We start from the raw sequence: 288358 nt of genomic DNA, 5'->3' as shown, positions 1-288358 counted from the left end.
GGGATTCAAGTGTAATCCGTCCTTTTTGATAATCAGCCATGAAAGAGTTAATGCATGAGGAGCATTTGAAGGCTCTGGGTCTATAGTCACTGGAGCTTAGATGGATGGGGGAGGGGCGGGTGGGACGTCATTGAAACCTACTGGATATTGAAAGACCTGGTTGGAGTGGATGCGGAGAGGATGTTTCCTAGATTGGGGGAGTCTAGGTCCAGAGGGCTCAGACTCAGAGTAGAAGGATGTCCTTTTAGAACAGAGATAAGGAAGAATTCCTTTCACCAGGGGGTTGTGAATCTGTGGAATTCATTGCTACAGGTGGCCGTGGAGGAGAAGTCATTGGGTATATCTAAAGCTGAGCTTGATAAGTTCTTGATTAGTAAGAGTGTCAAAGGTTATGGAGAGAAGTCAGGAGAATGGAGTTGAAAGGGATGATAATCAGCCATGATGGAATGGCAAACATGATGGGCTGAATGGCCTAATTCTGCTCCTATGGCTAATGGTTACGTTCTCCTGACCCCAGGTTCCTGTGTGCATAGTCTGCCCTAGTTAGCTTTTCTGATGTTTACCAGATACAAAATGGGGTGTATGAGATGTCCAGAGGGGTGGGGGTAGCACTGGTGGTGAAGGAGCTTGTCATGTCCATTCTGGGGCAGCTCACTCACATTGGTCCCCGACTGACACTCAGCTCTCACCTGCGGCTCCAAGTAGCTGTATAGGTGTGACAGCTGCCACACCCCAGTACATTGCTTCGATGGACAGGTTAAAGCAGGTGAGGGTAGCCGGCGGCCTCATACCACAGTGAGATAGGAACATGCCCATCCAAGCATGCAAAGAGATGCAGACTGAGTGGATGAGGTCAACAGTGAGATTCAACAGCCAGGAAAGCAGTTCTGTGACACTTCATGGAGAGGAAAGGGCACAAAAAGGTACAGAAGAAGTCATGGTCGTCCACTGCAATGAAGGAGGACTTCAGCTGTGACAACTACTCATACCACTGGTGCAGGACTTTCAAGTTTGAGAGAGTGCAGCTGCCCCAGTGCAGTGGTTTTTCCACTTTAAAAACTCTCCTGCACTGGTTTCAAACTCATCATCAGATATGACAGATATCCAATCAGTCATATAGATACAAGGCAAACAAGAGAAGATCTGTAGATTCTGGAAATCCAAGCAAAATGCTTGGAGGAACTCAGCAGGCCAGGCAGTGTCTATGGAAAAGAGTAAACAGTCAACGTTTTGGACCAAGACCCTTCAACAGGAGTGGAGAAAAAAAAGATGAGGAGTAGAGTCCTGCTGAAGAATAGGTAAAAATGTTTGCTCTTTTCCATAGACGCTGCCTGTCCTGCTGAGTTCCTCCAGCATTTTGCGTGTGCTATCCAGATACAAGGTATTACTGACACTGTTGAAGTGATTGCACAGCAAAGAATTTGCATTGTCTTAATGTAATTTCCCCCCATATCAAACAGGATTAACGGTTACTCTTGATGACACAGATGTTGGTGGACAGTGTGGTAGGTTGTTGTAGGTTACAACTGGACATTGGCAGGATGCAGAGCTGGGCTGAGAAATGGCAGATGGAGGTCAATCCAGAAAACTGAAGTGGTTCCATTGGAAGGTCAAATTTGAAGGCAGAGTAAAGGGTTAATGGCTGTATTCTGAGCAGTGTGGAGCAACAGAGGGATCTTTCGGTCCATGTCCACTGAAATCTCAAAGTTGCCATGCAAGTTGAAAGGGTGGTTAAGAAAGCATATGGTATGTTGGCCTCCATTAGTCGAGGGAGTGAGTTCAAGAGCTGAGAGGTAATGATGCAGGTCTACAAAACCCAGGTTAGACCACACTTGAAATGGTCTGTTCAGTCCAGGTCTCTTCATTAGAGAATAGAACATAGAAATCTAGAGCATATTACAGGCCCTTCGGCCCACAATGTTGTGTCAACCATGTAACCTACTCTAGATACTGCCTTGAATTTCCCTACTGCATAGCCCGGTATATTTCTGAGCACCATGTACCTATAAGACCCTATATGTATCTGCATCGACAACCGTCGCTGGCAGAGCATTCCAATCACCCACTGCTCTCTGCATGAGAAACTTAGCTCTGACATCCCCCTTGTACCTAATTCTAAGCACCTTAAAACTAAATCCTCTCGTGTTAGCCACCACAGCCCTGGGAAAAAGCCCCAGCTATCCACATGATCAATACCTCTCATCATCTTATACTCCTCTATCAGGTCTCCTATCATCCTCCATTGCTCCAAAGAGAAAAGGCCAAGTTCACTCAACGTATTCTCATAAGGTCTGCTCTCCAATCCAGGCAACATTCTTGTAAATCTCCTCTGCACTCTTTCTATAGTATCCACATCCTTCCCGTAGTGAGGTGGGCAGGACTGAACACAGTCCTCCAGGTGGGTCTATAGTTTTAACATTACCTCACGGCTCTTGAACTCAATCCCATGGTTGGTGAAGGCCATCACACCATACACCTTCTGCTGTCAACCTGCGCAGCAGCTTTGAGTGTCCCATGGACATGGACCCCAAGATCTTGCTGATATTCCACACTGCCAAGAGTCTCACCATAAATATTATATTCTGTCTTCAAATTTGACCAACTGAAATGAACCACCACACCTATCTGGGTTGAACTCCATCTGCCACTTCTCAGTCCAGTTCTGCATGCTATCAAAGTCCTGCTGTAACCTCTGACAGCCCTCCAGACTATCCACAACACCCCCAACTTTTGTGACATCAACAAACTTACTAACCCACTCTTCTACTTCCTCATCTAGGTCATTTATAAAAACCACAAAGAGGAAGGGTCCCAGAATAGATCCCATCCTCACCATCCTCCATGCAGAATACGAACCATCTACAACCACACTTTACCTTCTGTGGGCAAGTTAGTTCTGGGTCCACAAAGCAAGGTCTCATTGGATCCCATGGCTCATTACATTCTGAGTGAGCCTTGCATGGGGAACCTTATTAAATACCTTACTGAAATTCATATACACTACATCCACTGCTTTACATCCATCAATGTGTTTTGTTGCATCCTCAACGAATTCAATCAGGCTCGTAAGGCACGACCTGCCCTTGACAAAGCCATGCTGACTATCCCTAATTAGATTATGTCTCTCCAAATGCTCATAAATCCTTCCTCTCAGGATCTTCTCTAACAGCTTGCCCTCCATTGAAGTAATACTCAGTGGTCTATAATTTCCTGGGTTATCTCTACTTTCTTCCTTGAACAAGGAAACAACATCTGCAACCTTCCAATCCTCTGGTACTTCTCCCATTCCTATTGATGATGCAAAGATCATCAGCAGAGCCTCAGCAATCTCCTCCATCACTTCCCACAGTAGCCTGGGGTATATATCGTCCAGTCCCGGCGGCTTATCTAACTTAATACCTTTCAACAGCTGCAGCACATCCGCTCTCTTAATGTGTATACACTCAAGCGTTTCATTCCGCTGTAAGTCATCCCCACAATTGCCAAGGTCCTATTCACTGGTGTATACTGAAGCACAGAATTCATTATGTAGCTCAGCTACCTCCTCCGGCTCCGTGCATACATGATTGGTCCTATTCTCACACAGTCCATCCTTATGCTCTTCACATACTTGTAGAACGCTTTAGAGTTTTCCTTAATCCTGCTCACTAAGGCCTTCTCATGGCCACTTCCAGCTCTCCTAATTTCATTCTTGAGCTCCTTCCTAGCAACCTTGTAATTTTCTATAGCTCTAACCTAGTTTCTTGAATCTTTCATAAGCCTTTCTTCTTAACTAGATTTTCCACATCCTTTGTACACCATGGTGCTTTTACCCTACCATCCTTTTCCTGCCTCAATGGAACATACCTATACAGACCGCCATTTACATGTTCCCTGAACAATTGGCACATTTCTGCCATGTATTTTCCTCAGAACATCTGCTCCCAATTTATGTTCCCCTGTTCCTGCCTAATAGCATTATATTTCCCCTACCCCAATTAAATACTTTCCCAAATTGTCTGCTCCTATCCCTCTCTACCGCTATTGTAAAGGAGATAGAGTTTTGATCACTTCCTCCAAAATGCTCTCCAACCAAGAGATCACATACCTGACCAAGTTAATTTCCCGATACCAGATCAAGTACAGCCTCTCCCCCAGTTGGCATATCTACATATTGCAACAGGAAACCTTCCTGAACACACCTAACAGACTCCACCCCATATGAACTCCTTGCTCTAAGGAGATGCCAGTCAATATTAGGAAAGTTGAAATCACCCATCACAACAACCCTACTATTATTACACCATTGCAGAATCTGCCTCCACATCTGCTCCTCAATGTCTCTGTTAGTATGGGGGGGCACTCTATAAAACACTTAGTAGGGTTATTGCCCCCTTTCTGTTTCTGACTCCCACCCACAATGACTCAGTAGACAATCCCTCCATGATATCCTCCTTTTTCTGCAGCCGTGATACTATCCCCGATTAGCAATGCCACTTTCCCACCTCTTTTGCCTCCCTCCCTGTCCATTTTGAAACGTTTAAAGTCCAGCACTCTCAGCAGACATTCCTGCCCCTGAGACAGCCAAATATCTGTAATGGCTACAACGTCATAGTTCCACACTCTAAGATCATTCGCCTTGTTTATGATACTCCTTGCAGTAAAATAGACACATCCCAAACCATCTGGCTGAGTCCATCTTTGCTCTATCATCCGCTTATCCTTCGTCACAAACTAAATGCTGTGTCTACTTGTGTGCCAACCACTCCATCCTCTGCCTCTTCACTTTGGTTCCTACCCTCCTGCAAAACTAGTATAAACCCTCCCCAAGAGCATTAGCAAACCTCCCTCCCAGGATATTGGTTCCCCTCTAGTTCAGGTGCAACCTGTCCCATGTACAGGTCACTGCTCTCCAGAAAATGTTCCAATGATCCAAGAACTTGAAACCCTGTCCTTGCACCATCTCCAACGCCGCTCTGTCATATCTTCCTATTCTGACCTTTCCTAGCTCATGGCACTGGGAGTAATCCAGAGATTACCACCTTGGAGGTCCTGCTCTTCAGCCGCCTTCCTAACTCCCTAAACTTACCGTGCAGGACCTCCACCCTCTCCTACCTAGGTCATTAGTACCAACATGTACCATGACCTCCGGCTGCTCACCTTCCCCTTCAAGAGGAATGTAGAAAGTTTAGAGAGAGTGCAGGGGAAATTTATCAGAATGCTGCATAGATTGGAGAGCATGTCTTATGAGAATATGTTGAGTGAGTTAGGGCTTTTCTCTTCACAGCGAAGGAAGATGAGAAGGATGAGAAAGGTGTATAAGAGGCAATGGTTGAGCGGATAGCCAGAGACTTTCCCAGGGCAGAAATGACAAGTATGAAGGGACATAATTTTAGGTGATTGGAGGAAAGTATAAGGGGGGTCTCAGGGGTAAGTTTATATTTTAAAACACAGGAAGTGGTGAATGTGAGGAATTCCCTGCCAGGCGTGGTGGTCGAAGCAGAAACATTCGGGATATTGAAAAGACTGAGGCACACAGATGAAAGGAAAATGTAGGGCTGTGTAGCAGGGAAGGGTTAGACTGATTTTAGAGTAGGTTATAAGAGAAAACTACAACATGGGCCTGTACTGTGCTACAGTGTTATATGTTCTGTGTTCTATTTTGAAAATGTTCCCTTCAGAAGGAGACCAATCCATGGACAACTGTACCCCGTGCTAGTATTTCATCCACCGGTCCTGACTCTGATATCAACAGGGAATTTCACAACAATGAATCCTAACTCTATCATCACCCAATTGTTAGCAGATCTGGATTTATTGGATGGGGATCAGGAGTATTAATTCCGACTTCTGGTAATTTTTCCCTATCCCCCTTCTTTCTCCATTTCCCGTTCTGGTTCCCCTCTTACCTATTCCCTTCTCCACCCCTGCCCATCATCTCCCTCTGACACCCCCTCCTCCTTCCCTTTCTCCTCTCCTTTCTTATCACTTTCCTTCTTCTTCAGCCCTTTACCTCTTTCTTTCCATCTTCTCACTTCATTCCCCATGCCCCCCACTCAGCCACCTTCCCCGTCACCTTGTCTCACCTATCAGCAGTCCGCTTGCAGTTCTTCCCCCCAAAATTGGATTGATAACCAATTGTCTATTCTTGCCATGGGCTTGAAGGAATGGAAGCTGCCATTTTGTGAAGCTCCTCTGTAGCCACCATTTTGTGAACTGTTTGATGAACTGATTCTTGCTGTGAGATAACTTAATTAGAGCAACTGAACGCAGAAAATAGATTGTGTGTTGTGTACAATGGCATGCTTGCAGAAGTAGTCTCGTTATCTCTGCCTAGTGTCTGGGCGACCTGGTTTGAACCAGTGTCGAAGAGAACAAAAGAAGTCATCTAAGGCATGAAGTTGTGTAGCCCTTGTACTACATCCTATGGGAATCTTTTACAGGTCAGTTTGAAGACATTGAGCAAACAAGATGGAAGTGCATTGTTTGAATTGTTGAGGAAGACTATAAGAGTTAGGAGCTTCAAATGCAAAATGGCGAGATCTCTAGAGACTAACCATCACAATGAGGAATCTCCATGCTGTGAGCTGGGAAAAGAAAGGATCAGAAGTCAGGTCAACAGGAGATCCTCTATATAGGTGTTATAAATGGGAAAAGTGGTCTGAGTGAGTATTGAGGGAACAGTAGAATTCATATTTTAAGTCAACATAGTTACGTTGTTGTTTGTGCAGAGATAATAAAGTGCGATCTTTGATCCATTAAGAGTTGTGTAGGGAATTTCCTATCTTAGATCAGTTGATGAAAACACAGGAAAGCAGCATCCATCATCATGCACCCCAACCAACCAGCCCAGGCTCTCGTCTCATTACTACTATTGGGCAGGAGGTACAGGAGCTTCAGATCCCACACAACCATCAGGAACAGTCATTATCCCTCAACTATCAGGCTGCTGAATCAATTGTGGACAACTTTTTTAAAATTGCAATACAGCATGGAGTAGATCCTTCTGGCCCTTTGAGACACACTGCCCGGCAATCCCCCGATTTAATCCTAGCCTAATCACGGAATTACAATGAACAATGACTAATTAACCTACCAAAGGGTATGTCTTTGGACTGAGGAAACCAGACCACCGGGACAAAGCCCACACACTCACCAGGAGAACATACAAATTCCTTACAGGCAGTGACAGGATTTGAACCCGGGATGCCTTTACTTAAAGTGTTGTGCTAACCACTGCACGACTGTGCTGCCCCTCTTTTATTTAGAGACTTCATTGAACTGATTCCACACTGACAGACTCACTTTCAAGGACTCTGCAACTGGTTCGCAGTATTATTTATTTATTTTATTTGCACAATTTGTCTTCTTTTGCACATTGTATGTTGGTCAGTTTTTGATTATGTATAGTTCTTCATAAATTTGATCGTATTTATTTTCCTGTAAATGCCCGCAAGAAGATGAAGCTCAAGGCAGTATGGGGTGGCATATATGTACTTGGATAATGAATTTAATCACAAGACATAGAAGCAAGATTAGGCCATTCAGCCTATTGAGTCTGTGCTGGCCATTCCATTCCAGCTGATTTATTATCCATCTCAACCCCATTCTCCTGCCTTCTCCCCATGATCTTTGACGCCCTTACTAAACTTCAATAAACTTTAATTTTAACAACTTGTAATAAAAATTACAAATTTACTCTGACTTTGGTGGTTACACTGCTTAGAAGAGGCCACATGAAAATAGTATGCACAGCATGGAAGACACAATCAAGATGCTGATTTGATGACACAATCAATCTAGAAAGAGACATCTATCAATTATATCGTATTTCCTGCCTATAATTTGAATGAATAAAGGTATGTTTTAGAAACAAAGAGGGGCCAAACATAGGAAAAGGCCAACAACAGGAATTCTGCAGATGCTGGAAATTCAAGCAACACACATAAAAGTTGCTGGTGAACGCAGCAGGCCAGGCAGCACCTCTTCCTAGAGATGCTGCCTGGACTGCTGCGTTCACCAGCAACTTTTATGTGTGTTGATAGGAAAAGGCCGTTTAGTTTACAACATTTGTACTGACCACGATACCAAATTACATTTGTTATATAACTGGCAACAATGAATATCAATCGAGACAGGTTATATAAAAACAACCAAACATTTATTAAACACGGATAAATGATTAAAAAAAAACAAAAACCTTAACCGGAGGTTAACTGCTATGCAGCCGTTCAACAAATCATCACTCGGCACTGGTTCTTAAAGCGTTAAATGCGAAAACAATTCTTAAAGCAGTAAAGTCAGATATAGTTCTTAAAATGGTAAATTCAAAAGTCCAACAGATTTATAAGTTCAATTGGGAGAGACTTCTCTGGAGAAGGATTTCTTCATAGACGCGACTTTCCTGCTGATTCTGTCCAAAGGATTCACGATTCAGGATATAAACAGTTTAAAACAATTGACCTTAATTTCTTTGAGAGAGAGCAAACCTTTGCATAAACTCTTTTCTCTTTTGGTGAGAGTTAACTTCGATGCAGGTCACTACTCCTTCAACGAAGTCTCAATAAGGTCGATCCTTTGTTGAACTGCCGAACGATGCTGACTCCACTCGATCCTCCGGTCCTGTACTTCGATAAGGTCTTCACTCTCCCGTGCTACTGCTGAAATAAGGTACATCAACACATCTAACAAAAATTCCAGTCCAGCACTATTGTACCTTACAACAGAACACAACAACTGTTTCAAAAATGAAACTGCGCCATAAAAACAAATACGCAATAGAAACGGAGACACAGTACGTTCTAGCTGGAAAACTAAAAACCAAAAACCTAACTGCGTCATTGGAGGTCTTCCCTTATTTACCCGTGGTGCAGACATCATCACGTGACCTCACATCGGCAGGAAAATTACATCAGGTGACCTCCAAAAGACCATTACATCATTCTCACAAAAAAAAATCACAGATCTCCTTGAGGTATGTAACACACTAACTCCCTGTAAATGGTCGACACTCAATTATTAGATACACCTGTACACCTGCTTGTTAGTGCAAATATATAATTAGCCAATCATTTATCAACTCAATGCATAAAAGTGTGCAGACATGGTCAAGAGGTTCAGTTGTTGTTCAGACCAAACATCAAACTGGGGAAGAAATGCGATCTAAGTAACTTTGACCACGGCCTATCTCTGAAAGTTAAAACTCTTTAATCCAGCACCCTTGGGACTTGAGTGGTGCTGACCATACAAAATATCTCTTCAGACCTGATGACTGGTCTTGGCCCGAAATGTCAACTGTTTATTCCCCTCCATAGATGCTGCCTGACCGACTGAATTCTTGCAGCATTGTGTGTATGTGCCTGTGTGCGTTGCTCTGGATTTCCAGCACCTGCAGAAACTTTTGAGTTTAGAAACTGTCCCCTGGTCATTTGCCTCTGACCAGGGGTACAATTCTTTCAGACACTTCCAAGTCACATAAGGGTTCCAAGAACCATTGCAAACCTGAAATTATACTGACGGTTGAAAGATCGGAAGTTACATTGGGAGTTTAATTAGCTACAGGTTAGTGCAGATCAGAATCAGGTTTAATATCACTGCTATTCACTCAATGTCCACTTTATTAGATACACCTGCTCGTTAATAGAAACATCTAATCAGCCAATCATACGGCAGCTCCATGCATGCAGACATTGTTAAAAGGTTTAGTTGTGCAGATTTTGGAAAGGTGCAAAAATAACAGGGTTGTTATCATGGGTGACTTTAACTTCCTTAATATTGATTGGCACCTGATTAGTTCCAAGGGTTTAGCCGGGACAGAGTTTGTTAAGTGTGTCCAGGAGGGATTCCTGTCACAGTATGTTGGCAGGTCGACTAGGGGGAATGCCATACTAGATCTAGTATTAAATAACGAACCGGGTCAGGTCACAGATCTCTCAGTGGGTGAGCATCTGGGGGTCAGTGTCCACCGCTCCCTGGCCTTGAGCGTTATCATGGAAAAGGATAAAATCAGAGAGGACAGGAAAATTTTTAATTGGGGAAGAGCAAATTATGAGGCTATAAGGCTAGAACTTGCGGGTGTGAATTGGGATGATGTTTTTGCAGGGAAATGTACTATAGACATGTGGTTGATGTTTAGGGATCTCTTGCAGGATGTTAGGGATAAAGTTGTCCCGGTGAGGAAGATAAAGAATGGTAGGGTAAAGGAACCATGGGTGACAAGTGAGGTGGAAAATCTAGTCAAGTGGAAGAAGGCAGCATACATGAGGTTTAGGAAGCAAGGATCAGATGGGTTTATTGAGGAATATAAGGTAGCAAGAAAGGAGCTTAAGAAGGGGCTGAGAAGAGCAAGAAGGGGGCATGAGAAGGCCTTGGCGAGTAGGGTAAAGGAAAATCCCAAGGCATTCTTCAATTATGTGAAGAAGAAAAGGATGACAGGAGTGAAGGTAGGACCGATTAGAGATAAAGGTGGGAAGATGTGCCTGGAGGCTGTGGAAGTGAGCGAGGTCCTCAATGAACACTTCTCTTTGGTATTCACCAATGAGAGGAAACTTGATGATGGAAAGGACAATATGAGTGAGGTTGCTGTTCTGGAGCATGTTGATATTAAGGGAGAGGAGTTGTTAAAATACATTAGGACGGATAAGTCCCCGGGGCCTGACAGAATATACCCCAGGCTGCTCCATGAGGTGAGGAAAGAGATTGCTGAGCCTCTGGATAGGATCTTTATGTCCTCCATGTCCATGGGAATGGTACCGGAGGATTGGAGGGAGCAGAATGTTGTCCCCTTGTTCAAAAAAGTTAGTAGGGATAGTCCGGTTAATTATAGACCAGTGAGCCTTATGTCTGTGGTGGGAAAGCTGTTGGAAAAGATTCTTAGCGATAGGATCTATGGGCATTTAGAGAATCATGGTCTGATCAGGGACAGTCAGCATGGCTTTGTGAAGGGCAGATCGTGTCTAACAAGCCTGATAGAGTTCTTTGAGGAGGTGACCAGGCATATAGATGAGGGTAGTGCAGTGGATGTGATCTATATGGATTTTAGTAAGGCATTTGACAAGGTTCCACATGATAGGCTTATTCAGAAAGTTAGAAGGCATGGGATCCAGGGAAGTTTGACCAGGTGGATTCAGAATTGGCTTGCCTGCAGAAGGCAGAGGGTCGTGGTGGAGGGAGTATATTCAGATTGGAAGGTTGTGACTAGTGGTGTCCCACAAGGATCTGTTCCGGGACCTCTACTTTTCGTGATTTTTATTAACGACCTGGATGTGGGGGTAGAAAGGTGGGTTGGCAAGTTTGCAGATGACACAAAGGTTGGTGGTGTTGTAGATAGTGTAGAGGATTGTCGAAGATTACAGAGAGACATTGGTAGGATGCAGAAGTGGGCTGAGAAGTGGCAGATGGAGTTCAGCCCGGAGAAGTGTGAAGTGGTACACTTTGGAAGGACAAACTCCAAGGCAGAGTACAAAGTAAATGGCAGGATACTTGGTAGTGTGGAGGAGCAGAGTGATCTGGGGGTACATGCCTCACAGGTAGATAGGGTAGTTAAGAAAGCTTATGGGGTGTTAGCTTTCATAAGTCGAGGGATAGAGTTTAAGAGTCGTGAGGTAACGATGCAGCTCTATAAAACTCTGGTTAGGCCACACTTGGAGTACTGGGTCCAGTTCTGGTTGTCTCACTATAGGAAGGATGTGGAAGCATAGGAAAGGGTACAGAGGAGATTTACCAGGATGCTGCCTGGTTTAGAGAGTATGGATTATGATCAGAAATTAAGGGAGCTAGGGCTTTACTCTTTGGAGAGAAGGAGGATGAGAGGAGACATGATAGAGGTGTACAAGATAATAAGAGGAATAGATAGAGTGGATAGCCAGCACCTCTCCCCCAGGACAACTGCTCAATACAAGAGGACATGGCTTTAAGGTAAGGGGTAGGAAGTTCAAGGGGGATATTAAAGGGAGTTTTTTTACTCAGAGAGTGGTTGGTGCATGGAATGCACTGCCTGAGTCAGTGGTGGAGGCAGATACACTAGTGAAATTTAAGAGACTACTAGTCAGGTATATGGAGGAATTTAAGGTGGGGGGGTTATATGGGAGGCAGTGTTTGGGGGTCAGCACAACATTGTGGGTGAGAGGGCCTGTACTGTGCTGTTCTATGTAAACATCAGAATGGGGAAAAATGTGATCTAAGTGAGTTTGACTGTGGAATGATTGTTGGTATGACAGATGGGGTAGTTTGAGGATCTCAGAAACTGCTGATCTGCTGGGATTTTCACATACAACAGACTCTAGAGTTTATAGAGAATGGGGTGAAAACAACAAAAAAAAAAATCCAGTGGAGTAGCAGTTCTGTGGGTGAAAATGCCTTGTTAATGAGAGAGGTCAGAGGAGAATGGCCAGACTGGTTTAAGCCAACAGTAACTCAAATAGTGGTACGCAAAAGAGCATCTCTGAATGCACAACATGTCGAACTTTGAAACTGGTGGGCTGCAGCAGCAGAAGACTATGAACATACACACAGTGGCCACTTTATTAGGATGTATGAGGAAAATAATAAGGTGGCCACTGAGGGTAAAATGGCTCCACATCTTGCCTGTTCACTTGTCTGCCAAAGTGTCTTAAACATTGCTATTGTATCTCGTTTCACCACCTCCCCTGGTCCCCCTGGTGCCGACCGCTCTCTGTGTAGAGCAGTTATCCTCACAAATATCCATTAACCTTTCCTCTCTCACCAGGAACCCGCACCATCGAACATTTGATAAACACAAGGGGTTCTGCAGATGCTGGAAAATCCAGAGCAACAAACACAAAATGCTGGAGGAACTCAGCAGGTGAGGCAGCAACAATGGAGGGGAACAAACAGTTAATGTTTCAGGTCAAGAACCTTCGTCAGGACTGGAGTGGAAGGAGACAGAAGTAAGAATAAAGTGGGGTGAGGGAAAGGAATACATGACACTGGGATAGTGAGTAGCATCCAACCTGATGGCATGAATATCGATTTCTCTAACTTCTGGTAATATCTCTCCCCTTCCCATCCTATATTTATCCATTCCCCACTCTGGCTACCCATTACCCCTTCACTTCTCCTCACCTGCCCAGCGCCTCCCTATGGTGTCCCTCCACCTTCCCTTTCTCCCAAGGTCCAATCTCCTCTGCCGTCAGATTAGGTGAGTGTGGGGAGCTGATTGAATGTCTCTAGTGTGTAGGTGTGGGACAGGGGGTGGTTAATTGGAGCTAATGGGAATGTTGGAAGAACAAAATTGGATAAATGTAATTGGATATTTGATGGTCAGTATGAACCAGTGGTCTGTTTCCTGTTTGAATTACTTCTTGTTTTCTGACCTGCCCTTGTATTATGCCACACTTAGTGCAGAGTTTGGTGTGATAACCCTTGCTGAATCACTGGGTCTCGGATGACCAGATTGGGTATTTGGCCCATTGGATATCTGCAGCTCCTTTTATGAAATGCATGAAGGAAAGGAGTTTCCCGGACCGATGAGTACGTGGAAAAATATTCCTACCTTTCCACTTGACGATTCCTCCGGACACTGCAATCAGAATGCCAATTATTCCAGCGATTACTCCAATCACATATCCATAGACTGGATTGGTATTCTTGGGAACTAGGAAAATCAGTAAAGCTGGGGTCAGAAAATATTACAGCAGAGAGCAGTTGGTCTCAGTTGGTCAGAAGATATTACAGCAGAGAGTTTAGAAGAATATTGTGGGGTGATCTCATTCAATCCTATCAAATATTGAAAGGCCAAAATAGTTTGGGCATGGAGAGGATGTTCCAAATACTGGGGGAGTCTTGGACCAGAGGACACAGCCTCAGAATAGAACGGAGATGAGAGAGAATTTCCTTAGCTAAATCCCTGGAATTCATTGCCACATATTGCTCTGGAGGCCAAGTCATTGGCTATATTTAAAGATGAAGTTTATCTTTAGGCTCTTCATTTTTAAGGGTGTCAAAGTTTACGGGGAGAAGGCAGTAATATCGGGTTGAGAGGATAATAAATCAGTCATGATCAAATGCCAGAGCAGACCCAATAGGCCAAATGGACAAATTCTGCTCCTATAATTTATGATCTTATGGTGATCAGCATAGACCAGTTGGGCTGAAGGGCCCATATCTGTATTACTCCATGACTGATGTAGAAAGGGGAGGTACTGGTCCTCACCAGGGTTACAGCAGGATTCTGTTCCTGAGAAACATTCATAACCCGAATGGGTTGAAGATGTGAACCAAATCACCCAATCATGTGGCAGCAGCTCGATGCAAAAAAGCATGCAGACATGGCCAAGAGGTCCAGTTGTTGTTGAAACCAAACATCAGAATGAGGAAGAAGTGTGATCTCAGTGACTTTGATCATGGAATCTGGTCAAAATGGCACCTGCGTACAATGTCTAGTCAGTCGACATCTATCAGATAATTCATGGAACTGGTATTTCACTTCTTTTACGTCTGCTTTTCATCTTAAACGTGTTTCTGGAACTGTTACGCATCTGTGATTTACAGTTTGAAGATCAACTGAGTGACCTAGTGCTTTGCTGTTTGAAAGAAGATTTCAGGAAGTGAGTGCAAGCTCGAACGGCCTTAAAGTGAAACAGTTTAGAGGTGGTGCGCCAGCCAGTGATAGACTCCATTTCGCCGATTAAAGCATCGAGGAAGATTGAAATCAAGGCGAGTACAGAAAGTGAGTGAGGGTTTAAAACTGACTGCTGTTTGATCGCAGGGACGGATCTCTCTGTTGTCAGATGAGTTGTGAAGTACCTTTCACTCACTGTTGCCGGAGGGTAGGCCTCTGTGTTTCAGTGGTCTCTCTATCTCTATCTCTATCTCTCGACATTGGTCAGAGGATAATACTGGGGCTCTGCATTTATGGACTGGACTCTGGAGTTGTTCAGTCTTATGATGTTTATATTCTGTGTTTTCGTCAGTTATTTCTCGTTATTGTGTGGCGTGTTTTGTTAGTTCTTTGTATGAGTGAAAGGAACTTGGGGTTTGATGTTCTTGTTCTTGACAGCTTTTTTTGTGTGGTGTAGGTTTTGATGTTTATCTTTGAATGATTTCTGTGCATTTCTTTGTACTGTGGCTATCTGGAGAAGACGAATCTCAGAGCTGTATACTGAGTACATAATTTAATAATAAATGAACCTTTGAATGATTGTTGATGCCTGACGGGGTGATTTGAGTATCTCAGAGACTGTTGAGCTTCTGGAATTATCAGGCACGAGTCTCTAGAGTTTACAGCGAATAGTGTGCAGGAAAAAACAAACATCTATTGAGTGGCAGTTGTGGGCAAAAGTGCCTTGTTAGTGAGATTTCAGAGGAGAATGGCCAGACTGGTTCCAGCTAACAGGAACACGACAGTAACTGAAAGAACCGCCTGATACAATGTTGGTGTGCGGAAGAGCGTCACTGAACGCAAACATTTCCAACCTTGAAGCGGATGAGCTACAGCAGCATAAGACCACGACCTTACACTCAATGGTCACTTTATTATGTAGAGGAGGTGCCTGATAAAGTGGCCACTGAGTGTATAATATAGTGTTGGACAGAGTGTGAACCAGATCATCACCAGTACACGGGACCCCAAATTACTCAGACACTGAGCCTTACCCCAAACTGCATGTAGCTTGCTAGGGATGCTTAAATGCTCAATTTCACAAACGTAAGTGTCACCCTTCCCGGGGTCAATGTCAACCTGTAGCTGGACTTGGTATGTCCCATCCCGGTTGGGTAAAATGCTTGTATTTAGCACTTCCCGATCGATCGCTTCACCATTCCGCAGCCACATTACATGGATATCCTTGGGATAAAATCCATGCACTTGGCATGTCAGGGCCAAGGTATTCTCTCTGTTCTTCAGGTGTCTTGAGGTTATTGTGATCGTCGGCTTCACTGCAGTGGACAGAAATGCATTGAAGTTGAACTTGGTTACAGGATCAGAAAAAGTAAAGAATAACAGAATTTCAAAGTTCAGAGTATGCTTATTATTAAAGCATGTGTACATTATACATTATGTGATAAGACTGCTGAACGGATCCTGACCGGATTTGGACCATACCCTCCAAATATCCGGACCTGCCTCTCAGTTTTTTTGCACTACCTTACTTTCCATTTTTCTATTTTCTACTTATGATTTATAATTTAAATTTTTAATATTTACTATCGATTTGTAATCCAGGGAGCGGGAAGTGCAGAATCAAATATCGCTATGATGATTGTACGTTCTAGTATCAATTGTTTGGCGACTATAAAGTATACAACCTTGAGATTCCACCATGACGGAATGCTGGAACAGACACAATGGGTCGAATGGCCTAATTCTGAATTCGTGTGTGTGTGTGTGTGTGTGTGTGTGTTGCTCTGGATTTTACTACCTGCAGAATCTTTAGCATTTAGAAACTGTCCCCTGAGTCATTTGCCTCTGACCAGGGGAATGGTTCTTTCAGACACTCCCAATTCACACAAGGGTTTCCAGAGCTGTTGGTAACCCAGAGTTTCTGTAAGGTGAAAATACAGCTGGCCAAGAAATCAAAAGTTGAATTGGGAGGTTAATTAGCTACAGGTTCATGCAGATCAGAATCAGGTTTAGTGTCAATAACATACATTCAGTGTCAACTTTACTAGGTACACCTGCTCATTAATAAAAATATCTAATCAGCCAATCATGTGACAACAACGCAATGCATCAAAGTATGCTGGCATGATCAAGAGGTTCAGTGTTGTTCAGACCAAACATCAGAATGGGGAAGGAATATGATTCAAGTGACTTTGACTGTGGACCAGGTGGGGTAGCTCAGAAATTGCTGATCTCCTGGGATTTTCACACACAACAGTCTCTAGAGTTAACAGAGAATGGTGTGACAAAGAAAAAGCATCCAGTGAGCAGCAGTTTTGTGGGTGAAAACGCCTTGTTTAATGACAGAGGTCAGAGGAGAATTGTTCAGACTGGTTCAATCTGACAGGAAGACAATGAGAACTCTAATCAGCATGTGTTACAACAGTGGTGTGCAGAAGAGAAATTCTGAATGCACAAATACGTCAAATCTTAAAGTGGATGGGCTACGGCAACAGAAGACAACGAACATACACTCAGTAGCCAATTTAGTAGGTACAGGACATACCCAATAAAGTGGCCATGGACTATGAGGTTGTGAAATTTGTTGTTTTGCATAAAAACATAAATTACAAGAAAAACATTTAAATTAAATTAGTTCAAATAGAGCGCAAAAATAGGGAGTTTATGTTCATGGACTGTTCATAAATCTGATGGCAGAAGGGAAGAAGCTCTTCCTGAATCACTGAGTGTGTGCCTTCAGGCTCCTGTACTTCCTTGTTGATCACTCCTTGAAGGTTCCTGAACGCTAAGGAGGCTAGTGTCCATGATGGAACTGACTGAGTTCACATCTTTCTGCAGCTTCTTTCAATACTTTGCCGTCTCTGCACCCCGCCCCATATGCCGCCAGCTAGAATGCTCTCCACGGTACATCTGTAGAAATTTGAGCAAATCTTTGGTGGCATATCAACCTTCCTCAAGCTCCTATGAGATTGAGCTGCTGTCGTGCTACCTTCGTAACTGTCTCAATATGTAGGGCCCAGGATAAATCCCCAGAGATATTGACAACTGGGAACTTGAAATTGCTCACTCTCTCCACTTCCGACCCCTCTTTGAGGACTGGTATTTGTGTGTTCCCTTGTCTTGTCCTTTCTGTCAAACTATGGCACAAAGCCTGTTTGAACATCACATTGACAACAAACTTACTAGTCAGAGCTCGAATGGCATTGCGAATTCGTGGAGCAATAACCTCAAGGATGTGGATAACTTGACTCATATTCTTTCTGTTGTTGTTCAGTACGTCCAAGTAAGGCTGTACAAGCGGATTGACAGCCACAGCCTTTGCTGTGTTGCAATCAAAATGAACGAACTCTTCGCCATTGTAAGAATATACCTCCAAACGGCTAAAATATAGAGTCACTTGACCGATGCGCATCCCTAGGAAGCAAACAATAATCGATCCATTAGCCATTTGTGAGAGAGAAATGGCACAGTTTAAAACCTTAAAATTTAATAGAATTGAAACAGCAAATTTGTCTCTTCCCTTTCTGTGGATACCACACAATGAAAAGGTACCACTCCACCTATGTTTTTACCAGAACCACCTCTCCCTCCCACTATAAAACTCCAATAATACAGTAGACTTGGGATTCGGTCGTGCTGGGTAAGCAAACCTTTCACCTTCACTCACTGCATCCACCTCCCTCAGTTCCGTGCCCACATTCCCACCTACCCCCTCGACCAAACCCCTCTCTTCACTCTCAACGCCCACCTCTCTCTCAATCTCCCTGTCCAAATCGATACACACCCTCGAAAGGCTCCTCCCTCAACACCCCTTCCACAGATATCTTTACTCACCATCTGCACCAAACTCCTCACCTACGCCCTCGGCACCCCGCCCTCTCTCGCTATCCACCCTCAGCGACCACTTTCCTCCCTCTACAAACACCTTTGCTGCCCCCTCTCCACCTTCACTCCCTTGGCCCCCACTCTCCTTCGGAGACCTCTCCCCTCAATCGACGCCCTCTCCCCCTTCCCACCCTCCCCACCCTCTCTTCCCAGGTGCCCGTTCCCATCCGCTCCCCACCCTCCCTCGCTGCCTACTCCCCTCTCCACCCGATCATCTCTCGGTGTCCCCTTCCTTCCTCGGTGCCCCTCTCCCAGTGTTCTCTCCCCACCCTCCGTCGGTGCCCCTCTCCTCCCGACTGTACATCTCTGCCCCCTCCCCTCTCTCGTTGGTCGCTCCCGTACCCTCCTCATCCTCCTTCGGTGACCCCTCGGCCTTACCCTCCCTTGGTGCCTCGGTGCCCTCTCCACTCTGCTCCCCTACCCACCCTACCCTCCTTCGGTGCCTCTTCACTTCCCCACCCGCCCTCGGTGCCCCCACTCCGCCCGGGCTGAGCCTCTCACCTAGGGCGGGAGAGCCGTTGAGGAGGAGGAGGGAGGCGGCGAGCAAAAAGGGAGAGCGGCGTCGCCTCACGCCGGCTAGCTGGCTCACGGTTCGAAGAGACGGCATCACTACTCCCATCTCTTCCGCGGAGGACCTCGTTGCCTTTCCGCCCGACGCCCTGAACCGACTGCCAGCCGGCAGGTTCCGTAACGGGAGACGATCGACGCGGAAATTTCCCCTGCTGTGTGGGCGGCCACTGCCACAGGCAGGCGGGGCGGGGCGCGACGCGACCAAATGGCACCTTATTCTCAACACTAGTTGAGAGGGAAGGTGATTGGGATACTAGGTGGGTGGGATATCAGGTGAGCGATAAGATGGGTGGTAGGAGAAGTGAGGATACCAAGTGAAAAGGGTTAGTAAGTGAGGCGGATGGTAGTTGGATGGCTAGTGGATAGCGCAATGCATATGAGGGGCAAGGTGTGAGGCTGGTCCATTTTCCATTCCTATCAGATTTCTTCTTCCTCAGCCATTAACCTTTTCCACCAATCACCTTTCAGCTTCTTATCTCTAAACCTCAACCCATCCCACCCACCTTCCCCCTCTCCTGGTCTCATCTATCACCTGCAGGCATGTACACCTTCCCCTCCTCCCACCTTCTTATTCTGGCTTCTACCTTCACCATCCGCCCCCGCCCCCTTTCCTTCCGGTCCCTTATGAAGGTTCTTGGCCTTTCGAGACATTGCCTGATCTGATGGGTTCCTCCGGCATTTTGTGTGCGTTACGTAAATGTGTAGCATCTTTGAAGATGTTCAATGTCACTTAAGTGTGTCATCAAATGCGACGTTGAGATGCTAATGGTGATAGTTGCAAAGGTCAACAGATGTTTGAAGAAAGAGGTAGCTAAGTTACTGAGAACTTCATGTCATCCGCTGAACTTCATTTTGAAGAGCCTTTCTGTCCCAGTGTATCAGGTGGTTTGGATTGCGTATTTTAAAGTTCAAAGTAAAATTTATTATCAGAGTACATACCTGTCACCACATACAGCACTGTGATCCTTTATCTGTGGGCATACTTAGAAAACCTATAGAACAGTAACTGTAAACAGGATCTGTAAACTGAAAACATCAGGAACTGACAACTGTGAATAAACTGGGCAACTTGTTTCAGTCAGAACAAGGGAAAGTAAATTCAGTGGCTACTTTATTACCTACAGTTGGTACCTAATAAGGCAGCAGCCATAGCACATTCACTTCGAGGTTCGATGTCTTGTGCATTCAGAGATGATTTTCTGTACACCACGCATGGTTATTTAAGTTACTGTCGGCTTGAACCAGACTGGCCTTTCTCCTTTGATCTCTTTCATTAAGACAACTTCTTGTTTGCGCACAGAACTGAAAGGACTGGATGTTTTTTTTTTGTTGTTTTCGAACTATTTTGTGTCAACTCTAGAGACGATTGTGAAAATCCCAGGAGATCAGCAGTTTCTGAGATTTTCAAAACACCCAAATGTGGCACCAACAATCACTCCATTTTCAAAGTCACCTAGCTCACATTTCTTTCCCATTCTGATGTTTGGTCTGAACAACGACTGAGTCTCTTGACCATCTCTGCATGCTTTTATACATCGAGTTACTGCTACATGATTGACTGATTAGGTATTTGCATTAACGAGCAAATGTACAGGTATAGCAAAGAAGTACATAATATTAAACAAACTGTGGTATTGCAATGTAAATCTTGCTTCGGCTAGCAGCTTAATAGAGGGGGTGATAGCCCCCGGCGCAGCCAAACTTAAGAAATCTCGTTTGGGTGGACGCTATGTGATGTGCCCCTAGAGCTGCAACAATGTGCTCTTTTTTTTTAAAGCTGCATTGACCAACAATTGTTCTGAGCAGGAAATTTTTACATGGCCTGAAAACTGTATGTGATACCTTGAATGTTATTTTTTCTTTAGTATGTATACTGCTGAATATTTAGAATGAAAATTGAAAAATCACATACTTTTGATTTTATTTATTAACTGAAGGGTATAATGTAATACAGCACAACAAAGACAATCTTTTATGCTTCATAAACCTTTTCTTGTCTGTTTTTCTTCCAGCTGCGTGGCAACGAAGGCTATGTGTGTGGGAGCATTTCAGTTACACCACGGCTGTGCACCCGTGCAGCTTAGATGGAACGGTGCCTTGGACAGATTAGAAGAATAGGCAAAGAAGTGGCAGGTGGAATACAATGTAGGGATGTGTATGCTCTTGCACTTTGGTAGAAGGAATAAAGGTGTTGGCTGTTTTATAAATGGGGAGAAAATTCAGAAAACAGAGGTGCAAAAGGACTTGGTAGTCCTCATGCAAGATTTCCCGAAGGTTAACTTGCAGGTTGAGTCATTACTAAGGAAGGCAAATACAATATTGACATTCATTTCAAGAGGGCTTGACGATAAAAGCAAGGATGAAATGCTGAGGATTTATAAGGCACTGGCCGGACCACATTTGGAGTATTGTGAGCAATTTCGGACCCTTATCTCAGAAAGGATGTGACGGTATTAGACAGGCTCCAGGGGAGGTTCACGATAATGATCCCGGGAATGAAAGAGTTAACAAATGGCTCTGAGTCTGCACTTGCTGGAGTTTAGAAGAATGAGTGTAGATCTCATTGAAACCTAAAATACAGTGAATGTAGAGAGGATGCTACCAATAGTGAGAGGTCTAGGTCCAAAGGGTACAGCCTTTAGACAGTAATGAGGAGAAATTTCTTTATCCAGGGATGGAATTCATTGCCACAGACGGCAGTGAAGGCCAAATCTTTGGGTATAATTAAAGAGAGGTTGATAGGTTCTTGTTTAGTAAGGGCGTCAAAGGTATGGGGAGAAAGCAGGAGAATGGGGTTGATTGGAAAAATAAATTAACCTTGATGAAATGGTGGCGCGGATTCGATAGACTGAATGGCCAAATTCTGTGTATTACGGAAACCTCAAGGTAATAGTTGAATACGTGAACAAATAGGTAACTAGCATCAGAAAGGACCAGAGGGACACAGGTACTGTATTATGGGTGATAATTTTAAGAGGTGCTGCCACTGAACACTAGGTGGTGTAAGAGACCAGAGATGAGGTAGGTGTCCTCACTGGAATTCCACAAGGTGCATTGTTAATCCGCTTCTCCCTGTACACTCACGACCTCCTGGCCGGATTCTGGTCGAACCCCACCCACAAGTTTGCAGATGAGACCACTGTGGCGGGCTGGATCTCAGATACTAATGAGGGGAAGTAGAGGAAAGAGAGAGAGAGCCCAGGGGCACGGATCCGCGCTAACAACCTCTCCCCGACTGTCGGGAGAACGAAAGAGCTGGTCCTTGACTTCTGGAAGGGAGCGGCGCACGCACTCCTATTTACAGCACTGGTGCCGGGGTGGAGAGCTGATAATTTTTAATAGTGAACATTATCAATAAATTCTGCTCCATGCCGCAGCCAAGAAGGTGCACCATCTCTTCCACGTGGTCTGAAAGATAAAGAAATTTGTCTGCCCCTTTGTACCCTCTCCAAATTTTATCGATGCACCATGTTACGTGGATGTATTATGACTTGGTTCGGCAACTGTTCTGCCTGGGATCTGACACCGGACAATGCAGATAACCACAAGTGCTCGTCCCAACTGGCCTATTTCTGAAGATCACCGCCACGGTGTTGGAAAGAGTTTTGAGCTGCAGGATGAAAATAATTTGTAGTTCCATGAACACCAGAGCAGTGCGTACAGTAATTGTGATCGGTGCAGACTCTGGACCTTACCCCAAACTGCACATCTCTCCAGGACACCCCTGTGCTCCAGTTGAGAAGTGTAGGTGCCCCCCTGCTGGGGTCAACGCTGACATGAAGTCTGAGTTGGAATGTGTCAGTTTGGCAAAATGCTGCTCCTGAACATCTCCTGCTTGATGGCTTCGCCATTCCGCAGCCATGCTGTGTTGACGTCCGTTGGGTAAATTCCATCCACTCTGTACATCAGGACTGAGGGCTTTACTCCCACGTTCAGCTGTGTTAACGTTATGGTGATGGAACGTTTCACTGCAGTGGAGAGAAACCATAAGAAACAGGAGCAGAATTAGGTCATTCGGCCCATCGAGTCTGCTCTGCCTTTCCATCATGGCTGATTCATTATCCCTCTCAAATCCATTCTCCTGTCTTCTTCCCGGAACCTTTGATGCCATTACCAATCAAGAACTAACAACCTCCACTTTAAATATACCCAATGACTTGACCTCCACGGCTGTTTGTGACAATGAATTTCACAAATTCACCACCCTCTGGCTGAAGAAATTCCTCCTCGGCTCTGTTCTAAAGGGACGCACTTCCATTCCGATGCAGTGCCTCAGTATTACTGAGAATGCTCAGTACAGGAGATGGAATATCACGTTATAGCATATTGGTAAGGTCACCTCCATAGTGCTGAGGCTATGAAGACTGCCCCAGCTTCTGTGCTCCATGCCCGCTAACATGATAAACTGATAAGCCAGGCTTTGGGCTGCTCCAGGGTTCGGATCTAAGGATCATTTTTGGTTTGGAATGCTGTTGTCTGCATGACTTCTTTTTGCTTTCTCTTGCACATTGAATGTTGTTTTTTTCTTTAATAAGGTTATTTCAGGTTCCTTGCTTTGTGGCCACCTGTGAGCAAACAAATCTCAATGTTGTTTAATTTTTACATTCTTTGATAATAAATGCACTTGATTCTTGAATCAATGTACAGTTCTGGTCACTCTCCTGTAGGAAGAATTTTATTAAATGAATAAGTTGCAAACAGGATGTTACCAAGACAAGAGATTATAAGAAGCTGGATAGACTGGGTCTTTGCCTTCTCAATTGTAGGAGTTTGAAAGGTGACCTTATAAACTTTTGAGGTTTATAAGACCACTCTTGGAATATTGTGTTCAGCCATGTTTGCTTCATTATAGGAAGGACATCGACACTTTAGAGAGGATGCAGATGAGATTTATCAGGATGTTGTCTGTTCTAGAGGGCATGTCTTATGAGGACAGTTTGAGCAAGCTAGGGATTTTCTCTTTGGAGCAAATAAGATGAAAGTTGACTTCATAGAGGTGTAAAATGATAAGAGGCATAGGGGAGATGTCAGAGATAAGTTTTTACACAGAGTGGTGGGTGTGTGGAATGCACTACCGGGGTGGTGGTGGAGGCAGATACATTAGGGGCTTTTAAGAAACTCTTAAATAGGTACATGAATGATAGGAAAATGGAGGTCTATGTGGGAGTGTAGAGGTAGATTGATCTAGGAGTAGGTTTAAAGGTCTGCACAACATTGTGCACCAAAGGGTCTGACTGTGCTGTAATGTTCTGTGAAGTCATAAGGGACATAGAGAAGGTGAATACAATCTTTTTCTCCAGGTTGGGTAGAAGTGAGAGAGTGAGAAAGAAAGACTTATAAAGGACCTGAGGGGAAACTTGTTCCACATGAAGTCATGTAGTTATTGGGAATGAGCTGGCAGAGGAATATTTGAGGCAGATATAGTTATGACATTTAAAAGGCCTTTGGGCCATTAAAGATTAAATGATCTATAGATTAGCCTCACTTGTCACATGTACATCGAAACACATATCGAATCACAAACACAAGAGCTTCTGCGGATGCTGGAAATCCAGAGCAACACTTTGTGTGAACGATGATCACAGACTGAGGATTGCGCTGCAGGCCTAGCCATGCTTTTGAAGCCTTCGTAGCATTCCCACATGGATAGGAAAGGTTTAGAGCAGTGGTTCCCTTCCTGGGGTTCTCAGATGCTCTGTTAATGGTCGGGGTCCGTGGCATAAAACAATGTTGAGAACCTCTGGTTCAGAGGGACATGGACCAAATGCAGGTTTCTGTCCTGCTGTTTGAAGACTATTGAATCATTCCCTAGTGAGACAAGATGGGCTCTGGATCACACCGTGTGCCTCTCCATGGCCTTACATCTTATTGTCTACCTACTTACACTCTGAAACTGTATCTCTTTGTTCTGTATTCTATCATTGTTTTATCCTCGTACTACCTCAATGCACAGTTGTAATGGAATGATCTGCATGGATGACATGTACTGTACCTTCGTTAGGCTACTCGCTCAGATTAATTCAGTTCAAGATCGAATATTATTTATTATCATTCTTCAGTACACAAGCGTAAAGGAAAAGAAAATGATTGTTACTTCCAGTCCAACGCAGCACAAAACAATACAATAAAAAGACCAGTAAATATAAAAGCAATTCTATAAAACAGAATGTACAAGTGAGAGTTTGAGTGCAGCCACATATACTCAAGATTAGCTTATACACAGGGACTGATTCTACGTACACAAAGTGACAGTAGGTACAGGATTCTGTTATCCTCGGCTTTGTCAGTCCAGGGAAGGCAATCTCCGGCCCCGCCAAACGTGTGAGACTATGTCACGAGCCCAGCCCGAAGCCTCCTGTTTGTGAGTAATTCGTTACCCGGTTACAAATGAGTGCATGAAATTACAGACAATACAATGCATACAGTTAAAAGATTTAGCTTTACAATTCCTAACTTGACTAAAGGGTTAGTAAAGAAAGAACAAAAAAAAAGAAAAGGGCCCATTTTTGTGAAAAAGTCTAATGTGCACAAGTTGGAGCTCACCGTTTCCCCATCGGTGATCCTCCATCGATCACCCCAGGTTTTGTCGAATCATGGTCTTGCTCTGGGTCGAACCCTACAACCTCTTCTCTCCTGCGTCTTCTCTCTTCATCTCTCTCTGACAAGATCCCCAAGCCCAGCCTTAGTGTCCCTCACCAGAGAAACCTCCCTTAATCCAACCATCCTAATAGATAGATAGATAGATAGATAGACATCTTTTATTGATCCCAAGGGAAATTAGGTTTCGTTACAGTTGCACCAACCAAGGACAGAGTACAAACATAGCAATACAAAACCACAAACATTCAAATAATAATATGTAAACCATGCCAGATGGAAATAAGTCCAGGACCAGCCCATTGACCCAGGGTGTCTGACCCTCCAAGGGAGGAGCTGCAAAGTTTGATGGCCACAGGCAGGAATTACTTTCCATGACAGTGCTACATCCCGGTGGAATGAGTCTCTAGCTGAATGTACTCCTGTGCCTAACGGTATAAATGATGTTACACACCGATCTCGGGTTGGCAGAGGGAGGATGTACACAGCAACCACAATTGAATGTGAGATTTCCCTTGGCAAATAATATGGCCTGAGTCTAACAGCAAAAAGTTCAATATCCGGGCTACAAACACGTTCCTTGATCGTAATATGACCCGGACTGCACCATCTGTCGTTAACCAGCACAGCAAGCCCCCCTCCTTTACGCTTACTGCTCTCAGTGCACTTCCAGTCAGCCCAAACGGTCTGGAAGCCCTTTATGGAAACGTTTTGGTCAGGTATGTCCTCGTGCAGCCACGTTTCAGTAAAACACATAACACCGCACTCCCAAAATGTTCTCTGACTCCTGGATAGTGCTGTCAACTCATCCATTTTATTTCCCAGCGATCTCACATTACCCGTAATTGCCCATAATTGGATAGCACGCAATTCTCCTATCTCTTATCTTCAACAATAACCCAAACATAAGCTAAAAACAAGCAGCTTGCACAGAACAGCATAAAATGAGATACAGAACAGCATAACAGTAAAAAAAATACTAACCAGGGCATTACATGTACATAAGGTTACTGACAGGAACAAGGCCTGTTCCCGAGCTGTGTGACTCTGATGGACAGCATAGTCATGATGGGCCACAGGGCCTGCTCCTATGCTGACTGACCTTACTGTGTCAATGCACAGAAGGTGGGGACACTGTTAGCCACACCATTTTCATCCTTGGTTATCCAGTACAGAGGGTCAGGGAGAAAGGTGGATGTCCTAGTTAACCTGCTCCTGGTAGCTGGGTAAGATAATTACCTGTGTGTTTTGGAGGTGGGTAGTGGAGGGTTCTGACTGAGCTGATTACCTGGCAATGTTTGAGGGACAGGGGGATTCCTTTGGTGGGGGGGGGGGAGGAGCTAAATGTTATCCTCACTGAGGATAGGAATGTGTTAGCTTAATCTGTGTTAGACATGATTTGCCTGGTTTTTGTTTGTAATGCAGTGTATCAGAACACTGCAGTGGTTTGAATTTATAATAAATGTAGTTTTGTAAAGAAACTGGTGGGGGCGCTGTTGTCAGCAATTTGCCTTGCATTTGTCGAGTTGGCTCTGTTCCAAGTTCAACATAACTTCCATGATGTTATGATGTAGACAGCTTGGCATTCAGGATCAGAACTTCCTTGGTACGGTTGACTTCAAAGACAGGGTTTGTGGTGGCTCAGACCACTGATAAAGTCTTCCAACAGTGGAATACTGGCCACAGATTTCCTGACAGAGAAATCAAAACAGGTGTCGTCTTTGCCATCGTAACCAAATCGCAGGCCTGTTTCTGAGAACCACAGAGCTGTGTTGGAGTCGACTGTCTTCCCTGATGAACACAATTGAGAAGAAGGATAGTTGAAGAGTCGTCTCAAGGGTAGGGTGTGTTGCGAATGAATTGCATGAAACATGGTGATTTCTGTCTTCTGAGTTGCAGGTTCCATCTGACCATAAGTTACAATTTCAATCCCTTTGCTCCCATGTTAGACAACACACTTGTTAGACCACACTTACGTTGACCGCGTGACTATCAGAAATGGCTGAGAGTATTGGATACAACAAAGTTTACCGGAACAGAAGCCACCCCAGCTGTAGTGCTGTAGACCAGAACTAGGCATGCCTCTAATGAATAGTGGGGAGAAGCAAAGGGATCTTGGGGCTCACATCCATAGATCGCTCAAAGATTGATAGGACAAGTTATCAGATCAGGTTTAATACCACTGGCATACGTAATGTGGCCAAGTAGTTAAGGCATTGGATTAGTGACCTGAAGGTCATGAGTTTGAGCCCCAGCCGAGGTAGCATGTGTTGTGTCCTTGAGCAAGGCACTTAATTACACATTGCTCTGCGACGACACTGGTGCCAAGCTGTATGGATTCTAGTGCCCTTCCCTCGGACAACATTGGTGTCGTAGAGAGGGGAGTCTTGCAGCATGGGCAACTGCCGGTTTTCCATACAACCTTGCCCAGGACTGTGCCCTGGAGAGTGAAGACCTTCCAAGTGCAGATCCATGGTCTCGTAAGACTAACGGATGCCTTTTATGTCATGTAAATTGTTGATTTGTTGTCTTGTTGACATATAAAACTATGAATTACAATAAGAAGGACATATAAAATTAAATTCGTAGTGCAAAAAGAGAGGGAAAAATTCTGAGGTGGTGTTCATGGGTTCATTGTCCATTCAGAAATCTGATGGACGATGGGAAGATTCTGTCCCTGAAACATTGAATGTGCCTCCTCAGGCTCCCATACCTCCTCCTTGATGGTAGCAAAGAGAAGACATGTCCTAGGTGATGGGGTCCTTTGTGATGAATGCTACCTGCCTGACGTATCGCCTTTTGAAGATGTCCTGGATGTTGAGGAAGCTAGTGCCCATGATGCCGCTGGCTGAGTTTACAACTTTCTACAGAGTTTTCTGATCCTGTGTCACGGCCTTGCCTTACCAAACTGCGATGCAACCAGTTTGAATGCTCCCCATAGCACATCTATAGAAATCTGCATGTGTCCGTAGTGACATACCAATTTTCTTCCAACTCCCAATGAAATACAGCCGCCATTGAGACTTCTTTGTAATTGCATCAATATGTTGAACCTAGATTAGATCTTCAGAGGTGTTAACACCCAAGAACTGGAAACTGCTCACATTTCCACTGTTACGCTTTAAGAAAGGGTATGGTGTACTTGCCTTCAATTAGTCAGGGAATTCAATTCAAGAGTGAGGAGGTAATGTTGCAGCTCAATTAAATTCTGGTTTGACCCCATTTGGAGTAGTGTGTTCAGTTTTGGTTACCTCATAGGAAGGACATGGAAGCTTTAGAGAGGGTGCAGAGGTGATTTACCAGGATTCTGCCTGGATTGGTGAGCATGTCTTAGAAAAGATTAAGCGAGCTCAGGCTTTTCTCTTTGGAGCGAAGGAAGGCAAGAGATGACTTCATGGAGGTCTACAAGATGATATCAAGTGGATAGCCACTAAATCTATTCCGTGTTTTTTCACTTGCCTATTTCAATACTTCAAGCCTTTTGCTGCATTCAATATAATTGGGAACTGATACTCTGATCTCAACATATTCTTTCTCTTTCTTTACTCACTTTGATAATTTCTACATCCAGAAATCTATCTTTCTTCTTAAAGGTAACGATAAAGATTAATTTGTCACACGTATATTGAAAGCAAGCATACAGAGGAATATGTCGTTTGCATTAACAACCAACATAACTTAAGGTCGCCACACATTCTGGCGCCAACATAATGTTTATCAGAACAATACGAGCAACAAAACAACAACAGAACAGCAATAAATCAACGACAACAAAGCAGACTTCATTCCTCCCGACCACCCACTCACACACACACACACACACACACACACACACACACACACACACACACACACACACACACACACACATAGACACACAGATGGTCCTCCAACGCCAGGACAGTCCGCCTTTGAGCATCCAACCTCCGATGATCTTGGCGATATCAACCTCCAGACTTCCGTTTGACCTTCAGGCTTCGATATTTGTTATTGACCCCAGGACCTGCCAGTGAAAGGACCTTCAACTCCAGCCTCGCCAACTTGTGCACCAAAGGGATCACCTGTCCTCATTCCTCCTGCCCACGTGAATCCACAGACCCGGGCAGATTCAGGGGGTCAGTGCATATTGGCCCATCTTGAAGGTAACCCTCTTCATATAAGCTGGAACAGGTGGTTGGCTTTTGAGGTCTGTGAAACTCAGGAAAAAAAACACTGCAGATACCTGATTGGAATTGCCCAAGATTTCCAGTATCTCTGTGTTATTTCACTTACACCTCAAGTATTTTGCCTCATTCATTACGATAATGTCTAATCCCATCAAAACATGATGCTTTTGTTCTTTCCTCACACTCTTCGATGACTTCTACTTGCAGAAATCTATCTGTCTTCTTAAAGATTAAGGTGAAGATTGGCTTTATTGTCACATGTACCTTGACACAGACAGTGAAATGCGATGTTTGCATCGAATCAATCAGTGAAGATTGTGCCAAGGGCAGGCTGCGAGTGTCACCATGCTTCTGGCACCAGGTTAGCCTGCCCACAGCTTGCTAACCCTAACTGTACGTGGGAGGAAACGGGAGCTCCTGGAGGAAACACACACCGTCATGGGGAGAAAGTACAAACTCCTTACAGACAGCAGCAGGAATTGATCTCCGATTGGTGATTGCTGGCGCTTTAATGGCATTTTGCTAACTGCTATGCTACAATGCTGCAAAATCCTAATGATGTGCCAGACTGGCTGATTTTCTAGGCTGTTGGATGTTGTCTTTTAACACCCCTGCCTGCGCAATTTTATTTTTAATGTATGAATGATAATGAAATAATTATTCCCGTGAATAAAGTGAGCCCTGATGAGTTTAAATGTGAATAATTCCTTTAAGGAGGTGTCACAGGTAGATAGGGTTGTGAAGGGAGCTTTTGGTGCATTGACATTCATAAATCAATGGACTGAGTACAGGAGTTTGGGATATTACATTGAAATTGTGTAAGACGTAGGTGAGGCCTAATTTGGAGTATTGTGTAGTTTTTATCACTCACCTAAGGAAGAATATCAATAAGATTAAAAGTGTACAGAAAAAGATTACAATACGTTGATGAGATTTGAGAACCTGAGTTATAGGGTGTAGGGTAACGTAATTGGGAGAAATATACTACTGGCCAGAAGAAACTATGTTATGCAGTCAGTGGATTGATGTGTTATGTACCCCGTAATGGGTTAAAGAACCAGCAGAAATGGAACACACCTGGAGTCTGGTTTTGCTGTTAACTAATTCTATTTTATTAGTAACTACGTAATAAAGTAACATAAAATCAGATAAATCGAACAGGTTAGCACAGTTTATGCATATATAGGTGTGGAAATACAGAACCTAAACTTCTTCAAGCTTAGGTGGTAATTGATACAGTCTTACGATGGTATGTAAGCGAAGTAAATTCAGTTCGTGATGCACGGGCTAATTAATGCGAGATGTTTGTAATTCAAAGGCGGATGTTGTGAGAAGGCAATTACATCGATATTCCACAGATTCCATGACAGCAATACAAAATAACAATAGTAATAGGTTTTATCTCCGAAGTTGTTCCACTCCACACACAAAATTTCACCGACAGTGATCTTCAACAAATATCCTTTTAACACAAGTGGTACCATGCCCGAATTCAGCTATGGGACATCTCAAAGTGGTGGCCACAGGATACTCCAACAGAATCCACGTATGGATTATCACCAATAGTAGCTTATCACAAAGGGGCCCCTCTTCAAGGGAACCACCACCCAGGCAAAGGGTCGACACACCGGTAGGTTCCACAAGGTTACCCCAAACACACAACATGATAGCCACTTACCAGTTCCGCGACATACGAAATAACTGCAACAGTGATTTGCCACAGGGTAGTTCTTCAGTGAACTACCACACCCAGACAAAAGGGTAAACACACACGTGGTGTTCACAAAGGTTTTCCCCTCACCAGAGAACCCACTCCTGTGGATTAACTAAGTGACAATCACACTTTTGCAGTTGAATAGAAACCAACTCACCTTCACGGGCTACTTGGAGAGAGAGTCCAAACAGTGATCTCTTTGTCTCTAGATTTCTTCTGTTTCAAACCTATCTCTCCTCTCTTCTCTTCCTGCAAACTTGGCCTAGTTGCAGAAAACTTGTGAGAGTCATTTGTCAATACTCAGAATCGATCTCAACTCACCCGTTTTGGGCTACTAAAAGTTTAAACCAGCGACCAACTCACTGGTGTCTTCCATCGACCTAATCCATCTTCACTCTAACTGTGTGTGTCTGTGTGTCCTTGTATATTCAAAACAAGCTGCAGAGAAACCATAACATCGATTGTCCATCAAATAACTCCATCTCTCTCTCTCTCTCTCTCTCTCTCTCTCTCTCTCTGGAGCAGCTCAAACAGTGTCCAAAAGTCAGTCTCATTCTCCCGACATTTTAAAGTGACAGTCCTCAGAAAATATGAACCCTAGGGGTACATTACAGACGTATCAAAACGGGGAAGCAGACAAACTAATTATCTCTGTTTCCCCTCCCGCTCCATTTTGTGGACTCTGAACTGATTATTGCTCTGGGATAATCTAATCAGAGTAATTGAATGTTGACACAAAGAAGCTTCAGGTAATGACGTTAAACCTGAGACCATTTCATAGTCATAGTCATACTTTATTGATCCCGGGGGAAATTGGTTTTCGTTACCGTTGCACCATAAATAATAAATAGTAATACAAATAGTAATAGTAATATTACAATTAGTAAATAGTAATAGTAATAGTCATAGAAATAATAAATAGTAATAGAATGGTAATAGAAAATAGTAATAAATAGTTAAATAGTAATATGTAAATTATACCAGTAAATTATGAAATGTCCAGGACCAGCCTATCTGACCCTCCAAGGGAGGCGTTGTAAAGTTTGATGGCCACAGGCAGGAATGACTTCCTATGATGCTCTGTGCTGCATCTCGGAGGAATGAGTCTCTGGCTGAATGTACTCCTGTGCCCACCCAGTACATTATGTAGTGGATGGGAGACATTGTCCAAGATGGCAGCAACTTAGACAGCATCCTCTTTTCAGACACCACCGTGAGAGAGTCCAGTTTCATCCCCACAACATCACTGGCCTTACGAATGAGTTTGTTGATTCCGTTGGTGTCTGCTACCCTCAGCCTGCTGCCCCAGCACACAACAGCAAACATGATAGCACTGGCCACCACAGACTCGTAGAACATCCTCAGCATCGTCCAGCAGATGTTAAAGGACCTCAGTCTCCTCAGGAAATAGAGACGGCTCTGACCCTTCTTGTAGACAGACTCAGTGTTCTTTGACCAGTCCAGTTTATTGTCCATTTGTATCTCCAGGTATTTGTAATCCTCCACCATGTCCACACTGACCCCCTGGATAGAAACAGGAGTCACCGGTACCTTAGCTCTCCTCAGGTGTACCACCAGCTCATTAGTCTTTTTCACATTAAGCTGCAGTTAATTCTGCTCACACCATGTGACAAAGTTTCCTACCGTAGCCCTGTACTCAACCTCATCTCCCTTGCTGATTCATCCAACTATGGCAGAGTCATCAGAAAACTTCTGAAGATGACAAGACTCTGTGCAGTAGTTGAAGTTCGAGGTGTAAATGGTGAAGAGAAAGGGAGACAAGACAGTCCCCTGTGGAGCCCCAGTGCTGCTGATCACTCTGTCGGACACACAGTGTTGCAAGCACACTGTGGTCTGCCAGCCAGGTAATCAAGAATCCATGACACCAGGGAAGCATCCACCTGCATCGCTGTCAGCTTCTCCCCCAGCAGAGCCGGGCGGATGGTGTTGAACGCACTGGAGAAGTGAAAAAACATGACCCTCACAGTGCTCGCTGGCTTGTCCAGGTGGGCGTAGACACGGTTCAGCAGGTAGACGATGGCATCCTCAACTCCTAGTCTTGGCTGGTAGGCGAACTGGAGGGGATCTAAGTGTGGCCTGACCATCGGCCGGAGAATCCAGAACAAGTCTCTTTCAGACAAGTAGCTATTTGCGTAAGGTGCTAGCCCTGCCAAAGAAACCATCTGTAATCTCGTTAGACTCTGTCTGGGTCGCCTCATTTAACTGCTTTGCACCAAAGATACAAATACACAAGCTGGGCAGAACCATGAAACAAAATTGGTTGTAGCTCTGTATAAGGATCAGTGAGAAGGTGACCTAGGTAGGTCAGGTGACCTTGAGCCAATGGGATGGAGATCCACCAGTTCAATTTCTGAGGAACACAACGAGTCAGGAGCTCAAAATACACAGGGGTGAAGACCCTGCAGCAACCAGAGACCAACCGTCGCGGATAAGAAGGACACTCTGGACACGTGGAGATCGGGACTGCGAGGAACGCCTGGCCAGGACAGACTCCTTTCCCGGGTAACTGGGCGGGGTGAGGGCGGGCAGGGAGTCTAGTAGGTTGCACAAACATAGTTAGTTTGTGAAACCACGTGCTTTTTAGATAAGACAAATAAAGTTACTTGTCGGTAAATACAAATTCTCTATGCCTCACTGATAATTATTACAAAGGATGATGATTCTTGTAACAGAGTTGGCGTCCGCTGTTGGGTGCTCGGGGATAAATCTCTTCATTCAGCGGGAGACTCGAGTCGGACCACATGGGTGAGGTAGAGAGGTCTGGGGCTGGGTAGTTAGCGGTTACTAACCCAAGATGAAGAATTCAGGAAATTCTACAAGTCCGAAGATCTTGGGTTGTTTTGGTTGGAGCGGATACCTCCAGAAATATGTGTTGGAGATGTGGCCGCAATATGAGGTGCTAGTCGGCCCCCCTGGCTGTGAAGGGAAAACTGTTGGGGATGCCCTGTGGAAAGTTGCTCCAGGGAAGCTGTCGGGCAGGAAGTTTAAACAATTGCAAAAAAAAAGTAGCGTTTGCCTGTTTAATTGAGGATTTGATAGAATTATGACAGAATGCCAAAGCAGAACGGCACAGATCAGACACGAAAAACAAATGTCGGCATAAGGCAGAAGCCGAGCGGGAAAGATTACAACAGGAAATCCTAGCATATCAGAAGAAAACTGAAGCCCAGCGAGATAGGTTACGACAGGAAATTCTAGAATAGCAGCATAACGCAGACGCCAGCGAGCTAGGTTAGAAGGAGAACACAAAAGGCTGCAAAGGGGGATAGAAACCTTTAGAGAAAGGGTTACTGATTTCCAGGGTCAGTGAGGTATGGAGTTGATGCTTAATTGCTTATGAACCAGTTTCATTTGAAGTGTGAGCCATTACAAAGAAAAAAGTAAACTAGAGGAAGCAGTCGAACTAGCGAAGGATGAAGTGGAGGGATTAAGGAAACAGTGCGGTGATTTAAAGACGGCTATGAATGTGATTCAGAAATCAGCACAGGAGAGCAAGAGTAACACTGGCGAACATGCAAAGAGTTTAAAGCAGATTCAAAAGCTGCAGGACCAACTTTCTGCACAGCGAGGAATAATATGTGCTTTTGGATCTGAAAAAGGGGAGGAAGGTGAATATGGAGATATTGATTGGCATGATTTAGCAGATGAAGCTACTCGATACGGCTACGATAACTACGAAGCACCGTTTCCCGAGGAACTCCCACCAACACCCTACCAGTGGGAGCTGGTGCTACTGTCTGCACGATTGGCACCCCTTGGCACTAATTTATTGCAACTTGATGCACATCAAGTACTTAATTGGGTCTCAGATGAGCAGATAAAAGAATGGGTCAGACAAAGGGTGCCATTGTATCATATAAGAAGCCTTAAAGGAAGGTTTTATTTCGGAGCAGTATTCCACATTCCCTGACATGGAAATAATTCAACCTACCCTTTGAAAAGGTTTCACAACGTTGGTAAATATCATGAGAATAGAAGATATCCTTAACTAACCCACCAACACATGCTATTATTATGATAGTACTGGGAAAGGGATAGACTATCAAGATGCCATCAGGTCCACCGGTCTTGTTCAAAAGAAATTACAAAGCAGAAGCTTACAAATAGTGGTTTCAGTACTTATGAAAGTTATTCATTGTCTACTTTGCCTCTGAATAATTAGTCTATTTACAATATGATTGGTGGGACAGACAATGTTATAGAGCAACAGGGGCCACAAGTTATACCAAGGGATGGAAGCAATGCCCTTTGGAAAGTCACAATGCCGCCAAAGGGAATGTGACTTTAGATCTGGCCATTGGAGAAGAAACTTTGCCTCAGCCAGCAGGAGACACAGTAATGAAGGAGAATTTCTGGATCCAAAGCTCTGATACAAATGAATATCTGTGGGACTTATGTTGTTAGTGAGCTGCCACCAATTCCTCACTTGATTGCAGACTGGACACGTGTTGTGGAGAAGTCAAGGTAGATAATCCATCAATGGACTGAGCTCACTAAAGTAATTAAAACACGTGCTGGTAAGGCAAATGAAATATTGAGTGACCCAGGCTTTTAGTGTAAGTTTTGCAATTGGGGAACAAATGTTTAAGTACATCCGTGGGTGAGGGTAGTATCACATGGCGCTGTAATACTAATTTTATGTATCCTGATAATTGTATTGCTCAATGTATATCAACTGAGAAGATGGAAGGCTGAAATAATGGAACAAAGTGGAAAAAATAGAGGATAATACTTTCACGAAACATCAAAGATGATTGTCAGTATAAACTGGGTGAATTTAGTAAGTAACTGCTAATATTATTTATAGAATGTAAATATTGCACACCTATTGGGGGTTCCATGGCAGTCCTATGGGCAGTCAACTGAATGAGAGGAGGATAATGATCCTGGCAAATATTTTTGCATCAAGAGGAGGGAGATGTTGGCCAGAAGAAACTACAATCTGCAATTACTGGATTTGATGAATCAAGGACAGGGGAAGCAGACAGTCTTTGGTTCTCTCAATTTTGTAGACTTTGAACTGTTTCTTGCTCCTGGATACCCTAATCAGAGCAATTGAAAGTGGACACAAGCAGCTTCGGGTAATGACTTGCTAAACCTGAGACCATTCTCAGACGAGTAGCTACTTATAATGTAAAATGCCTGACCTACCAAAGAAGCAACCTGTAATCTCGTTAGAGTCTATCTGGGTCACCTCATTAAACTGGTTTGGACCAGTCAGAGTTGAAAGACACATACACACAAGGGTGAGCTGGGCAGAACCATGAAACAATGTTGGTTGTAGCCCTGGACTAGAACCAATAAGAAGGTGACACAGGTAGGTCAGGTGAGCTTGAGTCAATGGGATGGAGATCCACCAGTTCAATTGATGCGGAACACTATAAGAGCCAGGAGCTCTAAATATGTCGGGGCAATAACTCTCCAGCTGCCAGACACCAACCATCACGGATAAGGAGAATCCCACGGACACGTGGAACTCGGAAACACGAAGAACGCCTCGGCAGTGTAGCCTCCTTTCCCTGGGTAATATCTTTTCTTTTTATTTACTGTTCATGGGGGGGGCATCAGGGATTCTAGTGGGGTCCACACAGGTAGTTAGTTTGTGAACCCATGTGCTTTTCAGATGAGACAATAAAGGTTACTTGTCGGTAATTACAGATACTGTGTGCCTCACTGATCAATATTACAAGGGGAGATTCTTGTCATAGGTTCATGGTTACAAAGGGTGTCAAAGGTTATGGGACAAGGCTGGAGAATGGGGTAGAGAAGGAAAATAGATCAGTCATGACTGAATGGCAAAATAGAATCAATAGGCTGAATAACCTAACACTTCTCTTATGTCTTATGGTCTCTTATGGCATATGGTATGTTGCAAGGGGAGGTGCTGTAAGAGGAGAGGTGGTCAGAATATGGGGCGACCTTGTAGAGGTGTATAAGGTCATTCAATAGGTGCATTTTATGTCAGAGAAATGTATACGAAATACATCCTGAAATTCTTTTTCTTCGCAGACATCCACAAAAACAGAGGAGTGCCCCAAAGAATGAATGACAGTTAAAACATTTGAACACCAAAGTGCCCCCCAACTCCCCCTCCCACCCACAAGCAGCATCAAGGCAATGACACCCTTCCACCCCAACCAGCACAAAAGCATCAGCACCCTCCACTGAGCACTCAAGCGTGCAACAAAGCATCAGTAAAGACACAGACTTGCAGTTCGCCAAAAGCTACTTGTTCACCCAGTAATTCGACGTACCACAGGCTCTTTCTCTCCCTCCTAAGGGAAAAAGAGGAGTCCTCGTTTCACAGTGAGAGGGGAGACATAACAAACAACTCGCTGAGTTACGATGTTAAAAGTCTGTTGCGTCACTTTTTCCGAGCTGTATGCCCAGAGACTTGGCATCAGAAAGGCGCAGCTCCCCGGACACACAACCCCTGGCAGCTAACCTGCGGCTCCTGATGTTCCGTGTTCTCCCACGACGCTTCAGTGAGTGGCACTAGCCTAGAGTCAGCGCTTCCCCAGAGACACGAAATCCCGAAACCCTGAGAGCGTGCTCGTGTTCCAGGACACGTCCTTGGGATATCAAAAACCGGCAGGTCATGAGCCCTGAGAGCGGATTCCATTCCCGCAAAGAACTGGTCAGAGTGTAACTCCAGGTCAATAGGACACCCTGAAAAGGGGAAAAAAAGAGATATTTAAGATAGAAATAAAGGTGTTTCCAAAGATGCAAGTAAAGGAGTCACCATTTGGTGCCATCTTAACTTTGTCCCACCTTCAAACTTAAGTTGTTTTACAATTTTCACATGTATTGAGGTACAATACCAAGCTTGGAGATTGTGGCTGAGAAGGAAAATGGATCAGCCATGATGAAATGGTGGAGAAAATGCGATGGGCCAAATGGCCTACTCTGCTCCTATATCTTATGGTCTTATGATAGGAGGCAGGAAGCAGAGAGTGGGGGTTGAAGGTTGTGTCTCGGAATGGCAGCTGGTGACTAGTGGGCTGCCACAGGGTTGGTCACAAATTCACCAGGCCTGATCACTAAAGTTGTGGACAACACAAAATGATGCATTCTGGGAAGGCAAACCAACACAGAACTGTATTGTCTTTCTTTCTTTTTAAATCTTTTTATTATTTTTTAAAAATTACAAACTCAGTAACAAAGTTGGTACGAAGAGATTGGAAAAATGTTCATCAGCATATATAAAATGAATTTTAAGTAACATAGATATAAAAGACTTCCAAACTCATAATGAAATTAAACATTAAAAAAAAATAAAAAGAAAAAAAAATATATAAACAAAAAAAACCCCAAAAGAAAAAAAAACCCCAAGAAAAAAAACAAAACAGGGCTAGACCAACAGCTTATGTCGGACATGTTCAATAATGCCGTTAACTCTGCTCCTCTCATCATATAATTTAAATTTAGAAAAAAGATTCGGAAAGCTCAGATTACATCATATGAAAACGTTGAACTGTATTGTCAGTGGCCGGATGAGACAGGATCATTTACATGGGACCTGAGGATCAACGTTTTTATTTACACAGAGGGTTGTAAGTAGATGGAATGACCTGTCAAGAGGAAGTGGTTGAGGCGGACATAACAGTATCACTGAAGAGGTATTTGCATAGATTTGGTTGCAAAGAGACATGCTGTTTTATATTTACCGTGTTTTTAGATTAGTGTGCATCATTGTGATGGTGAGGATTGGAGAGATATTGTCCAAATTCAGGAAACTGGGACAAGCTGAGGGGGCAGCATGGTTTACATGGATTGGCTGAGCCGAAAGGCCTGTATCCATGCTGGACTGCTCTTTGACTCTTCAAGACTCTATGATATGAGTTAGAAGCTGTCCCGGGCAGTAACAGAAAGGCATGGGGAAGAAACATGGAAGGACAGGGACGTGGACAGTAACAGAGAGAAAGACGGACAAAGAGAGATACAGAGAGGGAGGAAAATGAAAGGTGAAAGAGAGAGAGGGAGAGAGAGAAGGAGGGAGAGAGAAGGGAAGGAGAAGAGGCAGGTGGAGGGTAGGAGGAGAAGCAGAGATAGAAAGGTTCGGGGAAACAGAGTGGGGGCTGATGGGGGAGATGGTGCAGGGGGGAAGACAGAAAAAGAGCGACTGAGAGACAAAGGCCATACCCCAATTTAAAACCCTAACCCCCATTACTAACCCTAAGCCCCTAGTCTCTGAACTAGTCCCAACTCTTACCTCATCTCCAGTCGTCATGTTACTCCTGACATATTATAAATTTCTGGTAATGTTTAGGATTTAGTTTAGAGGCTTAGAGTTAGTTCCAGCACATCCTTTCTTCAATAAGGGGCCTAGAAGTGTCCACAATACTCTCGCCAATGCCTTAAAAAGCTTCAGCAAGACATTGTTGCTTTTATATTCTAGTCCTCGTGAAATGGGAGTCTCCCTCGCTGCATCTCCCCCACCCCCTGACATTTCTACTCAAGCCACTGACTTCCCTCCAGTAGGGAATGGGAGGTCTCAGCTCACCCCCACTGACTGAATTCTGCCACTCACCTAAGCCTATGTTTGGTTCCTCTGGTAGAAGAAACCACAGCATGAATATTGAATGCTGTGGACTAGATGGGAAAAAATATAAGTGAATTATTTCTTGCCCTGTAAGGTGCATTCAGAACCCAGGATGGTGTGATGGGAAGAGGTCAGAGTATTGTGAGCAGTTTTGGGCCCTTTACCTGAGAAAAGATTTGCTGGCGTTGGAGGGAGTCTACAGGAGGTTCATGTGAATGAGAATGATTCCTGGAATGCAAGAGTTAACTTATGAGGAGCGTTTGATTTTCTGGGCCTGTACTCACTGGAGTTTGGAAGAATCAGGGGGAATTTCATTGTAATCTACTAGTTAGTGAAAGGCCTAGACAGAGAACATGAGGAGAGAATATTTCTTATCATGGGGGAGTCTAGGAACAGAGGGCACAGCTTTAGAACAGAGATGAGGAGGAATTTCTTTAGCGGTGAATCTGTAAAATTCATTGTCACAGTCAGCTGTGGAGATCGAGACAAGGGATGTCTTTAAAGTGGAGGTTGATAGATTCTAGGTTAGTAAGGGTGTCAAAGGTTACCGGGCAAGGCTAGAGAATGGGGCAGAGAGGGAAAATGGGATGATGGAAAGGCAGAACATAATAGATGGGTCGAAAAGCCTAAAACTACTCCTGTGTCTTATGGTCTCTTCTGGCGGTGCTGTAAGAAGGGTGCAGTGAGAATGTGGGGTGACCTTGCAGAGGTGTACCAAGTCATACATAAGTTGTTTTACTATTGTTGCATGCAGCAAAGAACAATAAAAAGTGCATCTTGCATAGCGTTCATGCAGATCAAATCATTATGTAACGCTCAGGTCTATCGGCTCGTGTTTATCCAGGAGAAACCCCGTCCGCCCGCCGAACCGTGTCTCACAGTTGCGTCATTGCTGTATAATGCGACCTGGTACAAACTCACACATCAAATATCAGACAGCACACAATGTACAATTTACAAGTTACTCTTTATAAATCTTACTGGAACTATGAAATAAATAGAGATACGATATAAAGGGGAAAGAAAAAGGCGCCAGACTTATCAGAGTTCAACCTCTTTGTGCACACAAGTTGGAGCTCAAATAACAGGGTCTTCTCTCCACCATGCGATCCTCTCTGACCCCCCTGACTTGCTGCTCGGGACCAACCACGGTGGTCGACCAGAGCGCCTCCAGCACGTCCTTCTTCTCCGGGTCGCCTCCCGAAAAGCCCGCCAAACCATACGGTTCCCAGCCATACGAGACAGAATATCACCCACAGAAAGATTAACATGGACACCCATTGGTTCGTTCGCTCCCTTATCAATAATATAACCCAAACAAGCAGAGAGAGAGAGAGAACATCCTTACATCACAGTATTTATTACAGACACGCCATGTTTAATTCTAACATAACAAAGAAGCCATTTTAAGAGCCTTCGCAGTAACAGAAAAGAAGAAACCCCTTACAATTACATGGTGCATTGAGGTAGAACAAGGTAAAGCAAAAAAAAAAAAATTCAGAGTAAAATGCCAGAGCAACAGAGAATATTCTGTGGGATAGGCAATAAGGACGAGATGGACTACACTCCAGAGATCTGAAAGAGGTGTCTGTGGAGATCGTGGAGACATTCATAATGATCTTTCAAGAATCACTAGATCTTGTAATCGTTTTGGAGTACTGGAAAATTGCAAATGTCACTCCACTCTTCAAGAAAGGAGAGAAGCAAAAGAAAGAAAATGGTAGGTCAATTAGTCTGACTCCAGTGGTTGGAAAGACGTTGGAGCCGATTCTCAAGGAAGAGGTTTTGTGGGTACTTGGAGGCACATGATAAAATAGGCCATGGTTTCCTTAAGGAGCTACCTTGCCTGTCAAATCTGTTGGAATTCTTTGAGGAAATAACAGGCACGATAGACAAAGTAGAGTCAGTGAGTTTTGTGTACTTCGATCTTCAGAAGGCCTTTGACAAGGTGCCACACATAAGGCTGCTTAACAAGATAAGTATCTGTGTTATTACAGGAAAGATACTAGCATGGAGAAAACAGTAGCAAATTGGCAGGAGACAAAGAACTTAAATTAAGGTAGCCTTTTCTGGTTGGCTGCCAGTAATTAGTTGTGTTCCACAGGGGTCTGTGTTGGGATGGCTTCTTCTTACGTTATATGTCAATGACTTGGATGACAGAATTGATGGCTTTGTTGTAAAGTTTTCAGACAATACTAAAATAGATGAAGGGGTATGTAGTTTTCAGGAAGTAGAAAGAATACAGAAGGATTAGACATTAAGAGAATAGGCAAAGAAGTGGCAGATGAATACAGTGTCAGGAAGTGTATGGTTATGAACTTTGGTAGAAGAAATAAAAAGGGTATATTATTTTCTAAGTAGAAAATAAAATTCAAAAATCTGAGGTGCAAGGGGACTTGCGAGTCCTTGTGCAGGATTCCCTAAAGGTTGAGTTGGTGGTGAGGAAGGCAAATGTGATGTGAGTATTCATTTCAAGAGGACTAGAATATAAAAGCAAGGATATAATGTTGAGGCTTTATAAAGCACTGGTGAGGCCTCACTTGCAGTATTGAGCAGTTTTGTGCCCCTTATCCAACAAAGGATGTGTTGACATTGGAAAGGTTCAAGAGCAGTTCATTAAAATAATTCCATGATTGAGAGGCTTGTCATAGGAAGAGCATTTGATGGCTCTGGGCCTGCACTCACTGGAATTCAGAAGGACGAGGGGTGACCAAATTGAAACTTATTGAATCTTGAAAGGCCTCTTTGAAGTGAATATGGAGCGGATGCTTCCTATGTTGCAATATCTAAAACCAGAGGACACAGCCTCAAAATAGACAGATGTTCTTTTTGAATGAAGATGAGGAGGAATTTATTTAGCCAGAGAGTGGTGAATCTGTGAATTTTTTTGCTACAGGTGGCTGTGAGGCCAAGTCTTTAAGTATATTTAAGGTAGAGGTTGATAGGATTCTTGATTAATCAGGGCATGAAGGGATGCAGAAAGAAGGCACAAGATTGGAGCTGAGAGGGAAAATGGAGCAGCCATGTTACCATGGTGGAACAGACTCGATGGGGTAGGAAGCAGAGGGTGGTGGTTGAAGGTTGAAGGTTGTCTCGGAATGGGCTGCCACAGGATTAGTCACAAATTCACCAGGCCTGATCACTGAGGTTCTGGATGACACAAAATGATGCATTCTGGGAAGGCAAACCAACACGGAATTGTACTGTCGATGGTCGGGTGAGACAGGATCATATACAAGGAACCTGTGGTTCAACCTATTTATTTATTCAGAGGGTGGTAAGCAGATGGAATGATCTGTCAGAGGAAGTGGTTGAGGCAGATACAATAGTATCACTGAAGAGCTATTTGCATAGATTTGCTTGCAAAGAATGCCAGTTTTATATCCAGAGCATCTTTAGATTAGTGTGCATCATTGGGATGGTGAGGATTGTACGGATATTGGCCAAATTCAGGAAATTGGGAGAAGCTGAGTGGGTACCATGGATTACACTGATTGGCTGGGCTGAAAGGCCTGATTCTGTGCTCACTTGCTCTATGGTTCTCTAAAACTCTGATACGAGGTAGAAGTTCTCAGCTAATAATGAATGGTAATAAGAGAGGGTGGAGGGGCAGAAAGATAGAACGACAGAAAGGGGGACAGTAAAAGAGGGAAACAGATAAAGGGAGAGACAGAGAGAGAGGGAAATGAAGGGAGAAAGACAGGGGGGACAACAGAGGCAGAGGGGGATAGAGACAGAGTGGGAGGGAAGAGAGAGAGGATACAGTGTGGGGGTGATGAGGGAAATGGAGTGGGAGTGGCAGAGCGGGAGGAAGACAAAGAGGGAGGGTGAGGGGGACAGAGAGAGGGAGCGAGAAACAGAGCGGCTGAGAGACAGAGACACATACCCCAATTTGTAACACTAACCCCCATCACTAACTCTAAGCCCGCGGGCCCTGAACCTGACCTAGTCCCTAATCTTACCTCATCTCCAGTTGTCATGTTACTCCTTTCAGTCTTTTCTACCTTCTTCCCAATGGGAGGGGTGTGTGGCATCTCCAAGGGGCATAAATCGGGTGAATGCAGATAGCCCTTTTTTCCAGGATAGGGGAATCAAGAACTAGAGGACTAGTTAGGTAAGAGGGGAGAGATGTAATAGGAACCTGAGGGACTACTTTTCCACAGAAAGGGTGGTTCATACCTGGAACCAGCTGCCAGAGTTTGGGATGGAATGGTTGAGGCAGGTATATTAACAATGTTTAAAATACGCCTGGACAGCTACATAGGCATAAGACACAGGAGCAGAATTAGGCCATTCAGTCCATCGAGACTGTTCCACCATCCATTATTAGCTCTGTTATTTTCTCAACCCCATTCTCCTGTTTCCTCCCATAACATTTGATGTCCTTTCTGATGAAGAACCTGTCAATCTCTGCTTTAAATGTACCCAATGACTATGCCTCCACAGCCGACTGTGGCAATGCATTCCATAGATTCACCATGTTCCAGCGAAAGAAACTTCTCCTCATCTCTGATTTAAAGTCTCCTATTCTGAGGTTGTGATCCTGGTGCTATTGAAAACTCCCTCTCCACGCCCACTCTATCCTGGCCTTTTGATATTTGATAGGTTTCAATGAGAATCCCCACCCCAATCATTCTTCTGAGCTCCAGGCCTAGAGCCATCAAATGCTGCATGGATAGGAAAGGTTAACAGGGAGATGGAGCAAACACTACAAATTGGATTAGCTTAGATGGAAACGTGGAGCAGCACAGACCAGTTGGGCAGAAGGACCTGTTGTCGTACTGTATGACTCTATAATATTCTGAAAGATGACGAAGGGAGAAGACAAGTTAGGTCTTCAATGAAGCTTGGGACAAGCAGTTCGGCCATTTTGGGAGAGGCTGCTGTGAGAGTGGGTCCTTGTGTAGGCTTCAGCATGAAGAAGCTCAGTGCATGGCCCAGTTTCTCGGCGCGAGGGCAGGAACTTTAGAAAGAGAAGTCTCATTGATTGACCAATTGCAGGACGGAACAAAATAAATTATTCCAAAACACTCAGCAAATGAGATACATAACACGGTTGTTAAAAACAAGACCCTAAATAGTAGAGTGGCAATGTATGCATTTTGCTCTGGAAACATTGACTGAGCCTACCTTGTCATTTTGTTGTAGAATTGGATCTATTTTCTCAGACTTAAGTTGCAGAACAAAATAAACGATTCCAAAACACTCAACACTAATTTAGCTGATTTGGCAGTTTTCTTACACAACTGGATCTACCGTGGCCACTTTATTAGGTACACCTGTTCACCTGCTTGTTAATGCATATATCTAATCAGCCAATCACGTGGCAGCAACTCAATGCATGAAAGCATGCAGACGTGGTCTAGAGGTTCAGTTGTTGTTCAGATCAAATATCAGAGTGGGGGAAGAAAAGTGATCTAAGTGACTGTGACCTTGGAATGATTGTTCGTACCAGATGGGGTGGTTGAGCATCTCAGAAACTGCTGAGAGGTCAGAAAAGAATGGTTCAAACTGACAGGAAGGCAATAGTAACTCAAATAACCACGTGTTACCAAGGTGGTGTGCAGAAGAGCATCTCTGAATGCTCAACACGTCAAAACTTAAAGTGGATGTGCTCTTGCAGCAGAAGATCCTGAAGTTACAACAGTGGCCACTTTATTAGCTACAGTAGGTGCACACCTGCTTCAAAGGAGTGACGGTAATACCAGTGCCCAAGAAGAGCAGGGTGACTTGTCTCAACAACTGTTGCCCAGTGGCACCTACATCTACTGTGCTGATGTGTTTCGAGAGGGTAATGATGGCTGGAATCAATTCCTGCCTTAGCACCGACCTGGACCTGCTGCAATTTACCTAATAAATCTACAGTGTTTGCAATATCACTGGCTCTCCATCTGGTCTTGGATCACCTGGACAATAGTAATACTTATCTCGGGCTGCTGTTTATTAACTACAGCTCAGCATTCAACACAATCATACCCTCGGTACAAATCAACAAGCTCCAAAGCCTGGGCCTCTGTATCTCCCTCTCCAGCTGCATCCTTGACTTCCTCTCTGGGAGACCACAGTCTGTGCAGATTGAAAATTCCTCACTGACAATCAACACTGGCGCAACTCAAGAATGAGGGCTTAGCTCACTGTTCTACTCCCTCTACACTCACGATTGTGGGGCTAGGCACAGCTCAAACACCATCTATAAATTTGACAGCTATGACAGAACTATTGTTGGCAGAAATTCAGTTGTGACAGGGAGGCACAATGGAGTGAAATAGGGCAGATGCGTGAGTGGTGCGGCAGCAACAACTTTGCAAGACGAAGGTTGGGGAAGTCAGGAGGATACACACCAGTCTTCATTGAATGGTGGAAAGGGTGAATAGTTTCAAGTTCCCCGGCGTCATATCTCTGAGGATCTTACCTGGGTCCAACATATTGATGCAAATACAAAGAAGGAATGACAGTGGTTATATTTCATTAGGGGTTTGAGGAGATTTGGTATGTCACCAAAGACATGTGCAAATTTCTACATTGGTACCATGGAGGGTATGCTAACTGGTTGCATCACCATCTGGTATGGTGGTGCCACTGCAAGTGGTAAACTCAGCTATCTCCATCATGGGCACAAGCCTCCCCAGCATCTAGGACACCTTCTTAAAGCAATGCCTCGGAGGCAGAATCCATGATTAAGAACCCATCATCCAGGACATGCCCTCTACTCATTGCTACCATCAAGGCTGAGGAACCGGAGCCTGAATGCACACATAGGACATTTCAAGAACAGCTTCTTCCCCCTGTTATCAGATTTCTGAATGAACAATGAACCCATGAACATTACCTCAGTATTTCTCCCTTCTCTATTTGTACAACTTATTTAACTTAGTTTTCTTCTTTTGATTGTAATTTACAGTTTTTATTATTACAGAGTAATAGAGAAGTGCAGCACAGAAACATGCCTCTATGGTCCATCTGGTTTATGTCGAAACCTTTTAAAATACCTACTTCCGTCAGCCTTCTCTGGGACCATATCCCTCAATACCCTTACCATCCATGTACCCATCCTAACTTTGCTTAAACATTGAAATTGAGTTTGCATGCACCACTTGTGCTGGCAGCTCATTCCACACTCTCATGACCATCTGAGTGTAGAAACTTCCCCTCATGTTTCCCTTAAATATTTCACCTTTCACTCTTATCCCAGGAGCTCTTGTTGTAGTCCCACTCAACCTGAGTGGATAAAGCTTGCTTGCATTTACCCTATCTATACCCCTCATAATTTTGTATACCTCTATCAAATGACCTACGTTCTAAGGAATAAAGACCTGGCAACATTTCTTGTAAATTTTCTCTGCATTCTTTCAAGCTTATTTACATCTTTCCTGTCGGTAGGTGACCAAAACTACACACAATACTCCAAATTAGGCCTCACTAACTTCAACATAACATCCCAAAGACCATAGTCAATATTTTGATTTATAAAGGCCAATGTGCCTAAAGCTTTCTTTACAACCCTCTCTCCCAGTTATGCATTCCAGACCCCTTTGTTCTACCACTCTCTATAGTACCCTCCATTCACCATGTAAGACCTATTCTGGCTGGTCCTACTGAAGTGCAACACCTTACACCTTGCACTTATCTGCATTAAATTCCATTTGCCATTTTCAGCCAATTTTTCCAGCTGATCCAGATCCCCATGCAAGCCATGATAGGCTCCCTCGCTGTCCACTATACCTTCAGTCTTGGTGTCATCTGCAAGTTAGCTGATCCATTGAACAAGTTATCATCCAGGTCATTGATACCGACGACAAGCAACAATGATCCCAGCACTGAACCCCACTAGTCACAGGTCTTCAGTCAGAGAAGCAACAAGCACACAAAATTGAATCCAATTTACTGCCTCATCCTGAATGTTGAGCAACTGAACCCCTTGACCAACCTCCCATGCGGGAACTTATTAAATTTCTTGATAAAGTCCATGTAGATGACATCCACTACATTGCCTTCATCCGCTTTGCTGGTAACTTCCCTGAAAAACTCTATAAGATTGGCTGGAAATCACCTACCAGGCATGAAGCAATGCTGACTATCTCTAATCAGTCCATGTCTATCCAAATACTTCTTTATCCAGTCCCTTAGAATATCTTCCGATAACTTTCCCACAATTGTTGTAAGACTCACTACCCTATAATCTCCTGCTTTATGTTTAGAGTCTTTCTTAAACAGTGGAACAACATTGGCATCCTCCAATCTTCTGGTACCTCTCCTGTCACTAAAGATGATTTGAAAATCTCTGCTTGGGCTACAGTCAATTCTGCACTTGCTTCTCATAGGGTCTGAGGGAACACCTTGTCATGCTATGGCAATTTATCCACCCTGATTTGCCTCAGCAGAGCAAACACCTCCTCCTCTGTAATCTGTAGAATCCCTTAGGATTCTCCGTCACCTTGTCTACTTCATGCCTTCTTTTAGCCCTCCTGATTTCTGTCTTAAATGTTCTCTTTCATTTCTTATACTCCATAAGCACCTCATTTGTTCCTATCTGCCATACACCTTTTTTTCTTAACCTAGGTCTCAAAAATATCTCTTGAAAACCAAGCTTCCCTGCACTTGCTACCTTTACCATTGGTACATACTGGCATTTTGCTCTCAAAATTTCACTTTTGAAGGCTTCCCACTTACAAAGTACACCTTTGCCAGAAAACAGCCTGTCCCAGCCCATACTTACCAGATCATTTCTGATACCATCAAAATTGGCCTTTCACTGAATTAGCATCTCAACCCGCAGACCAGACCTATATTTTCGCATATTTACTTTGAAACTAGATGCATTATGATCACTATATCCAAGGAGCTCACCTGCACCAGTGATTCTCAACGGGTGCAGTGTTCTAAGAGGCCGTTAAAGGAAATGGAAGGCGTGGGGGGGGTGGTGGTACAAGATTCTTGGAGGGGGACAGTGAACGGCACCCTAACTTGAGTCTTGAGACCTGACCAACCGTTGGTAGAGCTGTCACTTCCAGAAAAAAAGGAACACAGCTCAGCAGGCGGTGAGCACTCATCGTCACACAAGTCTGAAATTCGACAATCTCATCCAACCTTAAAGAGACATAATTGGGGAGGCATAATTTAGCAACCAGGATGCCCAACAGAATCCATTGACTTGTGGTATGGAATGAGTTCATGCAATATAACAATTAGTAAGCCAAGTACATCCTCTCAACTTTCTCTACAGACCTACAAAAAACACGTTGTGCAATAAGACAGTGCTGGCCTGAACCAAACGGTGAAATAAAGACAATCGGTGAACCTGCCAACCCTGAGGATACTTCTTAATGTGTTCAATATGTGCGGCCAAGAACCACTTGGGGATTATGAGGCCTTACGTGATTGGTCTCAAGCTGTCAATAATGGCAAGAAAGGTTCAGCTTTAAAACTTCTGAGAAGGCTTTGAGATTCAACAATTGGATCAAGAGTGCTGAAACCACTGAAATCATCATATGCGTGATTTTGCTTGTGCTTTCTTTGAGTTTGCTGTTGATAATCTTCACGCTTAGTCAGATCCTTGGCTTTTTGCTCAATGTCTGAAAAAGTAGACCGCATAACTTGAATATATTCAAGCAAGGATTCATAGAGTGCACGAGCTGTGTTCAAGTCTTGGCCAGAAGATTGCAAAGAAGCACTGGTCATTTGAAAAAGCTGTAATACTTGATCCCACAATATGACCATTATTCCTGTTTCCAAATTCATCATGGTTGAAAGTAGTCCATGAGCCTGTTGTCGACACTCTGCCTTCTGATCATTGTTATTTGAAATGTCATCCAAGACTTATTTTATTGCAGAAAAGCTGTGTAAAAGTGCTTCTGTTGCATCTGCACGAGCTGACCACCTGGTATCTGACGTTCTTTTCACAATGGGCAAAGGAGTACCACCATCAGATAATGCAGCAGAAAGGAGATCCCACTGATAAGTAGAAGGAGAAAAAATGTGTACAGGCTTTCTACAAATTGAAAGGAAATTAATCCTTCTTGACAACATTCAGCAGCACATTTTCTAACCAAATTTAGTGAATGTGCAAAACATGGAACGTGATCCGCAAACTCATTCAGCTCTTTAATTCTGCCACTATACTTGCCACTCATGTTGCTGGCATTGTCATAACTTTGACCATGGCAGTCTTTAATAGCAATGTCATTTTCCTTTAAAAAGTCGAGTAAACTTTGAGTGAGCTGTTCAGCACTATGACCTTCCATATCCAAAAACTTCACAAATCTTTCAACTGGTCCAGACAGCAAAACATAGCGCAAATTCAATGTCAGCTGGTCCATATTTGATATATCTGGAGTAGAATCCAATGAAACCGAATAATACTTGTATTTCTTCATTTCACCGATATGTGATCCAATCAGACTGATGAATTCCTCACACGTTGCTTTAGACAGGTATGATTTATGTCCCCTTCCCTGGTTTGCATGAGCATTTATATGCTCTGCCAGAAAAGGTTCAAACTTGGCCAGTAATTCTAACAACCCCAAGTAATTTCCATTATGAGGAGAACCAATGAAATGAAAGGCCGCATTTTTCTAAAAACTTTACAACTTCAATTATTCGCTCTAGAAGTGTGCGCCAATACTTTTGTTCAGTCTCCATTTCTTTCACAAGGTGGGAATCGACATGCTTAGCTTTGTTTTTGTGCATCAACAGTGAAATTAAAGCTTGTCTATGTGAGGAACTTTCTTCAAGTCGATGTAATAGATTGCTTGCATTTTTCCAGTCATTAAACCCCTCTTCACTAAACTTTGATGAACATCCTGAAGTCATAACCTTGCATGGGAAACAGAATAGGCTTCCTTTGCTTTCTGAATAGCATAACCAATTTCTTGGATGTTGCTTGTTTGTAGGTTTATGAACATAAGTAAAATAAGACACTGACAGTGCCGAGGTTTCTTTTCATTGTCATACAATCGCATGGATGAAGCGAAGTCACTCTCAGCATGTTGGCATTCATCACTTCCCTTGGCTATCCAATATTCACGATCAGAATCTAGATTGTATGGCCATTCACCAATATCATTAGAGCATTCCATTCATCCCCCCCGCCATCCCTCCCCACTGATCTCGCTCCTGGCACTTACCCTTGTAAGTGGAACAAGTGCTACACATGCCTTTACACTTCCTTCCTCACTACTGTTTTGGGCCCCAGACAGTCCTTCCAGGTGAGGCGATACTTCACCTGTGAGTTGGCAGAGGTGATATACAGTGTCCAGTGCTCCCGATGTGGCCTTCTATATATTGGCGAGACCCGACGCAGACAGGGAGATCGTTTGGCTGAACACCTACACACTGTCTGCCAGAGAAAGCAGGATCTTCCAGTGGCCACACATTTTAATTCCACGTCCCATTCCCATTCTGACATGTCTATCCACAGCCTCCTCTACTGTAAAGATGAAGCCACACTCAGGTTGGAGGAACCACACCTTATATTCCGTCTGGGTCTGATGGCATGAACATTGACTTCTCAAACTTCCGCTAATGCCCCACCTCCCCCTCGTACCCCATCCATTATTTATTTATTTATATATGTACACACATTCTTTTCTCTCTCTCCTTTTTCGCCCTCTGTCCCTCTCACTATACCCCTTGCCCATCCTCTGTTTTTCCCCCTCCCCCTTTTCTTTCTCCCTAGGCCTCCTGTCCCATGATCCTCTCATATCCCTTTTGCCAATCACCTGTCCAGCTCTTGGCTCCATCCCTCCCCCTCCTGTCATCTGTTATCATTCCAGATCTCCCCCTCCCCCTCCCACTTTGAAATCTCTTACTAGCTCTTCTTTCAGTTAGGCTGACGAAGGGTCTTGGCCCAACATGTCGACTCTACCTCTTCCTAGAGATGCTGCCTGGCTTGCTGCGTTCACCAGCAACTTTTATGTGTGCTGCTCATTAGAGCACTCGTTCTCTTCACTTGTTCTTTCGCATTCAATGGACGCTGGCTGTTGCTGTATCAAGCCTTCTGCCGCACTAGTACCAGTTGTTCCTAAATTTCCAGCTTCAGCCGTAATAGCACCATCACCATCTCCATGAACATCAAAATATTCTGTCAACTTAGCTGTTTTTGTTATCACAAGTTGGTCTCTTCTTTCTTTTTCTTCTTTTGCTTTACGTTTTGCACTTCCAGAAGCATAATGACATCCAATATCTCTGGCTCTATTGCTCATTGCCATCTACATGAAAACAACAGCATTGCCAGATCGTCGTCGTTGTGGCGTGGATGAAATCACAGAGCGTTGCATTACTGGTAGGTAAAAGGCAGCTTCTTTATTCGACAAAACTAGGTCACAGCAGGCAAAGACACCTGGCAGAACATGTCTAACCGTCTTGTGATTGAGGCTCGATATTTATTTGCTAAATACAAAGGACAGTTCATTGTTACAAGTATAGACAATTCTTTGAAGTTTTCACATCTTTTGATTAAATTTATTCTACCGGCACCAGTATGCCTAAACTGGCATTCATGGCCTTTAGGAATGCAAGTTAAAATCCATAATAGATTATTTGGTGTGTTACGTGCTAACGTAGAAGACAATTCATATTGAAAAGAAGCATAGGTATGGTGAGTTTTCAACTACCTGTAAATTTAGCATTCTTGTGCCAGAGATGCATTGTTACAAATGAAACTGGTTTCACAGCTATTAGGAAATGCATTGTTATGAACTCAATCTACAGTGCTTTGTTAAAGAACAGAAGGCTGATGGCTGAAGTAATTTATTTAAGTGTAAATGAATCGTTTACCGAAAAATCACTCTAACAATCGTAAGCATACGTTAAGTTCGGATGCCAATTTCACCAGACTGCAGCTTGCAAGCATTTAGTGCGGGCGGGGCCCGTAGCATATGCTACTTTTGCTACTAGGTTAATCCAGCCCTGTGTGTACTCTCTGGTTGGAAACTCTCCTGAACAAATTTGACGAGCTCTATCCCATCTCATCCTTTTACAGTATGGGCGTCCCAGTCAATATGTGCAAAGTTAAAACCATCTACATTATGTTTCTTGCAATAGCCTGTGACCTCTCTGCAGATTTGTTCCTCTGCATCCCTCGGACTGTTGGGTGGTCTGTTATATAGTCCCATTATCGTGGTCATACCTTTCTTATTTCTCAGTTCCACCCACAACACCTCACTAGATGAGCTCTCCAGTGAAGCCAATCCCGAGACCCGGCGAGCCGGCACCTGCCAGAGACTGCGCATGCGCTCGTCATCCGGCCGCCCGCCGCTGATTGGCTGCCGCGGCTTCCCGCCAGAGACACTCCCCGCCCTCTCTCCGGCACGTGACTCCGCCAGCGGCCGGGCCGCTCCTTCACTCTCTTCGGCGTTGCCAGAAGCGGAGGAGCGAGGCCGGGGCTGGGACTAGGGCGGTACGTTGGGCGGGGAGAATGGCGGGGGCGTCGCCTCCTCCTGCCTCCTGCCTCTTACCTCCAGCCGCTCTTTGCTTTTGGCACAGTCGCAACCATGGGTCGATATGGCGCCGCCTGTGCGCTCCTCCTGCTCCTCGTCGCCCGTTCGGGAACTCACAGCTCGGCAGCCGGTGAGTCGATTCCTGTCGCGGGGATCACCCTTCTTGCTGCAGATTGAGGGATCTTGCAGATTTCACATTGCTGGGGTCATCAACCAGGTCGGGGGTGGGGTGTTACAGGCTGGATCTTGCTGGCCCCATACTATTTTGGGTATTGTTGTTTAAGGGTTAAACTTCCTGGTTAGATCACACTTGGAGTATTGTGTTCAGTTCTGGTCGCCTTATTACAGAGCCAAGTTTAATATCAGGATATTTAATTTGGGATGTGGAAGCTTTAGAGCAGCGGTCCCCAACCACCAGGCCACGGACCGGTACCGGGCCGCAGAGCATGTGCTACCGGGCCGCGAGGAAACGATACGAGTCAGCTGCACCTTTCCTCATTCCCTGTCACGCACTGTTGAACTTGAACATAGGGTTGCCAACTGTCCCATATTTGCCGGGACATCCCGTATATTGGGCTAAATTGGTTTGTCCCATACGGGACCGCCCTTGTCCTGTATTTCCCCCGCTAAGGTAGAGCGTTCCTATGAAACCTTTCATGCCGAAATGGCGTGAAGCGAAGAAGCAAATACCATTAATTTATATGGGAAAAATTTTTGAGCCTTCCCAGACCCAACAAATAACCTACCAAGTCATACCAACCCACACATAAAACAGAAAATAACACTATCATATAGTAAAAGCAGGAATGATATGATAAATACACAGCCTATATAAAGTAGAAATAATGTATGTACAGTATAGTTGAGAAGATGAAGGCAAAACCGATTTGTGGGAAAAAATTGACACTTACACGAATACGCACACATGTGCCCGCACAAGGCTTCATGGTCATGGTAGTCTTTCCAGGGGTAAAGTGTCCTGGGATTTGACTGCTAATTTCGTCCCTTATTTGGGAGTGAGAAAGTTGACAACCCTAATTGTAAAAGACATGTTGAGCTGAGTTTAACTCTACTTGAACACGCCCCCACCTGCACCCCCCCCCCGCCCCCCCCCCTCGGTCGGCTGGTCCACAAGAATATTGTCAATATTAAACATATTAAACCGGTCCATGGTGCTAAAAAAGTTGGGGACCCCTGCTTTAGAGAGTATGCTGAGGAGATTTACCAGGATTAGAGAGCATGTCTTGCGAGGTTGAGCATGCTAGGGATTTGCTCTTTGAAGCGAAGGAGCATGAGAGGTGACTTAACAAAGATGTACAAGATAAGAGGCATTGATAGGGTGGACAATGGAAGACTTTGTCCCAGGGTGGCAATGGCTAAGATGAAGGGGCATAACTTTAAGGTGTTTAGAGGGGGCTTAGAGGCTTTGTGCATGTATATAGGTGGGTGAGTTATTTTTGGGTGAGACATTAGACATGCTACATACAGAGTAGAGAATTTTTCTCAATATCCTAGGGCCAATACTTATCCCACTATCAATGTCCAAAACATATGATTTTGTTCTTGATTTCCTGCCTGTTCTCTATCACTCGTGACTCCCTATAGATCTCAAACATCTCTCTTCGTCTTAATTATATTCAACGGCGCGGGCTCCTTAGCTTTCTATGCCTTGTATTTTCACTTGCCTCGTTCACGAGTTCAAGTCTTTTGCCTCGTTCAATATGAGAGGCTGATCAGTAAACGCTCAAAATGAAAACTAATCAGTAAACTGCAAGACCTGGGCCTCAATACCCCCTTGTGCAATACATCAACATGAAACGTTGCCATAGAAAATCAGCATCAATTGTTAGAGTGAGGTTTTTTTTGGGTAGATGATTTCTTTACACTTAAATGACTTTGGCCACCAGACTTCTATTTTAACTGTTTGACAAGGGACTGTGGATTGAGTTCACCACAGTGGGTTTCCTAAAAGGTGTGAATACCAGATGCTTCTGGCACCGTAGTTTGACCTAATGCTGTAGTTTCGAAGACAGTATTATCTATACATTATAAATATTAATTGCACGGGAAATGCAAAATAAATGTATCGTAGACTTAACTTAAATTCCTAAAGGCTGTGGATACCAACCCAGACCTGTTGGCATCGGAAGGAAAGGATGGTGTGATATTTTGTATGTAGCTTCAATAGGAAGCATTGTCTATGCATTGTCTATAACTTTTTAAGTAGCGATTGCCTTTGTGTTTAGCATATAAATATCGAGCCCGCATTGAGCTAGCAGACCTTTCTGCGGAAAGCGTCTCTGTCCGTAAGACGACTGCTGTACCTTGTTGTGTCGAATAAAGAAGCTGCTTTGTATCTACCAGTGACTCTGTCTCTCCAGTGATTTCATCCACAATACAACGTTTGGTGTCAGAAGTGGGATACTTTGTGACCCGTCGTGTGGCCAGCGTTCCTAGCAGTCTTAAGTTGGTGAGTATTTTTCTAAAATAACACTCACACTTGGATCTGTTCGGTTGGTGGACACGCGGGAACACGAGGTATCACGAATGTGGAGAGCTGAACTGGTAGATATTAAAGTAGTGTGTGCGTGTGCATGTGTGTTTATATAAGTGAGGAATCTTTGCATGTTAACTTGGTGAGACTTGGACCACCAGTTGCGAAAGCTGGTAACCAATGGTACGGTTCGAGGCGCCAGAGTAGGGGCGTCTGTACTCATTCGGGAAGCCGCATTTTAGTGTATGTGTTTGCAAGTGTGATGCACAGGAATACAGCGGGCATCATGAGTTCAGGTACTCACAAGTGGCAGATTGTGGAATACATACTCTGCGGTTTTAACTATGTACTGTTTAACTGCTACCCGTCTTTTATATTTTGCGTAGTGTGGGAATTAGTGTGGGGATATCTCAGGGAGAGGTTTTACCCAGATTGATCAACCAGGGTGGCACCTATTGAGGTCAGGCAGCGTCAGGTTGAGAACCCTGGCGATCCCAGCCAGCCCTTGACCTTGATTACGACTATTCATAAGCCCTTCACCCCCGGGGAGAAACAGAGCATTTTGTCCGAGTTGCCCTCACTTAAAGTCGCCTGTGGGAATTCACAGTTCTGGCGCAGACTGGAGGAAATGGTTGAAATTCACCAGATGCACCCTAAAGATATACATGTGTTAGTGAAAGCAAAGTGCCCGAAGAATATGTGGGACAGGATGGCCCAGGGGGTGCGGGATGGAACATGGGCAACTACTGGGAGCGCCAGTAATGAAGAAAGATATCGCTGTTTTAAAGGGGAAGTGAGGCAGCGGCTGGGTGGAGGCAAGAGTAACTGGGGAACGATAATGGCAGTGATTCAAAAAGCTGACGAGACAGCCATGGATTATGCAGAACGTAAATATCAAGTGTACGAGGAGTATTCAGGGTTGGATAATCCAGGGAGGGACGACCAGTCTTCCTAAAAATGCTGAAGGAAGGCCTGAGCTCAGCCCACCAAGAAGTTTTAGATTTAAGCATAACGGTGGGGTCCACCTACTCTGTGATAGTTTCGTGGGCCAGTGAAATAGACCACAGAAAAGGCAAGAGAAATCGTAAAGTGGGTATAGTGGATGCAGCTGCGATGTCCCGGAGAGCTTGTTTTGCTTGCCAGCAGCTGGGGCACCTAGCAAAGGACTGCCGTACCAGGTATAAGACACTGAAGGAGTTGATATGCTACAGCTGTGGCCTATTGGGACATGGCTGGAGACAGTGTACAAAAGTGTGGGGGAAAACCCAGATGAAGGTCACGGCATACACCCAGTCACTCACCCCATCAGCAAACAGTTTGACTGTTGATCAGATTAAAGAGTTAGTAACGGCGCCAGAAAAAGATGTCGCAGCGGGCTCCACTGGCAGCGCTGGTGATTCACGGATGTACACAATAGCATTGTTAGGGGGACGGCAATGCAATATGTTAGTGGACAAAGGGGCATCGGTATCGATAACAGACTTACCCTTACCAACAACCGGACAGGCCAGTTATATCAGGGGTGTAAGAGGGAAAACAGTAAAAGCAGAAAGAAGCGGGAAGCAAATACTAGAAACTGGGGGAGTGCAGCTTCCAGTGTATTTCTGGGTATGTCCAAATAATGAGGGCACGATCCTTGGAATAGTCATCCTAAGGGAAGCAGGAGCTGTTATAGATTTGGGAAAGGGAGAAATAAAATGGACGAGTCGGAGGCAGCGAACACATACAACCAACAGAATCCACAAGCAAGGTAAAGATAAACCCAGTTAAAATAGAGGAGGGTCTGTATAAACCCCCTAAGCAGGACCCTATTCAAACTGACACACTGACCGCTGTTCAGGGTAAAGCAAAGGAACAAAAACACCAGACGATACTCAGAGAGACTGCGGCCACTCCAGAACATAACGTTTTCCCAGTTCCTCCAAGGGCAGACATTACTGCGAATAAGGCAAGAGAGGAACAAGAGGCAATTGAAATTGCAAGTGTGCAGGAGGAAACGACAGAAGCCAGCTGAGTAAAATTATATGAAGAGGTAGAGGCAGAAGAGAAGGAACAATGGAGGAGAAAAGGCACAATGGAGGAGAAAAGGAGCAAAGGAGGGACCAGATGGGTGCTGGACACATAGAGTGGAAAGAGTCGCAGTGGTCACACCCTGTATTAGACAGATACTACTAAAGTTTTATCATGGGGCAATGCATCAGGAAAGGCAGAGCATGATCACAACCCTCCAGCAGGACTGGTGGTGGGCAGGGATGGGTGGGGATGTTGAGAAATTCTGCCGCCGTTATGTCATTTGTGCCCAGCATAACCCTGGTAAGGGCAGAAAGCTACATCTGGCAAATCAGCCTCGGCTGAGGGGACCCTGGGAAAACATCCAGATAGACTTCACAGGGCCCCTGCCAAAAAGCAGAGGGAAAAGTTGCTGTCTGGTAATCATGGACCACTTCACTCGGTGGGTAGAGGCTTTCCCAACAAGGGACTGCACCACCCGCACCGCTGCATGAATCCTAGTTCAGGAAATCCTCCCAAGGTGGGGAACCCCAGTTCAGGTGGATTCAGATCAGGGAGCACATTTCACTGGGAAAGTGATAAAGGAAATGTGCCAACTACTAGGGATTCGACAACGGTTCCACGTACCCTACCACCCCCAGAGTTCAGGGATGGTAGAAAGGATGAACAGAACAATCAAGAAAGCTATAGCTGAGACAGGAAAGACATGGGTTGATGTATTACCAGGAATCCTGATGAGACTGAGCGAAACAACAACAGTGAGTCACTGATCAGAAAGAGCCAGAGGGAAAGGGGATAGTTCTTCCACAGCCTGGCGACCAGGTTATGGTGAGGGTGCTGCCAGAAAGGCCAGAGTTTGCCCCCAGGTGGATAGGACCACGGACGGTACTCTTAACCAATGATACGTGTGTCTGTGTACAGACTCGGCGAGGCAGCCAGTGGAAACACTGGACTCAGGTTAAAGCATACAACTCACCCTCTTGTTGCTCCCACAGACAGAGTGGGGGATCAAGTGTACACAGTAACCATGTAATCATGTAATTACAGAGAACCAAAGAGAGGAGCACCAGCCGGCCATGCCAGACCTGGCCACAGCTGATGGAAACATACCCGGAGAAAACGCAAGGGCAGAAAACGCCGAGAGCGTGGCAGAAGACACTGAGAACGTGTTGGAAAACCATGAATAGCCTGCTAAAGTGTGATGATGATGGTACTCTGTAAAGAAGGCTGGTTGCTGAAGGTAGATGATTAATTTTATAGCATAACATAGAAATTTATTGGGAAATAGACGGGGAGGGATTTTTGTGTTAAAGCAGAGACGGCAAGTTCCACCACTTCGATGGCATTTCAGACTGCACTCGGTATCTGAAAGCAGTCACCCGGTCTGAGGAGCTGGGCCCGATTCAGCAGTTGGGCCAGTGATCGACCGGACACTTTGGAAGGGGGTGCCACCGGGGAGAGGTCCTTGCAGACATTTATGTAGAGGCCACCACAACCCTTTCCTGTACATCGATGAGAGAGTCTGTGGGTGCTCCTGGAAGGAGAGTTTCAGCAACCAGAGGATAAAGGGCTGAAGACAAATGAATGTAATTAAGCTGCAGTCAGCCTGCAGGGAAAGAGCAGGCACACCAAAGGAGCCGCATTCCTAAAGACTGCTTAACATTTGGTAACTAGCAATTAGGTAATGCTAGGATAGATATCGAGGTACATAAAATTGGGGCGGGGGGGGGAATTCAAGACAGGGCATTTTTGCTGCCCTATTTGAGCAGATCCTCCTAGGTTGGCCTTTCCTGATATAAATTTAATTTTTGTCCTGGAAGGCCAAGAGGAGGGACTGTTAGAGTGAGTTTTTTTTTGGGTAGATGATTTGTTTACACTTAAATGACTTTGGCCACCAGACTTCTATTTTAACTGTTTGACAAAGGACTGTGGATTGAGTCCACCACAATGGGCTTCCAAAAAGGTGGGAATACCAGATGCTTCTGGCGCCGTAGTTTGACCTGATGCTGTAGTTTCGAAGACAGTATTATCTATACATTATAAATATTAATTGTCTTCTATGTCAATACAGAAAATGCCAAATAAATGTATCATAGACTTAACTTAAATTCCTAAAGGCTGTGGATATTAAACCAGACATGTTGGCGTCGGGAGGAAAGGATGGTGTGATATTTTGTATGTAGCTTCAATAGGAAGCATTGTCTATGCACTGTCTATAACTTTTTAAGTAGCGATTGCCTTTGTGTTTAGCATATAAATATCAAGCCCACACTGAGCTAGCAGACCTTTCTGTGGAAAGCATCTCCGTCCGTAAGATGCCTGCTGTACCTTGTTGTGTCGAATAAAGAAGCTGCTTTGTATCTACCAGTGACTCTGTCTCTCCAGTGATTTCATCCACGATACAACATCCCCTTCACTGTCCAGATCACGCACTTTTCTCACTGCTGCGATCGGGTAGAACAGGGTCCCCAAACTGTTTTGCACTGCGGACTGGTTTGATATTGACAATATTCTTGCGGACCGGCTGATGGTGGGCTGGGCAGGGGGGTTGGTGGTGTTCAAGTTCAACAGTGCGTGACAGGGAATGAGGAAAAGTGCAGCTGACTCATATCATTTCATATCACCAAATCATACTGTTTCCTCGCACATGCTTTGCGGCCCGGTGGTTGGGAACCACTGAGGTAGAAGGTACAGGTGCTTCAGGACTGGCGCCACCAGGTTCAAGAACAGTTAGTATCCCTCAAACTTCAGGCTGTTGAACAAGAGGGGATAGCTACACTCACTTAAGGACTCTGTTATATTGTTATTTAATACTCATTATTTATTGCTATTTATTTGTGTCTGCATTTGCACAGTTTATTTATAGTTAACAATTCCTGATGTTTGCAGTTGCTATCCTATAGATTTTCCAAGTATGCTTGCAGACAATGAATCTCAGGGCTGTATGTGCTGACATGTATGTACTCTGATAATCAATTTTATTTTGACTTTGAGATCAGAGGAGAATGTCCAATCTGGTTTAAGCTGACTCAACGGTAACTCAAATAACCATGCATTACAATAGTGGTGTGCAGACAAGCATCTCTGAATGCACAAACTGTCGAACTTTGAAGTGGCTGAGCTACAGCAGCAAAACACCATGAACATATACTCAGTGTCTATTTTATTAGGTACAGGAGATATGTAATAAAGTGGCCACTGAGTGTGAGTTGGTGTTTGTGTGTTTGTGTTTAATGTCCATACTCAAGGTCTGCTCTCCAGTTGCATTGGAATTCCTCACCATTGACCAAGACGTCACCCTTGTCAACATCATGTACAAGAGCCATTCCACGTTAAAAATATTCACAATCTGAGGTAGCATGTCATCCTCAGCCTAAGAAGTCATACTCATAAAAAAATTGGTATAATGCAAGTAATTCTAATATTCAAAGTACATTTATTATCAAAGTGTATATACAGAAAACATTTCTGCAGGGTATAGCATTCTTCGCCGAAGCGACCCAGATCGCATAGATTGCCCTGGAGAAAGCACTCAAAAATGGCTTTTTTAAAAAAAAAAAGAGTAACCAGAATCCAGGAACTTATCCAATATGAACCGCAAAGTCTCCCAAAATGAATCTCCAATTGATCCTTGCAATGTTGATCCCAGGACACCTGCATTTCCCTCTGACAGAAGCTAACAAGAGGGAGAGGAATACCAATCATACACCAGCAGGTTGAAGCAAGGTTAAACTTCTGCTCGTCCTTGATGCTCAGCCTCGTTGACTTCAACCGTTCTGAATGTTTCAGTTGGAGAAAAGCAACAGTGTCGATCATGTTTCCAGGCCACACACTCTGCTCCAAACCTCACTGAATTTCCTTGGAGACAATAAAGCACCAGATTGCTCAACTAGCCCAAAAACACACCATCAAAATGTAAATTACAGGTTCCAATGGCACGCCGATTAATAGTGGAACTTCATTTGAAATACGAAGGAGTAAAAGAAGCATATTTGTGAACTGTCAACAGGACATTGTCATTGGTTGTGTTGTTTGCTGGGCCATCTTGTGTGAACTGAACTGGAATCATAACGTCACTTTTGTGAAACACTTTATGATCCCTCTCGGGTTGTAAGAGATCTGCATTACAGCGCCAGCTGGCGAACTGGGTCTTCCTTTATCACTCAACTAGATTTAACTGCAAGTCTTAAAGGCAGATTAGCTTTGTTTGTCATGTTTACGTTGAACATACAGTTAAATGGGTCATTTTCATCAATGGCCAACACAGTCCAATGATGTGCTGGGGGGTGGTGGGGTCACACTTCCTGAGGCAACAGCTTACTCACAATTTACTAATCATAATCTGTATGTCTTTGAGACAGGACAGTGTTCAGGTACACCACAAGAAACTGTTGGCTGTGTTTATGGAAGGTAAAACGAGGGATGTCAATGAGGAAGGTGTGTAACAGTAAAATCTGGGGTTGACAGCAGCATGGGTGGGGGTTTTGCCAGGCGGAAGGCAGGATGGAGTGAATGATGATCAGCTCGTGGACAGAGTTGTTTTTTGTGAGCATGCCACAAGTGTGATTTAAAATGTAGGGAGTTAACAATGTTACGTACCCCGTAACTGGGTTGCCAAACCAGCAGAAATGGACCACTTAGTTGGAGTCTGGATTACTGGAACTAAGAAAGTTTTATTATAGAAATAAGTAACACAGTACTCTAATCGTAAGGATATAAATGCAACGGGTTAGCAATGATAAAACACACATGTACACAGAACTAGGATAATAGGAATCAATCAAGCTCTATCGCAGTCTAGGGGTAAAATGATCAGTCTCAAGTGACGCAGAGTTCAGTTCAGCTGAGTACAGTTCGCAGTAATCACTGTTGTGCCGTTGGGGAGAGAGAGAGAGAGAATATGCAAATTCTGATTCAAACAGACCTTTGTTCTTCGCAGTTAGCTTTTGGGCAAACCGTTTTAACGTCTTCTGTGGTCACCGACTGTGACCCCTCCGTTCCGGATACGACCATTCTTCCGTGGTGAACCCAGCACCCAGGCAAGGGCGGACACACACACCAGGTTCTCGCCGATCCTACCTTTTCACCCCGTGTGTCTACAGTCAGTTCCCGCGACCAGACCTCCAAACTTTCACCAACTTGCGGGGGCACACCGCACTTCCGGGGTCTCGTTATCTCGTGATCTCGTGGTGTCTGTCTTGCCTTAGCGAACCTGTTCCTTTTATCCCCCTGCTGGGGTATCGCCTGTCCATCAAACTTCAAACAGTTCAGGTTCAAAGCAACTGGTCTGTCAATACTCGGAACCGTGTCTCTTTTCGTTAATCTCTCTCCTCTCTCAATAACATTTTGAACGCTTCTCCATTTGTCTCTCTTATCTCTCTCATCAGCATCAATCTTCTGATAACTTGGTTTTTCGTCACAACAACAATATTAAGTCTACAAGTTGGTTCCGGTTCAGACACTTGGAGACAAATAGAGTCAGTGTTTGAGACTGAGGCAGTGTTGGGGACTAGCAGCAAAAACAACTGAGACCAACTATTTGCTATGAAACACTAAGAAATGGTGTTTAGGGCTGTTTCAGGATTTAAGCTTCAGAATTTTATTTATTTATTGTGATACAGCATGGAATTGGTCCTTCTGGCCCTTTGATACGCACCACCCAGCAGTTCCCAATTTAATCTTGGCCTAATCACGAGAAAATTTACAATAACCAATTAACTTATCAACTGGTACATCTTTGGAATGTGGGAGGAAACCCATGGGGCATAGGAAGAACATATAAACTCCTTACAGGCTGTGGCAGGAATTGAACCCAAGTCGCCTGTACTATAAAGCACTGCACTACCATGCTACCCCATCTTGATCTTTAACAGTTCAGACCAGGAATTTGGTGAGCATTTTCATGAACTGTTTCCTCTCACAGACAGCATGGTAGCGTAACTCTTTACAGTCCCTGTGATTGGGTTCAATTCCTGCCGCAGTCTTTACAGCATTTGTATGTTCTCCCCATGACCACATGGGTTCTCTCCCACATTCCAAAGACGTACACATTAGGGTTAGTAAGTTGTGGGTTGGCGCTGGAAGCATGGTCACACATATAGCTGTCCCCATCTGTTACTTATTTTTACACACACATTCTTTCTCTCACTCTCTTTTTTCTCCCTCTGTCCCTCTGAATATACCCCTTGCCCATCCTCTGGGTCTCCCCCCCCCCCCCATCTTTCTTCCCGGACCTCCTGTCCCATGATCCTCTCATATCCCTTTTGCCAATCACCCGTCCAGCTCTTGGCTCCATCCCTCCCCCTCCTGTCTTCTATCATTTTGGATCTCCCCCTCCCCCTCCAACTTTCAAATCCCTTACTCACTCTTCCTTCAGTTAGTCCTGACGAAGGGTCTCGGCCTGAAACGTCGACTGCACCTCTTCCTAGAGATGCTGCCTGGCCAGCTGCGTTCACCAGCAACTTTGATGTGTGTAAACTTGTTGTGCCTTGCCTTTAATTATACTTTGTAACATCACTGGCCATTGCTCTTTCGGCCACCCTAAACTCAGAGCAGTAATTTCGAAATCTGGAAATGTTTGTCCACTTCAGCTTCATTAAATCGAGGAGCCAAAATAACCTCACCACTAGCAATAAACTGTTTCTTAGTACAAGAAGACTGATTCCCGGACTTTAATTTCTCCATCTCTAGCTCAAATTTCCTCTGGTTTTCAGCTTCTCTATCTTTAAATTCCCTTATTTTATGGGCCACACTAGCCTCGAATTCCTTCTGTTTATTTTCAGCTCCTAACCGACTTCTTTCCAAATCAGCTTCTAATTGCTTTAACTTTATTTGTTTCAAGATGTAACTGCATTTCCAGATTACTCATTGGAAACCTATCTAGCACCTCATCATCAAACGTTTTCAAACTAATATGATGCTCAGCGATTTTTCTTTGTATTAAAGCCTTTGTGGCATTCTTCGTAATCCCTTAATACAGGGGTCCCTAACCTTTTATGCACTGCGGACCAGTTTAATATTGACAATATTCTTGCGGACCGGCCGATCCGGGGGAAGGGTTGCCAATAGACAAGAGTGGTAGTCAAATACGTTGGTTTTACCCGAGAAAGACTACAATGACCATGAAGCTTTGCGCGGGCACCAGTGCACATGCGTGTACATGCCGATTTTTTTTCTACAAATAGTTTTTGGCAATTCTGTTCGGGGGGGGGGGTTGTTGTTAATCACGACCGGAATATAGGTGATAAGTGGCTAATACACTCAATTTCGTTTCTAAAAGGGTTTCTCTAACGAATTTAATATTAAACACACAGTGCATATTTTCCTCGCATGAATATAGTGATGTCAATTATCAGGGAAGGGCAGGGGAGCTTGAAGTAAGTGTTGAACGAAATGGTAGAGGCAGGTTCGATATTATCATTTAAAGAAAAAATGGATAGATATATGGACAGGAAAGGAATGGAGGGTTATGGGCTGAGTGCCGGTCGTTGGGACTAGGTGAGAGTAAGCGTTCGGCACGGACTAGAAGGGCAGAGATGGCCTGTTTCTGTGCTGTAATTGTTATATGGTTATATAAGTCAATAGCATCATAACATTTTAAGTAACGTTTGGATATTAAACACACAGCACATATTTCCCCGTATGAACATATAAAATCATTGCAACACACCAATATCGCTGAATCAGGGGGAACCCTGGGCTGACTACTTGTTCCCTACGACAAGACGGTCCTATCGAGGGGAGATGGGAGGCAGCGATACTCGAAGGGGTTCCTTATGTCCAGTCTATTCCGCAATTTAGTTTTTGTTGCATTAATTGCAGAGATATGTTGAAAATGAAAGCAACGTTTTCCGTGCTTTCGTGGCTATCTCAGGATATTTAGCCTTGACTTTGATCCGGAATGCCGACAGAGAGGTCATGTCAAACATACCTTTCAGCCCGCCGTCATTTGCAAGCTCGAGGAGTTGATCTCCTACCCACACTGACATGGATGACACGCGGGTAATGACCTCGCATGCGTTCAATCTCAACAGTGGCCGTGACAGGGAATGCGGGAAGGTGCAGCTGACTCATATCGCCAAATCATATCGTTTCCTCACGGCCCGGTAGCGCTTGCTTTGCGGCCCGGTAGTTGGGGACCCCTGTATTAGCCACCTATATTCCGGTCGTGATTAACACTCCCCCCCCACCCCCGAACAGAATCGCCAAAAACCATTTGTAGAAATGACTACTCCTGACGAAGGGTCTCGGCCTGAAACGTCGACTGCACCTCTTCCTACAGATGCTGCCTGGCCTGCTGCGTTCGCCAGCAACTTTGATGTGTGTGGCATGAATTTCCAGCATCTGCAGAACTCCTGTTGTTTGTAGAAATGAAATTGGCACGTAAACGCATGCGCACTGATGCCCGCGCAAGGCTTCATGGTCATTGTAGTCTTTTTGTTAGGGATACACCCAACGTATTTCACCGCTCCGCTTGTCCGTTGGAAACCCTTCCCCCCACCACCACCCACCCCCTCCCTCCCCCGGGTCGGCCGGTCCGCAAGAATATTGTCAATATTAAACACAAAATAATCTGTAGATGCTGGGATCAAAGTAACATAACATAACAAAAGTCAGCTATTGCATCCGGTGCTCCCGGTGCGGCCTCTTCTACATCGGTGAAACCAGACGCAGATTGGGGGACCGCTTCGTCCAGCACCTCCACTCCGTCCGCCACAACAGACAGGATCTCCCGGTAGCCACCCACCTCAACTCTGCTTCCCACTCCCATTCAGATATGTTCATACATGGCCTCCTCTACTGCCATGATAAGGCTAAACTCAGGTTGGAGGAGCAACACCTCATATACTGTCTAGGTAGTCTCTAGCCCCTTGGTATGAACATAGAATTCTCCAACTTCCCTCCCCCTCCCTTCCCCTATCCCTATTTCACTCTGCCCCCTCCCCCAGCTGCCTCATGGTTCCGCCTCTTTCTTCTACTACCCATTGTTTTTCTGCCTATGATGTCGATGCTTCCCCTCCCCCACCCTTTGACCTTCAAATTACTGGTCTTTCAACCGAACCTACAAGCATTCTTCAAATCCTTCCCCCTCCTTCATTCTTCAGTCCTGACGAAGGGTTCCGGCCCGAAACGTTGACTCCTCATTTCCATTGTCAATATTAAACCGGTCCGCAGTGCAAAAAAGGTCGGGGACCCCTGCTATAAATAACTGCCATCAGGGTCCTTTTACCCTTGCGATTTCTTAGCTCAATCCATAAAGATTCTGCACCTTCCGATCCTATATCACCTCTTTCTAATGATTTAATATCATTTATTACCAATAAAGCCACGCCTCCCCCTCTGCCTACCTTCCTATCCTCCCGATACACTGTGTATCCTTGGATGTTCAGCTCCCAGAGACATGCATCCTTTAGCCATGTCTAAGTGATGGCCACAATATCATATCTGCCAATCTGTAGCTGTATGACAAGATCATCCACCTTATTCCTTATGCTGCATGCTTTTAAGTATAACACCTTAAGACCAGTATTTGGTACTTCTCGCTTTGATTTCACTGCAACTTTATTGCACTGCAACTCATCCCGATGGCTACAAATTTGCCCCATCACCTGCTTGTCTTTCCTGACATTTTTACTGCTCACTATCTTAGATTTGTTTCTGTTTTCCCCTTCCTCCGCTCTATCATTCCGGGTCCCATCGCCCTGCCAAATTAGTTTAAACCCTCCTTAAATCTTCCCGCAAGGATATTGGTCCCCTTCGGGTTCAGGCGTAACCTGTCCCTTTTGAACAGGTCATATTTGCCCCAGAAGAGATCCCCATTATCCAAGAATCTGAAACCCTGCCCCCTGCACCGCTCTCTCAGCCATGCATTCATCTGCCTGATCTTACTATTCTTGCCCTCGCCAGCACGTGGCACAAGTAGCAATCCCGAGATTACTACCCTGGAGGTCCTGCTTCTCAGCTTCCTTCCTAACTTCCAGAAATCTTTCTTCGGGACCTCCTCCCTTGTCCTATCTATGTCACTGGTACCAACATGTACCAAGACAACTGGCTGCTCGCCCTCTCCCTTCAGAATATTCTGGACCCGATCCGAGACATCCCATACCCTGGCACCTGGGAAGCAACACAACATGCAGGTACCTCTATCAGGCTCGCAGAATCTCCTGTCCATTCCCCTGACTATGGAATCCACTATGACTACCGCATTCCTCTTCTCCCTCCTTTCCTGCTGCACAACAGTGCCAGGCTCAGTGCCAGAGACCTGGTCACCATGGGCGTCCCCTGTTAGGTCATCTCCCTCAACAGATCTGGAACAAGATATTTGTTCTGACCCCTGTAGCCTAGGGATGACTACCTCCCTGTAGCTCCTGTCTATCACCTCTTCACTTTCCCTGATAAGCAGTAGGTCATCTCACTGCAGCTCCAGATCCCTAACACGGTCTCTGAGGAGCTGCATCTCGGTGCACCTAGCGCAGATGTGGCCATCAGGGAGGCTGGAGGTCTCCCAGGATTCCAACATCTGACACCCTGAGCAAAGCACAAACCCAGCATGCATGCTATCTAATTCTACAGGAATGAAATGGGAAAAATAAGTCTGCTCACCCACTTACCTTGCCAAACAGATGAACTTTTTAAACCGTTAGCTCGTACCATTAGCTGTGTGAGCCCTGCTGTTCCTGTCTGTTTGGGCCAATTCGCAAAAGGGGGAGGGCAGAAAAAAAAAAGAGTTGGTGCCTCGCTCTTGCCTCTTCCCGTTTACCGCCGAAGCCCGTTGAAGTGAAAGCCCTACACTCTGCTACCACTCACTCCGCTGCCCGCTCCGACAGCTGCCCGCTGTATAGGGTGGTCTCTTTTTTAAACTCTCCGCCCTGTCCTGTTATGTCACGCGCCTGCACAGTCTCGTCCTTCTTGCACTTGAAGAAGTTTTTAATAAAACTGCCTTCCTTCAGAATTCAACTACCACGCCGCTCTGTAGTCCTGATCCAAAAGAAAGCCGTTGGAAGCAACCTTCCTTTTTAAACTCATATATCCAATGACTTCTCCTCCACAGCCAACTGTAGCAATGGATTCCACAGATTCACAACCCCTTGGCAAAAGAAACTCCTCTGTTGTAAAAGGACATCCTTCTACTCTGTGTCTGAGCCCTGTGGACCTAGACTCCCCTAGTCTAGGAAACATCCTCTCCGCATCCACTCCAACCAGGTCTTTCAATATCCAGTAGGTTTCAATGACGTCCCACCCACCCCTCCCCCATCCATCTAAGCTCCAGTGACTATAGACCCAGAGCCTTCAAATGCTCCTCATGCATTAACTCTTTTATTCCCAGGATCATTCTCGTGAACCTCACCTTGGACCTCTCCAATACCAATGCTCTGGATTGCAGTATTTCTTGTGCTTATGTTTAACTGTAGTTTTGGAGACCACTGCCTGCAGAGAGGTTATTGAGAGATGCTGAATCCTACATCCTTAAGGAGCAATTAACCTCTGAGCAAAATCTTCCTGTTGCCATGCCTGCTTGTAAGAATGAAGAATGTTTGTGGATTCAAATAAAATCTGAACACACTTTGTCATCCAACAGCAAGATGATTCATAAAACTAAAGTATACTCATTGGCCACTTTATTAGATATCGTTTGTATCTAATAAAGTGGCCACTGAGTGCATATTTGTGGTCTTCTGCTGCTATTGACCAAGGTTGAACACGCTGTGCATTCAGAGATGCTCTTCTGCACCCCACTGTTGTAACATATGGTTATTTAAATTACTGTCACCTTCCTGCCAGCTTGAAACAGTACGGCCATGCTCTTCTGAACTCTCTGAGTGACAAGGCGTTTTTGCACACAGAACTGACGGTCACTGGATTTTTTTTTTCTTTTTTATACTATTCTCTGTAAACTGTTGTGCATGAAACTCCAACAGAGATCAAATTTTAAAATACATTTATTATCGAAATACATGTCAACACTGGGATTTCTTTTTGACGGGCATAAAATACCCATAACAGAAGCAATAAAAGACCAAATCAACTTGGGCGTTCAACCAGTGTGCAAAAGACAAATTCTGCAAATACAAAAAAAAGAAAGCAATTATAATAAATAAGAATAAATATCAAAAACGTGAGCTGAAGAGTTCTTGAAAATTAGTCCACTGGTGGTGGCAACATTTCAATGATGGGGAAGTGAAGTTGAGTGAAGTTATCCTGAGGCTCTTGTACCTTCCTCATGATGGCAGCAGCAAGAAGAAAGCATGACCTGGGTGGTGGGAGTCCCTAATCATAGATGCTGCTTCCCTGCAACAGCATTTCATGTAGATGCGCTCAGTGCTGGGGAAGGCTTTACTCAGCAGCTTCTGAGATGCTTGATCCACCCGTCTGGCACCAGCATTCATTCCACGGTCAAAGTCACTTGCATCACGTTTCTTCCCCATTCTGATGTTTGGTCTGAACAACAACTGAACCTCTTGAACATTTCTGCATGTTTTATACATTAAGTTGCTGTAATATGATTGATTCGTTAGATATTTGTATGAACGAGCAGATGTACCTTATAAAGTGGCCACGGAATGTACGTGGAGTGTGAGAGGTTGCAGCCTGTTTGTTTGAATGTCTGAAGAAGCTGCTCCTCAAGTTCTGGCTGCACGTCGTGCTTGTGCTCATCAACTACAATCACGCAATATTGTGGGGGGGGGTGGTGGCGGCGTGGTGGGTCACTCAGATCTCTCTCAGTAGGCTCGTTCCTGGGCCTAGCCAAAATGGCCATTCACGGGTCCAGGCAGCAGGCAGTCAAGGTCTCTGCTTGAGCTGACTGACTATCCCTCTTCCCGTATTACATTCATGCAAGTGCTTCCACGGAAAGGGAGCATGCAACCTCTATGAGCACTACAGGGGATTTCTGAGAATGGTGCAACACCCCCTCCCCCCCCCCCCGGGAACTGAGTGATTTGTAGACTATAGTAATTGTATTTTAATTCAAAGTTGTTGTTAGTTTTGTAAATCCCTGACCATTGTGTGCCTTTTGTATGTTGTAAATAACAGCATGATCATTTGGCAAGAGTCAAACACTAAGATACTAAACAGGAGTCACATTTGTCTGAAGCGCAGGATAACGTGCAATTTGACTCATCGAACACCTACCCAGGAAAAAATTATTACCAGCTACCCTGAGAAAAGAAAATGGTAATTTACAGAGGCAGTAGTTGCAAAAGTGAGGAACTGCAGATTTTGTGCAAAAGAAACCTTTTATTCTCCAAACAGCAGAGACTTATTTTCTGCTTTAGATGTATAGAGTTTTTGTATCCACTGATTTAATGATGAGCTTTAAGTTACAACAACAGCAATGGCTCACACATCCAGAAATGCACCTCACCAACCTCACAAAGAGAAGTGAAAATAGGGAAATTGGTGGTAAGGAAATGATCTACGAAGGCTTTGCGGCACAGCAGAGCAGAAGGGCAGAAGTAGGTCAGTCTGGAAGAAAATTCTGAATAAAACGTTAAGCTATCTGAGATATTCTGCACCTTCCTTTAATTAGCAATATGCCTAGTGCTGACACAGTTGCAAGAACAAGATGAAGGCACTGAAGGTCATAAATTGTAGGGAGGACCCTGGGGGCTGTCAAGTTTCTGACAATTACAATGAGTGTCCTGGTTTTTCCTTCATTTGTCAGATACTAACACATAAAACAAACTATACCTTTGTACGTTTAACTATTTACTGGATCCAAGGATTTAATTAACCTTCTATATATCATGGATAAAGATTCAGCATTCAGCCTGGGCTCTCAGCATGTTTGCAATAATCCATCTTGGTTTCAAGGATGTTTAATAACCCATCCCTGTGTGCTGTGGGCAGACAAGAGGCTGCCTCTGGCATTTTCATGGGAATTGATAAGACACACAGGATTGATTTTTTTTTAAACATTGACTGATGTAATTGAATTTCTGTGTGTATGTATAAAAAAGGCTATGAGTATTATTCTTTGGAAGACTTGGCGATCTCACTGTTAGCAAGTGATTCTACCTTGTCCATGAATAAAGGTATTCCCTAGTCATTTCAAAGTCCCTGTCCAATGTATTTGTGACCATCTTGAATTGAATTTTCATAGCAAATTAATTCCCCTAACAGAGATGCAGAATGGTTGAAGAAGCAGATGTGTCAGACCACTGCAGCACAGAAAAAGGCTCCTTTGCCTATCTAGTCTGTGATGAACTGCTATTTTATCTAGTCCCATCGAACCACACCCGGTCCATAGCCCTCCATACCCCTCCCACCCATATTTATCCAAATTTCTCTTAAATGCTGAAACCAAACCATCATCCACCATTTCCCTTGGCAGCTTGTTCCGTCCACATTCTCACCACCCGCTGTGTGAAGAGCTTTACCTTAAACATTTCACTTCTACCCTTAAGCCATGACCTCTAGTTCTCAGCGGAAAAGGCCTGCTTGCAACAATTTCACCTACTTCCCTCATAATTTTGTACACCTCTCTCAAAACTCCTTTGGTCTCCTATGCTCTAGGGAATACGGTCTTCACCTATTCAACTTTTCCTTCTAATTCAGGTCTGCAACTTCCAGCAAAGTCCTTGTAAATTTTCTTTGCATTCTTTCAGTTTTATCGATATCTTTCCTGTAGGTTGGTGATCAGAACTGAACATGATACTCCAGTTTAGGCTTCACCAATGTCTTGTGCAACTTCACCATAACATCCCAACTCCTGTACTCAATACTTTGATTTATGAAGGTGAATGTGCCATTTGTTTTAGGACCCGACCTACCTGTGATCTTATCTATCTGAAGCAGATTGCTGTTGCATTTAGCAGATGGACGACTGACAGATGAAATAAAAGATACCAAAATTCAAAAGCGGAATTTGAAATCAATACCATAAGATGGAAGAGAATGATGCATTACAAATCTGAGTGCACAAAACTGCGACAAAGCAAGGTACAGACCACTGGGAAATAATGCAGGGATTATTTTTTCATTGAGAAGGAGTATTGATCCGGATTATCAAAGAGCCTCAGCCAGACGATGCAAAACATAAGTAGAGTCCAGCTGCTGTGCCAAGTATTCCTATAATCAGCCCACAGATCAAAACAGCAAGCTGGCTTGTATCCAGTTCTTCAGCACGACTTTGCTCTTCTGGTTCTGTGAACAAAGCACACAATTATTTTTTAAGCAAGGAACTAGTTTTTAAAATCAGCTTGAACAAAGATGAGGTACCACAACTAAATTGTCCTCTTGGGTTTCTCGTGTTCCCCCTTCTTGGCTGAATATACTTTTCAACAGGTATAGATGGGTTAAATGTAAGCAGGCTTTTTTCCCTGAGGTTGGATGGGACTACAACTGGAGCTCACGGATGAAGGGTAAAAGGTGAAAATGAGGGGAAACTTCTTCACTCAGACAGCTGTGAGAGTGTGGAACAAGCACCCAGCAGAAGTGGTGGATGCGAGCTCGATTTCAGTGTTTAAGAGAAGTTTGGAAAGATACAGGGATGGTAGGGCTACGGTCAAGGGGAGTGGGCAGATTAGATGGGGCAAAGGTCCTGCTTCTGTGCTGTACTTTTCTGTGACTTTGTGATTAAATGGCTGTCAACTAACAATGGCACAGTAATGCAGAGGTTGGCACAACACTTTACAATACCAGTGACGGGGTTTAATTCCTGCAGCTGTCTACAAGTAGTTGGTATGTTCTCCCCATGACGGATTGGGTTTCCTCCAGGTGCTCCAGTTTACTCCCAGAGTCTAATGACGTACCAATTGGTAGGTTAATCGGTCATTGTTAAAAATCAGGAGCTGCTGAGCAGTGCGGCTGGAATGGCCCTTTCCGAGCTGCATCACTAAAAAAAATGCAACATGAGCAATGGGGTTGATCGACATAAAGCCCAAATAGTCACGTTGCATCCTTCACGTTCCACTGGGAATTGCTGGATACTGAGTGTAAGCAGGAACCTGGGCTGCTTTTCCTCTCACTGGCCTAACAGAGCAACAAGAGGGTTAAAACCAATCTCATCCAGGATGGAGTGCTTCAACACTACCCCTCATTAGTGAATCTATTGCTAGGCTCCAGCTCGGGTTGGAGTGGTACAACGCCAGCTGAAATGTGCTAAGGGAAGCTTGTCCTCGTACTTGCCAAGCTCCTGATCTCGACAACACTTCCACTGGAAAACACTGTCAGTCAGCACTGCAGGCAATGAGCAGGATTTCAGAGATTAGCTTTATTTGTCACATGTATATTGAAAGATCAAAACATACAGAGAAATGCATCATTTTTGCATCAAATCATATTAGTGAGGATTGTGCTGAGGGCAGCCCACAAATACCACCATTCTGCCAGTGCCGACAGAGCAAGCCCACAACTCAGTAACTTTAACCCAATCTTAGGAATGTAGGAAGGAACAGGGCACTTGGACAAAACCTATGCGGCCATGGTGAGAACATACAAACTCCTTACAGACAGCAATCGAATCTCGATTTTAGTTGGTGTTGTAAAGCACTGCGCTAACCACCATGCTACTGTGCTGCCCCGTATCATTTACCCCAGAGCATTTCAAAGTTCAAAAAGGTAATTTTATTATCAAAGTACATATACATCACCATATACAACCCTGAGGTTGATTTTCCTGTAGACATACTCAGCAAATCTATAGAATAATAACCATAACAGAATGGTTCAATTCTCTTACCCCAGTAAACTACTTTTTCCTCTTTGCTGATGTTATGGAGCACTCTACAAGAGTATACGTCACCGTTTGCTGGCTGGATGTATGTGTAGTGGAGCACTTGAAATCGCCAATCTTTGCCAAATGAGAGGCGTGAGGAGTCAACTTCGCCATTGACAGGCTTCTTGTTCTTCTGCAACGTTACAATTACGGCCGGTGGGAAAAAGCCGCTGACGAAACAGGTCAAAGTGTTTACCTCCCCGAAGACAGCTGGTTTCTCTGAGTACAGATAGAGCTCACCGATTTCTAAAACAACAAATTAAGGATTTTTTTGTGAATGTCAATTGCACTGGATGATGATTAATATCTATTAATCCACTTCAGTCATATTTTCTTTCAAAGTTCTAAAGTTCAAAGTAAATTTATTATCAAAGCACATACATTTCACTATATACAGCCCTGAGATTTGGTTTCTCGTGGGCATGCTTGGTAAATCCAATAACCATAAATGAATCAATGGAAGACCACACCCAACAGGGTGGACAAACAACCTGTCTGTAAAACACAGCAAACTGTGCAAATACAGAAGGAAAAAAAAACAAGAAATAAATAAGCAATAAATATCAAAAATATGAGATGAAGCTTCCTGGAAAGCGAGTCCATAGGTGTAGGAACATTTCAGCGATGGGGCAAGTGAAGTTATTACCACTGATTCAGGAGTCTGATGGTTGATGGGGTAATAGCTACAATATTCCTGAATATGGTGGTGTCAGTCCTGAGGCTCCTGTATCTCTTCCTGACAGCAGCAGCAAGAAGAGTACATGATCCGCTGTTTACTGGGACTGCCGACTCACTGCTGGCAACACAACCATAGTGGGAAGATAGCGAACCAAGTCCATGTAATTCCCTTCAGCAATGCCAACAATATAAAATTTACTTTTGAAATTCAGTGTTTCTGCAGAGTAAAGAAGACAGCCAGAAACATTCTACTGTGAGCAGATGTATTGGAAGCTTGTTAATCATCTGCCATTTGACAATCAATGTTCATATCATCTACTTGATGGAGCCATGGAACTAACTGCCAGTAGTATCCTAATACAACAAAGGATTAATTATGCCAGTGCGCCACAGTGCCAGCCATTTGTGCACACACTCTTAACTCAAATTTCTAATGAAAGCAGTCAGTGAAATGAATCTTAAGAAGGCAAGTAATGTGTTGGCCTGTGTCAGTTTGGGGTTTGAGTTCAAGAGCCACATGGAAATGTTTAGACCATACTCGGTGCTTTGGGTTTAGGTCTGGTCGCCTCACTATAGGAAAGATGCAGCGCTTTAGAGAAGTGCAGAGGATGGTGTCTGGATTAGAAAACATGTCTCATGAGGATAGATTGAGTATGCTTGGGCTTATCTCGTCAGAGAGGAGGAGGATGAGCAGTGACTTGATAGAGGTGTACAAGATAATAAGAGGCATAGATAGAGTGGACATCCAAAGACTTTTTCACAGGGTGGAAATGGCTAATATAATATGGAATAACTTTGTGTTTGGAGGAAAGTACCAGGAGAGGAGTCGGGTGGTGTAACATCGGATGAAGAGTTCTGAGTTCAAGAGCTAGGTGGTAATGTTGCAGCTCTATAAAACTCTGGTTAGTGGATGCGTGGAACACCCGGCCAGGGGTGGTGGTGGATGTGGATAAATTAGGAGCATTTAAGAATGTCTTAGAGAGGCACACAGATGAAAGGAAATTGGAGGACTGTGTAGGTGAAAGGGTTAGATTGATCTTGGTGTAGTTTGAAAGGTCATCACAACATGATGGGCCAAAGGACCTGTACTGTGAGCTAAATCCATACTGGGGACGCTTTATTGGACTGATGGTAGTCAGTACACTGAGCTGCTCACGTTCCTATCTTGACTCACCATTTGGGGGAAGAGAGTTGTTGGTTAACTGCATTGCCCCATTCATCAGGTACTTTACCCATGCGAACACATTTCCTGCTAATAGCTTATCCATAGGTAAACGGAATGGGTCTAAGCCAGACAAGTGAAACTGAACACTCGGTAACGTGGTGTCATAGTAAGCAATACTTCTCTCCTGGGTCTTCAACTCAGCTCCACCCTCTGGCAGGCTGGGGTCATCTGTAACAAAGAAGGTGACTGCCAACTTGTCTGTCTCTGAAAAAATAAAAAGATCATTGTAAAAAAAGATTTTTAACTCACATTATCAATTCTTGTATCTAATGTTTAAACAACACATACAATTAGGTACACATACTCAATACAAGTATCTAATTAGCCAATCATGTGGCAGCATAAAAACATGCAAAAATGGTCGCAAGGTTCAGTTGGCACACGTCGTAAATGGTGTGGCCTATCCATGGACAGAGAAACCTCAGTGTAGGAGGGTTGGACACACAGTAAATGATGAGCAGTGTCAAGGGATAGTGGGACTTCACTGTACAAGGGCAAAAGACACTATCCATAGATAGTGGGGAGTGTCAAAGGATAGAGGGATCTCCGTGTACAATGGTAGGGCAAACACCGCTTATGATAGGGAGTGTTGAGGGATAGACGGATCTCAGTGTACAAGGATAGGATACGTACATGGAATGGTGGGATTGTCAAGGAACAGAGGCACTACAGTATATGGGGGAAGGCACCATGAGTGGTGGGGAGAGTCAGGGTTCAAATGGAGTTCCGTATACAAGGGTAGGAGAGACTACGTGACTGGTGAGGAGTGTCGAGAGACAGAGCGACTTGGTGTTCAAGGGTAGGACACACACCATGAATGGTGTGGTGTATCCAGGGACAGGTTGTGTAGAATGGTAGGACATACAGTGTGAACTGTAGAGGATGTCGAGAGTCATAGCGAACCTGGTTTACAAAGCTAGGGCACACACCACAAATGGTGTAAAGTATTAGGGAACAGGGGGACCTCAGTGTAGAAAGGCTGGATACACACAGTGAATGTTGGGGAGTGTCAAGGGACAATGGGACTTCACTCCACAATGACAGGATACACACACACTGTGAACGGTGGGGAGTGTCAAGGACAGACGAATCTTGGTGTATAACGATAGGACACACACTTTGTGACATTGACTGCAAGGCTGTTGTTGCGACACCACTCAACCAGCTGATCTATCTCAATCCTGTATGCATCCTTGTCACCATCTAAAACTGCAGCCTGATGTAGATATTGCTGTTGTCCAGGTGCTGCAAGACTGAAAGGAGAGCCAGTGAGAATGTCTCCACTGTAGACCTACTGCAGCAGTTTCAGGCCAACATGTTGAAGCTTGAAGTGGATGAGCTACTGCGGCAGAAGACCATGAACATGCACTCAGTGGCCACTTTATTAGGTACAGGAGGTTCACAGACCCAAATCCTCCCCAGGCCCTATCAAAGCAGTCACTGTCACTCAGCAAGGAAATATGCTCATTGTTCACATGTGAGATGATCTTGCAAACAGCACCAAAGTAATATCTGCAAAATGCTCTTTGGTGAAGCTAACAGAGATTAAAAGTAAAGAATAGAAATCAGTTTTATTTGTCATATTGTTACATACCTCAAGGAGGTCTTGTGAGAATGATGTAATGGTCATTTGGAGGTCACCTGATGTAATTTTCCCGCCGATGTGAGGTCACGTGGTGACCTGTGCACCACGGGTATATAAGGGAAGACCTCAGATGACGCAGTTAGTTTTTTTTTAGTTTTTAGTTTTCCAGCTGGAACGTTAGTGTGCCTCTGTTTCTGTTGCGTATTTATTTTATGACGCAGTTTCATTTTTAAAATGGAGTGTTATGTTCTGTTGCAAGGTACCATAGTGCTGGACTGACAATTTTTGCTAGATGTGTTGATGTACCTTTTTCCAGCAGTACTGGAGAGTGAACACTTTATCGAAGTACAGGACCCAAAGGATTAAGAGAAGTTGGTATCGTTCGGCAGTTTAAGAAAGGATCAACCTTATTGAGTCTTCGTTGAAGATAATGACCTGCATTGTAGATAACTCTTGCCAAAAGAGCAAGGAAGTTCATGCAAGGTTTGCTCTCTAGAAATTAAGGTCAGTTGTTTTAAGCCATTTATTTCCTGCATCGTGAATCCTCTGGACAGAACCAATAGGAAAGTCACGTCTATGAAGAAATCCTTTTTCCAGACAAGTCTCTCCCCATTTAAATGTATAAATCCGTTGGACTTTTGAATTTACCGCTTTAAGAACTGTTTTCGCATTTAATGCTTTAAGAACAAGTGACAGTTTGTTGAACGGCCACATAGCGGTTAACTTCCAGTTAAGGTTTTCTTTTTTTTTTAATTGTTTATCCATGTTTAATAAATGTTTGGTTGTTTTTATATAACCTGTCTCAATTGATATTCACTGTTGCTGGTTACGTAACATAATTTGTGGGGACTCGGCCAGGATATGTTCCGATTCCGGTGTCTTTAGAGAATGCGAGAAAACCTGAGGTATTGGAGATTGCTAGGAATTTGGATATTTAGGGAATTACGAAGAATACTACAAAGGCTTTAATACAAAGAAAAATCGTTGAGCATTATATTAGTTTGAACACGTTTGGTGATGAGGTGTTAGATAGGTTTCCAATGAGTAATCTGGACATGCAGTTACATCTTGAAACAAATAAAGTTAAAGCAATTAGAAACTGATTTGGAAAGAAGTCTGTTAGAAGCTGAAAATAAACAGAAGGAATTCGAGGCTAGAGACGCCCATAAAATAAGGGAATTTAAAGAAAGAGAAGCTGAAAACCAGAGGAAATTTGAGCTAGAGATGGAGAAATTAAAGTCCGGGAATCAGTCTTCTGGTTCTAAGAAACAGTTTATTGCTAGTCGTGAGGTTATTTTGGCTCCTCCATTAAATGAAGCTGAAGTGGACAAATATTTCCAGCATTTCAAAACTATTGCTCTGAGTTTAGGGTGGCCGATAGAGCAATGGCCAGTGATGTTACAAAGTGTAATTAAAGGCAAGGCACAACAAGTTTATACAGCTTTAAATGCGGAGCAATCACTGGATTAGGATATTACTAAACAGCATATATTAAAGGCATATGAGTTGGTTCCGGAAGCGTATAGAGAAAGATTCAGAAATTTGAAGAAATCAGTGGAAAACACTTATGTGGAATTTGCCTATGAGAAATCTGTGTGTTTTGAGAGATGGGTTTCCTCTAAAAATGTGAATGGGGAGTATAATAAACTAAAAGAGTTGATTTTACTGGTGGAATTTAAAAGGAGCATTCCTGTTGAAGTGAGAACATACTTAAATGAAAGGGTCACTGCTACATTGCAGCAGACTGCTAAATTAGCTGATAAGTATGCTTTAATTCATAGGAATAAATTTTCTCCAAGTAGAACTTTTAAAAGGAAAAATAGCACCGAGAGTCAAGGTAAACCAGAAATTAAACCTGAGGTTAGTGAGAAAAGTAAGGATGAAGGGAGACATGTGAAGGAAAGACATTTTGGTATTATTTGTAATTATTATAAGAAAATGATCGAAATGAATGGCGGTGCAGGCTCGAAGGGCCGAATGGCCTACTCCTGCACCTATTTTCTATGTTTCTATGTATATTTATGAAATCTGGACATGTAGTAGCTAATTGCTTTCAATTGAAAAAGAAAAAGAAAGAAGCTGTCCCAGATGCTTGTGTGCGGCATATTGAAACACCTGCAAATTCACAGGGTTTAGAAAATACTAATGAAGATGTGTCAGAGTCTGACCAAGTTAAGAAGGGATATGAACATTTTATAACAGAAGTATTTGTATCATTGAAAGAAGGATCCAATTCAGTACCAATAAGAATACTTAGAGATACTGGAGCTTCTCAATCACTAATATTAGACAGTGTGCTAAAATTTAGTGATGAGTCTGACATTGATGAGGTAAATTATATAAGCGGCGTTGGGAGTGCCCTTATTCCAGTACATTTACATAGAGTAAATTTAAGGTCAGGATTAGTTACAGGGGTTGTTAAAGTAGGACTAGAATCCAGTTTACCTGTGAATGATGTTCCCCTTTTGTTAGGGAATGATTTAGCAGGTGGACAAGTTTTTCCTGAAGTGCATTTAACAATAAACCCTAAGTCTGAGGAAACACAGAGAGATTCTAACACAGATTCTTCCTGTGTTATAACAAGAGCTATGGCTAAAAAGACTGATGTAAAGGATGAGGTTGTTACCCATGACTGTTCAAATCAAGATTCGGATTTTGAGGATGTATCAGAAACTTTTTTACCTACATTATTTGATCAGGATTTTGGTGGTAGGTCTGACCAGGAAGATTTGTCTTTATCTCAGAAGGAGATGATAGCAGAGCAAGGTAGAGATCCTGAGATAGTTAAATTAAAAGAACAAGCTCTTCCAGATAATGAAATTGAAAAAGTGTCAGTAGGATATTATTTTGAAAAGAGAGTATTAATGAGAAAATGGAGATCACCTACAATTCCTGCGAGTGAGGAATGGAAAGTTAATCATCAGATAGTAGTTCCTAAAGTTTATCGAAATGAGATTTTGACTATGGCTCATAGTATTCCTTTGGGTGGTCATTTAGGGGTTAAGAAAACTATGAACAAGGTTTCTAAATATTTTTATTGGCCTAGTTTAAGAAAAGATGTGGCAACATTTTCTAGAACGTGTCATACATGTCAAATTGTGGGTAAACCTAATCAGGTTACTTCAGTGGCTCCACTGCAACCAATTCCTGTATTTGGTGAGCCGTTCTCAAAAATCATTGTAGGTTGTGTAGGTCCTTTGCCAAAGACTAAAACTGGACATAAATATTTGTTAACTATTATGTGCACAGCATCTAGGTTCCCAGAGGCAGTACCTCTTAGGAATATAACAGCCAAAACTGTGACAAAGGCTCTTATAAAATTTTTTACTTGTTTTGTGTTGCCTAAGGAAATACAATCGGATCAAGGTAGTAATTTTATGTTGGGATTGTTTCAGCAGATAGTTGATAAACTGGGAGCAAAACAGATTATCTCATCAGCCTATCATCCAGAATTGCAAGGAGCCTTGGAGAGATTTCATTCTACATTATAAACTATGATTAGGATATATTGTGTGGAAAATGTAAGGGACTGGGATGAAGGTATACATTTACTACTTTTTGCAGTAAGGGAGGCAGTGCAGGAATCATTAGGTTTTAATCCTATTGAATTTGTGTTTGGGCATCGAGTTCGAGGACCTTTAGCTTTGTTGAAGGAACAGTGGATTAATAAAGATTTACACACTAATTTGCTAGATTAATGTTTTAAAATTTAAAGAAAGATTATATAAAGCTTATAACTTGACCACGGAAAATTTAAAATTAGCTCAAGAGAAGATGAAGACTTGGTATGATAAGGAAGCTAGGATGAGGTCATTTAAGACTGAGGATAAGGTATTGGTTCTTTTCCCGGTGCAAACAAAGCCATTATAAGCTAAATTTCATGGTCCTTATGAGATTAAATCTAAGGTAAATGATGCGAATTATGTGGTAAAAAAAACCCAGATCGAAGAAAGACGGCACAACTGTGTCATATAAATATGATAAAAGCATATTATGAGAGAGAAGCTGATACGATGACTGATGTGATCAATAATGAGTCTGATCTTGATAAAAACTTAATGGATGATTCATCTGAAACTCATTTTAAACCCAACATTATTTCAGCCAGGTTGCCAAATTCAAAAATTCTCGAAAATATTGATGAAAAATTAGCTCATTTACAGCCAGAGCAGATGAAACAGTTAATTTTTAAATATAGAGATTTATTTCCAAACGTTCCTAGAAGAACCACTGTAGCTACACATGATGTAGATGTTGGAGATGCAAAGCCCATAAAACAACATCCGTATCGAATGAACAGGGAAAAATGTGAACTTGCTGAACAAAAAATTAAGTAAATGTTAGAGAATGATATTACTAGACATTCTAATTCTAATTGGAGTTCACCGTGTGTTATGGTGCCTAAGCCAGACAACAGTATTAGGTTTTGTACAGATTACAGGAAGGTGAATTATGTGACAAAAACTGATGCATATCCAATCCCTAGGGTAGATGATTGTGTGGATAAAGTTGGACAAGCCAAATCCCTTACAAAGATTGATTTGTTAAAAGGTTATTGGTGTGATAGAGGTAGAGAGATTTCAGCATTTGTAACCCCATCTGGGTTATATGAATATAATGTTCTTCTATTTGGGATGAAGAATGCACCAAGTACTTTTCAGAGGATGATTAATAGTGTGATTCAGGGATTAAAAGATACAGATGCCTATATTGATGATTTAGTTGCAGGAAACAATACGTGGAAAGCACATATTATTGCAGTGAAGAAACTATTTGAGAGACTTTCAAAAGCTAACTTAACTATTAACTTAGCTAACAGTGAATTTGGTCATTCCACTGTGACCGTTAAGGAAAAGGGTTAAGGAAATTAAACTCCAATTTAGTAACACAGTTTAATGTTACAGGAGTATAATATTTTGATCACTCATATTAAGGGTAAAGATAATGTGATCACTGATAGTCTATATAGATGTTAAATGTACAAAGAATTTTTTTGGAGTGGTATTTTAACATTTGTAACACTCCTACTGTATATTAGTTTGTAAAGTGCTGAAAGGTAAGACTGTATATATTGTGTATGTTGTAAATTTTATACCTTTGTATTTTTTTTTGTGAAGTGTTAATTGTTAAAATTTTGTTAAGAGACCAAAATTTTTTTTGGAGGGAGGTGTTACATACCTGAAGGAGTTCTTGTGAGAATGATGTGATGGTCTTTTGGAGGTCACCTGATGTAATTTTCCTGCCGTTGTGAGGTCACGTGATGATACGTTCCCCACGGGTACATAAGCCAAATCCCTTACAAAGATTGATTTGTTAAAAGGTTATTGGTGTGATAGAGGTAGAGAGATTTCAGCATTTGTAACCCCATCTGGGTTATATGAATGTAATGTTCTTCTATTTGGGATGAAGAATACACCAGATACTTTTCAGAGGATGATTAATAGTGTGATTCAGGGATTAAAAGATACAGATGCCTATATTGATGATTTAGTTACAGGAAATAATACATGGAAAGCACATTTTACTGCGGTGGAGAAACTATTTGAGAGACTTTCAAAAGCTAACTTAACTATTAACTTAGTTAACAGTGAATTTGGTCATGCCACTGTGACCGTTAAGGAAAAGGGTTAAGGAAATTAAACTCCAATTTAGTAACACAGTTTATTGTTACAGGAGTGAAATATTTTGATCACTCATATTAAGGGTAAAGATAATGTGATCGCTGATAGTCTATCTAGATGTTAAATGTACAAAGAAAATTTTTTTGGAGTGGTATTTTAACATTTGTAACACTCCTACTGTATATTAGTTTGTAAAGTGCTGAAAGATAAGACTGTATATATTGTGTATGTTGTAAATTTTATACCTTTGTATTTTTTTGTGTAAAGTGTTAATTGTTAAAGTTTTGTTCTTTAAGAGAACAAAAAATTTTTTTTTGGAGGGAGGTGTTACATACCTGAAGGAGTTCTTGTGAGAATGATGTAATGGTCTTTTGGAGGTCACCTGATGTAATTTTCCCGCCGATGTGAGGTCATGTGATGACATGCTCACCACAGGTATATAAGGGAAGACCTCAGATGACGCAGTTAGTTTTTCTCAGTTTTTAGTTTTCCAGCTAGAACGTTAGTGTGTCTCTGTTTCTACTGCGTATTTATTTTATGACACAGTTTCATTTTTAAAATGGAGTGTTATGTTCTGTTGCAAGGTACCATATTGCTGGACTGGCAATTTTTGCTAGATGTGTTGATGTACCTTTTTCCAGCAGTACTGGAGAGTGAAGACTTTATCGAAGTACAGGACACGAAGGATTAAGAGAAGTTGGTATCGTTCGGCAGTTTAACAAAGGATCGACCTTATTGAGTCTTTGTTGAAGAAGTAGTGACCTGCATCGTAGATAACTCTTGTCAAAGGAGCAAGGAAGTTCATGCAAGGTTTGCTCTCTAGAAATTAAGGTCAGTTGTTTTAAGCCATGTACTTCCTGCATCGTGAATCCTTTGGACAGAACCAACAGGAAAGGCGCGTCTATCAAGGAATCCTTCTCCAGAGAAGTCTCTCCCCATTTGAATATATAAATCTGTTGGACTTTTGAATTTACCGCTTTAAGAACTGTATTTGACTTTACCGCTTTAAGAACTGTTTTCGCATTTAACGAGTAGCAAGTGATGGTTTGTGGAACAGCCGCATAGCGGTTAACTTCCAGTTAAGGTTTTCGTTTGTTTTTTAGCGTTTATCCGTGTTTAATAAATGTTTGATTGTTTTTATATAACCTGTCTCGATTGATATTCATTATTGCCTGTTACGTAACAATAGGTACAATGAAACATACAGTGAAATGCATTGTTTGTGTCAACTACCAACACAGTCTGAGGATTGTGCTGACAGCTATATGTGTCACCACACTTCCAGCGCCAGCCCACAACTTACTAACCCTAATGTGTATGTCTTTGGAATGTGGGAGAGAACCCACGTGGTCATGGAGAAGAGAACATACAAATGCTATAAAGACTGCGGCAGGAATTGAACCCAATCACAGGGACTGTAAAGAGTTACGCTACCATGCCGTCTGTGAGAGTTCATGAAAATGCTCACCAAAATCCTGGTGTGAATTGTTAAAGATCAAGAAGGGGTAGCATGGCAGTGTAGTGCTTTATAGCAGGGGTTCCCAACCTTTTTTGCACTGCAGACCGGTTTAATATTGACAATATTGTTGTGGACTGGCCGACGGGGGGGGGGGGGGCGGGGTTGCCAACGGACAAGAGTAGCAGTCAAATACGTTGTGCTTATCCCCAAGAAAGACTATACAATGACCATGAAGCCTTGTGCGGGTACCTGCGTGCGCATGCGTGTACGTGCCAACTTTTTTCTGCAAATCGGTTTTGGCGATTCTGTTTGTGGGGGGGAGTGTTAATCACGACTGCAATATAGGTGATAAGTGGCTAGTACACTCAATTTCGTTCCTAAAAGGGTTTATCTAATGAATTTAATATCAAACACACAGCGCATATTTTCCACACACGAATATAGTGATACGTCAATTATCAGGCAAGGCCAGGGGAGCTTGAAGTAAGTGTTGAATGAACTTCCAGTAGAAGTGGTAGAGGCAGGTTCCGTATTATCATTTAAAGAAAAATTAGGTGTATGGACAGGAAAAGAATGGAGGGTTATGGGCTGAGTGCAGGTTGGTGGGCTAGGTAAGAGTAGTGTTCGGCAAGGACTAGAAGGGCAGAGATCGCCTGTTTCCGTGCTGCAAATATTATATGGTTATATAAGTCACTTATAAGTCAATAGCATCATAACATTTTAAGTAACGTTTGGATATTAAACACACAGCACATATTTTCCCCGTATGAACATATAGAATCATTGCAAAGCACCAATATCGCTGAATCAATGCGAGCCCTGGGCAGAATACTTGTTCTCCTGCAACAAGACAGTCCCATCGAGGGGTGATGGGAGACAGTGATACTCACAGTGGGTTCCTTATGTCCAGTCTATTCCGCGATTTAGTTTTCATTGCATTCATTGCAGAGATATGTTGGAAATGGAAGCAACCTTTTCAGTGCTCTCATGGCTATCTCAAGATATTTAGCCTTGACTTTGATCCAGAATGCCAGCAGAGATGTTATGTCAAACATACTTCTCAGCCCGTCGTCATTTGCAAGCTCGAGGAGTTGATCTCCTTCCCGCGCTGACATGGATGACACGCGGGTAGTGACTGCGTGCGGTCAAGCTCAACAGTGGCCGTGACAGGGAATGAGGAAAGGTGCAGCTGACTCATATCGCCAAATCATATCGTTTCCTCACGGCCCGGTACCGGTCCGCAGCCAGGTGGTTGCGGACCGCTGCTTTATAGTACAGGTAACTTGGGTTCAATTCTTGCCACTGCCTGTAAGGAGTTTATATGTTCTCCCCATGCCCCATGGGTTTCCTCCCATATTCCAGTTGATAAGTTAAATGGTTATTGTAAATTGTCTTGTGATTAGGCTAAGATTAAATTGGGAACTGCTGGGTGGTGCGGATCAAAGGGCCAGAAGGACCTATTCCATGTTGTATCACAATAAATAAATAAAATTTTGAAGCTTAAGTCCTGAAACAGCCCTAAACACCATTTAATAGCAAATAGTTGGTCTCGGTTGTTTTTGCCCCCATCACTGCCTCAGTCTCAAACACTGACTCTATTTGCCTCCAAGTGCCTGAACCGGAACCAATTTGTAGACTTGATATTGTTGTTAACTCCCAACATTTTAAATCACATATGTGGCATGCTCACAAAAATCAACTCTGTCCACGAGCTGATCATCATTCTCTCCACCCTGCCTTCCACCTGGCAAAACCCCCACCCATGCTGCTGTTAACCCCAGATTTTACTGTTCCACACCCTCCGGATTGGCATCCCTCATTCTACCTTCCATAAACACAGCCAACTGTTTCTTGTGGTGTACCTGAACACTGTGCTGTGTCTCAAAGACATACGGGTTAGGATTAGTAAATTGTGAGTAAGCTGTTGCCTCAGGAAGTGTGACCCCACCACCCCCCAGCACATCATTGGACTGTGTTGGCCATTGATGTAAATGACACATTTAACTCTATGTTCGACATAAACATGACAAACAAAGCTAATCTGTCTTTAAGATTCGGAGTTTAATCTAGTTGAGTGATAAAGGAAGACCCAGTTCGCCAGCTGACGCTGTAATGGAGATCTCTTACAACCCGAGAGGGATCATAAAGTGTTTCACAAAAGTGATGTTATGATTCCAGTTTGTTTCACACAAGATGGCCCAGCGAACAGCATGACCAACGACAATGCCCTGTTGACAGTTCACAAATATGTTTCTTTTACTCCTTTGTATTTCAAATGAAGTTCCAGTATTAATTGGCGTGCCATTGGAACCTGTAATTTACATTTTGATGGTGTGTTTTTGGACTAGTTGAGCAAACTGGTGCTTTACTGTCTCCAAGGAAATTCAGTGAGGTTTGGAGCAGAATTTGTGGCCTGGAAACATGATCGAGACTGTTGCTTTTCTCCAACTGAGGCATCAAGGGTACGAGCCCATGATTAACTCCATTGCTTTTCTCCAGCTGAAGCATTCAGCAAGGTTGAAGTCAATGAGGATGAGCATCGAGGATGAGCAGATGTTCACCTTGATTCAACCTGCCGGTGTATGATTGGTATTCCTCTCCCTCTCACCATCTGTTGTCAGAGGGAAATGCAGGAGTCTTGGGATCAACATTGCAAGGGTCAATTGGACACTCATTTTGGGAGACTTTGCAGTTCATATTGGACATGTGCCTGGATTCCGGTTACTTTTGTTTTAAAAAAAAGCCATTTTTGAGTCGTTTGATCAGGGCGATCTATGCGATCTGCGTCACTGCTGTATAAGAATGCTATACCCTGCAGAAGTGTTTTCTGCAAATACACTGCGATAATAAATCTATTGTGAATATTAGAATTACTTCCATTATACCAATATCTTTCTGAGTATGTCTTCTTAGGCTGAATGACATGATACTTCAGATTGTGAATATTTTTAACATGGAGTGCCTCTTGTACATCATTTACCACATGACGTTGACAAGAGTGAGGTCTTGGTCAACAGTGAGGAATTCCAATGCAACTGGAGAGCAGACCTTGAGTATGGACATTAAACACAAACACACACAAACACCAACTCACACTCAGTGGCCTGCAGCGAATAAAATAGACACAGTATACGTTCATGATCTTTTGCTGCTGTACCTCATCTGCGGACATACTTAACAAATCTATAGAACAGCAACTGCAAACATCAGGAACTGTTAACTGTAAATAAACCCTGCAAATGCAGTTACAAATAAACAGCAATAAATAATGAGCATGAAATAACAATACAACAGAATCCTTAAGTGAGTGTAGCTATCCCCTCTTGTTCAACAGCCTGAAGTTTGAGGGATACTAACTGTTCTTGAACCTGGTGGCGCCAGTCCTGAAGCACCTGTACCTTCTACCTCAGTGGTTCCCAACCACCGGGCCGCAAAGCATGTGCGAGGAAACAGTATGATTTGGTGATATGAAATGATATGAGTCAGCTGCACTTTTCCTCATTCCCTGTCACGCACTGTTGAACTTGAACACCCCCAACCCCCCTGCCCAGCCCACTGTCGGCCGGTCCGCAAGAATATTGTCATATCAAACCAGTCCGCAGTGCAAAACAGTTTGGGGACCCCGTTCTACCCGATCGCAGCAGTGAGAAAACTGCATGACCTGGACAGTGAAGGGGATGTTGTATCGTGGATGAAATCACTGGAGAGACAGAGTCACTGGTAGATACAAAGCAGCTTCTTTATTTGACACAACAAGGTACAGCAGGCATCTTATGGACGGAGACGCTTTCCACAGTAAGGTCTGCTAGCTCAGTGTGGGCTCGATATTTATATGCTAAACACAAAGGCAATCGTTACTTAAAAAGTTATAGACAATGCTTCCTATTGAAGCTACATACAAAATATCACACCATCCTTTCCTTCCGACGCCAACATGTCTGGGTTGGTATCCACAGCCTTTAGGAATTTAAGTTAAGTCTACGATACATTTATTTGGCAATTCCCGTGCTAACATAGAAGACAATTAATATTTATAATGTATAGATAATACTGTCTTCGAAACTACAGCATTAGGTCAAACTACAGCGCCAGAAGCATCTGGTATTCCCACCTTTTTGGAAACCCATTGTGGTGGACTCAATCCACAGTCCTTTGTCAAACTGTTAAAATAGAAGTCTGGTGGCCAAAGTCATTTAAGTGTAAACAAATCATCTACCCAAAAAAAAACTCAAACAGTCCCTCCCTCTTGGCCTTCCTGCACAAAAATTAAATTTGTATCAGGAAAGGCCAACCTAGGAGGATCTGCTCAAATAGGGCAGCAAAAATGCCCTGTCTTGAATTCCCCCCCCCGCCCCAATTTTATGTACCTCGATATCTATCCTAGCATTACCTAATTGCTACTTACCAAACGTTAAGCAGAGAGGCTGTTCCAAGTCTTTAGGAATGCGGCTCCTTTGGTGTGCCTGCTCTTTCCCTGCAGGCTGACTGCAGCTTAATTACATTCATTTGTCTTCAGCCCTTTATCCTTTGGTCACTGAAACTCTCCTTCCAGGAGCAGCCACAGGCTCTCTCATCGATGTACAGGAAGGGGTTGGGGTGGCCTCTATGTAAGTGTCTGCAAGGACCTCTCCCCGGTGGCACCCCCTTCCAAAGTGTCCGGTCGATCACTGGCCCAACTGCTGAAAAGGGCCCAGCTCCTCAGACCGGGTGACTGCTTTCAGATACCGAGTGCAGTCTGAAATGCCATCGAAGTGGTGGAACTTGCCGTCTCTGCTTTAACACAAAAATCCCTCCCCGTCTATTTCCCAATAAATTTCTATGTTATGCTATAAAATTAATCATCTACCTTCAGCAACCAGCCTTCTTTACAGAGTACCATCATCATCACACTTTAGCAGGCTATTCATGGTTTTCCAACACGTTCTCAGTGTCTTCTGCCACACTCCCGGCGTTTTCTGCCCTTGCGTTTTCTCCGGGTATGTTTCCATCAGCTGTGGCCAGGTCTGGCATGGCCGGCTGGTGCTCCTCTCTTTGGTTCTCTGTAATTACATGATTACATGGTTACTGTGTACACTTGATCCCCCACTCTGTCTGTGGGAACAACAAGAGGGTGAGTTGTATGCTTTAACCTGAGTCCAGTGTTTCCACTGGCTGCCTCGCCGAGTCTGTACACAGACACACGTATCATTGGTTAAGAGTACCGTCCGTGGTCCTATCCACCTGGGGGCAAACTCTGGCCTTTCTGGCAGCACCCTCACCATAACCTGGTCGCCAGGCTGTGGAAGAACTATCCCCTTTCCCTCTGGCTCTTTCTGATCAGTGACTCACTGTTGTTGTTTCGCTCGGTCCTTTAATACTTTGTTGGTTACAAAGGTTTTTCACATATTGGGTCATTCTATCCCTGTAAGCCCCAGGCTCCCCACAACCCGTAATTACCCCATAAGGGAGTTGCATTGCTCGCCCCATCAATAATTCGTAGGGGCTGAGACCCAAAGTGCGGTTCGGGGTTGCGCGCAATCTCATCAGGGTTCCTGGTAATACATCAACCCATGTCTTTCCTGTCTCAGCTATAGCTTTGGCTAACACATTCTTCATTGTTTTGTTCATCCTTTCTACCATCCCTGAACTCTGGGGGTGGTAGGGTACATGGAAACATTGTCGGATCCCCAGTAGTTGGCACATTTCCTTCATCATTTTCCCCGTGAAATGTGCTCCCTGATCTGAATCCACCCGAACTGGGGTTCCCCACCTTGAGAGGATTTCCTGAACTAGAATTCGTGCAGCAGTGCGGGCGGTGCAGTCCCTTGTTGGGAAAGCCTCTACCCACCGAGTGAAGTGGTCCATGATTACCAGACAGCAACTTTTCCCTCTGCTTTTTGGCAGGGGCCCTGTGAAGTCCATCTGGATGTTTTCCCAGGGTCGCCTCGGCCAAGGCTGATTTGCCAGCTGTAGCTTTCTGCCCTTACCAGGGTTATGCTGGGCACAAATAATACAACGGCGGCAGAACTTATCAACATCCCCACCCATCCCTGGCCACCACCAGTCCTGCTGGAAGGTTGTGATCATGCTCTGCCTTCCCTGATGCATCGCCCCATGATAGAACTTCAGTAGTATCTGTCTAATACAGGGTGGGGCCACTGCGACTCTTTCCTCCCCATGTGTCCAGCACCCATCTGGTCCCTCCTTTGCTCCTTTTCTCCTCCATTGTTCCTTCTCTTCTGCCTCTACCTCTTCATATAATTTTACTCAGCTGGCTTCTGTCGTTTCCTCCTGCACACTTGCAATTTCAATTGCCTCTTGTTCCTCTCTTGCCTTATTCGCAGTAATGTCTGCCCTAGGAGGAACTGGGAAAACGTTATGTTCTGGAGTGGCCGCAGTCTCTCTGAGTATCGTCTGGTGTTTTTGTTCCTTTGCTTTACCCTGAACAGCGGTCAGTGTGTCAGTTTGAATAGGGTCCTGCTTAGGGGGTTTATACAGACCCTCCTCTATTTTAACTGGGTTTATCTTTACCTTGCTTGTGGATTCTGTTGGTTGTATGTGTTCGCTGCCTCCGACTCGTCCATTTTATTTCTCCCTTTCCCAAATCTATAACAGCTCCTGCTTCCCTTAGGATGACTATTCCAAGGATCGTGCCCTCATTATTTGGACATACCCAGAAATACACTGGAAGCTGCACTCCCCCAGTTTCTAGTATTTGCTTCCCGCTTCTTTCTGCTTTTACTGTTTTCCCTCTTACACCCCTGATATAACTGGCCTGTCCCATTGTTGGTAAGGGTAAGTCTGTTATCGATACCGATGCCCCTTTGTCCACTAACATATTGCATTGCCATCCCCCTAATAATGCTATTGTGTACATCCGTGAATCACCAGCGCTGCCAGTGGAGCCCGCTGCGACATCTTTTTCTGGCGCCGTTACTAACTCTTTAATCTGATCAACAGTCAAACTGTTTGCTGATGGGGTGAGTGACTGGGTGTATGCCGTGACCTTCATCTGGGTTTTCCCCCACACTTTTGTACACTGTCTCCAGCCATGTCCCGATAGGCCACAGCTGTAGCATATCAACTCCTTCAGTGTCTTATACCTGGTACGGCAGTCCTTTGCTAGGTGCCCCAGCTGCTGGCAAGCAAAACAAGCTCTCCGGGACATCGCAGCTGCATCCACTATACCCACTTTATGATTTCTCTTGCCTTTTCTGTGGTCTATTTCACTGGCCCACGAAACTATCACAGAGTAGGTGGACCCCACCGTTATGCTTAAATCTAAAACTTCTTGGTGGGCTGAGCTCAGGCCTTCCTTCAGCATTTTTAGGAAGACTGGGTCGTCCCTCCCTGGATTATCCAACCCTGAATACTCCTCGTACACTTGATATTTACGTTCTGCATAATCCACGGCTGTCTCGTCAGCTTTTTGAATCACTGCCATTATCGTTCCCCAGTTACTCTTGCCTCCACCCAGCCGCTGCCTCACTTCCCCTTTAAAACAGCGATATCTTTCTTCATTACTGGCGCTCCCAGTAGTTGCCCATGTTCCATCCCGCACCCCCTGGGCCATCCTGTCCCACATATTCTTCGGGCACTTTGCTTTCACTAACACATGTATATCTTTAGGGTGCATCTGGTGAATTTCAACCATTTCCTCCAGTCTGCGCCAGAACTGTGAATTCCCACAGGCGACTTTAAGTGAGGGCAACTCGGACAAAATGCTCTGTTTCTCCCCGGGGGTGAAGGGCTTATGAATAGTCGTAATCAAGGTCAAGGGCTGGCTCGGATCATCAGGGTTCTCAACCTGACGCTGCCTGACCTCAATAGGTGCCACCCTGGTTGATCAATCTGGGTAAAACCTCTCCCTGAGATATCCCCACACTAATTCCCACACTACGCAAAATATAAAAGACGGGTAGCAGTTAAACAGTACATAGTTAAAACCGCAGAGTATGTATTCCACAATCTGCCACTTGTGAGTACCTGAACTCATGATGCCCGCTGTATTCCTGTGCATCACACTTGCAAACACATACACTAAAATGCGGCTTCCCGAATGAGTACAGACGCCCCTACTCTGGCGCCTCGAACCGTACCATTGGTTACCAGCTTTCACAACTGGTGGTCCAAGTCTCACCAAGTTAACATGCAAAGATTCCTCACTTATATAAACACACATGCACACGCACACACTACTTTAATATCTACCAGTTCAGCTCTCCACATTCGTGATACCTCGTGTTCCCGCGTGTCCACCAACCGAACAGATCCAAGTGTGAGTGTTATTTTAGAAAAATACTCACCAACTTAAGACTGCTAGGAACGCTGGCCACACGACGGGTCACAAAGTATCCCACTTCTGACACCAAACGTTGTATTGTGGATGAAATCACTGGAGAGACAGAGTCACTGGTAGATACAAAGCAGCTTCTTTATTCGACACAACAAGGTACAGCAGTCGTCTTACGGACAGAGACGCTTTCCGCAGAAAGGTCTGCTAGCTCAATGTGGGCTCGATATTTATATGCTAAACACAAAGGCAATCGCTACTTAAAAAGTTATAGACAATGCTTCCTATTGAAGCTACATACAAAATATCACACCATCCTTTCCTTCCGACGCCAACAGGTCTGGGTTGGTATCCACAGCCTTTAGGAATTTAAGTTAAGTCTACGATACATTTATTTTGCATTTCCCGTGCAATTAATATTTATAATGTATAGATAATACTGTCTTCGAAACTACAGCATTAGGTCAAACTACGGCGCCAGAAGCATCTGGTATTCACACCTTTTAGGAAGCCCATTGTGGTGGACTCAATCCACAGTCCTTTGTCAAACAGTTAAAATAGAAGTCTGGTGGCCAAAGTCATTTAAGTGTAAACAAATCATCTACCCAAACAAAAACTCACTCTAACAATTGCTGTTGCTTTTCTATGGCAATGTTTTGTGTAGATATATTGCACAAGGGGGTATTGAGGCCCAGGTCTTGCAGTTTACTGATTAGTTTTCATTTTGAGAGTTTACTGATCAGCCTCTCATATTGAACGAGGCAAAAGACTTGAACTCGTGAACGAGGCAAGTGAAAATACAAGGCTTAGAAAGCTAAGGAGCTCGGGCCATTGAGTATAATTAAGACAAAGAGAGATGTTTGAGATCTATAGGGAGTCACGAGTGATAGAGAACAGGCAGGAAATCAAGAACAAAATCATATGTTTTGGACGTTGATAGTGGGATAAGTATTGGCCCTAGGACATTCAGAAAAATTCCCTACTCTTTATGCAGTGTGTCTAATGACTCAGCTAAAAATAAGTCACTCATCTACATACATGCACAAAGCACAAACACAATCCCACTCTGTGATAAGGTCCAACCTTGTGTACATGGCAAGATCCCACTCAGCAGTTACACAACAACATCTCAACCAATCCATACACAATGGAAACAAGAGGACACTGATTTCAAGTGAAAAGAAGGAGTTTTAAAGGGGATCCGAGGGGGTACACTTTTTTTTTCTTGCATAAAGAATGGTTGATATCTAGAATGAGCTGTCAGCAGAGGCTGTGGAAATGGGCTCAATCACTACGTTTAAAAGGTATTTGGACAGACATGTAAATGGGCAAGGTGTAGAAGTATATTCAAAGTACATGTATCATCAGGATACGGTACTAATGGTGGGGGGTGGGTAACGGGATTAGCGTAGATGGGCAAAAATGTCAGCAACCACATGGTGGGCAAAAGGGTCCAGGTGTGTGTTGTACAAGTCTATAACACTAAAACAACCCCATCCAGTCTGCACGTGGCAAGCGTCCATGCAACATGGGCGAGGCACAATCAAACAAATTCCTATTCATCCATAGCACGGCCCCCACACAAGTGCACGGCAAGATCCCACTACACAACACCTCCCTCCCCATCACTGCATAACCACAGCAAGATCCCAGCAACCATGTGCATAGAACAGTGGATCGCAGTGCCAGCTCTTCGGTCCACATTGTTGTGCCAACCCTTTGATCAATCTAACCCTTCCCTCACACAGAAGCCTCCATTATTCTGTCACCTGTGTGCCTATAAGAGTCTCTTAAACGTCCCTAGTGATAAATTTGGCAGTGCCAGGTTCCACACCTAAATACACTACCTCTGACATTCCCCCTCTAAACACCTTAAAATTATGCCCCTTCATGTTAGCCATTACCACCCTGGGACAAAGCTTTCCACTGTCCACCCTATCAATGCCTCTTATCTTGTACATCTTTGTTAAGTCACCTCTCATGTTCCTTCGCTTCAAAGAGCAAATCCCTAGCTTGCTCAACCTCACAAGACGTGCTCTCTAATCCTGGTAAATCTCCTCAGCATACTCTCTAAAGCAGGGGTCCCCAACTTTTTTTTGCACCGCAGACCAGTTTAATGTTGACAATATTCTTGTGGATCGGCCGACCGGTGGGGGGGGGGGGTGGGGGGGGCGGTGGTGGTGTTCGAGTAGGGTTGAACTCACCTCAGCATGTCTTTTACAGTTAGGGTTGTCAACTTTCTCACTCCCAAATAAGGGACGAAATTAGCAGTCAAATCCCAGAACACTTTACCCCTGGAAAGACTACCATGAAGCCTTGTGCGGGCATGTGTGTGCATATGCATGTAAGTGCCGATTTTTTCCAACAAATTGGCTTTGCCTTCATCTTCTCAACTATACTGTACATACATTATTTCTACTTTACATAGGCTGTGTATTTATCATACTATTCCTGCTTTTACTATATGATAGTGTTATTTTTGGTTTTATGTGTTAGTTGGTATGATTCGGTAGGCTATTTTTTGGGTCTGGGAACGCTCAAAAATTTTTCCCATATAAATTAATACTAATTGCTTCTTCGCTTCACGCCATTTCGGGACAAAAGCTTTCATAGGAACACTCTACTTTAGCGGGGGGAAATACAGGACAAGGCGGTCCTGGATTGGACAGACCAATTTAGCCCAATATACGGGATATCCCGGCAAATACGAGACAGTTGGCAACCCTATGTTCAAGTAACAATGCGTGACAGGGAATGAGGAAAGGTGCAGCTGACTCATATCGTTTCCTTGCAGCCCGGTAGCACATGCTCTGTGGCCCGGTACCGGTCCGCGGCCTGGTGGTTGGGGACCGCTGCTCTAAAACTTCCACATCCCAATTTAAATATCCTGATATTAAACTCGGCTCAGTAATGAGGCGACCAGAACAGAACACAATATGCCAAGTGTGGTCTAACCAGGAAGTTTAACCCTTAAACAACAAGATCCAAAACAGAACGGGGTCAGGAAGATCCAACCCGTAACACCCCCACACCCGGCCCGGTTGATGACTCCAGCAATGTGAACTCTGCAAGATCCCACAATCTGCACCAAGCGCGGTGATCCCCATGACAGAAATCGACTCACCGGCCGCCGAGCTGTGAGTCCCCGAACGAGCGATGAGGAGCAGGAAGAGCACCCAGGTGGCGAGATATCGACCCATGGTTGCGACTGTGCCAAAAGCAAAGAGCGGCGGGAGGCAGGAGGAAGCGACGCCCCCGCCATTCTCCACGCCCACCGTACTGCCCTAGTCCCAGCCCCAGCTTCACTCCTCCGCTTCTGGCAAAGCCAAGAGAGTGAGGGAGCGGCACGGCCGCTGGCGGAGTCCTGCACCTGAGAGAGGGTGGTGGTGGTGGGGGGGGGGGGGGGGGAGGTGTCCCTGACGGGAAGCCATGGCAGCCAATCAGCGGTGGGCAGTCAGATGACGAGGGTGCGCACAGTCTCTGACGGGTGCCGGCTCGCCGGGTCTCGGATTGGATTCACTGGAGAACTCATCTAGTGAGGTGTTGTGGGTGGAACTGAGAAATAAGAAAGGTATGACCACGATAATGGGACTATATTACAGACAACCCAACAGTCCGAGGGATGCAGAGGAACAAATCTGTAGAGAGATCACAGGCTATTGCAAGAAACATAAGGTAGATGGTTTTAACTTTGCACATATTGACTGGGACTCCCATGCTGTAGAAGGATGAGATGGGATAGAGTTCATCAAATTTGTTCAGGAGGGTTTCCAATGAGAGAGTGCACAAAGGGTCGGACTAACCTAGTAGCAGAAGTAGCATATGCTACGGGCCCCACATTTTCGAGGGCCCCGCCCGCACTGAATGCTTGCAAGCTGCAGTCTGGTGAAATTGGCATCCAAACTCACCATATTCTCACGACTGTTAAGAGTGATTTTTCAGTAAAAGATTCATTTACACTTAAATAAGTGACTTCAGCCATCAGCCTTCTGTTCTTTGACAAAGTACTGTAGATTGAGTTCATAACAATGCATTTCCTAAAAGCAGTGAACCCAGTTTCATTTGTAACAATGCATCTCTGGCACAAGAATGCTAGGTTTACAGCTAGTTGCGAAGACACCATATCTATGCTTTTTTGAATATGAATTGTCCTCTATGTTAGCATGTTATATACCAAATAATGTATTACGGATTTCAACTTGCATTCCGAAAGGCCATGAATTGCAGCTTAGGCATACTGGTGCCGGTAGAATGAATTTAATCAAAAGATGTGAAAACTTCAAAGAATTGTCTATACTTGTAACTATGAACTGTCCTTTGTGTTTAGCAAATAAATACTGAGCCTCAATCACAAGGGGGTTAGACATGTTCTGCCAGGGGTCTCTGCCTGCTGTAACCTTGTTTTCTCGAAGAAAGAAACTGCCTTGTACCTACCAGTAACGCTCTGTGATTTCATCAACGCCACAACAACGACGATCTGGCAACGCTGTTGTTTTCATGTACAGTAGATAGTAGCAATGAGCAATAGAGCCAGAGATATTGGACGTCATTATGCTTCTGAAGTGCAAAACGTAAAGCGAAAGAAGAAAAAGAAAGAAAAGACCAACTTGTGATAACAAAAACACGTAAGTTGACAGAATATTTTGATGTTCATGGAGATGGTGATGGTGCTACAATGGCTGAAGCTGGAAATATAGGAACAACTGGTACTAGTGCGGCAGAAGGCTTGATACAGCAAGAGCCTACGTCCACTGAATGCGAAAGAGCGTGAAAAGAACAACAGCTCTAATGATATTGGTGAATGGCCATACAATCTAGATTACTGTGATCATGAATATTGGATAGCCAAGGGAAGTGCAGGAATCTATTACATGGACATGAAGAAAGTTCGTCACACAGACAAGCTTTAATTTCACTGTTGATGCACAAAAACAAAGCTAAGCGTGTTGATTCCCACCTTGTGAAAGAAATGGAGACTGAACGAAAGTATTGGCACACTCTTCTGGAGCGAATAATTGAAGTTGTAAAGTTTTTAGAAGAATGAGGCCTTTCATTTCGTTGGCTCTCCTCATAAGGGAAATTACTTGGGGTTGTTAGAATTACTGGCCAAGTTTGACCCATTTCTGGCAGAGCATATAAATGCTCATGCAAACCAAGGGTGGGGACAGAAATCATACCTTTCTAAAACAACATGTGAGGAGTTGTGCGGTAGAACGTATATTGACTGAATGCATTACATTCTGACAAGCAGCATCAATACCCTTAAAGGGAAATTCCTACAAAAACTAGTGTATATGGCCAAATCCATCAAGGATAAAGCACTTCCCTCTATTAAGCACAACAGCATGGCATGCTGTTGCAGGAAAGCAGCATCCATCACTAGACAATCCATCACCCAGGTCATGCACTCTTCTCACTGCTGCCATCAGGAAGAAGATATAAAAGCATTAAGACTCACATCACCAGGTTCAGGACAGTTATTACCCCTCAACGATAAGAATCTTGAAACAATGGGTATAACCACTCAGCTTCACTTGCCTCTTCACTGAACTGTTGCCACGACCTGTGGACACAATTTCAAGGACTCCTCACCTCCTCACCCCATATTTTCAGTATTTATTACTTATTTACTATTATTGTAGAATTTTTATATTTTCTGAGATCAAGCTGGTAAATCCTAAGGTACGGCCAAAGCCAAGCACATTCGTTTCACAAACAGGCGAAAATCTGCAGATGTTGGAAATCCAAATAGGGGAGGGGTTGCACTTGACACCGAGATGGGCAAATATTGTATCGGGCTGGTTTGTTAGAGCTGTTGGGGAGGGTCAAAACTAATTTAGCATGGGGATAGGGAACTGACTGAAGGGACTCAGGATACGAAGACTGTTAAAACAACAAAAGTAGCATGCAGTCATACTGTTAGAAAGGGCAACGACATGATCAGACAAAATGCAGCCAGCAGGGTGAGTATCATAAGTGCATTAGGATGCACAATAAAAAAAGAGTTGCAAGCACTATACTCAAAGCCTTAGATCTCATTCAAAAGAATATAAGAAATAATCCAGATGATCTTACTGCACTTTTACAAATTGTCATATATGATCTTGTGGACATCACCGATTCGTTGCTGAAAGATTGTTTGCTGGGTAGCTGAATTTCCATTGTACATTATATTGAAAGGGGACGAACATTGGCTGCATCGCTCTGCTGTTAGACAATGGTATCAACTACTGAGAAAGATGTGACATAGGATTGGAAGGTGTTGAATTCTTGTTGATTGCGTAACAAAACTGCAATGGAAAAAGACCCTGATGGCAGTATATGCAGCTCCCCAAACAGTAACTGGAATGTAGGCTACAGAATACAACAGAAACAGAAATGGCCTACCAAAAGGGAAATGTTATGGTAGTAAGGGGAAATTTTAACATGCAGGCAGATTGGGAAAATTAGGTTGGTAATAGAACTGAAAAAAGTGTGAATTCAGAAGGACTTGGACAGTTTTGGAGAATGGGCACAGAAGCGGCAAATTAAATACAATGTTGGAAAATCCATGGTCTTGCACTTCATCAGTAGAAATAATTCTGCAAACTATTTTCTAAGCAGACTGAAATCAAAACATCTGAGATTCAAAGGGACTTGGAAGTTCTTCTGCAGAGCACCTTAAAGGCTTATATGCAGTTTATGAAATGGAGTTCCAACGTGAACCCCAGAAAGCTAACGAGATGCCGTTAACAAATAGTTACAATTGAATGCATACAGATTTATTACCGGTCATTCCTTATACTTTCTGATCTGAGACATCTAACCCGAGACGAATCTGGAATCAGCACCTGTATGCATGACCAACTGGAACATAAAAATTTGCCAAATGAAACACTCCAGCACTTTAAGCAACGCAGAACAAATGCGAATTAAGTTGTGCCTGCCTCAACAACGTCAAGCATCAGAACATAAATTCTCATCGTTTAACCCACAGCAACTAGAGTGGCTGGCCTAATTACTAAAATATAGAGTCTTTGTTAATTTCAATAGACAGAAAGCAGAAACAAAGAGGTTCTTTGTTCCATGCCTACCTTTTGAACAAATCACTCCTGCATCCTCTCCGTGACCACAGTTATGCCTCCCCCATCCTCGGAAGGAACATTCCCAAAGGGCGGATTCATTTCCATTGCACGCAACATCATCCATCCAGATATTCCCGCTGCCTTGCCCGAAGCGTGCCCCCGGTATTGCTGCTGCAGCAGAGGGACAACCCAACTCATTGCAGACAACCTTGGCGTCTTCAGTGCCCCATCCATCGTCACATACCGTTCCCCACTGTGCATTGTACCGCACCTCCACTCTTCCTGAACAACGATCGCTGTCGCCTACCAGCCTTATTTCGGGCTCTAGAATGACATTCAAAGAAATTACTGTATTTTTTGGAGTTTCGCTTCAGGTATGTTCAGTTCCACGTTCCTATCCATTACACAGCATGTCAATGTTTCCACAAGCGGAGCCACCATTGTTGCAGCACTGATTGTTGGGATAGGCCAGTGGTAAAAGTGGATTGTCAGGCATTGACTCAAAGGAGTCTTCAGCACAGAAGAGGCACTGGCTCTGGGTAACTTGAAGGGGGTACTTAGTGTAGTTTAGAAGGACTTTGTGTGTTATTCACGTTGGCTGCTGAAGTTTTGGGAGCCCCACAGGCAACTACGTGTATGTGAGGTGCGTCCAGCTGCAGATTCTGCAAGACCGTGCTATGGATCGGGAGCAGCAGCTGCAAGACCTCCGGCTTCTACGGGAGAGCGAGGAGATCATCCATCAGAGCTGCAGGAGTCTGATAATTGAGTGACTGTCAGGGAAGGAATTAGACAGTGAACAGGCAGTTAGTGCACAGCAGCTCTTGGGTAAATTCTCTGAATAATAAGTATATCATTTTGGATACTATTTTTTGAAATAACCTTGCAGGAGAATGCCACGGAGACCAGGTGGGTTGCACTGACCATGGATTGCAGAAGGGAAAGAGAGAGAGTCGTGAGCAGTTGAGATGGAAGACTCAACAGTCAGAGGAATAGAAAAAAAAGTTTGTTGACGTGAACGGGACACACGGATGGTCTGTTGCTCCCTCTCAGGTGCTATGGACTCAGATCGCGTCCATAGCATTGTGCAGGGGGAGGAAGAGCAGCCTGAAATCTTGGTACAAAGAGGTTCTGCAATGAGGATTTAAAGAGCTGAACAAAATGCTGAGACACAACACATTCAGGATTACTGCCTGTGTCACGCACAAGGGACGGTGGAAACAGAATGATTTGGCAGATAAATGCGTGGCTGCGAAATTTGGAGCAGGGAGTGAAGTGCTTCAGGTTCTTGGATCATTGGGATATTTTCTAGGGGAGGCATGAGCTGTACAGAAGGGAAGGGTTGCAGCTTAAGCCGATGGGGTCCAACATTCTCGCACACTGCTTTCTTAGAGCTATTGGGGAGGGTTCAAACTAATTTTGCAGAGGGGTGGAAACCGAAAGCAATGGGGTCAGGACAGCGTGGATGGTAAAGGAGAAAAGGTAGCATGCAGTCAGTCTGGTAGGAAAGGCACGCAGATGATCGAACAAAAAAGAGCTACCAGCAGAGTGAGTATCAGTGCATTAGGGATGCAGAATCAAAAAGGGTTACAATACTGTTCTCAACATCTATTGAGCACAACAACACGGCGCTTTTACAAATTGTCACGTATGATCTTGTGGATATCACCGATTCATTGCTGAAAGATTGTTTGGTGGGTAGCTGAATTTCCATTGTATATTGCATCGGAAGGGGGCGTGGCATCTGCTGGGGGCGTGGCATCGCTCTGCTGTTAAGAGAATGGCATGAAATACTGAGAATGATATGACATAGGATCGGAAGATGTTGAATCCTTGTCAGTTCAGTAATGAAACTGCAATGCAAATGGACCCTGACGGCAGTAGATGCAGCTCCTGAACAGTAAATGAAATGTAGACTGCAGAATACAACAGAAATAGAGATGGTGTACCAAAAGGGAAATGTTATGATGGTAAGCGGAAATTTTAATAAGCAGTTAGATTGGGAAAATTAGGTTGGTAATAGAACACAAAAGGGAATGAATTCAGAAGGACTTAGACAGTTTGGGAGTATGGGCATGGAAACGGCAAATTAAATACAATGTTGGAAAATGCATGGTCTTGCACTTTATTAGTGGAAGTAATTCTGCAGACTATTTTCTAAACAGAGTAAAATTGAAACATCTGAGATGCAAAGGGACTTTGGAGTTCTTGTGCAGAACAGCCTAAAGCAGTGATCGCCAAAGGTGGCGCAAATTGCACCCCTGTGATAATAATAAAAAAGTAAGCATTCTCATGCAAAAAGTATTAACTAAAAACCGAAAAAAATCTATAACAGGAATTCAAGTAGCTTAGATCTAGAAATGGGTTCTACTGAGAATAAATCTAAAACTTAGCTATTATTTTTAGCGATTTTATTATTTTGTGCACATCTTTTGGTGAATGTTATCTTTTTTCACATTGATCTGTTTTCCATTTTAAAAAATGTTCAGTGAGTCAAACTAGAAAAGAAGGACTTTTGTTCTGCAGTCGTTCCATAACTGTTCAATCTCTGTTTGATACTTGTTTGATCCTGAGGTGCCAGGCATCTGCACCAGTGGTGGGTCACAGGTTTTTGCCAGTCAGTTTACAATTGACACTCGTGTGCTGCGGAGTTATGCTTTGTTCGTCCTTTGTGAACAATCCAGTTTGTACTTTTTCGAAAAACTAAGCTTTGTTTTTACATTTAGTGACCCATCACAGTGCAAAAGCAGAAAGGGAGAACCGTCCCTGTTTGCAAATGGAGCAGCAGTATTTTTGTGCTGCTCTTAGTTTTCTTTCTCTCTCAAAGTTTAAGCTTTGAATTTAAAATTTTTACTTGTTGATTCTTGAGAGGGATCAATATGTCTATGTCTACAAGAAGTGGGAAGAATTTACCTGAACCTAGTGATAAAGGTAATGGGAAAGGAAAGGTAAAAAAGGAAAGATCTGATGAAATGCCATCGTGGGCTGAAGATATTGTTCGGACACTGAATTCAATTAAAGATCAGAACGGATCAATTAAAGACCAACTGGAAAAGAATAGTAATGAAACGAAGTCACTTCTGGAAAAACTTAAATACCTGGAAACTCAAGTTACTTTACGCGAAGAGGAATTGAAGATAACTAAGCAACAGTTGTCTGAAGCTACAACTCGTTTGGAAAGATATCAAAATAAGATTATAGACCTGGAAACTAGGTCTCGACGAAGGAATATAAGAATTGTTGGTCTGCAGGAAGGAGCTGAAGATGGAGATCTAACGGCTTACTTTGGTGAGCTTTTCCACACTTTATTTCCTACCATTCTATCAAAGCCACCTGCTATAGAAAGGGCACACAGGGCGTTTATCTCGAAATTGAAGGATTCTCGTAAACCAAGATCTGTTCTGGTTTGCTTTCATCACTTTAAAATTAAAGATCAAATGATGCGACAGGCAAGAAAACAGAGAGTTTTTAGATTTATGGAATCTGAGTTCCGCTTCTACGAAGATTATCCAAGAGAGATAATGGAAGAAAGATTAAAATTTGCCCTGGTAATGAAACAAGCATATGATAAAAAAACTTTTTCTGTCTCTGAGGCACCCGACAAGAATTAAAATTCTCCCTGCTAATTCTCCTCCTCATACTTTTTTTGATCCAGAAGCTGCATTGGACTTTGTTCAGGCTTTACCTGCTGCCATCACTGACGCCGCTGTTGAATGATCCATCTGAAAGGCTGCTTGGCTATTTGTATATTATTCGCATTTTGGAAAGAAGATTTATGAAGGTCACTTGTATATTTCATCGAGAGACTAACTAAAGACGACGGAGAGTTGTTCTTTATTGCATATTGTTGGTTTTCCTTTGGAAAGATTTATGGTTTAAGTATCTCTGTTTAAATGATCTCTGGACATTCTACCACTGAGGGAAGAAGATAAGGCGATTTGTTCCTTTAATTTAATACTTGTTTTTTTTTAAATCAGCTAAACGGTAGCTTTTTCCTACTAATAGGGCTTTTCATATTTTTTTTCTGTTTTATTATAACATTTTATAATTGAATTTAAAGCTTTTTTAGGAAATTAATATAAAACTTAAACATAGCGCTGGTTTTTCTCTCTAAGAGATAACATTATTTTGGTTCTTTCTTGTTTATTAGTCGATGGAATGTAAATACCTTTTTTTGCTGAGACTTTATTGTGTTTTTCACAAGGTCACTCTACTTTTTTACTAACTTGGGGGAGGGAAAGAAAACACAGACAGAGCGGTCAGCAGCTTTGAATTCTATTGTAGATCGCTTGCCTCTTTCGGGTTTCCGGGTGTGGGTGGGTGGGTTTGGAGTTAGGAATTTTTTCCCATTGGGTGGTTCCGGAGCGTGCGTGTTTTTTATTTGGTTGTATTTTTCATCACCGCCATCTCTTATCATCCCGTATTGGTATGTGCTCTGTGCATGTATAAAGTAGAGTAAAATTATAGTACGGTGTTCATACGAATTAATATAATAAGTTGGAATGTACATGGTTGGAATCATCCTATTAAACGAAAGAAGACTTTAAAAATCATTAACTGATTCCAACCTGATATAATTTTTGCTCAAGAGACACATATCAGGGCGGGAGATCAAAATAGATTTTTTTAGATGGTGGAATGGTTTGCAATTCCATTCTACTTCTCAGAGTAAAACAAAAGGCGTGTCTATTTTCATTAAACCTAATATATTTATTCAAGAGGATATTGAATCAGATTCTGATGGTAGATTTTTAATTGTTAAAGGAACAATCTGTAACAGAAAAGTTGTTTTGGTTAACTTGTATGGTCCTAACTCAGATGACCCTTCTTTTTTTAAAAAGTTATTTGCTTTACTGCCTGACTTAAATGAATATATGCTCATAATGGGTGGGGATTTTAATTGCTGTTTAAATCCTATGATTGATAAAAGCTCAACCAATCAGCGACTTCCAAATCGATCCACGTCATTTATTAATTCCTTTTTGATTGATTTTGGGTTGATTGATTTGTGGAGGTATCTCTATCCCGATAATAGAGAATATTCTTTCTTCTCACATGTTTATAAGAAATATTCGAGGATCGATTATTGCCTAGTGTTCTAGGCCAGTGGTCTCCAACCACTGGGCCGCGGACCGGTACCGGGCCGCAGAGCATGTGCTACCGGGCCGCGAGGAAACGATATGATTTGGTCAGCTGCACCTTTCCTCATTCCCTATCACAGCCATTGATCATCCATTACGCATGCGAGGTCATGACCCGCGCGTCATCCGTGTCAGGGCGGGAAGGCGTTCAACTCCTCGAGCTTGTAAATGAGGACGGGCTAAAAAGTATGTTTGACATAACATCTCTGTCGGCATTTTGGATCAAAGTCAAGGCTAAATATCCTGAGATAGCCACGAAAGCATTGAAAGCGTTGCTTTCATTTCCAACATTTTTCTGCGAAGCGGAGTTTTCTGCAATGAATGCAACGAAAACTAAACTGCAGAATAGACTGGACATCAGGAACCCCCTTCGAGTATCGTTGTCTCCCATCACCCCTCGACGGGACCGTCTTGTTGCAGGGAAACAAGCCCAGGGCTCCCACTGATTCAGCGATATTGGTGTGTTGCAATGATTTTATATATTCATACGGGGAAAATATGTGCTGTGCTTTTAATATCCAAATATTACTTAAAATGTTATGATGCTATTGACTTATAAGTGACCTATATAACCATATAACAATTACAGCACGGAAACAGGCCATCTCGGCCCTTCTAGTCCGTGCCGAACGCTACTTTCACCTAGTCCCGCCGACCTGCACTCAGCCCATAACCCTCCATTCCTTTCCTGTCCATATATCTATCCAATTTTTCTTTAAATGATCATATCGAACCTGCTTCTGCCACTTCTACTGGAAGTTCGTTCAACACTTCAGGCTCCCCTGATAATTGACTTATCATTATATCCATGTGAGGAAAATATGCGCTGTGTTTAATATTAAATTCATTAGATAAACCCTTTTAGAAACAAAATTGAGTGTATTACCCACTTATCACCTATATTCCGGTAGTGATTAACACCCACCCCCACGAACAGAATCACCAAAAAGGATTTGCTTGCGGGGGGGGGGGGGGGCGAGGGGGGAGGAATTGGCAGGTCACGACGTGCATGCACATTGGTGCCCGCGCAAGGCTTCATGGTCATTGTAGTCTTTTGGGTAAACAACGCATTTGACTGCTACTGTTGTTCGTTGGCAACCCTACCGCCGCAGCCAGCCCCCCCCCCGGTCGGCCGGTCTGCAAGAATATTGTCAATATTAAACCGGTCCGCAGTGCAAAAAAGGTTGGGGACCCTGTTCTAGGCAATAGAACACTTCTTGCCTCGTGTTAAAACTTGCGGATATGACGCTATTGCTATATCTGATCATGCACCTCTGAGTTTGTCTTTTGAATATGATGATGTCATTCTTGCCGGCACATCTTGGCGCATGTCTCAGACATTATTGCAAAACTCTGACTTTGTCAGTTTCATTGAAACCCAGATAAAAGAATTTTTTCTTTTTAATGATACAGGGGGTATGTCTAACTTAGTTATATGGGATACATTTAAAGCATTTTTACGTGCTCAGATTATTTCTTATTCAGCTAAACTTAAAAAACAAACTAAAGCAGAATTAGATAGATTTTCAAAACAAATTAAAGATTTAGATAATATTTATGCAATTTCCCCCAATACTGATTTACTTAAACAAAGGGTGGAACTTCAATCACAATATAACCTGTTATTAACCCATCCCATTGAAGGTTATTTACTTAAGTTAAAAAGCCAATTTTATATGTCTGGAGATAAAAATAATAAACTGCTTGCATCTCAATAAAACATGGCTGCAGCCAAGAGGCAAATCATGAAAATTCATAGGAAAGATGGTACCTTAGCTCAGGAATATGAAGAAATTAATAAGATTTTTCAAGATTTTTATGCCGAGCTATATAAATCTCAATGTTCGTTAGATTCCTCTAAAATGAATACTTTTTTACGAAAGATTGTTTTTCCTAAAATCTCGGCTGAGGATCAAAAAACTCTCGATGCTCAAATTACTGAAGCCGAAATTCATAAAGCTAATTTTTCAATGCAATCTGGTAAGTCCCCAGGACTTGATGGCTATCCTGTAGAATTTTACAAAAAATTTGGAAAGTTGCTCTCTCCGTATACGTTGGAAATGTTTAAGGATTCTTTTGTGAAAGGTGACTTGCCCTCTATGAGGCTTCTATTTCTTTAATTCTTACAAAAGATAAAGATCCTACTGACTGTGCTTCATATAGACCTATTCCATTACTAAATGTTGATGCTAAGATTTTGTCAAAGATAATGACCAATCGGTTGGAGAATATTTTGGGTAAAATTATTTGTAAAGGATCAAACAGGTTTTATAAAGGGTCGCTATTCTTTTTCAAATGTTCGGAGACTATTTAACATTATATATTCATCCTCTTCTAAAACTCCACAATGTGTTGTATCTTTGGATGCTGAAAAAGCGTTTGACCAAGTCGAATGAAAATATTTATTTAATGTTTTAGAGAAATTTGGCTTTGGTGTTAATTTTAATAATTGGATTAAAATGATATATAAAGCCCTTATTGCTACAGTTGTCACTAACAATCGTAGGTCTCCTTTTTTTCAGCTTCTAAGGGGACACGGCAAGGCTGTCCATTAAGTCCTTTGTTGTTTAATTTAATATTAGAACTCCTTGCTATTCCTCTTTGTGAGGCTAAAAATATCCATGGGATCTTTGTGAATGAGACCATGCATAAGGTCTCTCTTTATGCTGATGACTTATTGGTTTATATATCTAACCCTGACGAATTCATTCCTGCCTTGCTAAAATTATTTAATGAATTTGGAGGTTTTTCAGGATATAAAATAAATTTTAGTAAAAGTGAATTATTTCCTTTAAATGATTCTGTCTCTATATATGATAATACTCCTTTTAAAGTTTCAGACTCTTTTAGATATTTAGGTATTATAATTACTAAAAAATATAAGGATCTTTATAAAGCTAATTTTGTTCCCTTAGTAGACTCTATGAAGTATTTATTTAGTAGATGGAGTCCACTTACATTTTCACTTGTTGGTTGTGTTCATGTAGTTAAAATGATGATTTTACCGAAATTTTTATATTTATTTCAGAATATTCCTGTTTTTTTGACGAGGAAGTTTTTTGATCAGATTGGTTCTATTATTTTATCTTTTATTTGGAATAATGAAAGACCAGGAATTAGTAAATGTCATTTACAAAAATTAAAAAAGGATGGAGGTCTTGCTTTGCCTAATTTTAGAATGTATTATTGGGCTGATAATGTGCGATATATGTCTTTTTGGTTATTCTGGGTTGATAAGAGTGATTGGCCAATTTGGGTAGACCTGGAACTGAAAGTTGTAAAACAGTTTTATTTAACCTCATTATTGGGAGCTCCTTTACCTATACGATTAGGTAAAGTTGTTAATTTAAACCTATATCCTGTGATTAAGTATTCTTTACAAATTTGGCTCCAGTTCTGCAATGTTTTTAATCTTAAAAAATTTAAACTTTGTAGTTTAATTTACTGAAATTACTTTTTTAAGCCTTCTTTGAGTGATCCAATTTTTTCACTTTGGAAAAATAAACGTATTAATTCTTTTTTGGATTTATTTAAAGAAGATAGATTGATGTCTTTTGAACAATTAATTGATAAATATTCTCTTTCATACTCACACTTTCTGCAATACCTTCAATTTAGAAATTTTTTACAAAAATATTTAAGTAATTTTCCTTACATATTGGAGGCTGACCTGTTAGATACTACTATGAGTATGAATCCTTTGATTAAGGGTTCTATTGGAAGAATTTACAATTTATTATTACAATGGGATAAGCGTCCTTTATCTAAGATTAAACAGGATCGGGAAAAGGAACTTAATTTGACTTCTATGACGGAGGATTGGATGCGGATATTGAAGCTGGTTAACTCTTCTTTAATTTGTGCTAGCCATTTATTGATTCAATTTAAAAATGTACATCGTTATCATTTGACAAAGGAGAGACTTTCTAAAATCTTTCCTAATGTTGATAGTCATTGTGATAGATGTAAAACTGAGATAGCTACACTGACACATATGTTTTGGTCTTGTTCTATATTGGAACAGTCCTGGAAGTCGGTTTTCTCAACAATTTCTAAAGCACTTAAAATTAATTTACAACCTAATAAAGTAACTGTGCTCTTTGGAATAGTTCCTCAAAATATTCATGGTATTTCTGTGTCTGACCAACATGTTATTGCATCTGTTACATGATAGCTAGGAGGGCCATTTTGTTGAAGTGGAAAGATACATCAGCTCCCACTTTGTCACAATGGTTCTCTCAAGTGATGCTATGTCTTAGTTTGGAGAAAATTAGAAGTCGAACCTCTGAACCTTTATTTGATTTTGAGAAAAGATGGGGCTCATTTGCTCGTTATTATCATTTGAGTTAATTGATATAATTTTTCCACGATCTAACTGTAAATTTTTTCAGTATATTTTCATTTCTTGCTGGTGGTTTGATGTTTATTTTTAAAGCTTTTTGTATGACGCATGACTCCGAGGTTGTACACCTAATCGGTTCTTTTTTTTTCTCACTTTTCAGCTTAGTAGGTTTTTTTGTTATCACAATTTTTTTTTCAATCTTTAAGATAATGTTTTTTTTGAGGCATTGTAAGGGTTGTTACTTCGATGTACTCATGTTATTTTTCCTGTATATAACAATAAAAAGATTTGAAAAGAAAGAAAGAAAGAAAAGCAGGAAGTGACAGTAAGCGTGAATTCAATGAACAGAGGGAAAATGAGTTCTTATTTATAGCGGGTCCGTCAGGAAAACCATTGTGCATTGTTTGTGAACACACTTTCTCACATAATAGAAGACATGATCCTAATAGACACCATAAAACACCACATCAGACTGAAATGCAAGGAAAACTGAAGCTAGTGCTTAGGTCTGAATTACGGAAAGACGATATGATTAAGAAAAAGGAAGAAATCAAAAGCAGACAAAATATAGATGTGAAAAGTCTCATTAAGGTAAGTAATGTTTATCTTGTTTGATATTAAATCAATATATCATGTAAAAATGCTCAATATGTGTATATGAACGTATTTTTACAGGAATTGAATGGGGGTACAAGAGTTGTACGGCGCACCTGAACTCGTGCGTGAAAAAATTGACGCATGGAATGTAGAACGTTGGCCACCCCTGCTCTAAATGTTTATATGTAGTTTATGAAATAGAGTTCTTACGTGAACCCGAGAAAACTAACGAAATGTCGTTAATAAATAGTTACAATTCACTGTTTTGCATACAGATTTATTACCGGTCATTCCTTAAATTTTCTGATCTGATACGTCTTATCCTATATGAAGCTGGACCCAGCACCTGTATGCACGTCAACTAGGACATAAAGATTTGCCAAATGAAACACTCCAGCATTTTAAAGGACGCAGAAAAAATGTTAATTAAGTTGTGCCTGCCTCAACAACGTCAAGCATCAGTTCATAAATTCTCATCGTTTTAGCCACAGCAACTGGAGTGGCTGGGCTAATTACTAAAATATAGAGTCTTTCTTAATACCAATAGAGAGAAAGCAGAATCAAAGAGGTTCTTTGTTCTATGCCTACCTTCTGAACAAATCACTCCTGCATCCTCTTCGTGACCGCAGTTATGACTCCCCCATCCTCGGAAGGAACATTCCCAAAGGAAGGATTCCTTTCCACTGCACGCAACATCATCCATCCAGATATTCCCGCTGCCTTGCCCAAAGCGTGCCCCAGGTACTGCTGCTGCAGCAGAGGGACAACCCAACTCACTGCAGACAACCTTGGCGTCGTCAGTGTCCCAACCATCGTCACATACCGTTCCCCATTGCGCATTGTATAGCATCTCCACTCTCCCTGAACAACGATCGCTGCCGCCTACCAGCCTTATTTCGGGCTCTGGAATGACATTCAAACAAGAAATTACTGTATTTTTTGGAGTTTCGCTTCAGGTATGTTCTGTTCCGCGTTCCTGTCCATTACACAGCATGTGAATGCTTGTAGAAGCAGAGCCACCATTGTTGCAGCATTGACTGTTGGGAGAGGCCAGTGGTTAAAGTGGATTGTCAGGCATTGGCTCAAAGGAGTCTTCAGCACAGAAGAGGCACTGGCTCTGGGTAACTTGAGGGGGGTACTTAATGTAGTTTAGAAGGCCTTTGCGTGTTATTCACGTTAGATGCTGAAGTCTTGGGAGCCCCACGGGCAACTACATGTATGTGAGGTGCGTCCAGCTGCAGATTCTGCAAGACCGTGCTACGGATCAGGAGCAGCAGCTGCAAGACCTTCAGCTTCAACGGGAGAGTGAGGAGATGATCCATCAGAGGTGCAGGAGTCTGATAACTGAGTGACTGTCAGGGGAAGGAATTAGACGTTGAATAGACAGTTAGCTTACAGCAGATCTTGGGTAAATTCCCTGAATAATAAGCATATCATTTTGGATACTATTTTTTGAAATAACCTCTCAGGAGAATGCCACGGAAACCAGGTGGGTTGCACTGACCATGCATTGCAGAAGGGAAAGAGGGAGCGTCGTGAGCAGTTGAGATGGAAGACTCAATAGTCAGAGGAATTGAAAAAAAAAGTTTGTTGATGTCAACAGGACACACGGATGGTCTGTTGCTCCCTCCCAGTTGCTATGGACTCGGATCACGTCCATAGCATTGTGCAGAGGGAGGGAGAGCAGCCTGAAATCTTGGTACAAAGAAGTTCCACAATGAGGATTTGAGGAGCTGGACAGAATGCTGAGACGCAACACATTCAGGATTACTGCCTGCGTCACGTGCCAGGGACGGTAGAAACAGAATGATTTGGCAGATAAATGCATGGCTAAGAATTTGGAGCAAGGAGTGAAGTGCTTCAGGTTCTTCGATCATTCGGATCTCTTCTAGGGGAGGCATGACCTGTACAGAAGGGAAGGCTTACAGCTGAAGCCGATGGGGACCAACATCCTCACACACGTGTTTCTTAGAGGTATTGGGGAGGGCTCAAACTAATTTGGCAGCGGGGTGGAAACCGAAGGGAATGGGGTCAGGACAGCACGGATGGTAAAAGAGAAAAGACAGCATGCAGTCAGTCTGGAAGGAAAGGCGGGCAGATGATCGAACAAAAATAAATCTCCCAGCAGAGTGAGTATCGGTACATTAGGGATGCAGAATCAAAAAGGGTTATAATACTGTTCTCAACGTTTATTGAGGACAGCAATACGGTGCTTTACAAATTGTCACGTATGAGCTTGTGGACATCACCGATTCATTGCTGAAAGATTGTTTGGTGGGTAGCTGAATTTCCATTGTATATTGTATCAAAACGGTATAAACATAGGCTGGGGGGCGTGTCATCGCACTGCTGTTAGAGAATGGCATCAAATACTGAGAAAGATATGACATAGAATCGGAAAATGTTGAATCCTCGTCAGTTCACTAATCAAACTGCAATGGAAATAGACCTTTATGGCAGTAGATGCAGCTCCCCGAACAGTAACTGAAATATAGACTGCAGAGTATAACAGAAATAGAAATGGTGTACCAAAAGGGAAATGTTATGATAGTAAGGGAAAATTTTAATATGCAGGTAGATTGGGAAAATTAGGTTGGTAATAGACTTCAAAAGAGAGTGAATTCAGAAGGACTTAGACAGTTTGGGAGCATGGGCATGGAAACGGGAAATTAAATACAATGTTGGAAAATGCATGGTCTTGCACTTCATCAGTAGAAATAATTCTGCAGACTATTTTCTAAACAGAGTAAAATCGAAACATCTGAGATGCAAAGGGACTTGGGAGTTCTTGTGCAGAATACCCTAAAGCAGGGATGGCCAACCTATGGCGCATGCACCTAAAGTGGTGCATTGCACCCAATGATAATAATAAAAAAGTAAGCCTACTCATGCAAAAAATATTAACTAAAAACAGATTTGTAGAAAAAAAATCTATAACGGGGATTCATGTACCTTATATCTAGAAATAGGTTTTACTGAGAATAAATCTAAAACTTAGCTGTTATTTTTAGCGATTTTATTATTTTGTGCACATCTTTTGGCGAATGTTATCTTCTTTCAGATTGATCTGTTTTAAATTTTAAAAAATGTTCAATGAGTCAAACTAGAAAAGAGGGACTTTTGTTCTGCAGTTGCTCCATAACTGTTCAATACATGTTTGATTCTTGTTTGATCCTGGGGCGCCAGGCGTCTGCACCAGGGGTGGGTTGCCGGTTTTTGTCAGTCAGTTTACAATTGAAACTCGTGTGCTACGGAGTTATGCTTTGTGAACATTTGCAGTTTTGTACTTTTCGAAAAACTAAGCTTTGCTTTTACATTCAGTGACCCATCACAGAGCAAAAGAAAAGCAGAAAGTGATAGTAAGCGTGAATTCAATGAACAGAGGGAAAATGAGTTCTTATTTATAGCAGGTCTGTCAGGAAAACCATTGTGCATTGTCTGTAGAAACACTTTCTCAGATAATAGAAGACATGATCTTAATAGACACTACAAAACACAACATCAGACTGAGATAGAAGGAAAACTGAAGCTGGTGCTTAGGTCTGAGTTACGGAAAGATGATGTGATTAAGAAAAAGGAAGAAATCAAAAGAAGACAAAATATATTTGTTAAAAGTCTCATTAAGGTAAGTATTGTTTATCTTGTTTTATATTCAATCAATACTTCATGTAAAATGCTAAATATGTGTATATTAACATATTTTTACAAGAATTGACTGGGGGTACAAGAGTTGTATGGCGCATCTGCACTCGTGCCTGAAAAAATTGACGCATGCAATCTAAAACATTGGCCACCCCTGCCCTAAAGGTTTACATGTAGTTTATGAAATAGACTTCCTACATGAACCCCAGAAAACTTATGAAATGATGTTAATAAATAGTTACAATGCACTGTTTTACATACAGATTTATTGCCGGTCATTCCTTATATTTTCTGATGTGATACGTCTTATCCTATATGAAGCTGGACTCAGCACCCGTATGCACGTCAACTAGGACATAAAAATTTGCCAAATGAAACACTCCAGCATTTTAAGTGACGCAGAAAAAATGTTAATTGAGTTGTGCCTGCCTCAACAACGTCAAGCATCAGTTCATAAATTCTCATCGTTTTACCCACAGCAACTAGAGTGGCTGGCCTAATTACTAAAATATAGAGACTTTCTTAATCCCAATAGAAAGAAAGCAGAAACAAAGAGGTTCTTTGTTCTATGCCTACCTTTTGAACAAATCACTCCTGCATCCTCTCCGTGACCGCAGTTATGACTCCCCCATCCTCGGAAGGAACATTCCCAAAGGGCGGATTCATTTCCATTGCACGCAACATCATCCATCCAGATATTCCCGCTGCCTTGCCCGAAGCGTGCCCCTGGTATGGCTGCTGCAGCAGAGGGACAACCCAACTCACTGCAGACAACCTTGGCGTCTTCAGTGTTCCATCCATCGTCACATACCGTTCCCCACTGTGCATTGTACTGCACCTCCACTCTCCCTGAACAACGATCGCTGCCGCCTACCAGCCTTATTTCGGGCTCTAGAATGACATTCAAAGAAGAAATTACTGTATTTTTTGGAGTTTCGCTTCAGACATGTTCAGTTCCGCGTTCCTATCCATAACACAGTAGGTGAATATTTGCACAAGCGGAGCCACCACTGTTGCAGCATTGACTGTTGGGATAGGCTAGTGGTAAAAGTGGATTGTCAGGCATTGGCTCAAAGGAGTCTTCAGCACAGAAGAGGCACTGGCTCTGGGTAACATGAGGGGGGGTACTTAGTGCAGCTTAGAAGGCCTTTGCGTGCTATTCACGTTAGATGTTGAAGTCTTGGGAGCCCCACAGGCAACTACATGTATGTGAGGTGCGTCCAGCTGCAGATACTGCAAGATCGTGCTATGGATCGGGAGCAGCAGCTGCAAGACCTTCGGCTTCTACGGGAGAGTGAGGAGATCATCCATCAGAGCTGCAGGAGTCTGATAACTGAGTGACTGTCAGGAGAAGGAATTAGACGGTGAATAGACAGTTAGCTCACAGCAGCTCTTGGGTAAATTCCCTGAATAATTATAAGTATATCATTTTGGATACTATTTTTTGAAATAACCTCGCAGAAGAACACCACGGAGACCAGGTGGGTTGCACTGACCATGGATTGCAGAAGGGAAAGAGGGAGAGTCGTGAGCGGTTGAGATGGAAGACTGAATAGACAGAGGAATCGAAAAAAAGGTTTGTTGACGTGAGCGGGAGGCACGGATGGTCTGTTGCGCCCTCCCAGTTGCTATGGACTCGGATCGCGTCCACAGCATTGTGCAGGGGGAGGGAGAGCAGCCTGAAATCTTGGGACAATGAGGTTCCGTAAAGAGGATTTAAAGAGCTGAACAAAATGCTGAGACACAACACATTCAGGATTACTGCCTGCGTCACGCACAAGGGACAGTAGAAACAGAATTATTTGGGACATAAATGCGTGGCTGCGAAATTTGGAGCAGGGAGTGAAGTGCTTCAGGTTCTTGGATCATTGGGATATTTTCTAGGGGAGGCATGAGCTGTACAGAACGGAAGGGTTGCAGCTTAAGCCGATGGGGTCCAACATTCTCGCACACTGCTTTCCTAGAGCTATTGGGGAGGGTTCAAACTAATTTTGCAGAGGGGTGGAAACAGAAGGGAATGGGGTCAGGACAGCACGGATGCTATAGGAGAAAAGGGAACATGCAGTCAGTCTGGTAGTAAAGGCGGGTAGATGATCGAACAAAAAAAAGCTACCAGCAGAGTGAGTATCAGTGCATTAGGGATGCAGAATCAAAAAGGGTTACAATACTGTTCTCAACGTCTATTGAGCACAACAACACGGCGCTAGTACCAAGTGTCACGTATGATCTTGTGGACATCACCGATTCGTTGCTGAAAGACTGTTTGGTGGGTAGCTGAATTTCCATTGTACATTGCATCGGAAGGGTATGAACATATGCTGGGGGCGTGGCATCGCTCTGCTGTTAGAGAATGGCATCAAATACTGAGAAAGATTTGAAATAGATCAGAAAATATTGAATCCTTGTCAGTTCAGTAAGGAAACTGCAGTGGAAATGGACCCTGATGGCAGTAGATGCAGCTCCCCGAACAGTAACTGAAATATAGAGTGCAGAATACAACAGAAATAGAAATGGTGTACCAAAAGGTAAATGTTATAATGGTCAGGGGAAATTTTAATAAGCAGTTAGATTGGGAAAATTAGGTTGGTAATAGAACCCAAAAGAGAGTGAATTCAGAAGGACTTAGACAGTTTGGGAGTATGGGCATGGAAACGGCAAATTAAATACAATGATGGAAAATGCATGGTCTTGCACTTCATCAGTAGAAATAATTCTGCAGACTATTTTCTAAGCAGAATAAAGTCGAAACATCTGAGATGCAAAGGGACTTGGGAGTTCTTGTGCAGAACAGCCTAAAGCAGGGATGGCCAACCTATGGTGCATGCACCGAAAATGGTGCATTGCACACCTGTGATAATAATAAAAAAGTAAGCCTACTCATGCAAAAAGTATTAACTAAAAACAGATTTGTAGAAAAAAAATCTATAGCAGGCATTCAAAGTAGCTTAGATCTAGAAATGGGTTTTACTGAGAATAAATCTAAAACTTAAGCTATTATTTTTAGCGATTTTATTATTTTGTGCACATCATTTGGCGAATGTTATCTTCTTTCACATTGATCTGTTCTCAATTTTAAAAAATGTTTAATGTGTCAAACTAGAAAAGAAGGACTTGTATTCTGCAGTCGTTCCATAACTGTTCAATATATGTTTGAAACTTGCTTGATCCTGAGACGCCAGGCATCTGCACCAGCGGTGCGTCGCAGGTTTTTGCCAGTCAGTTTACAATTGACACTCGTATGCTACGGAGTTATGCTTTGTTCGTCCTTTGTGAACATTTGCAGTTTGTACTTTTTAGAAAAACTAAGCTTTGTTTTTACATTCAGTGACCCATCACAATGCAAAAGAAAAGCAGAAAGTGATAGTAAGCGTGAATTCAATGAACAGAGGGAACATGAGTTCTTATTTATAGCGGGTCCATCAGGAAAAACGCCGAGCATTGTTTGTGAAAACACTTTCTCACATAATAGAAGACATGATCCTAATAGACAATATAAAACACAACATCAGACTGAAATAGAAGGAAAACTGAAGCTAGTGCTTGGGTCTGAGTTACGGAAAGACTATGTGCTTAAGAAAAAGGAAGAAATCAAAAGAAGACAAAATATATTTGTTAAAAGTCTCATTAAGGTAAGTAATGTTTATCTTGTTTTATATTAAATCAATATATCATGTAAAAATGCTAAATATGTGTATATGAACATATTTTTACAAGAATTGAAGGGGGGTACATGAGTTGTACGGCACATCTGAACTCGTGCTTGAAACAATTGACACATGGATTGTAAACCATTGGCCACCCCTGCCCTCAAGGTTTTTTATGCAGTTTATGAAGTAGACTTCCTACGTGAACCCCAGAAAATGAAATGAGGTTAATAAATAGTTACAATTCACTGTTTTGCATACAGATTTATGACTGGACATTCCTTATATTTTCTGATTCTGATACGTCTTATCCATTATGAAGCGGGAATCAGCACCTGTATGCACGACCAACTAGGACATAAAAATTTGCCAAATGAAACACTCCAGCATTTTAAGTGACGCAGAAAAAATATTAATTAAGTTGTGCCTGCCTCAACAACGTCAAGCATCAGTTCATAAATTCGCATCGTTTTACCCACAGAAACTAGAGTGGTTGGCCTAATTATAAACATATAGAGTCTTTGTTAATCCCAATAGACAGAAAGCAGAAACAAAGAGGTACTTTCTTCTATGCCTACCTTCTGAACAAATCACTCCTGCATCCTCTCTGTGACCGCAGTTATTACTCCCCCATCCTCGGAAGGAACATTCCGAAAGGGCGGATTCCTTTCCATTGCACGCAACATCATCCATCCAGATATGCCCGCTGCCTTGCCCGAAGTGTGCCCCCGGTATGGCTGCTGCAGCAGAGGGACAACCCAACTCATTGCAGACAACCTTGGCGTCTTCGGTGTCCCATCCATCGTCACATACCGTTCCCCACTGTGCATTGTACCGCACCTCCACTCTCCCTGAACAACGATCGCTGCCGCCTACCAGCCTTATTTCGGGCTCTAGAATGACATTCAAAGAAGAAATTACTGTATTTTTTTGAGTTTCGCTTCAGATATGTTCAGTTCCGCGTTCCTATCCATAACACAGCATGTGAATGTTTGCACAAGCGGAGCCACCATTGTTGCAGCACTGACTGTTGGGAGAGGCCAGTGGTAAAAGTGGATTGTCAGGCATTGGCTCAAAGGAGTCTTCAGCACAGAAGAGGCACTGGCTCTGGGTAACTTGAGGGGGGTACTTAGTGTAGCGTCGAAGGCCTTTGCATGTTATTCACATTGGAGGTTGAAGTCTTGGGAGCCCCACAGGCAACTACATGTATGTGAGGTGCGTCGAGCTGCAAGACCGTGCTATGGATCGGGAGCAGCAACTGCAAGACCTTCAGCTTCTACGGGAGAGTGAGAAGATCATCCATCAGAGCTGCAGGAGTCTGATAACTGAGTGACTGTCAGGGGAAGAAATTTGACGGTGAATAGACAGATATCTCACAGCAGCTCTTGGGTAAATTCCCTGAATAGTAAGTATATCATTTTGGATACTATTTTTTGAAATAACCTCTCAGGAGAATGCCACGGAGACCAGGTGGGTTGCACTGACCATGGATTGCAGAAGGGAAAGAGGGAGAGTCGTGAGCGTTTGAGATGGAATACTCAATTGTCAGAGGAAATCGAAAATAAAGATTGTTGATGTGAACGGGACACACGGATGGTCTGTTGCTCCCTCCCAGGTGCTATGGACTCAGATCGCGTCCATAGCATTGTGCAGGGGGAGGGAGAGCAGCCTGAAATCTTCGTACAAAGAGGTTCCGCAATGAGGATTTAAAGAGATGGACAGAATGCTGAGATGCAACACATTCAGGATTACTGCCTGCGCCACATGACAGGGATGGTAGAAACAGAATGATTTGGCAGATAAATGCGTGGCTGAGAATTTGGTGCAGGGAGTGAAGTTCTTCAGGTTCTTGGATCATTCGGATATCTTCTAGGGGAGGCATGACCTATACAGAAGGGAAGACTTGGAGCTGAAGCCGATGGGGACCAACATTCTCGACACTGGTTTCTTAGAGCTATTAGGGAGGGCTCAAACTAATTTTGCAGGGGGGTGGAAACCGAAGGGAATGGGGTCAGGACAGCGCGGATGGTAAAAGAGAAAAGATAACATGAAGTCAGTCTGGTAGGAAAGGCGGGCAAATGATCGAACAAAAAAAATCTACGAGCAGAGGGAGTATCAGTACATTAGGGATGCAGAATCAAAAACGGTTACAATACTGTTCTCAACGTCTATTGAGCACAACAACACAGCGCTTTTACAAATTGTCATGTATGATCTTGTGGACATCACCGATTCGTTGCTGAAAGATTGTTTGGTGGGTAGCTAATTTCCATTGTATATTGTATGGACAGGGTATGAACATAGGGTGGGGGCTTGGCATTGCTCTGCTGTTAGAGAATGGCATCAAATACTGAGGAAGATATGACATAGGATTGGAAGATGTTGAATTCTTGTCAGTTCAGTAATGAAACTGCAATGAACATGGACCCTGATGGCAGTATATGCAGCTCTCCAAACAGTAACTGAAATGTAGACTGCAGAATACAACAGAAATAGAAATGGTGTACCAAAAGGGAAATGTTAAGGGGAAATTTTAATATGGAAGTAGATTGGGAAAATTAGGTTGGTAATAGAACTCAAAAGAGAGTGAATTCAGAAGGACTTAGACAGTTTGGGAGTATGGGCATGGAAACGGCAAATTAAATACAATGTTGAAAAATGCATTGTCTTGCACTTCATCAGTAGAATTAATTCTGCAGACTATTTTTTAAACAGAGTAAAATTGAAACATCTGAGATGCAAAGGGACTTGGGAGTTCTTGTGCAGAACACCGTAAAGCAGTGATCGCCAAAGGTGGCGTAAATTGCACCCCTGTGATAATAATAAAAAAGTAAGCATTCTCATGCAAGAAGTATTAACTAAAAACCGCTATGTAGGAAAAAAATCTATAACAGGAATTCAAGTAGCTTAGATCTAGAAATGGGTTCTACTGAGAATAAATCTAAGACTTAGCTATTATTTTTAGCGATTTTATTATTTTGTGCACATCTTTTGGTGAATGTTATCTTTTTTCACATTGATCTGTTTTCCATTTTAAAAAATGTTCAGTGAGTCAAACTAGAAAAGAAGGACTTTTGTTCTGCAGTCGTTCCATAACTGTTCAATCTCTGTTTGGTACTTGTTTGATCCTGAGGCGCCAGGCATCTGCACCAGCGGTGGGTCACAGGTTTTTGCCAGTCAGTTTACAATTGACACTCGTGTGCTGCGGAGTTATGCTTTGTTCGTCCTTTGTGAATAATGCAGTTTGTACTTTTTCGAAAAACTAAGCTTTGTTTTTACATTTAGTGACCCATCACAGTGCAAAAGAAAAGCAGAAAGGGAGGACTGCCCCTGTCTGCAAATGGAGCAGCAGTATTTTTGTGCTGATCTTAGTTTTCTTTCTCTCTCAAAGTTTAAGCTTTGAATTTAAAATTTTTACTTGTTGATTCTTGAGGGGGATCAATATGTCTATGTCTACAAGAAGTAGGAAGAATTTACCTGAACCGAGTGATAAAAGTAATGGGAAAGGAAAGGTGAAAAGGAAAGATCTGATGAAATGCCATCATGGGCTGAAGATATTGTTCGGACACTGAATTCAATTAAGGATCAGAACGGATCAATTAAAGACCAACTGGAAAAGAATTGTAATGAAATGAAGTCATTTCTGGGAAAACTTAAATACCTGGAAACTCAAGTTACTTCACACGAAGAGGAATTGAAGATAACTAAGCAAAAGTTGTCTGAAGCTACAACTTGTTTGGAAAGATATCAAAATAAGATTATAGACCTGGAAACTAGGTCTTGACGAAGGAATATAAGAATTGTTGGTCTGCAGGATGGAGATCTAACGGCTTACTTTGGTAAGCTTTTCCACACTTTATTTCCTACCATTCTATCAAAGCTGCCTGCTATAGAAAGGGCACACAGGGCGTTTATCTCAAAATTTAAGGATTCTAGTAAACCAAGATCTGTTCTGGTTTGCTTTCATGACTTTAAAATTAAAGATCAAATAATGCGACAGGCAAGAAAACAGAGAGTTTTTAGATTTATGGCATCTGAACTCCGCTTCTACGAAGATTATCCAAGACAGATAATGGAACAAAGATTAAAATTTGCCCTGGTAATGAATCAAGCATATGATAAAAAAACTTATTCCGTCTCTGAGGTACCCGACAAGAATTAAAATTTTCCCTGCTAATTCTCCTCCTCGCACTTTTTTTGATCCAAAAGCTGCACTGGAACTTGTTCAGGCTTTGCATGCCGCTGTCACCGACGCCGCTGTTGAATGATCCATCTGAAAGGCTGTTTGGCTATTTGTATATTATTCGCATTTTGGAAAGAAGATTTATGAAGGTCACTTGTATATTTCATCGAGAGACTAACTAAAGACGACGGAGAGTTGTTCTTTATTGCATATTGTTGGTTTTCCTTTGGAAAGATTTATGGTTTAAGTATCTCGGTTTAAGTGATCTCTGGACATTCTACGACTGAGGGAAGAAGATAAGGCGATTTGTTTCTTTACTTTAATACTTCTTTTCTTTGAAATCAGCAAATTGGTAGTTTTTTTCCTACTAATAGGGTATTTTATATATTTTTTCTGTTTTATTATAACATTTTATAATTGAATTTAAAGGTTTTTTAGGGAATTAATATAAAACTTAAACATAGCACTGGTTTTTCTCAAGAGTTAACATTATTTTGGTTCTTGTTTATTAGTCGATGGAATGCAAATACCTTTTTTTGCTGAGACTTTATGGTTTTTTTTCACAGGGTCACTCTACTTTTTTACTAACTGGGGGGAGGGAAAGAAAACACAGACAGAGCAGTCAGCAGCTTTGAATTCTATCGTAGATCGCTTGCCCCTTTCGGGTTTCCGGGTGTGGGTGGGTGGGTTTAGAGTTAGGAGTTTTTTCCCATTGGGTGGTTCCGGAGCGTGCGTGTTTTTTATTTGGTTATATTCTTCATCACCGCCATATTTGATCATCCCGTATTGGTATGTGCTCTGTGCATGTATAAAGTAGAATAAAATTATAGTATGGTGTTCATACGGATTAATATAATAAGTTGGAATGTACGTCGTTGGAATCATCCTATTAAACGAAAGAAGACTTTAAAAATTATTAACTGATTCCAACCTGATATAACTTTTGCTCAAGAGACACATATCAGGGCGGGAGATCAAAATAGATTTTTTAGATGGTGGAATGGTTTGCAATTCCACTCTACTTCTCAGAGTAAAACAAAAGGCGTGTCTATTTTCATTAAACCTAATATATTTATTCAAGAGGATATTGAATCAGATTCTGATGGTAGATTTTTAATTGTTAAAGGAACAATCTGTAACAGAAAAGTTGTTTTGGTTAACTTGTATGGTCCTAACTTAGATGACCCTTCTTTTTTTAAAAAGTTATTTGCTTTACTGCCTGACTTAAATGAATATATGCTCATAATGGGTGGGGATTTTAATTGCTGTTTAAATCCTATGATTGATAAAAGCTCAACCAATCAGCGACTTCCAAATCGATCCGCGTCATTTATTAATTCCTTTTTGATTGATTTTGGGTTGATTGATTTGTGGAGGTATCTTCATCCCAATAATAGAGAATATTCTTTCTTCTCACATGTTTATAAAAAACATTCGAGGATCGATTATATTATAATTGATCCCCGCTTCTTGCTTAGTGTTAAAACTTGCGAATATGACGCTATTGCTATATCTGATCATGCACCTCTGAGTTTGTCTTTTGAATTTGATGATGTCATTCTTGCCCTCACACCTTGGCGTATGTCTCAGACATTATTGCAAAACTCTGACTTCGTCAGTTTCATTGAAACCCAGATAAAAGAATTTTTTCTTTTTCGTGATACAGGGGGTATGTCTAAATTAGTTATATGGGACACATTTAAAGCATTTCTACGTGGTCAGATTATTTCTTATTCAGCTAAACTTAAAAAACAAACTAAAGCAGAATTAGATAGATTTTCAAATCAAATTAAAGATTTAGATAATATTTATGCAATTTCCCCCAGTACTGATTTATTTAAACAAAGGGTGAAACTTCAATCACAATATAACCTGTTATTAACTCATCCCATTGAAGGTTATTTGCTTAAGTTAAAAAGCCAATTTTATATGTCTGGAGATAAAAAGAATAAACTGCTTGCATCTCAATTAAACATGGCTGCAGCCAAAAGGCAAATCATGACAATTCGTAGGAAAGATGTTTTGGTCTTGTTCTATATTGGAACAGTCCTGCAAATTGGTGTTCTCAACAAATTCTAAAGCACTTAAAATTAATTTACAACCTAATAAAGTAACTGTGCTCTTTGGAATAGTTCCTCAAAATACTCAATGGTATTTCTGTGTCTGACCAACATGTTATTGCATTTGTTACAGTGATAGCTAGGAGGGCCATTTTGTTGAAGTGGAAAGATACATCAGCTCCCACTTTGTCACAATGGTTCTCTCAAGTGATGCTATGTCTTAGTTTGGAGAAAATTAGAAGTCGAACCTCTGAACCTTTATTTGATTTTGAGAAAAGATGGGGCTCATTTGCACGTTATTATCATTTGAGTTAATTGACATAATTTTTCCACGATCTAATTGTAAATTTTTTTGGTATATTTTCTTTTCTTGCTGGTGGTTTGATGTTTATTTTTAAAGCTTTTTGTATGACGCATGACTCCGAGGTTGTACACCTAATCGGTTCTTTTTTTTTCTCACTTTTCAGCTTAGTAGGTTTTTTTGTTATCACAATTTTTTTTTCAATCTTTAAGATAATGTTTTTTTTGAGGCATTGTAAGGGTTGTTACTTCGATGTACTCATGTTATTTTTCCTGTATATAACAATAAAAAGATTTGAAAAGAAAGAAAGAAAGAAAAGCAGGAAGTGACAGTAAGCGTGAATTCAATGAACAGAGGGAAAATGAGTTCTTATTTATAGCGGGTCCGTCAGGAAAACCATTGTGCATTGTTTGTGAACACACTTTCTCACATAATAGAAGACATGATCTTAATAGACACCATAAAACACCACATCAGACTGAAATGCAAGGAAAACTGAAGCTAGTGCTTAGGTCTGAATTACGGAAAGACGATATGATTAAGAAAAAGGAAGAAATCAAAAGCAGACAAAATATAGATGTGAAAAGTCTCATTAAGGTAAGTAATGTTTATCTTGTTTGATATTAAATCAATATATCATGTACAAAAGCTCAATATGTGTATATTAACATATTTTTACAAGAACTGAATGGAAGTACAAGATTTCTACGGCGCATCTGAACTCGTGCATGAAAAAATTGACGCATGGAATGTAAAACATTGGCCACCCCTGTCCTAAATGTTTATATGTAGTTTATGAAATAGAGTTCTTATGTGAACCCCAGAAAACTAACGAAATGCCGTTAATAAATAGTTACAATTCACTGTTTTGCATACAGATTTATTACCGGTCATTCCATATATTTTCTGCTCTGATACGTCTTATCCTATTATGAAGCTGGAATCAGCACCTGTATGCACGACCAACTAGGACATAAAAATTTGCCAAATTCAGAATCAAAAAGGGTTACAATCCTGTCCTCAACATCTATTGAGTAAAACAACACGGCGCTTTTACAAATTGTCACGTATGATCTTGTGGACATCACCGACTGGTTGCTGAAAGATTGTTTGGTGGGTAGCTGAATTTGCATTGTATATTGTATGGACAGGGTATGAACATAGGGTGGGGGCTTGGCATTGCTCTGCTGTTAGAGAATGGCATCAAATACTGAGAAAGATATGACATAGGATCGGAAGATGTTGAATCCTTGTCAGTTCAGTAATGAAACTGCAATGGAAATGGACTCTGATGGCAGTATATGCAGCTCCCGGAACAGTAACTGAAATGTAGAGTGCAGAATACAACAGAAATAGAATTGGTGTACCAAAAGGGAAATGTTATGATAGTAAGGGGAAATTTTAATATGCAGGTAGATTGGGAAAATTAGGTTGGTAACAGAACTCAAAAGAGAGTGAATTCAGAAGGATTTAGACAGTTTGGGAGTATAGGCATGGAAACGGCACATTAAATACAATGTTGGAAAATGCATGGTCTTGCATTTCATCAGTAGAAATAATTCTGCAGACTATTTTCTAAACACAGTAAAATCAAAACATCTGAGATGCAAAGGGACTTGGAAGTTCTTCTGCAGAGCACCTTAAAGGTTTATATGCAGTTTATGAAATGGAGTTCCGATGCGAACCCTAAAAAGCTAACGAAATGCCGTCAACAAATAGTTACAATTCACTGCATACAGAGTTATTACCGGACATTCCTTATACTTTCTGATCTGATACATCTAATCTGAAACAAATCTGGAATCAGCACCTATGTGCACGATCAACTACAAGATAAAAGTTTGCCAAGTTAAACACTCCAGCACTTTAAGCAGCGCGGAACAAATGTTAATTAAATTGTGCGTGCCTCAACAACACCAATCATCAGTACAAAAATTCTCATCGTTTTACCCACGGTAACTAGAGTGGCTGGCCTAATTACTGAAATATAGAGCCTTTGTTAATCCCAATAGACAGAAAGCAGAAACAAAGAGGTTCTTTGTTCTATGCCTACCTTCAGAACAAATCACTCCTGCATCCTCTCCGTGACCGCAGTTATGACTCCCCCATCCTCGGAAGGAACATTCCCAAAGGGCGGATTCATTTCCATTGCATGCAACATCATCCATCCAGATATTCCCGCTGCCTTGCCCGAAGTGTGCCCCCGGTATTGCTGCTGCAGCAGAGGGACAACTCAACTCATTGCAGACAACCTTGGCGTCTTCAGTACCCCATCCATCGTCACATACCGTTCCCCACTGTGCATTGTACCGCACCTCCACTCTCCCTGAACAACGATCGCTGCCGCCTACCAGCCTTACTTCGGGCACTGGAATGACATTGAAAGAGAAATTACTGTATTTTTTGGAGTTTCGCTTCAGGTATGTTCAGTTCCATGTTCCTATCCATTACACAGCATGTCAATGTTCCCACAAGCGGAGCCACCATTGTTGCAGCACTGATTGTTGGGAGAGGCCAGTTGTAAAAGTGGATTGTCAGGCATGGGTTCAAAGGAGTCTTCAGCACAGGAAGCACTGGCTCTGGGTAACTTGAGAGGGATACTTAGTGTGGTTTAGAAGGCCTTTGCGTGTTATTCACGTTGGATGTTGAAATCTTGGGAGCCCCACGGGCAACGATAGTAAGGGGAAATTTTAATATGAAGGTAGATTGGGAAAATTAGGTTGGTAATAGAACTCAAAAGAGAGTGAATTCAGAAGGATTTAGACAGTTTGGGAGTATGGGCATGGAAACGACAAATTAAATACAATGTTGCAAAATGCATGGTCATGCACTTCATCAGTAGAAATAATTCTGCAGACTATTTTCTAACCAGAGTAAAATCAAAACATCTGAGATGCAAAGGGTCTTGGGAGTTCTTGTGTAGAACACCGTAAAGCAGGGATGGCCAACCTGCGGCGCACGCACCTAAAGTGGTGCAGTGCACCCAAAGATAATAATAAAAGTAAGCCTACTCATGCAAAAAGTATTATCTAAAAACAGATTTGTAGAAAAAAAAATCGGTAACAGGAATTGAAGTACCTTAGATCTAGAAATGGGTTTTACTGAGAAGAAATCTAAAACTTAGTTATTACTTTTAGCGATTTTATTATTTTGTGCACATCTTTTGGTGAATGTTACCTTCTTTCACATTGATCTGTTTTCAATTTTAAAAAATGTTCAATGAGTCAATCTAGAAAAGAAGGACTTTTGTTCTGCAGTTGTTCCATAACTGTTCAATAAATGTCTCTTACTTGTTTGAACCTGAGACGCCAGGCGTCTGCACCACTGGTGGGTCGCAGGTTTTTGTCAGTCAGTTTACAATTGACACTCGAGTGCTGCGGAGTTGTGCTTTGTTCGTCCATCGTGAACATTTGCAGTTTTGTACTTTTCGAAAAACTAAGCTTTGTTTTTACATTCAGTGACCCATCAGTGCAAAACAAAATTGATGAAAAGAAAAGTAGAAAGTGACAGTAAGCGTGAATTCAATGAACAGAGGGAAAATGAGTTCTTATTTATAGCGGGTCCGTCAGGAAAACCATTGTGCATTCTTTGTGAAAACACTTTGTCACATCATAGAAGACATGATCTTAATAGACACTATAAAACACAACATCAGACTGAAATAGAAGGAAAACTGAAGCTAGAGCTTAGGTCTGAGTTACGGAAAGACCATGTGCTTAAGAAGGAAGAAATCAAAAGAAGACAAAATATATTTGTTAAAAGTCTAATTAAGGTAAGTAATGTTTATCTTGTTTTATATTCATGCAAGATATCATGTAAAAATGCTAAATATGTGTATATGAACATATTTTTACAAGAATTGAATGGGGGTACAAGAGTTGAATGGCGCATCTGAACTCGTGCGTGATAAAATTGACGCATGGAATGTAGAACGTTGGCCACCCCTGCCCTGAAGGTTTATATGTGGTTTATGAAATAGAGTTCCTACGTGAACCCGAGAAAACTAACGAAATGTCATTAATAAATAGTTACAATTCAGTGTTCTGAATACAGATTTATTACCAGTCAATCCTTATATTCTCTGATGTGATATGTCTTATCCTATATAAAGCTGGAATCAGCACCCGTATGCACGACCAACTAGGACATCAAAATTTGCCAAATGCAACACTCCAGCGTTTACAGTGACGCAGAAAAAATGTTAATTAAGTTGTGCCTGCCTCCACAACGTCAAGCATCAGAACATAAATTCTCATTGTTTTACCCACAGTAACTACAGTGGCTGGCCTGATTATAAAAGTAGAGTCTTTCTTAATCGCAATAGAGAGAAAGCAGAAACAAAGAGGTTCTTTCTTCTATGCTGACCTGTACAATTCACTCCCGCATCCTCTCCGTGACCGCAGTTATGAATGCCCCACCCTCCAAAGGAACATTCCTCAAGGGCGGATTCATTTCCATTGCACGCAACATCATCCATCCAGATATTCCCGCTGCCTTGCCCGAAGCGTGCCCCCTGTATTGCTGCAGCGGCAGGGGGGCAGCCCAACTGACTGCAGACAACCTTGGCGTCGTCAGTGTCCCATCCATCATCGCATACCGTTCCCCAAAAGATGGAGAGAGTAGATGCCAGAAAGGAGAGTTCGTAGACACCACAAAGTAGTGGCCTTGGAGTGGGGCCAGTAGTCGATGATGGCCAGAGAAATCGATGGAGGACCAGCAGAAGGGAAACCGTGAACTCCAACTTGCACACATTAGACTGTTTCATTAAAATGAGCTCTTTTCTTTTTGATTTTCTTTACTAACACTTTAGTCAAATTAAGAATCAAACAGCTAAATCATTTAATTGCATATGGTGTACAGTCCATTATTCTGTGGTACTGATTTGTAACAGGGGAACAAACCACACAGCATCCACACAAATAAGAGGTTTTGCACCTCAAAGTTCACACATTTGGCGGGGCCAGAGATTATCATCCCTAGACTTATGTCGCTGACTGAACCTGAGGGGTACCCTTCCGTCAAATCTTGCCTCAATTTTCTACCAGCAAAGAATGCAGTCCTAACCGATGTATTCCTTGCATCAGATCTGAAACTTCAACGAATTTCTATCCTTGTGTGGTGGAACATATAATAACCAAATGCATTACATTCTGACAAGGAGCACCAATATCCTTAAAGGGAAATTCCTACAAAAAGCAGTATAAATGGCCAAGTCCATCAGGAATAAAACTGTTTTCTCCATTGAGCACATCAACACTGTGTGATGTCGCAAGAAAGCAGCACCCTTCGCCAGGCAAACCATCACCCAGGTCATGCTCTCTTTTTGCTGCTGCCATCAGGCAGATGGTATAAGACCCTCCAAACTTATACCATCAGGATCAGGACAGTAATTACCCCAAAAGCATAAGGCTCTTGAACCAAAGGGTATAACCAGTCAACTTCACTTACCCCTTCACTGAACTGTTGCCACAACCTGTGACAAGATTTCAAGGACCTCTCACTTCCTCACCACATCTTTTCGGTATTTATTACTTATTTACTATTACGGTCGTATTTTTTATATTTTCTCACTTCAAGCTGCTAAGGTACGACCATAGACAAACATATTCATTTCACTAACAGGAGAAAAAAATCTGCAGATGCGGGAAATCCAAATAGAGGAGGGATGACCTGTACAAAAGGGAGGGGTTGCACTTGGCCAAATATTCTCTCGGGCTGGTTTGTTAGAACTCTTGGGGAGGGTCGGAACTAATTTAGCATGGGGATAGGAAACTGCGTGAAGGGTCTCAGGATACGAAAGATATTAGAGCAACAAAAGTAGCAGGCAGTCAGACTGTTAGGAAGGGCAACTACATGATCGGACCAAATGTAGCCAGCAGAGTGAGTATCATCAGTGCATTAGGATGCAGAATAAAAAAAGGTTGGAAGCACTACATCAGCCTTATATCTCATTCAAAAGAATATAAGAAATAAGCTAGATGATCTTACTGTACTTTTACAAACTGTCATGTATGATCTTGTGGACATCACCAACTTGATGCTGAAAGATTGTTTGCTGGGTAGCTGAATTTCCATTGTACATTATATTGAAAGGGGACAAACATAGGCTGCATCGCTCTGCTGTCAGACAATGGTATCAACTACTGAGAAAGGTGTGACATAGGATTGGAAGATGTTGAATTCTTGATGATTGCGGAACAAAACTGCAATGGACAATGACCCTGATGGCAGTATATGCAGCTCCCCAAACAGTAACTGGAATGTAGGCTACAGAATAAAACAGAAACAGAAATGGCCTACCAAAAGGGAAATGTTATGATACTACGGGGAAATTTTAACATGCAGGTGGATTGGGAAAATTAGTGTGAATTCAGAAAAGAGTGTGAATTCAGAAGGACTTAAGACAGTTTTGGAGAATGGGCACATAAGCGGCAAATTAAATACAATGCTGGACAATGCATGGCCTTGCACTTCATCAGTAGAAATAATTCTGCAGACTATTTTCTAAACAAGAGTTAAATCCAAACATCTGAGATTCAAAGGGACTTGGAAGTTCTTCTGCAGAGCACCTTAAAGGTTTATATGCAGTTTATGAAATGGAGTTCCGATGCGAACCCCAGAAACGAAATGCTGTTAACAAACAGTTACAATTCACTGCATACAGAGTTATTACCGGACATTCCTTATACTTTCTTATCTGATACATCTAACCCGAAACGAACCTGGAATTAGCACTTGTATGCACGACCAACTACAAGATAAAAGTTTGCCAAATGAAACACTCCAGCACTTTAAGCAACACAGAACAAATGTTAATTAAATTGTGCCTGCCTCAACAACTTCAAGCATCAGTACAAAAATTCTCATCGTTTTACCCACAGCAACTAGAGTGGCTGGCCTAATTACTACAATATAGAGTCTTTGTTAATCCCAATAGACAGAAAGCAGAAACAAAGAGGTTCTTTATTCTATGCTTACCTTTTGAACAAATCACTCCTGCATCCTCTCTGTGACCGCAGTTATGACTCCCCCATCCTCGGAAGGAACATTCCCAAAGGGCGGATTCATTTCCATTACACGCAACATCGTCCATCCAGATATTCCCGCTGCCTTGCCCGAAGCGTGCCCCCGAGATTGCTGCTGCAGCAGAGGGACAACCCAACTCATTGCAGACAACCTTGGCGTCTTCAGTGCCCCATCCATCGTCACAAACCGTTCCCCACTGTGCATTGTACCGCACCTCCACTCTCCCTGAACAACGATCGCTGCCGCCTACTAGCCTTACTTCGGGCACTGGAATGACATTGAAAGAGAAATTACTGTATTTTTTGGAGATTCGCTTCAGGTATGTTCAGTTCCGCGTTCCTATCCATTACACAGAATGTGAATGTTTCCACAAGCGGAGCCACCATTGTTGCAGCAATGATTGTTGGGATAGGCCAGTGGTAAAAGTGGATTGTCAGGCATTGGCTCAAAGGAGTCTTCAGCACAGAAGAGGCACTGGCTCTGGGTAACTTGAGGGGGGTACTTAGTGTAGTTTAGAAGGACTTTGCGTGTTACTTACGTTGGCTGCTGAAGTTTTGGGAGCCCCACAGGCAACTACATGTATGTGAGGTGCGTCCAGCTGCAGATTCTGCAAGACCGTGCTATGGATCGGGAGCAGCAGCTGCAAGACCTTCGGCTTCAACGGGAGAGTGAGATCCCCCATCAGAGCTGCAGGAGTCTGATAACTGAGTGACTGTCAGGGAAGGAATTAGACAGTGAATAGGCAGTTAGCTCACAGCAGCTCCTGGGTAAATTCCCTGAATACTAAGTATATCATTTTGGATAAAATTATTTGAAATATCCTCTCAGCAGAATGACACAGAGACCAGGTGGGTTGCACTGACCATGGATTGCAGAAAGGAAAGAGGGAGAGTCGTGAGCGGTTGAGATGGAAGACTCAATAGTCAGAGGAATCGAAAGAAAAGTTTGTTGATGTGAACGGGACACACGGATGGTCTGTTGCTCCCTCCCAGGTGCTATGGACTCGGATCGCGTCCATAGCATTGTGCAGTGGGAGCGAAAGCAGCCTGAAATCTTGGTACAAAGAGGTTCCGCAATGGGGATTTAAAGAGCTGGACGGAATGCTGAGACGCAACACATTCAGGATTACTGCCTGTGTCACGTGCCAGGGACGGGAGAAACAGAATGATTTGGTAGATAAATTTGTGGCTGACAATTTGCAGCAGGGAGTGAAGTGCTTCAGGTTCTTGGATCATTCGATCTCTTCCAGGGGAGGCATGACCTGTAAGAAGGGAAGGGTTGCAGCTGACGCCGATGGGAACCAACCTTCTCGCTCACTGGCTTCTTAAAGCTACTGGGGAGGGTTCAAACTAATTTTGCAAGGGTGTGGAAACCAAAGGGAATGGGGTCAGGACAGCGCGGTTGGTAAAAGAGAAAAGACAGCATGCAGTCAGTCTGGTAGGAAAGGTGGGCAGATGATAAAACAAAAAAAAAGCTACCAGCAGAGTGAGTATCAGTGATGAGGGATGCAGAATCAAAAAGGGTTACAATACTGTTCTCAACGTCTATTGAGCACAACAACGCGGCGCTTTTACAGATTGTCACAGACGATCTTCTGGACATCACCGAAAGATTGCTTGGTGGGTAGCAGAATTTCCATTGTACATTGTATCCAAAGGGTATGAACATAGGCTGGGTGCATGGCATCGCTCTGCTGTTAGAGAATGGCATCAAATACTGAGAAAGATATTACATTGGATCGGAAGATGTTGAATCCTTGTCAGTTCAGTAAGGAAACGGCAAGGGAAATGGACCCTGATGGCAGTATATGCAGCACCCGGAACAGTAACTGAAATGTAGAGTGCAGAATAAAACAGAAGCAGAAATGGTGTACCAAATGGGAAATGTTATGATAGTAAGGGGAAATTTTAATATGCAGGTAGATTGGGAAAATTAGGTTGGTAATACAACTGAAAAGAGAGTGAATTCAGATGGACAGACAGTTTGGGAGTATTGGCATGGAAAAGGCAAATTAAATACAATGTTGTAAAATACATGGTCTTGCACTTCATTAGTAGAAATAATTCTGCAGACTATTTTCTAAACAGAGTAAAATCAAAACATCTGAGATGCAAAGGGACTTGGGAGTTCTTGTGCAGAACAGCCTAAAGCAGGGATGGCCAACCTATGGCGCGTGCGCCAAAAGTGGTGCATTGCACCCAATGATAATAATAAAAAAGTAAGCCTACTCATGCAAAAAGTATTGACTAAAACCAGATCTGTAGAAAAAAAAAATTATAACATGAATTCAAGTAGCTTAGATCCAGAAATGGGTTTTACTGAGAAGAAATCTAAAACTCAGTTATTACATTTCATGATTTTATTATTTTGCGCACATCTTTTGGCGAATGATATCTTCTTTCACATTGATCTGTTTTCAATTTTAAAAAATGTTTAATGAGTCAAACTAGAAAAGAAGGACTTTTGTTCTGCAGTTGTTCCATAACTGTTCAATAAATGTTTCTTACTTGTTTGAATCTGAGACGCCAGGCGTCTGCACCACTGGTGGGTCGCAGGTTTTTGTCAGTCAGTTTACAATTGACACTCGAGTGCTGCGGAGTTATGCTTTGTTCGTCCTTTGTGAACATTTGCAGTTTTGTACTTTTCGAAAAACTAAGCTTTGTTTTTACATTCAGTGACCCATCAGTGCAAAACAAAATGAGGAAAAGAAAAGTAGACAGTGATAGTAAGCGTAAATTTAATGAACAGAGGGAAAATGAGTTCTTATTTATAGCGGGTCCGTCAGGTAAACCATTGTGCATTGTTTGTGAAAACACTTTCTCACATAATAGAAGACATGATCTTAATAGACAGTATAAAACACAACTCAGACTGAAATAGAAGGAAAACTGAAGCTAGTGCTTAGGTCTGAGTTACCGAAAGACGATGTGATTAAGAAGGAAGAAATCAAAAGAAGACAAAAAATATTTGTTAAAAGTCTCATTAAGGTTGGTAATGTTTATCTTCTTTTATATTAAATCAATATATCATGTAAAAATGCTAAATATGTGTATATGAACATATTTTTACAGGAATTGAATGCGGGTATGAGAGTTGAATGGCGCATCTGAACTCGTGCGTGAAAAAATTCTCGCATGGAATGTAGAACGTTGGCCACCCCTGCCCTAAAGGTTTATATGTAGTTTATGAAATAGACTTCCTACGTCAACCCGAGAAAACTAACGAAATGCCGTTAATAAAAAGTTACAATTCACTGTTTTGAATACAGATAAATTACCAGTCAATCCTTATATTTTCTGATGTGATATGTCTTATCCTATATGAAGCTGGAATCAGCACCCGTATGCACGACCAACTAGGACATAAAAACTTGCCAAATGAAACACTCCAGCATTTTAAGTGACGCAGAAAAAATGTTAATTAAGTTGTGCCTGCCTCAACAACGTCAAGCATCAGAACATCAGCATGTACGGGACAGCGAGGAGATCATTCAGAGGATCTATGTCACTACCTTTTGCACCTGGGTTGAACTTTGTTCTTTGCATACTGGACTGCTAAATTATTTCAATGTCATGGGGACATCACTAAATTTGGTGGGGGGAGGGTGGGGAAAGAGTAACACCCTGGGAAAAGTTTCACTGCTAATATCATGGTCTTTCTGTAGAAGCAGTGTTTGGGTTATGGTTAGAGTTGCTGGCCGTCCAAAGCGGGAGGTGTATTTTCATGCTGTATGCCTGCCACCGAGGTAATCTGAGTTATGTTATCGGCAGAAGATGGAGAGAGTAGATGCCAGAAAGGAGAGTTCATGGACACCACAAAGTAGTGGCTTTGGAGTGGGGCCAGAAGTCGATGACGGCCAGAGATATCGATGGAGGACCAGTAGAAGGGAAACCGTGAACTCCAATTTGCACACATTAGACTGTTTCATTAAAATGGCTCTTTTCTTTTTGTTTTTCTTTACTAACACTTTAGTCCAATGAAGAATCAAAGAGCTAAATCATTGAATTGCATATGGTATACAGTCCATTATTCTGTGGTACTGCTTTGTAACAGGAGAACAAACCACACAGCATCCACTCAAACAAGAGATTTTGCACCTCAAAGTTCACACATTTGGTGGGGTCAGAGATTATCTTCCCTCGAATTACGTCGCTGACTGAACCTGACGGTTACCCTTCCGTCAAATCTTGCCTCAATCTTCTACCAGCAGAGAATGCAGTCCTAACCGATGTATTCCTTGCATCAGATCTGAAACTTCAACGAATTTCTATCCTTGTGTGGTGGAACGTATAATAACTGAATGCATTACGTTCAGGCAAGGAGTACCAATATCCTTAAAGGGAAATTCCTACAAAAAGCAGTATATATGGCCAAATCCATCAGGAATAAAACTGTTTTCTCCATTGAGCACATCAACACTGTGTGATGTCGCAAGAAAGCAGCATCCTTCGCCAGGCAAACCATCACCCAGGTCACGCTCTCTTTTTGCTGCTGCCATCAGGCAGATGGTATAAGACCCTCCAAACTTATACCATCAGGATCAGGACAGTAATTACCCCTCAAGCACAAGGTTTTTCAACCGAAGGGTACAGCCAATCAACTTCACTTACCCCTTCACTGAACTGTTGCCACAACCTGTGACAAGATTTCAAGGACCTCTCACTTCCTCACCACATCTTTTCGGTATTTATTACTTATTTACTATAACGGTCGTATTTTTTACATTTTCTCAGTTGAAGCTGCTAAGGTACGGCCATAGACAAGCACATTCATTTCACAAACAGGAAAAAAAAATCTGCAGATGCGGGAAATCCAAATAGAGGAGGGATGACCTGTACAAAAGGGAGGGGTTGCACTTGGCCAAATATTCTCTCGGGCTGGTTTGTTAGAACTCTTGGGGAGGGTCGGAACTAATTTAGCATGGGGATAGGAAACTGCGTGAAGGGTCTCAGGATACGAAAGATATTAGAACAACAAAAATAGCGGGCAGTCAGACTGTTCAGAAGGGCAACTGCATGATCGGATAAAATGCAGCCAGCAGAGTGAGTATCATCAGTGCATTAGGATGCAGAATAAAAAAAAGGTTGGAAGCACTATATCAGCCTTGTATCTCATTCAAAAGAATATAAGAAATAAGCTAGATGATCTTACTGTACTTTTACAAATTGTCATGTATGATCTTGTGGACATCACTGATTCGTTGCTGAAAGATTGTTTGCTGGGTGGCTGAATTTCCATTGTACATTATATAAAAAGGGGACAAACATAGGCTGCATCGCTCTGCTGTCAGACAATGGTATCAACTACTGAGAAAGGTGTGACATAGGATTGGAAGATGTTGAATTCTTGTCGATTGCGGAACAAAAGTGCAATAGAAAATGATCCTGATGGCAGTATATGCAGCTCCCCAAACACAAACAGAAATGGCCTACCAAAAGGGAAATGTTATGATACTACGGGGAAATTTTAACACGCAGGTAGATTGGGAAAATTAGGTTGGTAATAGAACTGAAAAGAGTGTGAATTCAGAAGGACTTAGACAGTTCTGCAGAATGGGCACAGAAGCGGCAAATTAAATACAATGCTGGACAATGCATGGTCTTGCACTTCATCAGTAGAAATAATTCTGCAAACTATTTTCTAAACAAGAGTGAAATCCAAACATCTGAGATGCAAAGGGACTTGGAAGTTCTTCTGCAGAGCACCTTAAAGGTTTATATGCAGTTTATGAAATGGAGTTCCTATGTGAACCCCAGAAAGCTAACGAAATGCCGTTAACAAACAGTTACAATTCACTGCATACAGAGTTATTACCGGACATTCCTTATACTTTCTGAACTGAGACATCTAACCCAAAACGAATCTGGAATCAGCACCTGTATGCACGACCAACTATAAGATAAAAGTTCGCCAAATGAAACACTCCAGCACTTTAAGCAATGCAGAACAAATGTTAATTAAATTGTGCCTGCCTCAACAACATCAAACATAAGTAGAAAAATTCTCATCGTTTTACCCTCGGCAACTAGAGTGGCTGGCCTAACTACCAAAATATAGAGTCTTTGTTAATCCCAATAGACAGAAAGCAGAAACAAAGAGGTTCTTTGTTCTATGCCTACCTTTTGAACAAATCACTCCTGCATCCTCTCCGTGACCGCAGTTATGACTCCCCCATCCTCGGAAGGAACATTCCCAAAGGGCGGATTCATTTCCATTGCACGCAACATCGTCCATCCAGATATTCCCGCTGCCTTGCCCGAAGCGTGCCCCCGGTATTGCTGCTGCAGCAGAGGGACAACCCAACTCATTGCAGACAACCTTGGCGTCTTCAGTGCCCCATCCATCGTCACAAACCGTTCCCCACTGTGCATTGTACCGCACCTCCACTCTTCCTGAACAACGATCGCTGCCGCCTACCAGCCTTATTTCGGGCACTGGAATGACATTGAAAGAGAAATTACTGTATTTTTTTGGAGATTCGCTTCAGGTATATTCAGTTCCGCGTTCCTATCCATTACACAGCATGGGAATGTTTGCACAAGCGGAGCCACCACTGTTGCAGCATTGACTGTTGGGAGAGGCCAGTGATTAAACTGGAGTGTCAGGCATTGGCTCAAAGGAGTCTTCAGCACAGAAGAGGCACTGGCTCTGGGTAACATCAGGAGGGTACTTAGTGTAGTTTAGAAGGCAATTGCGTGCTATTCACGTTAGATGTTGAAGTCTTGGGAGCCCCACAGGCAACTACATGTATGTGAAATGCGTCCAGCTGCAGATTCTGCAAGACCGTACTATGGATCGGGAGCAGCAGCTGCAAGACCTTCGGCTTCTATGGGAGAGCCAGGAGATCATCCATCAGAGCTGCAGGAGTCTGATAACTGAGTGACTGTTAGAGAAGGAATTAGACAGTGAATAGGCATTTAGCTCACAGCAGCTCTTGGGTAAATTCCCTGAATACTAAGTGTAGTATTTTGGATACTATTTTTTAAAATAACCTCTCAGCAGAATGCCACAGAGACCAGGTGGGTTGCACTGACCATGGATTGCAGAAGGGAAAGAGGGAGAGTCGTGAGCAGTTGAGATGGAAGACTCAATAGTCAGAGGAATCGGAAAAAAAAGTTTGTTGACGTGAATGCGACACACGGATGGTCTGTTGCTCCCTCCCAGGTGCTATGGACTCGGATCGCGTCCATAGCATTGTGCAGTGGGAGGGAAAGCAGCCTGAAATCTTGGTACAAAGAGGTTCCGCAATGAGGATTTAAAGAGCTGGACGGAATGCTGAGACGCAACACATTCAGGATTACTGCCTGTGTCACGTGCCAGGGATGGTAGAAACAGAATGATTTGGCAGATAAATGCGTGGCTGACAATTTGCAGCAGGGAGTGAAGTGCTTCAGGTTCTTGGATCATTTGGATTTCTTCTAGGGGAGGCATGACCTGTAAGAAGGGAAGGGTTGCAGCTGAAGCCGATGGGAACCAACCTTCTCGCTCACTGGCTTCTTAGTGTTATTGGGGAGGGTTCAAACTAATTTTGCAGGGAGTTGGAAACCTAAGGGAATGGGGTCAGGACAGTGCGGATGGTAAAAGAGAAAAGACAGCACGCAGTCAGTCTGGTAGAAAAGGTGGGCAGATGATCAAACAAAAAAAGCCTACCAGCAGAGTGCGTATCAGTGATTAGGGATGCAGAATCAGAAAGGGTTACAAGGCTGTTCTCAACCTCTATTGAGTACAACAACACGGCACTTTTACAGATTGTCACATACGATCTTGTGGACATCACCGACTCGTTGCTGAAAGTTGTTTGGTGGGTAGCTGAATTTCCATTGTACATTGTATCGAAAGGGTACTAACATAGGCTTGGGGTGTGGCATCGCTCTGCTGTTGGAGAATGGCATCAAATACTGAGAAGGATATGACATAGCATCGGAAGATGTTGAATTCTTGTCAGTTCAGAAATGAAACTGCAAGGGAAATGGACCCAGATGGCAGTATTTGCAGCTCCCGCAACAGTAACTGAAATGTAGAGTGCAGAATACAACAGAAATAGAAATGGTGTACCAAATGGGAAATGTTATGATAGTAAGGGGAAATCTTAATATGCAGGTAGATTGGGAAAATTAGGTTGGTAATAGAACTCAAAAGAGAGTGAATTCAGAAGGATTTAAGCAACACACATCAAAGTTGCTGGTGAACACAGCAGGCCAGGCAGCATCTCTAGGAAGAGGTACAGTCGACGTTTCAGGCCGAGACCCTTCGTCAGGACCAACTGAAGGAAGAGTTAGAAAGAGAAGGATTTAGACAGTTTGGGAGTATGGGCATGGAAACAGCAAATTAAATACAATCTTGGAAAATGCATGGTCTTGCACTTCGTCAGTAGAAATAATTCTGCAGACTATTTTCTAAACAGAGTAAACTCAAAACATCTGAGATGCAAAGGGACTTGGGAGTTCTTATGTAGAACACCCTAAAGCAGGGATGGCCAACCTATGGCGCATGCACCTAAAGTGGGGCATTGCACCGAAAGATATTAATAAAAAAGTAAGCCTACTCATGCAAAAAGTATTAACTAAAAACAGATTTGTAGAAAAAAAATCTATAACAGGAATTCAAGTACCTTAGATATAGAAATGGGTTTTACTAAGAAGAAATCTAAAACTTAGTTATTACTTTTAGCAATTTTATTATTTTGTGCACATCTTTTGGCGAATGTTATCTTCTTTCACATTGATCTGTTTTCAATTTTAAAAAATGTTCAATGAGTCAATCTAGAAAAGAAGGACTTTTGTTCTGCAGTTGTTCCATAACTGTTCAATAAATGTTTCTTACTTGTTTGAACCTGAGACGCCAGGCGTCTGCACCACTGGTGGGTCGCAGGTTTTTGTCAGTCAGTTTACAATTGACACTCGAGTGCTGCGGAGTTATGCTTTGTTCGTCCTTTGTGAACATTTGCAGTTTTGTACTTTTTGAAAAACTAAGCTTTGTTTTTACATTCAGTGACCCATCAGTGCAAAACAAAATGAGGAAAAGAAAAGTAGAAAGTGATAGTAAGCGTGAATTCAATGAACAGAGGGAAAATGAGTTCTTATTTATAGCGGGTCCGTCAGGAAAACCATTGTGCATTGTTTGTGAAAACACTTTCTCACATAATAGAAGACATGATCATAATAGACAGTATAAAACACAACATCAGACTGAAATAGAAGGAAAACTGAAGCTAGTGCTCAGGTCTGAGTTACGGAAAGACGATGTGATTAAGAAGAAGGAAGAAATCAAAAGAAGACAAAATATATTTGTTAAAAGTCTCATTAAGGTAGGTAATGTTTATCTTCTTTTATATTAAATCAATATATCATGGAAAAATGCTAAATATGTGTATATGAACATATTTTTACAGGAATTGAATGGGGGTACAAGAGTTGAATGGCGCATCTGAACTCGTGCGTGAAAAAATTCTCACATGGAATGTACAACGTTGGCCACCCCTGCCCTAAAGGTTTATATGTAGTTTATGAAATAGACTTCCTACGTGAACCCGAGAAAACTAACGAAATGCCGTTAATAAATAGTTACAATTCACAGCACGTGAATGCTTGTAGAAGTGGAGCCAGCATTGTTGGAGCGCTGATTGTTGGGACGGGCTACAGGAGGAAGTAGATTGTCAAGCACTGGCTCAAAGGAGTCGTCAGCACGGAAGTGGCACTGGCTCTGGGTAACTTGTCTGTTTGAGTTTGTTATGTTTCTCTTTCATCTTGCTGTGTCAATTATACTTACTATAGCTTAAAAGGCCTTTACGGGTTATTCACTCCTGATGTTGGAGTCTTGGGAGCCCCATGGGAGACTACATGTGCGTGAGGTGCATCCAGCTGCAGATACTGCAAGACTGTGCTATGGATTGGGAGCAGCAGCTGCAAGAACTTCAGCTTGTACGGGAGAGAGAGGAGATCATTCAGAGGATCTATGTCACTGCCTTTTACACCTGGGTTGAACTTTGTTCTTTGCATACAGGGCTGGTAAATTATTTCAATGTCACGAGGACATCACTAAATTTGGTGGGGGGAGGGTGGGGAAAGAGTAACACCCTGGGAAAAGTTTCACTGCTAATATCATGGTCTTTCTGTGGAAGCAGTGTTTGGATTATGGTTAGAGTTGCTGGCCGTCCAATGCGGGAGGTGTACTTTCATGCTGTATGCCTGCCACCGAGGTAATCTGAGTTTTGTTATCAGCAGAAGATGGAGAGAGTAGATGCCAGAAAGGAGAGTTCATAGACACCACAAAGTAGTGGCTTTGGAGTGGAGCCAGAAGTCGATGACGGCCAGAGATATCGATGGAGGACCAGCAGAAGGGAAACCGTGAACTCCAACCTGCACACATTAGACTGTTTCATTAAAATGGGCTCTTTTCTTTTTGTTTTTCTTTACTAACACTTTAGTCCAATGAAGAATCAAAGAGCTAAATCATTTAATTGCATATGGTATACAGTCCATTATTCTGTGGTACTAATTTGTAACGGGAGAACAAACCACACAGCATCCACTCAAACAAGCGATTTTGCACCTCAAAGTTCACGCATTTGGTGGGGCCAGAGATTATCTTCCCTCGAATTACGTCGCTGACTGAACCTGACGGTTACCCTTCCGTCAAATCTTGCCTCAATCTTCTACCAGCAAAGAATGCAGTCCTAACCGATGTATTCCTTGCATCAGATCTGAAACTTCAACGAATTTCTATCCTTCTGTGGTGGAACGTATAATAACTGAATGCATTACGTTCAGGCAAGGAGTACCAATATCCTTAAAGGGAAATTCCTACAAAAAGCAGTATATATGGCCAAATCCATCATGAATAAAACTGTTTTCTCCATTGAGTACATCAACACTGTGTGCTGTCGCAAGAAAGCAGCACCCTTCGCCAGGCAAACCATCACCCAGGTCACGCTCTCTTTTTGCTGCTGCCATCAGGCAGATGGTATAAGACCTTCCAAACTTATACCATCAGGATCAGGACAGTAATTACCCCTCAAGCACAAGGCTCTTGAACCAAACGGTACAAACAGTCAACTTCACTTACCCCTTCACTGAACTGTTGCCACAACCTGTGACAAGATTTCAAGGACCTCTCACTTCCTCACCACGTCTTTTCGGTATTTTTTCCTTATTTAGTATTACGGTCGTATTTTTTATATTTTCTCAGTTCAAGCTGCTAAGGTACGGCCATAGACAAACACATTCATTTAACAAACAGGAAAAAAAAATCTGCAGATGCGGGAAATCCAAATAGAGGAGGGATGACCTGTACAAAAGGGAGGGGTTGCACTTGGGCAAATATTCACTCGGGCTGGTTTGTTAGAACTCTTGGGGAAGTTCGGAACTAATTTCGCATGGGGATAGGAAACTGCGTGAAGGGTCTCAGGATACGAAAGGTGTTAAAACAACAAAAGTAGCAGGCAGTCAGACTGTTAGGAAGGGCAACTACGTGATCGGACAAAATGCAGCCAGCAGAGTGAGTATCATCAGTGTATTAGGATGCAGAATAAAAAAAAGGTTGGAAGCACTATATCAGCCTTGTATCTCATTCAAAATATAAGAAATAAGCTAGATGATCTTACTGTACTTTTACAAATTGTCATGTATGATCTTGTGGACATCACCAATTCGTTGCTGAAAGATTGTTTGCTGGGTGGCTGAATTTCCATTGTACATTATATTGAAAGGGGACAAACATTGGCTGCATCGCTCTGCTGTCAGACAATGCTATCAACTACTGAGAAAGGTGTGACATAGGATTGGAAGATGTTGAATTCTTGTCGATTGCGGAACAAAACTGCAATAGAAAATGATCCTGATGGCAGTATATGCAGCTCCGCAAACAATAACAGGAATGTAGGCTACACAATACAACAGAAACAGAAATGGCCTACCAAAAGGGAAATGTTATGACACTACGGGGAAATTTTAACACGCAGGTAGATTGGGAAAATTAGGTTGGTAATAGAACTGGAAAGAATGTGAATTCAGAAGGACTTAGACAGTTTTGCAGAATGGGCACAGAAGCGGCAATTTAAATACAATGCTGGACAATGCATGGTCTTGCACTTCATCAGTAGAAATAATTCTGCAAATTATTTTCTAAACAAGAGTGAAATCCAAACATCTGAGATGCAAAGGGACTTGGAAGTTCTTCTGCAGAGCACCTTAAAGGTTTATATGCAGTTTATGAAATGGAGTTCATATGTGAACCCCAGAAAGCTAATGAAATGCCGTTAACAAATAGTTACAATTCACTGCATACAGAGTTATTACCGGACATTCCTTATACTTTCTGATCTGAGACATCTAACACGAAACGAATCTGGAATCAGCACCTGTATACACGACCAACTATAAGATAAAAGTTTGCCAAATGAAACACTCCAGCACTTTAAGCAATGCAGAACAAATGTTAATTAAATTGTGCCTGCCTCAACAACATCAAACATAAGTAGAAAAATTCTCATCGTTTTACCCTCGGCAACTAGAGTGGCTGGCCTAACTACCAAAATATAGAGTCTTTGTTAATCCCAATAGACAGAAAGCAGAAACAAAGAGGTTCTTTGTTCTATGCCTACCTTTTGAACAAATCACTCCTGCATCCTCTCCGTGACCGCAGTTATGCCTCCCCCATCCTCGGAAGGAACATTCCCAAAGGGCGGATTCATTTCCATTGCACGCAACATCGTCCATCCAGATATGCCCGCTGCCTTGCCCGAAGCGTGCCCCCGGTATTGCTGCTGCCGCAGAGGGACAACCCAACTCATTGCAGACAACCTTGGCGTCTTCAGTGCTCCATCCATCGTCACAAACCGTTCCCCACTGTGCATTGTACCGCACCTCCACTCTTCCTGAACAACGATCGCTGCCGCCTACTAGCCTTACTTCGGGCACTGGAATGACATTGAAAGAGAAATTACTGTATTTTTTGGAGATTCGCTTCAGGTATATTCAGTTCCGCGTTCCTATCCATTACACAGCATGGGAATGTTTGCACAAGTGGAGCCACCACTGTTGCAGCAATGACTGTTGGGAGAGGCCAGTGATTAAAGTGGAGTGTCAGGCATTGGCTCAAAGGAGTCTTCAGCACAGAAGAGGCACTGGCTCTGGGTAACGTGAGGAGGGTACTTAGTGTAGTTTAGAAGGCAATTGCGTGCTATTCACGTTAGATGTTGAAGTCTTGGGAGCACCACAGGCAACTACATGTATGTGAGGTGCGTCCAGCTGCAGATTCTGCAAGACCGTGCTATGGATCGGGAGCAGCAGCTGCAAGACCTTCGGCTTCTACGGGAGAACGAGGAGATCATCCATCAGAGATGCAGGAGTCTGATAACTGAGTGACTGTCAGGGAAGGAATTAGACAGTGAATAGGCAGTTAGCTCACAGCAGCTCTGGGGTAAATTCCCTGAATACTAAGTGTACTATTTTGGATACTATTTTTTAAAATAACCTCTCAGCAGAATGCCACAGAGACCAGGTGGGTTGTACTGACCATGGATTGCAGAAGGGAAAGAGGGAGAGTCGTGAGCAGTTGAGATGGAAGACTCAATAGTCAGAGGAATCGGAAAAAAAAGTTTGTTGACATGAATGCGACACACGGATGGTCTGTTGCTCCCTCCCAGGTGCTATGGACTCAGATCGCGTCCATAGCATTGTGCAGTGGGAGGGAAAGCAGCCTGAAATCTTGGTACAAAGAGGTTCCGCAATGAGGATTTAAAGAGCTGGACGGAATGCTGAGACGCAACACATTCAGGGTTACTGCCTGTGTCACGTGCCAGGGATGGTAGAAACAGAATGATTTGGCAGATAAATGCGTGGCTGACAATTTGCAGCAGGGAGTGAAGTGCTTCAGGTTCTTGGATTATTCAGATCTCTTCTAGGGGAGGCATGACCTGTAAGAAGGGAAGGGTTGCAGCTGAAGCCGATGGGAACCAACCTTCTCGCTCACTGGCTTCTTAGAGCTATTGGGGAGGGTTCAAACTAATTTTGCAAGGGGTTGGAAACCAAAGGGAATGGGGTTAGGACAGCGCGATGGTAAAAGAGAAAAGACAGCATGCAGTCAGTCTGGTAGGAAAGTTGGGCAGATGATAAAACAAAAAAAAAACTACCAGCAGAGTGAGTATCAGTGATGAGGGATGCAGAATCAAGAAGGGTTACAATACTGTTCTCAACGTCTATTGAGCACAACAACACGGCGCTTTTACAGATTGTCACATACGATCTTCTGGACATCACCACTTCGTTGCTGAAAGATTGTTTGGTGGGTAGCAGAATTTCCATTGTACATTGTATCCAAAGGGTATGAACATAGGCTGGGTACGTGGCATCGCTCTGCTGTTAAGAGAATGGCATTAAATACTGAGAAAGATATTACATTGGATCAGAAGATGTTGAATCCTTGTCAGTTCAGTAAGGAAACTGCAATGGAAATGGACCCTGATGGCAGTATATGCAGCTCCCGGAACAGTAACTGAAATGTAGAGTGCAGAATAAAACAGAAATAGAAATGGTGTACCAAATGGGAAATGTTATGATAGTACGGGGAAATTTTAATATGCAGGTAGATTGGGAAAATTAGGTTGGTAATACAACTCAAAAGAGAGTGAATTCAGATGGACTTAGACAGTTTGGGAGTATGGGCATGGAAAAGGCAAATTAAATACAATGTTGGAAAATGCATGGTCTTGCACTTCATCAGTAGAAATAAATCTGCAGAATATTTTCTAAACAGAGTAAAATCAAAACATTGAGATGCAAAGGGACTTGGGAGTTCTTGTGCAGAACAGCCTAAAGCAGGGATGGCCAACCCTATGGCGCATGCGCCAAAAGTGGTGCATTGCACCCAATGATAATAATAAAAAAGTAAGCCTACTCATGCAAAAAGTATTGACTAAAACCAGATCTGTAGAAAAAAAAAATTATAACATGAATTCAAGTAGCTTAGATCTAGAAATGGGGTTTACTGAGAAGAAATCTAAAACTTAGTTATTACGTTTCGTGATTTTATTATTTTGCGCACGTTTTGGCGAATGATATCTTCTTTCACATTGATCTGTTTTCAATTTTAAAAAATGTTCAATAAGTCAAACTAGAAAAGAAGGACTTTTGTTCTGCAGTCGTTCCATAACTGTTCAATAAATGTTTCGTACTTGTTTGATCCTGAGGCGCCAGGCGTCTGCACCACTGGTGGGTCGCAGGTTTTTGTCAGTCAGTTTACAATTGACACTCGTGTGCTACGGAGTTGTGCTTTGTTCGTCCTTTGTGAACATGTGCAGTTTCGTACTTTTCGAAAAACTAAGCTTTGCTTTTACATTCAGTGACCCATCACGGTGCAAAAGAAAATGAGGAAAAGAAAAGCAGAAAGTGATAGTAAGCGTAAATTCAAGGAACAGAGGGAAAATGAGTGCTTATTTATAGCGGGTCCGTCAGGAAAACCATTGTGCATTGTTTGCAAAAACACTTTCTCACGTAATAGAAGACATGATCTTAATAGACAGTATAAAACACAACATCAGACTGAAATAGAAGGAAAACTGAAGCTCGTGCTTAGGTCTGAGTTACGGAAAGACGATGTGATTAAGAAGAAAGAAGAAATCAAAAGAAGAAAGAAGAAATCAAAAGAAGACAAAAGATATTTGTTAAAAGTGTCATTAAGGTAGGTAATGTTTATTTTCTTTTACATTAAATCAATATATCATGGAAAAATGCTAAAGATGTGTATACGAACATATTTTTACAAGAATTGAATGAGGGTACAAGAGTTCTATGGCGCATCTGAACTCGGGCGTGAAAAATTTGACGCATGGAATGTAGAACGTTGGCCGCCCCTGCCCTAAAGGTTTATATGTAGTTTATGAAATAGAGTTCCTACGCCCACCCCAGAAAACTAATGAAATGCCGTTAATAAATAGTTACAACTCACTGTTTTGAATACAGATAAATTACCAGTCAAACCTTATATTTTCTGATGTGATATGTCCTATCCGAAATGAAGCTGGAATCAGCACCCGTATGCACGACCAACTAGGACATCCAAATTTGCCAAATGAAACACTCCAGCATTTTAAGTGATGCAGAAAACATGTTAATTAAGTTGTGCCTGCCTCCACAACGTCAAGCATCAGAACATAAATTCTCATTGTTTTACCCACAGTAACTACAGTGGCTGGCCTGATTATAAAAGTAGAGTCTTTCTTAATCGCAATAGAGAGAAAGCAGAAACAAAGAGGTTCTTTCTTCTATGCTGACCTGTACAATTCACTCCCGCATCCTCTCGGTGACCGCAGTTATGACTCCCCCATCCTCGGAAGGAACATTCGTCAAGGGCAGATTCATTTCCATTGCACGCAACATCATCCATCCAGATATTCCCGCTGCCTTGCCCGAAGCGTGCCCCTGGTATTGCTGCAGCGGCAGGGGGGCAGCCCAACTGACTGCAGACAACCTTGGCGTCGTCAGTGTCCCATCCATCATCGCATACCGTTCCCCATTGTGCACTGTGCCACACCTCCACTCTCCCTGAACAACGATCGCTGCCGCCTACCAGCCTGGTATTGGGCTCTGGAATGACATTCAAAGAAGAAATTACTGTATTTTTCGGAGTTTTGCTTGCAGGTATGTTCAATTCCACGCTCCTGGCCATAACACAGCATGTGAATGCTTGTAGAAGTGGAGCCAGCATTGCTGGAGCACTGATTGTTGGGATGGGGAACAGGAGGAAGTAGATTGTCAAGCACTGGCTGAAAGGAGTCGTCGGCACGGAAGTGGCACTGGCTCTGGGTAACTTGTCTGTTTGAGTTTGTTCTGTTTCTCTTTCTTCTTCTTGTGTCAATTATACTTACTATAGCTTAAAAGGCCTTTACGGGTTATTCACTCCTGATTTTGGAGTCTTGGGAGCCCCATGGGAGACTACATGTGCGTGAGGTGCATCCAGCTGCAGATACTGCAAGACTGTGCTATGGATTGGGAGCAGCAGCTGCAAGAACTTCAGCATGTACGGGAGAGTGAGGAAATCATTCAGAGGATCTATGTCACTGCCTTTTACACCTGGGTTGAACTTTATTCTTTGCATACAGGGCTGATAAATTATTTCAATGTCATGAGGACATCACTAAATTTGGTGGGGGGAGGGTGGGGAAAGAGTAACACCCTGGGAAAAGTTTCACTGCTAATATCATGGTCTTTCTGTAGAAGTAGTGCTTGGTTATGGTTAGAGTTGCTGGCCGTCCAATGCGGGAGGTGTACTTTCATGCTCTATGCCTGCCACCGAGGTAATCTGGGTTTTGTTATCGGCAAAATATGGAGAGAGAAGATGCCAGAAAGGAGAGTTCGTAGACACCACAAAGTAGTGGCCTTGGAGTGGGGCCAGAAGTCGATGACGGCCAGAGATATCGATAGAAGACCAGTAGAAGGGAAACCGTGAACTCCAGCTTGCACACATTAGACTGTTTCATTAAAATGGGCTCTTTTCTTTTTGTTTTTCTTTACTAACACCTTAGTCCAATGAAGAATCAAAGAGCTAAATCATTGAATTGCATATGGTATACAGTCCATTATTCTGTGGTACTGATTTGTAACAGGAGAACAAACCACACAGAATCCACTCTAAAAAGAGATTTTGCACCTCAAAGTTCACACATTTGGCGGGGCCAGAGATTATCTTCCCTCGAATTACGTCGCTGACTGAACCTGACGGCTACCCTTCCGTGAAATCTTGCCTCAATCTTCTACCAGCAAAGAATGCAGTCCTAACCGATGTATTCCTTGCATCAGATCTGAAACTTCAACGAATTTCTATCCTTGTGTGGTGGAACGTATAATAACTGAATGCATTACGTTCAGGCAAGGAACACCAATATCCTTAAAGGGAAATTCCTACAAAAAGCAGTATATATGGCCAAGTCCATCAGGAATAAAACTGTTTTCTCCATTGAGCACATCAACACTGTGTGATGTCGCAAGAAAGCAGCATCCTTCGCCAGGCAAACCATCACCCAGGTCATGCTCTCTTTTTGTTGCTGCCATCAGGCAGATGGTATAAGACCCTCCAAACTTTTACCATCAGGATCAGGACAGTAATTACCCCTCAAGCACAAGGCTCTTGAACCAAAGGGTGCAACCAGTCAACTTCACTTACCCCTTCACTGAACTGTTGCCACAACCTGTGACAAGATTTCAAGGACCTCTCACTTCCTCACCACATCTTTTCGGTATTTATTACTTATTTAGTATTACGGTCGTATTTTTTATACTTTCTCAGTTCAAGCTGCTAAGGTACAGCCATAGACAAGCACATTCATTTAACAAACAGGAAAAAAAAATCTGCAGATGCGGGAAATCCAAATAGAGGAGGGATGACCTGTACAAAAGGGAGGGGTTGCACTTGGGCAAATATTCACTCGGGCTGGTTTGTTAGAACTCTTGGGGAAGTTCGGAACTAATTTAGCATGGGGATAGGAAACTGCGTGAAGGGTCTCAGGATACGAAAGGTGTTAAAACAACAAAAGTAGCAGGCAGTCAGACTGTTAGGAAGGGCAACTACGTGATCGGACAAAATGCAGCCAGCAGAGTGAGTATCATCAGTGTATTAGGATGCAGAATAAAAAAAAGGTTGGAAGCACTATATCAGCCTTGTATCTCATTCAAAATATAAGAAATAAGCTAGATGATCTTACTGTACTTTTACAAATTGTCATGTATGATCTTGTGGACATCACCAATTCGTTGCTGAAAGATTGTTTGCTGGGTGGCTGAATTTCCATTGTACATTATATTGAAAGGGGACAAACATAGGCTGCATCGCTCTGCTGTCAGACAATGGTATCAACTACTGAGAAAGGTGTGACATAGGATTGGAAGATGTTGAATTCTTGTCGATTGCGGAACAAAACTGCAATAGAAAATGATCCTGATGGCAGTATATGCAGCTCCCCAAACAGTAACAGGAATGTAGGCTACAGAATACAACAGAAACAGAAATGGCCTACCAAAAGGGAAATGTTATGATACTACGGGGAAATTTTAACACGCAGGTAGATTGGGAAAATTAGGTTGGTAATAGAACTGAAAAGAGTGTGAATTCAGAAGGACTTAGACAGTTTTGCAGAATGGGCACAGAAGCGGCAATTTAAATACAATGCTGGACAATGCATGGTCTTGCACTTCATCAGTAGAAATAATTCTGCAAACTATTTTCTAAACAAGAGTGAAATCCAAACATCTGAGATGCAAAGGGACTTGGAAGTTCTTCTGCAGAGCACCTTAAAGGTTTATATGCAGTTTATGAAATGGAGTTCAGATGTGAACCCCAGAAAGCTAATGAAATGCCGTTAACAAATAGTTACAATTCACTGCATACAGAGTGATTACCGGACATTCCTTATACTTTCTGATCTGAGACATCTAACCCAAAACGAATCTGGAATCAGCACCTGTATGCACGACCAACTATAAGATAAAAGTTTGCCAAATGAAACACTCCAGCACTTTAAGCAATGCAGAACAAATGTTAATTAAATTGTGCCTGCCTCAACAACATCAAACATAAGTAGAAAAATTCTCATCGTTTTACCCACGACAACTAGAGTGGCTGGCCTAACTACCAAAATATAGAGTCTTTGTTAATCCCAATAGACAGAAAGCAGAAACAAAGAGGTTCTTTGTTCTATGCCTACCTTTTGAACAAATCACTCCTGCATCCTCTCCGTGACCGCAGTTATGACTCCCCCATCCTCGGAAGGAACATTCCCAAAAGGCGGATTCATTTCCATTGCACGCAACATCGTCCATCCAGATATTCCCGCTGCCTTGCCCGAAGCGTGCCCCCGGTATTGCTGCTGCAGCAGAGGGACAACCCAACTCATTGCAGACAACCTTGGCGTCTTCAGTGCTCCATCCATCGTCGCATATCGTTCCCCACTGTGCATTGTACCGCACCTCCACTCTCCCTGAACAACGATCACTGCCGCCTACCAGCCTTATTTCGGGCACTGGAATGACATTGAAAGAGAAATTACTGTATTTTTTTGGAGATTCGCTTCAGGTATATTCAGTTCCGCGTTCCTATCGATTACACAGCATGGGAATGTTTGCACAAGCGGAGTCACCACTGTTGCAGCAATGACTGTTGGGAGAGGCCAGTGATTAAAGTGGAGTGTCAGGCATTGGCTCAAAGGAGTCTTCAGCACAGAAGAGGCACTGGCTCTGGGTAACGTGAGGAGGGTACTTAGTGTAGTTTAGAAGGCAATTGCGTGCTATTCACGTTAGATGTTGAAGTCTTGGGAGCCCCACAGGCAACTACATGTATGTGAAGTGCGTCCAGCTGCAAATTCTGCAAGACCGTACTATGGATCGGGAGCAGCAGCTGCAAGACCTTCGGCTTCTACGGGAGAGCCAGGAGATCATCCATCAGAGCTGCAGGAGTCTGATAACTGAGTGACTGTTAGGGAAGGAATTAGACAGTGAATAGGCATTTAGCTCACAGCAGCTCTTGGGTAAATTCCCTGAATACTAAGTGTAGTATTTTGGATCCTATTTTTTAAAATAACCTCTCAGCAGAATGCCACAGAGACCAGGTGGGTTGCACTGACCATGGATTGCAGAAGGGAAAGAGGGAGAGTCGTGAGCAGTTGAGATGGAAGACTCAATAGTCAGAGGAATCGGAAAAAAAAGTTTGTTGACGTGAATGAGACACACGGATGGTCTGTTGCTCCCTCCCAGGTGCTATGGACTCGGATCGCGTCCATAGCATTGTGCAGTGGGAGGGAAAGCAGCCTGAAATCTTGGTACAAAGAGGTTCCGCAATGAGGATTTAAAGAGCTGGATGGAATGCTGAGACGCAACACATTCAGGATTATTGCCTGTGTCACGTGCCAGGGATGGTAGAAACAGAATGATTTGGCAGATAAATGCGTGGCTGACAATTTGCAGCAGGGAGTGAAGTGCTTCAGGTTCTTGGATCATTCGGATTTCTTCTAGGGGAGGCATGACCTGTAAGAAGGGAAGGGTTGCAGCTGAAGCCGATGGGAACCAACCTTCTCGCTCACTGGCTTCTTAGTGTTATTGGGGAGGGTTCAAACTAATTTTGCAGGGAGTTGGAAACCTAAGGGAATGGGGTCAGGACAGTGCGGATGGTAAAAGAGAAAAGACAGCACGCAGTCAGTCTGGTAGAAAAGGTGGGCAGATGATCAAACAAAAAAAGCCTACCAGCAGAGTGCGTATCAGTGATTAGGGATGCAGAATCAGAAAGGGTTACAAGGCTGTTCTCAACCTCTATTGAGTACAACAACACGGCACTTTTACAGATTGTCACATACGATCTTGTGGACATCACCGACTCGTTGCTGAAAGTTGTTTGGTGGGTAGCTGAATTTCCATTGTACATTGTATCGAAAGGGTACCAACATAGGCTTGGGGTGTGGCATCGCTCTGCTGTTAGAGAATGGCATCAAATACTGAGAAGGATATGACATAGGATCGGAAGATGTTGAATTCTTGTCAGTTCAGAAATGAAACTGCAAGGGAAATGGACCCAGATGGCAGTATTTGCAGCTCCCGCAACAGTAACTGAAATGTAGAGTGCAGAATACAACAGAAATAGAAATGGTGTACCAAATGGGAAATGTTATGATAGTAAGGGGAAATCTTAATATGCAGGTAGATTGGGAAAATTAGGTTGGTAATAGAACTCAAAAGAGACTGAATTCAGAAGGATTTAAGCAACACACATCAAAGTTGCTGGTGAACACAGCAGGTCAGGCAGCATCTCTAGGAAGAGGTACAGTCGACGTTTCAGGCCGAGACCCTTCGTCAGGACCAACTGAAGGAAGAGTTAGAAAGAGAAGGATTTAGACAGTTTGGGAGTATGGGCATGGAAACAGCAAATTAAATACAATCTTGGAAAATGCATGGTCTTGCACTTCGTCAGTAGAAATAATTCTGCAGACTATTTTCTAAACAGAGTAAACTCAAAACATCTGAGATGCAAAGGGACTTGGGAGTTTTTATGCAGAACACCCTAAAGCAGGGATGGCCAACCTATGGCGCATGCACCTAAAGTGGGGCATTGCACCCAAAGATATTAATGAAAAAGTAAGCCTACTCATGCAAAAAGTATTAACTAAAAACAGATTTGTAGAAAAAAAATCTATAACAGGAATTCAAGTACCTTAGATCTAGAAATGGGTTTTACTAAGAAGAAATCTGAAACTTAGTTATTACTTTTAGCAATTTTATTATTTTGTGCACATCTTTTGGCAAATGTTATCTTTCACATTGATCTGTTTTCAATTTTAAAAAATGTTCAATGAGTCAATCTAGAAAAGAAGGACTTTTGTTCTGCAGTTGTTCCATAACTGTTCAATAAATGTTTCTTACTTGTTTGAACCTGAGACGCCAGGCGTCTGCACCACTGGTGGGTCGCAGGTTTTTGTCAGTCAGTTTACAATTGACACTCGAGTGCTGCAGACTTATGCTTTGTTCGTCCTTTGTGAACATGTGCAGTTTTGTACTTTTCGAAAAACTAAGCTTTGTTTTTACATTCAGTGACCCATCAGTGCAAAACAAAATGAGGAAAAGAAAAGTAGAAAGTGATAGTAAGCGTGAATTCAATGAACAGAGGGAAAATGAGTTCTTATTTATAGCGGGTCCGTCAGGAAAACCATTGTGTATTGTTTGTGAAAACACTTTCTCACATAATAGAAGACATGATCTTAATAGACACTATAAAACACAACATCAGACTGAAATAGAAGGAAAACTGAAGCTAGTGCTTAGGTCTGAGTTACGGAAAGACGATGTGATTAAGAAGAAGGAAGAAATCAAAAGACAAAATATATTTGTTAAAAGTCTCATTAAGGTAGGTAATGTTTATCTTCTTTTACATTAAATCAATATATCATGGAAAAATGCTAAAGATGTGTATACGAACATATTTTTACAAGAATTGAATGAGGGTACAAGAGTTCTATGGCGCATCTGAACTCGGGCGTGAAAAATTTGACGCATGGAATGTAGAACGTTGGCCGCCCCTGCCCTAAAGGTTTATACGTAGTTTATGAAATAGAGTTCCTACGCCCACCCCAGAAAACTAATGAAATGCCGTTAATAAATAGTTACAATTCACTGTTTTGAATACAGATAAATTACCAGTTAATCCTTATATTTTCTGATGTGATATGTCCTATCCGAAATGAAGCTGGAATCAGCACCCGTATGCACGACCAACAAGGACATCAAAATTTGCCAAATGAAACACTCCAGCATTTTAAGTGATGCAGAAAAAATGTTAATTAAGTTGTGCCTGCCTTAACAACGTCAAGCATCAATACATAAATTTTCATCGTTTTACCCACAGCAACTAGAGTGGCTGCCATAATTATAAAAGTAGAGTCTTTCTTAATCGCAATAGAGAGAAAGCAGAAACAAAGAGGTCCTTTCTTTAATGCTGACCTGTACAATTCACTCCCGCATCCTCTCCGTGACCGCAATTATGACTCCCCCATCCTCGGAAGGAACATTCGTCAAGGGCGGATTCATTTCCATTGCACGCAACATCATCCATCCAGATATTCCCGCTGCCTTGCCCGAAGCGTGCCCCCTGTATTGCTGCTGTGGCAGGGGGACAGCCCAACTGACTGCAGACAACCTTGGCGTCGTCAGTGTCCCATCCATCGTCGCATACCGTTCCCCATTGTGCACGGTGCCACACCTCCACTCTCCCTGAACAACGATCGCTGCCGCCTACCAGCCTTATATTGGGCTCTGGAATGACATTCAAAGAAGAAATTACTGTATTTTTCAGAGTTTCGCTTGCAGGTATGTTCAAATCCACGCTCCTGGCCATTACACAGCATGTGAATGCTTGTAGAAGTGGAGCCAGCATTGCTGGAGCACTGATTGTTGGGACGGGGAACAGGAGGAAGTAGATTGTCAAGCACTGGCTGAAAGGAGTCGTCGGCACGGAAGTGGCACTGGCTCTGGGTAACTTGTCTGTTTGAGTTTGTTATGCTTCTCTTTCTTCTTCTTGTGTCCATTATACTTACTATAGCGTAAAAGGCCTTTACGGGTTATTCACTCCTGATGTTGGAGTCTTGGGAGCCCCATGGGAGACTACATGTGCGTGAGGTGCATCCAGCTGCAGATACTGCAAGACTGTGCTATGGATTGGGAGCAGCAGCTGCAAGAACTTCAGCATGTACGGGAGAGTGAGGAGATCATTCAGAGGATCTATGTCACTGCCTTTTACACCTGGGTTGAACTTTGTTCTTTGCATACAGGGCTGGTAAATTATTTCAATGTCATGAGGACATCACTAAATTTGGTGGGGGGAGGGTGGGAAAAGAGTAACACCCTGGGAAAAGTTTCACTGCTAATATCATGGTCTTTCTGTAGAAGCAGTGTTTGGGTTATGGTTAGAGTTGCTGGCCATCCAATGCGGGAGGTGTACTTTCATGCTCTATGCCTGCCACCGAGGTAATCTGGGTTTTGTTATCGGCAAAATATGGAGAGAGAAGATGCCAGAAAGGAGAGTTCGTAGACACCACAAAGTAGTGGCCTTGGAGTGGGGCCAGAAGTAGATGACGGCCAGAGATATCGATGGAGGACCAGCAGAAGGGAAACCGTGAACTCCAGCTTGCACACATTAGACTGTTTCATTAAAATGGGCTCTTTTCTTTTTGTTTTTCTTTACTAACACTTTAGTCCAATGAAGAATCAAAGAGCTAAATCATTGAATTGCATATGGTATACAGTCCATTATTCTGTGGTACTGATTTGTAACAGGAGAACAAACCACACAGCATCCACTCAAACAAGAGATTTTGCACCTCAAAGTTCACACATTTGGCGGGGCCAGAGATTATCTTCCCTCGAATTATGTCGCTGACTGAACCTGACGGTTACCCTTCCGTCAAATCTTGCCTCAATCTTCTACCAGCAAAGAATGCAGTCCTAACCGATGTATTCCTTGCATCAGATCTGAAACTTCAACGAATTTCTATCCTTGTGTGGTGGAACGTATAATAACTGAATGCATTACATTCAGGCAAGGAGCACCAATATCCTTAAAGGGAAACTCCTACAAAAAGCAGTATATATGGACAAGTCCATCAGGAATAAAACTGTTTTCTCCATTGAGCACATCAACACTGTGTGATGTCGCAAGAAAGCAGCATCCTTCGCCAGGCAAACCATCACCCAGGTCATGCTCTCTTTTTGTTGCTGCCATCAGGCAGATGGTATAAGACCCTCCAAACTTTTACCATCAGGATCAGGACAGTAATTACCCCTCAAGCACAAGGCTCTTGAACCAAACGGTGCAACCAGTCAACTTCACTTACCCCTTCACTGAACTGTTGCCACAACCTGTGACAAGATTTCAAGGACCTCTCACTTCCTCACCACATCTTTTCGGTATTTATTACTTATTTAGTATTACGGTCGTATTTTTTATACTTTCTCAGTTCAAGCTGCTAAGGTACAGCCATAGACAAGCACATTCATTTAACAAACAGGAAAAAAAAATCTGCAGATGCGGGAAATCCAAATAGAGGAGGGATGACCTGTACAAAAGGGAGGGGTTGCACTTGGGCAAATATTCACTCGGGCTGGTTTGTTAGAACTCTTGGGGAAGTTCGGAACTAATTTAGCATGGGGATAGGAACTGCGTGAAGGGTCTCAGGATACGAAAGGTGTTAAAACAACAAAAGTAGCAGGCAGTCAGACTGTTAGGAAGGGCAACTACGTGATCGGACAAAATGCAGCCAGCAGAGTGAGTATCATCAGTGTATTAGGATGCAGAATAAAAAAAAGGTTGGAAGCACTATATCAGCCTTGTATCTCATTCAAAAGAATATAAGAAATAAGCTAGATGATCTTACTGTACTTTTACAAATTGTCATGTATGATCTTGTGGACATCACCAATTCGTTGCTGAAAGATTGTTTGCTGGGTGGCTGAATTTCCATTGTACATTATATTGAAAGGGGACAAACATAGGCTGCATCGCTCTGCTGTCAGACAATGGTATCAACTACTGAGAAAGGTGTGACATAGGATTGGAAGATGTTGAATTCTTGTCGATTGCGGAACAAAACTGCAATAGAAAATGATCCTGATGGCAGTATATGCAGCTCCCCAAACAGTAACAGGAATGTAGGCTACACAATACAACAGAAACAGAAATGGCCTACCAAAAGGGAAATGTTATGATACTACGGGGAAATTTTAACACGCAGGTAGATTGGGAAAATTAGGTTGGTAATAGAACTGAAAAGAGTGTGAATTCAGAAGGACTTAGACAGTTTTGCAGAATGGGCACAGAAGCGGCAAATTAAATACAATGCTGGACAATGCATGGTCTTGCACTTCATCAGTAGAAATAATTCTGCAAACTATTTTCTAAACAAGAGTGAAATCCAAACATCTGAGATGCAAAGGGACTTGGAAGTTCTTCTGCAGAGCACCTTAAAGGTTTATATGCAGTTTATGAAATGGAGTTCCTATGTGAACCCCAGAAAGCTAACGAAATGCCATTAACAAACAGTTACAATTCACTGCATACAGAGTTATTACCGGACATTCCTTATACTTTCTGATCTGAGACATCTAACACGAAACGAATCTGGAATCAGCACCTGTATACACGACCAACTATAAGATAAAAGTTTGCCAAATGAAACACTCCAGCACTTTAAGCAATGCAGAACAAATGTTAATTAAATTGTGCCTGCCTCAACAACATCAAACATAAGTAGAAAAATTCTCATCGTTTTACCCTCGGCAACTAGAGTGGCTGGCCTAACTACCAAAATATAGAGTCTTTGTTAATCCCAATAGACAGAAAGCAGAAACAAAGAGGTTCTTTGTTCTATGCCTACCTTTTGAACAAATCACTCCTGCATCCTCTCCGTGACCGCAGTTATGACTCCCCCATCCTTGGAAGGAACATTCCCAAAGGGCGGATTCATTTCCATTGCACGCAACATCGTCCATCCAGATATTCCCACTGCCTTGCCCGAAGCGTGCCCCCGAGATTGCTGCTGCAGCAGAGGGACAACCCAACTCATTGCAGACAACCTTGGCGTCTTCAGTGCCCCATCCATCGTCACAAACCGTTCCCCACTGTGCATTGTACCGCACCTCCACTCTTCCTGAACAACGATCGATGCCGCCTACCAGCCTTACTTCGGGCACTGGAATGACATTGAAAGAGAAATTACTGTATTTTTTGGAGATTCGCTTCAGGTATATTCAGTTCCGCGTTCCTATCCATTACACAGCATGGGAATGTTTGCACAAGCGGAGCCACCACTGTTGCAGCAATGACTGTTGGGAGAGGCCAGTGATTAAAGTGGAGTGTCAGGCATTGGCTCAAAGGAGTCTTCAGCACAGAAGAGGCACTGGCTCTGGGTAACATGAGGAGGGTACTTAGTGTAGTTTAGAAGGCAATTGCGTGATATTCACGTTAGATGTTGAAGTCTTGGGAGCCCCAACTACATGTATGTGAGGTGCGTCCAGCTGCAGATTCTGCAAGACCGTGCTATGGATCGGGAGCAGCAGCTGCAAGACCTTCGGCTTCTATGGGAGAGCCAGGAGATCATCCATCAGAGCTGCAGGAGTCTGATAACTGAGTGACTGTTAGAGAAGGAATTAGACAGTGAATAGGCATTTAGCTCACAGCAGCTCTTGGGTAAATTCCCTGAATACTAAGTGTAGTATTTTGGATACTATTTTTTAAAATAACCTCTCAGCAGAATGCCACAGAGACCAGGTGGGTTGCACTGACCATGGATTGCAGAAGGGAAAGAGGGAGAGTCGTGAGCAGTTGAGATGGAAGACTCAATAGTCAGAGGAATCGGAAAAAAAAGTTTGTTGACGTGAATGCGACACACGGATGGTCTGTTGCTCCCTCCCAGGTGCTATGGACTCGGATCGCGTCCATAGCATTGTGCAGTGGGAGGGAAAGCAGCCTGAAATCTTGGTACAAAGAGGTTCCGCAATGAGGATTTAAAGAGCTGGACGGAATGCTGAGACGCAACACATTCAGGATTACTGCCTGTGTCACGTGCCAGGGATGGTAGAAACAGAATGATTTGGCAGATAAATGCGTGGCTGACAATTTGCAGCAGGGAGTGAAGTGCTTCAGGTTCTTGGATCATTCGGATTTCTTCTAGGGGAGGCATGACCTGTAAGAAGGGAAGGGTTGCAGCTGAAGCCGATGGGAACCAACCTTCTCGCTCACTGGCTTCTTAGTGTTATTGGGGAGGGTTCAAACTAATTTTGCAGGGAGTTGGAAACCTAAGGGAATGGGGTCAGGACAGTACGGATGGTAAAAGAGAAAAGACAGCACGCAGTCAGTCTGGTAGAAAAGGTGGGCAGATGATCAAACAAAAAAAGCCTACCAGCAGAGTGCGTATCAGTGATTAGGGATGCAGAATCAGAAAGGGTTACAAGGCTGTTCTCAACCTCTATTGAGTACAATACAACACGGCACTTTTACAGATTGTCACATACGATCTTGTGGACATCACCGACTCGTTGATGAAAGTTGTTTGGTGGGTAGCTGAATTTCCATTGTACATTGTATCGAAAGGGTACCAACATAGGCTTGGGGTGTGGCATCGCTCTGCTGTTAGAGAATGGCATCAAATACTGAGAAAGATATGACATAGGATCGGAAGATGTTGAATTCTTGTCAGTTCAGAAATGAAACAGCTAGGGAAATGGACCCAGATGGCAGTATTTGCAGCTCCCGCAACAGTAACTGAAATGTAGAGTGCAGAATACAACAGAAATAGAAATGGTGTACCAAATGGGAAATGTTATGATAGTAAGGGGAAATTTTAATATGCAGGTAGATTGGGAAAATTAGGTTGGTAATAGAACTCAAAAGAGAGTGAATTCAGAAGGATTTAAGCAACACACATCAAAGTTGCTGGTGAACGCAGCAGGCCAGGCAGCATCTCTAGGAAGAGGTACAGTCGACGTTTCAGGCCGAGACCCTTCGTCAGGACCAACTGAAGGAAGAGTTAGAAAGAGAAGGATTTAGACAGTTTGGGAGTATGGGCATGGAAACAGCAAATTAAATACAATCTTGGAAAATGCATGGTCTTGCACTTCGTCAGTAGAAATAATTCTGCAGACTATTTTCTAAACAGAGTAAACTCAAAACATCTGAGATGCAAAGGGACTTGGGAGTTCTTATGCAGAACACCCTAAAGCAGGGATGGCCAACCTATGGCGCATGCACCTAAAGTGGGGCATTGCACCCAAAGATATTAATAAAAAAGTAAGCCTACTCATGCAAAAATTATTAACGAAAAACAGATTTGTAGAAAAAAAATCTATAACAGGAATTCAAGTACCTTAGATCTAGAAATGGGTTTTACTAAGAAGAAATCTGAAACTTAGTTATTACTTTTAGCAATTTTATTATTTTGTGCACATCTTTTGGCGAATGTTATCTTCTTTCACATTGATCTGTTTTCAATTTTAAAAAATGTTCAATGAGTCAAACTAGAAAAGAAGGACTTTTGTTCTGCAGTCGTTCCATAACTGTTCAATAAATGTTTCTTACTTGTTTGAACCTGAGACGCCAGGCGTCTGCACCACTGGTGGGTCGCAGGTTTTTGTCAGTCAGTTTACAATTGACACTCGAGTGCTGCGGAGTTATGCTTTGTTCGTCCTTTGTGAACATTTGCAGTTTTGTACTTTTCGAAAAACTAACCTTTGTTTTTACATTCAGTGACCCATCAGTGCAAAACAAAATGAGGAAAAGAAAAGTAGAAAGTGATAGTAAGCGTGAATTCAATGAACAGAGGGAAAATGAGTTCTTATTTATAGTGGGTCCGTCAGGAAAACCATTGTGCATTGTTTGTGAAAACACTTTCTCACATAATAGAAGACATGATCTTAATAGACACTATAAAACACAACATCAGACTGAAATAGAAGGAAAACTGAAGCTAGTGCTTAGGTCTGAGTTACGGAAAGACGATGTGATTAAGAAGAAGGAAGAAATCAAAAGAAGACAAAATATATTTGTTAGAAGTCTCATTAAGGTAGGTAATGTTTATCTTCTTTTATATTAAATCAATATATCATGTAAAAATGCTAAATATGTGTATATGAACATATTTTTACAGGAATTGAATGGGGGTACAAGAGTTGAATGGCGCATCTGAACTCGTGCGTGAAAAAATTCTCGCATGGAATGTACAACGTTGGCCACCCCTGCCCTAAAGGTTTATATGTAGTTTATGAAATAGACTTCCTACGTGAACCCGAGAAAACTAACGAAATGCCATTAATAAATAGTTACAATTCACTGTTCTGAATACAGATAAATTACCAGTCAATCCTTATATTTTCTGATGTGATATGTCTTATCCTATATGAAGTTGGAATCAGCACCCGTATGCACGACCAACAAGGACATCAAAATTTGCCAAATGAAACACTCCAGCGTTTACAGTGACGCAGAAAACATGTTAATTAAGTTGTGCCTGCCTCCACAACGTCAAGCATCAGAACATAAATTTTCATCGTTTTACCCACAGCAACTACAGTGGCTGGCCTGATTATAAAAGTAGAGTCTTTCTTAATCGCAATAGAGAGAAAGCAGAAACAAAGAGGTCCTTTCTTCTATGCTGACCTGTACAATTCACTCCCGCATCCTCTCCGTGACCGCAGTTATGAATGCCCCACCCTCCAAAGGAACATTCGTCAAGGGCGGATTCATTTCCATTGCACGCAACATCATCCATCCAGATATTCCCGCTGCCTTGCCCGAAGCGTGCCCCTGGTATTGCTGCAGCGGCAGGGGGGCAGCCCAACTGACTGCAGACAACCTTGGCGTCGTCAGTGTCCCATCCATCGTCGCATACCGTTCCCCATTGTGCACTGTGCCACACCTCCACTCTCCCTGAACAACGATCGCTGCCGCCTACCAGCCTGGTATTGGGCTCTGGAATGACATTCAAAGAAGAAATTACTGTAGTTTTTGGAGTTTCGCTTGCAGGTATGTTCAATTCCACGCTCCTGGCCATAACACAACATGTGAATCCTTGCAGAAGTGGAGCCAGCATTGCTGGAGCGCTGATTGTTGGGACGGGCTAGAGGAGGATGTAGATTGTCAAGCACTGGCTCAAAGGAGTCGTCAGCACGGAAGTGGCACTGGCTCTGGGTAACTTGTCTGTTTGAGTTTGTTATGTTTCTCTTTCTTCTTGCTGTGTCAATTATACTTACTATAGCTTAAAAGGCCTTTACGGGTTATTCACTCCTGATGTTGGAGTCTTGGGAGCCCCATGGGAGACTACATGTGGGTGAGATGCATCCAGCTGCAGATACTGCAAGACTGTGCTATGGATTGGGAGCAGCAGCTGCAAGAACTTCAGCTTGTACGGGAGAGAGAGGAGATCATTCAGAGGATCTATGTCACTGCCTTTTACACCTGGGTTGAACTTTGTTCTTTGCATACAGGGCTGGTAAATTATTTCAATGTCACGAGGACATCACTAAATTTGGTGGGGGGAGGGTGGGGAAAGAGTAACACCCTGGGAAAAGTTTCACTGCTAATATCATGGTCTTTCTGTAGAAGCAGTGTTTGGGTTATGGTTAGAGTTGCTGGCCGTCCAATGCGGGAGGTGTACTTTCATGCTGTATGCCTGCCACCGAGGTAACCTGAGTTTTGTTATCAGCAGAAGATGGAGAGAGTAGATGCCAGAAAGGAGAGTTCATGGACACCACAAAGTTGTGGCTTTGGAGTGGAGCCAGAAGTCAATTACGGCCAGAGATATCGATGGAGGACCAGCAGAAGGGAAACCGTGAACTCCAACCTGCACACATTAGACTGTTTCATTAAAATGGGCTCTTTTCTTTTTGTTTTTCTTTACTAACACTTTAGTCCAATGAAGAATCAAAGAGCTAAATCATTTAATTGCATATGGTATACAGTCCATTATTGTGTGGTACTAATTTGTAACAGGAGAACAAACCACACAGCATCCACTCAAACAAGAGATTTTGCACCTCAAATTTCACGCATTTGGTGGGGCCAGAGATTATCTTCCCTCGAATTACGTCGCTAACTGAACCTAACGGTTACCGTTCCGTCAAATCTTGCCTCAATCTTCTACCAGCAAAGAATGCAGTCCTAACCGATGTATTCCTTGCATCAGATCTGAAACTTCAACGAATTTCTATCCTTGTGTGGTGGAACGTATAATAACTGAATGCATTACGTTCAGGCAAGGAGTACCAATATCCTTAAAGGGAAATTCCTTCAAAAAGCAGTATATATGGCCAAATTCATCAGGAATAAAACTGTTTTGTCCATTGAGCACATCAACACTGTGTGCTGTCGCAAGAAAGCAGCACCCTTTGCCAGGCAAACCATCACCCAGGTCATGCTCTCTTTTTGCTGCTGCCATCAGGCAGATGGTATAAGACCCTCCAAACTTATACCATCAGGATCAGGACAGTAATTACCCCTCAAGCACAAGGCTCTTGAACGAAACGGTACAGCCAATCAACTTCACTTACCCCTTCACTGAACTGTTGCCACAACCTGTGACAAGATTTCAAGGACCTCTCACTTCCTCACCACATCTTTTCGGTATTTTTTCCTTATTTACTATTACGGTCGTATTTTTTACATTTTCTCAGTTGAAGCTGCTAAGGTACAGCCATAGACAAGCACATTCATTTCACAAACAGGAAAAAAAAATCTGCAGATGCCGGAAATCCAAATAGAGGAGGGATGACCTGTACAAAAGGGAGGGGTTGCACTTGGCCAAATATTCTCTCGGGCTGGTTTGTTAGAACTCTTGGGGAGGGTTGGAACTAATTTAGCCTGGGGATAGGAAACTGCGTGAAGAGTCTCACGATACGAAAGATATTAGAGCAACAAAAGTAGCAGGCAGTCAGACTGTTAGGAAGGGCAACTACATGATCGGATAAAATGCAGCCAGCAGAGTGAGTATCATCAGTGCATTAGGATGCAGAATAAAAAAAAGGTTGGAAACACTATATCAGCCTTGTATCTCATTCAAAAGAATATAAGAAATAAGCTAGATGATCTTACTGTACTTTTACAAATTGTCATGTATGATCTTGTGGACATCACCAATTCGTTGCTGAAAGATTGTTTGCTGGGTGGCTGAATTTCCATTGTACATTATATTGAAAGGGGACAAACATTGGCTGCATCACTCTGCTGTCAGACAATGGTATCAACTACTGAGAAAGGTGTGACATAGGATTGGAAGATGTTGAATTCTTGTCGATTGCGGAACAAAACTGCAATAGAAAATTACCCCGATGGCAGTATATGCAGCTCCCCAAACTGTAACAGGAATGTAGGCTACAGAATACAACAGAAACAGAAATGGCCTACCAAAAGGGAAATGTTATGATACTACGGGGAAATTTTAACACGCAGGTAGATTGGGAAAATTAGGTTGGTAATAGAACTGAAAAGAGTGTGAATTCAGAAGGACTTAGACAGTTTTGCAGAATGGGCACAGAAGCGGCAAATTAAATACAATGCTGGACAATGCATTGTTTTGCACTTCATCAGTAGAAATAATTCTGCAAACTATTTTCTAAACAAGAGTGAAATCCAAACATCTGAGATGCAAAAGGACTTGGAAGTTCTTCTGCAGAGCACCTTAAAGTTTTATATGCAGTTTATGAAATGGAGGTCATATGTGAACCCCAGAAAGCTAATGAAATGCCGTTAACAAATAGTTACAATTCACTGCATACAGAGTTATTACCGGACATTCCTTATACTTTCTGATCTGAGACATCTAACACGAAACGAATCAGGAATCAGCACCTGTATGCACGACCAACTATAAGATAAAAGTTTGCCAAATGAAACACTCCAGCACTTTAAGCAATGCAGAATAAATGTTAATTAAATTGTGCCTGCCTCAACAACATCAAACATAAGTACAAAAATTCTCATCGTTTTACCCACGGCAACTAGAGTGGCTGGCCTAACTACCAAAATATAGAGTCTTTGTTAATCCCAATAGACAGAAAGCAGAAACAAGAGGTTCTTTGTTCTATGCCTACCTTTTGAACAAATCACTCCTGCATCCTCTCCGTGACCGCAGTTATGACTCCCCCATCCTCGGAAGGAACATTCCCAAAGGGCGGATTCATTTCCATTGCACGCAACATCATCCATCCAGATATTCCCGCTGCCTTGCCCGAAGTGTGCCCCCGAGATTGCTGCTGCAGCAGAGGGACAACCCAACTCATTGCAGACAACCTTGGCGTCTTCAGTGTTCCATCCATCGTCACATACCGTTCCCCACTGTGCATTGTACCGCACCTCCACTCTCCCTGAACAACGATCGCTGCCGCCTACTAGCCTTACTTCGGGCACTGGAATGACATTGAAAGAGAAATTACTGTATTTTTTGGAAATTCGCTTCAGGTATGTTCAGTTCCGCGTTCCTATCCATTACACAGAATGTGAATGTTTCCACAAGCGGAGCCACCATTGTTGCAGCAATGACTGTTGGGAGAGACCAGTGGTTAAAGTGGATTGTCAGGCATTGGTTCAAAGGAGTCTTCAGCACAGAAGAGGCACTGGCTCTGGGTAACATCAGGAGGGTACTTAGTGTAGTTTAGAAGGCAATTGCGTGCTATTCACGTTAGATGTTGAAGTCTTGGGAGCCCCACAGGCAACTACATGTATGTGAGGTGCGTCCAGCTGCAGGTTCTGCAAGACCGTGCTATGGATCGGGAGCAGCAGCTGCAAGACCTTCGGCTTCTACGGGAGAGCCAGGAGATCATCCATCAGAGCTGCAGGAGTCTGATAACTGAGTGACTGTTAGGGAAGGAATTAGACAGTGAATAGGCATTTAGCTCACAGCAGCTCTTGGGTAAATTCCCTGAATACTAAGTGTATTATTTTGGATACTATTTTTTAAAATAACCTCTCAGCAGAATGCCACGGAGACCAGGTGGATCGCACTGACCATGGATTGCAGAAAGGAAAGAGGGAGAGTCGTGAGCGGTTGAGATGCAAGGCTCAATAGTCAGAGGAATCGAAACAAAAGTTTGTTGACGTGAACGGGACACACGGATGGTCTGTTGCTCCCTCCCAGGTGCTATGGACTCAGATCGCGTCCATAGCATTGTGCAGTGGGAGGGAAAGAAGCCTAAAATCTTGGTACAAAGAGGTTCCGCAATGAGGATTTAAAGAGCTGGACGGAACGCTGAGACGCAACACATTCAGGGTTACTGCCTGTGTCACGTGCCAGGGACGGTAGAAACAGAATGATTTGGCAGATAAATGCGTGGCTGACAATTTGCAGCAGGGAGTGAACTGCTTCAGGTTCTTGGATCATTTGGATCTCTTCTAGGGGAGGCATGACCTGTAAGAAGGGAAGGGTTGCAGCTGAAGCCGATGGGAACCAACCTTCTCGCTCACTGGCTTCTTAGAGCTATTGGGGAGGGTTCAAACTAATTTTGCAAGGGGGTGGAAACCAAAGGGAATGGGGTTAGGACAGCGCGGATGGCAAAAGAGAAAAGACAGCATGCAGTCAGTCTGGTAGGAAAGTTGGGCAGATGATAAAACAAAAAAAAAACTACCAGCAGAGTGAGTATCAGTGATGAGGGATGCAGAATCAAGAAGGGTTACAATACTGTTCTCAACGTCTATTGAGCACAACAACACGGCGCTTTTACAGATTGTCACATACGATCTTCTGGACATCACCACTTCGTTGCTGAAAGATTGTTTGGTGGGTAGCAGAATTTCCATTGTACATTGTATCCAAAGGGTATGAACATAGGCTGGGTACGTGGCATCGCTCTGCTGTTAAGAGAATGGCATCAAATACTGAGAAAGATATTACATTGGATCGGAAGATGTTGAATCCTTGTCAGTTCAGCAAGGAAACTGCAATGGAAATGGACCCTGATGGCAGTATATGCAGCTCCCGGAACAGTAACTGAAATGTAGAGTGCAGAATAAAACAGAAATAGAAATGGTGTACCAAATGGGAAATGTTATGATAGTAAGGGGAAATTTTAATATGCAGGTAGATTGGGAAAATTAGGTTGGTAATACAACTCAAAAGAGAGTGAATTCAGATGGACTTAGACAGTTTGGGAGTATGGGCATGGAAAAGGCAAATTAAATACAATGCTGGAAAATGCATGGTCTTGCATTTCATCAGTAGAAATAATTCTGCAGACTATTTTCTAAACAGAGTAAAATCAAAACATTGAGATGCAAAGGGACTTGGGAGTTCTTGTGCAGAACAGCCTAAAGCAGGGATGGCCAACCTATGGCGCATGCGCCAAAAGTGGTGCATTGCACCCAATGATAATAATAAAAAAGTAAGCCTACTCATGCAAAAAGTAATGACTAAAACCAGATCTGTAGAAAAAAAAATTATAGCATGAATTCAAGTAGCTTAGATCTAGAAATGGGTTTTACTGAGAAGAAATCTAAAACTTAGTTATTACGTTTCGTGATTTTATTATTTTGCGCACGTTTTGGCGAATGATATCTTCTTTCACATTGATCTGTTTTCAATTTTAAAAAATGTTCAATAAGTCAAACTAGAAAAGAAGGACTTTTGTTCTGCAGTCATTCCATAACTGTTCAATAAATGTTTCGTACTTGTTTGATCCTGAGGCGCCAGGCGTCTGCAGCACTGGTGGGTCGCAGGTTTTTGTCAGTCAGTTTACAATTGACACTCGTGTGCTACAGAGTTATGCTTTGTTCGTCCTTTGTGAACATTTGCAGTTTTGTACTTTTCGAAAAACTAAGCTTTGCTTTTACATTCAGTGACCCATCACAGTGCAAAAGAAAATGAGGAAAAGAAAAGCAGAAAGTGATAGTAAGCGTAAATTCAAGGAACAGAGGGAAAATGAGTTCTTATTTATAGCGGGTCCGTCAGGAAAACCATTGTGCATTGTTTGCAAAAACACTTCCTCACATAATAGAAGACATGATCTTAATAGACAGTATAAAGCACAACATCAGACTGAAATAGAAGGAAAACTGAAGCTCGTGCTTAGGTCTGAGTTACGGAAAGACGATGTGATTAAGAAGAAAGAAGAAATCAAAAGAAGACAAAATATGTTTGTTAAAAGTGTCATTAAGGCAGGTAATGTTTATTTTCTTTTACATTAAATCAATATATCATGGAAAAATGCTAAAGATGTGTATATGAACATACTTTTACAAGAATTGAATGGGGGTACAAGAGTTCTATGGCGCATCTGAACTCGTGCGTGAAAAAATTTGACGCATGGAATGTAGAACGTTGGCCGCCCCTGCCCTAAAGGTTTATATGTAGTTTATGAAATAGACTTCCTACGCCCACCCCAGAAAACTAATGAAATGCCGTTAATAAATAGTTACAATTCACTGTTTTGAATACAGATAAATTACCAGTCAAACCTTATATTTTCTGATGTGATATGTCTTATCCGAAATGAAGCTGGAATCAGCACCCGTATGCACGACCAACAAGGACATCAAAATTTGCCAAATGCAACACTCCAGCGTTTACAGTGATGCAGAAAACATGTTAATTAAGTTGTGCCTGCCTCCACAACGTCAAGCATCAATACATAAATTTTCATCGTTTTACCCACAGCAACTACAGTGGCTGGCCTGATTATAAAAGTAGAGTCTTTCTTAATCCCAATAGAGAGAAAGCAGAAACAAAGAGGTTCTTTCTTCTATGCTGACCTGTACAATTCACTCCTGCATCCTCTCGGTGACCGCAATTATGACTCCCCCATCCTCGGAAGGAACATTCGTCAAGGGCGGATTCATTTCCATTGCACGCAACATCATCCATCCAGATATTCCCGCTGCCTTGCCCGAAGCGTGCCCCCTGTATTGCTGCAGCGGCAGGGGGACAGCCCAACTGACTGCAGACAACCTTGGCGTCGTCAGTGTCCCATCCATCGTCGCATACCGTTCCCCATTGTGCACTGTGCCACACCTCCACTCTCCCTGAACAACGATCGCTGCCGCCTACCAGCCTTATATTGGGCTCTGGAATGACATTCAAAGAAGAAATTACTGTATTTTTCGGAGTTTCGCTTGCAGGTATGTTCAAATCCACGCTCCTGGCCATAACACAGCATGTGAATGCTTGTAGAAGTGGAACCAGCATTGCTGGAGCACTGATTGTTAGGACGGGCAACAGGAGGAAGTAGATTGTCAAGCACTGGCTGAAAGGAGTCGTCGGCACGGAAGTGGCAATGGCTCTGGGTAACTTGTCTGTTTGAGTTTGTTATGTTTCTCTTTCTTCTTCTTGTGTCAATTATACTTACTATACCTTAAAAGGCCTTTACGGGTTATTCACTCCTGATGTTGGAGTCTTGGGAGCCCCATGGGAGACTACATGTGCGTGAGGTGCATGCAGCTGCAGATACTGCAAGACTGTGCTATGGATTGGGAGCAGCAGCTGCAAGAACTTCAGCATGTACGGGAGAGTGAGGAGATCATTCAGAGGATCTATGTCACTGCCTTTTACACCTGGGTTGAACTTTGTTCTTTGCATACAGGGCTGGTAAATTATTTCAATGTCATGAGGACATCACTAAATTTGGTGGGGGGAGGGTGGGGAAAGAGTAACACCCTGGGATAAGTTTCACTGCTAATATCATGGTCTTTCTGTAGAAGCAGTGTTTGGGTTATGGTTAGAGTTGCTGGCTATCCAATGCGGGAGGTGTATTTTCATGCTCTATGCCTGCCACCGAGGTAATCTGGGTTTTGTTATCGGCAAAATATGGAGAGAGAAGATGCCAGAAAGGAGAGTTCGTCGACACCACAAAGTAGTGGCCTTGGAGTGGGGCCAGAAGTCGATGACGGCCAGAGATATCGATGGAGGACCAGCAGAAGGGAAACCGTGAACTCCAGCTTGCACACATTAGACTGTTCCATTAAAATGGCTCTTTTCTTTTTGTTTTTCTTTACTAACACTTTAGTCCAATGAAGAATCAAAGAGCTAAATCATTGAATTGCATATGGTATACAGTCCATTATTCTGTGGTACTGATTTGTAACAGGAGAACAAACCACACAGCATCCACTCAAACAAGAGATTTTGCACCTCAAAGTTCACACATTTGGCGGGGCCAGAGATTATCTTCCCTCGAATTATGTCGCTGACTGAACCTGACGGTTACCCTTCCGTCAAATCTTGCCTCAATCTTCTACCAGCAAAGAATGCAGTCCTAACCGATGTATTCCTTGCATCAGATCTGAAACTTCAACGAATTTCTATCCTTGTGTGGTGGAACGTATAATAACTGAATGCATTACATTCAGGCAAGGAGCACCAATATCCTTAAAGGGAAACTCCTACAAAAAGCAGTATATATGGACAAGTCCATCAGGAATAAAACTGTTTTCTCCATTGAGCACATCAACACTGTGTGCTGTCGCAAGAAAGCAGCACCCTTCGCCAGGCAAACCATCACCCAGGTCATGCTCTCTTTTTGCTGCTGCCATCAGGCAGATGTTATAAGACCCTCAAAACTTATACCATCAGGATCAGGACAGTAATTACCCCTCAAGCACAAGGCTCTTGAACCAAACGGTACAAACAGTCAACTTCACTTACCCCTTCACTGAACTGTTGCCAAAACCTGTGACAAGATTTCAAGGACCTCTCACTTCCTCACCACATCTTTTTGGTATTTATTACTTATTTACTATTACGGTTGTATTTTTTATATTTTCTCAGTTCAAGCTGCTAAGGTACGGCCATAGACAAGCACATTCATTTAACAAACAGGAAAAAAAAATCTGCAGATGCGGGAAATCCAAATAGAGGAGGGATGACCTGTACAAAAGGGAGGGGTTGCACTTGGGCAAATATTCACTCGGGCTGGTTTGTTAGAACTCTTGGGGAAGTTCGGAACTAATTTCGCATGGGGATAGGAAACTGCGTGAAGGGTCTCAGGATACGAAAGGTGTTAAAACAACAAAAGTAGCAGGCAGTCAGACTGTCAGGAAGGGCAACTACGTGATCGGACAAAATGCAGCCAGCAGAGTGAGTATCATCAGTGTATTAGGATGCAGAATAAAAAAAAGGTTGGAGGCACTGTATCAGCCTTGTATCTCATTCAAAATATAAGAAATAAGCTAGATGATCTTACTGTACTTTTACAAATTGTCATGTATGATCTTGTGGACATCACCAATTCGTTGCTGAAAGATTGTTTGCTGGGTGGCTGAATTTCCATTGTACATTATATTGAAAGGGGACAAACATTGGCTGCATCGCTCTGCTGTCAGACAATGCTATCAACTACTGAGAAAGGTGTGACATAGGATTGGAAGATGTTGAATTCTTGTCGATTGCGGAACAAAACTGCAATAGAAAATGATCCTGATGGCAGTATATGCAGCTCCGCAAACAGTAACAGGAATGTAGGCTACACAATACAACAGAAACAGAAATGGCCTACCAAAAGGGAAATGTTATGATACTACGGGGAAATTTTAACACGCATGTAGATTGGGAAAATTAGGTTGGTAATAGAACTGGAAAGAGTGTGAATTCAGAAGGACTTAGACAGTTTTGCAGAATGGGCACAGAAGCGGCAATTTAAATACAATGCTGGACAATGCATGGTCTTGCACTTCATCAGTAGAAATAATTCTGCAAACTATTTTCTAAACAAGAGTGAAATCCAAACACCTGAGATGCAAAGGGACTTGGAAGTTCTTCTGCAGAGCACCTTAAAGGTTTATATGCAGTTTATGAAATGGAGTTCAGATGTGAACCCCAGAAAGCTAATGAAATGCCGTTAACAAATAGTTACAATTCACTGCATACAGAGTTATTACCGGACATTCCTTATACTTTCTGATCTCAGACATCTAACACGAAACGAATCTGGAATCAGCACCTGTATACACGACCAACTATAAGATAAAAGTTTGCCAAATGAAACACTCCAGCACTTTAAGCAATGCAGAACAAATGTTAATTAAATTGTGCCTGCCTCAACAACATCAAACATAAGTAGAAAAATTCTCATCGTTTTACCCACGGCAACTAGAGTGGCTGGCCTAACTACCAAAATATGGAGTCTTTGTTAATCCCAATAGACAGAAAGCAGAAACAAAGAGGTTCTTTGTTCTATGCCTACCTTTTGAACAAATCACTCCTGCATCCTCTCCGTGACCGCAGTTATGACTCCCCCATCCTCGGAAGGAACATTCCCAAAGGGCGGATTCATTTCCATTGCACGCAACATCGTCCATCCAGATATTCCCGCTGCCTTGCCCGAAGCGTGCCCCCGGTATTGCTGCTGCAGCAGAGGGACAACCCAACTCATTGCAGACAACCTTGGCGTCTTCAGTGCCCCATCCATCGTCACAAACCGTTCCCCACTGTGCATTGTACCGCACCTCCACTCTTCCTGAACAACGATCGCTGCCGCCTACTAGCCTTACTTCGGGCACTGGAATGACATTGAAAGAGAAATTACTGTATTTTTTGGAGATTCGCTTCAGGTATATTCAGTTCCGCGTTCCTATCCATTACACAGCATGGGAATGTTTGCACAAGCGGAGCCACCACTGTTGCAGCATTGACTGTTGGGAGAGGCCAGTGATTAAAGTGGAGTGTCAGGCATTGGCTCAAAGGAGTCTTCAGCACAGAAGAGGCACTGGCTCTGGGTAACATCAGGAGGGTACTTAGTGTAGTTTAGAAGGCAATTGCGTGCTATGCACGTTAGATGTTGAAGTCTTGGGAGCCCCACAGGCAACTACATGTATGTGAGGTGCGTCCAGCTGCAGATTCTGCAAGACCGTGCTATGGATCGGGAGCAGCAGCTGCAAGACCTTCGGCTTCTATGGGAGAGCGAGGAGATCATCCATCAGAGATGCAGGAGTCTGATAACTGAGTGACTGTCAGGGAAGGAATTAGACAGTGAATAGGCAGTTAGCTCACAGCAGCTCTTGGGTAAATTCCCTGAATACTAAGTGTATTATTTTGGATCCTATTTTTTAAAATAACCTCTCAGCAGAATGCCACAGAGACCAGGTGGGTTGTACTGACCATGGATTGCAGAAGGGAAAGAGGGAGAGTCGTGAGCAGTTGAGATGGAAGACTCAATAGTCAGAGGAATCGGAAAAAAAAGTTTGTTGACATGAATGCGACACACGGATGGTCTGTTGCTCCCTCCCAGGTGCTATGGACTCGGATCGCGTCCATAGCATTGTGCAGTGGGAGGGAAAGCAGCCTGAAATCTTGGTACAAAGAGGTTCCGCAATGAGGATTTAAAGAGCTGGACGGAATGCTGAGATGCAACACATTCAGGGTTACTGCCTGTGTCACGTGCCAGGGATGGTAGAAACAGAATGATTTGGCAGATAAATGCGTGGCTGACAATTTGCAGCAGGGAGTGAAGTGCTTCAGGTTCTTGGATTATTCAGATCTCTTCTAGGGGAGGCATGACCTGTAAGAAGGGAAGGGTTGCAGCTGAAGCCGATGGGAACCAACCTTCTCGCTCACTGGCTTCTTAGAGCTATTGGGGAGGGTTCAAACTAATTTTGCAAGGGGTTGGAAACCAAAGGGAATGGGGTTAGGACAGCGTGATGGTAAAAGAGAAAAGACAGCATGCAGTCAGTCTGGTAGGAAAGTTGGGCAGATGATAAAACAAAAAAAAAAACTACCAGCAGAGTGAGTATCAGTGATGAGGGATGCAGAATCAAGAAGGGTTACAATACTGTTCTCAACGTCTATTGAGCACAACAACACGGCGCTTTTACAGATTGTCACATACGATCTTCTGGACATCACCACTTCGTTGCTGAAAGATTGTTTGGTGGGTAGCAGAATTTCCATTGTACATTGTATCCAAAGGGTATGAACATAGGCTGGGTACGTGGCATCGCTCTGCTGTTAAGAGAATGGCATTAAATACTGAGAAAGATATTACATTGGATCAGAAGATGTTGAATCCTTGTCAGTTCAGTAAGGAAACTGCAATGGAAATGGACCCTGATGGCAGTATATGCAGCTCCCGGAACAGTAACTGAAATGTAGAGTGCAGAATAAAACAGAAATAGAAATGGTGTACCAAATGGGAAATGTTATGATAGTAAGGGGAAATTTTAATATGCAGGTAGATTGGGAAAATTAGGTTGGTAATAGAACTCAAAAGAGAGTGAATTCAGAAGGATTTAAGCAACACACATCAAAGTTGCTGGTGAACGGAACAGGCCAGGCAGCATCTCTAGGAAGAGGTACAGTCGACGTTTCAGGCCGAGACCCTTCGTCAGGACCAACTGAAGGAAGAGTTAGAAAGAGAAGGATTTAGACTGTTTGGGAGTATGGGCATGGAAACAGCAAATTAAATACAATCTTGGAAAATGCATGGTCTTGCACTTCGTCAGTAGAAATAATTCTGCAGACTATTTTCTAAACAGAGTAAACTCAAAACATCTGAGATGCAAAGGGACTTGGGAGTTCTTATGCAGAACACCCCAAAGCAGGGATGGCCAACCTATGGCGCATGCACCTAAAGTGGGGCATTGCACCCAAAGATATTAATAAAAAAGTAAGCCTACTCATGCAAAAAGTATTAACTAAAAACAGATCTGTAGAAAAAAAATCTATAACAGGAATTCAAGTACCTTAGATCTAGAAATGGGTTTTACTAAGAAGAAATCTAAAACTTAGTTATTACTTTTAGCAATTTTAATTTTTTTGTGCACATCTTTTGGCGAATGTTATCTTCTTTCACATTGATCTGTTTTCAATTTTAAAAAAATGTTCAATGAGTCAAACTAGAAAAGAAGGACTTTTGTTCTGCAGTTGTTCCATAACTGTTCAATAAATGTTTCTTACTTGTTTGAACCTGAGACACCAGGCGTCTGCACCACTGGTGGGTCGCAGGTTTTTGTCAGTCAGTTTACAATTGACACTCGAGTGCTGCGGAGTTATGCTTTGTTCGTCCTTTGTGAACATTTGCAGTTTTGTACTTTTTGAAAAACTAAGCTTTGTTTTTACATTCAGTGACCCATCAGTGCAAAACAAAATGAGGAAAAGAAAAGCAGAAAGTGATAGTAAGCGTGAATTCAATGAACAGAGGGAAAATGAGTTCTTATTTATAGCGGGTCCGTCAGGAAAACCATTGTGCATTGCTTGTGAAAACACTTTCTCACATAATAGAAGACATGATCTTAATCGACACTATAATACACAAACTCACACTGAAATAGAAGGAAAACTGAAGCTAGTGCTTAGGTCTGAGTTACGGAAAGACGATGTGATTAAGAAGAAGGAAGAAATCAAAAGAAGACAAAATATATTTGTTAAGAGTCTCATTAAGGTAGGTAATGTTTATCTTCTTTTATATTAAATCAATATATCATGTAAAAATGCTAAAGATGTGTATATGAACATATTTTTACAGGAATTGAATGGGGGTACAAGAGTTGAATGGCGCATCTGAACTCGTGCGTGAAAAAATTCTCACATGGAATGTACAACGTTGGCCACCCCTGCCCTAAAGGTTTATATGTAGTTTATGAAATAGACTTCCTACGTGAACCCGAGAAAACTAACGAAATGCCGTTAATAAATAGTTACAATTCACTGTTCTGAATACAGATAAATTACCAGTCAATCCTTATATTTTCTGATGTGATATGTCTTATCCTATATGAAGCTGGAATCAGCACCCGTATGCACGACCAACTAGGACATCAAAATTTGCCAAATGCAACACTCCAGCGTTTACAGTGATGCAGAAAAAATGTTAATTAAGTTGTGCCTGCCTCCACAACGTCAAGCATCAGAACATAAATTTTCATCGTTTTACCCACAGCAACTACAGTGGCTGGCCTGATTATAAAAGTAGAGTCTTTCTTAATCCCAATAGAGAGAAAGCAGAAACAAAGAGGTTCTTTCTTCTATGCTGACCTGTACAATTCACTCCCGCATCCTCTCCGTGACCGCAGTTATGAATGCCCCACCCTCCAAAGGAACATTCGTCAAGGGCGGATTCATTTCCATTGCACGCAACATCATCCATCCAGATATTCCCGCTGCCTTGCCCGAAGCGTGCCCCCTGTATTGCTGCAGCGGCAGGGGGACAGCCCAACTGACTGCAGACAACCTTGGCGTCGTCAGTGTCCCATCCATCGTCGCATACCGTTCCCCATTGTGCACGGTGCCACACCTCCACTCTCCCTGAACAACGATCGCTGCCGCCTACCAGCCTGGTATTGGGCTCTGGAATGAAATTCAAAGAAGAAATTACTGTAGTTTTTGGAGTTTCGCTTGCAGGTATGTTCAATTCCAGGCTCCTGGCCAGAACACAGCACTTGAATGCTTGCAGAAGTGGAGCCAGCATTGCTGGAGCGCTGATTGTTGGGACGGGCTACAGGAGGAAGTAGATTGTCAAGCACTGGCTCAAAGGAGTCGTCAGCACGGAAGTGGCACTGGCTCTGGGTAACTTGTCTGTTTGAGTTTGTTATGTTTCTCTTTCTTCTTGCTGTGTCAATTATACTTACTATAGCTTAAAAGGCCTTTACGGGTTATTCACTCCTGATGTTGGAGTCTTGGGAGCCCCATGGGAGACTACATGTGCGTGAGGTGCATCCAGCTGCAGATACTGCAAGACTGTGCTATGGATTGGGAGCAGCAGCTGCAAGAACTTCAGCTTGTACGGGAGAGAGAGGAGATCATTCAGAGGATCTATGTCACTGCCTTTTACACCTGGGTTGAACTTTGTTCTTTGCATACAGGGCTGGTAAATTATTTCAATGTCACGAGGACATCACTAAATTTGGTGGGGGGAGGGTGGGGAAAGAGTAACATCCTGGGAAAAGTTTCACTGCTAATATCATGGTCTTTCTGTAGAAGCAGTGTTTGGGTTATGGTTAGAGTTGCTGGCCGTCCAATGCGGGAGGTGTACTTTCATGCTGTATGCCTGCCACCGAGGTAACCTGAGTTTTGTTATCAGCAGAAGATGGAGAGTGTAGATGCCAGAAAGGAGAGTTCATAGACACCACAAAGTAGTGGCTTTGGAGTGGAGCCAGAAGTCGATGACGGCCAGAGATATCAATGGAGGACCAGCAGAAGGGAAACCGTGAACTCCAACCTGCACACATTAGACTGTTTCATTAAAATGGGCTCTTTTCTTTTTGTTTTTCTTTACTAACACTTTAGTCCAATGAAGAATCAAAGAGCTAAATCATTTAATTGCATATGGTATACAGTCCATTATTGTGTGGTACTAATTTGTAACAGGAGAACAAACCACACAGCATCCAATCAAACAAGAGATTTTGCACCTCAAAGTTCACGCATTTGGTGGGGCCAGAGATTATCTTCCCTCGAATTACGTCGCTGACTGAACCTGACGGTTACCCTTCCGTCAAATCTTGCCTCAATCTTCTACCAGCAAAGAATGCAGTCCTAACCGATGTATTCCTTGCATCAGATCTGAAACTTCAACGAATTTCTATCCTTCTGTGGTGGAACGTATAATAACTGAATGCATTACGTTCAGGCAAGGAGTACCAATATCCTTAAAGGGAAATTCCTACAAAAAGCAGTATATATGGCCAAATCCATCAGGAATAAAACTGTTTTCTCCATTGAGCACATCAACACTGTGTGCTGTCGCAAGAAAGCAGCACCCTTCGCCAGGCAAACCATCACCCAGGTCACGCTCTCTTTTTGCTGCTGCCATCAGGCAGATGGTATAAGACCCTCCAAACTTATACCATCAGGATCAGGACAGTAATTACCCCTCAAGCACAAGGCTCTTGAACGAAACGGTACAGCCAATCAACTTCACTTACCCCTTCACTGAACTGTTGCCACAACCTGTGACAAGATTTCAAGGACCTCTCACTTCCTCACCACATCTTTTTGGTATTTTTTCCTTATTTACTATTACGGTGGTATTTTTTACATTTTCTCAGTTGAAGCTGCTAAGGTACAGCCATAGACAAGCACATTCATTTCACAAACAGGAAAAAAAAATCTGCAGATGCGGGAAATCCAAATAGAGGAGGGATGACCTGTACAAAAGGGAGGGGTTGCACTTGGCCAAATATTCTCTCGGGCTGGTTTGTTAGAACTCTTGGGGAGGGTCGGAACTAATTTAGCCTGGGGATAGGAAACTGCGTGAAGGGTCTCAGGATACGAAAGATATTAGAGCAACAAAAGTAGCAGGCAGTCAGACTGTTAGGAAGGGCAACTACATGATCGGATAAAATGCAGCCAGCAGAGTGAGTATCATCAGTGCATTAGGATGCAGAATAAAAAAAAGGTTGGAAACACTATATCAGCCTTGTATCTCATTCAAAAGAATATAAGAAATAAGCTAGATGATCTTACTGTGCTTTTACAAATTGTCATGTATGATCTTGTGGACATCACCAATTCGTTGCTGAAAGATTGTTTGCTGGGTGGCTGAATTTCCATTGTACATTATATTGAAAGGGGACAAACATTGGCTGCATCACTCTGCTGTCAGACAATGGTATCAACTACTGAGAAAGGTGTGACATAGGATTGGAAGATGTTGAATTCTTGTCGATTGCGGAACAAAACTGCAATAGAAAATTACCCTGATGGCAGTATATGCAGCTCCCCAAACTGTAACAGGAATGTAGGCTACAGAATACAACAGAAACAGAAATGGCCTACCAAAAGGGAAATGTTATGATACTACGGGGAAATTTTAACACGCAGGTAGATTGGGAAAATTAGGTTGGTAATAGAACTGGAAAGAATGTGAATTCAGAAGGACTTAGACAGTTTTGCAGAATGGGCACAGAAGCGGCAAATTAAATACAATGCTGGACAATGCATTGTTTTGCACTTCATCAGTAGAAATAATTCTGCAAACTATTTTCTAAACAAGAGTGAAATCCAAACATCTGAGATGCAAAAGGACTTGGAAGTTCTTCTGCAGAGCACCTTAAAGTTTTATATGCAGTTTATGAAATGGAGTTCATATGTGAACCCCAGAAAGCTAATGAAATGCCGTTAACAAATAGTTACAATTCACTGCATACAGAGTTATTACCGGACATTCCTTATACTTTCTGATCTGAGACATCTAACACGAAACGAATCTGGAATCAGCACCTGTATGCACGACCAACAATAAGATAAAAGTTTGCCAAATGAAACACTCCAGCACTTTAAGCAATGCAGAATAAATGTTAATTAAATTGTGCCTGCCTCAACAACATCAAACATAAGTAGAAAAATTCTCATCGTTTTACCCACGGCAACTAGAGTGGCTGGCCTAACTACCAAAATATGGAGTCTTTGTTAATCCCAATAGACAGAAAGCAGAAACAAAGAGGTTCTTTGTTCTATGCCTACCTTTTGAACAAATCACTCCTGCATCCTCTCCGTGACCGCAGTTATGACTCCCCCATCCTCGGAAGGAACATTCCCAAAGGGCGGATTCATTTCCATTGCACGCAACATCATCCATCCAGATATTCCCGCTGCCTTGCCCGAAGCGTGCCCCCGAGATTGCTGCTGCAGCAGAGGGACAACCCAACTCATTGCAGACAACCTTGGCGTCTTCAGTGCCCCATCCATCGTCACATACCGTTCCCCACTGTGCATTGTACCGCACCTCCACTCTCCCTGAACAACGATCGCTGCCGCCTACTAGCCTTACTTCGGGCACTGGAATGACATTGAAAGAGAAATTACTGTATTTTTTTGGAGATTCGCTTCAGATATATTCAGTTCCACGTTCCTATCCATTACACAGCATGTGAATGTTTGCACAAGCGGAGCCACCACTGTTGCAGCATTGACTGTTGGGAGAGGCCAGTGGTTAAAGTGGATTGTCAGGCATTGGTTCAAAGGAGTCTTCAGCACAGAAGAGGCACTGGCTCTGGGTAACATCAGGAGGGTACTTAGTGTAGTTTAGAAGGCAATTGCGTGCTATTCACGTTAGATGTTGAAGTCTTGGGAGCCCCACAGGCAACTACATGTATGTGAGGTGCGTCCAGCTGCAGATTCTGCAAGACCGTGCTATGGATCGGGAGCAGCAGCTGCAAGACCTTCGGCTTCTACGGGAGAGCCAGGAGATCATCCATCAGAGCTGCAGGAGTCTGATAACTGAGTGACTGTTAGGGAAGGAATTAGACAGTGAATAGGCATTTAGCTCACAGCAGCTCTTGGGTAAATTCCCTGAATACTAAGTGTATTATTTTGATCCTATTTTTTAAAATAACCTCTCAGCAGAATGCCACGGAGACCAGGTGGATCGCACTGACCATGGATTGCAGAAGGGAAAGAGGGAGAGTCGTGAGCGGTTGAGATGCAAGGCTCAATAGTCAGAGGAATCAAAACAAAAGTTTGTTGATGTGAACGGGACACACGGATGGTCTGTTGCTCCCTCCCAGGTGCTATGGACTCAGATCGCGTCCATAGCATTGTGCAGTGGGAGGGAAAGCAGCCTAAAATCTTGGTACAAAGAGGTTCCGCAATGAGGATTTAAAGAGCTGGACGGAACGCTGAGACGCAACACATTCAGGGTTACTGCCTGTGTCACGTGCCAGGGACGGTAGAAACAGAATGATTTGGCAGATAAATGCGTGGCTGACAATTTGCAGCAGGGAGTGAACTGCTTCAGGTTCTTGGATCATTCAGATCTCTTCTAGGGGAGGCATGACCTGTAAGAAGGGAAGGGTTGCAGCTGAAGCCGATGGGAACCAACTTTCTCGCTCACTGGCTTCTTAGGGCTATTGGGGAGGGTTCATACTAATTTTGCAAAGGGGTGGAAACCAAGGGGAATGGGGTTAGGACAGCGCGGATGGCAAAAGAGAAAAGACAGCATGCAGTCAGTCTGGTAGGAAAGTTGGGCAGATGATAAAACAAAAAAAAAACTACCAGCAGAGTGAGTATCAGTGATGAGGGATGCAGAATCAAGAAGGGTTACAATACTGTTCTCAACGTCTATTGAGCACAACAACACGGCGCTTTTACAGATTGTCACATACGATCTTCTGGACATCACCACTTCGTAGCTGAAAGATTGTTTGGTGGGTAGCAGAATTTCCATTGTACATTGTATCCAAAGGGTATGAACATAGGCTGGGTACGTGGCATCGCTCTGCTGTTAAGAGAATGGCATCAAATACTGAGAAAGATATTACATTGGATCGGAAGATGTTGAATCCTTGTCAGTTCAGTAAGGAAACTGCAATGGAAATGGACCCTGATGGCAGTAATATGCAGCTCCCGGAACAGTAACTGAAATGTAGAGTGCAGAATAAAACAGAAATAGAAATGGTGTACCAAATGGGAAATGTTATGATAGTAAGGGGAAATTTTAATATGCAGGTAGATTGGGAAAATTAGGTTGGTAATACAACTCAAAAGAGAGTGAATTCAGATGGACTTAGACAGTTTGGGAGTATGGGCATGGAAAAGGCAAATTAAATACAATGTTGGAAAATGCATGGTCTTGCACTTCATCAGTAGAAATAATTCTGCAGACTATTTTCTAAACAGAGTAAAATCAAAACATTGAGATGCAAAGGGACTTGGGAGTTCTTGTGCAGAACGGCCTAAAGCAGGGATGGCCAACCTATGGCGCATGCGCCAAAAGTCGTGCATTGCACCCAATGATAATAACAAAAAAGTAAGCCTACTCATGCAAAAAGTATTGACTAAAACCAGATCTGTAGAAAAAAAAAATTATAACATGAATTCAAGTAGCTTAGATCTAGAAATGGGTTTTTCTGAGAAGAAATCTAAAACTTAGTTATTACGTTTCGTGATTTTATTATTTTGCGCACATGTTTTGGCGAATGATATCTTCTTTCACATTGATCTGTTTTCAATTTTAAAAACTGTTTAATAAGTCAAACTAGAAAAGAAGGACTTTTGTTCTGCAGTCATTCCATAACTGTTCAATAAATGTTTCGTACTTGTTTGATCCTGAGGCGCCAGGCGTCTGCAGCACTGGTGGGTCGCAGGCTTTTGTCAGTCAGTTTACAATTGACACTCGTGTGCTATGGAGTTATGCTTTGTTCGTCCTTCGTGAACATGTGCAGTTTTGTACTTTTCGAAAAGCTAAGCTTTGCTTTTACATTCAGTGACCCATCACAGTGCAAATGAAAATGAGGAAAAGAAAAGCAGAAAGTGATAGTAAGCATAAATTCAATGAACAGAGGGAAAATGAGTTCTTATTTATAGCGGGTCCGTCAGGAAAACCATTGTGGATTGTTTGCAAAAACACTTTCTCACATAATAGAAGACATGATCTTAATAGACAGTATAAAACACAACATCAGACTGAAATAGAAGGAAAACTGAAGCTCGTGCTTCGGTCTGAGTTACGGAAAGACGATGTGATTAAGAAGAAAGAAGAAATCAACAGAAGACAAAATATATTTGTTGAAAGTGTCATTAAGGTAGGCAATGTTTATTTTCTTTTACATTAAATCAATATATCATGGAAAAATGCTAAAGATGTGTATACGAACATATTTTTACAAGAATTGAATGAGGGTACAAGAGTTCTATGGCGCATCTGAACTCGGGCGTGAACAATTTGACGCATGGAATGTAGAACGTTGGCCGCCCCTGCCCTAAAGGTTTATATGTAGTTTATGAAATAGACTTCCTACGCCCACCCCAGAAAACTAATGAAATGCCGTTAATAAATAGTTACAATTCACTGTTTTGAATACAGATAAATTACCAGTCAATCCTTATATTTTCTGATGTGATATGTCCTATCCGAAATGAAGCTGGAATCAGCACCCGTATGCACGACCAACAAGGACATCCAAATTTGCCAAATGAAACACTCCAGCATTTTAAGTGATGCAGAAAAAATGTTAATTAAGTTGTGCCTGCCTTAACAACGTCAAGCATCAGAACATAAATTTTCATCGTTTTACCCACAGCAACTAGAGTGGCTGTCATAATTATAAAAGTAGAGTCTTTCTTAATCGCAATAGAGAGAAAGCAGAAACAAAGAGGTTCTTTCTTCTATGCTGACCTGTACAATTCACTCCCGCATCCTCTCCGTGACCGCAATTATGACTCCCCCATCCTCGGAAGGAACATTCGTCAAGGGCGGATTCATTTCCATTGCACGCAACATCATCCATCCAGATATTCCCGCTGCCTTGCCCGAAGCGTGCCCCTGGTATTGCTGCAGCGGCAGGGGGACAGCCCAACTGACTGCAGACAACCTTGGCGTCGTCAGTGTCCCATCCATCGTCACATACCGTTCCCCATTGTGCACTGTGCCACACCTCCACTCTCCCTGAACAACGATCGCTGCCGCCTACCAGCCTTATATTGGGCTCTGGAATGACATTCAAAGAAGAAATTACTGTATTTTTCGGAGTTTCGCTTGCAGGTATGTTCAATTCCACGCTCCTGGCCATAACACAGCATGTGAATGCTTGTAGAAGTGGAGCCAGCATTGCTGGAGCGCTGATTGTTGGGACGGGCTACAGGAGGAAGTAGATTGTCAAGCACTGGCTGAAAGGAGTCGTCGGCACGGAAGTGGCACTGGCTCTGGGTAACTTGTCTGTTTGAGTTTGTTATACTTCTCTTTCTTCTTCTTGTGTCAATTATACTTACTGTACCTTAAAAGGCCTTTACGGGTTATTCACTCCTGATTTTGGAGTCTTGGGAGCCCCATGGGAGACTACATGTGCGTGAGGTGCATCCAGCTGCAGATACTGCAAGACTGTGCTATGGATTGGGAGCAGCAGCTGCAAGAACTTCAGCATGTACGGGAGAGTGAGGAGATCATTCAGAGGATCTATGTCACTGCCTTTTACACCTGGGTTGAACTTTGTTCTTTGCATACAGGGCTGGTAAATTATTTCAATGTCATGAGGACATCACTAAATTTGGTGGGGGGAGGGTGGGGAAAGAGTAACACCCTGGGAAAAGTTTCACTGCTAATATCATGGTCTTTCTGTAGAAGTAGTGTTTGGGTTATGGTTAGAGTTGCTGGCCGTCCAATGCGGGAGGTGTACTTTCATGCTCTATGCCTGCCACCGAGGTAATCTGGGATTTGTTATCGGCAAAATATGGAGAGAGAAGATGCCAGAAAGGAGAGTTCGTAGACACCACAAAGTAGTGGCCTTGGAGTGGGGCCAGAAGTCAATGACGGCCAGAGATATCGATGGAGGACCAGCAGAAGGGAAACCGTGAACTCCAGCTTGCACACATTAGACTGTTTCATTAAAATGGCTCTTTCTTTTTGTTTTTCTTTACTAACACTTTAGTCCAATGAACAATCAAAGAGCTAAATCATTGAATTGCATATGGTATACAGTCCATTATTCTGTGGTACTGATTTGTAACAGGAGAACAAACCACACAGCATCCACTCAAACAAGAGATTTTGCACCTCAAAGTTCACACATTTGGCGGGGCCAGAGATGATCTTCCCTCGAATTACGTCGCTGACTGAACCTGACGGCTACCCTTCCGTCAAATCTTGCCTCAATCTTCTACCAGCAAAGAATGCAGTCCTAACCGATGTATTCCTTGCATCAGATCTGAAACTTCAATGAATTTCTATCCTTGTGTGGTGGAATGTATAATAACTGAATGCATTACGTTCAGGCAAGGAGTACCAATATCCTTAAAGGGAAATTCCTACAAAAAGCAGTATATATGGCCAAATCCATCAGGAATAAAACTGTTTTCTCCATTGAGCACATCAACACTGTGTGCTGTCGCAAGAAAGCAGCACCCTTTGCCAGGCAAACCATCACCCAGGTCACGCTCTCTTTTTGCTGCTGCCATCAGGCAGATGGTATAAGACCCTCCAAACTTTTCCCATCAGGATCAGGACAGTAATTACCCCTCAAGCACAAGGCTCTTGAACGAAACGGTACAGCCAATCAACTTCACTTACCCCTTCACTGAACTGTTGCCACAACCTGTGACAAGATTTCAAGGACCTCTCACTTCCTCACCACATCTTTTCGGTATTTTTTCCTTATTTACTATTACGGTCGTATTTTTTACATTTTCTCAGTTGAAGCTGCTAAGGTACAGCCATAGACAAGCACATTCATTTCACAAACAGGAAAAAAAAATCTGCAGATGCGGGAAATCCAAATAGAGGAGGGATGACCTGTACAAAAGGGAGGGGTTGCACTTGGCCAAATATTCTCTCGGGCTGGTTTGTTAGAACTCTTGGGGAGGGTCGGAACTAATTTAGCCTGGGGATAGGAAACTGCGTGAAGGGTCTCAGGATACGAAAGATATTAGAGCAACAAAAGTAGCAGGCAGTCAGACTGTTAGGAAGGGCAACTACATGATCGGATAAAATGCAGCCAGCAGAGTGAGTATCATCAGTGCATTAGGATGCAGAATAAAAAAAAGGTTGGAAACACTATATCAGCCTTGTATCTCATTCAAAAGAATATAAGAAATAAGCTAGATGATCTTACTGTACTTTTACAAATTGTCATGTATGATCTTGTGGACATCACCAATTCGTTGCTGAAAGATTGTTTGCTGGGTGGCTGAATTTCCATTGTACATTATATTGAAAGGGGACAAACATTGGCTGCATCGCTCTGCTGTCAGACAATGGTATCAACTACTGAGAAAGGTGTGACATAGGATTGGAAGATGTTGAATTCTTGTCGATTGCGGAACAAAACTGCAATAGAAAATTACCCTGATGGCAGTATATGCAGCTCCCCAAACTGTAACAGGAATGTAGGCTACAGAATACAACAGAAACAGAAATGGCCTACCAAAAGGGAAATGTTATGATTCTACGGGGAAATTTTAACACACAGGTAGATTGGGAAAATTAGGTTGGTAATAGAACTGAAAAGAGTGTGAATTCAGAAGGACTTAGAGAGTTTTGCAGAATGGGCACAGAAGCGGCAAATTAAATACAATACTGGACAATGCATTGTCTTGCACTTCATCAGTAGAAATAATTCTGCAAACTATTTTCTAAACAAGAGTGAAATCCAAACATCTGAGATGCAAAAGGACTTGGAAGTTCTTCTGCAGAGCACCTTAAAGTTTTATATGCAGTTTATGAAATGGAGTTCATATGCGAACCCCAGAAAGCTAATGAAATGCCGTTAACAAATAGTTATAATTCACTGCATACAGAGTTATTACCGGACATTCCTTATACTTTCTGATCTGAGACATCTAACACGAAACGAATCTGGAATCAGCACCTGTATGCACGACCAACTATAAGATAAAAGTTTGCCAAATGAAACACTCCAGCACTTTAAGCAATGCAGAATAAATGTTAATTAAATTGTGCCTGCCTCAACAACATCAAACATAAGTACAAAATTTCTCATCGTTTTACCCTCGGCAACTAGAGTGGCTGGCCTAACTACCGAAATATAGAGTCTTTGTTAATCCCAATAGACAGAAAGCAGAAACAAGAGGTTCTTTGTTCTATGCCTACCTTTTGAACAAATCACTCCTGCATCCTCTCCGTGACCACAGTTATGACTCCCCCATCCTCGGAAGGAACATTCCCAAAGGGCGGATTCATTTCCATTGCACGCAACATCATCCATCCAGATATTCCCGCTGCCTTGCCCGAAGCGTGCCCCCGAGATTGCTGCTGCAGCAGAGGGACAACCCAACTCATTGCAGACAACCTTGGCGTCTTCAGTGTTCCATCCATCGTCACAAACCGTTCCCCACTGTGCATTGTACCGCACCTCCACTCTCCCTGAACAACGGTCGCTGCCGCCTACTAGCCTTACTTCGGGCACTGGAATGACATTGAAAGAGAAATTACTGTATTTTTTTGGAGATTCGCTTCAGATATATTCAGTTCCGCGTTCCTATCGATTACACAGCATGTGAATGTTTGCACAAGCGGAGCCACCACTGTTGCAGCATTGACTGTTGGGAGAGGCCAGTGGTTAAAGTGGATTGTCAGGCATTGGTTCAAAGGAGTCTTCAGCACAGAAGAGGCACTGGCTCTGGGTAACATCAGGAGGGTACTTAGTGTAGTTTAGAAGGCAATTGCGTGCTATTCACGTTAGATGTTGAAGTCTTGGGAGCCCCACAGGCAACTACATGTATGTGAGGTGCGTCCAGCTGCAGATTCTGCAAGACCGTGCTATGGATCGGGAGCAGCAGCTGCAAGACCTTCGGCTTCTACGGGAGAGCCAGGAGATCATCCATCAGAGCTGCAGGAGTCTGATAACTGAGTGACTGTTAGGGAAGGAATTAGACAGTGAATAGGCATTTAGCTCACAGCAGCTCTTGGGTAAATTCCCTGAATACTAAGTGTATTATTTTGATCCTATTTTTTAAAATAACCTCTCAGCAGAATGCCACGGAGACCAGGTGGATCGCACTGACCATGGATTGCAGAAGGGAAAGAGGGAGAGTCGTGAGCGGTTGAGATGCAAGGCTCAATAGTCAGAGGAATCGAAACAAAAGTTTGTTGACGTGAACGGGACACACGGATGGTCTGTTGCTCCCTCCCAGGTGCTATGGACTCAGATCACGTCCATAGCATTGTGCAGTGGGAGGGAAAGCAGCCTAAAATCTTGGTACAAAGAGGTTCCGCAATGAGGATTTAAAGAGCTGGACGGAACGCTGAGACGCAACACATTCAGAGTTACTGCCTGTGTCACGTGCCAGGGACAGTAGAAACAGAATGATTTGGCAGATAAATGCGTGGCTGACAATTTGCAGCAGGGAGTGAACTGCTTCAGGTTCTTGGATCATTCGGATCTCTTCTAGGGGAGGCATGACCTGTAAGAAGGGAAGGGTTGCAGCTGAAGCCGATGGGAACCAACTTTCTCGCTCACTGGCTTCTTAGGGCTATTGGGGAGGGTTCATACTAATTTTGCAAAGGGGTGGAAACCAAAGAGAATGGGGTTAGGACAGCGCGGATGGCAAAAGAGAAAAGACAGCATGCAGTCAGTCTGGTAGGAAAGTTGGGCAGATGATAAAACAAAAAAAAAACTACCAGCAGAGTGAGTATCAGTGATGAGGGATGCAGAATCAAGAAGGGTTACAATACTGTTCTCAACGTCTATTGAGCACAACAACACGGCACTTTTACAGATTGTCACATACGATCTTCTGGACATCACCACTTCGTAGCTGAAAGATTGTTTGGTGGGTAGCAGAATTTCCATTGTACATTGTATCCAAAGGGTATGAACATAGGCTGGGTACGTGGCATCGCTCTGCTGTTAAGAGAATGGCATCAAATACTGAGAAAGATATTACATTGGATCGGAAGATGTTGAATCCTTGTCAGTTCAGTAAGGAAACTGCAATGGAAATGGACCCTGATGGCAGTAATATGCAGCTCCCGGAACAGTAACTGAAATGTAGAGTGCAGAATAAAACAGAAATAGAAATGGTGTACCAAATGGGAAATGTTATGATAGTAAGGGGAAATTTTAATATGCAGGTAGATTGGGAAAATTAGGTTGGTAATACAACTCAAAAGAGAGTGAATTCAGATGGACTTAGACAGTTTGGGAGTATGGGCATGGAAAAGGCAAATTAAATACAATGTTGGAAAATGCATTGTCTTGCACTTCATCAGTAGAAATAATTCTGCAGACTATTTTCTAAACAGAGTAAAATCAAAACATTGAGATGCAAAGGGACTTGGGAGTTCTTGTGCAGAACAGCCTAAAGCAGGGATGGCCAACCTATGGCGCATGCGCCAAAAGTGGTGCATTGCACCCAATGATAATAATAAAAAAGTAAGCCTACTCATGCAAAAAGTATTGACTAAAACCAGATCTGTAGAAAAAAAATTATAACATGAATTCAAGTAGCTTAGATCTAGAAATGGGTTTTACTGAGAAGAAATCTAAAACTTAGTTATTACGTTTCGTGATTTTATTATTTTGCGCACGTTTTGGCGAATGATATCTTCTTTCACATTGATCTGTTTTCAATTTTAAAAAATGTTCAATAAGTCAAATTAGAAAAGAAGGACTTTTGTTCTGCAGTCATTCCATAACTGTTCAATAAATGTTTCGTAGTTGTTTGATCCTGAGGCGCCAGGCATCTGCAGCACTGGTGGGTCGCAGGTTTTTGTCAGTCAGTTTACAATTGACACTCGTGTGCTACGGAGTTATGCTTTCTTCGTCCTTCGTGAACATGTGCAGTTTTGTACTTTTCGAAAAGCTAAGCTTTGCTATTACATTCAGTGACCCATCACAGTGCAAATGAAAATGAGGAAAAGAAAAGCAGAAAGTGATAGTAAGAGTAAATTCAATGAACAGAGGGAAAATGAGTTCTTATTTATAGCGGGTCCGTCAGGAAAACCATTGTGCATTGTTTGCAAAAACACTTTCTCACAGAATAGAAGACATGATCTTAATAGACAGTATAAAACACAACATCAGACTGAAATAGAAGGAAAACTGAAGCTCGTGCTTCGGTCTGAGTTACGGAAAGACGATGTGATTAAGAAGAAAGAAGAAATCAAAAGAAGACAAAATATATTTGTTAAAAGTGTCATTAAGGTAGGTAATGTTTATTTTCTTTTACATTAAATCAATATATCATGGAAAAATGCTAAAGATGTGTATACGAACATATTTTTACAAGAATTGAATGAGGGTACAAGAGCTCTATGGCGCACCTGAACTCGGGCGTGAAAAATTTGACGCATGGAATGTAGAACGTTGGCCGCCCCTGCCCTAAAGGTTTATATGTAGTTTATGAAATAGACTTCCTACGCCCACCCCAGAAAACTAATGAAATGCCGTTAATAAATAGTTACAATTCACTGTTTTGAATACAGATAAATTACCAGTCAATCCTTATATTTTCTGATGTGATATGTCTTATCCGAAATGAAGCTGGAATCAGCACCCGTATGCACGACCAACAAGGACATCCAAATTTGCCAAATGAAACACTCCAGCATTTTAAGTGATGCAGAAAAAATGTTAATTAAGTTGTGCCTGCCTTAACAACGTCAAGCATCAATACATAAATTTTCATCGTTTTACCCACAGCAACTAGAGTGGCTGTCATAATTATAAAAGTAGAGTCTTTCTTAATCGCAATAGAGAGAAAGCAGAAACAAAGAGGTTCTTTCTTCTATGCTGACCTGTACAATTCACTCCCGCATCCTCTCCGTGACCGCAATTATGACTCCCCCATCCTCGGAAGGAACATTCGTCAAGGGCGGATTCATTTCCATTGCACGCAACATCATCCATCCAGATATTCCCGCTGCCTTGCCCGAAGCGTGCCCCCTGTATTGCTGCTGTGGCAGGGGGACAGCCCAACTGACTGCAGACAACCTTGGCGTCGTCAGTGTCCCATCCATCGTCGCATACCGTTCCCCATTGTGCACTGTGCCACACCTCCACTCTCCCTGAACAACGATCGCTGCCGCCTACCAGCCTTATATTGGGCTCTGGAATGACATTCAAAGAAGAAATTACTGTATTTTTCGGAGTTTCGCTTGCAGGTATGTTCAATTCCACGCTCCTGGCCATAACACAGCATGTGAATGCTTGTAGAAGTGGAGCCAGCATTGCTGGAGCGCTGATTGTTGGGACGGGCTACAGGAGGAAGTAGATTGTCAAGCACTGGCTCAAAGGAGTCGTCGGCACGGAAGTGGCACTGGCTCTGGGTAACTTGTCTGTTTGAGTTTGTTATGCTTCTCTTTCTTCTTCTTGTGTCAATTATACTTACTATACCTTAAAAGGCCTTTACGGGTTATTCACTCCTGATTTTGGAGTCTAGGGAGCCCCATGGGAGACTACATGTGCGTGAGGTGCATCCAGCTGCAGATACTGCAAGACTGTGCTATGGATTGGGAGCAGCAGCTGCAAGAACTTCAGCATGTACGGGAGAGTGAGGAGATCATTCAGAGGATCTATGTCACTGCCTTTTACACCTGGGTTGAACTTTGTTCTTTGCATACAGGGCTGGTAAATTATTTCAATGTCATGAGGACATCACTAAATTTGGTGGGGGGAGGGTGGGGAAAGAGTAACACCCTGGGAAAAGTTTCACTGCTAATATCATGGTCTTTCTGTAGAAGTAGTGTTTGGGTTATGGTTAGAGTTGCTGGCCATCCAATGCGGGAGGTGTACTTTCATGCTCTATGCCTGCCACCGAGGTAATCTGGGATTTGTTATCGGCAAAATATGGAGAGAGAAGATGCCAGAAAGGAGAGTTCGTAGACACCACAAAGTAGTGGCCTTGGAGTAGGGCGAGAAGTCAATGACGGCCAGAGATATCGATGGAGGACCAGCAGAAGGGAAACCGTGAACTCCAGCTTGCACACATTAGACTGTTTCATTAAAATGGCTCTTTTCTTTTTGTTTTTCTTTACTAACACTTTAGTCCAGTGAAGAATCAAAGAGCTAAATCATTGAATTGCATATGGTATACAGTCCATTATTCTGTGGTACTGATTTGTAACAGGAGAACAAACCACACAGCATCCACTCAAACAAGAGATTTTGCACCTCAAAGTTCACACATTTGGCGGGGCCAGAGATTATCTTCCCTCGAATTACATCGCTGACTGAACCTGACGGCTACCCTTCCGTCAAATCTTGCCTCAATCTTCTACCAGCAAAGAATGCAGTCCTAATCGATGTATTCCTTGCATCAGATCTGAAACTTCAACGAATTTCTATCCTTGTGTGGTGGAACGTATAATAACTGAATGCATTACGTTCAGGCAAGGAACACCAATATCCTTAAAGGGAAATTCCTACAAAAAGCAGTATATATGGCCAAGTCCATCAGGAATAAAACTGTTTTCTCCATTGAGCACATCAACACTGTGTGATGTCGCAAGAAAGCAGCATCCTTCGCCAGGCAAACCATCACCCAGGTCATGCTCTCTTTTTGTTGCTGCCATCAGGCAGATGGTATAAGACCCTCAAAACTTATACCATCAGGATCAGGACAGTAATTACCCCTCAAGCACAAGGCTCTTGAACCAAAGGGTACAACCAGTCAACTTCACTTACCCCTTTACTGAACTGTTGCCACAACCTGTGACAAGATTTCAAGGACCTCTCACTTCCTCACCACATCTTTTCGGTATTTATTACTTATTTAGTATTACGGTCGTATTTTTTATACTTTCTCAGTTCAAGCTGTTAAGGTACGGCCATAGACAAGCACATTCATTTAACAAACAGGAAAAAAAAATCTGCAGATGCGGGAAATCCAAATAGAGGAGGGATGACCTGTACAAAAGGGAGGGGTTGCACTTGGGCAAATATTCACTCGGGCTGGTTTGTTAGAACTCTTGGGGAAGTTCGGAACTAATTTAGCATGGGGATAGGAAACTGCGTGAAGGGTCTCAGGATACGAAAGGTGTTAAAACAACAAAAGTAGCAGGCAGTCAGACTGTTAGGAAGGGCAACTACGTGATCGGATAAAATGCAGCCAGCAGAGTGAGTATCATCAGTGTATTAGGATGCAGAATAAAAAAAAGGTTGGAAGCACTATATCAGCCTTGTATCTCATTCAAAATATAAGAAATAAGCTAGATGATCTTACTGTACTTTTACAAATTGTCATGTATGATCTTGTGGACATCACCAATTCGTTGCTGAAAGATTGTTTGCTGGGTGGCTGAATTTCCATTGTACATTATATTGAAAGGGGACAAACATAGGCTGCATCGCTCTGCTGTCAGACAATGGTATCAACTACTGAGAAAGGTGTGACATAGGATTGGAAGATGTTGAATTCTTGTCGATTGCGGAACAAAACTGCAATAGAAAATTACCCTGATGGCAGTATATGCAGCTCCCCAAACAGTAACAGGAATGTAGGCTACAGAATACAACAGAAACAGAAATGGCCTACCAAAAGGGAAATGTTATGATACTACAGGGAAATTTTAACACGCAGGTAGATTGGGAAAATTAGGTTGGTAATAGAACTGAAAAGAGTGTGAATTCAGAAGGACTTAGACAGTTTTGCAGAATGGGCACAGAAGCGGCAAATTAAATACAATGCTGGACAATGCATTGTCTTGCACTTCATCAGTAGAAATAATTCTGCAAACTATTTTCTAAACAAGAGTGAAATCCAAACATCTGAGATGCAAAGGGACTTGGAAGTTCTTCTGCAGAGCACCTTAAAGGTTTATATGCAGTTTATGAAATGGAGTTCCTATGTGAACCCCAGAAAGCTAACGAAATGCCGTTAACAAACAGTTACAATTCACTGCATACAGAGTTATTAACGGACATTCCTTATACTTTCTGATCTGAGACATCTAACCCAAAACGAATCTGGAATCAGCACCTGTATGCACGACCAACTATAAGATAAAAGTTTGCCAAATGAAACACTCCAGCACTTTAAGCAATGCAGAACAAATGTTAATTAAATTGTGCCTGCCTCAACAACATCAAACATAAGTAGAAAAATTCTCATCGTTTTACCCACGACAACTAGAGTGGCTGGCCTAACTACCAAAATATAGAGTCTTTGTTAATCCCAATAGACAGAAAGCAGAAACAAAGAGGTTCTTTGTTCTATGCCTACCTTTTGAACAAATCACTCCTGCATCCTCTCCGTGACCGCAGTTATGACTCCCCCATCCTTGGAAGGAACATTCCCAAAGGGCGGATTCATTTCCATTGCACGCAACATCGTCCATCCAGATATTCCCACTGCCTTGCCCGAAGCGTGCCCCCGAGATTGCTGCTGCACCAGAGGGACAACCCAACTCATTGCAGACAACCTTGGCGTCTTCAGTGCCCCATCCATCGTCACAAACCGTTCCCCACTGTGCACTGTGCCGCACCTCCACTCTTCCTGAACAACGATCGATGCCGCCTACCAGCCTTACTTCGGGCACTGGAATGACATTGAAAGAGAAATTACTGTATTTTTTGGAGATTCGCTTCAGGTATATTCAGTTCCGCGTTCCTATCCATTACACAGCATGGGAATGTTTGCACACGCGGAGCCACCACTGTTGCAGCAATGACTGTTGGGAGAGGCCAGTGATTAAAGTGGAGTGTCAGGCATTGGCTCAAAGGAGTCTTCAGCACAGAAGAGGCACTGGCTCTGGGTAACATGAGGAGGGTACTTAGTGTAGTTTAGAAGGCAATTGCGTGATATTCACATTAGATGTTGAAGTCTTGGGAGCCCCACAGGCAACTACGTGTATGTGAGGTGCGTCCAGCTGCAGATTCTGCAAGACCGTGCTATGGATCGGGAGCAGCAGCTGCAAGACCTTCGGCTTCTATGGGAGAGCGGAGATCATCCATCAGAGCTGCAGGATTCTGATAACTGAGTGACTGTCAGGGAAGGAATTAGACAGTGAATAGGCAGTTAGCTCACAGCAGCTCTTGGGTAAATTCCCTGAATACTAAGTGTATTATTTTGGATACTATCTTTTAAAATAACCTCTCAGCAGAATGCCACAGAGACCAGGTGGGTTGCACTGACCATGGATTGCAGAAGGGAAAGAGGGAGAGTCGTGAGCAGTTGAGATGGAAGACTCAATAGTCAGAGGAATCGGAAAAAAAAGTTTGTTGACGTGAATGCGACACACGGATGGTCTGTTGCTCCCTCCCAGGTGCTATGGACTCGGATCGCGTCCATAGCATTGTGCAGTGGGAGGGAAAGCAGCCTGAAATCTTGGTACAAAGAGGTTCCGCAATGAGGATTTAAAGAGCTGGACGGAATGCTGAGACGCAACACATTCAGGGTTACTGCCTGTGTCACGTGCCAGGGATGGTAGAAACAGAATGATTTGGCAGATAAATGCGTGGCTGACAATTTGCAGCAGGGAGTGAAGTGCTTCAGGTTCTTGGATCATTCGGATCATTCGGATCTCTTCTAGGGGAGGCATGACCTGTAAGAAGGGAAGGGTTGCAGCTGAAGCCGATGGGAACCAACCTTCTCGCTCACTGGCTTCTTAGAGCTATTGGGGAGGGTTCAAACTAATTTTGCAAGGGCGTGGAAACCAAAGGGAATGGGGTTAGGACAGCGCGGATGGCAAAAGAGAAAAGACAGCATGCAGTCAGTCTGGTAGGAAAGTTGGGCAGATGATAAAACAAAAAAAAAACTACCAGCAGAGTGAGTATCAGTGATGAGGGATGCAGAATCAAGAAGGGTTACAATACTGTTCTCAACGTCTATTGAGCACAACAACACGGCGCTTTTACAGATTGTCACATACGATCTTCTGGACATCACCACTTCGTTGCTGAAAGATTGTTTGGTGGGTAGCAGAATTTCCATTGTACATTGTATCCAAAGGGTATGAACATAGGCTGGGTACGTGGCATCGCTCTGCTGTTAAGAGAATGGCATCAAATACTGAGAAAGATATTACATTGGATCGGAAGATGTTGAATCCTTGTCAGTTCAGTAAGGAAACTGCAATGGAAATGGACCCAGATGGCAGTATATGCAGCTCCCGGAACAGTAACTGAAATGTAGAGTGCAGAATAAAACAGAAATAGAAATGGTGTACCAAATGGGAAATGTTATGATAGTAAGGGGAAATTTTAATATGCAGGTAGATTGGGAAATGAAACACTCCAGCACTTTAAGCAATGCAGAATAAATGTTAATTAAATTGTGCCTGCCTCAACAACATCAAACATAAGTAGAAAAATTCTCATCGTTTCACCCACGACAACTAGAGTGGCTGGCCTAACTACCAAAATATAGAGTCTTTGTTAATCCCAATAGACAGAAAGCAGAAACAAGAGGTTCTTTGTTCTATGCCTACCTTTTGAACAAATCACTCCTGCATCCTCTCCGTGACCACAGTTATGACTGCCCCATCCTCGGAAGGAACATTCCCAAAGGGCGGATTCATTTCCATTGCACGCAACATCATCCATCCAGATATTCCCGCTGCCTTGCCCGAAGTGTGCCCCCGGTATTGCTGCTGCAGCAGAGGGACAACCTAACTCATTGCAGACAACCTTGGCATCTTCAGTGCCCCATCCATCGTCACAAACCGTTCCCCACTGTGCATTGTACCGCACCTCCACTCTCCCTGAACAACGATCGCTGCCGCCTACTAGCCTTACTTCGGGCACTGGAATGACATTGAAAGAGAAATTACTGTATTTTTTTGGAGATTCGCTTCAGATATATTCAGTTCCGTGTTCCTATCCATTACACAGCATGGGAATGTTTGCACAAACGGAGCCACCACTGTTGCAGCATTGACTGTTGGGAGAGACCAGTGGTTAAAGTGGATTGTCAGGCATTGGTTCAAAGGAGTCTTCAGCACAGAAGAGGCACTGGCTCTGGGTAACATCAGGAGGGTACTTAGTGTAGGTTAGAAGGCAATTGCGTGATATTCACGTTAGATGTTGAAGTCTTGGGAGCCCCACAGGCAACTACATGTATGTGAGGTGCGTCCAGCTGCAGATTCTGCAAGACCGTGCTATGGATCGGGAGCAGCAGCTGCAAGACCTTCGGCTTCTACGGGAGAGCCAGGAGATCATCCATCAGAGCTGCAGGAGTCTGATAACTGAGTGAATGTTAGGGAAGGAATTAGACAGTGAATAGGCATTTAGCTCACAGCAGCTCTTGGGTAAATTCCCTGAATACTAAGTGTATTATTTTGGATCCTATTTTTTAAAATAACCTCTCAGCAGAATGCCACGGAGACCAGGTGGATCGCACTGACCATGGATTGCAGAAAGGAAAGAGGGAGAGTCGTGAGCGGTTGAGATGCAAGGCTCAATAGTCGGAGGAATCGAAACAAAAGTTTGTTGATGTGAACGGGACACACAGATGGTCTGTTGCTCCCTCCCAGGTGCTATGGACTTGGATCGCGTCCATAGCATTGTGCAGTGGGAGGGAAAGCAGCCTGAAATCTTGGTACAAAGAGGTTCCGCAATGAGGATTTAAAGAGCTGGACGGAACGCTGAGACGCAACACATTCAGGGTTACTGCCTGTGTCACGTGCCAGGGACGGTAGAAACAGAATGATTTGGCAGATAAATGCGTGGCTGACAATTTGCAGCAGGGAGTGAAGTGCTTCAGGTTCTTGGATCATTCGGATCTCTTCTAGGGGAGGCATGACCTGTAAGAAGGGAAGGGTTGCAGCTGAAGCCAATGGGAACCAACCTTCTCGCTCACTGGCTTCTTAGTGTTATTGGGGAGGGTTCAAACTAATTTTGCAGGGGGTTGGAAACCAAAGGGAATGGGGTCAGGACAGTGCGGATGGTAAAAGAGAAAAGACAGCACGCAGTCAGTCTGGTAGAAAAGGTGGGCAGATGATCAAACAAAAAAAGCCTACCAGCAGAGTGCGTATCAGTGATTAGGGATGCAGAATCAGAAAGGGTTACAAGGCTGTTCTCAACCTCTATTGAGTACAACAACACGGCACTTTTACAGATTGTCACATACGATCTTGTGGACATCACCGACTCGTTGCTGAAAGTTGTTTGGTGGGTAGCTGAATTTCCATTGTACATTGTATCGAAAGGGTACCAACATAGGCTTGGGGTGTGGCATCGCTCTGCTGTTAGAGAATGGCATCAAATACTGAGAAAGATATGACATAGGATCGGAAGATGTTGAATTCTTGTCAGTTCAGAAATGAAACTGCTAGGGAAATGGACCCAGATGGCAGTATTTGCAGCTCCCGCAACAGTAACTGAAATGTAGAGTGCAGAATACAACAGAAATAGAAATGGTGTACCAAATGGGAAATGTTATGATAGTAAGGGGAAATTTTAATATGCAGGTAGATTGGGAAAATTAGGTTGGTAATAGAACTCAAAAGAGAGTGAATTCAGAAGGATTTAAGCAACACACATCAAAGTTGCTGGTGAACGCAGCAGGCCAGGCAGCATCTCTAGGAAGAGGTACAGTCGACGTTTCAGGCCGAGACCCTTCGTCAGGACCAACTGAAGGAAGAGTTAGAAAGAGAAGGATTTAGACAGTTTGGGAGTATGGGCATGGAAACAGCAAATTAAATACAATCTTGGAAAATGCATGGTCTTGCACTTGTCAGTAGAAATAATTCTGCAGACTATTTTCTAAACAGAGTAAAATCAAAACATCTGAGATGCAAAGGGACTTGGGAGTTCTTATGCAGAACACCCTAAAGCAGGGATGGCCAACCTATGGCGCATGCACCTAAAGTGGGGCATTGCACCCAAAGATATTAATAAAAAAGTAAGCCGACTCATGCAAAAAGTATTAACTAAAAACAGATTTGTAGAAAAAAAATCTATAACAGGAATTCAAGTACCTTAGATCTAGAAATGGGTTTTACTAAGAAGAAATCTGAAACTTAGTTATTACTTTTAGCAATTTTATTATTTTGTGCACAACTTTTGGCGAATGTTATCTTCTTTCACATTGATCTGTTTTCAATTTTAAAAAATGTTCAATGAGTCAAACTAGAAAAGAAGGACTTTTGTTCTGCAGTTGTTCCATAACTGTTCAATAAATGTTTCTTACTTGTTTGAACCTGAGACGCCAGGCGTCTGCACCACTGGTGGGTCGCAGGTTTTTGTCAGTCAGTTTACAATTGACACTCGAGTGCTGCGGAGTTATGCTTTGTTCGTCCTTTGTGAACATTTGCAGTTTTGTACTTTTCGAAAAACTAAGCTTTGTTTTTACATTCAGTGACCCATCAGTGCAAAACAAAATGAGGAAAAGAAAAGCAGAAAGTGATAGTAAGCGTGAATTCAATGAACAGAGGGAAAATGAGTTCTTATTTATAGCGGGTCCGTTAGGAAAACCATTGTGCATTGCTTGTGAAAACACTTTCTCACATAATAGAAGACATGATCTTAATAGACACTATAAAACACAACATCAGACTGAAATAGAAGGAAAACTGAAGCTAGTGCTTAGGTCTGAGTTACGGAAGGACGATGTGATTAAGAAGAAGGAAGAAATCAAAAGAAGACAAAATATATTTGTTAAAAGTCTCATTAAGGTAGGTAATGTTTATCTTCTTTTATATTAAATCAATATATCATGTAAAAATGCTAAATATGTGTATATGAACATATTTTTACAGGAATTGAATGGGGGTACAAGAGTTGAATGGCGCATCTGAACTCGTGCGTGAAAAAATTCTCGCATGGAATGTACAACGTTGGCCACCCCTGCCCTAAAGGTTTATATGTAGTTTATGAAATAGACTTCCTACGTGAACCCGAGAAAACTAACGAAATGCCGTTAATAAATAGTTACAATTCACTGTTTTGAATACAGATAAATTACCAGTCAATCCTTATATTTTCTGATGTGATATGTCTTATCCTATATGAAGCTGGAATCAGCACCCGTATGCACGACCAACTAGGACATCAAAATTTGCCAAATGCAACACTCCAGCATTTTAAGTGACGCAGAAAAAATGTTAATTAAGTTGTGCCTGCCTCCACAACGTCAAGCATCAGAACATAAATTCTCATCGTTTTACCCACAGTAACTACAGTGGCTGGCCTGATTATAAAAGTAGAGTCTTTCTTAATCGCAATAGAGAGAAAGCAGAAACAAAGAGGTCCTTTCTTCTATGCTGACCTGTACAATTCACTCCCGCATCCTCTCCGTGACCGCAGTTATGAATGCCCCACCCTCCAAAGGAACATTCGTCAAGGGCGGATTCATTTCCATTGCACGCAACATCATCCATCCAGATATTCCCGCTGCCTTGCCCGAAGCGTGCCCCCTGTATTGCTGCAGCGGCAGGGGGGCAGCCCAACTGACTGCAGACAACCTTGGCGTCGTCAGTGTCCCATCCATCGTCGCATACCGTTCCCCATTGTGCACGGTGCCACACCTCCACTCTCCCTGAACAACGATCGCTGCCGCCTACCAGCCTGATATTGGGCTCTGGAATGACATTCAAAGAAGAAATTACTGTAGTTTTTGGAGTTTTGCTTGCAGGTATGTTCAATTCCAGGCTCCTGGCCAGAACACAGCACGTGAATGCTTGCAGAAGTGGAGCCAGCATTGCTGGAGCGCTGATTGTTGGGACGGGCTACAGGAGGAAGTAGATTGTCAAGCACAGGCTCAAAGGAGTCGTCGGCATGGAAGTGGCACTGGCTCTGGGTAACTTCTCTGTTTGAGTTTGTTATGTTTCTCTTTCTTCTTGCTGTGTCAATTATACTTACTATAGCTTAAAAGGCCTTTACGGGTTATTCACTCCTGATGTTGGAGTCTTGGGAGCCCCATGGGAGACTACATGTCCGTGAGGTGCATGCAGCTGCAGATACTGCAAGACTGTGCTATGGATTGGGAGCAGCAGCTGCAAGAACTTCAGCTTGTATGGGAGAGAGAGGAGATCATTCAGAGGATCTATGTCACTGCCTTTTACACCTGGGTTGAACTTTGTTCTTTGCATACAGGGCTGGTAAATTATTTCAATGTCATGAGGACATCACTAAATTTGGTGAGGGGAGGGTGGGGAAAGAGTAACACCCTGGGAAAAGTTTCACTGCTAATATCATGGTCTTTCTGTAGAAGCAGTTTTTGGGTTATGGTTAGAGTTGCTGGCCGTCCAATGCGGGAGGTGTACTTTCATGCTGTATGCCTGCCACCGAGGTAATCTGAGTTTTGTTATCGGCAGAAGATGGAGAGAGTAGATGCCAGAAAGGAGAGTTCGTAGACACCACAAAGTAGTGGCTTTGGAGTGGGGCCAGAAGTCGATGACGGCCGGAGATATCGATGGAGGACCAGCAGAAGGGAAACCGTGAACTCCAACCTGCACACCTTGGACTGTTTCATTAAAATGGCTCTTTTTGTTTTTCTTTACTAACACTTTAGTCCAATGAAGAATCAAAGAGCTAAATCATTGAATTGCATATGGTATACAGTCCATTATTCTGTGGTACTGATTTGTAACAGGAGAACAAACCACACAGCATCCACTCAAACAAGAGATTTTGCACCTCAAAGTTCACACATTTGGCGGGGCCAGAGATTATCTTCCCTCGAATTACGTCGCTGACTGAACCTGACGGTTACCCTTCCGTCAAATCTTGCCTCAATCTTCTACCAGCAAAGAATGCAGTCCTAACCGATGTATTCCTTGCATCAGATCTGAACCTTCAACGAATTTCCATCCTTGTGTGATGGAACATATAATAACCGAATGCATTACGTTCTGGCAAGGAGCACCAATATCCCTAAAGGGAAATTCCTACAAAAAGCAGTATAAATGGCCAAGTCCATCAGGAATAAAACTGTTTTCTCCATTGAGCACATTAACGCTGTGTGCTTTCGCAAGAAAGCAACATCCTTCGCTAGGCAAACCATCACCCAGGTCATGCTCTCTTTTTGCTGCTGCCATCAGGAAGAAGGTATAAGACCCTCAAAACTCATACCATCAGGTTCAGGACAGTAATTACCCCTAAAGAATAAGGCTCTTGAACGAAAGGATAGAACCACTCAACTTCACTTGCCTCTTCACTGAACTGTTGCCACAACCTGTGACAAGATTTCAAGGACCTCTCACTTCCTCACCACATCTTTTCGGTATTTATTACTTATTTAGTATTATGGTCATATTTTTTACATTTTCTCAGTCCAAGCTGCTAAGGAACAGCCATAGTGAAGCACATTCATTTCACAAACAGGAAAAAAGCTCTGCAGATGCTGGAAATCCAAATTGAGGAGGGGTGACCTGTACATTGCACATGACCCCGAGAGGGACAAATATTCTCTCACATTGGTTTGTTGGAGCTGTCGGGGAGGGTTGTCACTAATTTAGCATGGAGATGGGAAACAGAGTAAAGGGACTCAGGATATGAAAGGTGTTAAAACAACAAAAGTAGCATGCAGTTAGATTGTTAGGAAGGAGAGGCTGATGATCGGGCAAAATGCAGAAAGCAGGGCGAGTATCATTGCATTAGGATGCAGAATAAAAACAGGTTGTGAATACTGTACTCAAAGGCTTTGTATTTCATTGCAAATCAGTTTTATTTGTCACATGTATATTGAAACAGATCGTGAAGTGCATCGTTTGTATCAACTACCAGAATCTGAGGATTGCGCTGGACAGCCATCTGTATCACCACGCTTCCATCGCCAACCCACAACTTACTAACCCTAATGTATGTCTTTGGAATGTGGGAGAGAACCCATGGGGTCATGAGGAGAACATACAAATGCCATAAAGACTGCGGCAAGAATTGAACCCCAATCACAGGCACTGTAAAGAGTTACACTACCACGCCGTCTGTGAGAGGAAACAGTTCATGAAAATGCTCACCAAGTTCCTGGTCTGAACTGTTAAAGATCAAGATGGGGTAGCACAGTCGTGTAGTGGTTAGCACAATGCTTTATAGTACAGGCGACTTGGGTTCAATTCCTGTCACTGCCCGTAAGGAGTTTATATGTTCTCCCCATGCCCCATGGGTTTCCTCCCACATTCCAAAGATGTACCGATTGATAGGTTAATTGGTCATCGTAAATTGTCTCGTGATTAAGCTAAGATTAAATTGGGAACTGCTGGGTGGTGCGGATCAAAGGGCCAGAAGGATCTATTCCATGCTGTGTCACAATAAATAAATAAATAAATAACATTCTGAAGCTTAAATCCTGAAACAGCCCTGAAAACCATTTCTTAGTGTATTTATAGCAAATAGCTGGACTCAGTTTTCTTTTGTTGCTGGTCTGCGTCACTTCCTCAGTCTCAGACACTGACTCTATCTGTCTCCAAGCGTCAGAACCTGAACCAGTATGTAGACTTGGGGGAGGGAACGTCGACTCAGACCATGAGAGGCCTGCGTCGGGCATTTTCATGCCTTACAAGGCGCAGATTATAGACTTCATGTTGTTGTTAACTCCCGATATTTTAAATCACACATGTGGCATGCTCACAAAAAACAACTCTGTCCACGAGCTGATCATCATTCACTCCATCCTGCCTTCCACCTTGCAAAACCCCCACCCATGCTGCTGTTAATCCCAGATTTTACTGTTCCACACCCTCCGGATTGACAACCCACATTCTATCTCCCTTAAACACAGCCAACAGCAGGGACTTCCGGGTCATCAAGGGAATGGCAGCGTAAGGAAAAGGTCTCTCGACAAAAAAGGTAAACTGCCCCAAAATCGAAATTAGACAAATACTTAATATCGTATAACTATATTAATAAAAGGGGCAAGGATGATGTCTAAGAACAAGATTAAAAAGTCCGCTCAGAAGGCTTTTAAACACAAAGAGACGCAACAAGGCGACAGGCCTAGCTCCCCCACGGCAAGCCAGGATGGAGATAATGAGGAGGAATCGGTGAATCTCAGAGAGATTCGCGAGTTCCGACAAGATAACAACAAACAGCTGGAAGATATTAAAGGAGAAATAGTAAAAACTAATTCGAGGATAGATGAAGCCAAAGAGAGGATTGTTGGAATTGAGGAGAAGCTACAAAATGCAGAGGAAGTGATAGCAGAAATGCTAAAGCTACAAGAGCAGCTAGTGGAAGCTAATACATCAAGAAGGCCGCTCAAGAAGGGAAAATGTGAGGATCTACGGAGTTCCCGAAGGAACTGAAGGTAAACCCGGATTGATGATTCCCTTCGTGGAGAAGCTGCTTAGAGAGAACCTTGATATACCGGACGCAAAAGACCTACAGATAGAAAGGGCTCACCGCGTGTTGGCACCACAGCCTCCGGCAGGTGCCCAGCCCAGATCGATTCTAGTCAGATTTCTCAGTTACAGAACGAAGGAAGAGGTGTTTAAACGGGCATGGCAAAAGAAAGGTTTCATGTGGAGCAACTGTAAAATCAGTTTAAACCACGATTACGCACCCAGGATCCTTGCCAGACGGAAGGAATATGCAGAAACACGGGGAGTCCTTAAGGAAAACAACATCAGATCCAAACCCTGTATCCAGCTCGGTAGACAGTCTTTTATGACGAAGGGACAAAAACTTATGGTACGGCGGAGGAGGCAACGTCGGACCTGGCAGACCGGGCACTACCTATTAAAGTTACCACCCAACCGGAGTCGCTACTGGAGAGGATTGGGCAGAAGCCGTGGCAGCCAGTGTGGCGAGAATGCTCCACACGAACCACAGTGTCAAACTACAAGGAAAAGCTGCAAATATTCAGATGCGAATGTACAGAGAGTACAGATTAATTAAGAGAAATGACTGAAAAGAGTAAATCAGACTTAAAGGTAAAATGAAAGCTGGTAACTGAAAATAAACTAGACGGAATAACTTGAATGATAGCAATATGGTCGAGTCATAAATAGGAGAAAATTCTCTATGATTATTCACACTGCGGAGGGCCCTCTGACACAGGGTGAAGATAGAGGTTATCCCTCTGAACTGAGGCGGGTCGGTGCTCAGGCCTCACTGTTGGAAGTCGGGGAAAATTTTCAAATGTTATACGTTCAAAAATGTCTAGGGTGTGGTTATATGTTTTGGTTTACTGTTGGGAAGGGATTGCTTACTGTTTGGTTAGAAAAGGAGAGTTTTTTTTCTACTAGAGAAAAATGCAAATTGAACTGGTAAAAATAATTTCCTATAATGTTAATGGGGTTTTGAATCCAATTAAAAGAAATAAGATTATGTCTAAATTGAAAAACGAGAGGGCACAAATAGCTTTCCTCCAGGAAACACATATGAGCCAATCTGAACATGAAAAATTAAAAAGAATGGGCTTTATGCGTGTATTTTATTCATTATATAAATTGAGCCACAAAAGAGGGGTAGCTACTTTAATATCAAGTACTCTTAATTATGAACATATTTCAGAGACTAAAGACAAAGATGGACGATTTGTAAAAATTACAGGAAGAATAGAAGGTACAGAAATAACATTGCTGAATGTTTATGCTCCACCAGGTTGTGAATGGTCATTCTATAGACACATTTTTGACCTAATGGTCAGTTCTCAAGGGGTAGTAATCTGTGGAGGGGATTTTAATATTAGGTTAAATCCTGCAATAGATTCTTCAAGAATAGTTACTCAGAATAAACCTCTGACTCGGAAAATGAACTTGTTGATGGAGGAGTTGGGAATTATAGATGTGTGGAGGGAATTACACCCCACAAGTAAAGATTATACACATTACTCTTTCCCTCATTCAGCCTATTCAAGGATAGACTATTTCTTTATCTTTAATACAGATAGACTCAGGATAAAAAACTGTAATATTGCAACAATTGATCTGTCGGATCATAGCCCAGTCTGTATGTCTCTAATCCTGGAACGGAAAATGAGGAAAACACTATGGAAGTTAAATTCACATATAGTGAATAACCTGAAAGTAATGGAGAGATTAAGGGGAGAAATCAAAGAATACCTAGACCTTAATGACACAGGAGAAACATCACCAGTTATCTTATGGGATACATTGAAAGCTGTACTGAGAGGAAAAATTATTTCCATTACCACTCACATGAAAAAAATCAACGTACAAAAATTAGCAGACCTTCAAGGAAAATTAAAACAACTTCAAGTTGTAGATAGCAACAGAAGTAATTCAAATCGAAAACAGGAAGTTAGGAAATTGCAAAGTGAAATTGATGATATTTATACATTGAAAACTCAGAAATTTTCTTTACCTGAGACAAAAGAATTATGAAGTAGGAGGTAAATCAGCTAGATTATTAGCATATAAATTATGGAAACAACAAGCAGACAATACAATTCATAAAATAAAGAATCCAAAGACAAAGCTTGTGGAGAGTACAATAGGGAAAATTCAAGAGAGTTTTGAAACATATTATCGAGAGCTGTACTCCCAAGCCCGGGCTTCCAATGAGCCCTATATGGACACTTTATTGAAATCTTTAGATCTACCCAAGCTTACAGATTTACAAAATGAAAGTCTATTAGAATCAGTAACTGCCAAAGAACTGAATGTGGCCATCTCTTGATTAAAGGCTGGAAAGTCTCCGGGTTCTGATAGGTTTACCGCAGAGTGGTGCAAATCGCTGAAGTCACAGTTAGCCCCATTACAACTTAACACCTTTAATTGGATCTTGCAGAGAGGAGAAACTCCACCTTCCTGGAGAGAAGCGATTATTTCAGTTATTCCTAAAGAGGGTAAAGATAAACTAGAATGTGGTAATTATCGGCCAGTTAGCATTCTGAATTTAGATTACAAATTATTTACATCTATATTAGCGCGCAGATTTGAAAAGCTTTTACCTGGCCTAATCCACTTAGACCAGACTGGATTTATTCAGGACAAACACAGGACAACATAAGGAGAACTCTACACATACTAGAACAGGTTACTAAGAATGGGACAGAGACAATGGTAGTGGGATTAGACGCTGAGAAAGCTTTTGATTCAGTTAGTTGGGCATTCTTATACAGAGTGTTAGGAAGATTCAGCTTTCAAGAAAAGTTTATTAAAGAAATCCAGACTTTATATGACAGCCCTACAGCTCGAATTAAGATAAATGGGGACCTCTCTGACTCCTTTATTTTAGAGAGAGGTACTAGAGAGGGATGCCCAATTTCTCCTCTCCTTTTTGCGCTATACATTGGACCGCTTGCCCAACTAATAAGACAGAGCGAAATTGTAAAAGGTATCAAGGTGGTAGGGATTGAACAGAAAGTGGCGTTATTTGCAGATGATGTTTTAGTCTATCTGAGTGAACCAGAAAAATCATTTATAGGATTGTTTACACTGTTGGATGACTTTGGGAAAATATCAGGTTATAAAATAAATGTAAAGAAAACGCAAGTTATGTCCCTAAATTATACACCATCCAAAAAACTGCAGGATACATATGATCTTAAGTGGGAAGCTAAATCATTAAAATATTTAGGAATAACCCTGCCGAAGGATCTTTCAATGCTGTTACAGGTAAATTATGGGCCAATAATTTCAGAGATAAAAGCAGATATGCATAGATGGAATCTTATCCCCTTTTTAAGTTTAAATTCAAGGATAAATACCATAAAAATGAATATTCTCCCTCGGTTACTCTATCTTTTCCGGACTTTACCTGTGGAGGTGGATGATAATCAATTCAAGGGAATGGAACAAATGGATTTCCCGCTTTCCTTGGATTTCCCAAGGAAACAAAGCTAGAATTCGATATAACACCTTACAGTTAGGGAAGGAAGGAGGAGCTATGGTACTTCCTTGCTTGAGAAATTATTTTTATGCTTCACAGATAACCCCTCTGTTATATTGGTGTAATAGGGAATATAGGGCTAGACGGAAGGGAATAGAATTTGGATTGGTTGACAGTTTTCCTCTTCAGGCCTCAATAGCAGACAAAGGATTGATGGCCCAATTGGAAAAGTTTAAAAACAGCGGGTTAAATCTTACATTAAAAGTATGGCAGAAGGTGGTTAATTCATGTGGAATCAATGACATGTTAAAACTTTTCAGATGGTGTGCATATGATACCAAATTCCTTCCCAACAGAGGAGATAAAAGATTTGAACTATGGATAAAGAAAGGTCTTACAACCTACCTCTCATTTATACATAAAAGAGTATTACAAAGTTTCCAATTCCTGCAGGACAACCATGGCCTAGAACACAATGATTTTTTTTTAGGTACCTTCAAGTACGACACTATGTTAACCAGAGTTGTAGATATACAGACTTATCAACAGTAGAATTAGAATTTTTCAAGATTCTGAATTCGGCTTACAGTTCAATACCAAGTAAATCAGTTTCTCAATTATATAATGCACTCTCCCATGCTAAAAATGTAAACACATTGTATATTAAAGAGAAGTGGGAGAAAGAAGCGAGGTTGGTACTTTCAGAGGAGGCTTGGGGGAAAATATGCAGCTTTCAGTGGTCTTCGACTAACTCTTTGACTTGGAGAGAACATTGTTGGAAAAATATTATAAGATACTTCAAGACCCCATATCAGGAAAAATAAAAAGACACAAACGTGACGTGTTGGAGAAGGTGTGGCTCCAAGGAGGCAAATCATTTCCATATTTTCTGGGATTGCCCTAAAATTATACTGGAAAGGTATTTATAGGACATTTGCTAAGGTATTTAAGACTCAGATATCTTTGAACTTTGAGACGCTCTATTTGGGGCATGTATTGTTTCTTGAACAGAAGAAAGATATAAAGTTGCTGCAGGCCCTCTTAGCGGCAAGTAAGAAATCAATCACTAGAAAGTGGCTAAATCCAATACCACCTACATTAGAAGACTGGCACGAAATTATCTTGGAAATATTTAAAATGGAAAAGATGACTTACTCTCTCAGAATTTAAAAAGAAAAATTTTATCAAATTTGGAATAAATGGATTGAATATATATAACCCCAAAGCGAGCAGACTTTAGATGACTCTCCTAATGATTCATACTGGTCTTCTCATCAACACAGCAATATTGCTAACATAAGCACCCCTGGTCTAAATGTTTACTGTTTTTGTTTTCTTTTCTTTTTTTTGGAAAATGGAGAATTAACACAAGGAAAGGAAAAGATTTGGGAAAGGGATAAAAAATGATAAAATTAAGTAAATAAGTACATAGGGATTGGATAATTATGTTTGGGGGTAGGAGCAAACATGAACAAGTTAGGATATAAACACCTACAATGGTAGTTACATAGGCTTACATACAACATTTTGGACCAGAAGAAATGGTCCAGAAGAGATATATGGAAATTATTATGAATCCACTATTACTACTAGTTTTCTTAACAACTAATATCATTATTTAGCCTAATTCTAATAGAGTAGAATTTCAAATGCACATAATTATGTATTTAAGTGTCTCATTTCTTTTTATATCATCTTAATGTGTACTTAGGATTGTATAAATAATTACAGTTTTACACATATATAAAAAAATGGAAAAGGTTATACATGTGAAAAAAGTTCATGATACTTGTGAATTCCTTATCCAAATAAAAATAAAAAATTTAAAAAAATAAATAAACACAGCCAACAGTTTATTGTGGTGTACCTGAATGCTGTGCTGTGTCTCAAAGACCTACGGGTTAGGATTAGTAAATTGTGAGTAAGCTGTTGCCTCAGGAAGTGTGACCCCCACCACACCATTGGACTGTGTTGGCCGTTGATGGAAATGACGCATTTAACTGTATGTTCGACATACATATGACAAACAAAGCTAATCTCTCTTTAAGACTTGCAGTTGAATCTAGTTGAGTAATAAAGGAAGCTGGCGCTGTAATGGAGATTTCTTACAACCCGAGAGGGATCATAAAGTGCTTCACAAAAGTGACGTTATGATTTCAGTTTAGTTCACACAAGATGACCCAGCGAACAGCATGACCAACGACAATGTCCTGCTGACAGTTCACAAATATGCTTCTTTTACTTCATCGTCTTCCAAGTGAGGTTCCACTATTAATCGGCGTGCCATTGGAACCTGTAATTTATATTTTGATGGTGTGTTTTTAGACTAGTTGAACAATCTAGTGCTTTGCTGTCTCCAAGGAAATTCAGTGAGGTTTGGAACAGTGTGTGGCCTAGAAACATGATCGAGACTGTTGCTTTTCTTCAACTGAGGCATCAAGGGTACGAGCCCATGATTAACTCCATTGCTTTTCTCCAGTTGAAGCATTCAGCAAGGTTGAAGTCAACGAGGATGAGCATCGAGGACGAGCAGATGTTCAACCTTGATTCAACCTGCCGGTGTATGATTGGTATTCCTCTCCCTCTCACCATCTGCTGTCGGAGGGAAATGCAGGAGTCTTGGGATCAATATTGCAAAGGTCAATTGGAGACTCATTTTGGGAGACTTTGCAGTTCATATCAGATATGTGCCTGGATTCCGGCTACTTTTTTACTTAAAGCCATTTTTGAGTCGTTTGATCAGGGCGATCTTTGCGATCTGCGTCACTGCTGCATAAGAATGCTATACCCTGCAGAATTGTTTTCTGAAAATACACTGTGATAATAAATCTATTGTGAATATTAGAATTACTTTCATTATACCAATGTTTGTATGAGTATGCCTTCTTAGGCTGAAAATGACATGCTACTTCAGATTGTGAATATTTTTAACATGGAGTGCCTCTTGTACATCATTTACCACGTGATGTTGACGAGAGAGAGGTCTTGGTCAATAATGAGGAATTCCAGTGCAACTGGAGAGCAGACCTTGAGTATGGACATTAAACACAAACACACACAAACACCAACTCACACTCAGTGGCCACTTTATTAGATATCTCCTGTACCAACTAAAATACACACTGAGTATATGTTCGTGATCTTTTGCTGCTGTGGCTCATCTGCGGATATACTTAGCAAATGTATAGAACAGCAACTGCTAACATCAGGAACTGTTAACTGTAAATAAACCCTGCAAATGCAGTTACAAATAAATAGCAATAAATAATGAGCATGAAATAACAATATAACAGAGTCCTTAAATGAGTGTAGCTATCCCCTCTTGTTCAACAGCCTGATCTTTGAGAGGTACTAACTGTTCTTGAATCTGGTGGAGCAAGTTCCTGAGGCCCCTGTACCTTTTACCCGATGGCAGCAGCGAGAAAAGAGCATGACCTGGACAGTGAGGGTTTTTGATGATTCATAAAAGTTGCTGGTGAACACAGCAGGCCAGGCAGCATCTCTAGGAAGAGGTATAGTCGACGTTTCGGGCCGAAACCCTTCGTCAGGACTAACTGAAAGAAGAGCTAGTAAGAGATTTGAAAATGGGAGGGGAAGGGGGAGATCCAAAATGATAGGAGAAGAGAGGAGGGGGAGGGATGGAGTCAAGAGCTGGACAGTTGATTGGCAAAAGGGATATGAGAGGATCATGGGACAGGAGGCCTAGGGCAAAAGAAAGGGGGGAGGGGGGGGAAAGCCCAGAGGATGGGTGAAGCACCTTCAATAACTCCAAAAGACTGATGTAGGGTAAATACTGAAAGACTTTTATTTGCAGTAAAATATGACTTCCATGCTGAGTGTCTGCCCCCGGAGAAAAAAAGAGAGAGAAAAAGAATGTGTGTATATAAATAAATAACAGATGTGGTACAAGGGGTAGGTGGGGCATTAGCGGAAGTTTGAGAAGTCAATGTTCAGGCCATCAGGTTGGAGGCTACCCAGACGGAATATAAGGTGTTGTTCCTCCAACCTGAGTGTGGCTTCATCTTTACAGCAGAGGAGGCCTTGAATAGACATACCAGAATGGAAATGGGACTTGGAATTAAAATGTGTGGCCACTGGGAGATCCTGCTTTCTCTGGCAGACAGAGCGCAGGTGTTCAGTGAAACGATCTCCCAGTCTGCATCGGGTCTCACCAATATATAGAAGGGCACATCGGGAGCACCAGACGCAGTATATCACCCCAGCCAACTCACAGGTGAAGTGCCTCACCTGGAAGGCGTCCTCTACTATCATTCCACGTCCCATTCCCATTCTGATATGTCTATCCACGGCCTCCTCGACTGTGAAGATGAAGCCACACTCAGGTTGGAGGAACAACACCTTATATTCTGTCTAGGTAGCCTCCAACCTGATGGCTTGAACATTGACTTCTCAAACTTCTGCTAATGCCTCACCTCCCCCTCGTACCCCATTTGTTATTTATTTACACACATTCCTTCTCTCACTCTCCTTTTTCTCCCTCTGTCCCTCTCACTATATCCCTTGCCCATCCTCTGGGTTCCCCCCCCTTTTCCTTCTCCCTGGGCCTCCTGTCCCATGATCCTCTCATATCCCTTTTGCCAATCAACTGTCCAGCTCTTGGCTCCATCCCTCCCCCTCCTGTCTTCTCCTATCATTTTGGATCTCCCCCTCCCCCTCTCACTTTCAAATCTCTTACTAGCCCTTCTTTCAGTTAGTCCTGAGGAAGGATCTCAGCCCGAAACCCTGAGGAAGGGTCTCAGTACCTGGCCTGCTGCGTTCACCAGCAGTTTTTGTGTGTGTTGCTTGAAATTTCAGCATCTGCAGATTTCCTCCTGCTTGTGTTTTTGATGATTCATGTTGCTTTTCTACAGGAACGTTTCATATAGATGTGTTGCACAAGGGGGTATTGAGGCCCAGGTCTTGGAGTTAACTGATTAGTTTTCCTATTGAGCGTTTACTGATCAGTCATCATATTGAATGAGACAAAAGACTTGAACTCATGAATGAGGCAAGTGAAAATAGAAGGCATAGAAAGCCAAGGAGCCCGGGCCATTGAATATAATTAAAACGAAGATACATGTCTGAGATCTATACAGAGTCATGAGTTATAGAGAACAGGCTGGAAATTGAGACCAAAATCATATGTTTTGGATGTTGATAGTGGGCTAAGCATTAGCCCTGGGATATTGAGAAAATTCTCTATTCTTTATGTAGGTGTGTCTAATGACTCAGCTAGAAATAACTCGCCCATCTATATACATGCACAAAGCACAGACACTATCCCACTCTGTGACATGATCCAACCTTGTGTACATGGCAAGATCTCACTCAACAGTTACACAACAACATCCCAACCAATCCATAAGCAATGAAAAAGAGAGGGCACAGATTTCAGGTGAAAGGAAGGAGTTTTAAAGGGGATCCACCTGGATACACATTTTTTCTTACATAAAGAATAGTTGATATCTAGAATCAGCTGTCAGCGGAGGCTGTGGAAACAGGCACAATCACTACATTTAAAAGGTATTTGCACAGACACGTAAATGGGCAAGGTGGAGAAGTATAGTATATTCAAAGTACATTCTTTTGTAATTTATTTTTTATTGAAGTTCATCATCAAACATTACCATAAGGTGTATTTCAGTTAATGTACATATATTATATAGTCATATATGCCACAAATCTCCACATAATATTTCGCTGAGGTATACACTTACAGAAAAGAGAGGAAAGAAAGAACAAGCAAAAGGAGAAAACTATGTACAAGTAGGGAGTGATCTTATTTTTTTTACAACATATTCATTAATCTGTGAGAATAAAATCAGGTCTATGAGGCGTTATCTAGTTAAACCATTTTTCCCCAGTATGAATCAAATTATTCCAAATTATGACTAACAGATGCTGTTATCTTCTCCATTTTGTAAATGTTCATTGTAATTTCCATCCATGAGTTTAAAGTTGGGCTTTCCTGTGATAACCATTTATCTCTTTTGAATTATTCTTGAGGCATATACCCAAAATATATGGTCTTACTTTCTAAGGGTATTTAACATTTAAATACAATTGTGTATCCCACTCCAATAGTCTTTGATAATGGGGCACTCCCAGAAAATATGATAATGGTTTGCATTTTGATTTCCACAATTTCTCCAGCAAACAGGGAGGTTACCATCATAATGGGATATCTGAGAGGGTGTAATAAAATATCTTATCAAATTTTTCCATCCAAACTCCCTCCATTTCTATGAACTGGTACACTTCCATTGATACCTCCATATTATTGTCCATTCTTCCTCAGATATAATTATCCCTCCTTCTTTTTCCCAGCTTGTTTTAATGTATGAAGTCGAATGTGTCTTAAGATTTGACAAATCCTTGTACACGCTTGAAATGATTCTACTACCATTATATGAATTATATGCTTTTCTAAATAGCTCTATCAAACATGTACTTGCCTTGGTTACATTTTTAATCGTCCTATTAACATCTGTAAATATGGATAAAAGTCTTGTTTTTCTAGTAAGTGTTTCTCTTTAAACATTTCAAAACTGAACAGTGTTCCTTCTTTCATTACATTGTAAAGAACTGTTATTCTTTTAGCTGTCCAGTCCTTAAATCTAGCATCCAGTTCATTGGGCATAAAATCCAAGTCATATGCACACCATTTAAGAATTGCAATATCTCCCTCTAGTTTCTATTCTTTTATAATAGTTTTCCATATTTTAAGAGTCCATTTCACCCATGGGTTATCAATAGTATTTATATACCTTTGTAGGTTGCTATCAGCCAAAATTGCCTGCATGGGGATGGGAAGTAACCCCTCATCAATGTTTTTCCATTGAGCATCATATGATGGGTTGCACCAACATATCAAAGCTCTCAACTATGCGGCAAAATAATAATCTCTAAGAGAAGGTAGGCCCCATCCCCCCTTTTCCTTGGCTAATTGCAAAGTTTTGATACGAACTCTAGGCCTTTTACCTTGCCATATATATCTTGATAACATCTTATTCCATTCATTGAATTGATTTTGATTAATCTCTATTGGTTGGGTCAGAAAGAGATATAATAGTCTGGGCAGTATATTCATTTTAATAGATTCAATCCTTAAACTGAGACTAAAAATAAGGAATTAAGTTCCATCTTGTTATATCTTCCTTAATTTTTATATATAAACTGATAATTGTATTCTGATAATTTTGCCAAATCTTTTGGTATAATGATGCCCAAATATTTGAAAGAATTTGTTTGCCATGTCCAGGGATATCTACTTTCAATTTCTCTTGGTGGGCTATAGTTATATGAAGGTAATTGGGTTTTATCTATGTTGATCTTGTACCCTGATAATTGACCATATTGTTCAAAGGATTGCATCAATTTAGGTAAAGAGCATGTTGGTTGCCCTAGATAGATCAAAATGTCATATGCTAACAGGCCAATTTATGCTCTGTCCCTTTAATAGTAATTCCCCTGATATCATTTTGTCTGATGTATTGAGCTAATGGTTTCAGATACAATGCAAAGGGTAGCAGTGACCATGCACAACCCTGTCTGTGCCCCTTTCTAGGATAAAACTATTTGATAAATATCCACTAATTTTAATCCTAGCAGTAGGATTGTCATTTTGTGCCTGTATAGTTTTAATATTGCAGAATGGAAACTAAATCTATGTAAACCTCTGTAAAGAAAATTCCAATTAACCAAATCAAATGCCTTTTCAGCGTCCATGCTTATCACTATTGCTTCGAATTTATTCTTTGCATATGATCCATAATGTGAAGTGTCCTTCATTCATTGTCTTCCGTTTAGCGTTGTTGCATAAACCCTGTCTGATCCTTATGTATCAGTATGGGTAGAAACTCTTCTAATTGTTTGGCCGTGATGGAGGTAAATAATCTATAATCTACATCGGGGTAGGCAACCTACGGCCCGCGAGGAACTATTGAGATACTATCCTTATCCGTCCCACGAGCAAATTTTCCTTATTCTGAGTGTTTCACACGACCACACTGATGGACATGACTGGCCCCAGGTTCCGTTTTGTTCCAAACCAAACACTGGTATATACGAATGACGGGAAGGCAGACTACCTTATTAATATGTATTAGATAGTCTCTGTGCATGCGCAGGTTTTCAGATGGGATCGTTCAAATTTGTAAACAGAAACAGCATCACTGTGTTTTAACAAGAAATCCACGCTAAATATCCAGATGTGCTACGATACTTGTTGAATAACTTGCGTTTCGAAATGAAATCAAAGAAAAAAATTCCAATGGCAATGAATGCAAAACACAGGAAGGTAGACGCTGAATGCTGAAAAAGCAGTGAAAATGAAGGAAATACCCATGCCAGCTGCGAAGTCTCAAAACGTATTGCAGAAAAGATGAAGCCTTTTACAAATGGAGAGTTTGTCAAAGAATGTTTGCTGGCAGTGGTGGATATTGTTTGTCCTGAAAAGAAATCCTTATTTGCATCTATCAGCCTGTCAGCAAGAACGATCACACGGCGAGTTGAAGAAATGTCAGCAGATGTTAAAAGCTGTTTAAGGGATGCCTGCAACGAATTGCATTTTTTTCAATTGCGCTTGATGAGAGTACAGACTTGAGAGACACTGCTCAACTTGCAGAGTTTGTGTGAGGAGTGACCTCAACTTTTCAAATTTTTGAAGGGTTTATTCAACTAATTCCTATGAAGGACACGGTTACTGGGGCAGACATTTTTTACTTTGCTGGAAATGATGTCAGAAATTAAACTTAATGTGTCGAAACTAATTGGCATCACAACTGATGGGGCACCAGCAATGGTGGGACAGAAAAACTAAACTGAGTTCTTTGATTACTAATTGGCATCCTTGGTTAAGCACAAATGATTTTCTAGCATGTGTTATTCACTAATTTGAGGCAAAACATAACTAGATGTATTTAAATGGATAATTCCCATATTTCTTTTTTTTTTAAATTTTATTTTTATTTGATAAGGAATTCACAAATATCATGTACTTTTTTCACACATATAACCTTTTCCATTTTTTTATATGTATAAAACTATAATTATTTATACATTCTTAAGTACACATTGAGATGATATAAAAGGAAAATAAACATTTAAATAGATAATTATGTACTGTGGTAAATCTAACCTATTAGGCTAAGTAATGGAATTAGTTGTTAAGAAAAATGGTAATAATAGTTTCCATATAACCCTTCTGGACCATTTCCACTGGTCCAAAATTTGTATATAAGCCTATGTATCAACCATTGTAGGTGTTTATATCCTAATTTGTTCATGCTTGCTCCTGCCCGCAGACATAATTATTCAATCCCTATGTACTTATTTACTTAATTTTTTCATTTTTTTTATCCCTTTCCCAAATCTTTCCCTTTACTTGTGTTAATTCTCTATTTTCCAAAAGAAAACAAAAAAAACAAACATTTAGACTAGGGGTGCTTACGTTAGCAATATTACTGTGTTGATGAGAAGAGCAGTATAAATCATTAGGAGAGTCATCTAAAGTCTGCTCACATTGGGGTTATATATTCAATCTATTTATTCCAGATTTGATAAAATTTTTCTTTTTGAGTTCTCAGGGAGTAAATCAACTTTTCCATTTTAAATATTTCCAAGATAATTTCGTACCAATCTTCTAATGTAGGTGGTATTGGATTTAGCCATTTTCTAGTGATTGATTTCTTACTTGCCGCTAAGATGGTCTGCAGCAACTTTATATCTTCCTTCTGTTCAAGAAACAATACATGCCCCAAATAGAGCGTCTCAAAGTTCAGAGGTATCTGGGACCTAAGTACCTTAGCAAATGTCCTATAAATACCTTTCCAGTATAATTTTAGGGCAATCCCAGAAAATATGGAAATGATTTGCCTCCTTGGAGCCGCGCCTTCTCCAACACGTCACGTTTGTGTCTTTTTATTTTTCCTGATATGGGGTCTTGAAGTATCTTATAATATTTTTCTAACAATGTTCTCTCCAAGTCAAAGAGTTAGTCGAAGACCACTGAAAGCTGCATATTTTCCCCCAAACCTCCTCTGAAAGTACCAACCTCACTTCTTTCTCCCACTTCTCTTTAATATACAATGTGTTTACATTTTTAGCATGGGAGAGTGCATTATATAATTGAGAAACTGATTTACTTGGTATTGAACTGTAAGCCGAATTCAGAATCTTGAAAAATTCTAATTCTACTGTTGATAAGTCTGTATATCTACAACTCTGGTTAACATAGTGTCGTACTTGAAGGTACCTAAAAAAAAAATCATTGTGTTCTAGGCCATGGTTGTCCTGCAGGAATTGGAAACTTTGTAATACTCTTTTATGTATAAATGAGAGGTAGGTTGTAAGACCTTTCTTTATCCATAGTTCAAATCTTTTATCTCCTCTGTTGGGAAGGAATTTGGTATCATATGCACACCATCTGAAAAATTTTAACATGTCATTGATTCCACATGAATTAACCACCTTCTGCCACACTTTTAATGTAAGATTTATCCAAGCGTTTTTAAATTTTTCCAACTGGGCCATCAATCCTTTGTCAGCTATTGAGGCCTGAAGAGGAAAACTGTCAACTAATCCAAATTCTATTTCCTTCCATCAAGCCTTATATTCCCTATTACACCAATATAACAGAGGGGTTATCTGTGAGGCATAAAAATAATTTCTCAGGCAAGGAAGAACCATACCTCCTCCCTCCTTCCCTAACTGTAAGGTGTTATATCGAATTCTAGGTTTCTTTCCTTGCCAAATGAAGCGGGAAATCCATTTGTCCCATTCCCTGAATTGATTATCATCCACCTCCACCGGTAAAGTACGGAAAAGATACAATAACAGAGGAAGAATATTCATTTTTATAGTATTTATCCTTGAATTTAAACTTAAAAAGGGGATAAGATTCCATCTATGCATATCTGCTTTTATCTCTGAGATTAATGGCCCATAATTTACCTGTGACAGTGTTGAAAGATCCTTTGGCAGGGTTATTCCTAAATATTTTAATGATTTAGCTTCCCACTTAAGATCATATGTATCCTGCAATTTTTTGGATGGTGTATAATTTAGGGACATAACCTGCATTTTCTTTACATTTATTTTATAACCTGATATTTTCCCAAAGTCATCCAACAGTGTAAACAATCCTATAAATGATTTTTCTGGTTCACTCAGATAGACCAAAACATCATCTGCGAATAACGCCACTTTCTGTTCAATCCCTGCCACCTTGATACCTTTTACGATTTCGCTCTGTCTTATTAGTTGGGCAAGCGGTCCAATGTATAGCGCAAAAAGGAGAGGAGAAATTGGGCACCCTGTCTAGTGCCTCTCTCTAAGATGAAGGAGTCAGAGAGGTCCCCATTTATCTTAATTCGGGCTGTAGGGCTGTCATATAGAGTCTGAGTTACTTTAATAAACTTTTCTTGAAAGCCGAATCTTCCTAACACTCTGTATAGGAATGCCCAACTAACCGAATCAAAAGCTTTCTCAGCGTCCAATTCTACTACCATTGTCTCTGTCTCGTTCTTATTAACCTCTTCTAATATGTGCAGAGTTCTCCTTATGTTGTCCTGTGTTTGTCTTTGTTGAATAAATCCAGTCTGGTCTAAGTGGATTAGGCCAGGTAAAAGCTTTTCCAATCTGCACGCTAATATAGATGTAAATAGTTTGTAATCTAAATTAAGAACACTAATTGGCCAATAATTGCCACATTCTAGTTTATCTTTACCCTCTTTAGGAATAACTGAAATAATCGCTTCTCTCCAGGAAGGTGGAGTTTCTCCTCTCTGCAAGATCCAATTAAAGGTGTTAAGTAGTAATGGGGCTAACTGTGTCTTCAGGGACTTGTACCACTCTGAGGTAAACCCATCAGAACCCGGGGACTTTCCAGCCTTTAACCTAGAGATGACCACGTTCAGTTCTTTGACAGTTACTGGTTCTAATAAACTTTCATTTTGTAAATCTGTAAGTTTAGGTAGATCTAAAAAATTCAATACACTGTCTATATAGGGCTCATTGGGTGCCCGGGGTTGGGAGTACAGCTCTCGATAATATGTTTCAAAACTCTCTTGAATTTTCCCTATTGTACTCTCCACAAGCTTTGTCTTTGGATTCTTTATTTTATGAATTGTATTGCCTGCTTGTTGTTTTCGTAATTTATATGCTAATAATCTAGCTGATTTACCTCCTACTTCATAATTCTTTTGTCTCAGGTAAAGAAAATTTCTTTGAGTTTCCAATGTATAAATATCGTCAATTTCACTTTGCAATTTCCTAACTTCCTGTTTTCGATTTGAATTACTTTTGTTGCTATCTACAACTTGAAGTTGTTTTAATTTTCCTTGAAGGTCTGCTAATTTTTGTGCATTGATTTTTTTCATGTGAGTGGTAATGGAAATAATTTTCCCTCTCAGTACAGCTTTCAATGTATCCCATAAGATCACTGGTGATGTTTCTCCCGTGTCATTAAGGTCTAGATATTCTTTGATTTCTCCCCTTAATCTCTCCATTACTTTCGGGTTATTGAGTATATGTGAGTTTAGCCTCCATAGTGTTTTCCTCATTTTCCTTTCCAGGATTAGAGACATACAGACTGGGCTATGATCCGACAGATCAATTGTTGCAATATTACAGTTTTTTATCCTGAGTCTATCTGTATTAAAGATAAAGAAATAGTCTATCCTTGAATAGGCTGAATGAGGGAAAGAGTAATATGTATAATCTTTACTAGTAGGGTGTAATTCCCTCCAGACATCTATAATTCCCAACTCCTCCATCAATGAATTCACTTTCCGAGTCAGAGGTTTATTCTGAGTAACTATTCTTGAAGAATCTAATATAGGATTTAATCTAATATTAAAATCCCCTCCACAAATTACTACCCCTTGAGAACTGACCATTAGGTCAAAAATGTGTCTATAAAATGACCATTCACAACCTGGAGGAGCGTAAATATTCAGCAATGTTATTTCTGTACCTTCTATTCTTCCTGTGATTTTAACGAACCGTCCTTCTTTGTCTCAAGTCTCTGAAATATGTTCATAATTAAGAGTACTTGATATTAAAGTAGCTACCCCTCTTTTGTGACTCAATTTATACGATGAATAAAATACATGCTTAAAGTCCATTCTTTTTAATTTTCCATGTTCAGATTGGCTCATATGTGTTTCCTGGAGGAAAGCTATTTGTGCCCTCTCTTTTTTCAATTTAGACATAATCTTATTTCTTTTAATTGGATTCAAAACCCCATTAACATTATAGGAAATTATTTTTACCAATTCAGTTTGCATTTTTCTCTAGTAGAAAAAAAAAACTCTCCTTTTCTAACCAAACAGTAAGCAATCCCTTCTCAACAGTAAACCAAGACGTATAACCACACCCTAAACATTTTTGAACGTGCAACATTTGAAAATTTTTCCCGACTTCCCACAGTGAAGCCTGAGCACCGACCTGCCTCAGTTCAGAGGGATAACCTCTATCTTCACCCTGTGTTAGAGAGCCCTCAGCAGTTTGAATAATCATAGAGAATTTTCTCCTATTTATGTCTCGACCATATTGCTATCATTCAAGTTATTCCATCTAGTTTATTTTCAGTTACCAGTTTTCATTTTACCCTTAAGTCCGATTTACTCTTTTCAGTCATTTCTCTTAATTGATCTGTGTTCTCTGTACATTCGCATCTGAATATTTGCAGCTTTTCCTTGTAGTTTGACACTCTGGTTCGAGTGGAGCGTCCTCGCCCCACTAACTGCCACGACTTCTGCCGAATCCTCTCCAGTAGCGACTCCGGTTGGGTGATAACTTTAATAGGTAGTCCCCGGTCCGCCAGGTCCAATGTTGCCTCCTCCACCGTAGCGTAAGTTTTTGTCCCTTCGTCGTAAAAGACTCTCAGCCGAGCTGGATACAGGGTCTGGAATCTGATGTTGTTTTCCTTCAGGACTCTCCGTGTTTCCGTATATTCCTTCCGTCTGGCAAGAATCTCCGGTGCGTAGTCGTAGTCTAAACTGATTTTACAGTTGCTCCACATGAAACCTTTCTTTTGCCATGCCCTTTTAAGCACCTCTTCCTTCGTGCTGTAACTGAGAAATCTGACCAGAATCGATCTGGGCTGGGCGCCTGCTGGAGGCTGTGGTGCCAACGCGCGGTGAGCTCTTTCTATCTGTAGGTCTTTTGCGGCCGGTATATCAAGGTTCTCCCTAAGTAGCTTCTCCACGAAGGAAATCATCAATCCGGGTTTACCTTCAGTTCCTTCAGGAACTCCGTAAATCCTCACATTCTCCCTTCTCGAGCGGCCTTCTTGATCTATTAGTTTCCACTGGAGCTGGTCTTGCAGCTTCAGCATTTCTGCTATCACCTCCTCTGCGTTTTGTAGCTTCTCTTCAATTCCAACAATCCTCGCTTCGGCTTCATCTATCCGCGAGTTAGTTTTTACTATTTCTCTTTTAATATTTTCCAGCTGTTTGCTGTTATCTTGTCGGAACTCGTGAATCTCTCTGAGAATCAAGGACAGAGTCACCGATTCTTCCTCATTATCTCCGTCCTGGCTTGCCGTGGGGGAGCTAGGCCCGTCGCCTTGCTGCGTCTCTTTATGTGTATCAGCCTTCGGAGCAGACTTTTTAATCTTGTTCTTAGACATCATCCTTGCCCCTTTTATTAATATAGTTATGCAATATCAAGTATTTGTCTAAATTCGATTATGGGGCAGTTTATCTTCTTTTTTGTCGAGAGACCTTTTGCTTACGCCACCATTCCCTTGATGACCCGGAAGTCCCTGGATAATTCCCATATTTCAAGTTTTTTTTATGTCATTTATCTGGCCCACCGTCCACTCATTAATACGCCATCCGGCCCACAAAGGCAAAAAGGTTGCTGACCCCTGATCTACATTCAGAACGGATATTGGTCTAAATGACCCACATTCCATTTTATCCTTGCCTTCTTTCAGTATAGCTGAGATTATCATTTCCCTCCAGCTGGGTGGCATTTGTGCCTATTTTAGAGCCCAGTTCAGTGTGGGGAGTAAGACAGGAATTAACTCATTTTTAAATTCTTTTTACCACTCTGCCGTATACCCATCTGATCCTGGTGACTTACTTAATTTAAGCCTGCTAACTTCAGTTTTGTCAGCAGTCATCCTTCTATTTTGTTCTTCGCTTAAAGTGAGTAACTCCAGGGAATTCAGGAAGGTGTCAATTTGGGTTGTGCTTCCCCCTGGAACTTTGGAATATAGAATTTTGTAAAACACTTCAAAAGCTTCTTGAATTTCACTTAGCTATTCTTAAATTTTTGTTCTTGGATCCCTAATTCTATGAATTGTATTTTCTGCTATTTTTTTTTGTTTCCACGCCAGTATTTTCATAGACTTAGATCCACTTTCATAATGTCTCTGTTTCAGAAACATTAAATTTTTCCTAATTTCTTGCGTAGCCAACTATTAATTTCATTCCTAATTTTTAAAATTTCCTCTAATGTATCCTGTGCCAAATTCAATTAGTGTTTTTTTTTCTAGTTCCTTCAGCCTATTTTGTAATTATATTCAAAGTACATTTAACATCAGGATATGGTCCTAATGTGTGCGTCTGTGGGGCGGGGGGGGCGGGTGGGATTAGCGTAAATGGGCAAAAACGTCAGCAAACACATGGTGGGCAAAAGGGTCCAGTTGTGTGTTGTACAAGTCTATAATACTACAACAATCCCCATCCAGTCTGCACGTGGTAAGCGTTCATGCAACACAGGCAAGGCACAATCAAACAAATTCCCATTCAATCCATAGCACAGCCCCCACCCAAGTGCACGGCAAGATCCCACTACACAACTCCTCCCTCCCCATCCCTGCGTGCCCACAGCAAGATCCCACCAACCATGTGTATAGAACAGTAGATTGCAGTACCAGCTCTTCGGTCCATATTGTTGTGCCAACCCTTTGATCAATCTAACCCTTCCCTCACACAGAAGCCTCCATTATTCTGTTACCTCTGTGCCTATAAGAGTCTCCTAAATGTCTTTCATGACAACCTTGGCAGTGCCAGGTTCCACACCTAAATATACTACCTCTGACATTCCTCCTCTAAACGCCTTAAAGTTATGTCCCTTTATGTTAGCTATTGCCACCCTAGGACAAAGCTTTCCACTGTCCACCCTATCAATGCCTCTTATCTTGTACATCTTTGTTAAGTCACCTCTCATGCTCCTTCGCTTCAAAGACCAAATCCCGAGCATGTTCAACTCAAGACATGCTCTCTAATCCTGGTAAACCTCCTCAGCATACTCTCTAAAGCTTCCACATCCCAATTTAAATATCCTGATATTAAACTTGGCTCTGTAATGAGGTGACCAGAACTGAACACAATACTCCAAGTGTGGTCTCACCAAGTAGTTTAACCCTTAAACAACAAGACCCAAAATAGTATGGGGCCAGCAAGATCCAAACCGTAATACCTCACCCCCGACCAGGTTGATGACCCCAGCAATGCAAACTCCGCAAGATCCTACAATCTGCAGCAACAGCAGTGATCCCCGCGACAGGAATCAACTCACCGGCCGCCGAGCTGTGAGTCCCCGAACGAGGAGGAGGAGCAGGAGGAGCGCCCAGGCAGTGCAATATCGACCCATGGTTGCGACTGAGCCAAAAGCAAAGAGCGGCTGGAGGTAGGAGGAGGCGACGCCCCCGCCATTCTCCCCGCCCACCGTACCGCCCTAGTCCCAGCCCCAGCTTTGCTCCTCCACTTCTGGCAACGCCGAATAGAGTGAGGGATCGGCCCGGCTGCTGGCGGAGTTGCGCACCTGACAGAGGGTGGGGGGGGTGTGTGTCTGGCAGGAAGCCGCGGCAGCCGATCAGTGGCGGGCGGCCAGATGACGAGGGCGCGCGCAGTCTCTGGCGAGTGCCAGCTCGCCGGGTCTCGGATTGGCTTCACCGGAGAACTCATCTATTGAGGTGTTATGGGTGGAACAGAGAAATAAGAAATGTATGACCACGATAATGGGACTATATTACAGACCACCCAACAGTCCGAGGGATGCAGAGGAACAAATCTGTAGAGAGATCACAGGCTATTGCAAGAAACATAATGTAGATGGTTTTAACTTTGCACATATTGACTGGGACTCCCATACTGTAAAAGGATGAGATGGGATAGAGTTCGTCAAATTTGTTTAGGAGAGTTTCCAACGAGAGAGTGCGCACAGGGCTGGATTAACCTAGTAGCAAAAGTAGCATATGCTACGGGCCCCACATTTTCGAGGGCCCTGCCCGCACTAAATGCTTGCAAGCTGCAGTCTGGTGAAATTGGCATCTGAACTCACAGTATTCTTACGACTGTTAGAGAGATTTTTCGGTAAACGATTCATGTACACTTAACTAACTGACTTCAGCCATCAGCCTTCTGTTCTTTGCAGAGTACTGTAGACTGAGTTGAGAACAATGCATTTCCTAATAGCTGTGAACCCAGTTTCATTTGTAACAATGCATCTCTGGCACAAGAATGCAAAGTTTACAGCTCGTTGCAAACATACCATATCTATGCTTTTTTTGAATATGAGTTGTCCTCTATGGTAGCACATAACATACCAAATAATGTACTATGGATTTTAACTTGCATTCCTAAAGGCCATGAATGCCAGCTTAGGCATACTGGTGCCGGTAGAATGAATTTAATCAAAAGATGTGTAAACTTCAAAGAATTGTCTATACTTGTAACAATGAACTGTCCTTTGTATTTAGCAAATAAATATCGAGCCTCAATCACAAGACGGTTAGACATGTTCTGCCAGGTGTCTTTGCCTGCTGTGACCTAGTTTTGTCGAATAAAGAAACTGCCTTTTACCTACCAGTAATGCAACGCTCTGTGATTTCATCCACGCCACAACGACGACGATCTGGCAATGCTGTTGTTTTCATGTAGATGGCAATGAGCAATAGAGCCAGAGATATTGTATGTTATCATGCTTCTGGAAGTGCAAAACGTAAAGCAAAAGAAGAAAAAGAAAGAAGAGACCAACTTGTGATAACAAAAACAGCTAAGTTGACAGAATATTTTGATGTTCATGGAGATGGTGATGGTGCTATTACGGCTGAAGCTGGAAATTTAGGAACAACTGGTACTAGTGCGGCAGAAGGCTTGATACAGCAACAGCCAGCGTCCATTGAATGCGAAAGAACAAGTGAAGAGAACGAGTGCTCTAATGAGCAGCACACATAAAAGTTGCTGGTGAACGCAGCAAGCCAGGCAGCATCTCTAGGAAGAGGTACAGTCGACATGTTGGGCCAAGACCCTTCGTCAGCCTAACTGAAAGAAGAGCTAGTAAGAGATTTCAAAGTGGGAGGGGGAGGGGGAGATCTGAAATGATAGCAGATGACAGGAGGGGGAGGGATGGAGCCAAGAGCTGGACAGGTGATTGGCAAAAGGGATATGAGAGGATCATGGGACAGGAGGCCCAGGGACAAAGAAAAGGGGGAGTGGGGGAAAAACAGAGGATGGGCAAGGGGTATAGTGAGAGGAACAGAGGGAGAAAAAGAAGAGAGAGAAAAAGAATATGTGTATATAAATAAATAACAGATGGGGTACGAGGGGGAGGTGGGGTATTAGCGGAAGTTTGAGAAGTCAATGTTCATGCCATCAGGTTGGAGGCTACCCAGACGGAATATAAGGTGTTGTTCCTCCAACCTGAGTGTGGCTTCATCTTTACAGTAGAGGCGGCCCTGGATTGCCATATCAGAATGGGAATGGGACGTGGAATTAAAATGTGTGGCCACTGGAAGATCCTGCTTACTCTGGCAGACAGTGTGTAGGTGTTCAGCCAAACGATCTCCCAGTCTGCATTGGGTCTCGCCAATATATAGAAGGCCACATCGGGAGCACTGGACACTATATATCACCTCTGCCAACTCACAGGTGAAGTATCGCCTCACCTGGAAGGACTGTCTGGGGCCCAAAATGGTAGTGAGGAAGGAAGTGTAAGGGCATGTGTAGCACTTGTTCCGCTTACAAGGCTAAATGCCAGGAGCGAGATCAGTGGGGAGGGATGGCGGGGGGGATGAATGGAATGCTCTAATGATATTGGTGAATGGCCATATAATCTAGATTATTCTGATCGTGAATATTGGATAGCCAAGGGAAGTGATGAATGCCAACATGCTGAGAGTGACTTCGCTTCATCCATGCGATTGTATGACAATGAAAAGAAACCTCAGCACTGTCAGAAGTCTTATTTTATACATGTTCATAAACATACAAGAAATTGGTTATGCTATTCAGAAAGCAAAGGAAGCCTATTCTGTTTCCCATGCAAGGTTATGACTTCAGGATGTTCATCAAAGTTTAGTGAGGAGGGGTTTAATGACTGGAAAAATGCAAGCAATCTATTACATCGACATGAAGAAAGTTCCTCACATAGACAAGCTTTAATTTCACTGTTGATGCGCAAGAACAAAGCCAAGCATGTTGATTCCCACCTTGTGAAAGAAATGGAGACTGAACAAAAGTATTGGCGCACACTTCTAGAGCGAATAATTGAAGTTGTAAAGTTTTTAGAAAAATGCGGCCTTTCATTTCATTGGTTCTCCTCATAATGGAAATTACTTGGGGTTGTTAGAATTACTGGCCAAGTTTGACCCTTTTCTGGCAGAGCATAAAAATGCTCATGCAAACCAAGGAAGGGGACATAAGTCATACCTTTCTAAAACAACATGTGAGGAATTCATCAGTCTGATTGGATTCAGTATTCTGGATCACATTATCGGTGAAGTGAAGAAATACAAGTATTATTTGGTTCCATTGGATTCTACTCCAGATATATCAAATATGGACCAGCTGACATTGAATTTGCGCTATGTTTTGCCGTCTGGACCAGTTGAAAGATTTGTGAAGTTTTTGGATATGGAAGGTCATAGTGCTGAACAGCTCACTCAAAGTTTACTTGACTTTTTAAAGGAAAATGACATTGATATTAAAGACTGCCATGGTCAAACTTATGACAATGCCAGCAACATGAGTGGCAGAATTAAAGAGCTGAATGAGTTTGCGGATTACGTTCCATGTTTTGCACATTCACTAAATTTGGTTGGAAAATGTGCTGCTGAATATTGTCAAGAAGCATTAATTTACTTTCAATTTGTAGAAAGCCCATACACATTTTTTCCTGTTTCTACTTCTCAGTGGGATCTCCTTTCTGCTGCATTATCTGATGGTGGTGCTCATTTGCCCATCGTGAAAAGAATGTCAGATACCAGGTGGTGAGCTCGTGCAGATGCAAAAAAAGCACTTTTACACAGCTTTTCTGCAATAAAATAAGTCTTGGATGACATTTCAAATAACAATGATCAGAAGGCAGAGTGTTGACAACAGGCTCCTGGGGTACTTTCAACCGTGATGAAGTTGGAATCAGGAATAATGGTCATATTGTGGGATCAAGTATCACAGTGTTTTCAAATAACCAGTGCTTCTTTGCAATCTTCTGGCCAAGATTTGAACACAGCTTGTGCACTCTATGAATCCTTGCATGGATATATTCAAGCTGTGCGGTCTACTTTTTCAGACATTGAGCAAAAAGCCACGGATCTGACCAAGTGTGAAGATCATCAACAGCAAACTCGAAGAAAACACAAGCAAAATCGCGCGTATGAAAAGTGAAAAGGATTAAAAATGAACTCAGGAGCAGCATGGGTCAAAACAGATTGATCAATCTCACCCTAATGAGCATTGAACATGAACTTCTGCATGAAACAGACATTTCCAGTATCAACAACAAATTTGCTCATGCTAACTCTAGAAAATCTAACTTTTAAATTGTAGTTTTGTTACTTTTGACATTTGAAATTGATACCAACATGTAAGTAATACTATTACTGAAGTGCCAGACATTTGTTGTATTATCTGGCTGCATAGCAAATGAAAAAATTGAATTACTTTACTATGCAAGTAAATAATTTATGTTTTAATACTTACGTGCATTTTTAACATTTAGGGCCCCTTTATAACATATGCTGCAAGCCCCGCACTAGATTAATCCGGCCCTGACTGCACAATACTTAATCTGCTATTGCGGAATAAGACAGGCAGGTGACAGACGTTTGTACAGGTCAGTGTTTCCCAACCGTTCTTAGCCCAACACTGTCCCCTCCCAAAGCATTTCCATACTTGTCAATTTTTTGTCTTTCAACCTAGCTTACACAGTATCCATAAACAGTACAGCAGCTTCAATTTCAATGTGATCTAAACAGACTTTGGATTTCTTTTTTCATTAATGCCACCAAAACTTGCATGCCGACCTATCATATATGGTGCTCCGTCTGTGGGAGAAGAAATCATGTTCCGAATCAGAATACTTTTATCCTCAATATACATTTTGAGCTAATCGTAGATTGATTCTCCATTGATATTTTTAACTTTTTACAGAAGAGGGTCTCTTCATAAACTTCTCCCTTTTTGATACACCGTATACTGTATATACTATCAGCAATGCCTCATTGTTTCGCACAATTCTGATTTTTTTTGTTGATATGTCTTCACTCATTTCATCAATACGATGAGCCACAGTGTTATTGCTCAGAGGAATTGATTTTAAAAAACTGGTATCATTTTGAGAACAGTGGTGAGCACTTCTAATACAGCAGGCTTAATTAATCTATCACCAATTGTGTGAGCTTTTCCATATCTTGCCATCATTTCACAAATATGAGAAACAATAAGACCACGAGCAGGCTTATCTTTAGCTTTCTTGGCGAATGCCTCAAGTGTACTGTTACATATCTGTGAGCATGATGTCATTATCTCGATGTAATTGTCTCATGACCGTGGGGTGATGTTATGTCACATGATAGCGTGTTCCAAACGGTATTTAAATAAAGCCCGCCACTGTGGCGCAGTTCTCCTTTGTATTTTTGAGCAACGTTGTTGTTGCCAGTCGGATGTTTCGAGACACCACCGGTTTTGTTCGTTGCACGTTTATTTTTCCCTGACAGTCCAGTATCGGAGAGTGAAGGCATTACCACAGTTACCCGAGTTCATAGGATTGGGTAAAGTTAATGTTGTTCAGCGTTTTGGGAGTGATCGACCTTTTTAATCTTCGTTCGGGAATTGTGACGTGCATATTTGAGTGAAACCCCTGCAAGGTCGGGAAGATTTGTGCAGTGACCACCCTCCAGTCAAGATCCAGGCATGCTCACGTCCCCATCTACATCAACGGAGCTGTAGTGGAGCGTGTATCAAGCTTCAAATTCCTTGATGTTCATATTTCTGAGGATCTCACCTGGTCCCTGAACTCCTCCAACCTGATCAGAAGGCGCAACAGTGCCTTTATTTCATGCGGAGCATCAACAAAACTCATCTCCTGACTTCCCCAACCTTCGTCTTGCAAGGTTGTTGCTGCCGCACCACTCATCCATCTGCCCTATTTCACTCCTTTGTGCCTCCCTGTCACAACTGGATTTCTGCCAACAATAGTTCTGTCATAGTTGGCAAATTTATAGATGGTGTTTGAGCTGTGCCTAGCCCCACAATTGTGAGTGTAGAGGGAGTAGCCCTCATTCTTGAGCTAAGCCCGCATTCTTGAGTTGCGCCAGTGTTGATTGTCAGTGAGGAATTTTCAATCTGCACAGACTGTGGTCTCCCAGAGAGGAAGTCAAGGATGCAGCTGGAGAGGGAGATACAGAGGCCCAGGCTTTGGAGCTTGTTGATTTGTACCGAGGGTATGATTGTGTTGAATGCTGAGCTGTAGTCAATAAACAGCAGCCCGAGATAAGTATTACTATTGTCCAGGTGATCCAAGACCAAGTGGAGAGCCAGTGATATTGCAAACACTGTAGATTTATTTGGTAAATTGCAGCAGGTCCAGGTCGGTGCTAAGGCAGGAATTGATTTTAGCCATCATTAACCTTCAAAACACGTCAACACAGTAGATATAAGTGCCACTGGGCATTAGTTGTTGAGTCAAATCACCCTGCTCTTCTTGGGCACTGGTATTACCGTCACTCCTTTGAAGCAGGTGGGTACCTGCTCTCTGGTATTTTGACGCACCTTTACAATCTGAGACTGAGTCAGGAAAAGATACCGGTGCTGTGGAAGACTTCCCGCTTGGTTCCTTTACCCAATAAAGCAACTCCATCTGGACTTACCTACTGTACCTAATAAAGTGGCCACTGTTGTAACTTCATGATCTTCTGCTGCGAAAGCGCATCCACTCTAAGTTTTGACGTGTTGAGCATTCAGAGATGATCTTCTGCACACCATAGAAAAAACTACAGCACAGAACCTTTTTGGCTGTGCCGAACTATTTTCTGCCTAGTCCCACTGACCTGCACACGGACCATATCCCTCCATACACCTTCCATCCATGTATCTGTCCAATTTATTTTTAAATGTTAAAAAAAGAACCCGCATTTACCAGCTTGTCTGGCAGCTCATTCCGTACTCCCACCACTCTCTGTGTGAAGAAGCCCCCCCACCTCATGTTCCCTTTAAACTTTTCCCCCCTCACCCTTAACCCATGTCCTCTGGTTTTTTCCTCCCCTTGCCTCAGTGGAAAAAGCCTGCTTGCATTCACTATCTATACCCATCATAATTTTATATACCTCTATCAAATCTCCCCTCATTCTTCTACGTTCCAGGGAATAAAGTCCTAACCTATTCAACCTTTCTCTGTAACTGAGTTTCTCAAGTCCTGGCAACATCCTTAGTGCAGAAAGAGTAAGTAAATTTAAGGAGGACAACAAAATTCAAGGGGCATATAGCCCGGTGAGAGTTCGGGGAGCTGGGTTATGCACAATAGGTAGCGATTTAAACAGAGAGAGGAGAAATGGGTTAAAAATTCTATATCTGAATACGTGAAGTGTCAGAAATAAGGCGGATGAGCTTGAAGCTCAGGTGCGAATGGGTAACTATGGTGTTGTTGGGATAACGGAGATATGGCTGCAGGGGGATCAGACCTGGGAATTGAATGTACAAGGGTATACATGCTATCGAAGGGACAGAAAGGTGGGCAGAGGGGCTGGGGTGGCCCTGTTGGTGAGGAATGAGATTCAGTCCCTTGCAAGGGGGGGGGGACATAGAATCAGGAGAAGTATAGTCAGTGTGAATAGAACTGAGGAACAGTAAGGGCAAAAAGACCCTAATAGGTGTTATCTACAGGCCCCCAAACAATAGCATGGATATTGGGTGCAAGTTGAATAGGGAGTTAACAATGGCATGTGGCAAAGGAAATGTCGCAGTCGTTATGGGGGATTTCAACATGCAGGTGAACTGGGAAAATCAGGTTGGAACTGGAGCCCAGGATAGGGAGTTTGTAGAGTGCCTACGGGATGCATTTTTGGAGCAGCTTGTACGAGAGCCGACCAGGGATAAGGCTATTCTGGATTTAGTGTTGTGCAATGAACAGGATTTGATAAGTGATCTTGAAGTAAAGGAGCCATTAGGTGGTATTGACCATAATATGATAAGTTTTTATCTGCAAATTGAGAGGGATAAGGGCAGATCAGAAGTGTCAGTATTGCAGTTGAACAAAGGAGACTATGGAACCATGAGGGAGGAGCCGGCCAAAGTTGACTGGTCCGATATCCTAGCAGAAAAGACAGTGGAACAACAGTGGCAGGTATCCTTGGGAATAATGCACAAGGTGCAAAATCAGTTCATCCCCCAGAGAAGGAAGGATTCAAAGGGGGGAAAGTGGCCACAGTGGTTGACAAAGGAAGTCAGAGATAGCATAGCATTAAAAAAGTATAACAGAGCTAAGGTGAGTGGGAAGACAGATGATTGGGAAATTTTTAAGGAGCAACAGAACTTAACTAAAAAGGCTATACGGGGAGAAAAAATGAGGTATGAACGCAAGCTAGCTAGGAATATAAAGGGGGGTAGCAAAAGTTTTTTTTAGGTATGTGAAGAGAAGGAAGATAGTTAAGAACAATGTTGGGCCCTTGAAGAATGAATTGAGAGAAATTGTTATGGGAAACAGAGAAATGGCAGACGAATTTAATAAGTACTTTGGATCTGTCTTCACTAGGGAAGACACAAGCAATCTCCCAGATGTATGGATGGGCCAAGGACATAGGGTAACAGAGGAACTGAAACAGATTGACATTAGGAAGGAAACGGTGATGAGTAGACTGATGGGACTGAAGGCTAACAAATCCCCAGCTCCAGATGGTCTGCATCCTAGGATACTAAAGGAGGTGGCTCTGGAAATTGCAGAAGCATTGGTGATCATTTTCCAATGTTCCTTAGATTCAGGATCAGTTCCTGAGGATTGGCGAATGGCTAATGTTATCCCACTTTTTAAGAAAGGAGGGAGGGAGAAAACAGAGAACTATCGCCCTGTTAGCCTAACGTCAGTAGTGGGGAAGATGCTAGAGTCCATTATTAAAGATGAAATAGCGGCATATCTTGATAGCAGTGATAGGATTGGGATGAGCCAGCATGGATTTACCAAGGGCAAGTCATGCTTGACTAATCTATTGGAGTTTTTCGAGGATGTAACCAGGAAGATAGATGCTGGAGATCCAGTGGATGTGGTGTACCTTGACTTTCAGAAGGCATTTGATAAGGTACCACATAGGAGATTGGTGGGTAAAATCAGAGCTCATGGCATTGGGGGGAGGATATTGACGTGGATAGAAAACTGGTTGGTAGATAGAAAGCAAAGGGTAGTAGTGAATGGGTGTTTCTCGGAATGGCAGGTGGTGACTAGTGGGGTGCCACAGGGCTCGGTATTGGGACCACAGCTGTTTACGATTTACGTCAATGATTTAGAGGAAGGCATTGTGAATAACATCAGCAAGTTTGCTGATGATACTAAGCTGGGTGGCAGTGTGACATGTGATGAGGATGTTAGGAGAATTCAAGGTGACTTGGATAGGCTGGGTGAGTGGGCAGAAACTTGGCAGATGGCGTTTAATGTGAATAAGTGTGAGGGTATTCACTTTGGGAGCAAGAACAGGAAGGCAGATTATTATCTGAACGGTGTGGAGTTAGGTAAGGGAGAAATACAAAGAGATCTAGGAGTACTTGTTCATCAGTCTCTGAAGGTGAATGAGCAAGTGCAGCAGGCAGTGAAGAAGGTTAATGGAATGTTGGCCTTTATTACAAAGGGAATTGAATACAAAAGCAAGGAATCCTTTTGCATTTGTACAGGGCCCTGGTGAGACCACACCTGGAGTATTGTATGCAGTTCTGGTCTCCAGGGTTAAGGAAGGACATCCTGGCTGTGGAGGAGGTGCAGCGTAGGTTCACTAGGTTAATTCCTGGGATGTCCGGACTGTCTTACGTAGAGAGGTTAGAGAGACTGGGCTTGTACACGCTGGAATTAAGGAGATTGAGTGGGGATCTGATTGAGACATATAAGATTATTAAGGGATTGGACAAGATAGAGGCAGGAAATATGTTCCAGATGCTGGGAGAGTCCAGTACCAGAGGGCATGGTTTAAGAATAAGGGGTAGGTCATTTAGGACAGAGTTGAGGAGGAACTTCTTCTCCCAGAGAGTTGTGGAGGTGTGGAATGCGCTGCCTCAGAAGGCAGTGGAGCCCAATTCTCTAGATGCTTTCAAGAAGGAGCTAGATAGGTATCTTATGGATAGGGGAATCACGGGTTATGGGGACAAGGCAGGGACCAGGTATTGATAGTAGCTGATCAGCCATGATCTCAGAATGGTGGTGCAGGCTCGAAGGGCCGAATGGTCTACTTCTGCACCTATTGTCTATTGTCTAAACCTTCTCTGCACTCTTTCAACCTTCTTAATATCTTTCCTGTAATTTGGTGACCAAAACTGAACACAATACTCCAGATTCAGCCTCACCAATGCCTTATACAACCTCATCATAACATTCCAGCTCTCATACTCAATACTTTGATTAATAAAAGCCAATGTACCAAAAGCTCTCTTTACAACCCTATCTACCTGTGACGCCACTTTTAGGGAATTTTGTATCTGTATTCCCAGATCCCTCTGTTCTACTGCATTCCTCAGTGCCTTGCCATTTACCCTGTACGTTCTACCTTGGTTTGTCCTTCCAAAGTGCAATACCTTACATTTGTTTGTATTAAACTCCATTGCCATTTTTCAGCCCATTTTTCCAGCTGGTCCAAGTCCCTCTACAAGCTTTGAAAACCTTCCTCATTGTCCACTACACCTCCAATCTTTGTATCATCAGCAAATTTGCTGATCCAATTTACCACATTATCATCCGGATCATTGATATAGATGACAAATGTGACAAAAGACCAAGTTATCAGAAGATTGATGCTAATGAGGGAGATAAGTGAGACAATGGAACAGCATTCGGAAATGTTAGTGACAGACGAGAGAGATTAATGAAAAGATACACAGTTCCGAGTATTGTCAGATGGGTTGCTTTGAACCTGAACTGTTTGAAGTTTGATGGACAGGCGATACCCCAGCAGGGGGATAAAAGGAACAGGTTTGCTAAGGCAAGACAGACACCACGAGATCACGAGGTAACGAGACCCTGGAAGTGCGCTGTGCCCCCACAAGTTGGTGGGAGTTTTGGAGGTCTGATCGCGGGACCGACCATAGACGCACTGGGTGAAAGGGTACGATCGGCGGGAACCTGGTGTGTGTGTCCGCCCTTGCCTGGGTGCCGGGTTCACCGCGGAAGAACGATCGTATCCGGAACAGAGGGGTCACAGTCGGTGACCTCAGAAGACATTAAAAAGGGCTCGCCCGAAAGCTAACTGCAGAGGAACATCAAGGTCTGTCTGAATTCGATTTGCATATCATCATTCACGCTCTCTCTCTCTCTCTCTCTCTCCCCAACAGCACAACAGCAATTACTGCGAACTGTACTAAGCTGAACTGAACTCTGCGTCACTTGAGACTGATCATTTTACCCCTAGACTGTGATAGAGCTTGACTGATTCCTATTATCCTAGTTCTGTGTACATGTGTGTTTTATCATTGCTAACCCGTTGCATTTATATCCTTACGATTAGAGTACTGTGTTACTTATTTCTTCAATAAAACTTTCTTAGTTCCAGTAATCCAGACTCCAACTAAGTGGTCCATTTCTGCTGGTTTGGCAACCCAGTTACGGGGTACGTAACATAAGTGGGGTTCTCGTCCGCGATTTTGAACGCTAAATTTGGGACGGGGTAAATTGATTGGGTTAAAATTCCTGAAAGAAAGAAAGGGCAAACAGCAGAAATAGAGATTGAGGAATTTCTAAAGGCACCAACCTTGGTGGCATTAGAGGATGCCAGGAAATCAGAATTGGCAGCTGTGGCCCAACGGTTGAATCTTTTTAAGGGGAAGTCGACAATGAGGAGAGCGGAGATGCACAGAGCTATCATAGAGCATTATGTATCTAAAGGTGTGTTTCCCCAAGGGGAGCTGGAGGTGGTATCTATGGGAAAACATGGTGCAGAAGCGGTACAGCTGCAGATTGAAAAATTGAGACTCGAGCACAAGTTCCGGGTAAAACAGAAGAGAGAGAAGAGCGAGAAGAGAGGAACAAGCAGTTAGAACGAGAAGCGAGAGAGAAACAGAGGGAAAGGGAATTTGAGCTGGAGAAGTTGAAGATGATGGCAGCGCAGGGGCCCATGCCGAACCAAGGTGGAGGGTTCAGGGCGACCCAGGAGGTTAGGCTGGGTCCCCCATTTGAGGAGACCGATGTTGATCGGTACTTTCTCCATTTTGAAAAAGTTGCTGCAAGTCAGGACTGGCCGAGGGATAAGTGGGCTGTTTTGCTTCAGAGTGTACTTAAAGGAAAAGCCCAACAAGCTTACTTGGCCTTGTCCGCAGAAGATGCCCAGAGGTATGATGTGGTGAAAGAGGCCATACACAGGATTTATGAGTTGGTCCCGGAGGTATACTGGCAGAGGTTCCGGAATGCGAGGAAGCAATGGGGCCGCACGTATATAGAGTTTGTCCCTGAGATGCAGACATATTGTGAGCGTTGGTGCGCCTCGAAAGGGGTCAATGGGGATTCTGACAGACTGCTACAGCTAATCCTGATTGAGCAGTTTAAAGGTTGTGTCCCTGAAGGTATGAGACCCTACCTAGACGAGAAAGAGGCAGGCGCCTTAGCCGCAACTGCTAAGTTAGCGGATGAGTACGCGTTGACACATAAAACGAAGCTTACCCCGAGTAAAGGCTACCAGAAGGGTAGTCAGGACGGCGGAGAGAGTCTGCCAGAAAAGTCAGAAAGTAAGCCGGGGACTAGTGAGAAGGATAAGGTAGACAGGAAGCAGTTTGGTAGGAAGTCTCCTGGGGTCGTATGCTATAATTGTGGGAAAGCCGGTCACTTTGCGTCCAGGTGCTTCGCCCCAAAGAAGGAGACGGGGAAAGGAAAAACGACTCCGACTGGCTGTATTGAACCGGCAAACAAACCACTAGGGGAGAAGAGGGCTGATAAAGTTCAGGAAGGGTGTGAGAAGTTTATTTCGGCAAGATTGGTGTCGGTGAAGGAGGGGTCAAATCCAGTTCCAGTGCGGATCTGGAGAGACACAGGAGCTTGTCAGTCACTGATCTTAAGGAGTGTTTTAGAGACTGGGGAGGTCAGTGTGATAAAAGGCATTGGGAAAGGGACTGAAGCAGTACCTTTGCACCAGATACACCTAAAAAGCGACTTGGTCTCCGGACTGGTCACGATCGGGGTGAGGCCCGAACTACCGATGGAAGACATGGAGGTCTTACTCGGTAATGATCTCGCTGGCGGAGAGGTGTACCCAGCAGCAAGATTGACTAGCCAGCCTGCCAGGATTGAGGCCCCGCCCATGGACTCACAGGTTTATCCCATTTGCGCAGTGACTCAGCACATGTCCAGAAAGCCTGGCGAAGCAAATGTAGCTTTAGCGGAGACGTTTTTACCAGCCTTGTACCAGGAGGGGTTAGAAAGTGAAAAGAAGGGGCATAGTGAAACGGACGTTGAGGTAGATTTATCATTAGCAAGGAAGGAATTTGTACAGGCACAGGAGCGAGACGAGGAGCTGATGGTTTTGGCGGAGACAGCTCTCTCTGAAGCAGAATTAAAAAGGGAGCCAGTGGGCTATTATGTAAAGGACGGAGTACTAATGAGGAAATGGAGACCACGTACCGTGCCCGCAGATGAGGAATGGGGGGTTGTACACCAGGTGGTGGTGCCAAAAATTTATAGGGGCCAGATTTTTAACCTGGCCCACAAGATACCCCTCGGTGGACATTTTGGGGTGAGGAAAACAGTCGGCAGAATCATGAAAGAGTTTTACTGGCCAAACATGAGGAAAGATATTGTTGAATATTGTAGGCGATGCCATTTATGCCAGGTGGTAGGAAAGCCAAATCAAGTCCTGCCAAAAGCGCCCCTTTGACCGATACCCGCTTTCGGGGAACCTTTTTCCCGAATATTGTGGATTTTGTCGGTCCCCTGCCCAGAACTGCAAGTGGGCGAGAGTGTGTGATGACTATGATGTGCGCCACCACCAGGTTTCCAGAGGTGGTGCCCCTGGCAAGCGTCAAGGCTCCCGCAGTGGTAAAGGCGCTTGTGAAATTTTTCACTACGGTGGGGCTGCCCAGGGAAATCCAGTCAGATCAGGGGAGTGTCTTCACATCTCACACATTCTGATGGATGTTAGATGAGATGGGAGCAAAGCAGATTTTGGCCTCCGCATACCACCCAGAGTCCCAAGGGGCGTTGGAACGATTCCACGCCACATTAAAGACAATGATTAAAATTTACTGTCAAGAGAACGCTAGGGGCTGGGATGATGCTTTGCCCCTCTCGTTATTTGCTGTGAGGGACACGGTTCAAGAGTCATTGGGGTTCAGCCCATTTGAGCTCGTCTTCGGTCATCGGCCCAGAGGACCCCTGACCTTACTGAAAGAGCAATGGTCCAGTTCAGCAGTCCAAGTTAATGTGATTGATTATGTTTTAAAATTTCGTGACAGGCTTGAAAGGATCTGTGACCTTGCCAAAGAAAATCTGCGACACTCCCAAACTAAAATGAAACAATGGTATGATAGGCATGCCCGCGAACAAGTGTTCCAAGTGGGCGATCGGGTCTTAGTTCTGTTCCCAGTGGTAACCAACCCCCTCCAGGCGAGATTCCATGGTCCGTACAAGGTAATTAAAAAGATAGACCCTTTGAATTATGTTATCAAAACACCGGACAGGCGTAAACCCACACAGTTAGTACACATTAACATGTTAAAATTTACCACGATCAGAAAGCAGATCTAGTTGGTGTTATCACGAAAATTAATGAGACTGGGGTGTCGAATGATAGGGGGAAAACCCATTTTGAAAAAATAAATATGGTCCCGACCTGATTGGAGAACTCTATTGTTCTGGCTAATTTGGCTGATAAGGTCTCTCACCTAACCCCCGAACGGAGCGGGCCATTGATAAAGCTAATTAACCGGCACGCCGATGTATGTCCCGAGGCGATGCAAAGGGACGGTGCATGATGTTGTTGTCACCTCAGACCAGCCTATTAAACAACACCCCCGTAGGATGAACTTGGAGAAGGGCAAGCTAGTGGAGAAAGAAATTGAGCACATGCTAGCCACAGATATTATTAGGCCATCCAAGTCGGAATGGGCGTCCCCGTGTGGTTGTCCCGAAAGTCGATGGGAGCATCCGATTCTGTACAGATTACAGAAAATCGATAAAGTGGGGAGAGCTAAGTACATCACAAAGATCAATTTGCTGAAAGGGTACTGGTGTGTTCCTTTAACCGACCGGGCTAGAGAAATCTCAGCATTTGTCACTCCATCCGGGTTATATGAGTATAATGTTTTACCTTTTGGCATGAAAACTGCCCCAGGGACCTTCCAGAGGATGATTAATTCAGGGATAAAGGGATTAAGGAACACAGAAGCGTATATTGATGATTTAGTAGTCTGGAGTGACACGTGGGAGGAGCACATTGTGGCAGTAGAGGAGCTGTTTAAACGGCTGTCCGAAGCCAACCTGACAGTAAACCTCGCAAAAAGTGAGTTCGGCCATGCAAAGGTCACTTATCTGGGATTTGTGGTAGGACAGGGGCAGCTGGCTCCGATGCAGGCTAAGGTGCGGGCTATCTCGGAAGTCCCCACCCCGACAGACAAGAGAGCCCTGAGAAGGTTCTTGGGGATGGTGGGGTACTATAGGAAGTTTTGCAAAAACTTTGCGGATATTACCCTCCCTCTTACTAAGCTCTTGCCAAAGAATGCGAAGTTTGTGTGGGACGACCTTTGTCTCAACAAGCCTTCGAGAGTCTGAAGGCGATTTTGTGTCACTATCCTGTGCTGAATGCGCCTGACTTTTCGAAACCCTTCTCCCTAGCAACAGATGCTAGCGACGAAGCAGCCGGGGCGGTGCTGTTGCAGACAGACAAGGAGGGGGATTGATCACCCAGTCGCTTATTTTTCTAAGAAATTTAATATCCATCAGAGAAATTTTTCCACTGTGGAGAAAGAGTTACTGGCCATCATACTAGCATTACAACATTTTGAGGTTTATATTTGCCTGGCACAGAAACCACTGGTCATTTACACTGATCACAACCCATTAGTGTTTTTGGCCACTATGAAAAATAAAAACAAAAGATTGCTAAATTGGAGCCTGGTGCTACAGGAATTTGATATAAAAATAAAACATATAAAAGGAACGGAAAATGTGATTGCTGACTGTCTGTCAAGGTGTTGACAACTTAAAGTTCTCTGTATTAGCCAAATAATTGATGACCATGTATATTTGTGTGTATCTAATAATGTATTCATGCCTATAATTTTTACCCCGGTAAAAATCCTTTGAAGGATAGGGGCGTGACAAAAGACCAAGTTATCAGAAGATTGATGCTAATGAGAGTGATAGGTGAGCCAATGGAGCAGCATTCGGAAATGTTAATGAGAGACGAGAGAGATTAACGAAGAGAGACACAGTTCCGAGTATTGTCAGATGGGTTGCTTTGAACCTGAACTGTTTGAAGTTTGATGGACAGGCGATACCCCAGCAGGGGGATAAAAGGAACAGGTTTGCTAAGGCAAGACAGACACCACGAGATCACGAGATAACGAGACCCTGGAAATGCGCTGTGCCCCAAGTTGGTGGGAGTTTTGGAGGTCTGGTCGCGGGTCTGACCATAGACGCACAGGGTGAAAAGGTACGATCAGCGGGAACCTGGTGTGTGTGTCCGCCCTTGCCTGGGTGCCGGGTTCACTGCGGAAGAACGATCGTATTCGGAACAGAGGGGTCACAGTCGGTGACCTCAGAAGACATTAAAAAGTCCAAAAGCTAACTGCGGAGGAACATCAAGGTCTGTCTGAATTCGATTTGCATATCATCATTCGCGCTCTCTCTCCAACGGCACAACAGCGATTACTGCGAACTGTACTAAGTTGAACTGAGCTCTGCGTCACTTGAGACTCATCATTTTACCCCTAGACTGCGATAGAGCTTGATTGATTCCTATTATTCTAGTTCTGTGTACATGTGTGTTTTATCATTGCTAACCCGTTGCAGTTATATCCTTACGATTAGAGTACTGTGTTACTTATTTCTTTAATAAAACTTTCTTAGTTCCAGTTATCCAGACTCCAACTAAGTGGTCCATTTCTTCTGGATTGGCAACCCAGTTACGGGGTACGTAACACAAACAACAATGGACCCAGCACTGATCCCTGTGGCACACCACTAGTCACAGGCCTCCACTCTGAGAAGCAATTCTCTACTACCACTCTTTGGCTTCTTCCATTGAGACAATGTCTAATCCAATTTACCACCTCTCCATGTATACCTAGCGACTGAATTTTCCTAACTAATCTCCCATGCGGGACCTTGTCAAAGGCCTTACTCAAGTTCATGTAGACAACATCTACTGCCTTCCCTTCATCCACTTTCCTGGTAACCTCCTCAAAAAACACCAATAGATTGGTCAAACATGACCTACCATGTACAAAGCCATGTTGACTCTCCCTAATAAGTCCCTGTCTATCCAAATGCTTGTAGATTCTGTCTCTTAGTACTCCCTCCAATAACTTACCCACTACCAACGTCAAATTTACTGGCCTATAATTTCCCGGACTAATTTTCGATCCTTTTTTAAACAACGGAACAACATGAGCCACTCTCCAATCTTCTGGCACCTCACCCGTAGACACCGACATTTTAAATACATCTGCCAGGGCCCCTGCAATTTCAACACTAGTCTCCTTCAAGGTCCGAGGGACCACCCTGTCAGGTCCTGGGGATTTATCCACTTTAATTTGCCTCAAGAGAGCAATCACCTCCTCCTTTTCAATTGGGGTGGGGATTCTCATTGAAACCTATGGAATTGGGGTGGGGATTCTCATTGAAATCTATGGAATATCGAAAGGCCAGGATAGAGTGGCCGTGGAGAGAGAGTTTCCAATAGCACCAGGGGTCACAACCTCAGAATAGGAGGCTTTAAGTCAGAGGTGAGGAGAAATTTCTTTTGCTGGAACATGTTGCAGCTGATGGAATGCATTGCCACAGTTGGATGTGGTGGCATAGTCATTGTGTATATTTAAAGCAGAGATTGATAGATTCTTCGTCAGAAAGGGCATCAAATGTTATGGGAGGAAACAGGAGAATGGGGTTGAGAAAATAACAGAGCTAATAATAGATGGTGGAACAGTCTCGATGGACTGAATGGCCTAATTCTGCTCATGTGCCTTATGCCTATGTAGCTGTCCAGACGTATTTTCAACATTGTTAATATATCTGCCTCAACCATTCCATCCTAAACTCTGGCAGCTGGTTCCAGATATGAACCACATTTTCTGTGGAAAAGCAGTCCCTCAGGTTCCTATTACATCTCTCCCCTCTTACGTAAACCTTTGTCCTCTAGTTCTTGAATTCCCTATACTGGAAAAAAGGGCTATCTGCCTTCACCCAATTTATGCCCCTTAGAGATGCCACACACACCTCCCATTGGGAAGAAGGTAGAAAAGTCCGGTAAACTCCACAAGATCCCACAGTCTGCAGCAAGAGCGGTGATCCCCGCGACAGAAATCAACTCACCGGCCGCCGAGCTGTCAGTTCCCGAACGAGCGACGAGGAGCAGGAGGAGCGCACAGGCGGCGCCATATCGACCCATGGTTGCGACTGTGCCAAAAGCAAAGAGCGGCTGGAGGTAAGATGCAGGAGGCAGGAGGAGGCGACGCCCCCGCCATTCTCCCCGCCCAACGTACCGCCCTAGTCCCAGCCCCGGCCTCGCTCCTCCGCTTCTGGCAACGCCGAAGAGAGTGAAGAAGCGGCCCGGCCGCTGGCGGAGTCACGTGCCGGAGAGAGGGCGGGGAGTGTCTCTGGCGGGAAGCCGCGGCAGCCAATCAGCGGCGGGCGGCCGGATGACGAGCGCATGCGCAGTCTCTGGCAGGTGCCGGCTCGCCGGGTCTCGGGATTGGCTTCACTGGAGAACTCATCTAGCGAGGTGTTGTGGGTGGAACTGAGAAATAAGAAAGGTATGACCACGATAATGGGACTATATTACAGACCACCCAACAGTCCGAGGGATGCAGAGGAACAAATCTGTAGAGAGATCACAGGCTATTGCAAGAAACATAATATAGATAGTTTTAACTTTGCACATATTGACTGGGACTCCCATACTGTAAAAGGATGAGATGGGATAGAGTTTATCAAATTTGTTCAGGAGAGTTTCTAACGAGAGAATGCACACAGGGCTGGATTAACCTACTAGCAAAAGTAGCATATGCTACGGGCCACACATTTTCGAGCGCCCCGCCCGCACTAAATACTTGCAAGCTGCAGTCTAATGAAATTGGCATCCGAGCTCACCGTATTCTCACGACTGTTAGAGTGAAGTATGCCCACAGATAAAGAATCTCAGAGTTGTATACGGTGACATGTGTGTACTCTGATAGTGAGCTTTACTTTGAAATCTGAACTTTGAAATACCCAATCCAAACCACATGAAACACTGGGGCAGAAAGGCTCTTCCAAATGAAGTTCAGTAGATGTTCCTCCTACTTTATTTAAATCTGTTGCATTTCACCCTTCCTGTTATGCATAATATTCATGCATGAGTCATCTCATAATCTTTTCTCTGCTTAGTGTTTTACCCAGGACGTCAGACCAGAGTCACACCGAATCACTTAGCCTGGCCAGAGGAAAATCCAGTATTTTCCACTTTTGAGTAACACACACAAAATGCCAGAAGAACTCAGGGGCTACAGTAATAAGAGTTGATGTTTTGGGCCAAGACCCTTATAGGGCTCCCATTTTTCCAGTTTTATAAACTTTTGGGGGATACCCTCCCAAATGTACGAAAGTATGTGATGCTACTTTTCTACAGTTAAATTTTGTACTCATGGGTTCTCAGAGAAGAATCCGGAACACTGGTGACACATTGGATTTACTATGTACGTATGCCCACAAGGAAATGAATCTCAGAGTTCTGTATGGTGACATATACGTACTTTAATAATACATCTACTTTGAACCTTGAACAAGGGACATATGAAAAGAAACCAGATTTTATTGAGTTAACTGCCACTCTCTGCTCAAAGAATTATTGTTACGTGGATAATCCGGACTAATTGGTTGTAAGGATATTTAAATGAGACCACTTCCTGGTTGAACAAAGGAACACTATCTTGAGAAATCCCCCAGGTCAGGTTCAGTGCATTTCAGTGTGCTGCAGAATGTAATTTAGTGTCTTGGGCACAGAGCTAACACAGGAGCTTCCATGTGAAACTTCCTCGAAGCTGAGTTAAGTTCCTCATCTGAGACCAAAGAATGCACAGAATTTAAATATACAAATTTATGGAGGATGGAATTGGAAATTTATGTAATATATAGTGTGGCTTGCCATCCTTCTTCCACTTCGAAATTGGTAAATTGGTTGATTATTGTTAAGTGTAGGTTTATTGTTTATTTAGTGATAAATATTTAAGAGTAGGCCCTTCTCTTTTGAGCTGCACATTCCAGAAACCCCATTTTAATGCTAGCCTAATCACAGGACAATTTACAAAGACCAGTTAACCTACCAACCAGTACATCTGGGGGCTGTGGGAGGAAACCAGAGCACCCAGAGGAAACCCACATGGTCATGGGGAAAACGTACAAACTTCAAGGTCCACATGCTGTGCATTCAAGATGCTCTTTTGCACACTGCTGTTTTAATGTGTGGTTATTTGACTCACTGTTGTCTTCCTGTCAGTATGAACCAGCCTGGCCGTTCTCCTCTGACCTCTCTCATTAACAAATTGTTTTCACCCACAGGTCTGCCGCTCCACTTTTGTTCCTCCTACCAGTTTTTGTAAACTCTGGAGACCTGTATGTGAAAATCCCAGGCGATCAGCAGTTTCTGAGATACTCAAACCACCCCATCTGGCACCAACAGTCAAAGTCACTTAGATCACATTTCTTCCCCCATTCTGATGTTTGGTCTGAACAAAATCATATGCATTGAGTTGCTGTCAAATGATGGGTTGATTAGATATTTGCATTAAAGTACCTAATAAAGTGGCCCCGAGTGAATATCAAGCATTCACTGGAAACATGTGCAATATGTTGTGTGGCTTGTCCATGTTTCTACCACACTGAAATTGTCATGTGACCCAAAGCACAAAATCAGGTTTATTATCACTGACATGTGTCGTGAAAGCGATTGTTTTGCAACAGCAGAATATTGCAATGCATAAAAAATGCTATAGATTACAATATATAAATTACAATATATTAAAAATAAATAAGTAGAGAGAAAAGGGAGCAAAATAGTACTCATGAGGTAACGGACCATTTGGAAATGTGGTGGAGGGGGAGAAGAAGCTGTTCCTAAAACATTGAGCGTGTGCCTTCAGATCCGTGTACCTCCTCTCCGATGGTAGCAATGAGAAGAGGGTACATCCTGGGTGATGGGGGTCCTTAATGACGGATGCCCCCCTTTTCAGGCATTGCCTTTTGAAGATGGCCTCAAACATCTTGAAAGCAGTGGGGAATTTTGGTTTTTGCATGCCACACCGGCAAATCATTTATCACATCAGCACACTGAGATGGACAAGGGGAAAGCAATTATACAATGAAGAGTAGGGTCTTCCAGTAACAGGGAAGCACAGCGCAGGCAACAACCAGAGAGATTATGAGGTCCAGATTCCACCTCATCTGACTAGAGGGCCATTCAATGGTCTTATAACCAGGATGGAATCTGTCCTTGAGCCCGGTACTGCATGCATTCAGGCTTTTGCCCAATGGAGAGGGGAGAAGAGAGAATGTCTGGGGTGGCTGGGGTCCTTGGTTATGTTGGCTGTTTTGCTGAAGCAGCGAGCAGTGTATGGAGGAGAAGCCGCTTTCCGCGATGTGCTGAATTGTGTCCGCAGCTCTACAGTTTCATGCAGTCACGTGCAGAGCCGTTACCCCATCAAACCATGATGGCATTCTCTGGTGCCGCTGCATATGAGGGTAGAACGGTCACTCGAGTCGGGTATGACACTCTCCAAAGGGGTTATTCCCTTAATGGAGAACAGCTATGCGTGGCATTGTTCGACGTGAAGATGCTGATGCGCAGTCATTGACAGATTCAGGACAGGGTCTAGTGGCATGGAGTGCAAGGCGACTGGAGACCTGTCACTGCTACAGCCGTCCGGCTCTCACTGTCATTGTGATGTGTCATTATCTTCCGCCAGCCCTACAACTGAGGTCTTAGTTGCATCGCTCTTTGTCTGGAACTTCTCCGTTAACCTTACCACCGTGCGTGACCCTACCAGGGCCTATGCTCCAGGCGGCATCACTCTCAGGAACTCACGAGCCTCCCCACCATGATAAGGTGACGACCCTCTGAGAGGGTCAAAAGGGACATGCTAGATTTCTTTAGCCTCCTGAGGAAATAGAGGCATTAGCGAGTGCTCTTGGCCTTGGTGTTTAGGTGGTTGGACAAGGATAGAACATTAGTGATGTTCACACCTAGGAACAAGAAGCTCTTAACCCTCTGAGCCTCAGTACCAAAGATGGAAACAAGAACATGTGCCTCTTTCCTAATGTTACTGACAAAGCCTTTTGTTCTGCTGACAGTCAGGGAGAGGCTGTCGTCACGACTCCATGCCACTAGGCTCTCTTGTATCTTCCTCTCCTTCCCCTCACTGCTTTTTGAGGTTCTGCCCACTACAATGGTGTCTTCCTCAAACTTGTAGATGGAGTTAGCACAGACTGTGGCCGCACAGTTGTGAGTGTACAAGAAACAGAGAAGGAGGCTGAGGCCACAGCCTAGTGAGATTCCAGAGAAGGTAGTCATGTCATCCCTGGTTTCTTACGCCACCCAGTCCATTGTCGGCAGCTCTTAAGAATTATCACCTGTAATACCTGCACCTCTCTGCTCCTCTCAGTAGCTTAGTTACCTCTTCCTTCAAACATCTGTTGACCTTTGCATCTTTTGCCATTCGCATCTCAACATCACATTTCAAAGGTGCATTGAATGTCAGAGGAATGTATACAATATATACCCTGAAACTCCCTTTCTTCGCAAACGTCCATGAAAACAGAGGAGTACCCCAAAGAATAAATGACGGTTAAATATTAGAACCCCAAAGCCCACCCCCAGCTCACCCCTCCCACACATAAGCAGCAGCAAGGCAACAACCCCCCTCTCCCCCACCAGTAAAAAAGCATCAGCACCCCCCATGAAGAACTCAAGCGTGCAGCAAAGCATCAATAAAGACAGAGACTTGCAGTACCCCAAAGACTACTCGTTCACCTGGTATTCAACATACCACGGGCTCTTTCTCTCTCTCTCTCTCTCTCCCTAATAAGGGAAAAAAAGATGTCCCCATTTCACAGTGAGAGGGGAGGTATAATAAACAACAGTCTTAAAATTCTGCTGCGTTGCTTTTTCTGAGCTCTGTGTCCTTTCATCTCCCACAACACACCAGGTACCGGCACCGACCTCGAGTCCGCCTGCCTCCAGAGCCACCGGAATCCGGCACACCAAAGGTGCGCGAGTCTTCCAGGCCGCGTCCATGGCATATCAAAAAGCAGCCAGTCCTGAGACCCCAAGAGCGGGTCCCAATCCCGCAAAGAACCGAAGTTAGCGTGTCACTCCAGGTCAGGATCTTCAAAAGAACCCCGAAAAGGGAAAAAAGAAAGAAATAGAGCTGTTTCCGAAGATGCAAGCAAAGGAATCGCCATTAGGTGCCACCGGCTTCCTGAGCGTTTGATGACACATTTAATTGACACGGAATCTCTTCAAAGATGCTACATAAATGTAAGACACACAAACTGCCGGAGGAACCCATCAGGTCAGGCAATGTCTAGAGAGGGAAATGGACAATCAATGTCTCACACCGAGAACCTTCATCAGGACTGGAAAGGAAGGTGGGGGGGGGGTGGGGAGAAGCCAGAATAAGAAGGTGGGAGGAGGGGAAGGTGTACATGCTTGCAGGTGATAGGTGAGACCAGAAGAGGGGGAAGGTGGGTGGGATGGGTTGAGGTTTTGGGATAAGAAGCTGGAAGGTGATTGGTGGAAGAGGTTAAGGCTGAAGAAGAAGGAATCTGATAGGAATGGAAAATGGAGCAAACTCACACCTTCCCCTTCATCTGGCATATCCCCATCCACTACCCACCTGTCTACCATCCAAACACCTGCTATCCCCTCTTACCTGGTAGCCCCCCTCCACACACACATCACACACACACACAAACACAGTCCCTCTCATCTGGTATACTCCCTCCCCCTATCACCCACCTTATTGCTCAACTGGTATCCCATCCACCCATCTTCCCCCTCACCTGCTTTCCCCTCATTCCACCTTCCCCTCGCCTGGTATTACACCCGCCCACCTCCCTTCTCACCTGGAATCCCACCCTCAGCTGGTGTCCCACCCACACACCTACCTCCTGCTCACCTGGTATCCCACCCACACACCTACCTCCTGCTCACCTGGTATCCCACCCACACACCTACCTCCCCCTCACTTGGTATCCCACCCACCAACCTACCTCCCCCTCCCCTGGTATCCCACCCATACATCTACCTCCCCCTCACCTGGTGTCCCATCTACCTCCCCCCTCACCTGGTGTACCACCCACAAACATACCTCCTCCACACCTGGTGTCCCACCTACCTCCCCCTCACCTGGTGTCCCACCCACCAACCTACCTCCCCCTCACCTGGTGCCCCACCCACACACCTACCTCCCCCTCACCTGGTATCTCACCCACACACCTACCTCCCCCCTCACCTGGTGTCCCACCCACACACCTACCACCCCCTCACCTGTTATTACCCGACCCCATCCACGCTCCTCTCAGCCGGTATCCCAATCACCTTTCGTCGTGTGTTGTTGAGTCTCATTGACAATAAAGCGCCAAGTTGAAACAAAAGGCCTTCCCTCCCGCCTCGCCCCGCCTGTCTGTGGCAGCGGCCGCCCACTCAGTCGGGGAAACTTCTACATCGATCGCCTCCCGTTACGGGACCTGCCGGCTGGCGATCGGTTTCGTGCGTAGCGGCTGTGTGACGAGGTCCTCAGCCTTCGGCGGAAGGGATGTGGGGAATGATGCCGTCTCCGCGAACCGTGAGCCAGCTGCTCCTCCCGCTGTCTCAGGAGCCGCCGGCCGGCGTGAGGCGACGCCGCTCTCCCTCTCTGCTCGCCGCCTTCCTCCTCCTCCTCCTCCACAACGGCTCCATTGCCCTGGGTGAGGAGCGCAGCGCCCCAGGGATGGGAGGCGCCGGGGGAGGGGGCACCGATGGAGCGTAGGGAGGTAGAGGGGGGTGGGGACACTGAGGGAGGGTGGGCAAGAGAGGGAAGAGGGCAACTAGGGAGGGAGGGGAGGGTAAAGGTCAGGAGGGAAAGGGAGACCTCGCTGAAGGAAGGTGGAGAGAGTAGCACCAAGGGAGGGTGGGGAGGAGAACTGAGGGAAAGTTAAGAGGGGAGGGGAATGGGCACCGATGGAGGATGGGGAGGACAGGGGAGTGACATTGAGGCAGGGTGGGGAGTGAGCACCAAAGGAGGGTAGAGAGCTGAGGGGAAGGGTGCCAATGGAGGGTGGGGAGGAGGGAGTGCCAATGGAGAGTAGTGGAGTAGGCACCATGGGAGGGCAGGGGGTTCCAAAGGAGAGGGGAGAGGGCATCGAATGGGCATGGGAAGGGAAGGACGCACTGTGAGAGAGCAAGTAGGGAGGGAAAGGAGTGGATTGAGTATCGTTGAGGGGATGGCAGAAGGGGAGGGGTCATTGGGGATGGTTGTGTGGGAAAGGAATTAGGGTGCCAAAGGTGTGTGGGGAGGGAAAGGGGTGCTAAGGGTGGGATGGAAGGCTGAGGAGTGGAGTTGTGGGAGTGCAGAGAGTGGGGAGGATAGAGGGCATGGAGATTGAGAGGGGAGGGGGCCATGGGTGAGTGGGTGGGGAGGGACTGCCAAGGATGTTTGGAGAGGGAGGGAAGTAGTCACCGAGGGTGGGTAGGGAGAGAGGGGGTGGGTGGAGAGTTGGGTGTGGACGGTGAGGAGAGATGTCTGTGGGGACAGGTGTTGAGGGAAGGGCACTTCGATGGCAAGGAGGGGTTTGGGTGAAGAGGCGGGTGGGGACGTGGGCATCAAGCTGAGGAAAAGGAGGGTGCCGAGAGTGGGGGTGAAAGGTCAGCAGCACCACCACCAAATCCCAACTATTGGAGTTTTACGGTGGGAGGGAGAGGTGGCTCTGGAGGAGTGGCACCTTTTTGCTGTCAGAATGGTGTGGTATCCACAGAAGGGAGAGAAAAATTTGTTCTTTCAGTTTGATTAATTTTAAGGTTTTAAAATGAACCATTTCACTCTCACAAATGGTTAATGGATCGATTATTATTTACTTGCCAGGAATGCACATCGGTCAAGTGACTTTCTCTGGTAAAGGTTTGGAGTTCTCAATGGCTACCCTGCAGTTTGCTTACACTGGCGAAGTAGCTGTTCGCTTTGATTATGCCACAGGAAAGATTGTGGCCATCAATCCACTGTAAAGTCTTTCGTGGACGATCTGAACTGCAATCGAAAGATTATCATAGATGTTGCCCGCTATGTTAATGACATGCCTTTTGCCATGGAGATCGTTCACCAGGCTGTTCAAGCTCTGACGGGTAAGTTTATTTTCACAAAAAAAAAAAAAAATCTGCAGATGCTGGAAATCCAAGCAGCACCCACAAAGTGCTGGAGGAGCTCAGCAGGCCAGGCAGCATCTATGAAAAAGAGTACAGTCAACGTTTCGGGCTGAGACCCTTCATCAGGACTGGAGAAACAAGTTGAGGAGTCAGAGTTAGGAGGTGGAGAGGGGTGAAGTAAGGAGCTGGGGAGTTGATTGGGAAAAGAGGTGCAGGGCTGGAGGAGGAGGAATCTGATAGGAAAGGATAGAAGGGCATGGAAGAAAGAAAGGGGGGAAGCACCAGAGGGAGGTGATGTGCAGGTAAGGTGAGAGAGGGAAAAGGGAATGGGGAATGATGAAGTGGGGGGGGCATTACTGGAAGTTCGAGAAGTCGAGGTTCATGCAATCAGGTTGGAGGCTACCCACGTGGAATATAAGATGTTACTCCTCCAACCTGAGTGTGGCCTCATCCTGAAAGAAGAGGAGGCCGTGGCATGGGAGTGGGAAGTGGAATTAAAGTTTTGTTTTCAAAGCGATGTTCAAGCAGGCTGTGTGGCAGAGGCTGACAGAGAGGGCAAAACAAGGGAACACATGCACCAGTCCTCAAAGAGGAATCAGAAGTGGAGGGAGTGAGCAATTTCAAGTTATTAGGTGGCAATATCTCTGAGCATCTATCCTGGGTCCTACATAATCAGGCAGTTACAAAAAGGCACGACAGTGACTACATTTCATTACGAGTTTGAGGAGATTTGGTATGTCAAAGATGCACATAAATTTCTACAGATTTACCGTGGAGAGGTATAACTGGCTGCACATGGGGGTAGGGGGTGTAGATACTGCAAAGGGTTGAAAGAAGCTGCAGAAAGTTGTGAACTCAGTCATGTTCCATCATGGGTACGAGCCTCCTTAGCATTCAGGAATCTTCAAGGAGTGATGCCTCAAAGACATCAGCTGAGAGTATAGTACAGAGATCAGCCCTTTATCATTAAAGCAAAGAATGAGTTTTTCCCACAACATAGCAGGTGGTAGACCAAGAAAAGAGGGAAATGTTTCCTTGACAAAGTGGCGAATCTGCAGGTATTAAAAAAATGATTATGCGGAAGGCTATATTTACTGCACAGTTTATCAAAACTATCAATATGTTAACAGTGTACAAATCCTTAATGCGCACAAGACCGTTCAAACCCCATTGTTGCAAAGATGAATTGATTGTGGAGGGAAGAAATAGATGGTTTCTATGAATGGGACCCAAAACTGAAGCTGATGTGAACTTACAGTGGAGCGAAATTGATTAAAAATTTTGACGGTGGAGAGCATGACTGAGTTAGATGTGAATTGAGAGGATTTCAATGGTAAGGAAGAATACAGTAAAGCTGGGAGAGACGAGGAGTGGCAAGACCATGTCCCAAGCGGGCACCAGTTTATATCTGGCTGGTGGAGCCAAAATAATACCTTTTGAATGTTTGATGCCCAGTAATAATGAATAAAGCTAGGAAGACCCATTCCACTTATGTCACGACCTCTTTGGAGAGTGCGCTCATTAACCCTTAGGACCGTATTTTCCCAAATAAAGGAGGTTATACCTTGGCCGACTGATTTGAAGGGTAGCTTAGATAAGAAAATTGGCAAGCACTGGAACAAATAAAGAAATCTGGGAAGTATAGTCATTTTCACTGATTGAATTCTCCCAGCTATAGTAAGGGGTAAACTGCGCCATCTTTCAAAATCAGCCTTCATTTGGCTAACCTGAGACCTGTAATTAGCTTCAAACAGAGATGTAAAAGAGCAAGTAATGTGCATTCTTAGGTATACAAAACTATCTTGAGATAAAAGAAAAGGCAAAGATTCCTGTCGGATCTCTAGGGCCAAGTTATTAATGGGAAATCATTTGCTTTTTTGAAGGTTCAGTTTATAGCCATAGAAGGCTCCAAATTGACCTAATAATGACTCAATAGCAGGACTGCTACTTGCAGGGTTGCTAATGTAAAGTAAGAGGTTATCAGCATATAGGGATACACGGTGTTCCACGTTCCCTCTCCTAACACCTTGAAATAATGTAGTTGACTTAAAGTGCAATAGAAAGAGGCTCAATTGCAAAAAGAAGAGGGGACAATGGGCAGCCTTGGTGCGTGCCACGTGTTAATGGGAAATAGTCAGATCGAAAATAATTTGTCTGTATACACGCTAAAGGCAAGTGATATAATAGCTTAACGCAGGCTACAAATATTCTGCCAAATCCAAATTTCTCCAAAACACTAAACAAGTATACCCACTTCACTCTATCAAACGCCTTCTCCGTGCCCAAGGAAATAACAACCTCCGGACTCGGAGAAACACTGGGTGAGTAAACCACGTCAGCCAGTTGACGGATATTAAAAAAAGAATGGCAATTTTTAATAAAACCTGTTTGATCATCTGAGATTATCTTGGGAAGGGGGCGTTCTAAACGGCACGCAAGCACTTCACCAAAATTTTCACATCCACATTCAAAAGTGAGATGGGGCGATATGATCCACATTGAGTCGGGTCCTTGTCCTTTTTAAGAAGAAGTGAAATAGATGCCTGTGAAAGAGTAGGGGGTAAGGGACCATTCTCCAAAGATTCCTGAAACACTTCTAGAAGGACCGGTATGAGCTTATCCTTAAATTTCTTATAAAATTCTATTGGATAAACATCAGGACCTGGGGACTTACCACTCTGCATAGCCATAATGGCATTATTAATCTCTTCCTGCCCAAGAGCCCAATCTAAATTCTCCACCTCCTCTGGTTCCTTTGGTATTTCCAAATTATCAAAAAAATGTTCCATATTCATTATATCTGATGGAAACTCTGAGGCATATAGAGAGGAATAAAAAGTTGCAAAGATGTTATTAATCTCTTTTGGATTGCTTGTCAAGCTTTGGTGCGTGTCTCTTATCTGGGGAATAAGTCGTGATGCAGCTTGACTCTCCCATAAGCCGGCTCCCCCTGTCACCATTTTCATAATAGAGGCAACGTGTCTTAAGAATTAATTGTTCTGATAGGTTTGTAGAGAGAAGATTAAACTTCGCTTGCAAATCAGCCCAGCTTTTATGTAATTCTGCAGTGGGTGCCTCAGAATATTGCCTATCCAGGTCCAAAATAGATTGCGATAACACTTACATTTCCTTCCCATGCTCTTTATTGGCATGTGAAGTATAAGATATTATTTGACCCCTCAAGTAAGCTTTTAAAGTTTCCCAAAGTAAGGAGTACGATACCGACTCAGTTTTGTTGGTCTGGAAAAATGTGTCAATGTTAGACGATATATAACTACAAAATTTCTCATTGGAAAGCAAAAGGGGGTTAAGTCTCCACAGAGGCTGTTCTCTAATGTTTAAAGGAAAACATAGGTCCAGTTTCACGGGCGAGTGATCAGATATAACTATAGCAGTGTACTCAATTTGTCTAATCATTGGTATCAAGGAGCTCTCTATAAAGAAATAGTCTAGCCTGGAATAGGAGTGGTGAACATGAGAAAAGAAAGAGAATTGCCTAACTGATGGATTCAAAAATCTCCAAGGTTCCATATAACCATTTTCATAGAAAATAGGTGCAGGAGTAGGCCATTCGGCCCTTCGAGTCTGCACCACCATTCAGTATGACTATGGCTGATCATCCAACTCAGAACCCTGTACCTGCCTTCTCTCCATACCCCCTGATCCCTTTAGCCACAAGGGCCATATCTAACCCTCTCTTAAATATAGCCAATGAACTGGCCTCAACTGTTTCCTGTGGCAGAGAATTCCACAGATTCACCACTCTCTTTGTGAAGTAGTTTTTCCTCATCTCGGTCCTAAAAGGCTTCCCCTTTATCCTCAAACTGTGACCCCTCGTTCTGGACTTCCCCAACATCGGGAACAATCTTCCTGCATCCAGCCTGTCCAAACCCTTTAGAATTTTACACATTTCAATAAGATCCCCCCTCAATCTTCTAAATTCCAGAGAATATAAGCCTAGTCGATCCAGTCTTCCATCATATGAAAGTCCTGCCATCCCAGGAATCAACCTGGTGAACCTTCTTTGTACTCCCTCTATGGCAAGAATGTCTTTCCTCAGATTAGAGGACCAAAACTGCACCCAATACTCTAGGTGTGGTCTCACCAAGGCCTTGTACATCTGCAGTAGTACCTCCTTGCTCCTGTACTTGAATCCTCTTGCTATGAATGCCAGCATACCATTCGCCTTTTTCTCTGCCTGCTGTACCTGCATGCCCACTTTCAATGACTGGTGTACAATGACACCCAGGTCTCGTTGCACCTCCCCTTTTCCTAATCGGCCACCATTCAGATAATAATCTGTTTTCCTTTTCTTGCCACCAAAGTGGATAACCTCACATTTATCCACATTAAATTGCAACTGCCATGAATTTGCCCACTCACCTAACCTATCCAAGTCACCCTGCATCCTCCTCACAGCTAACACTGCCGCCCAGCTTCATGTCATCCGCAAACTTGGAGATGCTGCATTTAATTCCCTCGTCTAAGTCATTAATATATATTGTGAACAATGGGGGTCCCAGCACTGAGCCTTGCGGTACCCCACTAGTCACTGCCTGCCATTCTGAAAAGGTCCCGTTTATTCCCACTCTTTGCTTCCTGTCTGCCACACAATTCTCTATCCACATCAATACCATACCCCCAATACCGTGTGCTTTAAGTTGGCACACTAATCTCCTGTGTGGATCTTGTCAAAAGCCTTTTGAAAATCCAAATATACCACATCCACTGGTTCTCCCCTATCCACTCTACTAGTTACATTCTCAAAAAATTCTATGAGATTCGTCAGACGTGATTTTCCTTTCACAAATCGATGCTGACTTTGTCCGATGATATCATCGCTTTCCAAATGTGCTGTTATCACATCTTTGATAACTGACTCTAGCATTTTCCCCGCCACCGATGTCAGGCTTAATGGTCTATAATTACTCGGTTTCTCTCTCCCTTCTTTTTTCAGAAGTGGGGTTACATTAGCCACCCTCCAATCCTCAGGAACTAATCCAGAATCTAAAGAGTTTTGAAAAATTATCACTAATGCATCCACTATTTCTTGGGCTACTTCCTTAAGCACTCTGGGATGCAGACCATCTGGCCCTGGGGATTTATCTGCCTTTAATCCCTTCAATTTACCTAACACCACTTCCCTACTGACATGTATTTCCCTCAGGTCCTCCATCGCACTAAACCCTCAGTCCCCTACTATTTCCGGAAGATTATTTATGTCCTCCTTAGTGAAGACAGAACCAAAGTAGTTATTCAAATGGTCTGCCATGCCCTTGTCCTCCATGATCAATTCACCTGTTTCTGACCATAAGGGATGTACATTTGTCTTAACCAATCTTTTTCTTTTCACATATCTATAAAAGCTGTTAAAGTCAGTTTTTATGTTCCCTGCCAGTTTTCTCTCATAATCTTTTTTCCCTTCCTAATTAAGCCCTTTGTCCTCCCCTGCTGGACTCTGAAATTCTCCCAGTCCTCCGGTGTGCTGCTTTTTCTGGCTAATTTGTATGTTTCTTCTTTGGAATTGGTACTATCCCTAATTTCCCTTGTCAGCCACGGGTGCACTACCTTCCCTGGTTTATTCTTTTGCCAAACTGGGATGAACAATTGTTGTAGTTCATCCGTGCGATCTTTAAATGCTTGCTATTGCATATCCACTGTCAACCCTTTAAGTATCATTTGCCAGTCTATCTTAGCTAATTCATGTCTCATACCTTCAGAGTTACCCTTCTTTAAGTTCAGAACCTTTGTTTCTGATTTAACTATATCACTCTCCATCTTAATGAAGAATTCCACCATATTGTGGTCACTCTTACCCAAGGGGCCTAGCACAACAAGATTGCTAACTAACCCTTCCTCATTGCTCAGTACCCAGTCTAGAATGGCCTGCTGTCTAGTTGGTTCCTCGACGTGTTGGTTCAGAAAACTATCCCACATACATTCTAAGAAATCCTCTTCCTCAGCACCCTTACCAATTTGGTTCACCCAATCTATATGTAGATTGAAGTCACCCATTAGAACTGCTGTTCCGTTATTGCACGTTTAATGCCATCCCCAACCTCACTACTACTGTTAGGTGGCCTGTACACAACTCCCACCAGCGTTTTCTGCCCCTTAATGTTATGCAGTTCTACCCATATCTATTCCACATCCTCCCGGCTAATGTCCTTCCTTTCTATTGCATTAATCTCCTCACTAACCAACAATGCCACCCCACCTCCTTTTCTTTCATGTCTATCCCTCCTCAATATTGAATATCCCTGAATGTTGAGCTCCCATCCTTGGTCACGCTGGAGCCATGTCTCTGTGATCCCAACTATATCATATTCATTAATAACTATCTGCACATTCAATTCATCCACCTTGTTATGAATGCTCCTTGCATTGACACACAAAGCCTTCAGGCTTGCTTTTACAACACTCTTAGCCCTTATACAATTATGTTGAAAAGTGGCCCTTTTTGATTTTTGCCCTGGATTTTGTTGCATAAACATTGAGAAGGCCTTTGCTATACCAGAAAATGTTCCCCTAGAGCTAGACCTATCAAGCAGTGGGTCAATAGCACAGGTCAAATCTCCTGAACAGGTTAGCTGGTGTGTATTCAGGTTAGGTATTAATGACAAAACCTTATTTGCAAAGTGGACCATCCCAATTAGGGGCATAAACATTTACCAAAATGACAGGTATCTGAAAATGAGATCCAGAGACTATAATAAAACGACCATTAGGGTCACTGATTACATCAGATGGTGTAAACTGCATTCTATTGGTGATTAATATTGCCACCTCCCCTGGACCTACTATTAAATCTGGAATGAAAAACCTGACTAATCCACGCTTTACAAAGTCTATTATGGTCCTCCACTCTTAAATGTGTCTCTTGTGGAAATAGTATATCTACTTTTAATTGTTTCAGATGAGAGAAAACTTTAGCTCTTTTAACAGGACCATCGAGCCCCTTTACATTCCAAGAAGTAAACCTCACAGGGTGGACTCCATCAGCAGCACTCATGTTAACCATATCAAAAGACAAACAGGACCTACAATCCAAACAGTGCGAGGGCACAAGCTGCACACAATAATGCACAATGAAAAGAAAGTCTGGCCAATCCATAACACACAAAACAATAAGCTGCCATGGAAATACCCCAAAACACTCCCCCCCACCCCTTTACACAAACAACAAAAAAACCCAATTAACCCCCGAAAACTAGATCTACCTCCCCAACTGAGGATGATAGCAGGCATTACCAAACAAAAAATTTCCAAAGCGTTCCCCATACAACCAAACTTTCAATCTAATCTAGGGTGGCTCCCCTCCTTAAAATTTATACCGTCACTTATTCTACCTTTAATATATATAGGCTAAGGATAACACAGGTCAAGCAAAACATCTCAAAAAAACTAGGAAACTAAATGCCAGAGATACAAATCCCGAATGTTTACATTTTGCTGGTTGAAAGTTTTTGTTAATCAGATTCCGCAGCACAGCAGTTCGACCCAATTGTGTTCCTCAAATTAAAATGGAAAAAAATGAACAAAGAAGTGGATTGCGAAAATTAACAGTTTGCCTCGGCAGGAGGCCCCTTCAATGCTGCATGAATAACCTAAAAAAAAGTCATTGCTCTTCTCGTTCTTCTTCTCCCCGGTGCGAATGGTAAAACTCCTTGGCCGCCTCTGGTGAATCGAAATAATGTTTTTTACCTTCATGCATGATCCGGAGCCAGGCAGGATACAAGAGGCCAAACCTGACCCCTTTCCCGTAAAGCAGGGATTTCACCTTGAAAGCTGCTCATTTTTTCCCCAGCTCCGCACTAAAATCTTCATGAAAAAACACACGATGTCCACGGAAATACAGCTTCTGCTTCCATCTATTGATACATTGCTTATCTTAAAGAAGTGAAAGAGAACCAGGAACGTTCTTGGTCTTGTTTGCTTAGCTTCAGAGACACCGGATGGTTTAGGCCTGCCTCGGTGAGCACGCAAAAACACGAGAGGCCTTGGGAAGAAATTTGTCCCCAGTACTTTGTCAGGAAACTCGGTCATAAATTTAACAGGGTTCGAACCTTCCAAATTTTCAGGAATGCCGACCACTCTCAAATTGGATCTCTGCGACTGATTTTTGAGGTCATCTAGCTTTCCCTTCAGAAATGCATTTTCACTCTGCAACGCTGCAATGGCGGCTTCGGCGCTCACCAGCCAGTCACTGTAATCATTCAGGCCATCTTCAACCTCACGAATGCGTTCGTCGTGCGACTGATAATAAGACATAATTTGTTCCATGGTAGCATTCACTGGTGACAAAGCATCTTCAAGTTCTCTGTTTAGGGCAGAATTCCCCACTTGCATCATGTCAGTAAGAAGTACTAAACAAAGCCTCTCCAAGTCATCGGGCAGTGCAGGTCCAGGTCCAGCAACGTGCAACAGCACCATTACTGTAACATCAGCTTTCTTGCTCGAGGCTTTGCTATCTTTTTCTCCAGTTTTACTTCGAAGGTACATTTTATTTGCCATTTCAGTGTCTAGCAACGTCCCAAGTTGTTCACAATGTTAAATATTCAGTTATCTTGAGCATACGGCAAAGATAAACAGGTAGATTTTCAATAAAAATTGGGAGCCACACTCACACGCACCCAGTCACTCCATGCTCAACCTGGAAGTCCCAAAAGTCGACATTTTTAAATAAGCATTTTTTCTTCTCCCTTATTCTGAATTTTGATAATTTCTTCTTGCAAGCTCCCTTTCTGTTCTTCCACCTTGCAAAGGAATGGGCTAATTACCCAATCTGAAATTTCTGGATTTTTCCAATCCTTGAATCAATTCTGAAAATCTTTCTTCGGTGACTGCAGGTGTAAGGAGCACTCTTGCAAATCACTACCTGTGAAAGAGAGTGCCATACTTTCCATGCAGGGAAACTGAGAACATTCTTCTCCCAATGTTTTGTTTACATATTTCCAATTTTCTGATAAAAGTGGACACTGCATTTTTTGCCTGGATTAAATTGAAGTTTTCACCCTGCAGTTTCATATTTAGAATATTCAGTTTGTCATACAGATTGGCTTCGTTTGCCACATCTCCATATAGAAGTTCAATGTTGTTGACTTCCACCAGTGTCATAAAGATCAAAGAAATGTTTTAAGCAGCAGCCTTTTGACAGCCAATACACTTCAGTGTGAAGAAGCATGCGTTCAATCTCTGCATTGTTATCTTGGCATAAATGGTGAAATATTCTGCTATTTAATGGATGAGCTTTAATTTTGTTGATAGCAGATATTACAAGAGTCATGCTTGAAAAAACTCACGAGCTGAAGTTTTTGGCTGCGAGATGTTGACGATGAATTACACAATGGATTGCAAACAGACTTGGAATTTCTTTTTCATTAATGCCACTAAACCGGGCATGGCAACCTGTCATATATGGTGCTCCATCTCTTGTACAAGAATTCATGTTCCTAATTGAAATACTTTCATCCTCAATATACATTTTACAAACTGTACATATGACATTAGCAATGCCGCATTGCCTTACACTGTTGACTCATCCAGTTGTATCCCAAATTCTGTTTTTTTGTGACTCTGTGCAAAGTTGATATTCCACGTCTGCACTCATTTCATCAATACGATGAGCTATTGCATAGAGGAAATTATTTTAAAATACTGGTTTCCATTTTGAGAACAGTGGTGAGCACTTGTCATAAAGCCGGCATTATTAATCTTTCACCAATTGTATGAGATTTTCCACACCTTGCTATCATTTTGGAAATTATATAAGAAGCAACGAGACCACAAACAAGGTCATTTCTTGGCAAATGACTTGAGTGTGCAATGGTTTTGCAATGCTTCTTTCATCTTCTAGAACCCAGTAATACCATAAGTAGCCTTTTCAGGGTGTCTTTTTGCAGAAGCGTTCCTGCAATCTTGATGGTTTCATGGATTCATTAGACAGTACAGTATTACAAATAGGAAACATGGGGCGCTGCTGATCTAATGGGATGGAATAAAACCATATTCCAGGTATGTAACTTTGTATTGACACACTTTGTGTAATTTCTGTTTCTTAGCAGGATTAGAATCCAAAGCTTCACCGCCTTCAAACTTGTAGAGATCGCACCGTACATACTTAACCATTGTTAACGGGGCTAAATTAAAATAAAAAAATTAACACCACTGGGAATGCCTATCGGATGCTGACGGCAGTGAGTTGACACGGATGGAACGGTGGCAGCGGTATGCAAAGGAACAGCGAGGCAAAGGTGAAGACGATCACAACTGCAAAAATTACATTGACAAGGATTCAGATTGGAATCGAATGTTAGTCGGGACAGAGCTTGTGTTTGGGAGGCTATCTTCTTACTATTCCAGTTAGCACAATTGACCAATCAAGTAAGGTCTCGTAATCCCCAAAGATGGTTCTTGACCGCACATATGAAGCTGAGGTCACTTTGAACACCTCAAGAGGATTCCTCAGTGTTGACGGGTTCACTGATTGACTCTATTTCTCCATTTGGTTCCGGCCAGCGCTGTATCGTTGCGTGACCCGTTTTCCATAGATCTGTTGCGAAGGTTGAGAGGGTGTACTTGACCTATCAACTATTAAATTGCACGAACTCGTTCCGTGCTGCCAGTCAAGGGTAACTGTTGGACAGCCTGTTTGTTAATTTATGCATCCCCAATAATGTCTGTTTGGTTGGTAAGGTTGGATGAGATTGTCAGATTTCAGACTTGTTGTGATGACGGTGCTCACCGCCTGCTGAGCTGTGGTTCTTCCTGTGTGTTCCAGTGCCTCATCCTTTTTGTCGGAAGTGCCTAGTCTACTAATGGTCGGTCAGGTCTCGAGCCTCAAGTAGGGGTGTCACTCTTCCCCCATGACATCATACAATACCGCACTCCCCTTGGGAATCACTGCTGCAGCTCAGTCACTTTGAGGTGTGACATGTTGTACGTTCAGAGATGCTCTTCTGCACACCACTGCTGTAACACATGGTGATTTGAGTTACTGTCCTCGTCCTGTCAGATTGAACCAGTCTGGCCATCCTCCTCTGACCTCTCTCATTAACAAGGTGCTTTCACCCACAAAACTGCCGCTCGCTGGATGTTTTTTCTTTGTCGCACCGTTCTCTGTGAACTCTAGAGACCGTTGTGTATGAAAATCCCAGGAGATCAGCAGTTTTTGAGATACTCAGACCACCCCATCTGGTCCATGGTCAAAGTTAATTAGATTGTATTTCTTCCCCATTCTGATGTTTGGTCTGAACATCAACTGAACCTCTTGACAACGTCTGCATGCTTTTATGCATTGAGTTGCTGGCACATGATTGGCTGATTAGAGGTTTATATTAATGAGCAGGCGTACCTAATAAAGTGGACACTGAGTCTATGTCATTGATATCAGACCTGATTCTGATATGCACTAACCTGTAACTAATTAACCTCACCATGCAAATATTCATTTCTAAGTATTTCCACCTTACGGAAACTTTGGGTTACTGACAGTTCTTGGAACACTCGTGACTTGGGAGTGACTGAAAGAACCATACCGCTGGTGAGAGGCAGATGACCGGGGACAGTTTCTAAACACAAAAGATTCTGCAGATGGTGGCAATCCAAAGCAGTTCCGGATTGCCTCACACTCACACTCTCACACACACACACACACACACACACACACACACACACACACACACACACAAATTCAGCAGGCCAGGCAGCATCTAGGGAGGTGAATAAACATAGGAACAGAATTAGGCCATTCGACCCATTGTGTCTGTTCCAGCATTCCGTTATGGTGGAATCTCAAGGTTGTATACTTTATACTTTATTGTCGCCAAACAATTGATACTAGAATGTACAATCATCACAGTGATATTTGATTCTGCACTTCACTCTCCCTGGATTACAAATCAATAGTAAATACTAAAAAATTAAATTATAAATCATAAATAGAAAATAGAAAAATAGAAAGTAAGGTAGTGCAAAAAAACCGAGAGGCAGGTCCGGATATTTGGAGGGTACGGCCCAGGTCCGGGTCAGGATCCGTTCAGCAGTCTTCTCACATAAAGTATATCGTACACATGCTTTAATAATAAACATACTTTGAACTTTGAAATTCCGTTGCTCTTTACTTTTTCTGATCCTGTAACCAAGTTCAGCTTCAATGTATTTCTGTCCACTGCAGCGAAGCCGACGATCACAATAACCTCAAGACACCTGAAGAACAGAGAGAATAACTTGGCCCTGACATGCCAAGTGCATGGATTTTATCCCAAGAAAATCCACGCAACGTGGCTGCGGAATGGTGTGGCGATCGATCAGGAAGTGCTAATGACGAAAATTTTACCCAACCAGGATAGGATGTTCCAAGTCCGGCTACAGGTCGAAATTGACCCCGGGAAGGGTGACACTTACACTTGTGAAATCGAGCATCTGAGCGTCCCTGACAAGCTGCATGCAGTTTGGGGTAAGGCTCAGTGTCTGAGTAATTTGGGGTCCCGTGTACTGGTGATGATCTGGTTCACACTCTGTCCAACACTATATTATACACTCAGTGGCCACTTTATCAGGCACCTCCTCTACATAATAAAGTGACCATTGAGTGTAAGGTCGTGGTCTTATGCTGCTGTAGCTCATCCGCTTCAAGGTTGGAAATGTTTGCGTTCAGTGACGCTCTTCCGCACACCAACGTTGTATCAGGCGGTTCTTTCAGTTACTGTCGTGTTCCTGTTAGCTGGAACCAGTCTGGCCATTCTCCTCTGAAATCTCACTAACAAGGCACTTTTGCCCACAACTGCCACTCAGTAGATGATTTTTTTTTTTTGTTTTTCACACTGTTCACTTTAAACTCTCGAGACTTGTGCCTGAAAATCCCGCGAGCTCAACAATTTCTGAGGTACTCAAACCACCCCGTCGTGCATCAGCATCGTTCAAAGGTACATTTATTATCAATCTATGTATTCAGTATTCAACTCTGAGATTCATCTTCTCCAGACAGCCACAAAAAAAAAGAAATCCATGGAAGTCATTCAAAGATAAACGTCAACCCTCACCCTCCACTGCACAAAAAAATCAAAACTTAACAAGAACATCAACCCCCCCAAACCCCCACCCTGCAGGAAAAAAGTCAAAATGCAACAAGAACATCAACCCACCAAAACCCCACTCCCTCACGTAAAAAACTAACAAAAACATCAAGCCCTAAACCCCCTCCCCTGCACAAAAAACTAACAAAACATGCTCTGCAACAATAAGGTGAAAGAACAGGGGAAAACACAGAATATAAAAATCATAATACTGAAAAAGTCTATAGTCCAATCCATAAATTCAGAACCTTGGTAATGTCCTCTGACTAACAGCGGGAGAGAGAGAGAGACCACTCAAACACAGAGGCCTTCCTGCCAACAACAGTGAGTGAAAGGCACCACACAAACTCCTCTCACAGCAGAGAAATCCATCCCTGCAATCAAAAGGCAAGCAGTTGCCTCAGATTCAATCTTCCTCGACACTTTAATCGGCAAAACGGAGTCGATTATTGGCCCCTGCCTTATCTTTAAGCTGCTTCACCTTGAGGCTGTTTGAGCTTCCTGGAATCTTCCCGGAGACAGCAAAGCACTAGATCACTCAATTGATCTCCAAACTGTAAATCACAGGCTCTTAACAGTTTCAGAAACACAGTTAAGATGAAAAGCAGACGTAAAAGAAATGAAATAAACAGTTTCATGGACTATCTGGTAGATGTCGACCAGGAGGACGTTGTACACAGGAGCCATCTTGACTAGATTCCATGGTGAAAGTCACTTGGATCACATTTCTTCCCCAATCTGATGTTTGGTCTGAACAACAACTGGACCTCTTGGCCTTGTCTGTATGCTTTGATGCATTGAGTTGCTGCCACATGATTGGGTGATTTGGTTCACATTTTCAACCCATTCAGGTTACGATTGTTTCGCAGGAACAGAATCCTGCTGTAACCTGGTGAGGACCAGTATCTCCCCTTTCTACATCAGTCATGGAGTAATACAGATATGGGCCCTTCAGCCCAACTGGACCATGCTGATCACCATAAGATCGTAAATTATAAGAGCAGAATTAGTCCATTTGGCCTAGTGAATCTGCTTTGGCATTTCATAGCTAATTTATTATTCTCTCAACCCCATATTTCTGCCTTCTCCCCGTAACCTTTGACACCATTAATAATCAAGAGCCTATCAACTTCATCTTTAAATATACCCAGTGACGTAGCCTCCAGAGCAGTCTATGGCAATGAATTAAGGGACTTACCTAACAAAATTCCTTCTCACTTCTGTTCTAAAGGTATGTCCTTCTATTCTGAGGCTGTGTCCTCTGCTCCTAGACTCCCCCACGAGAGGAAACATCCTCTCCACGTCCACTCTATCTAGGCTTTTCAGTATTTGATAGGATTGAATGAGATTTACATCCCCACCCCCCACCCCCATCATTCTTCTAAACTCCACCAAGTACAGGCCCAGAGTCATCAAATGCTCATCATATGTTAACCCTTGCATTGTCAGAATCATTCTCATTAACCTCATTTGGACCCTCTCCAATATTCAAACTGCGTAAGACCAATCTCTTATGAAGCCTCAGCATAAAAGAATGGTAACACTGCACTTGCCTTCCTTACTCCTGACTCAACCTGCAAATTAACCTTTAGGGAATCCTGTTCGAGGACCTCCAATTCCCTTTGCACCTCGGATTTGTGTTTTCTCACGGTTAATACTTTCCTCCCTGGGATCATTCTCATAAACCTCCTCTGGGCCCTCTCTAAACCTGGTACATCCTTTTTAGATAAGAGGCCCGAAACTGCTCATAATACTTCAAGTGAGGTCTCACCAGTACCTTATAAAGCCTCAGTATCACGCCCTTGCTTTTATGTTCTAGTCCTCTCAAAACAAATGCTCACATTGCATTTGCCTTCCTCAGCACCGACTCAAGCTGCAAATTAACCTTTAGGGAATCCTGCATAAGTACTCCCAAGTTCCTTCGCACTTCTGAGTTCTGAATTTCCTTCCATTCAGAAAAATAATCTACGCCTTTATTCCTTCTGCCAAAATACACTTCCCGATACTGTTCCATCTGCTACTTCTTTGCCAATTCTCCCAATCTAAGTCCTTCTACTGACACCCTGCTTCCTTGACACTACTTTCCCTTCACCTGTGAAATGCTGTCCGCATGTTAACCCTTTCGTTCCCAGGATCATTTCCTGTGAACCTCCTCTGAACCCTCGCCAACGCAAGCACATCTATTCTCAGATAAAACTGCTCACAATACTACAAGTGCGGATTTGACAAATGCCTAATGAGGCCCGGAGAGTGATGGGCAGTTCTAGGGCAGTGGTCCCCAGCCTTCGGGCCGCGAAGAATGCAGGTGTGCAGCGGTAGCCAGAGCGCACCCAGCACGTCTTTGAGAAAAAAGCCGAAATAAACAAGCTAATTAATTTGGTGCCATCTGGCATGTAAATGTCAACCCAGATCAGAGGCTTTTGGCTTCATCCCTCCCCCTCCTCTCCTATCATTTCGGGTCTCCTCCTCCCCCTCCCACTCTCAAATCTCTTACTATGTCTTTTTCCCGTTAGTCCTGACGAAGGGTCTCGACCCGAAACGTCAGCTGTACTTCTTCCTATAGATGTTGCCTGGACTGCTGCGTTCCACCAGCATTTTGTGTGTGTGTTGCTTGAATTTCCAGCATCTGCAGATTTTCTCGTGTTTGCGTTTTTAGAATCACATACATTTTATTTTACTTATTAATTGAAGGGCATAATTAAATACAGCACAACAAAGAAAGTCTTGCTAGTTTCATAAACTTTTTCTTGTCTGTCTTTATTACGAATCCATTGCCTGTAAACGTCATTCAGCTGAAAGATACTTCTTAGCCCTGATCAGATCATCTAAATGTTCCACTTGTAGTCTGTTCCCAGATTTACATATGATTTAATTCAAAAAACTGAATCCACGTTCGCAGTGAGCACTAAAGAAAATTCCAGCTGCACAGCTACGAAGGGTATGTGAGCGGGAGCATTTCAGTAACTGCGCAGCCACACATCTGGACGGCTTAGATGGAACAGGGATAGGGTGTCGAGCAGATGGATTCAGAAGGGTGGCTACAGAGAATGGGAGTGATGTGTGGGTGCGCAGGGAGGGGGAGAGGTAATGGACTTAAAAGGGTGGGTGCATTAGGTGTTGAGAAGGTAGATGCAGAGGGTGGGGTGAAGAATGGTGCAGAGGGTGGAAAGAATGAGACAGTTGCAGAGCATGGGATTCAGGTGTGGGTGCATTGAGTGTGTGTGTTACTGGGTGGTGCAGGGGTTGGAAGGTGATTACAGATGGTGGGACTGAAGGGTTGGAGTACTGGTTGAAGCTAACCAGGTCTGTGCAAAGTGTGAGCAGGTAAATATGGAGTGAGTGATGAGTGGGGGTGCTGAGGTTAAGGGGGTGGTTTCAGAGATTTGTGCTGAAGGGGTGTGTGTGAGGAGGCAGTGCAGACTGATTCACAGGGGGTGAAGAAATGGGTTCAATAGGTGGGGGGGCAGCATCGACTCAGACTATGAGAGGCCTGCGTCCGGCATTTTTCATGTCTTACAAGGCACAGATTGGAAGTCTGTGTGGGGCGCCACTCCTCGCACAGACTAGAGCAATGTGTGATTAAGTGCCTTGCTCAAGAGCACAAACACGCTGCCGCAGCTGAGGCTCGAACTAGCAACCTTGAGGTAACTAGACGAACGCCTTAACCACTTGGCCACATGCCCATCATGCAATAGGTGAGAGGGAATAAATGGAAGGAGGACTTGGTTTATGATGGGGGATGGTTATCAAGGTGCCTGGGGGATTAGTGGCAAATGTGGGTGGGAGGGACAAATGGGAGGGGATGGCGTTGGGTGTCACTTAAATGGAGGGAATTATGGAGATTGCTTTTGCCTCCTCCTCCTCCTCCTTCCTAACCTTGCTCACTTTGATCCTCCTCATTTCCACCTTGCCAAATCCTGAACAGCATACTTAGGGTGAATGTGCAGTCTTTTTCCCAGCGTTGGGGAATCAAGAACTAGAGAGTGTAGGTTTAAAATGAGAGAAGAGAGATTCACTATGAGCCTGAGGTGCAACTTTTTCACCCAGAGGGTGGTCAGTATCGGGATCAGTTTAAATCATAAGTTTCGTATAGGACACAATGAGAGAGTGAGCGATTTCAAGTCCTGGGTGTCAAGATCTCGGAGGACCTAACCTGGTCCCAACATATTGATCCAGCTATAAAAAAGGCGACACAGTGGCTATATTTTATTAGAAGTTTGAAGAGATTTGGTTTGTCACCTAAAACACTTTAAAACTTCTGTAGATATACTGTGGAGAGCATTCTGACAGGCTGCATCACTGTCAGGTATGGTAGGGGGCAGGTACAGGACCGAGAGAAGCTACAGAAAGTTGTAGAATTAGTCTGCTCCATCTTGGGTGCTAGCCTCCGTAGTATCCAAGACATCTTCAAGGAGCGGTACCTCAGAAAGGCAATGTCCATTATTAAGGATCCCCATCACCCACAACATACCCTTGGCTCATTGTTACTGCCAGGAAAGAGGTACAGAAGCCTAAAGGCACACACTCAGCGATTTAGGAACAGCTTCTTCCCCTCTGCCATAAGATTCCTAAATGGACATTGAAAACATGAAAACTACCTCACTTCTTTTAAATATATATTTTAATCTATTCAATATATACATATACTTCTGTAATTGATTTACTTGGTTGTTTAATTTTCTTTCTCTAAAATCATTTATTGCCGCTGCTAATATACACCGGTGAAAATAAACCTGATTCTGATCATTTGTAGCTTTACAGCGGCAGTACGGTGCATAGATCATAAATTAGTGCAAAAAAAGAGAACAGTGTTCATGGATTCATGAACTGTTCCGAAATCTGATGGCAGAAGCTGGCTCTTCAGCCTCCTGAACCTCATCCCGACGATTGTAATGAGAAGAGGGCTTGTCCCAGTTGGAGAACTATGTGTGTATATATCCGTATAGAACATAGAATAGTACAGCACAGTACAGGCCCTTCGGTCCACAATGTAGTGCCAACCCTCAAACCCTGCCTCCCATATAACCCTCACCTTAAATTCCTCCATATACCGGTCTAGTAGTCTCTTAAACTTCACTAGTGTATCTGCCTCCACCACTGACTCAGGCAGTGCATTCCACGCACCAACCACTCTCTGAGTAAAAAACCTTCTTCTAATATCCCCCTTGAACTTCCCACCCCTTACCTTAAAGCCATGTCCTCTTGTATTGAGCAGTGGTGCCCTGGGGAAGAGGCACTGGTTATCCACTCTATCTATTCCTTTTAATATCTTGTATACCTCTATCATGTCTCCTCTCATCCTCCTTCTCTTCAAAGAGAAAAGCCCTAGCTCCCTTAATCTCTGATCATAATCCATACTCTCTAAACCAGGCAGCATCCTGGTAAATCTCCTCTGTACCCTTTCCAATGTTTCCACATCCTTCCTGTAGTGAGCCGACCAGAACTGGACACAGTACTCCAAGTACTACCCTCATCTATATGCCTGGTCACCTCCTCAAAGAACTCTAAATGATATCATATCCGTTAAATAGGGGCCGTGGACAATTCTGATTTGATGTAGAGGGATGTGAAAGCACAGAGGAACATCTGGAGAAATTTCTGAAACACTCGTTCGCTGCTGTCGTTACTGTGTGGTCGGGAACCTTTCGGAGGGTAGGCCTCAAAATCCCCGGTTTGCCTGCTGTTGGCGACCAAGATTGAGGTCGAATCGTTCGGACAGAGATGGCGTTCAGTACTCGGTGTCGGAGAGCTGATCAGAGCTTGAAGTTTTCGGATGACTCAGAATCGGACTGTGGTCGGCATGGCAGGGAGAGTTCTTCCTTCTCCCGTCTGCGTGAGATGTGGGACATTTGAGAGACTTTGAACTTTTACTGTGCTCATGGACTACTTCATCAGTTATGGTATTGTTGCAGTGTTGTAACTGTATGTTATAATTATGTGGTTTTGTCAGTTTTTTCAGTCTTGGTCTGTCCTGTGTTTTGTGATATCACTCCGGAGGAAATATTGTATCATTTCTTAATGCATGCATTACTAAATGACAATAAGAGAGGACTGCGTGTCTTCATAATCTAATCCATAAATGCCCATAGATCCTATCTCTAAGAATCTTTTCCAACAGCTTTCCCACCACAGACGTAAGGCTCACAGGTCTATAATTACCCGGACTATCTCTACTACCTTTTTTGAACAAGAGGACAACATTCGCCTCCCTCCAATCCTCCGGTACCATTCCCGTGGACAACGAGGACATAAAGATCCTAGCCAGACTCAGCAATCTCTTTCCTCGTCTCGAGGAGCAGCCTGGGGAATATTCTGTCAGGCCCTGGGGACTTATCTGTCCTAATGTATTTTAAACTCCAACACTTCCTCTCCCTTAATATCAACATGCTCCAGAACATCAACCTCACTCATATTGTCCTCACCGTCATCAAGTTCCCTCTCATTGGTGAATACCGAAGAGAAGTATTCATTGAGGACCTCACTCACTTCCACAGCCTCCAGGCACATCTTCCCACCTTTATCTCTAATTGGTCCTACCTTCACTCCTGTCATCCTTTTGTTCTGCACATAATTGAAGAATGCCTTGGGGTTTTCCTTTACCCTACTCGCCAAGGCCTTCTCATGGCCCCTTCTTGCTCTTTTCAGCCCCTTCTTAAGCTCCTTTCTTGCTACCCTATATTCCTCTATAGACCCATTTGATCCTTGCTTCCTAAACCTCATGTATGCTGCCTTCTTCCACCTGACTAGATTTTCCACCTCACTTGTCATCCATGGTTCCCTCACCCTACCACTTGTTATCTTCCTCACCGGGACAAATTTATCCCTAACATCCCGCAAGAGATCCCTAAACATCCCTATACATGTCCGTAGTATATTTCCCTGCAAAAACATCATCCCAATTCACACCTGCAAGTTCTAGCCTTATAGCCTCATAATTTGCCCTTCCCCAATTAAAAATTTTCCTGTCCGCTCTGATTTTATCCTTTTCTATGATAATGCTAAAGGCCAGGGAGCGGCGGTTACTGTCCCCCAGATGTTCACCCACTGAGAGATCTGTGACCTGACCCGATTCGTTACCTAATACTAGATCTAATATGGCATTCCCTCTCGTCGGCCTGTCAACATACTGTGACAGGAATCCATCCTGGACACACTTAACAAACTCTGCCCTGTATAAACCATTGGAACTAATCAGGTGCCAATCAATATTAAGGAAGTTAAAGTCACCCATTATAACAACCCTGTTATTTTTGCACCTTTTCAAAATCTGCCTCCCAATCTGCTCCTCTGTATCTCTGCTGCTACCAGGGGGCCTGTAGAATACCCCCAGTAGAGTAACTGCACCCTTCCTGTTCCTGACTTCCACCCATATTGACTCAAAAGAGGATCCTGCTAAATTACTCACCCTTTCTGTAGCTGTAATAGTATTCCTGCCCAGTAATGCCACCCCTCCTCCCCTATTTCCCCCCTCTCTATCCCTTTTAAAGCACTGAAATCCAGGAATATTGAGAATCCATTCCTGCCCTGGTGCAGCCAAGTCTCTGTCATGGCCACAAACATCATAATTCCACAAACTACGAGGGGAATTGATTGAGGCAGGCAGGACAGCAGCATTTGAAAGATACATGGATAAGAAAGATTTCAAGGTGGGGGAGAGGGAGAAGAGGGGACGGCAGGGAGTGCAAACAGGGTAAATGATGTGTGCCAAATGTGGACAAGTAGTATTGGTTTGGATGTGAATCTTGGCCAGCATGGACCAGTTGAGCTGAAGGGCCTGTTTCTATGCTGTATAGTTCTACAGAGCTTGTTGAGGCATTGATGTTGTGATGTCTAACATGAGAGGAAAGAGATTGAAACTGTAACTGGTAGATGCAATCTGCAACTTTGGAGATAGAAGTCACCTTGTCTTAAGTAACTCATTCCCAACTCAGAATGGCTTTGACTGTTAAACTATCCTTCTAATTTGTGTTTATCTGGAATGCACATCAGTTAGACAATCTACTCCAGCACAGCTTCGTGGTTCTCGAGAACGGACCTGTGACTTGGTTATAACGGCAAAGATGTCACCTACTTTGATTTATCTGCGAGTAAATTCGGGGCCAGCGTTTCACTTTGGAAGCTTTCATCAGAGGCCTGAACCACTGCAACCCCCTGGCTGTCATTGAAGTCAACCATACCAAGCCTTCGTCCCTTTCATTGCAGAGAGCGTTTACCAGAATGTTCTGACCCTGAATTGTATGTGGTTAACTGGATGATTGAATACAAGCTCACGTCGAACAGAGGAAGTTATTTTGACCTTGGACTGCAGCCAATTCTACAAGTGCCGGGAACAGTGTCCCCACCTTTTTTCTTTAACAAAAATACATTTACTATAAATTCAAGCCAGTGATAGTACTATTATTTCAGAATCAGGTTTAGTATCACCGATATAGGTCATGAATGTTGTTTTGCAGCAGCAGTACATTGTGATACATAATATTGATAGATACAGTGCCATAAAGAGTATTCATACCCCACCCCCGCAGAAGTTCCATTTTCTATTAAAACACAGTGGATTTAATTTGGCTTTTTTATACTGATCAACAGAAAATAACTCTTTCGTGTCAAAGTGAAAACGTATCTCAACAAAGTGATCCAAATTAATTACAAACATAAAACACAAAATAATTGACTGCATAAGTATTTACCCCCTTCAAGTCAGTATTTAGTAGATGCATCTTTGGCAGCATTTACAGCCTTGAGTCTGTGTGGATAGGTCTCTATCAGCTTTGCACATCTAGATACTGCAAATTTTCCCCATTCTCCTTTACAAAACTGTTCAAGCTCTGTCAGATTGCACGGGAGTAGTGAGTGAACAGCTCTTTTCAAGCCCAGCCGCAAATTCTCAATTGGATTGAGGTCTGGACTCTGACTTGGCCACTCCAGGACATTAACTTTGTTGTTTTTAAGCCACTCCTCTGTAACTTTGGCTTTATGCTTGGAGTCATTGTCTTGCTGGTAAACAAATTTTCTCCCAGGTCGTAGTTCTCTTGCAGAATGAATCAGGTTTTCTTCCATGATTTCCCTGTATTTTGCTGCATTCATTTTACCCTCTACCTTCACAAGCCTTCCAGGGCTCGCTGCAGTGAAGCATCCCCACAGCATGCTTCACAGGAGGGATGGTGTGTTTTTGAGGATGTTCAGTGTTTGGCTTATGCCAAGCACAGTGTTTAGTCTGATAGCCAAAAAGCTCACTTTTGGATTCATCAGACCATAGAACCTTCTTCCAGATGACTTCAGAGTCTCCCACATGCCTTCTGGCAAGGTCTAGCCAAGGTTTCATGTGAGTTTTTTTCAACAGTGGATTTCTCTTTGCCACTCTCCCATAAAGCAGTGACTGGTGAAGCACCCGGTAACAGTTGTTGTAAGTGCAGTCTCTCCCATCTCAGCCACTAAAGCTTGTAACTCTTCCAGAGTTGTTGTAGATCTCTTGGTGGCCTCCCTTACTCGTCCCCTTCTTGCATGGTCACTCAGTTTTTGAGGACGGCCTGTTCTGGGCAGATTTACAGCTGTGCCATATTCTCTCCATTTCTTGATGATCAACAACTGCACTCCAAGGGATATTCAGTGACTTGAAAATTTTCTTGTATCCATCTCCTGACTTGTGCTTTTGGCGGAGCTGCTTGGAGAGTTCTTTTGTTTCATGGTGTAGTTTTTACCTGGACACTGGTTCACGAGCAGTTGGACCTTCCAGATATAGGTGTATTTTTACTGCTATCAATTGAAACACCCTGTCTGCACACAGGTCTTCAAAAACAGAAAACAAATTACGTGACTTCTAAGACTAATTGGCTGCACCAGTGATGATTTGGTGTGTCATAATAAAAGGGGTGAATAGGAAGTTTATACAGCTTAACACGTGGCTAATGAGTTGATGTAGGAGGAAGCACATAAGATTTTTGGATGACCATGCAAGAAGGGGACGAGTGAGGGAGGCCACCAAGAGATCTATGACAACTCTGGAGGAGTTACAAGCTTTAGTGACTGAGATGGGAGAGAGGGGAAGGTGGAATCTGTGCAGAAGAGATGGTTTACCCCTGAAAGGGAAGGGGACTAATATCCTAGTGGGAAGGTTTACTAGTGCTTCAGGGTGGGGTTTAAACTAGAGTTGCAGGGGGATGGGAACTAGAGTGCCAGAACAGTTAGCGGAGAGATTGTTGAGACAGATGTTGGTAAGACCTCAGACTAAGTCAGGATTTGAAAGGTTGCATGTCCTGAAATTTAATTTTACTTTACTTTATTGTCGCCAAACAATTGATACTGGAGCCTACAATCATCACAGTGATATTTGATTCTGCGCTTCGCGCTCCCTGGAGTACAAATCGATAGTAAATATTAAAATTTTAATTATAAATCATAAATAGAAAATAGAGAAGGGAAAGTAAGGTAGTGCAAAAAAAATTAGAGGCAGGTCCGGATACTTGGAGGGTACGGCCCAGATCCAGGTCAGGATCCGTTCAGCGGTCTTATCGCAGTTGGAAAGAAGCTGTTCCCAAATCTGGCCGTACGAGTCTTCAAGCTCCTGAGCCTTCTCCTGGTGGGAAGAGGAACAAAAAGTGTGTTGGCTGGGTGGGTTGTGTCCTTGATTATCCTGGCAGCACCGCTCCGACAGCGTGCTGTGTAAAGTGAGTCCAAGGACGGAAGATTGGTTTGTGTGATGTGCTGGGCTGTGTTGCCAATCTTCTGCAGGTTCTCCCGGTCTTGGACAGGACAATTTCCATTCCAGGTTGTGATGCACCCTAGAAGAATGCTTTCTACGGTGCATCTATAAAAATTAGTGTGGGTTTTAGGGGACAGGCCAAATTTCTTTAGTTTTCTCAGGAGTAAAGGCACTGGTGGGCCTTCTTGGCAGTGGACTTTGCTTGGTTGGACCAAGTCAGGTCATTTGTGATATTGACCCCGAGGAACTTAAAGCTTTTGACCTGTTCCACTTGGGCACCACCGATGTAAGTGGGGTCGTGCGGTCCGCTACTCCTTCTGAAGTCAACAACCAATTCCTTCGTCTTGCTGACGTTGAGGGATAGGTTATTGTTTTCGCACCATGCCATCAGGTTCTTAATTTCCTCTCTGTACTCAAACTCATCATTACCCAAGATATGGCCTACAATTGTAGTGTATTCAGCAAACTTATACATTGAGTTTGATGGAAACTTGGCTCCACAATCATGGGTGTACAGTGAGCTGTGTATATTTCAATGCAAGAAGTAGCGTAGGAAAGGTGGATGAGCTTAGGGCATGAATTAACACTTGGAGTTATGATATTATAGCCATTGGTGAGACCTGGTTGTAGGAGGGTCAGGACTGGCAGCTCAATATTCCAGGGTCTGTTTTAGATGCAACAGAGTAGGATGGTTTAAAGCAGGAGGGCTGGCATTACTTGTCAAAGAAAATGTCACAGCAGTGCTCAATCGAGACAGACTGGGGAACTCGTCTAGTGAGGCACTCTGAGAAAAAAGAAAGGTATGACTATGTTCATGGGACTATATTACAGACGACCCAACAGTCCGAGGGATTTAGAGGAATAAATCTGTAGGGAGATCACAGACAGTTTCAGGAAACATAAGGTTGTTATAGAAGGTGATTTTAACTTTACACACATTGACTGGGACTCCCATGCTGTAAAAGGACGAGATGGGATAGAGTTTGTCAAATTAGGGCAGGTGACAGGAGTTTGTGTAGGTCAGTGTTTCTGAACAGGTTTTAGCCTAATGCCCTCCTAAAGCACCTTTATACTTACCACAATGTACTTTCCAGCACCCCCATAGCATAATAACATGTCTACTATATGCTAACATGAGAAAACTGATTCTTCTTTAAATTCTTATTTGTCTTACACTGTACCTACACACTGCACAGCAGCTTCGATATCAATATGAGCCTTGACCTTGAAGGTTTTTAGCAAGAGTTGAAATATCTGATTCAAGTTGTGACAGCAAAAGCCTTAAGTCCCCACATATAACAATGACCAAGCAATTCTGCTTTTGTGAATTTGTGATTCACTGCAATGAAGCATCTTTCAACAGGGTAAGAGGATGGAAATGCAATGAAGAGCAGTTTGGCTCTTCTCCAAAGACCATGAAACTTTCTATGACAGTGTAGCCAAATATCACAAAAGCCGACAGTTTTGAAAAGCATTTTTGCTTTTTCATCACACTGAATTTTGATCATTTCTTCTTGCGAGCTCCCTTGCTGTTCTTCCACCTTGCAAAGAAATGGGTTAAACACCTGGTCCGGAATTTCCAGATCGTTCAAATTGACTCGGAAAATCCTTTTTCAGTGACTGCAGGTGTAAGCAGTACTTTTGCAAATCATCATCTGTGAAAGGGAGAGCCATACTTTCCATGCAGGGAAACTGTGAGAATATTTTTCACCCAATATTTTGCTTATATATTTCCAACTTTCTGATAAAAGTGGACACTGCACTTTTTGCCTGGATTAAATTGAAATTCTCATTTATATTTAGAATGTTCATTTCGCCATATAGATTGGCTAGGTATGCTAAATTTCCATGTAGAAGTTCAATCTTGTTCCCCAAGCTCTTGTCTACTTTGAGCAAAAATTCAGCCACAGTGGCAAAAAGGGAGGAGAAGATGGTGGCGCGATGCAGCGCGTGCGGCCTCTCTGGTGAAATGATATCGTATTTGTTAAATAGGGGCCGTGCACAATCCTGATGTGATGGAGACGGACGTGAAAAGCATGGAGAAACATCTGGAGAACTTCCGAAATGCCTGGTTTGCTGCCGCTGCTACTGTGTGATCGAGAATCTCCAGAGGAAAGGCCCCAAATCTTCGGCTTTGCCTGTTGCTGGAGGCCGGGGCTGGGGTCGAAGCGCTCGGCAGAGATGGTGCTCGGCGCTTGGTGTCGGAGGGCTGGCTGGAGGCTCGAAGTTTTCGGATGGACTGTGGTCGGGTGCTTCCAGGGTGCTGCATCAGCAAGTTTGTGACGCTGGAAGCTCATGGCAGGAAGAGTTTTCTTCCTTCTACCATCTGCATGAGATGTTGGGACTTTCGAGAGATCTTGAGACTTTTCTTACCGTGCCCATGGTCTGTTCTTCTAATAAATTGTGGTATTACTTGCACCGTTGTAACTACACGTTATAATTATGTGGTTTTTGTCAGTTTTTCAGTCTTGATCTGTCTTGTTTTTCTGTGATATCACACTGGAGGAACATTGTATCGTTTCTTAATGCATGCATTACTAAATGACAATATAAGAGGACTGCGTGTCCTCATAATCTAAAAAAAAATCAAAGAAACATTTTAAGTAACAGACCTTTGACAGCCAATGCATTTCAGTGTAAAGAAACAAGCATTTAAAATTTTCATCATTATCTTGGCATAACTGGCAAAATATTCTGCTATTTAAAGGATGAGCTTTAATTTTGTTGCTAGCAGATATTACAAGAGTCATGCTTGAAAAAAGTCGCCGATTGAGGTTTTTGGCTCCAAGATGTTGACGATGATTTAGACCAGTGGTCGCCAACCTTTTTAAGCCCAAGATCCCCTACCTCGGCCTTAGTGAAAGGCAAGATCTACCTACTAAATCGGTTAGAGAGAAAACAGCTCAGATTGTACTTCCAACTTGAGGTCTTTTATTTAGGCTAATTGTATTTGAATTACATAAAATGCTTTTGTCAGACTTTCAAATTATTTCAACCAAGAAAACACTGTAACTAGCATATCAAACAGGCCATAGCTGTCTTTCTTTAAGAACATTACAATACTTCATACCTTTAATTCTAAGTTTCATGATTTAATTTTATTTCAACACAAAAAATAAATAATAAAAATTGACTGTTGCACTCGGTGTGATGACTGGGGCTGAATACTTTCTGCTAGTTCCCTGAAATTTGGCTCATAACTACAGACAGCCAGTCTGAGACAGTTTGTGAGGTGTCTGTCAGTAAGACGGCTCCTGTACTTAGATTTAATAATTTTCATCTGTGAAAATGCAATTTCACAAGATAAGTTGACCCAAAGTGGGCACTGACTTTTAGTGCACATGTGGTGAGATGAGTAAACTTCTCCCTGCTGACAAACCCCCAAAGGTCACCGTCCCTTGATTTTGCTTTAAGCTCAATGTCATTTTGCAAATCAATTATTTCCATTTCAATGTCACTTGGCACACCAAGTACTAGGTGGAATTTGGCTGCTATCTGTTCTATATTGATCGACAGAAATGGGTTTGAAATAAATGCAGCAATATCTTTCATGATGTTTAACTCCCCAAAATGCCGACCAAACTCTACTGCCAGTTTGTCCAGGTAAGCACAGCACTGTTCAGGGCGAAAAGCACTTTTTTCCTTGATGGCCTGTAACATTTTCTCCAAGTTGGGAAAGTGTGTCAGCCTCCCGTTCTTTAAATTTGAAATCCAAGCACGGAGCTTGGCCTTAAACGCATTTACTGCGCTTATCATGTGGGGCAGGTGTTGGTCTTAACGTTGTTAAATGCTTTTAATTTATCCATTAGGTCTGTCAGAAACCCTAAATCCAGTAGCCATGCATCATCTGACAGTTCCTCGTGCTCCTCATTTCTTGTCGACAGAAAAGTCTTTATCTCAGGCAGCAAGTCAACAAATCGTTGCAGCACTTTGCCGCGACTCAGCCACCAAATGGAGATGCGCACCGGGCAGAAAGAACGGAAGTAAAACCCCACAACCCTGGAAACAACCTCTCTTTACAAATAGCTTTCCGTAGTGGGAGCATTGTTATATTACCATTATCCTAATTAGTATTACTTATTTTTATAATGCTCACATTACAACAGTATTTGTGTATTTATTTTTCTTTTTTTTTGGGATTTACTGGGAAAGTCTCAAAGATTGACTGGTCGATCATGATTGACTGCTTTGCGACCATTACTTTAGACAATGGATTGTAAACAGACATGGATTTTTTTTTACATAAATGCCACTGACCCAGCATAGCAACCCATCATTTATGGTGTTCCGTCTGTTGCACAAGAAATCACGTTCCTAATCAGGATACTTTCATCCTCAAATACATTTTAAGCTCTTCATAGATTGATTCTCAATTGATATTTGTTTTTAACTTTTTAAAGAAGAGAATCTCTTCATAAACTTTTCCATTTTTGATAAACTGTACATGTGCTATTAGCAATGCCTCGTTGTCTCGCACAGTTCACAAATCCAGTTGTATCCCAAATTATGTTTTTTGTAGTTCTGTGCCTAGTTGATACTCAATGTCTTCACTCATTTCATCACTATGATGAGCTGGAGAGTTATTACTCAAAGGAATTGATTTTAAAATACTGGCATCATTTTGAGAACAGTGGTGAGCACTTCTGATACAGCAGGCATTATTAATATTTCATGAAGTGTATGTGATTTTCCACACTTTGCTATCATTTTGGAAATGTTATCAGAAGCAATGAGACCACTAGCATGGTCATTTTTAGCTTTCTTGGCAAATGACTCAGGTGTGCAATGCTTTTCCAATGCGTCTTTCATCTTCTGGAACTGAGTAATACCATAAGTAGCTTTTTCCAGGTGTCTTTTACTGAAGTGTTCCTGCAATCTTGATGGTTTTATGCTTCATTAGACAGTACAGTATTATAAATAAGAGACATGAGGCATTGCTGATCTGATGAGATGGAATAAAACCATATTCCAGGTATGTAACTTTGTATTGACACACTTTTTTGTAGTTTCTGTTTCTCAGCAGGATTAGAATTCAAGGCTTCACTACCTTCAGACTCATAGAGATAGCGCCGTATGTATTTATCCATCGTAAATGGGGCTAAATTAAAATAAAAAGTTTACACAAACTGGGAATGCCTATCAGATGTTAACAACAGCAGCAACAGCGAGCTGACATGGATGGAACAATGGTAGCGGCACGCAAAGGAACAGCCAGGCGAAGATGAAGACGATCACAACAGCGGAAATTACGCTGACAAGGATTCAGGTTGGAATCTGAACGTTGGTTGGGGCAGAACTGGTGTTCGGCAAGCTACCTTTATACTATCAACACACATCAAAGTTGCTGGTGAACGCACTAGGCCAGGCAGCATCTCTAGGAAGAGGTAGAGTCGACGTTTCAGGACGAGACCCTTTGTCAGGACTAACTGAAGGAAGAGCTAGTAAGAGATTTGAAAGTGGGAGGGGGAGGGGGAGATCCAAAATGATAGGAGAAGACAGGAGGGGGAGGGATGGAGCCAAGAGCTGGACAGGTGATTGGCAAAAGGGATATGAGAGGATCATGGGACAGGAGGCCCAGGGAGAAGGAAAAGGGGGAGGGGGGGAACCCAGAGGATGGGCAAGGATTATAGTCAGAGGAAAAGAGGGAGAAAAAGGAGAGTGAGAGAAAGAATGTGTGTACTATTCCAGTTGGAGTGATTGATCAATCAAGTAAGGTCTCACAATCCCCAAAGGTGGTTCTTGAACGCACATAAGAAGCCGAGGTCACTTTGAACACTTCAAGAGGAATCCCGGGAGTCGGCAGGTTCACTAATTGACTCTATTTCACTATTTGGTTCCGGCCAGCACTGTATCGTTGCGTGACCTGTTTTCCATTGATCTGTAGAGAAAGTTGAGAGGGTGTACTTGACCTATCAACTGTTAAATTGCATGAACTCGTTCTGTGTCATGAGTCAAGGGGAGCTGTTGGACACCCTGGTTGCTAAATTATGCATCCGCAGTAATGTCTGCTTGGCTAGTAAGGTCGGATGAGACTGTCGAATTTCTGACATGTTGTGACGACGGGTGCTCACTGCCTGCTAAGCTGTGGTTCTTCCTGTGTTCCAGTGCCTCATCCTTTTTTTTGGAAGTGCCTACTCTACTAGCGGTTGGTCAGCTCTCGAGCCTCAAGTTAGGGTGCCACTTACTGTCCTCCCCCCATCCCTAAGAATCTTGAATGCCCCTGGCCAACTTCCATTTCCTCTAATGGCCTCTTAAATCACATAACACCCCCCGTTGGGAATCACTGGTGCAGGTGAACACTTTGCATCTCGTGATCACAATCCAATTAGTTTGAAAGTAAATATGCAAAATGATAGGTCGGGTCTGCGGGTTCAGATTCTAAATTGGTGAAGGACCAATTTGATAGTCAGAAATGGACTGGGACAAACTGTTTTCTGGCACAGGCGCACTTGGTAAGTGGGAGGCCTTCACAAGTGAAATTTTGAGAGTACAAAGTTTTTTGAGAATGTATCAGAATAAAAGGTAAAGGTAATAGGTAGAGGGAAGCTTAGTTTTCAAGAGCTAATGAGGCTTTGGTTAAGAGAAAAGGGAGGTGCATGGCAGGTATAGGCAGGTTGGGACAAATGAGGTGCTTATGTGGTATCAGAAAAGCAAGAGAACATTTAAGAAATTAATCAGGAGAGCTAAAAGAAGGCATGAAGTTGCCCTAGAAGACAAGGTGAAGGAGAATAGAACCATAGAAACATAGGAAACCTACAGCATAATACAAGCCAGTCGGCCCACAAAGCTGTGCCGAACATGTCCTTACCTTAGAAATTACCTAGGGTTATACACAGCCCTCTATTTTTCTGAGCTTCATGTACCTGTCCAGGAATCTCTTAAAAGACCCTATCGTATCCGCCTCCACCACCATCGCCGGCAGCCCATTCCACACACTCACCACTCTCTGCGTAAAAAACTTAACCCTGACATCTCCTCTGTACCTACTTCCAAGCACCTTAAAACCGTGCCCTCTCATGCTAGCCATTCCAGCCCTGGGAAAAGGCCTCTGACTATCCACACGATCAATGCCTCTCATCATCTTATACACCTCTATCAGGTCACCTCTCATCCTCCACCACTCCAAGGAACAAAGGCCGAGTTCATTCAACGTATTCTCATAAGGCATGCTCCCCAATCCAGGCAACATCCTTGTCAGTCTCCTCTGCACCCTTTCTATGGTTTCTGCATCCTTCCTACAGTGAGGCGACCAGAACTGAGCACAGTACTCCAAGTCTGACCAGGCTCCCACAGTATATAGCTGCAACAATACCTCTCGGCTCCTAAGCTCAATCCTACAATTGATGAAGGCCAATGCACCGTAAACTTTCTTAAGCACAGAGTCAACCTGTGCAGCAGCTTTGAGTGTCCTGTAGACGGAGACCCCAAGATCCCTCTGATCATCCACTCTGCCAAGAGCTTTGTCATTAATACTATATTCTGCCATCATATTTGACCAACCAAAATGAACCACCTCGCACTTATCTGGTTTGAACTCCAGCTGCCATTTCTCAGCCCAGTTTTGCATCCTATCAATGTCCCGCTGTAACCTCTGACAGCCCTCCACACTATTCACAACACCCCCAATCTGTGTGTCATCAGCAAAATTTACTAACCCATTCCCTCCACTTCTTCAGCCAGGTCATTTATAATAATCACGAAGAGCAGGGGTCCCAGAGCAGGCACACCACTGGTGACCGGCCTCTATGCCGAAAATGACCCGTCTACAACCACTCTTTGCCTTCTGTGGGCTAGTCAGTTCTGGATCCACAAAGCAATGTCCCCTTGGATCCCATGCCTCCTTATTTCCTCAATAAGCCTTGCATGGGGTACCTTGTCAAATGCTTTGCTGAAATCCATATACACTATATCTACTGCTCTACCTTCATCAATGTGTCTAGTCCCATCTTCAAAAAATTCAGTCAGGCTCGTAAGGCATGACCTGCCTTTCACAAAGCCATGCTGGCTGTTCCTAAACGTGCTATATCTCTCCAAATGTTCATAAGTCCTGTATCTCAGATCTTCTCCTTCAACTTACCAACCACTGAAGTAAGACTCACTGGTCTATAATTTCATGGGCTATCTCTACTCCCTTTCTTGAATAAGGGAGAACATCCGCAACCCTCCAATCTTCTGGAACCTCTCCCGTCCCCATTGATGATGCAAGGATCATCACCAGAGGCTCAGCAATCTCCTCCCTCGCTTCCCACAGTAGCTTGGGGTACATCTTGTCCGGTCCTGATGACTTATCCAACTTGATGCTTTCCAAGAGCTACAACACATCCTCTTCCTTAATATCTACATGCTCAAGCTTTTCAGTCTGCTGCAAGTCATGCCTACAATCGCCAAGATCCTTTTCCATAGTGAATACTGAAGCAAAGTATTCATTAAGTACCTCTGCTATCTCCTCCTCTTCCATACACACTTTTCCACTGTCACACCTGATTGGTCCTATTCTCTCACATCTTATCCTCTCGCTCTTCACATACTGGTAGAATGCCTTGGGGTTTTCAACCTCATGAGCTTCTACCTCATATCATAGAGTTTCAGAAAGACATAGAGCAATCCAGCATGGATACAGTCCTTTCGGCCCAGCCAATCCATGCAAACCAGGGTGCCCCCTCAGCATCTCCCAATTTCCTGAATTTGGCCAGTGTATCCTGACACTGTATTCCATGTGCCACTTCTTTGTCCACTCTCTTAATCTGTCTAAATTCTTTTGTAGCCCCTCTACTTCTTGAAAACTACATGCCCCTCCATCTACCTTCATATCATCTGCAAACTTTGCAACAAAGCCATCAATTCCGTCATCCAACTCAGTGACATATAAAGAAGAAAGAATCGGTCCCAACACTGTCCCCTGTGGAACACCACTAGTCACTGGCAGCCAACCAGAAAAGGCTGCCTTAATTCTCACTCTTTGTCACCTGCCAATCAGCCACCGCTTTCTCCATGCTAGTGTAACGTGCTGTAAGGTTTCGCTGCTAATGTAATGGTTTTTCTGTAGCAGCAATGTTTGGGTTATGACTAGAGATAATGGGGGTTTGGAATGTCTACCATCCAATGAGAGGCATGTTGTTTGTTTCTTGTGGGGCTGAGAGAAGGAATTCATGGTTTTTTGGTCGGCGGAAGATGGAGAGAGAAGATGTCAGAACGGGGAGGTTGTAGACTTGGAATGGGGTCAGAAGTTGATGCCCGGGGAGAAAATCGAGGGAGAATGAACCGATGGGAAAACCGTGAGCTACAATGCTGCGAAATAGACTGTTTCATGAGAATGGGCCCTTTTTCTTTTTTTTTGTTTCTTTACTAACCCCATAGTCAAATTAAGAATTATAAAGCTCAATCGTTTAATTGCATATTGTGTACTGTTTGTTATTTCATGGTACTGATTTGTAACAGGGGAACACCATGTAGCATCCACACAAACAAGATTTCTCAAGTTTGGGCCGGACCGGAGGTGTCTTTCCCAAGAGTGATCTGCTTGCCAAACCTGACGGTTACACGAGTATAGTTCCTGTAAAACCACAGGCTCTTATCTTGTTAGGCAGCTTTATGTGTGGCAACTTGCCAAAGGCCTTCTGAAGATCGAAGTACACAAAACCCACTGACTCTCCTTTGTCTATCCTGCCTGTTATTTCCTCAAAGAATTCCAACAGGTTTGTCAGGCAAGATATCCCCTTAAGGAAACCATGGCCTATTTTATCATGTGCCTCCAAGTACTCACAAAACCTCTTCCTTGACAATCGGCTCCAATATCTTCCCAGCCACTGCAGTCAGACTAACTGGCCTACCATTTCCTTTCTTTTGCCTCTCTCCCCTCTTGAAGAGTGGAGTGACGTTTGCAACTTTCCAGTACCCCAGAACCATTCATAAATCTAGTGATTCTTGATAGATCATGATTAATGTCTCCATGATCTCTACAGCCACCTTTATTCAGATCCCTGGAGTGTAGTCCATCTCAACCTTATTCCCTATCCCGCAAAACATTCTCTGTTGCTGTGACATTTTATTCTGAATTCTTTTCTTATTTTACCTTGTTCTACCTCAATGCACTGTATGATCTGCATGAATGTCTGTTATATACTTTGGTGCATGTGACAACAGTAAAACAACTTAAGAGTGACTTTATACACCTTTTGGGGTGTATGGGGTGTCAGGGAGGGGTAGCACCTCTAGTGGGGGAACATACTGCGTCCTTTTCAAGGTCATTAGTCCACCTTTGGTCCCCACCTGGCACTCAGCTCTCACCTGTGGCTCCCCATAGCTGTTTGCATGCGACAACAGCCACACCCCGGGCAACGGCTTCGACAAGCTGGCTAAACCAGGTGAGGGTAGCCAACGGGTCTCAAACCCTCGGTGAGATAGGGAGTTGTCTATCCCAGCATGTGAAGACAGACTCCAGTGGATTGACCGGACGAGACCAGTGGAAGGTCCAACGGTCAAGAAGGCAGTCTCTGCAAGCGTCATGGAACGTGTAGAGTAGGACAAGACACAGAAGACATCCTGGTCATCCACTGCACCTACTCCCACCTCCAGCCATCTCAACTCTGTTTTGCCACTGGACCCAGATGGAAATTGGGAAGAGAGAGTGAGGCTGACGCTGCGCAACTCTCCTTCACTTAAATCCAAATCACGCACTAGTCTCGACACCATCTGGTGTCAAGGTCCTCATCGACGTCGACGATGGACGAACAACAACAAAGTCACCCCAGATTGTCACCACCACCCTTCTCACAGCACCTCCTCTTGCAACTGCTATGTGCCAGAAGAGACCATAAGACACAGGAGTAGTGTTAGGCCATTCAGCCCATCAATTATGTTCTGCCTTTCCTTCTTCCCATTTCCCCTCTCTGCCCCATTCGCCAGCCTTGTCCCATAACTTTTCACAACCAAGAACCTATCAGCTTCCACTTTAAATTACCCATTGACTTGGCCTCCACAGCCAACTGTGGCAATGAATTTTACAGATTCACCACTAAGGAAATTCCTCCTCATCTCTGTTCTAAAGTGATGTCTTATTCTGCAGCTGTGCCCTCTGGTCCTAGACTCCCCCACTTAAGAAACATCCTCTCCACATCTCCTCTATCTAGGACTTTCACTATTTGGCAGGTTACAATGAAACTCCCCCCCCCCCCCCCCCCCGTTCTTCTAAATCCCAGTGACTTCAGGCCCGGAGAAATCAGACGCTCCTCATACATTAACTCTTACATTCCCAGGATCTTTCTCATGAACCTCCAATGCCAGCAAATCTTTTCTTAGTTAAAGGGCCCAAAACTGCTCACAATACTCTGACCTCTTCCCGTCCCACCATCTTGGGACCTGACTGCTCCTTGTGGGGCAAGAAGTAATTCACTTACATTTTTTCCAGTCTCGTCTACTGCATTCAGTATTCACGCTGTGGTTTCTTTTAGGCTCGAGGAACCAAATATAGATTTGAGTGAGTGGCAGAATTTAGTCAGTGGGCAGGGGGGTGAGCTGTGACCTCCCATTCCCTGTTCCTGTCATTGGAACAGCCCCCAGATTGCTGAAGGGAAATCAATAGCTTGAGTAGAAATGGCAGGGGGTGGGGGGGGGGGGCAACGGTGAGGGAAACTCTCATTTCAACAGGACCAGAACATAAAAGCAAGGATGCAATGCTGAGGCTTTTTAAAGCATTGGTCAGACAACGCTTGGAGTATTGTGAACACTTTTGTGCCCTTATCAAAGAAAAAATGCACTGGAACTAGCTCTAAGTCCCTAAACTAAATCCTGAACTTTTATCGCAAATTTATAACAGATGTAAGGAGTAACATGACGACTGGAGATGAGGGAAGACTAGGGACCAGATCAGGGTCAGGGACCGAGGGATTAGGATTAGTGTTATAAATTGGGGTATGTGTGGGTGTGTGTGTGTGTCTCTCTCTCTCAGTCACCCTGTCTGCCTCTCCCTCCCTCTCTGTCTTCCCCAGTGCTCTGTCCAACCCCCCCTCACCAGCTCCATCACCCCCATCAGCCCCTACTCTGTCTCTACTCCACTTCATCTCTCCCACCTGCACTGACTCCCCCTACCCTCCACCTGTCTCTCTCCCTCTCTTTGTCTCCCTTTCTCTCTCTCTCCCTTCTTGTGGTCCTCCCTCCTTTCTCCCTTCATCTCCTTCTCTCTCCCCTCCCTCTCTTTCCCTCTTCATCTCCCTCTCTCTTTCCCAGCACTCTGTCCACCCCCTCTCCATCTCTCCCCCCCCAAGTCTAAGCCCTCCACTTGCTCCATCTCCCCAGCCTGCTGTCTCCCCCATCTGCCCCGACTCTCCCTCTCCCTCTCTTTTTGCCAACCTCCCTCTCTTCCCCTCTTTGCCTCTCTATCTGTCTCCCTCCCTCTTCCTCTCTGTCGTCCTCCCTCTTTCCTTCTTCTCTCTCTCCCTCTCTCTCTCTCTCTCTCACTCACTCTCCAGATGGGCCTGCCCCTTTGTTGATGGCCTCAAGTTCATGTTTCTGGCTCAGGGCAGCTGACACCCCCTCCGTCCCCGCCCCCCTCCATCCCCGGGTCTTGAGTGTTGTCAAGGTAACGATTGTTACCAACTCACACCTGTAGACTGATCTACCTTGTTGTCCCATTAGTGTCTACTGAGCGGTCACTCATCACGACGGTGTGACCATTTCGTTCACCTCTCGTTCTGCTTGGAGCCTGTCTTTTTGCCTCTTCGCGGTAGAACAATGAATGCGTCATCGTTTATAGTTTATTTGCTGCGGTTTGAGAGAAGCAGACGGCTAAACATTCTATTTCTACTCAAGGAGCCGGAAGACCCGGAGGAAAGGCAGCCAGACCATGAGGCAGTAGCCAGCAATGGGATGAATGGCGGTGGGGAGCCCTCGCTATTCCAGCTGCGGCCCGTGTGTTCCCTGGCGAAGAACCTCTATCTGCGGAGGTGCGTCGCCCTGTGGCCGATCCCGAGGGAGAGGAACTGGAGCTGGCAAAGGAACCTGCAGGTCAATTTGCCCCAGTAGAGGTGTGAGCTGAATGCAGACCTTCCTCCTCCCGTGGTCGCCCCACAACGTCACAAGCACCGTGGAGGAGCTCGCCGCTGCCGAGGGTGAGGATTTTCCGGCCACCTCTCCACGCCAGGCGGACGGTTCACATCGAAGAGTAGCAGGAGACTGTCCTCCACGGAGAGAAATCGGGCTTTCCTAACAATCAAGTGAGCGGCAGTGTCCAAGAAAGATCCTTTGGTCACTTTGCCGTCCTTTCAACGGAGCTCAGTGCGCGTTTCCGAAGGCACTTCGGTGTCGGCTGAGGAATGATTTGCTAAGACTTGAAACTTTACAAGTTGCCTGACTGTAAATAATTTTGTTGTAAATAATTCCTTATTAATATATCACTAAACTAAATAATTTCATTATAAATCATCATTGGTTAAGTAATAAAACTCTTTTGGCTTTGTATGCTTTCCAGCTTATTCCACTTCTACATCAAGTCAGTTTTAAAAAAACAAAATGGAGAATACACGCTCAGTGTAAATGCCGCCTGCCGCTAATAAAGTGGCCACTGAGTGTATTTCCGTGGCCTTCAGCTGCTATATTCAACGTTCAAGGGTCGGCATTTCATGCGTTCAGAAATGCTCTTCTGCACACGTGTGGTTATTTGAGTTACTCTCACTTTCCTGTCACCTTGAACCTGTTTCCTCTCAACTCTATAACAACGCAAGGCTGAAGGGAGAACGCGGGGCAGTGAGAGTCCGGTGACTGACACGGGGCTGGGGGGAGAACGCGGGGCAGTGAGAGCCCGGTGATTGACACGGGGCTGGGGGGAGAACGCGGGGCAGTGAGAGTCCGGTGACTGACGCGGGTCTGAGGGGAGAGAGCGGGCCAGTGAGAGTCCGGTGATTGACGTGGGGCTGAGGGGAGAGAGCGGGGCAGTGAGAGTCCAGTGACTGTCGCGGGGCTGGGGGGGAGAGAGTGGGGCAGTGGGATTAGTTTGGGAATTGGCAAAGGGCTGTGAAGAGAGAGTGGAATAGTGGGATTC

At 43.0% G+C, this 288358-nt stretch overlaps 3 protein-coding genes across 3 annotated transcripts; 1 reads left to right on the top strand and 2 right to left on the bottom strand.

The window, feature by feature from the left end:
- Window positions 1-89018: 89018 nt before the first annotated feature.
- On the bottom strand, window positions 89019-194276 carry LOC140190161 (scavenger receptor cysteine-rich type 1 protein M160-like). Its single transcript, XM_072246672.1, has 26 exons — window positions 194092-194276; window positions 190667-190978; window positions 187019-187333; window positions 183593-183904; window positions 181298-181315; window positions 179941-180246; window positions 176512-176823; window positions 172727-173041; window positions 169302-169613; window positions 165653-165967; window positions 162225-162536; window positions 158449-158763; window positions 155021-155332; window positions 151246-151560; window positions 147821-148132; window positions 144151-144465; window positions 137669-137983; window positions 131502-131816; window positions 129972-129996; window positions 128889-129187; window positions 126577-126891; window positions 118558-118872; window positions 114912-115226; window positions 111282-111596; window positions 100626-100940; window positions 89019-90319 (listed from the first exon to the last, which is right to left on the bottom strand). Exons 1-26 carry the CDS (start codon window positions 194204-194206, stop codon window positions 90180-90182), a joined length of 7182 nt encoding a protein of 2393 aa, XP_072102773.1. The 5' UTR covers window positions 194207-194276; the 3' UTR covers window positions 89019-90179.
- A 1083-nt stretch (window positions 194277-195359) lies between these two features.
- Window positions 195360-242565, bottom strand: LOC140190160 (scavenger receptor cysteine-rich type 1 protein M130-like). Its single transcript, XM_072246671.1, has 4 exons — window positions 242490-242565; window positions 200077-200388; window positions 196298-196612; window positions 195360-195412 (listed from the first exon to the last, which is right to left on the bottom strand). The coding sequence occupies exons 1-4, from the start codon at window positions 242563-242565 to the stop codon at window positions 195360-195362; spliced, it is 756 nt and encodes a 251-aa protein (XP_072102772.1).
- Window positions 242566-248880: 6315 nt separating this feature from the next.
- Window positions 248881-276488, top strand: LOC140190122 (DLA class II histocompatibility antigen, DR-1 beta chain-like). The gene is made up of 4 exons (XM_072246619.1): window positions 248881-249116; window positions 250271-250527; window positions 262724-263005; window positions 276316-276488. The coding sequence occupies exons 2-4, from the start codon at window positions 250479-250481 to the stop codon at window positions 276417-276419; spliced, it is 435 nt and encodes a 144-aa protein (XP_072102720.1). The 5' UTR covers window positions 248881-249116; window positions 250271-250478; the 3' UTR covers window positions 276420-276488.
- The last annotated feature ends 11870 nt before the right edge of the window (window positions 276489-288358 follow it).

The sequence above is a fragment of the Mobula birostris genome, chromosome 29, assembly GCF_030028105.1.
Source record: "Mobula birostris isolate sMobBir1 chromosome 29, sMobBir1.hap1, whole genome shotgun sequence".
In the NCBI taxonomy this organism is placed as follows: domain Eukaryota; kingdom Metazoa; phylum Chordata; class Chondrichthyes; order Myliobatiformes; family Myliobatidae; genus Mobula; species Mobula birostris.
This window is presented reverse-complemented; position numbering and strand designations above follow the sequence as displayed.

Bases quoted from the DNA above. Each gene is read 5' to 3' on its own strand.
- LOC140190161 (XM_072246672.1), bottom strand. From the start codon at position 194,206: ATGGACGATGTTGCGTGCAATGGAAATGAATCCGCCCTTTGGGAATGT. The intron at 183,905-187,018 runs GTAGGCATAGAA...ATGTCATTCCAG, and splicing joins AGGAGTGATTTGTTCAAAAG to AGCCCAATATAAGGCTGGTA. The intron at 126,892-128,888 runs GTCAGCATAGAA...ATGTCATTCCAG, and splicing joins TGCGGGAGTGAATTGTACAG to TGCCCGAAGTAAGGCTGGTA.
- LOC140190160 (XM_072246671.1), bottom strand. From the start codon at position 242,565: ATGGGTCGATATGGCGCCGCCTGTGCGCTCCTCCTGCTCCTCGTCGCT. The intron at 200,389-242,489 runs GTGAGTTGATTT...ATGTCATTCCAG, and splicing joins AACTGACAGCTCGGCGGCCG to AGCCCAATATCAGGCTGGTA. The intron at 196,613-200,076 runs GTCAGCATAGAA...ATGTCATTCCAG, and splicing joins TGCGGGAGTGAATTGTACAG to TGCCCGAAGTAAGGCTAGTA.
- LOC140190122 (XM_072246619.1), top strand. From the start codon at position 250,479: ATGCCTTTTGCCATGGAGATCGTTCACCAGGCTGTTCAAGCTCTGACG. The intron at 250,528-262,723 runs GTAAGTTTATTT...TGTCCACTGCAG, and splicing joins GGCTGTTCAAGCTCTGACGG to CGAAGCCGACGATCACAATA. The intron at 263,006-276,315 runs GTAAGGCTCAGT...TTTGTTAAATAG, and splicing joins CAAGCTGCATGCAGTTTGGG to GGGCCGTGCACAATCCTGAT.